This window comes from Sorex araneus, chromosome 1, assembly GCF_027595985.1.
Source record: "Sorex araneus isolate mSorAra2 chromosome 1, mSorAra2.pri, whole genome shotgun sequence".
Lineage (NCBI taxonomy): Eukaryota > Metazoa > Chordata > Mammalia > Eulipotyphla > Soricidae > Sorex > Sorex araneus.
Genome location: NC_073302.1, coordinates 450,853,867 through 451,129,468, shown reverse-complemented (window position 1 = coordinate 451,129,468; position 275,602 = coordinate 450,853,867). Strand labels below are relative to the sequence as shown.

General features: G+C 60.9%; 4 protein-coding genes across 22 annotated transcripts in view; 2 read left to right on the top strand and 2 right to left on the bottom strand.

Moving 5' to 3' along the window:
- XRCC2 (X-ray repair cross complementing 2) overlaps positions 1-8,050 on the top strand; it is a 13,658-nt gene extending 5,608 nt beyond the window's left edge. Inside the window, exons 2-3 of the mRNA XM_055139475.1 lie at positions 2,591-2,672; positions 5,954-8,050. Coding sequence (XP_054995450.1) covers positions 2,591-2,672; positions 5,954-6,714 — 843 coding nt within the window. The 3' untranslated portion in view covers positions 6,715-8,050. The remainder of the gene's footprint in view (positions 1-2,590; positions 2,673-5,953) is intronic.
- A 42,586-nt stretch (positions 8,051-50,636) lies between these two features.
- On the bottom strand, positions 50,637-52,250 carry CCT8L2 (chaperonin containing TCP1 subunit 8 like 2). The gene has a single exon (XM_055130209.1). The coding sequence runs from the start codon at positions 52,248-52,250 to the stop codon at positions 50,637-50,639; it is 1,614 nt and encodes a 537-aa protein (XP_054986184.1).
- Positions 52,251-61,750: 9,500 nt separating this feature from the next.
- On the top strand, positions 61,751-231,223 carry KMT2C (lysine methyltransferase 2C). 17 transcript variants are annotated; one of them, XM_055144984.1, is made up of 61 exons: positions 61,751-61,938; positions 104,808-104,896; positions 129,100-129,238; positions 133,864-134,040; positions 138,527-138,675; positions 139,588-139,697; positions 145,544-145,706; positions 150,797-150,968; positions 152,971-153,085; positions 160,526-160,695; positions 161,061-161,212; positions 162,383-162,511; positions 163,227-163,289; positions 165,564-166,243; positions 174,943-175,062; positions 176,768-176,884; positions 177,804-177,905; positions 177,989-178,093; positions 178,525-178,706; positions 178,933-179,097; positions 179,651-179,760; positions 180,094-180,159; positions 181,498-181,710; positions 182,659-182,787; positions 183,852-183,971; positions 187,083-187,213; positions 190,997-191,174; positions 191,367-191,471; positions 191,763-191,810; positions 192,712-192,849; positions 192,932-192,964; positions 193,040-193,147; positions 195,322-195,439; positions 195,645-195,859; positions 198,030-198,103; positions 199,734-199,913; positions 200,118-201,824; positions 202,795-203,081; positions 203,533-205,253; positions 206,051-206,162; positions 208,019-208,097; positions 209,867-209,930; positions 211,573-211,805; positions 212,447-213,772; positions 216,782-216,994; positions 217,404-217,568; positions 218,587-218,728; positions 218,830-218,977; positions 220,537-220,715; positions 220,794-220,924; positions 221,496-221,745; positions 222,995-223,134; positions 223,287-223,394; positions 224,151-225,267; positions 226,082-226,218; positions 227,279-227,421; positions 227,581-227,749; positions 228,457-228,573; positions 228,651-228,724; positions 228,841-228,949; positions 229,430-231,223. In XM_055144984.1, exons 1-61 carry the CDS (start codon positions 61,808-61,810, stop codon positions 229,520-229,522), a joined length of 14,160 nt encoding a protein of 4,719 aa, XP_055000959.1. In that variant the 5' UTR covers positions 61,751-61,807; the 3' UTR covers positions 229,523-231,223. The 17 variants fall into 17 exon arrangements, with proteins under 17 accessions (XP_055000959.1, XP_055000956.1, XP_055000976.1 ...); XM_055144981.1 differs by having other exon boundaries at positions 163,224-163,289; positions 182,662-182,787; XM_055145001.1 differs by having other exon boundaries at positions 163,224-163,289; positions 195,690-195,859.
- A 3,413-nt stretch (positions 231,224-234,636) lies between these two features.
- GALNT11 (polypeptide N-acetylgalactosaminyltransferase 11) lies at positions 234,637-265,241 on the bottom strand. Of its 3 annotated transcripts, none has more exons than XM_055144652.1 (12): positions 265,071-265,241; positions 247,545-247,867; positions 244,561-244,684; positions 242,754-242,920; positions 242,136-242,261; positions 240,835-241,168; positions 239,888-240,005; positions 238,829-238,981; positions 236,400-236,615; positions 235,789-235,893; positions 235,149-235,286; positions 234,637-235,059 (listed from the first exon to the last, which is right to left on the bottom strand). In XM_055144652.1, the coding sequence occupies exons 2-12, from the start codon at positions 247,828-247,830 to the stop codon at positions 234,937-234,939; spliced, it is 1,890 nt and encodes a 629-aa protein (XP_055000627.1). In that variant the 5' UTR covers positions 247,831-247,867; positions 265,071-265,241; the 3' UTR covers positions 234,637-234,936. The 3 variants fall into 3 exon arrangements, with proteins under 3 accessions (XP_055000627.1, XP_055000641.1, XP_055000633.1); XM_055144666.1 differs by having other exon boundaries at positions 240,835-241,084; XM_055144658.1 differs by lacking the exon at positions 265,071-265,241 and adding an exon at positions 254,113-254,278.
- Between the last annotated feature and the right edge of the window lie 10,361 nt (positions 265,242-275,602).

Genomic DNA, 275,602 nt, shown 5'->3' with positions numbered 1-275,602 from the left:
GGGCAGCCATCGTACTTACCTGACTTAACCCTCGCTGCCTTTACTCCTCACACCCCCAAAGCAGGGTCCCGACAAGGGACTGGATGGACCCAGGGCAAGCTGTGAGCTCCCCTGGCATCGAAAGGGGACAGGCTAAGCACCGTAAGTGTAAGTGAAGAGCACGGTCATGGACCAAACTGTCATGACCCAAAAAGAAGTAACTGGGTAAGGACCCGGCTGGGCTGGGAAAGACTCGCCTGGCCTGAGCACTGTGGTCTGGGACAGAGAGCGAGATGTGCCCAGGAAGAGCCACCCTTTGGGCTTAGCATGCCTCACTGTGTCCGTACAAAATGACTGGAAGTATTATAAGTGAATTTACTGTGGTCGGTTGAATGGGTGAGTAGCTGAGGGAAGGAGAGAGCCGTCCACCCCGGTGGACCCCCTTGAGCGGATCCCCTAGGAGTCTGGAGAGCTGACCCCCCGGTGAGCTCCTGCCCTTGAGTAACCCCCCAGGGCTGCCCCTGAGGGAGGCCTTGACCTCCGCCTGGTGTCGTGACCATGTTCAACCCCACCTGCGTGTCCCCCCCCACAGCTTCCGTGTGACTGCCGTAAGGGGCCAGAGGGGACCGGACGCCGATGGTGGCTGGGGGCAGGGGCCTTGCAGGTCTCCGGGAGGCCAGGGAGATGGGCTCTGCTGACTGGGACCAGGCCAGAACTGAGACTGCGACGGCGCCGTAAGGGAGGGACAGGACTGTGCTGGGGGGAGAGAAATAGACCCGCTGCCGGCCCGCCTGGGGCCCAGTCCCCGTCTCTCCGCTCCCCAGTCCTCCGTCCGCCCATCCCTGTGGGCCGGCCAGGGGAACGGCTCTCGGCCGCCAATCACTCTAGTCCCGCTCCCCCATGCTTTTCCCCCGAAACACACACGTGTTGGACCAGCCTTGCACCCCCGGGATGAATCCCACTTGGTTGTGGTGTCTGACCTTTCTGGCGAGTTGTTGGGGTCTGTTTGCTGGTATTGTTGAGGATCTTTGCGTCCGTGTTCATCAGGGATATTGGCCTGATGGTGTTTCGGTTGAGGATGTTTGTTTCTCCTTTCCTGGGAGGGCCTTGTGGCGTGGCAGCCGGTCCTCTTCCAGGCCTGGACGACTTCACGAGTGCATCCACGCGGGCCAGGGCTCTGCTTTTGAGGAGACTTTTGATCAGCGTTTCAGCTTCCCCGGGAGTGTCTGGTCTGCTCGGATCGTCCTGGTTCGGCCTTGGGCGGTTGTAGGAGCCGTGGTTACCCTGTCCCCTCGGTTCTCCCGTCTACGTGCAGTTTCTCGGTCCCCTCTGACGCCGCTCGGGGTCTCTGGTGTCTGCCCTGACGCGTCCTTCTTCCTGTTTGGTAGGTGGCAGGTCTCAGTCTCTCTTTCGTGAGTCGAGATAGTGGTCTGTCTTGGTCACATTTTCAGAGAACCAGCACTCGGTTTGGTTAATCTTTTGGATTTGTTTTTTATTCCAGTTCACTGATTTGTGCCCAGTTTTATTGTCTCCTCCCTCCTGCCTTCTGGGTCCCTTTGTTAGTCATTTCAGCGTCCCTAGTGCGGTCAGGCGACTGACCTGGGCCTGCCTCCTGCCTCAGGGCGTGTGCAGAGCTGGGACTTTCCTCCCGCACCTCTCTGCTGTGTCTGGGGGTGTCTGGGGGTGTCTGGAGGGTGTCCTCCTCCTTCGGTTTCCTCTCTGGCCTCTGGCTGTTCCCGTGGATACATTGTTACTGGCAGTAACGGGCCATTTAGTTTCCAGGTGTTCAAACTCTGTTTTTCCAAAACTCACTGGCAGTGTTGGATATAAAATCCTTTTGTTTGTTTTTGTTTTGGGCCACACCTAGAAGCACAGCCAGTGCTCAGGGCTTACTGCTGGCTCTGTGCTCAGGAGTCACCCCTAGCAGTGCTCAGGGATCAAACCCAGGTCGGCCGTGTGCACGGCAGGTGCTTTATCCGCTGTCCCATCGTTCCGGCCCTGAGTATAAGACCCGCGTAGCTCAGTGCGTGCCTTGTGCGGGGTCGGGGGGCTCTGGCGGTATCAGGAGCAACCGCTGCACAGAAATTTCTTTTTCCCCCTGAACTTGCCACACAGTCTGTCATATTTCTGTCTTATACTCAGCTGGCCGGCCTGGGCTATGGCCCGAACACCCAACACCCTCCCCACCCCCTAAAACACTAAACCGCACTGTGTCTTGGCCCCCCTGCTACGGTTTATTTAATTTCTTCAGTTTTCTGGTTTGGGGCCACATCCAGCGATGCTGAGGGGTCACTCCCGGGTTTGCACTCAGGAATTGGGCCTGGTGGTGCGCGGGGCCCTTGGAGGTCTGGGGACCAGCCTGGGTCAGCCCCGCGCGGAGGCGGCCTCCCCGCTGGCCGGTGGCTCCTGCGCGGCTGCTGCAGCTGAGGCGGATTTCGTGATGTGGACACGCCCGGGCGGTGCCGGCCTGTGCTCTGCCCCTGGAGGGTCCGGCGGGAAGGACCATGTCGTCCTGCTCCCTGGTGTCCCGCCAGCTCAGAGTCACGGGGTGTCTGCGACCGAGGCCCCTGGCCGGCCCCTCGGGTGACGAGTGTCTGTTTTCCCGCCCCAGCTCCTTGCCCGGCTTGAAGGCCGAAGCTCCCTGAAGGAGATCGACCCGACCCTGTTTGCTGCCGAAGACTCGCAGGACCACGGTAAGGCACGGCCCGGCCCTCAGCCGGAGGCCGCCCCGCGCGGCAGGGCAGCGGCTCTGTCCCGCCCCCTCGTCTGCGGTGTGTCCGCCAGGCTGTGTTTGTTTGTTCGGGTTTTAACTTGAGGCCACTTGGCGATGCTCAGGGCTGACTCCCGCCTCTGCACTCAGGAGTCCCTCCTGCTGGGGCCGGGCATCGAACCCGGGTCATGTGCGAGGCAGACGCCCTCCCGCTGTGCTGCCGCTCGTCCCAGTTACGGTCTTGCTTCCCTGAGGTGCGGCCTCAGGACAGCCAGCGACAGGGCTCTTCTCTCCTCAGGCCCTGGGGGACTGGGCCTCACCTGGTGCTGCTCGGGCCCGTTCCTGGCTCTGTGCTCAGGAGTCACCCCGACAGCGCTCGGGAGTGGCCCCGACAGCGCTCGGGAGTGGCCCCGACAGTGCTCGGGAGTGGCCCCGACAGCGCTCGGGAGTGGCCCCGACAGTGCTCGGGAGTCACCCTGACAGCGCTCGGGAGTGGCCCCGACAGCGCTCGGGAGTGGGCCCGACAGCGCTCGGGAGTGGCCCCGACAGCGCTCGGGAGTGGCCCCGACAGTGCTCGGGAGTGGCCCTGGGGCGCTCATGGAAGCCACGGGGAAAGGCCTGTCCGTGCTCCCCCGCGCAACTCTGGTCCTCATCTCCCTGGCGGCCTGCTCCGGGGACAGTGCTCGGCACCTCTTCCCTGGGAGCTGCAGAGTCGGCCTCTCACCCCGCCGGGCGACGCCTGCCGAGACGGCAGGTTCTGGGCGGCCGCGCTCCTGTGGGGAGACCCGGGCCAGAGTCCTGGCTGGGCTGTGAGGCTCGGTCAGCCACTGGCTCTGGCTCATGACAGGTTCCCGTCCTGTGGCGGGGGGGAAGGAGGAGGAGGAGGGTGGTGGGATGGGGGCGGGGAGGATGAGGGCGGGGAGGCTGGCGGCTGGGTCGGGGGCCTCACCTGGCAGTGCTCGGGGCCGTGTGGGGCTGGCCAGCAAGCTCGTGTCCCCGCCCCAGGTCAGTTTCCCGACCAGGGAGACTCCCGCGTGCCCTCGGGCGTGTCCGGAGCCGAGGTCCAGGCTGCGGGGCAGGTGGTGCCCCCAGGTCTGCAGACTCCCCGGTTCCTGCTGTTCTGAGACCCTCTGCTCTTGGTCTGTAGAGCGGGGGAGGGGGAGTTTGCTCTAACTACACCTGACGGTCTCGGGGCTCGGACCCGGGCCAGCCGCCTGCAGGGCAGGTGAGTGCCTGCTGCGCCCTCGGGGAAGCCGGGCGTCAGCTACCCGTGGTCTCCTCTTGGGGAAAGGAACCGCGAGGACGCTGGCGGTGGGCGTGTGCCCTGGCGACAGGACGGTGTCGGGACACTGTGACGGAAACCCGGTCACGAGCAACTCTGTCTCTCACAGTGACTTAAGTGTTCAGTCACTGTCACTGTCACCCCGTTGCTCATCGATTTGCCCGAGCGGGCACCAGTCGCGTCTCCATGGTGAGACTTGTTGTGACTGTGTCTGCCATATCTAATACGCCATGGGGAGCTCGCCAGGCTCTGCCATGTGGGTGGGATACTCTCGGTAGCTTGCCGGGCTCTCCGAGAGGGGCGGAGGAATCGAACCCGGGTCTGCTGCGTGCAAGGTGAACGCCCTACCCGCTGCGCTATCACTCCAGCCCAAGTGGTTCAATATTAATTAAAAAAAAATTTTTTTTTTAATTCTGGCTCACACCCAGCTCAGGGGTCAGCCCGGAGCACCCAGCTCTGCTGAGGGCCGTATGCGGTGCCCATGTCAAACTGGGTCAGCCAGGGGCTGGAGCGATCGCACAGTGGGGAGGGCGTTCGCCTTGCACAGGGCCGACCTGGGTTCGATTCCAGCATCCCATGTGGTCCCCTGAGCACCGCCAGGAGTAATTCCTGAGTGCAGAGCCAGGAGTGACCCCTGTGCATCGCCGGGTGTGACCCAAAAAGAAAAAAAAAAAAAAAGATCAGCCAGGTGCATGGCAAGTGCCTTGGCCCGTTAGCACTCCTGATCATCTTTGTTTGGGAGGAACCCAGAGTGCTCCTGGCTCTGTGCTCAGGGATCACTCCTAGTGGGGCTTTGGGGACCACATGGGGTGCTGGGGATCGAACCCAGGTTGGCCTTATGCAGGGCAGTGCCCTACCACTGTGCTTTCTCTGCCCCTCGCTAGCCGCCTTGGTCAGTCTCGTGCCCCGCGGCGTGTCCAGGAGCCTTTTCCAGCCGCAGGTGGTCCTGGGTCAGCTGTCGGGAAGCGCGTTGGGGCCTTGAGACCCCTGGGCGCCCTGTGGCTGCTGCCCCGAGCGCCAGCCCTCTCCGGGAAAGCACTGCAGCGAGTTCTTGTTTTCCCCGACACAGAGAATTCTAGAACTACCCAGAGATGCCCCAGGTCCCCGGAGTCTGGTGTCAGGTGTCCTGTGCGCCCTGGGCCCCGCCTCCCTCCCCAGGGCAAGATCCGATTCTCCGACTCAGGAAACCCACCCGGGTGTGGGGAAGCTCCTCCCGCCCCTCCCCTTGGGACGGCCACCTCACGGTCCCCCCTGCCCCCCCGAGAGCCTTGGCCCGTGCGCCCGTCCCCTTGCTCCCGCCCCGCCCCGTGCCGCCCTCCGGGTGGGCCTGTGTCGGCGCTGCCCCTGCTGACTTCTCTCGGGGCCGTCTGTGCCCTCCGACCCCTCCTCACGCCGGCTCCCGGCTTCTCTGCAGGTCACCCCCGATGCTCGTGGCGCCTCTTGGCCCTGGCGTCACCGCCACTCATCTCGACTGTGGCGTCTCTGTGCTGTGACCCGGCCCCTCCTGCCCGGACGGGCCCCGGGCAGTGCCAGGGATGGAGTCGGGTCGGCCAGGGCAGCTGTGGCCACGTGCCCACGGTCCTGTCTCTCCGGCCAGCTGAGACCTTTGAGGCCTCCGCCTGGGTCTCCCTCACCCTCATGGCCCGTGGGGGGAGCACGGCTGCCGAGTCCGTGTGCAGTGACAGCACACGTGCTGTCACGGCTGGGCCCTGCTGTGTCAGGAGAGCGGGTGCTGCTCCCCATGCTCCCCGGAAGCTGCTGCTGCTGAGAGTGCTCCAGGCCAGGAGTCTGCTGAGGGCCGGCAGGGGGGGGCCGCCTGCCCGTCCTGTGTCCCGCGCACGCGCTTGTGGCCAGCTGCGGCCTCCCTCTTCCTGCCGGGGCCGGGGGGGTAGGGCGGCGGGGGGCCCTGGCACCGCCCCCGCACCGTGCGGCCCCCCAGCCCCGGGCCGGCCCGCCGCGCGCTGACGCCGGCTCTCCCGCAGGCGCCGTGGTGGAGCTGCACGGCCCCGAGGGCGCGGGGAAGACGGAGCTGCTGTACCGCGTGACCGCGCGCTGCCTGCTGCCCCGTGAGGCGGGCGGCCTGGGCGCCGAGGCGCTGTTCCTGGACGCGGACGGCCACTTCGACCTGCTGCGGCTGGTGGCCGTGCTGGAGCGCGGGGGCGCCGAGGAGCTGGTGCGCGGCTGCCTGGGCCGCCTCTGGGTGCTGCGGTGCGCCAGCAGCGCCCAGCTCCTGCTCACGCTGCACGCGCTGCCCGCCCTGCTGTGCCGCCGGCCCGCGCTCGGCCTGCTGGCCCTGGACGGGCTCTCGGCCTTCTACTGGCTGGACCGTGCGGGCGGCGGCGAGAGCGCGCGCCTGCAGGAGGCGCCGCTGCGCCAGTGCGTGCAGCTGCTGCAGCGCCTGGCCGCCGCCCACCGCCTGCAGCTGTTCGTCACCACGCAGAGCCTCCTGCAGCCGCGGCCCCCGCCCGCCGCCGGGGACCCCGGCCACCGGCCCTACCTGTGCCAGGCCTGGCGGCGGGCCGTGACCCACCGGCTGCTCCTCTCCCGGCACGGCGACGGTGACGGTGACGCCGGCCCGCGGTTCTCGGTCCTCGTGCGGCACCTGCGGAGCGGCGCCTCCCGGAGACTGGCCTTCACCGTGGGGGACGGCGGGCTGCAGTTCTGCGGGCAGGATGTCCGGACTCCGCCGGCTGGCCAGTGCCGGGTGGACGCTGTGCAGCCTGAACCGAGTGGGCGTCCATAGCTCCTGCCGCCTCGTCCAGCCCGGGGACGCGCCCCTGCTCCTGGGCGTGGGCCCTGGGCGATGTTTCTGGCCAAGGCCACTCCTGGAAAGGAACGTCCACCTTCCACGCGGAACATTCCAGAAGGTCGTGCTCCTGGCCCTGCGTGCGCCGTGTCAGGCTGGAGCCCGGGGCCCCTGCGGCGACTGCCCCAGCCCAGCCCGTGCAGACACAGCCCGTCCTGGCGTTGCTTGGGGGGGCTTCAGGCCAGCCCGCGGTGCTGGGGCTCAGACCCCACCAGCTCCCCCCGGACTGCGCCCGGCCCCTCAGCGCCCTTGTAGAGCACAGAGATGAGATGCTCCGTGGGGCACCCTGAGCTGCCGTGGGGGCAGCAGCGTCTCTGCACGGGCGGGAGTTCCCGGGCGAGGGGCAGCGGCCTTGTCTAGTGGCTGCTTCTGCCATGGGGCAGGTCCGAAGCCCCGAGAGCTGCCCCTGGCCCCCCAGAAACGCCTTCAGGCCCAGCCCCTGGCCAGCAGCCAAGCACAGGAGGCCAGGCTCAGCCCCTGTGCCATAGAGTGCTCCAAACAGTGCCAGGAGACGCAGGAGCACTGAGCTGAGAGTACCGCTTTGTGCGCCCCTCCAAAGAGAGGCTCATGGCCCGCCCGGGGAGACCCAGGTTCCAGCCTCACCGCCCCGTGCGGTACTGAGCAGAGACCAGGAGCAGCGCTGAGTGCCGGGGTGGCCCCCCCGCCCCCGCCCAGTCTCAGGCAACGGCCCCACCACCAGCCGTCCCTCTGCCCCCCTGTGGGTCAGGGCGTGTCCCCGTGTCACCGTCGCCCTGTGGCCCCCACACCCCCGTCCGCCCGTGCCTTCCCCGCATCGCCCCCCCCACCATGTCCCCGCCCCCATGCCCCCGCCCCCTCCCCCGCAGTTCGCATCTTCCCGAACTGCGTCCCCTGCCTCCCCCTGACCCCGCGCGCCGCCCACCGCTCGGCAGGGCCGTCTGCGCTGACCCTCCCTGGTGCCCCTGGCCGTGCCCCGGGCCGCCGGCGCACACTCCGTGCCCCACGCCCATCCGCAGGCCTCGAGCTTCTCGCACACAGACGGGGCACAGCCAGCGCTTGGGCAGCGACAGCGCGGGGGAGACGTGAGACTGTTTCCCTGCGACAGCGCAGTGGGTCAGCATGTCGCGATTAACAAGGTTCGACAGGGGGCTGGAGCAATAGCACAGCGGGGAGGGCGTTTGCCTTCCACTCGGCCAACCCGGGTTCGATTCCCAGCATCCCATATGGTCCCCCGAGCACCGCCAGGGGTGATTCCTGAGTGCAGAGCCAGGAGTGACCCCTGAGCATCGCCGGGTGTGACCCAAAAAGCAAAAAAAATAAATAAATTTTAAAAATTAAAAGGTTTGACAATTCCCTTCTCTACTGGGCTTGGCGCAGTGTGGCGAAGTGTGTGTGTGCGCGCCTGTGTGTGTGTATGTACATGTGTGTGTGAGCGTGTGTGTGAAACGTAATGTGAGTAAGACAAACTTAGAAACTCTCAACAGAATTTTAACCGTGAAGGCAGTAGGATGTCCCAGTGTTTGTGTGTGAGTGGAGTGTTGATTTAATGGGCTGCTGCAGATTTATAACTCAGTCTTCACGAACATGATTAAAGAACAATGAATTTTTCTATTAACTTACACTATCAATTATATATTAACGCATCAGAGCAAAGACTTGGTTATCATAAAGAGATTTGGTATCTGACACGTTGGGAAGAGTCAAGAAGGTGATAAGAGATTCCTCAGGTACAAGTCAGAGCACAGGGCAGACCTGTGCCGACCTCGGAGGGGCCACGGCCCCGTGTGCCAGGGACGCCTGCTCGTGCCGCGGGAGTCAGCCGGGCCCGGGCCCAGCAGGCAGCCCCGAGCACTGCGGGTGGCCCAGGACACACACACACACGCACACACACACACACACACACACACACACACACACACACACACGAGTTCTGTGGGGCGGCCCAGGACACACACACACACGCACGCAGGTGTGGTTGGGAACCCCAGGGTAGAGTCACCGGGCCCTCGTGTCCTCCCGGTGGTTGGCTGCAGGTGGCGCTGCCGTTTCTGGAGGGCGGGGGAGAGGCGTGTCCCTGGGCGCGCAGGCAGGCCAGCACCTGTCCGCGTGAGGACAGGCGTGTCAGCGGGGGACAGGCGTGTCAGGGGGGACAGGCGTGTCGGCCCGAGAGAGACCGAGGGGGGGACAGGGAGCCGCGGGGCGGCGCAGGCTGATGGATGCCCGAGCTTGTGTTTCTGGGGGGGTTGGGGGGTTGGGGCGGCCCGAGGAACCAGAGAGCTCAGCGAGCCCGTTGAGGAATGAAGGAGGAAACTGACGGGGCGGGTGCGGTGGGGCAGACAGCCGCGGTCGTGGGGCACCCCGTGTCCGCAGTCGCGGGCCGGGTCTCCGGTTCTCAGAGCCTCACGCTGTGGTTCTGAGGAAAGCTCAGAGGAGAGAGGGAGAGACTGAGGCAGGAGATGGGGTGATCGGGGGCCCGCCCCTCCCTCAGTGCCGGGAAACCACCCGCCAGTAAGGCGGCCGCGTGGGGGCTGGGCGGTGCCACCTCACAGGACTGTCGCTTTTAAGCCAAGCCCTTGTCTCGGTGACACGGCTGTCAAGGCGCACAGCTGGGCAGGCGCGGCATGAAGGGGAGGGTTTGCTCGCGTGCGGCCTGTCGGCCCAAGCCCTGGCACCTCATGCGGCCCCTGAGCCCGCCAGGAGTGACCCCGGGTGCAGAGCCAGGAGGGAGCCCTGAGCACCGCCGGGTGTGGCCCCAGAACCAAACCATCAAAAATCCAAAGCCGAGTTGGAAAGTCCTTGAGGAAATATGACGCATTTGCAATCTTGGTAACTTTTCACAGGCCCGAGCAGTGAAGAAAGATCCATCTATTCATTTGCTTTTTGGGTCACACCCGGCGATGCCCAGGGCTTCCTCCTGGCTCTGCACCCAGGAGTCACTCCTGGCCGTGCTCGGGGGACCTAAGGGAATGCTGGGAGTCGAACCCGGTCGGCAAGGCAGACGCCCTTCCCGCTGTGCTATCGCTCTAGCCCCTAAGGAAAGATTCTTTAATAAACATGAAGGTCTATGAAACCTTCCCAGGCCCGAGGGCCGCAGGGCGGAAGAGGCCTCTCAGCCTGGGGGGCCGGAAGTCCTGTCCGTGCTCAGAGCTTGACCCCGGCTCTCCACTCTGGGGTTGAGCCACACTGTGAGCACTGCAGCTGTGAGCATCCCGGTTTGCTGAAAACAACGGAGGGAGTGTGGGAAAGATCCGTGGAAATCACGTTTTGCTCTGCTCTGTGTTTGGTGCCCACCCAGCAGTGCTCGGGCTTTGTCCTGGCGCTCACTCAGGGGTCGACCCCAGGCCAGCCACGCGCGAGGTAGGAGCCTTCCCTGTGCCTTCTCCTGTTCTGCCCCTTTGGCCCCTGCGAAGTGCTCGCCGGTGGAGGTCCTGTCAAGCTTGGGGACCGGCTGGGATCCTGCAGCTGCCGAGGGGCCGGCGTGTGGCGCTGCGCCCGCTGGATGAGGAAACCGGTGCCGCAGGGCCTTTGCTGAGCGAGGGTGGGCAGCGAGCCGCCCCACGCAGACCATGAGGCAGATTGGCAAAGCGAAGGTGGGAGGGCGGCGAGGCCAGCCCGAGTGACTGGGAGCAGCCTCCCGCCAGGTGACAAGGGCCCGGCCGGCGGTGCCAGGAGCGAGGGGGGTCGACCTCGTGGCTGGAGCCAGGCGGGCCCTGGGCACTAGAGCGGCCTGGAAGCACACGGGGTTAGCTGGAAGCGTGGCCGGGGGCATCCCGCTCCTCCCCGGGACGGGGGAGCACTGGGCAGGGAGCAGGACTCGGCGGGGAACATCAAGAGGCCGGGAGGGGGCAGGCTGCTGTCGTCCAGACGCCCCGGGCCACTGCCGGGCTGCCTGGGGGAGGTGGGGGGGAGTCAGTGCTGTCACAGGCCACAGTGCTCAGCGGGTCACGGGCCGAGTGGTGCTTGTGCATGACCAGCTCCTCAGCCCCCTCCGGAGAGCTGCCATGTGGCCCAGATGAACACCACAGCGCGGCCCGAGAAGGCGCCGTCGGCCCCGCGCTGACCCAGGAGTGTCCCCGCCTCCCCAGAGCGGGCGGGAGTGGCCCGAGCACAGCCCGTGGCCCAGAACAGCACGGGCAGGTGGAGACGTCAGAGGAGTGGACGTGTGTGTGTGTGCGTGTGTCTGTGTGCATGTGTGTGTGCGTGTGTCTGTGTGTCTGTGTGTGTGCGTGTGTCTGTGTGCGTGTGTCTGTGTGTCTGTGTGCGTGTGCATGTGTGTGTGTGTGTGAGTTTGTGAGGGTGTAAGTATCTCTCAGAGGTGGCGGTCGCCGTGGGGTCCCAGTGAGGAGGGAGTGCCCTGTGCAGGCTGCTCTAGGCCCCTCCCCTGGGCGGAGACCTGGAGGCCAAGCCAGGGGGCAGGTGGGTCCCTGGCACCTCCTGGTCCCCGCGCCCTCGGGCATGGCCCCCAGACCAGAGCAGAGTGGCCGGAGAGAGGGGACGCGCGCCTCTGCCTGCAGAAGGCTTGTCCGGGGCGGGGGCTGGCCCGCACCCCCGTGCTCCCCGCCCACCAGCACTGCCGGTGGGGGACAGAAACGGCCCCAACGATCCCAATGGCGGAGACACACCTGCTGCAGCTGAAGGTTTATGCCGAAAGCGTTGCACACGGGCTGGGGAGGTGGGCGCGTAGGTGCCGCCTGCACGCAGCGAGGGTACGTGCAGAAGGCCCCGGGCAGCGCCAGGAGTAGCCGGAGCGTTGCCGGGAGTGCCGAGACCCAGCCGCTCCCCCAGTGCGTGTATGTGAGGAAGGCTCCTTAAAGCGGGGCGGGCGCTTTGCACGGCCAACCACTCCCCCGTCTGGCCCGCACGGGCACGGTGGGCAAAGGGAGGCACGGGCAGGGCCAGGCCGGAGAGGGGCTGGAGCACGGGCTTTCTCCGCGGCCCGGGTTCGATCCCCAGGACCGCATCATCCCCTGAGCACTTCCTCTGGAGTGACCCACACCAAGAGTCACGTCCCCCTGCCAGAATAAAAGACGCAAGAGGCAAGACTGCAGCATCGAGCCCGTGTTTGACGTCCAGAGTCGTCCCCGGGCTCAGCCTCCCTCTGCCCCGTCTGTCCACGCGCAGCTCGGCCCAGACAGGTCAGGAGGGGGGGTGACCCAGCACACGGGCCGGGGTCCCAGCAGCAGCAGGGGGGAGGGCACTCGGCAGGGGGGCCGGCCCAGCCTCCTCTCTCTGGGGGATGTGGTCAGACTCTTGCCCTGTTTTTCCCTTTTCTTTTCCCTCTTTTGTGGGGGGTTTGGGCTGTTCTTGGCAGTGCTCAGGGCTCCTGGCTCTGTCCAGGGGTCGGGTCTGGGTCTGCCCTGGGCAAGGCCTGTGGTCACCCGCTGGACAATCGCTCTAGACCCCCTTTTTTTTTTTTTTAAAGTTTTTTGGGTCACACCCGGCGATGCTCAGGGGTTACTCCTGGCTCTGCACTCAGGAATCACCCCTGGCGGTGCTCAGGGGACCGTATGGGATGCTGAGAATCGAACCCGGGTCGGCCGCGTGCAAGGCAAACGCCCTCCCCGCTGTGCTACCGCTCCAGCCCGCTCTGGCCCCCTTGCTCTTGTTCTGGATTTGTTTTTCCATTTTTATTCCCTTGCTCACCGTTTTGTGCTCGCTTTGTGTACAAGGTGCTGTGGGCAGGCACTTTGCAGGGACGCCAGGACAGACCCTCCGTGCCAGGGCCCGCCCGGGGCGAAGATCGGTGCTTCCCTAAGGCCCACGACAGCGCCGGGAATCCCGTCCGTTCCTGTGGCCGGAGGTGTTGGGTGGAAGGACGGTTCTTGGCCGAGGTTTCTCTGCGCTCACAGGTCCAAGGGGAGTTGGAGAGAAGGGCGGAGACGGCCCGGAGAGAGCGCAGGGGAGACCCGGGCCGGGTTCCGTCCCGAGTCCTCCCAGGAGTCAGCCGTGAGCAGCGCGGTCTGCCCCATGAACAGCCAAGCCGAGACGGCCTGAAGCCGGCCTGTGAGAGCACCGGCCCCGCCAGCTCCTCCGTGCTCCCAACGCCACACTCCCGACGGGCTGGGCCGTGGCTCTGCGGGCGGCAGCGTTGGGGGCTTGACCCCAGACTCGCCTCTCCGTGTGCGAGACCAGCGCAGGACCCTCAGAGGCGGGACTCGAGACCAGCCGTTGTGGGAGTGTCTGAATTTAGACACGAGTTAATGCTTAGAGTGTCGGTGTCGGGACGGACCCACAGCACCTGGGGATGGCGCTAGCCTTGCACGCGGCCGCCCCAGGTTCAGTTCCGGCACCCCCTAGGTCCCCCGAGCCCTGCCAGGAGAGATCCCGGGTGCAGAGCCCGGAGTCGGCCTCGCGGGTGTGGCCCAGCTCCCCCAGAGCACGTCCCCAGCCTGCGCCGTGCTCCTGAAACCCCGAATTAAAGAGTTAACCTATATGGCGCTAAGTAGATGCAGAATTATACTTTGCAGGAGCCTCTAATAAATGGCCGTGTTATAATTCAGGAGTTTCAAGCGTTTCCATGGGGACCTGCCTGTGAGGTTCCCTTGCTTTCATTTAAGCTTCATTTTTAATATTACATTAACATTTTTGCATTTAATGGATAGATATTTGAATTAATATTGAAGTGTTCTTGCTAATATAAATAAAATATAAGAAATGAAAATGTGATTTTTCTCCCAACGACGAAATGAACAGATAATCCAAGCTCTTGTAGAGATAACAGCACTTGAGTTCTAAATGATTGGATTCCATTTACTTTTAAGTTTCTTCAAGGATCCCTGTTTCAAATATTAAAGATTATTTATGGGTGGGTGTGTGATTCGTGTCCTGAACACTGCGCTGTGGCTCAGGGCTTCCTGAGGGCAGTTCTCCTCTGCACTGTCCCTGCCTTAGGGACCGGTCACTCAGAGTGTGATAGGCCTTAATGTGTTTAGAATATTGACTATTTTTTTTTCTTTTTGGGTCACACCCAGCAGTGCTCAGGAATCACTCCTGGAGGTGCTTGGGGGACCCTATGTGATGCTGGGGATTGAATCCGGGTCGGCCGCATGCAAGGCAAACGCCCCACCCGCTGTGGTGTCGCTCCCACCTCTTAACTGTAATTTTTTTTTTCTTTTTGGGTCACTCGGGGCTGGAGCAATAGCACAGCGGTTGGGCGTTCGCCTTTCACTCGGGCAACCCGAGTTCGATTCCTCCGCCCCTCTCGGAGAGCCAGGCAAGCTACCGAGAATATCGAGCCCGAGCGGCAGAGCCTGGCAAGCTACCCATGTGTATTGGATATGCCAAAAACAGTAACAATAAGTCTCTCGATGAGAGACGTTACTGGTGCCCGCTCGAGCAAATCGATGAGCAGCGGGATGACAGTGTTGACAGTGTTTGGGTCACACCCGGCGATGCACAGGGGTCACTCCTGGCTCTGCACTCAGGAATTACTCCTGGCGGTGCTCAGGGAACCATATGGGATGCTGGGGATCGATCTCGGGTTGGCCGAGTGCAAGGCAGATGCCCTCCCCGCTGTGCTATTGCTCCGGCCCCTGGACTGTATTTTTTTTTTTTTAAGTGAATTTTTTTTTTTTAAAGCCAGGGAGGGATCCTTGAACTCTGCTACTGGGAATGTAAATTGGTGTAACTGTTATGGAAAGCAATTTGGAGATTCCTTACAGCATCAAAAACAGGTTTTTAATAAAGAAGACTGACTGTCTTACGAGTGCAGCCTGCGTCTGGCGTGTGAAAGGGCCTGAGCAGTCCAGCAGGGGGCGCTTGCTTCGAAATCCGGCCCCATCTGCCCTGTCCGGAGTCTCCCCTCGGCACAGGGCACAGGGCCCGGCCCACAGCCGGGTGTGGCCCCCGGCCCACAAGTAGACAATGGAGAGCCACCGCGGGCGAGTCAGTGCGGGGTCCAGGGACTCGCCCGCACGTGGCCGGCCCGGCTAGGCCCAGCACCGAAAATGGTCCCCTGAGCACTGCAAGGGGCGGGGGGTCAAGTACCACACGGTGTGGCCCAAACCACCCCCAGAGCCTCCCACCTCCCCTGCCCACCCCACAAGGCAGGCGGGGCTTCCTGAGGACCCCCACACCCGGCCCGGGCGCCCGCGGTGCCACAGAGCTGCCCTGAGTCCGTGTCATGAGGCGGTGGCCGTTTGTCCCGCAGGGCCAAGGCTGCCCACCCCGCAGTGCTCTCTGTCCCCCGGAGCCGTGGCCCTGCGAGGGCTGGGCTCGGGGGCTCGGGGGTCTGTTTGCCTCGACTCCGGAGGCTAAACCGTCTCCCGCTCCTGTGACCCCCGGGGAACACTGCAGCGTCCGCAGGCGGTTGTCGTGCTTGGACACTGGCCGCCAGGGCCAGGGCCAATCACGGGGGCCCGGGCGAGGCGGGCGGGAGCTGCACTCGGCTCCCGCGGGCAGAGGGAGTCAGCAGGGGATTGGCCATCACCGTGAGCTCTGAGGGGCTTCGTGTCCGTGGTCTCCTCGCACCCACAGCCAAGCACTGCTGGGTGCAGCCCCCAGGGTGGAAAGCCCACGCGGGCGTTTGACACCCTCCGTGCTCTGCCGTCCCAAGAAACCCCAGAGCCCACTTGGAAAGATACGATGCAAAATTCATCAGGATTTTATTGAGAATTGAGCCCACTCGGGAGGAGCCAGTATCTGGTGCTAGTAATGAGACCGTCCGGTGGCCGGCATGGAAGTAATGAGGCTCCGTCCGGTGGCCGGCATGGAAGCCCCTGTCCGGGCACCTTCCTCGCCCCCGGGCTTCACTGCAGAGGCTTCATCATCGGAAACACGCCTCCCCCTACGCTCAGGTACTGTTTGGGGCTTTCGTTGCTTTCTGTGCTTTGGTTTGGGGCCACACCAGAGGTGCCCGGGGCTGACTCACGGCTCTGCCTGAGGGTCACTCCGGCAGCTCAGGAGACCATATGGGGTGCCGGGCATCGAACCCAGGTCAGCCACGTGCAAGGCCTGCGTCTTACCCACTGTGCTGTTTCTCCAGCCCCAAGTTGCGTTTATTTCATGTGTGCTAGAATTCTTCAATTTGCTAATTTATTTCATGTATTTTTTTGTTTGACCCGTACCAGCTGTGGAACCCGGAGTCTCACTCATGCAAGGCAGGTTCTCTCTGTCTGTCTGTCTGTCTGTCTCTCTCCCTCACCACCCCCACCCCCATGCACCCCTCCTGCACACACACACACACACACACACACACACACACACACACACACCACCTAGATCCCGCTTTTTGGGGGGCTTTTTTGCTTTTTGGGTCCCACCCGGCGATGCTCAGGGTCACTCCTGGCTCTGCATTCCGCAGTCACTCCTGACGGTGCTCGGGGGACCATTGGGATGTTGGGAACCAAACCCAGGTCGGCTGCGTGCAGGACAAGCGCCCTCCCCGCTGTCCTATTGCTCCACCTCTCCCCGCCCCCACTTTTTAAATTTTCTTTTGGGTCACACCCTGCTTTTTTTACAACCTGAGCGTTGGTTTCCGGTTGCTTCTTGCTGATGTTGAGTCCTCATATCCGCCGTCCCCGGGGCGTCTCTCCCTCCCCTGCCCAGAGCTGGTGTGGCCGCGTGCCAGGCCCTGCAGGGTCGCCGGGCACAGCTGCCACGCGGGCGCCTGAGCCCCATGGTGCGGGGCCTTATCTGCCTGTTGCCGGGCACCTGCGTGTTCATCTCCTGTTAACACAGGGAATTGCACGGTAACAGTCTCACAGGTCTGTGAAGCTACAGAGAGCCCGACAGACAGTACAACAGACAGGACGTGTGTCTTGCACACAGCTGACCTGGGTTTGACGCCCGCACCTCATGGTCCCCAGTCCCCGCCAGAGTGATCCCTGAGCACAGCAGGATGTGGCCAAAAGGGGGGGAGAGAGAGAGAGAAAGGGAGGGAGGGAGGACACAATCTCCCTGCTACCCAATTTTTTGGGTTGCTACATTTGGTGTTAAGTTTTAGTTGGCTTTTTGGTTTGGTTTGGTCTTGGGTCACACCCAGCGATGTTCAGGGGTCACTTCTGGCCCTGCACTCAGGAATCACGCCCGGTGGTTCTCAGGGGACCGTGGGGGGTGCTGGGGCTGAAACCCGGCTCAGCCCCGTGCACGGCAAGTGCGTTCCCCTCTGTCCTACCTCTGCAGTCCTCTCTGGCTTTTTTATATCCACCTTTTTATCTTTTTTATTTTTGCCAGATTTGTTGTTATGTTACATGAGGCTTACAGAGTGAGCGGAAGTGACCTATTATCTGGCACCGTTAAATAGCAAGAAAATTATAATCGGTAACTTGAAATGTTTTAAAATTTGATTTAAATTTTTTGAATTTTGGGAGCCAGAGCAACAGTACAATGGGGGGGCCCTCGATTCGCACACGGCCGCCGGGGCTCGATTCCCCAAGTCCCTGCGTCCCCGCGTCCCCGGACGGGCAGCCGGGGCGGCTCAGCACCGACAGAGCAGCTGACCAGATGCGTCTGGCCCTTGGGCAGGACCGAGCCGGTCGGGGTCCAGAACACACACATGTGCACACACATGTGCATTCAATCCACATGCATGCATACAATCACATATACACTTTAACACATACACACTAACACTCAAACACATGCACACACATACACACATATGCACTAACATACACACAGACGCATATGTTCACAGTCGTATACACATACACACTAGAACCTCTAGCACACACAGCACTAACACACGTACTCGTTTACACACACTAACACATATACTCACATACACTAACACTCTAGCACACGTACTCATGTACACTAACACTAGCACACATGCTCGTGTACACACTGACACTCTAGCACATGTACTCATATGCTAACACTAGCACACGTACTTGTGTACACATTAACACTAGTATGTGCTCGTGTATACACATTAAGACTGGCACATGTACTCATACTAACACTAGCACACGTACTCGTGTACACACTAACACTAGCACGTGTACTTGTGTGTACACACTAACACTCTAGCACACACACTCTCGCCTCCCTTCCGGAGCTTCCGCCTTCACACCCGACTCCAGACAAGCGTCGTCTGTCCTGAGCCTTCCCGCCACACCGCGGCAGGTTTCCTTCACGCCCGACTCCAGACAAGCGTCGTCTGTCCTGCGCCTTCCCGCCACACCGCGGCAGGTTTCCTTCACGCCCGACTCCAGACACGTGTCGTCTGTCCTGAGCGCCTTCCTGCCACACCGCAGCAGGTTTCCTTCACGCCCAACTCCAGACAAGCGTCGTCTGTCCTGCGCCTTCCCGTCACACCGTGGCAGGTTTCCTTCACGCCCGACTCCAGACAAGTGTCGTCTGTCCTGCGCCTTCCCGCCACACCGCAGCAGGTTTCCTTCGTGGACTCCCCTGCCCTCCGAACCCGCGTCCACGCCCCTGGGTGCTGCTGTGCCCGAAGGGCGCCTGTCGCTGGCGCAGTTTGGCAGCTGCCTCTGTGCCCTGCCTGCGGGCGTCCAGGCTCGGGGAGGGCATGGACAGGGCCCGATGACCAGCATCCTGCTTGTTTTTAATTTTAATTGAGAGACTTCAGGCCGCTGAGACGGGGGCGTGGGGACGTGGCCCGGGTCAGTCAGCGGCCTTGGGCTCAGGCCGCCAGGACCTGAAGAAGAGAACGTGGGGGCGGCGTGAGGCGCTCGCCTGCACACGCCGGTCCGGGCTCCGTTCCCGCGGGACTGATCCTGAGACAGCTGGAAGTGACCCCTGAGCACCACCGGGGGTGCTCTCGCCCCCCAGGAAAAAGAAAGGTCAATGATGGAGTTCACTTTAAGATGAGGCTTCCCAGCTGGGCTGCACCCAGCCGGCCTGTCCAGGGTCCCCAGAGGACGCCGAGGCGCCAGGGACGGGTGAGCGGCCGTGGGGCAGCTCCCACTGGGCTCCAAGACCGATGGACACCGTGGCTCACTCTCGTCCTGCTCCAAGACCGACGGACACCGTGGCTCACTCTCGTCATGTGGGCTGGGGCTCTGCACCCAGGAATCCCTCCTGGCAGGGCTCGGGACCGTAGGGGACGCCGGGGACTGAGCCCAGGTTGGCTGTGCGCAGGGCAAACGCCCTCCCTGCTGTACCATCGCTCCGGCCCCCTTAAAGCTGTGATTTAAAGAAACCTGTGGCAGAACAGACGTGGCCCGTTCGGCACATGCTCCACAGGATTCCCTGGGCTCGACCCCAGCGCCCCACAGATGAGGCTTCTTGCATGAATTTTTGTCACTCCTGTGTCAAAACACAAATATTTAAAGATAAAGCTGCTAGTCGTGTACTAGCATAACATGAACACGTGTCAGAGATTTAATTTAGCTCTTTAGCTAAGGCAGAACCTGTAAGGTATCACAACTGATTCAAACAGTTGTTCAAAGTTTAAGTAATGATGTGAAATGATTTTAAAATGTATGCAAAATAGGCATGTCCACAGGGGGAAAATAAATCACGCTACACGGGAAACAGTTAGCTTGCGTGTCTGTGGAGAAGCAGCATTCGCATTCGCATCGCTCGTGGTTTTCTGCAATTCCGAGTTGCAGTGCAGATCAACCCCGAAGGACGCCTGAGAGACCCGAGGGTGGGGGCCGAGTCTGGGCGTGCGCACTTTCCCGGCACCCGCAGACGCTCCCGAGCAGAGCCAGCTAGGGAAATAACCGGAAGTTCTCCACACACCGCAGAGGACCTGAAGGAAGACACTTCCCAGCCCTGCCGTGGGACCAGCTCTTGTTCCCGGCTGAAGGCGGCCCAGAGGGAAAGCCCTTGTCCAGCATGTCCCCGTGACACAGCAGCCGACTCTTAACTGATTGGGGGCTGGAGCCACAGCACAGCGGGGAGGGTGTCTGCCTTGCACGCGGCAGACCCGGGTTCGATCCCCAGCATCCCATAGGGTCCTCCGAGCACCGCCAGGAGTAATTCCTGAGTGCAGAGCCAGGAGTAACCCCTGAGCATCACCGGGTGTGACCCATAAACCACCCCCCAAAAAAAAAGCCCAGCAGATTCTTTCTTTTTTTTTAAATTTTTTTATTTTTAATTTTTTTTTGCATATTTAGATTTTATTTTATTTTTTTTTTAATTTATTGATTTTTAATTGGAGAATCACCGTGAGGGTACAGTTACAGATTTATACACTTTTGTGCTTATACTTCCCTCATACAAAGTTCGGGAACCCATCCCTTCACCAGTGCCCATTCTCCACCACCCGTAAACCCAGTGTCCCTCCCACCCTCCCCAATCCCATCTCCCCCCCACCCCACCCTGCCACTGTGGCAAGGCATTCCCTTCTGTTTTCTCTCTCTAATTAGCTGTTGTGGTTTGCAATAAAGGTGTTGAGTGGCCGCTGTGCTCAGTCTCTAGCCCTCATTCAGCCCGCAACTCCCTTCCCCCACATGGCCTTCGACTACAATGTAGTTGGTGATCGCTTCTCTGAGTTGACCTTTCCCCGGAACGTGAGGCCAGCCTCGAAGCCATGGAGTCAACCTCCTGGTACTTATTTCTACAGTTCTTGGGTGTTAGTCTCCCACTCTGTTATTCTATATACCATAGATGAGTGCAATCTTTCTATGTCTGTCTCTCTCTTTCTGACTCATTTCACTCAGCATGAAACTTTTCATGCCCATCCACTTAACTACAAAATTCTTGACCTCCTTTTTTCTAACAGCTGCATAGTATTCCATTGTATAGATGTACCAAAGTTTCCTCAACCAGTCATCCGTTCTGGGGCATTCGGGTTTTTTCCAGATTCTGGCTATTGTAAACAGTGCTGCGATGAACATACATGTGCAGATGTTGTTTCGATTGTACTTTTTTGCCTCTTTGGGATATATTTCCAGCAGTGGTATTGCTGAAGCCCAGCAGATTCTTAACTGACCAACACCCCCTCGGGACAACTCGGGCGCGGCCAACCGCGTTTACCCCGTGCCCGCACGGTGGGGCCCACAGGCTCGTGCTTGGAGCACTGCTGGGGTTTCCAGAGTCTTCCTGGCCCTCCCCAGCCCTCCCCAACCTTCCCCCTCGCCTCTGTCCAGTGTGCTCCTCGCCTCCCCCATCTGTCTGCACACCCCCCTGCTCTCCATACCTCACCCTCACCTCCATCTCCATCCCCACCTCCATCTCCATCCCCACCTCCATTCTCACCTTCGTTGGCACCCCCCTCTTCTCCCTCCCCGCCCCCCTCTCATCCCTCCCTCCCCGCCCCCCTCTTCTCCCTCCCCGCCCCCCTGCATCCCTCCCCGCCCCCCTCTCTTACCCCCTTGCCTCTCTCCCCGCCCCCTTGCCCCCTCCCCACCCCCCTCTCTTCCCCCCTCTTCTCCCTCCCCGCCCCCCTCTCATCCCTCCCTCCCCGCCCCCCTCTCCCCCTCGCCTCCCCACCCCCCTCGCCTCTGCCCCCAAGCCCGCCAGCGCCCTCCTGTCACGCCGTCTCTTTGGCTGTGGGGCCGCGTCCAGGCCAGGCGCGTGGGCACGGCCCTGGCGAGCTCCTGCAGGGGTGCGGGGCCCCCACCGTGCCTCGCCCCAGCTCCTGCTCCGTCCTCTGGCTCGAGGAGGACAGTCTCGAGGCCACCTGGCCCTGGGGATGCGCCGTCTGCGCTCCCTGTTGGGCCTCACTCCCCCTGGACTGTCCCGGGCGTCGGAGAGGCGGGTCAGGCGGGACGCGAAGTCCGGGGGGGGGCGAGGTCGGCGTGGGGGGGTGGCCTGGGGAGTGACAGGCTCTGGGACCCCCCCAGGCCCTGTGCAGCGGCGTCCCCCGGGGGCCCCGGCCAGGGTTCTGCATGTCCAGCCCCACGGGCCCCAGCCCCCCAGGTCTCGCTGGGGGTCCGGCTCCCGTGCGGGGTGGGGCTGGGGGACGTGAGGGCTGTCCGTCTGTCCTGTCCATCTGTCTGTGCGTGAGGGCTCAGGGCACCTCCCCGCTGTCCTGGACGCCCCAGGCGGGCCCTGCGGGACCGAGGTGGGGAGAGCGAAGCAGCTGACCCCCCCTCACATGAGCCCCCCCACCTGCCCCAGGGGGTCTGTGCTCGCGGCTCTGCCTCCCTGGGCTGGGGCGGGGTCATTGTGGTCATCGTGGTCATTGTGGTCATCAGGCCCCTGCGGTCCCCGCCTGGACGTGGGTCTGGGGCGAGACCGGGTCTGCCCGCCCGAAGAGAAGGCTCCGGGGAGCCGCCAGTCAGGGGCATGGCCAGCCTGGGGCCCTCCCTGGGGCAGGCCTGCGACCAGCCCTGGGGGCGTTCTCGGGAGCACCCCCGGAATTCCTGTCCAGCTCTCAGACCCAGCAGCACGAAGCAACTGACCCACCCGCCCCTTCCAGGGCCTCGGGGCTGCGCTCAGCGAAGGGCAGTGCCTTGCATGTGGCCGGCCCTGGGTTCGATCCCCACACACCGCCAGGAGTGGTTCCTGAGTGCGGAGCCCTGAGCCTGCAGACAGCGAGGGCTTGGCGCCAGGCCCCGAGGTCCTTCCTGGTTGATGGCGGGTTCCGTCCCCTTGTGGCCCCTCGAGCCCCCCGGAACCACGCAGGCTCCCCTTGCTCACTCCGGCCCTTTTGCTCCTGGCCCTGTGCTCAGGCTCCCCCCGGTGGTCCCTGGGTCGGCCGCGGGCAAGCGAGCCCCCTCACTCCCCTGCTGTCCCCTCCCCAGTCGGGACTCCTTAGACTTGGGGGTGCGCAAGGGCCGGGGGGGCGTGCATGGAGAGCCCAGCTGCCCCGCAGGGCACGCACTCGGCCCCGTGAGGTCTCCCCGCCCCGGTGGGGAGAAGTCAGTCCCCAGGCGTCCGCACCGTAGCCGGGAACACGCGGGACCCGGGTGGAAGAGGCAGGAGATACTTAGGGGTGTTGGCCCGGGCGACTGGTTACGGGGGCTCAGGACGGTCACGTGGGCAAAGGGGCCCCAGGGGCAGGGCACTGCAGGGGCGAGGCTCTGGGGCACTGCAGGGGCGAGGCTCTGGGCCCCGAGGAGGAGGAAGAAGGGGTTCTCCGGAGGTCAAAGGGCACAGGGCACAGCTGGGGGGCCTCCTGAACCGCGCCCAAAGCCGGAACCGGTGGGTCACCAACAGGCGCCCGGCCCTGGGCTCCTGCACTGCCCCTGGGCGCCGCCTCTGCCCCTCCTGCACCCCCCCCCACACGGGCGGCAGAGCCTTGGCACACCCTTGGCTGGGAGAACACGAGCGGGTGAGGGGCTCCCTGGGGCCTGGGCGCGCTCCTCAGCGAGTCCGCCCAGTGTCTGGAGCCTGTGCCTGCCGAACCCGAGTCAGGAAGGTCACGTGGCGGCATCAGGAGCCAGAGGATTGCCCTGAAGTCCACACACATGCTTAGTCTCAACTACGAGGTACACCTGTGTGCGTGTGCGTGCGTGCGCGTGTGTGTGTTCATGTGTCTGCATATGTGCGTGCATGTGCTCATGTGTGTGCATGTGCTCTTGTGTGTGCACGTGTGCGTGTGTGTGTTCATGTGTCTGCATATGTGCATGCGTGCACTCGTGTGTGCATGTGAGCGTGTGTGTACATGTGTGTGCATGCGTGTGTATGTGCATGTGAGTGTGTGTGCATGTACATGTGTGCGCACGTGTGTGTGCATGTTTGGGGGCCACGGGCGCCTTCGACCAGCATCGCTCAGGGCTTGCTCCTGACTGTGCTGAGGTGTCACTCTTGCTGGGCTCAGGGGCTCCTGTGTGGTGCTCGCTGTGTGCCCGGCGGGCTCCCTCCCACAGTGCTCTCTCAGCGCAGACTCGGGTGACAGGGACCACGTGGATCAGGCTTCGCTGCGCCTCCTGGCCGGGGCAGTCCCTGCGGGTGTGAGGAGCGTGTCCCCCGCGGCTCTCCTCGGCCCAGGCTGTAGGCGCCTCGTCCAGTCCCCAGCGTGCGGGGGGTGACGGGACTCCCGCCCTCGGTCACAGCCACACTCGGGGACCGGTCAAGTGCTCCCGTGGCTGCCGTCACCTCGGGGTCCCCGGCTGGAGCCAGCCCCGTCTCGGGTGCTCAGGCCCACGGGAGAGAGTTCCCCCACCTGCACCCCCGGCCGCGGACAGGCCCGTCGGAACTCTGGGGGGTGTCGGGTGGGAGCCCAGGGGAAAGCTAGAGGCACACGAAGGGGGCGCAGCACGGCGGGAGAGCCCGGGTTCCAGCCCCGAGTGCCGTGGGGGCCCCGAGCCCCGCCAGGAGTGATTCCTGAGCGCAGGGCCGGGAGTGACCCTGAGCATCGCCGGGTGTGACCCAAGGAGCAAAAAAGAAAAGAAATGGCTCAGAAACGTGGGCGGGGGAGGGCAGGGAGAGGAGGAGGAGGCTTGTATTTTAGCTACTTTATTTGGGCTGCACCCAGCTTGCTCAGCGCGTGCTCCAGGTCTGTGCTCAGGGATCACTCCTGGGGGGGGTCGAGGACCGCCCGGGCTGTCAGGGGCCAAACGCCTCCCCCTGCCTGTCTCTCGGGCCCGGAATGGACGCCTTTCCCTTCCCTGCCTTTGGCTGCTGACAGTCAGAGCGGAGAGAGGGAGGGAGGGGGCGCCGGCTTCTGGGGCAGAGGCGCCCAGTGGGGATGTCCTGGGCCCTGGCTGCTGCCCGCCCTGTGCTCAGGGGTCACTGGGGCTCCGGGGGCCAGGCGGGGCGCAGGGGGCTGAGCCTGCCCGGGTCCTGTCGAGCCCCCCCCCCCCCCCAGACTTCGGGGTCCTGAGCTCTTCGCAGGAGAGGGAGTGAGAGCGTCTGGCAGAGGGTCCCGCCCGGGGGCGCCTTTCACCGCCACTGTCTCCCGCCCCCTCACCCCGCTCTTACCCGCCAGCTCCCCGCCACATCCCTTGGAACCTTCTAGAAGGGGAAGTGTGAGCACAGCCCAGGAGCAGAAGGGAAACCATTTTAATGTTTCAGCCCGTGCCATTATTAGCTCCCCGGTGCAGCAGCTCCTCCTAATTATGCCCGAGCACACGCCCGCCCGACAGCCTGGGCCGGCTCATGGCTGACTAATGAGATCATATTTTTCATCACGACTCCAAAATCCCATCAATCTTTTCTTAATTATTTTTTAAGTGGATTTGCCGCTTTTGCAAGGAAAAGGGCGTATGCGGCTCTCGGAGAAACTAGGGAAGTTTCGTGCGATTTCAGTTTCGGAACTTGGTTGGCAAGGAAGGCGTCCCGGAGCTCCCGCCAGTGCTGACACACCTGATCCCAGCGTCTAGGAGGGGGTTAATGCCACCCGCCCCCCAGCACCGGGACCCCCCGGCCGGCAGTGACTCAGACCCGCCCTGCCGCAGCCGGGCACTCCGGGTTCTCTGCCAGCGCGGACGCAGACGCGGCCGGGCCGGCGGGGGGGTTGCCCCCGCCTGCCCCCAGCTGCCCCGGAGTGCTCCCCCCGCAGCGTGTGCAGACGAGACCCTTGGTCCTGGGGCGGGCACAGGCTGCAGAGGAGGTTCCCAGGTGCGGAGGGGCCGGCAGCCCGGCCAGGCAGTCTCTGTTCCAGCCTTGCCCCTCCCAGAGCAGGGGGGGGCCCAGCCAGCGCCTGGACCTCCCACTCCGCGGGTGGGCTGGGCCCGCGCCCGCAGTGCCGGCTCGGCTGCCTGGTCCTGGGAACGTTTCCTGGTGAAGCCGGAACCCCCGGAGCGAGCTGCACCGCCGCTGGCCGTGGGAGGGCGCCAGGCACTGCCCCGCGGGCAGCTGATGTCCAGGGCACAGCGGCCTGGGACCCCGACGCCCGGGGCCCCTCAGCCTTGCCCGGGCCGTGTTGCTCCCCGACGGTCCCCCCCCCCGCGGGGACCTGACCCGGGGCGGTGCGAGGGCGCAGGTGTCTGGGCTGGGGACGCCCCGCAGTGGGGCTCCGGGAGGCGGCCCCACCCGCCCCGCCCCTGCCGCCCCAGGACCGCGGCCAGGGAGGTGGGACCGAGACCTGCCAGGCTGGCAGCCCCGCCGCTCCCCTCCCCCGGCACTGTGCTCGCCCGGTCAGCCGGAAAGGGAAGCGGGAGGCCCGGCCAGCATAAAGGGACATTGTGCTGCGCTCCCTGACCACCGGGGCTTGGCGCCCGGAGCAGCCCGGACGATCTGCTTCCCCGAGGGAGGCCTTGGGGGGCAGGGAGAGGCCGGCGGGGAGGAGCGGGAGCGGGCAGGGCCCGGGTGCACCCGCCTGGGCTGGGCGGCTTCACAGGGAGGCCAGGCAGGGCGGGAGCGGGAAGACGGGGAGGCAGCAGGCGGCGGCTCCCCCAGCCGAGCCCGAAGGCCAGAGGGGGGAAGGGGGCCGGGAAGGTGGTCCAGTGGGTAGCACAGCCTGCCCGCAGGGGCCTCGCTCCACCCAGCTCCACCAGGAGTGACGCCCGCGAACTCGCCACCAGCGCCCAGGAGCCCAAGGAGGGGCCGGAGTGACGGTGCAGAGGGCAGCGCTGGCCACGGCGGCTTCAGCCCACAGTGTCCCCCGAGCACTGCCAGAGGGAGGCCTGAGTGCAGAGCCAGGAGCAAGCCCCGGGCACAGCCAGCTCGGCCCAAAGCCAAAAAACGTCAACAACAAAAAAAGAAGAAACTGTGGCAGGAAAGGGGCCGAGACCACGGCGGGCGTGGTCGGGTGTGGCCGGGTGTGGCCGGTGACACCTGGCAGCAGCCCTGACTTCCCGCCACAGCCCAGGGGCAGGAAGGGGGCTGTGTGGGGGGGGCCCTGGGAGGGGCTCCAGCCCGGAGCTGCCCCCACCACGGCGGGCCCTGCAGCCTCTGCCAGCCCCCCGCCCCCAGGACCACCTGTTCCCGCACCCCCTCCGCCGACCAGCCGGAAGTGAGCAGACCAGCCGGAAGTGAGCAGCGGCTGCACCCGGCCCCCCCCCCCCAGGAACTGGGCAGAGCTGGCCCCAGAGACGCTTCCGGAGCACGTTAACCCCTTCCCTCACGGAGCGCGGCCTGCACCGCTGTGGCCAGGCACAGGGCCAGGCTGGGGGCAGCCACCCACAGATGCGCCCTCCCCTCGGGCCAGCCCCGAGGTCTGCGGACAGGGTGGGGCTGGGGGGCGGCCAGGGCACGGCTCGCGGCTCCTGCCCTGCAGAGAGGGACCCCCCCAGCGCCCCCGCGGTGAAGACCCCCACACATCCTGGCGGTGAGGGACCCCTGAGCATCCCCGCGGCAAGGGCCACGCCAGCCTGCCCCAGGACATTGCCCACAGAGCGCCTGCAGTCGGTGCCGGCCAGCTGGGCTCAGACAGGGCCGGCGCTGGAACCTGGAACCCGGACCGAGCTGCGGCTCAGGCTGCCGCGGTTCCGTCAGGCCTCCACCCGCTGTGCTTGGGTCTCGGGGCAGCCGCCAGGCGCGGCAGGGGCGGCTGTGGACAGGCCAGCTCTCACCGGGCACCGCCGTGCGTGGGCGGGCGCGGCCCATGATGGGAGGAAGAGCGCCCGGGTGCCCCCGCGGGCAGGAGTTGGGTAGTACAGGGCGCAGGACACTGTCCTCGCTCGGGCAGCTCTGGGCTCTTCCCAGGACCACGTGCAGCTCCTGAGCACTGCTGGGCGAGGCCCCCAAAGAAAAGAGAATTTTATTTAATTAATTAATTTATATATTTTTTGGGTTTTGGGTCACACCTGGCGACGCTCAAGGGTTACTCCTGGCTCTGCACTCAGGAATCACTCCTGGCGGTGCTCAGGGGACCCTATGGGATGCTGGGATTCGAACCCGGGTTGGCCGCGTGCAAGGCAGACGCCCTCCCCACTGTCCTATCACTCCAGCCCACAAAAGAGAATTTTAAAGAAGTTAAGAGAAGGACGGAGCGACAGCACAGCGGGAGGGTGTTTGCCTGCACGCGGCCAGCCCAGGTTCGATTCCCAGCATCCCACAGGGTCCCCCGAGCACTGCCAGGAGTAATTCCCGAGTGCAGAGCCAGGAGTGACCCCTGAGCATCGCCGGGTGTGGCCCCCAAAGTAAAAAAGTAAGATAAGAAAGGGGGAGTAGCGAGGGCTGTGGTGGAGCAGGTGCCTTGTGCGCGGGGCCCTGGATTCGGTCCCTGGCCCTGCACGGTCCACCGAGCACTGCCCCAAGAGCATCCCTCTGAGCACTGTCACGTATCACTCAAAAGCAGGAGCAAAGGTCCCGGGGAGTGGACACGGAGAGGAGAGGTGCCCGGCGAGGGCCAGACGGGCGGAGAGGAGACGCTGGCGTGGCAGGGGACGAGCCGGGGCCAAGCCAGGGGCCAGCGCCTCTCCTCGAGGGCTCGGGCGAGAGTACTCACCCCGTTTGGCCGGCACCGTTACTCGGCGCTGGTGTAATCGTCTGGGGGCCGCCGGCAGCTCAGCGGCCAGGTCTGCCCGACACCGGCACCCCCGGTGCAGCCTGGGGTCCCCCACCACGGGCGGCCCTGGGCAGCCCCGAGTCCGGGGGCTCCAGAGAGGCAGGTCACATGGGTGCGTGTCCTGGAGGCCTGTGTGCACGGAGGGCCGCTCAGTCATGGCCAGCCACTGTCACGCTGTGTGTGTGTGTGTGTGTGTGTGTGTGTGTGTGTGTGTGTGTGTGTGCACGGAGGCCGCTCAGTCACGGCCAGCCACTGTCACGCTGTGTGTGTGTGTGTGTGTGTGTGTGTCTCTCTGTGTGTGTGTGTGTGTGTGTGTGTGGAGGGCTGTGCGGCTCAACCACTGTCATACTCGTGTGTGTGTGTGTGTGTGTGTGTGTGTTAGGCCGCGCGGGCCAGCCCGCACCATGTCACGCGTGTGTGTGCAGGGCTGTGCGTGGGGCCAAGGGGGAGGGGTCCTGCTGTCCCGGCCTGCACTGAGGTGTGACACGTGCCGTCGATCCCCCCTGCCCTTCTGTGTCGGCCGTCTCGTGCCCAGCGGGCTCAGGGCCCGTGTGTGCTGCTGCCCGCGCCCCGGCCGCTGCTGTGACGCCGCCCCCAGCCCTGCCCTGCCTCCCCCTGCCGGACGCCGTTTGCAGGAGGTTCCCAGCTCGCGCGTGGCCCCTTCCTCCGGCCTGTGACTTCCCCAGCGGCGCAGCGAGGGGCCCGCCTGTGGCTTGTGGGCATTTGTTTCCAGTTTCTGTTATTACAAACATGCTCCGCACACGGTCTTGTACGTGTATATTTGCATCGTTCTGTTCCAAGTCATTTTTATTTCTGTCCCAGATACGACGAGGAAGGAGTTTCGAAAGCTGGGAATTATTTCCCGACTTGAATGCAGACGTCTAAACGCCGCCAGTTATTTTAACAGGTTGCCGGGTGGGGGGGATGTCAGAACACTCGTCGTGAGTCAAGTCGAGACGCTGATGGGAGAGGGCGAGAGAGACGGGCTTTGCGGAGTGGGCCGGGGCTCCGGGAGGCGCGTGCTGGAGTCCGGAGCAACAGTGCGGGCCTTGGCCTCGGAAGCGGGAGGCCGCGTGAGTTCGAGTGAGTCTCCCCCCCACAGCCTCTCCCCCGAGTCATCCCGCACCCTTGTTTTTAAGTAGCAGCGAGAACGTTACCCACATTGAAAATAAATGAATAGCATGTAATGAAGTGTTTATTCACATGCTCCTGTTTAAAAAAATGTTTTTCATCATTTTCCTGCCCTTTGCTCTCGGTGATCGCGTCGTCCCTGAGCGCTAGAGGGAGAGAGAGGACAGCAGGGAAGGGAGGGGACAGCAGGGAAGGGAGGGGACAGCAGGGAAGGGAGGGGACAGCAGGGAAGGGAGGGGACAGCAGGGAAGGGAGGGGACAGCAGGGAAGGGAGGGGACAGCAGGGAAGGGAGGGGACAGCAGGGAAGGGCGCTGGCCGGCCGGTCCCGTGGTCCTGAGCACGGCCGGGCGTGGCCCTGAGGCCCCCAGCACACGGAAGCCCGCCTTGGTGTTAGACTGGGGGGACCGGAGAGCCGAGCCCAGCAGCTCTGCCCGGGAGAGGCCTGGGTCTGACCTCTAAGCATTGAGCCGGGAGTAGCACTTCCGGGGGCAGCACACGTCGTCTGGGGCGCTTGGCGCTGAGACGGGCCCCCGGTCACTGGGCCCAGCCATGGGTGCGGGAGGGACCAGCGAGGCGGCTCCTCTCCGGTGTGGGAGAACCAGGTGCCCGGGAGGGTGGGGGACACTCCTGGCAGTGCTTGGGGGACCCTTCGTCGCGCCCGGGTCGTAGGCCCTGTGCCGTGTCTCCGGCCCCCAAAGAAGGTTTGGGTTTACGTTAGGGCTGGGGGGCCACAGCCTGTGATCGGGGCTGGACGCCCGACGCCCTGGGTGCCACGCCCGCCCACACCTGTTGGAGGAGCAAGTGGGGACCCAGGAGATCCGGGTCTGGGCGGCACAAGGCCCCCCGGTTGGCGGCACGTCCGGAGTGTCTGGCAGGGTGTGGGGAAGGGAGCTGAGAGACAGACTCGGGGCCGCGGGGACGGTCCCGGGTCCGAGCACGGCTCGGGCTGTGCGAGCCTGCGTCTGCCCCCCACGCTGCCTGGTCCCCGACAGGACCCCCACAGTCGCCAGGAGCCCCCCGCCCGGCCCCCGCGCGCCTGTGTCTCCCGCAGGAGGCCCCGGCCCCGTGCCCGCCGCCCAGCGGGTCGGTCAGCCCCGAGGGACCCCTCAGACGTGGCGGGCGCCCGGCTGAGACCCGCCCGCGCTGCCCCCCCGCCTGCCCTGCCCTCCCCTCGCCCGCCCGGGACAGCCCCCGAGCGTCTGCAGTCTGGGGCGGGGACGTCTGTGGCCGCGGGCCGCCCTGGTCTCGCTCCCGGGACTCACCGTGTCAGTGCTCGCCCCGCCTGGCTTCCACCCTCCCACCCGGTTCTTGCTCGTTTTACCCCTTCGCGCCGCAGAGGGGCTCTGGGACTGGAAACGGCCAGGGAGCCACGCCTCGTACCCACGTCTCGTTTTCTCCGAATCCTCTCTAGAATAGTACTTAGCTCCTCAGGGTGTTGCTCCCCGTGGGGGGGGGGGTCTGGGCCCGCCCAGCAGTGCTCGTGCAGGGCTGCAGGGGAGAAGCACGTGCCCCCGCCCTCGGAGCCGCCCCCGCCCCAAACACGCATGAAACATTTCTCCTCGTGCCTTTTCTTCACCTACTACATGGTAGATCACTGGTTAGAGCCTTTGGTGAACATTCCACACACACAAGTGCAAGGCAGGGGAGGCAGGGGGCTTGTCTTGCACACGGCCGAACCACAGCTGAGACCTGGCACCCCCCAAGGCCCCCTAAGTACCACCAGGAGTGATCCCTGAGCACAGAACCAGGAGTCAGCCTGAGCACTTGTACACTGCACACATCCATGGCCCGGCGGTGCTCAGGTATCACTCCTGGCTCTGCACTCAGGAATCACTCCTGGCAGTGCTCGGGGGACCATATGGGATGCCAGGGATCGAACCCGGGTCGGCCGCGTGCAAGGCCAACGCCCTCCCCTCCGCACTGTCACTCTGCTCCCCGCACGTGACACATTTCACTCAAGGCCACCACTGATCTCTGGTGCCTCCCCGGACCCGGCTTTGCAGAGTGCTCCCACTAGGTACCGGGTGGCACAGGCCAGCCCCTCTCCAGGGAGCCCTGTCCTCACTGGCACGTGGTGCCCATTCACCGCCACGGGGCCACATCCCCGGCCCCAACTGGGCGTCGTCGTTTGGTTTCGGTTGGGGCCACATGTGCTCTGGGGTCACTCCCCGCGGTGGTGACGGGGGTAGAGCCCGCCCCTTTGGGTGTGGGTGTCCAGGAGGGGCGAGTGGCCGTTTGTCCTTCCTGCTCTCCAGCACTGCCCCCCTAGTCGGGGACGGCAGCAAGGCGGACGCCGGGCACTATTTGAGGGCAGGGTCTTGGCACCCTCAGTTCGGCGCGGCCTGGGTCCCAGCTTCCGGGCACTGGGGGGTGTGGGGAGGGGCCAGGGGACGGGTTAGCTTATACATCTTTTTTTTTTTTTTCTTTTTGGGTCACACCCTGCGATGCTCAGGGGTCACTCCTGGCTCTGCACTCAGGAATTACTCCTGGCGGTGCTCGGGGGACCCTATGGGATGCTGGTATTCGAACCCAGGTCATACACGTGTAAGGCAAACACCCTACCCGTTGTTTCATTTGCCAAGGCATCAAAAATCAGATGGGCGGCCGTGTAATGCGATTCAGAGACAACCGCTAGACTAGAGCTGTTACCGACGGATTCCACGGGACGTCAGAAGACCGCGTGGCTGCCCCTAGCTTATACATCTTTTGGGGGTTGTTTGGGGGCCACACCCTGTGATGCTCGGGGCTGACTCCTGCGTGTGTGCTCCGGGGTCAGGCCTGGTGGTACTCGGGGCCCTGTCTGTGGTGCTGGGGACCGAGCAGGGTCTGCTGTCTGACGCCGGCCTGGCAGCAGGGGGAGGGCAAAGGTGGTAACACCTGTTCCTTGGCAGCAGCTGGAGCGCATGCAGCAGGCGCCACGCTCAGGCTGGCCCGCGCCGGGCAGGGCAGGGCAGGGCGTGTTCCCGGGAGAGGCAGCGCTGGGCTGTGCGGAGCCCAGTTTCTGGTATTTTGAGGAGTGTCCATGTTGTTTTCCCAGCCTCGAAGGGGAGTCCCCTTCTCCCCACGCCCGAGCTGTTCTCGCTCTTTCTGCTGCGCCCAGTCTCCGGTGGGGTGGTTCCTCGGCGTTGCTCTGCCTCTCCCTGGTGGTGAGTGACCGAGAGCAGCTTTTCACGTGCCTTTTGGCCATTTGTAGTTCTTCTTTGAGGACGTTTCTTTCATTTCTCGAGAGTTTCAGAGGGTAGTCGTGGGCACACGGGACTCGAGTGTTACGTGGCCGAGGACCGTTCCCCTGGCCGGCCCACGGCAATGGGCAGACGGAGGACCGGGGAGCGGAGAGATGGGGACTGGGCCCAGGCGGGCCGGCAGTGGGTCTATTTCTCTCCCCCCAGCGCAGTCCGTCCCTCCCCTACGGCGCCGTCGCAGTCTCAGTTCTGGGCTGGTCCCAGTCAGCAGAGCCCATCTCCCTGGCCTCCCGGAGACCTGCAAGGCCCCTGCCCCCAGCCATCGTCGGCGTCCGGCCCCCTCTGGCCCCTTACGGCAGTCACACGGAAGCCGTGGGGGCGGGGACACGCAGGTGGGGCTGAACATGGTCACGACACCAGGCGGAGGTCAAGGCCTCCCTCAGGGGCAGCCCTGGGGGGTTACTCAAGGGCAGGAGCTCACCGGAGGGTCAGCTCTCCAGACTCCTAGGGGATCCGCTCAAGGGGGTCCACCGGGGTGGACGGCTCTCTCCTTCCCTCAGCTACTCACCGTTCAACCGACCACAGTAAATTCACTTATAATACTTCTAGTCATTTTGTACGGACACAGTGAGGCATGCTAAGCCCAAAGGGTGGCTCTTCCTGGGCACATCTCGCTCTCTGTCCCAGACCACAGTGCTCAGGCCAGGCGAGTCTTTCCCAGCCCAGCCGGGTCCTTACCCAGTTACTTCTTTTTGGGTCATGACAGTTTGGTCCATGACCGTGCTCTTCACTTACACTTACGGTGCTTAGCCTGTCCCCTTTCGATGCCAGGAGAGCTCACAGCTTGCCCTGGGTCCATCCAGTCCCTTGTCGGGACCCTGCTTTGGGGGTGTGAGGAGTAAAGGCAGCGAGGGTTAAGTCAGGTAAGTACGATGGCTGCCCAGAGTAAACATTATTCTGGAGTCAGGTAGCTCCCGTGTTACAAAGCGATGCATCCGCTGTCTTCCTGTGTCTGTACGAAAAGGACATTGCTAGACCGTGCAGGTGACATGAAGGAAAGAGAAAAGCAATACAGGATTGTTAGTGCAACTGGGTGTGGCTCAGGGGCACTGTTGAGGGAGTGGCCCAATAAACCTGAGCTCCCCACGGGAGGGGCAAGGACACCCCAATGTTATCCAAAATTTCTTCTCCCCATTTTTTGATAGGATTGGATCTTTTCCTTGTAAAGTTTTACAAGTGCCTTATATATCTTTGATATTACCCCCTGGAATGGGAAGGAATGGGAGTGAAGGTAGACGGTCGGCAACTACACCACCTCCGCTTTGCTGATGACATTGTTCTCATAACGTCAGACATTAGCCAAGCAGCACAAATGCTGGCCGACTTCAACCACGAGTGTGGAAAGGTCGGACTGCAGCTGAATCTCAACAAGACGATGCTCATGAAAAACGAACTAGTCCCTGACACTCCATTTGCTCTCAACGGAATAAACATCTCCGATTGCAGCAGCTACGTGTACCTGGGTCGAGAACTCAACATGAGGAACGACTTGGTGCCAGAACTGTGCAGGAGGAAGAGAGCAGCGTGGAAAGCCTTCAAGACCGTCGAAGAAGTGGTTAAGAGGATGAAGGATCTACAGTTCCGGGCACATCTTTTAGATTCCACCATTCTTCCTGCACTAACATATGCCTCAGAGACCTGGGCCCTATACAAACAGGATGAGAATGCTATTTGGGTATCCCAAAGAGGAATCGAAAGAGCTATGCTGGGAGTATCACGTCTCACTCAAGTGAGAGAAGAAATCCGGAGTTCCGACCTCCGTCGATGGTCAAGAATCAGGGATACTGTCTCGTTTGCCAAGGCGTTGAAAATCAGATGGGCCGGACACGTAATGCAATTTAGAGATAACTGCTGGACTAGAGCTGTTACTGACTGGATTCCACGGGATGTCAAAAGACCGCGTGGCCGCCCACCAATGAGATCATCAGACTTCTTCGTCAAAATCCTGAACGAATGGTTTGAGGCTCTTCATGTTCCTGGAGCGAGCAGATAACACTAACATGCAACAGGGACGAATGGAGACATTACTGGTGCCCGTTCGAGCAGATCAAAGATCAACGGGGTGACAAGTGATACAAGTGGTTACCCCTTATCAGGTTGGTATTGGGTAAATAACTTTTCCCATTCATGGGCTGTCTTTATTTGTTTGTTTGTTTTTTGCTTTTGGGGTCACACCTGGCAATGCTCAGGGGTTTCTCCTGGCTCTGCACTCAGGAATTACTTCTGGCAGTAATTCAGGGACCATATGGGATGCTGGGGACCGAACCCGGGTTGGCCGCATGCAAGGCAAACGCCCTACCTGCTGTGCTATCGCTCCAACCCCTCATGGGCTGTCTTTATATCTTAGTCACCATTTCTTTTGAGGTGCAGAGACTTGCCACGTGTGTGTGTGTGTGTGTGTGTGTGTGTGTGTGTGTGTGTGTGTGTGAGGGGAGGGAGGGCAGTTAGGACAGAGAAGGGACCACTATGACAATGAGGTTGGAAATGGTCACTCTGGACCAGAACTGAGTGCAGAGGAGGTAGAGTGATGTGACCCGCCAGCCCTGAGTGCCAACCATACTGCCCGGAAGGAAAGAGGGGGAGAATAAAGGTGTTGCCACTGAGACCGGCTGGGGCCGGAGAATGGCTTAGGAGACGCCGGCGGGGGGAAGTGTACACTGAGAGGGGCGGGGTGGAACACTGCATGATCAAACCCACTCACAAGCAACAGTAATTCAGTTAAATTTTTTTTTCTAAAGGCTGTCCGATGCGCTCCACCACTCCAGTGTTGCGATTCTGCCCTGCGGGAGACCCAGGCTCAGGGCGCCAAATGCTGCCCAGGAATCCGGATTCTCAGCGAGGGCGGCCAGAGCAAGTAAGTGTCTCTCCTCTGTCACTGTCTCTGGCCCCTTCCTGCCGGCCGGAAGCACACTGGGACCCCTGTCTGAGCGTCTTTCCCAGCTGGGAAGCTCTCAGCCGAGCTTTCTGGGGAGGTTCCTCTGAATGAAGGCAGGAACTCTGCATATGCCGGGCGGAGGGGCAGCACAAATGCATATTTTCCTCTTTTTGTGCTTTTTTTTTTTTGCGATTTTTGGGTCCCACCCGGCGATGCACAGGGGTTACTCCTGGTTCTGCACTCAGGAATCACTCCTGGTGGTGCTCAGGGGATCCTATGGGATGCTGGGAATCGAACCCAGGTCGGCCGCATGCAAGACAAACGCCCTCCTGGCTGTGCTCAGGACTGACCCTCAGGGACCATGCAGGGTGCTGGGCCCTGACCCCGGGTCAGCCTGTGCAGGGCAGGCACCTCAAGGCTGCCCTGTCTCTCCGACCCCATCATTTCCATGTTTTATTAAAATGTTCACTTTGGGGGGCTGGAGCGATAGCACAGCGGGTAGGGCGTTTGCCTTGCACGGGGCTGACCTGGGTTCGATCCCAGCATCCCATAGGGTCCCCTGAGCACCGCCAAGAGTAATTCCTGAGTGCAGAGCCAGGAGTAACCTCTGTGCATCGCCAGGTGTGACCCAAAAAGCAAAAAAATGAAAAATTCACTTTGGGGTTAAAGCACTTGCCTTGCACGCGGTCAACTCCAGTTCAATTCCAGCGTCCCGCAGTCCCCTGAGCACCAGTGAGGAATCGCTCCTGACCACAGTGCCTGGAGTAGCCCCGGACACTGCCTGGTGTGACCCAAACCCCCCCACTCCCCCCCATGGTATAACCTGGCCTTCCCCTGCCAGGGGCCCGTGAGAGCTACAGCAGCCGACACCCAGCTGTCATCCCCAGCTTCCGGTTGGGAACAGGCCCTGCGGCCTTCTAACTCTTCTCTGTGCTAGTGGCCCGGTTAGCGGTGTGACTGGGGGGGGGGCAGTGCAGCTTCCACACGTCCGGGGGCTCCAGGCAGCCCTCAGCCGAGCAGCGTGGAGCCAGGCAGGCCGGGGCCAGGGCTCCAGGTTCCCAGGCCTACCGCAGCGGGTTTCTCTCTGAAGTCGCCCATTTTCTGGATTCTTGGAAGTTTGTCTAAAATTCCTAAACATTGCAAGAGGCAAGTCCAGCACAGCCGCAGCAACCCACAGGTTCTTCTTCCTTTTCTTTTGCCAGGGAACAAACCCAGGGCCTCACGCAGACGAGGTAATGCGCCCTCCTTGCTTTCATTCCCCCCTTTTCTCCGGCCTCCGGGATGAAACGCGTAGCCTGGCACCTTGCTACTCGGGCTCAGCCAAGGACAGACTCTGTCACCAGGCTGAGATTCAGCCTCTGCTGCTCGGCTGCGCTGCCCAGGGGGTGTCTTTGCCCTGAGGAAAACCCTCTGGGGCTCCTACCCCAAAGAGACGAGGTGCGGGCGGGAGAAGCCGCCGAGGGCTCTTGCCTTGCATGTGGCCGGCCCAGATTCACTCCCCAACACCGGACTGTCCCCAGGCCTGCCGGAGAGACCCTGAGCTCGGAGCTGGGAGTGAGCCTTGAGCAGTCAGCTGTGCCCACAATACTGCCCCCCCCCAAAAAAAAAAAGAAATAAAGAAAGTTGCTAGTTCTTTCTTTCTGATCAGTAAATGCACAGCCAGCAATGAACAAGAAATAAAAGGGTGCCGGGACACTTTGGGAGGGATTATAAAAGCCCTTCTTCCAGGGGCACGTCTCCGTGGAGTTGCCCTGCAGAACCCCCCTCCAGCTGTAAGTGTAATTAATTTCCCAAATCTTTTCCAGAGGAATTTGATACCAAAGGCTATAACAGAAGAAACAATTAGGATATATATTTTCTGATTTTTATACTTGAGAAGTGGAGTTAGTGTTCTTATTAAATTAGAAGTTAAAAAAGATGTGACACATCATATCAAAACATTCATTTTTTAAAATGCCATTTTCTATCCTTTGTTAAAGGAGTGAAAATATATCCCAAAGTAGTATTATCTTAATATTGTACTTTGTTCAAATGGAAAGAGCTCTGCTACTTACCAATGTACTGTATCTAGTGGCTAAATTTACTTACTGTATTTTATCTAGTAGCTAAATGCCTAAATGTACTGTATTTAGTGGATACATTTCTTTTATCAGGACACACGATTTGTTTTCATGTTTTGATGTTTTTAGCGATGGTTGTTTTTCAGGCCCCACCCAGAGGTGCTCAGGGCTTCCTCCTGGCTCTGCATTCAGGGACCGCTCTTTTTTTTTTTGCTTTTTCTTGGGTCACACCTGGCGATGCACAAGGGTTACTCCTGGCTCTGCACTCAGGAATTACTCCTGGCAGTGCTCAGGGGACCATATGGGATGCTGGGAATCAAACCCAGGTCGGCCGTGTGCAAGGCAAACGCCCTACCAGCCGTACTATTGTTCCAGCCCCCAGGGACCCCTCTCGCAGGCTCAGGGGCCCTATTGCCCCGGCCCATTCTTGAGATTTGATAATTGAAGCAAAAACACTTCTTTGGTTTGATTATCTGATTTGATTTTTACCTAAAACCTGTAGCACTCTCGTCCCATTGTTCATCATTTGCTCGAGCGGGCACCAGTAATGTCTCCATCGGGCGAGTTGTAGTTTCTGTTTTTGGCATATCAAATGCACCACAGGGAGCTTGCCAGGCTCTGCCATGCGGGCAGGATAGTCTCGGTAGCTTGCTGGGCTCTCTGAGAGGGACGGAGGAATCGAACCCGGGTCGGCCGCGTGCAAGGCAAATGCCCTAGCAGCTGTGCTATCACAAAATCAGTAAGGAAGTGAAATATGTCAGAGGGACTGAATCGATATATTGCAGGACAGGAGAAGTTTGACGGGCTGGAGCACGTGCTGTGCATGGGAAGGGCCTGAGTTAGCCTGAGCGTTGGACACGCCCATCCAGGAGTGTGGCGGGCGTCATTCCACCACCCCATATTGTATTGCGGGCGTGAAAGTTACTTGGATGATCATTTTATACTTACATGCTGGAAGGATTGTCCTATACCTGAAACTATGTGTTAATTATACTATAATAAAAAACTATCTGGACTGTGGAGATGTGTCGTTAAGCTGCCCACAAAACAACAAACTATCTTTCCTAAAGCCTGTATTAGCCTGAATCAAAGTGACTCCAATTTATAAAGTATTACTTATACCCTCTTATTTATAAGAGGCAACCAAAACATCATGTATCTTCGCACTGGAAAGTAGGTAACAAAACTTTTGAAATAAGAAGAGAAGCCGTTTATTTTACAAACCCGGCCAGGGCTAAGAGTTTCTAAATACTGTTGGGTTGCCAGTGGCCGAAACAGAATCAGGCCCTCTGGAAAATGGAGTAAGAAACTTGCTATCATGAAAAGAAAATGCCTGCATAGTAAAAGGGGTGGTGCGGGGGGTGGCTGGAGAGATAACAGGGCGGGTGGGGCGTCTATCTTACACACAGCCAACCTGGGTTCAATTCCTGGTGCCCCATGTTCCCCCGCCCCCCACCCCACCCCACCCCACGCCCCCAACCCTCCTGCCAGGAGTGATCTCTAGCACAGAGACAGGAATAAGCCCTGAGCAGAGCTGGGTGCGATCCAAAAACAAAAATAAAAGGTGTAGTGGTTCATGTCACTGTGTGTGTGTGTGATATCCACTGGTCACTGTGTGCGTGTTCACTGTGTGTGTGTGTGATATCTCCAAAGCAGTATAGTGTAGTGGTTCTGGTTACTGTTTGTGTGTGTGCGTGTGTGTGTGTGTGTGAGATCTCCACTGATCACTGCGTGTGTGTTCACTGTGTGTGTGTTCACTGTGTGCGTGTGTGATATATCCAAAGCGGTGTGGTGCAGTGGTTCTGATCAGTGTGTATGTGTGTGTGTGTGCGTGTGTGTGCGTGTGTGTGTGTGTGTGTGTGAGATCTCCACTGGTCACTGCGTGTGTTCACTGTGTGTGTGTGTGAGATATATCCAAAACAGTGTGGTGCAGTGGTTCTGATCAGTGTGTATGTGTGTGTGTGTGTGCGTGTGTGTGCGTGTGTGTGTGTGTGTGTGTGTGAGATCTCCACTGGTCACTGCGTGTGTTCACTGTGTGTGTGTGTGTGATATATCCAAAGCAGTGTGGTGCAGTGGTTCTGATCACTCTGTGTATGTGTGTGTTCTTCCAAGCGGGGGCTGGGGGTAGGGGTCCCCGGCTGCTGGGGGGTCTCAAAGGCGACCCCAGTGGCGTGGGGGGTGCGGAGGGGACACTGCCCTGAGCCCGGCGTCCTGGGGCCGGCTTGTCCACCCCCAGGTCGGGCTCTGCCCCAGGAGGCGCTGGGGCAGGACGGCTCGGGCTCGCACTGTCGGTTATACGCTACAGGAGGGCCGCGGCGGGGGAGGCCGGCCCGACCCCGCAGGTGCCCGGGCGTCCCGGGCGCCGCTCCTCCCTCCGGCGCCCCCTCCCCGGCCCCGCCGGCCCGCGGACAATGCGCCCGGCCGCGCGATCCCTCCGCGCCGCGTCCTTCCGCGCCAAGTAGTGCGCGGCCCGGCGCCCCGCGGGCAGGTGTCGGCGCGCGCCCGCGGGAGGAGGAAGGAGCCGGCCGGGGGGCGGGGCGGGGGGGGCGCCCGGCTCCCGGCGCGCGTGACCGACTGGTCCCGGCGACTCTGACAGATCGCCGGCCCCGCTCCCCGCCCCCACCGCCTTCCGGGGCCGCGGCCCGGGCGCCCCGCGGGACGGCCGCCCACGCGCCCCGCCTCGGCCGCCCATTGGCAGCCGGCCGCCCGGGGCCCCGCCCCTGGGGGACTCGCCTTCTCATTGGCCTCGCCCCGGCCCCGCCCGCCCGCCCCCACCCCCCGCGCCTTCAGCCGCCCATTGGTCTGACTCCAGCCCCCGCCCCGCAGCAGCGCCCCTCCTATTGGTCCCCGCGGCCCCTCTCGCCCCGCCCCTCCCCGGCGCGCCCTCCGATTGGCCCCTCGGGCCGGGCCCCGCCCCCGGCGGCCTCTCGGGGGGCCCGGGCTCCCGCGGGGCTGCGCTGTCACCGCGGTCCGTCCCCGCCCGGCCCCCGGCCCGGAGCCAGCCCCCGCCCCGCGGCGCAGGGGCGCAGGGTTCTGGCCGGGGTCCGCGGGCGCCGTGCCCCGCCAGGCCGGGTCTGCAGGAGCGCGGAGAGCGCGGCTCCCGGGGTCGCGTGCCCGCGGCGTCCCCGAGCGACGCTGGTGTCGTCGATTCCAAGGGGCCCTTGTCAGCGTTCGCGACTGCGGGGCGGACGGAGCGGCCCGCGAGGCCCAGGGCCGACCCGAACAGGCCCAGCAGAGCGGCTGCCTCCCGAAGGGGAAGCCGGTGGGCGGCACCCAAGGAGGCCCCCCGGGAAGGGGTCACCCCGCCCTCCCCGGGCACGGCCCTTCTTGCCCCAGGGCCTTTGCACTCGCTCCCTTGCCGCTTCGCTCGCGGTTGAACGGCTCTGTGGGGAGGCGCTCCCGACCCCGCGCCTGGAGCAGGACCCCTCCCCCCGACCCGGGGTCTTCGCCGGGTCCGGTCGAGCTGCCTTGCCCTGAGCGCCCGGGGCGGTCCGAGGGCGCTGGGTCCCCGCCCTTTGCCCGGCCCGGGAGTCCCGGTTCGCCTTTGGTCAGCTGCGCCTGTGGCCGGCCGTTTGCCCGGGGCCACTCTTCGCCCACCCCCCTTGCTGCCCGCAGGGTGTCATCTGTCTTGCCCGCACCCTGACCCCAGGTGGGCAGATCCTTGGCCCGCGGCCTCCCTCCTCCTCCTCCGGGCAGGCGGCGCGGCTGCACTTGGCAGCGGCCGGTGTGGGGGCAGGGCGGGGGCGCCCGCGCCCTGTCACCTCCTGGCCCCGCCCCTCCCTGTCCCGTGGGTGCCTGGCCCTCGGCCGGTGGTGTCCGGGGCGTGGGCGGGCTCGGCCGCCCCTCCCTGGCGGGGCCACGCCCGGCGGCCGCGCTGGTCCTGGGCCCCCTCGGGCCGCGGGTGTCCGGGGGGCGGGCGCACCCGGCACCTGGCGGCACCGTCGGGCAGGCGCGCGACAGGACGGCGGGGGCGCAGGGGTGAGGCCGGGCTGCGGCGGGCGGGGCGCGCCCAGCGCACCCCGTGAGTAAGCCCGGCCGGCCCCGCCCGAGCCCGCCGGCCACCTCCCTTCCTGGACGCCGGCGGCGTAGCGGGCGGGCCGGACTTGGAGGCCCGGGGAGTCCAGCCCTCCCCGGGACTCCGGTGGGACCCCGCCTCGTCCCGTCCACACTCGCAGTCCGGGCGCTGGTCCGAGGAGGGTCCCTCCAACAGCCGCGGGGAGGGAGCAACGAGCTCTTTCCCGGGGACGCATTTCGTTTATACTGAGTGTCTGGCTGGGCCACGCCTGGACGCACGGGGGCTTGGCCCCGGCCCTGTGCTTGGGGGGGACGCTGGCCCTGCCCGCACCGTGTGAGTGCCGGGATCCAGCCCGCCCCGCTGCGGGCAGGGCAGGGCAGGCGCCCCCTCCCCTCTGTCCCCTCCCTCCACCCACCCGCCCCTGTAAAGCAATCGCCGTCTTCAGTGCCGCCTTCCCTGGGTGTTGGGGGCCGGCCAGGGCTCCCACCTGCTGTGCTTCGGGAACCCCGTCCTTGGGGTGTGGGGTGTGGGGTGTGGGGGCCAAGCCCCGGGCTCTGACCCTGCCACCTGCTTTTCTCCTTCTTAGTGGAGTGGTGTCCCCTAAGAAGCTGAGGGAGGGAGAAGGGTCCGGAGAACAGAGTAGCTCCCTGGGCCGCGGGAGTGAGTCACACCCGGGAAACGGAGCCCTGAGCGAATGTGAGCGAGTCTATGGGAGTGTGTGTGTGTGTGTGTGTGTGTGTCTGTGTGTGTGTGAGTGCATGTGTGTGGGCTGTGTGAGCATGTGGGTGAGCGCATTGTGAGAGTGAGTGTGTAAACGTGTGTTTGAGTGTGTGTGAACATGTGTGTGCGTGAACATGTTCGGAGTGCGTGTGTGAGGTTGTAAGAGTTGTGTGTGTGATTGTGTGAGTATGTGAGCATGTGTGAATGCATGTGTGTGAGAATATGTGAGTGTGTGTGACTGCGAGTATGCTCATGTAAGCATGTGTGTGCGCGTGTGCGTGTGTGTGTGTGTGTGTGGTTGTGAGACTGGGGAGATGTGAGTGTGCCGGGTGTGTCCTTGTGAGGTGGGAGCTGCAGGCCAGGCGTGGCCCTCGGGGAGTGGCCATTAGGGAGTGGCAGGAGTCGCGGGAGTGGCTGGACCTGGGCCCAGCGGCTTATCTGTTGAAGTTATCTGTCCTTGAGTGACATTTTGGGATACTCACCTGCCCCACACACAGGTCCAAGATGAGGAAGAGCTGACCGGTTGCTCTGGCATCTCAGCTGTCTTAGTCCTCTGCAGAACAGATTCCAGAATCAAATAAATAAGGGGGAAATAAAACAAATGCCAAAACAGGATTGTTAGGCAAAAAACTGGACCCGAGATACAGGGGTTAAGGCTCAGCTCAGTTTAATCTCCAGTACCACAGACGGTCCCCCGAGCACCACCAGGAGTGACCGCTGAGCACAGAGCCAGGAGTCAGCCCCAAGCACAGCTAGATTTGGCCCAAGCCCTCCTTCAAAATAATACTTTGGAGCCAGAGGCTTTGTGCCGAGGTTAAGTGCTTGGGTGACTCAGATTCGATCCCTGAAACTGCAGAGGTTCCCTGAGCACCACCAGGAGTGTCCCCGAGCACTGCCAGGAGTGATCCCTGAGCACCACCAGGAGTGATCCCTGAGCAGAGCCAGGAGTGATCCCTGAGCACCACCAGGAGTGATCCCTGAGCACCACCAGGAGTGATCCCTGAGCAGAGCCAGGAGTGATCCCTGAGCACCACCAGGAGTGATCCCTGAGCAGAGCCAGGAGTGATCCCTGAGCACCACCAGGAGTGATCCCTGAGCAGAGCCAGGAGTGATCCCTGAGCACCACCAGGAGTGATTCCTGAGCAGAGCCAGGAGTAATCCCCGAGCACTGCCAGGAGTAATCCCCGAGCACCACCAGGACTGATCCCTGAGCAGAGCCAGGAGTGATCCCCGAGCACTGCCAGGAGTGATCCCCAAGCACTGCCAGGCGTAATCCCCGAGCACCACCAGGACTGATCCTGAGCAGAGCCAGGAGAAAGCCAGCTGGGTGTGGTCCAAGTCGCCCCTCCCCAATAGATATTTTTTTTACTGAAAGAAGGGAGAGAGGGAGTAACAAAGAGGTCCGGAGAGATAGGACTAAGGCCAGGCTTGGGTTGATCCCGGGCACAGCTTATCGGCCTCTGAGCACTGCAGGAAGTGACCCCTGAGCACAGAGCCAGCAGCAAGCCCTGAGGGCAGCCATGTGTGGCCAGAGGAGAAAGAAAGGGAGAGTGAGGAAGGGGGAGGCTGGAGTGACAGTCCAGCAGCCCCGGCCTGCACACGACTGCCCTGGGGTCCACCCCGGCACCCCATAGGGTCCCCAAGCACTGCCAGGAGTAATTCCTGAGTGCAAGGCTGGGAGTGACCCCTGAGCATCGCCGGGAGTGACCCAAAAAGCAAATAAAGCAAAAAAGTAAGTAAAGTAAGAAAGGAAAAAAAAAAAGAATAAATGCTAAAGCAATGGAGACGTTTATGACAGGAAATGCAAAGCGGAGGTAGAAAACTGGGCACCTGCTTCCCGAAACCGCCCGCGGAAGCCATTTGATCCGAAATGCCAACGAATAAGGCTGGTGACACAGCAAGGCCTGCTCTGGGTTCTGCTCCCAGCTCCACGAGGTCACAGGAACTTCACTGGGTGCACCGCCAGGGGCCCCGCCCCAGGGCGGCTGGGTGTGCCCGGAGACGCCCGCCACGCCCTCGGCCCTGGCGCTGAACTGCCAGCTTGGCAATGGAGAGAGACTGGCAGGGCGCCCTCCCCCACGGGCACACAGAGGAAGGTTAAACCAGCTTTTTAAGAGCTGCAGATGCGGGCGGAGAGCGGTGGGCAGGACACTTGCCTTGCACACAGCCTTCTGGGGCTCAATCCCTGGCACCCCACAGAGTCCCCTGAGTCCCCCAGGACAGATCCCTGAGTGCAGGGCCGGGAGTAAGCTCTGGAAACCTCCCAGTGTGGCCCCAGAACAAAAGAAAAGCCAAGGATGAAATTAAAGGTAAGATCACTTGTAATGAGAACCAATAGAAACAGGAAAAGGCTAAGGTCCTGGGCAGAGATAAAAGGAAACATCTAAAGGGGCGAGAAATAAGCAATTAGGAGTTTGTAATACGTAAAGCAATGGAAAAAACCAAAGACGGGAAATACGATGCGTAAAGGAAAAGCCCTTGTCCCAGTGACTGCAATAGGATAGAAAATGAAGTCAAATGTAACAAAAAGCAAACAGGAATACTTTCTCAGAGTACATGTCTCCTGCATTGATATTGGAACTTGAGTCCAGATCATGTCACTGAGACCCCATAAGAGTTGGAGCTTTGGGGGCAGGGAGGGGGGGAGAGAGAGAGAGAGAGAGAGAGAGAATCTTGGGGGACCCTACTGGGTGTCGGGAATTGGGCCCAGGTCAGCCACATCAAGGGAAGCACCGAGGTATTATCTCTCCTTCCGGACTGTTCAGTATCAATGAGGAAACTGTACAACCAACCAACCAACCATCTGGGTAAGAGTCGGACCGAGGCTCTTGTGAAGGGTTTCCACAAAAGAGCTAAACTGGCCGGTCCCCAGGCAGATGCGAATCCAGCCCCCGTGCGGTATCGGCTCTCGCTGGCTCCAGAAAGATACGCGCCCACAAGTGCTGGCCAGGAAGCCGGCGGCTGCTTGCACTTGCTGGTGGGAATGCAAATTGCCGCCACTGCGGAAAACAGGATGGGAGTTCCTCAAAAGATTACAGCGAACGGCCAGGAAGCTGGCGCACCCGCTGGCGCGCAGGGCCTGGGGCTGATGGTAGCACTGCACCCACCTCCCGGCTCCGCTGGGGCCAGCCCCCGCCCCAACAGGACAGAAAGTTAGAAATGGGGGCTGGAGAGAGTCGGGCGGGCAGGGCGCCTGCCTCGCACGTGGCCGGCCCAAGGTTCTCTCCCCGCAGCCTGTGCGGTCTCCCCCCATGGTCTCCTGAGCCCTCTGGGAACGACTCCTGAGCACTGAGCCAGGAGTAAGCCCTGAACAGCGCCAGGGGTGGCCCAAATGTCACATAACAAAAAAAAACCAGAGCTACATTCTGACTGAGTAATCTCACTTTTGGGTATTTATTCGAAGAAAATGAAAATTACTCTCTTGAGAAGACCCTGGCCCTCCCCAGCCCCCAGGGCCTGCCTTCTTATATACAGCAGGAAGATAAACAGCCGAGGGTCCCTGGGCGAATGAGAGGAGTCTGTGAAAGATTGCTCAGCCATGAAAAGGAACATCCAACATTTGCAACAACATTTGAGGGCCGGTGCAGGCAGAGCTAAGTCAAAGAGAAACTTACGCGGACTCGGTGACGTGGAGTCAGGGCGAAACCCCACGGACAACAAACTGGTGGTCGCCAGGTGGCTTGTGGGGGGGTGGCTGGTAGGGGGAGCCTGTGGGGCAGGTACCTGAAAGCGAACATTAGCAGCTGGGAGCCCCAGTGTCCCGGGGGAGGGACCCTCCATTGCAGAGAAGCGCTGTCCTCAGCCATCAGTAGGGTAAGAGGGGTTTGGTTTTTGTTTTTTGCTTTTTGGGTCACACCCGGCGGTGCTCAGGGGTCACTCCTGGCTCTGCACTCAGGAATTACTGCTGGCGGTGCTCAGGGGACCATATGGGATGCTGGGAATCGAACCCGGGTTGGCCGAGTGCAAGGCAAACGCCCTCCCCGCTGTGCTGTTGCTCCGGCCCAAGGGTGAGAGACTGTGAGGAGATTGTAATGATGTCTGTGGAAACTTAGTTTCCGCCCTGAGCCATGAGCCCCGTGTCCTTGGGCCTGCTCGGGAACCACTGTTTTTCCCTTTGGGGGGCCGTGCTGAGGGCTTGCCCTGTCTGTGTTCAGAGATCACTCGTGGCAGGGCTCAGGGAGCGTCTGGAGTGCCGGGGATTGAACCTGGGTCAGCCGCATGCCCGGCTCACCTTCCCCGCTCTCTCTGCACCGTCACCGTTCTTTCCTCGAGCCCTGCCTTGCTCCGGGCTGGCTCCTGGCTTTGTACTCAGGGAGCCCTCCGGTGGGCTCTGGGGATCATCTGGGGTACGAGGATCCAACCTGGTCAGAATGCAACCTGCGTGCCAGGCAAACGCCCTGCCCTTGGTGCTGTCGCTCCGGCCCTAACTATTCCTGTCTTGTGTCGAACTCGGGGCCTGGACAGAGAGCACAGCAGGGAAGTCATTTGCCTTGCACACGGCCGGCCTGGGTTTGATCCCTGCACCCCTAGGTGCTCGGAGCCCCTCTAGGAGTGAGCCTTAGCGCAGAGCCAGGAGTGAGCCATGCGTGTCGCCATTTCTGCCCCACCCTGAAGTACCGAAGGTGTGAGCACTTCCCCATCCGTGGGAGCCCCAGGGTATTGTCGGGGGCCCCGAAGCGGGGCCACAGGAAGGGAAGGGGCTCAGAAGGGACCCTGGGGAGGACGTTGAGAAGCAGGCGTGGCACAACTGTGGCAAAGACGGCCACTGGTTCACGCGCGGGCACCACTGTCCAGGGCGGAGGTGGGCAGAGTTGGGATCCCTCCTGGGTCGAGAGCACCTGCAAGGTCCTGGCAGGGCCTTTCCGGCTCCTTCCCTGCCCCCTCCCTGCCTGCCCCTGGGGGAAACATCAAGTTCATTCTGCAAATGTCTCTGGGGGGAGGGGGACGACTTGCCCCCCCCACCTTGGGGCTTTAACTAGAGCCCCCTCCTCTCCTGGGGACAGGCAGACACCCCAGAAGACTCCTCCGACCCTCCTTCCCCCACCACCCCCACTGGGCGGGTAATCCCTGGGGGCGGGAGCAGAGCCAGCTGTCCCCCGCACCCTTCCCCTCCCGCGCCTGGGCATCTCGCTTCCTTCCCTGCTTTCCCGGTCAACTGCGTCAAGTGCTCGCATCACATTCCTGTGGCTGCGCCCCGCGTCCTGGGAGGGACGCAGGGAGTTCCTGGGCCCGGGAGAACTCGAGACGTGATGCTGCGCTCAGCGGCAGGAAATAGACCCACTCTGTGCAGCCACGTCCTGGTCCCGGGAGGGGAGCAGCAGCTTGATGTCGGGGTCTAGATTTTCTTGTTTTGGTTTTGGGGCCATACCTGACTGTGCTCAGGACTAGCTCCTGGTTCTGTGCTCAGGGATCACTCCTGGTGGGGCCCAGGGGGCTCTTACGGGATGCCGGGGATCGAACCCCGGTCCGGTGCGTGCAAGGCCCTCCCCACTGTACTATCACTTAAATACTTAAAACTGGTGCTCAGGGTCTGAACAGCGGCACACGGCTCAGCACTTGCCGTGGAGTCACCCGTGATGCCCCATATGGTGCCTGAGCCCACCAGGAGTAATTCAGGAGCACTGTCAGGGGTAAGCCCGGAGCACTGCCGGCCGTGGCCCAGTCTCCCCCACCATTGCCATTAAAAAAAGGGGGGAACCCCCAGATTGGTTTGTTCGGTGAGGAGTTAGCTCAGTCGTGACCCTCTGCTCTGCTGTGTGGGGCCCTGGGTTTGATCCCCACACCCCACGCATGGTGTCACGGCCCAGGGGTGGGTGATGTCTGTGGCCGTCGAGGTCCTGAGTCACCTCCAAGCTCCCTGGCCGGCACTGCCCCACATGCCAACTTCTGTCCCTGAAAGGTGCCCGGTCTGGGGCACAGCCAGGAGAAAGCTACTTTATCCTGTGGGGTGTCGGCTGACTCCTGGCTCTGCGCTCAGAAAGTACTCCTGACAGTGCTCAGGGGAACATAAGGGATGCTGGGGGTCGAACCCGGGCTGGGTGCGTGCCAAGGTGAACGCCTCCCCTCTGGACTTTTGCTCCGGCCCCTTTCCTGGTCATTGTCGCTCCGTCCACATGGGCCTCCCCAGCCTCATGGAATCTGCAGCCTCGAGTGCCCTAGCGGGGCTGGCTGGACGGCCGGGCAGCTGAGACCAGCCCCCCACGCTCCGGAGGGCGCCCGTGGGCTGGCTAGCATGGGACAGGCCCAAGGGGTCTCGGCCTGCGGCCCCAGCACGGGCAGCCGACCTCGGGCTCTCGCTGGGTCCTTTTTCGCGCTGCCTGAGCCCGTGGTGCTGTGGGCTTCTCGCCGCCCTCTGGGCAGCTGGCCCTGCTCAGGTGACAGGAACGGGGAGGCCACGCCTAGGCCAGCGCAGCATTTGTAGGGAGGAGGCGGGGCCTCGGCCAGGGAGCCGCCAGCCAGGAGCAGGCAGGCTGGGCTGCAGAGGGTCTGGCCAGCCCCACGGGTCCCCCGAGACACCGAGCTCTCTGTGTGATAGCCCGTGTCTTACCGCCAAGCCTCGCTGCCTGAGACGGCCACACCGGCCCTGCCAGACCTTTCTTTGTCCCTTATATCCCATCCTTGAAAGCCACTTTAACTTGCTTTTACCTATAAACCTGTGTGCGGGTGTCTGTTGTGTCTGAGGGAAGGAAAAGGTTATGAAGTGTTACAATGTGGTTTGTAACAATCCAATGTTATAATCCAATATTGTTTAAGAAATCCTTTTGTATCAAACTTAGGATACTTAAAATATACTATGTTTCCGATCCCTGACTATGACTCTAAACAAGAACCCTCTTACTCATGTTTTTTTGCTTTTGGGTCACACCCGGCGATGCTCAGGGGTTACTCCTGGCTCTGTACTCAGGAATCACCCCTGGCGGTGCTCAGGGGACCATATGGGGTGCTGGGGATTGAACCCAGGTTGGCTGCGTGCAAGGCAAACGCCCTTCCTGCTGTGCTATCCATCCAGCACCCCCTCTTACTGTTGTATGAAATAAAGGTGGGGGATAGGAGGGCCCGCTCAAGGCACAGCACCTGCCCCTCCTGTGAGGCCCTGGGCTCAGTCCCAGGACTGGGAATAGTTGGTCTTTTTACCTAATTCATAAAAATTCAAAGGGTCAATTTGAGACACACTTTCTAACCGTAGGGGTTAAAAATCTGAATTATCACATTGAAGGAATTTACTATGAGGCAATTAAAAACAATTTTTTTTTAAGAGAATGAGTGTGTGTCTGGGGAGGAAAGGTCTTAAAGTGTTACAATGTGATTTTCCCCCAGTGTTAATGATACATAAGAGCAGAAACGCTTCTATTTAGCATGTAGCTTTGACCAATTATTTTTTTGTTGTTGTTTTTGGGCCACACTTAGTGGTACTCAGGGCTTACTCCTGGCTCTGTGCTCAAGGACCACTCCTGGTGGGCTCAGGTGACCATATGGGGTGCCAGGGATCAAACCCAGGTGGGCCACAAGCAAGGCAAGTGCCCTCCCTGCTGTTTTATCACTCCAGCTCAAATTTTTCTGAAGCGCAATTGTGTCTTCTAGATTGTTTCTTGTAAGGTTTTTTTTTTTTCTTTTTGGGTAACACCTGGCGATGCTCAGGGGTCACTCCTGGCTCTGCACTCAGGAATTACCCCTGGCGGTGCTCAGGGGACCCTATGGGATGCTGGGAATCGAACCCTGGGTCAGCCATGTGCAAGGCAAACGCCCTCCCCGCTGTGCTATCGCTCCAGACCCGTAAGTTTGTTTCAATAATTAAACCTTAGTTTTGGTTTTGGCCCACGCCCAGTGGTGTTGGTTCTCCTGACTTGCTCAGGAGTCACTCCCCGAGGGGCTCGGGACCATGTTGCGGCCCAGGGACTGACCTGTCAGCCACGTGCAAGGGCAGCACCTCACCGCTCAGCCCTGCCATAAAGTGTTTTTCAGCTGCTTCAAAGTTCAGTGCATTGGCTGGGGCCACAGTACAGAGGGAAGCCATTCGCCTTGTAGGGGGCCAACCCTGACTCTAGCTTCTGTGCTTTATAGGGTCCCCTGCGCACAGCCAGGAGTGAGCCCTGAGCACAGAGCCGGGAGTGAGCCCTGAGCAGAGCCGGGAGTGAGCCCTGAGCACAGAGTCAGGAGTCATCCCTGAGCACAGCCGAGTGTGGATCCTCCCATAAAACAAAACCACCCCAAAACCTGGGGCTGAGAAATAGTCCCAGGTTAAGGCACTGCTTTTGGCTTCATTCCTGGTACCACACATGGTGCCTGGACCGCTGAGCACAGAGCCGGGAGTGACCCCGGGCACAGAGCTGGGAGTGAGCCCTGAGCACAAAACTGAGAGTGACCCCGAGCACAGAGCCTGGAGTGAGCCCTGAGCATAGAACCGGGAGTGAGCCCTGAGCACAGAGCCGGGAGTGACCCTGAGCACAGAGCCGGGAGTGAGCCCTGAGCACAGAACTGGGAGTCAGCCCTGAGCACAGAGCCGGGAGTGACCCTGAGCACAGAACTGGGAGTCAGCCCTCAGCACCGCGGGGTGTGGCCCCCAAACCAATAAGGAGACGGCGAGGCCTCACGAGCAAAGCAGGCACCACACTGCCGGGCCCTTCCCACTTTACTGGGGTCTCAGCGGGCCGCCTTGCCGCGCCCCTTTTTGCCAGCAGCGGGCGGGTGCCGCTTGGCCTGCGGCGGGTTGGGACACGCGTCTTGCTCGGGTAGGGGATGCGCCCTGGCCAGCACGATCTCATCGACGTCCACCAGCTGCAGCGTGATGTCCGTGACGGCCCGCAGGCCCTGGGCCTTGGTGATCAGCACGTCCCACACCCCTTCCTCGTCCGCGTTGATGGCCCCGTCGCTGCCCACGCCCGCCAGGATGTTCCCGGCCCGCTGCGCCGTGTGCAGGTCGGCCAGCACCTGCGCCACCTCGGAGCCGCTGTTGCGGGCCAGGGTCTCGGGCAGCGAGCGCAGGGCCTTGGCGAAGGCCAGGAACGCGGGCCCCTCGGGGCCCTCCAGCCGGCGGCCCTTGTCCGTGAGCGCCGCGGCCAGGGCCATCTCGGTGGCGCCCGCCCCGGGCAGCAGCCTGGCGTCCTGGCCCAGCTGGACATAGGCCTGCACGGCCTGGTGCGCCGCCTGCTCGGCGTCGCGGAGCCCCTCCCAGCTACTGCCCCTGAGCACCAGGCTGAGCGTGGGCACCGCCGCGGGCTCGCCCTCCAGCACTGTCACGCTGCTCTGGCCCAGGACCTGCTGGTACACGCGCTGGCACAGCCCGGGCCTGGGCGGCGGGATCAGGCAGGGCAGCAGCGGCGTGCCCAGCGCCTGGCCCAGGTACACCAGCTCCCGCCGGAACGGGGTCTGGACCACCATGATGCGGTGCCTGTCGGCGTGCGCCAGCGTGCGCTCGTCCACGTCGCCCCACACCACCACCACGTTGACGCGCGCGGCGGCCAGCTGGCCCACGTGGCGCTCCAGCAGCTGCTCGCAGCCCTTCTCGAAGCCCGCGAGCTCCGGGGAGCTGGCGAGGCGCGGCGTGGCGGGCGCGTGCGCGGCGGCGGGCCCGAAGGGGCAGGCCAGCAGCGCCAGGCGGGCGCCGTCCAGCACCTCCTGCACCTGGCCGCGCGCGCCGCCCGCCAGCGCCAGGCCGCCCAGCAGGCACGAGTCGTCGGGGCGGCCCCCGGGCAGCGCGCACACGCGCACGCGCGCCGGCTCGAAGGTGCCGTCGGGGCCCTGCGCCGCCCAGCACGCCTGCGCCAGCAGGCCGCTCAGGTGGCGCGCGTGGGCGCGCGCGTGCGTGCCCAGCACCGAGTGCAGCACCCAGAAGGGGTCCTCGAACGGCCCGAGCGCGCGCACCGCCAGCCCGGGCAGCAGCGCCTGCGTCTCGGCCGCCGCCGCCGCGTAGGCCTCGCGCAGCCGGGAGCGCGGCAGGCCGGCCCGCAGCAGCCCCTCGGCCTGCTCCAGCAGCGCGGCCGCCAGCAGCACCACGAAGGCCACGCCGTCGCCGCTCTGCTCCGCGTGGCTCTGCGCCGTGTCGCGCACCAGCCGCGCCGCCGGGTGGTCCAGCTGCAGCGCGTCCAGGATGGCAGCCGTGCAGTCGGTGGGCACCGCGTCCCCGCGCGCCGTCACCAGCAGCTTCTGCAGCCCGTGCGGCCCATAGCACGGCCGCAGGATGCGGGCCAGGCTCTGCACCGCCGCCAGGCAGCCCACCAGGGGCTTCTGGGGCGCCGGCTCCGGCAGCTCCTCCATGGCCCGCCCCGAGCGCCTCGCCCGCTCCGGGAGGCCTCAGAGGGACCCAGGCTCCTGGGGGGCAGCCTCCGGGACAGGTGGTGGGGGTCGCGGGCAGACGCGCTCCACCCCTAGCCTGCTCTCCTGGCCAGTCTTTCCAGGGGTCTTTCCAGGAACTAGGCCTCGGGACTCGCCCCTGAGAGGACCTGATGAAGTCACAGAGTGGCACGTGGCATCAGGCAGGGGTGAGGTCACAGAAGCTGCGCGGGGAGCCACACATATGGGGGGAGCACCCGGGAGGAGGGAGGAGGCACACGGAGCACACTCGCCCTTTGGGGCGGATGGTGGGGGCCGTCTTTGGGAGGCCGCGGGTGATACCCTGTTTGGCTCTTTCGGGGACACACCCGCGCTATGTGGGAGTTAGGGGGTGGGCTCAGGGCCTGCAGAAAGTGGACACTATTCCTTGGGGACCAGCTGTATGTGTGTGTTTGTCCTCCCTTCCTTCGTCCCTTCCTCCCTCCTCTGTCCCCCATCCTTTCTCTGCTTCCTCCATTTGGGGGACAGGGTTGCCGCTGCCTCTATTCAGGGTCACTCCCAGCAGACTCCGTGGTGTCGGGAATTGAACCTGGCGGGGCTCCTGCAAGGGAAGACCCTCCCCCTCCCCTCGCTCTCACCCGCACCAGGTTCCTTCCTAGGGCCAGAGAGGCTCGGCCCTCCGGCCACCTTGTCTGTGCTGCTGATCCCGGTCCTGAGTGCGTCTGTGGGTCAGCCTGTCCTGTGGGTTGTGGTCTGTGCCAGCGTGATGCGCTGTCCCTGAGTGGGTGTCCCTGAGCCAACTCGGGAGCGTGGGGTCAGAGGAATGACAGCGTCCAGTGTGCCGGCGGCAGGTCACACGCCCCGGAGGATGGACTGTGAGTGTCCCGGCCTCAACCCTCAGCCGGGCTGGGGACCTGGGGATGGTCCAGCAGGTAGAGCACTGGCCCGGCACCTGGCCAGCCTGGGTTCCGTTCTCAGCACGCCTAGGTCAGGAGTGATTTTTTTTTTTTTTTTTTTGCTTTTTGGGTCACACCTGGCGATGCACAGGGGTTCCTCCTGGCTCTGCACTCAGGAATTACTCCTGGCGGTGCTCAGGGGACCATGTGGGATGCTGGGAATCGAACCCGGGTCGGCCGCATGCAAGGCAAACGCCCTACCCGCTGTGCTATCGCTCCAGCCCAGGAGTGATCCTTGAGCACGGACCCAGGGCTAAGTGCAAGCTCGGGTGTGAGGGTGCAGAGAGCTCAGGGTGCGAGAGAGCCCATGTTCAACCCCAGTTCAATTCCCAGCGCTGCCCGGAGTGGACCTCACGGGCCCTGGCCCTCCCCAGCAGCACCGTGCCCTCAGGAGGACATTGAAATGTCAGGGATGCGCAGCCAAGCTTAGCCCCATTGGTAACATTTCTGGGGTGCCCTCCCCCCAAATCAGGAAAAGAGCAATATAATTAATTTTTCACTGGAGATTTCTCCCCCCCCTGTTTTTTTTTTTTTTTTTTTGCTAGACCTTGTGGTTTTCAAGGTTTACCCTGGCTCTGTGCTCAGGAGTCACTCCTGGCAGGACCCGGGGCTATATGTTGTGGCAGGGTTTGAACTGGGAATGACTGGATGCAAGGCAGAGCGTTTAGCCCCATGCCAGCGCTCCGGCTAAGCCCCTCTTTGCTGGGTGGTGGGTGTCCCTCGGGGACAGCTGCAGCCCTGCACACCATGTGCCAGTCCACGGGCCTGAGGACAGGATGGTGGCCAGAAAGAAAAGAAGGGGGCTGGAGCCATAGTACAGCAGGTTTTTGCCCTGCACGCAATTGACCCGGGTTCGATTCCCAGCATCCCATAGGGTCCCCCCAAACACCACCAGGAGTAATTCCTGAGTTCGGAGCCAGGAGTAACCCCTGTGCATCGTCAGGTGTGACCCAAAAAACATGGGGAAAAAAAAAGGAAAAGTCACAATTAGACTTCGCAGTTGAGGCTGGAGAGAGCACGCTGGGGTCACGCCGTGTCCGCGGTGCCAGCCAGAGAGGAGCGTTGTGTGAGTTTGGCGAACGTTGCTGCTCTGCTCTCTGGTGACTATGCCGCATGCTCTGTGCTGTTCCGGACCATTCTGCACCGCAAGCCGGGAGACATGAGTAACGCAGTACTTTGGGGGTGGGGTGGGTTTTAGGGCCACACCCGGTGCTGCTCAGGGGTTACTCCTGGCTCTGCACTCAGGAATTACCCCTGGTGGTGCTCAGGGGACCCTATGGGATGCTGGGGATCAAAGCCGGGTTGGTCGCATGCAAGGCAAATGCGCTACCCACTGTCCAGCTAACTCCAGGGCGCTCTCGGCTGAAGGTGAATAGACAGCTGCCTCCCCACCCGGCAGGGAGCGCGGGTGCCCTAGGAGATCCCGGCGGGGAGAGCGCTGGTCAGGGATGGGTCAGGGATGGGAAAACGGTCTATGGAGAAGTTGCAGAGAGAAAGAAGCAGGAAGTGGTGCTTCCAGGAGGGTTCGGGCTTCCAGGCCCTCAGATGCTGCTGGAGGCTGGGTCCAGAGGGGGAGGGGAACAGCTGGGCGGGGCAGGGGGCTCTCCGGGACCCTAGTCTGAGCCCACAGCACAGTGGGCCTTGCACGAGCCGCCTGGGTTTGCTCCCCACCCCACTGAGCACATCTGCCTGCCAGGAGAGCTCCCGGAGCGCCCCTGGGTGTGGCCCAGAAGCGAAGCTGCAGGCCTGACCTTGAAGAGGGCTCCTGGGACAGCATCTCCAGGGCCACCGCCAAAGTGGCTGATGGTGCCAGTGTCTCCTTAGGGTGACCTGTGTGACCACATGGCACCAGGGAGGAGAGGATGGGCACAGGCTCTGGCCCCAGGACAGGCTTGCCAGCTGGCAGCCCACAGTCCATCCTGGGCCTTTGTGTTGTTGCTGGGAGCGAGTCCAGGGCCTCCCACATGTGGGGCAATGCCGTGCCCCCGCGGCGTGGCCTGAGCTCTGGAGGCCGTTGCTGGACGAGACCAGCCTCAGTTTCACTTTTCACTCTGATCAGCCATTACATTCATGTTAACTTTATTTTTCCTTCATTGATATCAAAATGAATTTGACAGGGGCTGGAGCGACCGCACAGCAGGGAGGGCGATTGCCTTGCACGCGGCCGACCCGTGTTCGATTCCCAGCATCCCATACGGTCCCTTGAGCACTGCCTGGGGGTAATTCCTGAGTGCAGAGCCAGGAGGAACCCCTGTGCATTGCCGGGTGTGACCCAAAAAGGAAAAAAAAAAAGCAAAATGAATTTGACAGAAAAAGACTAGATCGTGTATGTGCGTGCGTGTGTGTGTGTGTGTGTGTGTGTGTGTGTGTGTGCATGCTCACGTGTGTGCCAAAAAGATTTGCATGCAGATAAACCATTATATAAATTTGCTCTGGGGCTGGAGAGGTAGCACAGTGGGCAAGGCGCTGGCCAGCTGGGGTTTGTTTGTTCCCCAGCACCCCTTCTGGTCCCCAAAGCACCGCCAGGAGTTATCCCCGAGGGCAGAGCCAGGAGGCAGCCCTGAGCACTGCCAGGTGTGGCTCTAAAACCAAAAAAAAAAAAGTTATTGTACACAACGAATGTAAATGTTTAATCTTCCTATTTCTGTGCTTCCCTGTTTGTTTTTCAGTTGCGTTTGCCTTTGTGTGTACTTCTGAGCACTGCCGGCTTGCAGTGTAGACCCCGGGAGGCCAGCGCCTCCGCAGACCCTGCAGTGTAGACCCCGGGAGGCCAGCGCCTCTGCAGACCCTGCAGTGTAGACCCCGAGAGGCCAGCGCCTCTGCAGACCCTGCAGTGTAGACCCCGAGAGGCCAGCGCCTCTGCAGACCCTGCAGTGTAGACCCCGAGAGGCCAGCGCCTCCGCAGACCCTGCAGTGTAGACCGCGAGGGTTTGGAAAGGAATCACCTCTGATGTTCTGTTTCTTTGAAGTTTCAACCAGATTTGTGGCGCAGGGGCCCGAGAAAAGGCACAGTGGGGAGGGCGCTTGCCCTGCTCATGACTGACCTGGGTTCGATCCCCAACACCCATATAGTCCCCTGAGCACTGTCACTGTCATCCCGTTGCTTATCAATTTGCTCGAGCGGGCACCAGTAACGTCTCCATTGTGAGACTTGTTACTGTTTTTGGCATATCCAACATGCCACGGGGAGCTTGCCAGGCTCTGCCGTGCGGGCGGGATACTCTCTGTAGCTTGCTGGGCTCTCTGAGAGGGGCGGAGGAATCGAACCCGGGTTGGCTGTGTGCAAGGCAAACACCCTACCCATGGTGCTGTCGCTACAGTAGGACCCATAAAGTTTTAAAACTTTTTTGGATTTACTTCTGTTTTTAGGCCAAGGCAGCTGTGTGCAGACTGACTCCTGGCTCTGTACTCAGGGATCACTCCTGCTGGCACTCGGGGATTGAACCCGGGTTGGCTGTGTGCAAGCGTCCCTTGTATTGTCACTCAGGCCCTAAAGCACTGTGAAAAATGTAAAGCAAAAAATAATCCATTATGAGCTACACATAAGGGCTTTTTTAAGTTAATTTTTTTTTGGCTTGTTAGGTCACACCTGGTGATGCTCAGGGGATACTCCTGGCAGAGCTGGGGTGCTGGAGGAACCATATGGATGCCCGGGATTGAACCGGATCAGCTGAGGGTAAGGCAAATGCCTGATCTGCTCCAGTCCTAAATTTGAGTTTTAAGTAACTGAAATTTTGTTTTATTTTAAGGCCACGATCAGTGGTGCCCAGGGACTATTCCTGACTTGTGTCCAGGGGCTCTCCTGGTGGTGCTTGGAGCTCCTCAAGGTGCCGGGGATTGAACCTGGGTCTTCTGTCTGCAGACCATGTGCCGTTGACCTATCTTCCTGGTTCCCACGAGTGATATATTCTTTCAGGGCCAGGGACGCTGTCCAATGAGAGAGGCCCTGAAAACACACACACACACACACACACACACACACACACACACACACGCAGAGTTTTCCACACTTTTTTTGTGTTGGGAAATGACTGAAGGCTGAAGTGGCTGCTTTCTTTCTTTCTTTCTTTCTTTCTTTCTTTCTTTCTTTCTTTCTTTCTTTCTTTCTTTCTTTCTTTCTTTTATTTATTTTGGTTTTGGGCCACACCCAAGGATACCCAGGGGTTACTCCTGGCTCTGAGCTCAGGAATTACTCCTGGTGGGTCCAGAGGACCAAATGGGATGCCGGGGACGGAACCTGGGTCGGCCGCGTGCAGGGCTGGTGCTCACTATACTGTCTCTCTGGCCCCAGGTGGCTGAAACTATTTTGTGTGCAACTTTACTAGTAAAAACATGCACAGAAAAATGGTAGGATTTTGAGAGATCCTTTCTCTACTGCGAAGTAATCAAGACGCTGGCCTTGCATATAGTCGACCTGGGTCTGGTTCCCAGCACGGCATCTGGCCTCTTGAGCACTGCTAGGAGCTACCCCTTGAGCACAGAGCTGGGAGTAGTTCCTGAGCACCACCAGGCGTGGCAGCACCCCTGTCCCCAGTAACCCTGCAGATTGGCCTCTTCAAGCCTCAAGTTCTTCATAGCCTTACAAAGGTTCCGTGTTAAAAGTAAAAATGTATGTTTCTCTTTTCCAGAGAAGAAATAAAACCAGGAACCAAACCACAACAAGCCAGGCACTGACCCACCAGTTCTGCCCACTCCCCGCTGCCCCGCTGCCCCCGACTCCCCCCACACACCCATCCCCCATTTGCCAGACTCTCAAAGAATCTTCTTTGCTCACATTTTCATGGGCTAACGATTTTGCTCTGTGGCAGATAACCTCCCTCCCTCACTGGGTGCATTTTATGTGTACTTCTGTGCTCTTGAAACATACAAATGTTACAGAAAAAGGTGATATAGAGGGGCTGGAGCGATAGCACAGCGGGTAGGGCATTTGCCTTGCACGCGGCCAACCCAGGTTCGAATCCCAGCATCCCGTATGGTCCCCTGAGCACCGCCAGGAGTAATTCCTGAGTGCAAAGCCAGGAGTAACCCCTGTGCATCGCCGGGTGTGACCCAAAAAGAAAAAAAAAAAGGTGATATAGAAAGTGAAAGTTTCTTATAGCCCAGCCCTTCCTGTGGAACTGCCCTTAACCCGTTGTTAGCTGTCTGTCAGGGGTTGGAAATGCCTGTTTAATAGGTAGACTTAGAAAGTAGACAGCATTTTTTTTTTCAGTGAAACAAAATAGTTTTTATTGAAAAAATCCAGAGAAATGTGAGGGGAAAGAGAGATTAAATTTTATTTATTTTGGTTTTGGGCCACACCCGGAGATGCCCAGGGGTTACTCCTGGCTCTGAGCTCAGGAATTACTGCTGGTGGGTCCAGAGGACCTTGTGGATGCCGGGGATCAAGTGTGGGTCAGCCACCACGTGCACTCACTACACTCCCTGCCCCATGTGACAAACTATTTGTGTGCAACCTTAATAGTAAAAGTATGTGTTCAAGAGAGAACGTGTTCAAGGTAGGTGTTCGGAAGAGAACGTGGGCTTTTCCAGAGGGGACGCAGTTTTTTTTTTCCTCCTTTATTGTTTGTGTCTGATGTGTCATCCAGATACTGAAACATTTCTGATTTCAAAATTTTGAGGAACCTCAACTACCTGCCTCCTAATTTGGTTTCATAGCTGTGTAACTTAAATTATTTAATTTAATTTTCATGGATTGGGACCCACACTGCAGTGGCTGGGGGTTACTCCTGGCAGCGCCTGGGGGAGCCATGAGGGTGGTGCTTGGGCCTGGGCTCCACGTTCAAAGCAGCTGCTGTAGCCCGCTGACCGGTCCTGCTGGTCAAAGGTGAATAAGTTGGGGCTGGAGCAATAGCACAGTAGGTAGGGTGTTTGCCTTGCACGCGGCTGACCCGGGTTCGATTCTCAGCATCCCATAGGGTCCCCCAAGCACTGCCAGGGGTAATTCCTGAGGGCAGAGCCAGAAGGAACCCCTGAGCATCGCCAGGTGTGACCCAAAAAGAAAGAAAAGTAAATAAGTCATTATTCTTGATTTTGGGGCCATCCCTGGCTGTGCTTAGGGATCATTCCTAGTGGGGTTTGGGGGACCATGTGGGCTGCTGGGATTCAGTCTGGGTGGGAGTATGCAGGATAAGGACCTTACCTATTGTACTCTCTCTCCGGGCCCTATATGCATAGATATATATGCATGCATATATATCTATATATATATTTAGGCTTTTGCTCACGCTTGGTGGTGATGCTCAGAACTTGCTCTTGGCCCAGTGCTCAGGGTCACTTTTGGTGGGGCTCAGGGGTGGTAGGGATCGAACCTAGGTTGGCTGTGGGCAAGGCACGCGCCCTGCCTGCTGTACTGTCATTCTGCCCACGCCCCTCATTTTCAGCTGGAGCAGCACTACCCCGTGACATTCTCCATTTCAGGTGTTCGAGTCACTAAAAGTCGACATGTGGGTCCTTGAAGGAGAACATACGCCCCATGCCGGGGTCCTGGGTTTGATCTCCAGCACCGCAAACGAGTGTGGGGTGGGGATGCTGTTCCGTGGTGAATCACACACATCGCCTGTGAGTGCTGGGCGGCAGCCCTGGCCTCACCCTCTGCAAGACCAACCCGTGTCTGTCGTGCACGACTTCTGCCACTGCATGTCCAGTGAGCCTTTGAACTGTGTCACGGGAGTGAGGGAAACAGAAAAACCCCTGGGAATTTTCATGTCGAGTATTCCTTCCATTCTTCCTGTCATCCGGGCCATGGTAATCTGCCGTGCCCGGGAGAGCCATGCTGGCTAGTCTACCACAGTCCTTCCAAAACAGGTTCCACGTTCCAGCGCGTGGCCCCCTGCGCCCAGGACACGAGCGACCCTTGAGCACCCCCAGGCGTGGCCCCCAAACCAAACACAGACTCAAAAAACAAAAGTACGTTCCAACAACTTGCCTACTCCACAGCGGCCCAGCCGGGTGCAGAGATGCCAGGCGGGCTCGCTGTCGTCCTCCCCCCGGCCTTCCTCAGCTCTGCTCGGGCTCCTTCCTCCCCCCCACTGCGGCTCCCCGGGGCGTTCTCTGTGCCTCCGGGTTCCTCTGAAAACGTCCCTCCAGCGGGCGTGACTTGCGGGTTGCACCTCCCGATTGCCCAGGCGCGGGCTCCCGGCCCTCCGGAGTGGTGCTCGGGGAACTCGCAGCCGGGAACGGCCGGTCCAGTTTCAGCATCGGACACGGCCAAACATCTGGACCGCGCGCGGATCAAGGCTCGAAGGTGTGACGCGCAGAAAGAGGGAGACGTGTAGACCCGCGTATCAGTGCTCATGGAACCGGTCAACAAACCTCTTCAGCTTATTTTTGTAAATAACGAGCGTGCCCAGTGCGCGGCCGGGCCGCGGGGAGGACGCGGTGCTTCCCGCGGTGGCCCCGCCGCCCCCCGGCCGCAAACTCCCGGGAACCTGGGCGCAGGCAGCAAGGGGTTAAACCCTGCGGAATTAAAACGATTTAAGAACTCATTTACTTCCAAGTGTCTCAGCATTATTTGGGGCGCGGTGGGGCCGCTCCGGCGGTGCGGGGACCCCCGCGGGGCTGCCCGGCCGTGGCCAGCGCCCGCCCCGCCCCCGCCGGCCCTCCAGCCGTGGGCGGGGGGCGCGGGTGCGAGACGCGCTCGGCCGCCCGACACCCCCGCGGACGGCTTTATCTCGGCCGGCTCCAAGACTCGGGTTTGCAGACGGAACCGTCCCGATTGGGCCCCGCGAGGCGACACGGTTCCGAGCGGCTCCGCCGGGAGCGGGCGGGGAGACCAGTGTCCGCTCTGCCTTCGGCGGCGCCCGCGTCCCGGTCCCGACCCCGCTCCCGATCCCGGACCCGCGCTCCGCGGCTTGGCGCGCTCCGAGGCGGAGCCGGAGCCGGAGCCGGAGCCGGAGCCGAGTCGCGGCCGGGCGGGGGCGGGGGAGGGGCGGTGAGGTCAGCGGCGGCCGCGGCGGCGGCGCGGGGCGCGGGGCGCATGCGCGGGCCGGCCCGTGCGCGGCGGCGGCGCGCGCGGGGGGGGGCCCGTGGGAGCGCGCGTGCTCGCGAGTGTGCGCTCGCGCGTGCGCGTCAGTGCGCGCGCTCGTCTGCGCGCGCCTCGGGGTGCGCGCTCGTCTGCGCGCGCCTCGGGGTGCGCGCGCGCGCGCGAGGGGCCGTGGGTGCCCCGGGGGGCGTCCCGCAGGCGCCGCGGCGCGGGGGGCCCCGCCGCCGCCCGGCGCGCTCCGCCCGCGCAGCTGTCAAAACGGGGCGGCCGCCCGGCGCGGGGGCGGGGCGCGGGGCGGCCCCGCCCCGCCGCGCGCCCCGCCCCGCCGCCGCCGCCGCCGCCGCCGCCGCCGCCGCCGCCCGCGCCCGGCCCGCCGCGGCCCCCGCCCGCCCGCCGCCCCGCCCCGCCGTCCCCCGCCGGGCCCCGCGCCGCCCCGCGCGCGCCCGCCCCGCGCCCATGCGTGCGAGAGCGCGTCCGGCCCGCCGCCCGCCGCCCCCGGGCCCCGCCGCCGCGCCCGGCGCCGCGGGAGATGCGCGACGCTGAGGCCGCCGGCCGCCACCGCCGCTGCCCGCCCGGCGCCGCCCGCGCCCGGGCCGCGGAGCGCCATGTCGTCGGAGGAGCCCCGCGCCGAGCCGCCCGAGGAGCCGTGCCCGGCGCCCAGCCCCGCCGCAGACAAAAGACCGCGGGGCCGGCCGCGCAAAGATGGCGCCGCCCCGGGCCCGCGCGCCCGCAGGAAGTAAGTCGGCCCCGACCCGGCCCGCCGCGCCCCGACTTCCCGGCCGCCCCGGCCGCCCGGCCCGCCCGGCCCGGCCCGCCGCCCCCGGCCCGCCGCCGCCGCCGCCCCGCGCGGCGCCCCCGCCGCCGCCGCCGCCGCCGCCGCCGCCGCGCCCGCGCCCGGGGCCGCGTGGGGCGGGGGCCGTCCCGGGGGTCCCGCGGGTCCCGGGGGTCCCGCGGCGGCGGCGGCGGCGGGCCGGGCCGGGGCTCCCACCCGCCGGGCGCCCCGCCTGCCCGCACGGAGTTGGCGGCTCGGCTCGCAAGTTCTCTCGGCGACGGAGGAGAACTTTGTTGTCACACGGCTCACCCACACATGCTGATGTGTCAACCGCACACGCTTGCACACTGACACGCGCGCCCGTGCACACGCGCACACGCGCGCACTCTGCACACACACATGTACAGACACACGTGCTCCCGCACACACCCAAGCACACATACACGCTTAGACACCCGTACACACAGGTGTACACACCCATACACAAAGAGCGACATGCTCACAGCCACACACACGTATGTGCTCACTCACACGCGTGCACACACCCGTACACACACACTCACATATCCACCCATCTATACACACATGCTCACACTCACACACCACCTGTACACACAGATACAAACACACGCTCTCACATGCCCACATGCACACACCAGTATGTAGACATACACTCACACATATTCATACACAATCACACACTATGTATGCACACTCACACACACGCTTCCACACATACACAGCCACATGTGCTCACACACGCCCACGCTTACACATGCTAACACACGCTCACACACTTGCACACTTACTCATGTTCACACCTGCTCACACACAGTTCACACATTTGTACAGGCACTCTCTCTCTCTCTCTCTCTCACACACACACACACACACACACACACACACACACACACAGTTCCCCTGGGGTGGAACGAGAGGCTGATGGAGGCACCCCTTCCCTTCGGCGGTTTTCATCTATGGACGCTTGCTTGGTTAAATATTTGCTGTTTTGATTTGAAGTTTTCTCTTTTCAGACTGGTAGACAGGATTCCTCCCAGGGAGTTTAGCCTTTGGGGACTTGGATCCTTTCAGACCTTTTATGTTTTGGAAATTAGGTGCCTATTGGAAGGGAGAGACTCTGGTTGCTTTAGAAAACTGTCCAGGACTGATGGGAGCCAGGCCGTCCCCGCCAGGCCAGCGTGTGTGTGTGTGTGTGTGTGTGTGTGTGTGTAGAGAGGCCGGGGTGGCTGTCTGACCCGACAGGACCAACAGTTTACAAACGGCGACTTTTCCCTGGGCTTGCAAGTGGTCACCTCAGAAATTCAGATACTCTTCGCTACAAGCAGTAAAGATACTGCTTTAAAATGAGCGTATTTTGGGTCTGAGAGTGATAGTACAGCAGGTTGAGAGTTTGCCGTGTTGGCTGGTCCCCAGCACCCCAGATGGTCTCCCAGAACGTCCAGCAGTGACCCTGGAGCGCAGAGCCAGGGAAGCCCCAGCACAGCCAGGTGTGGCCCCCAGGCCGCACAAAAGGTAGATTTGCTTATTTGTTTTAGATTAAAAAATATAAGCGCGCTGCCTGTTATTCTGAGTTTGAATTAAACGCCTAGTTGTTTTATAATAATAGATAATTTTATCATTTGTCACATTTAGAAATGCAAAGACCCGATGGTTTCTGCTTTTATATTAACTATTACTGCTTTAATTTTTTGTTTACTACCAGGAATTAACAATGTCAAATTGAAGCCACTGATCTTAAAAGACAGACTTTAGAACGTAGGTGTGTGTGTGTGTGTGTGTGTGTGTGTGTGTGTGTGTGTAAAGTCGGCGTGTGAATAAACGGGCCTTTCTGTTGTACAGACGTCAGGGGGGAACAGCGGGATCTACCTTTGTCCAGTCCTGGGACGTGGCCAGCCTTCCGCCCGGCCTCCTGGCAGCCCACGGAGCTCGGGGTTTCTGTTGTGCTGGGACCCCTGGGGAGTGCCCGTTCCTCTGTCTGGGCAGGCTACTCGTGGGGGGCGAGGAGCGGCAGGCGGTGGGGATAGGGTTTCTGCGCATTAGCCTTGACCCTTTTTGAATAAAACTCTTTATACCCGGAACCACTTTCTTTTCAGGGGGCAATTACTGTCATTAGAAAACCACCTCGGCCAGGATTGCTGCAGAGAGACTAGGCCCGTCCTGGCGGGCCGGGTGGGCTGGCAGGGCCCCCAGCGCAGGAGTGACGGGTGAGGCCGAGCTTCCCTGTGGTTTGTGCTCCTGGAGGGGCAAGCGCAGAATTTGACGGGAGTAACGCTTTTTGTCCTTTATCCGTGTCCCACCGGACCCTGAACATTCTTATTTGTTTGGAGAGCTGCTCCCAGAGCTGGTTCCTCTCCTGGGCCTTTCCTTTCTTTTTGTTGTTGTTGTTTGTTTTGGGGCCACACCCGCTGGGCTTGCTCTGGCTCGGGGATCATCCTGGCGGGTTGGGCTGCAGGTCCTGCCGCTCCGCCCTGCAGGTTTTGAACTTGACCTTGTGGCTTCCTGTGGCCCTTTTCGCCTTCCTCATGAGAGACTGAGAATCTGATATTTCTAGTCCGGTTTGCAACCTTATATTTAGCTTATTGCTGCTTATTTATTTATTGTTTTTGAGTCACATCTGGTGATGCTCAGAGTTCTTCCTGCCTCAGAAATCACTCCTGGTGCTGTTGGGGAACCATATGGGATGCCGGGGATTGAACCTGGGTCAGTGACGTGCAAGACCAGTGCCCTCCCCACTGGTCTGTCGCTTTGGCCCCAGCTTAGCTGGTTTTTAGTGTGTAAACTCGATGGTCAGAATTTTCCTGTTTTGTTTGGGGCCATTTGCAGTGCCAACGGCATGCAAGGCAAAGCACCTCCACCCCTGTGCTCTCAGCTGCTTTTTCCCTCTAAACTACAAAATCATCGTCAGGGGCCTGAGGGAGAATCCGGCCTGTGAGGGGCTTGCCCTGCCTGAGGTGACCCTCGCCCATGTTGTTCCCTGAGCAAGCCCCCAGCTCAGCGGCCCGCCCAGAGACCTTAAACACTTCAGTTTATTTTAAAATAAATTTTGTTTTTGTTATTTTGTTCACACCCGACAATGCTCAGGAATTAGTGGGCTGTGGGGATGGTATGGGATGCTGGGGACCAGCCCCGGGTCCACTGGGAGCAAGGCACTCCCTACCTATTGTACTTTTTTTTTTTTTTTTTTGCTTTTTGGGTCACACCTGGCGATGCACAGGGGTTACTCCTGGCTCTGCACTCAGGAATTACCCCAGGCCATGCTCAGGGGACCATATGGGATGCTGGGATTTGAACCCGGGTCAGCCGCATGCAAGGCAAATGCCCTACCCGCTGTGCTATCTCTCCAGCCCCTGTACTGTTTTTTTTTTTTAAGTTTATTTTTCGCCATACCTGGAGTATTTAGGGGTTACTCCTGGCTGCGTGCTCAGGGATCACTCTAGCAGGCTCCGGGGACCAAGTGGGACCAGCACGGGGGAGCGAACCCGTGCTGGCCTCGTGCAGAGTCAAGCGCCCTGCCTACAGTATTGTCTTTCCTGCCAATGAGTTTATTTTTATTTATTTTTGCTTTTTGTGTCACATCCAGCCATGTCCAGGGGTTACTCCTGGCTCTGCACTCAGGAATTATTCCTGGCAGTCAGTGCTCAGGGGACCCTATGGGACACTGGGAATCGAACCCGGGTCAGCATAGGGCCAGGAGTAAGCCCTGGCTGTGTGCTCCCGGTGGATGCAGGGAACCGTTTGGGGTGCTGGGGGTAGAATTGGGTTGGCCACCTGCAAACTCACGTACCCGGCCCGCTCCAGCCCTAGAGTGGCTTTGCTTATTAGAAGACCCTCAGAGGCCTTTCTCCGTCTCCGTGCTGCCTGCCTCTGGTCTGTTCCGGGGACAGTGCTCGCTCCTGTGGCCCCTGCTCCCTGTCCCCTAATTGCACAAGTGCGTGTTAGTTTCCCGTTCACAGTCACATCTCCACTGGGCCTTGTGTGTCTGTCGCCCGCTCAGAGTTAGGGCTGGCGGGTCCCCAGGGACCCTGACTTTCCGGGATGGAAAGCCGGGTGCTGTCCTCAGCCCTCAGTGCTCTCTGCGGTCTGGTCTGTGGGAGCCTGCGGCAAAGTCGTGCTGGGATGATACATTGTTTTGTTTGTTAGTGTTTGGCTTTTTGGGTCACACCCATGCCCGGGGGTTACTCCGGGCTCTGCACTCAGAAATGAGGCCTGGTGGTGCTTGGGACCCTGTGGGATGCCCCACCCAGGGTACTATAGCCCCCTGTGGTTTGTTTTTACTTGGGGCCCCCCCTGGCCTTGCTGGCTTGGCTGTGAGCAGGCGGGGCCTTCCCCGTGCTGTGCCAGTCCTCGGCCCTTGAGGATCTTGAGGATTTTTTTTTTTTGCTTTTCTGGTCACACCGGGTGATGCACAGGGGTCACTCCTGGTGGTGCTGGGGGCGGTGACCACCGTGTGGGATGCTGGGAATCAGCCCTGCCCGCTCCAGCCCCTTGATAATTTTTTTTTTCTTTTTGGGTCACACCTGGCGATGCACAGGGGTTACTCCTGGCTCTGCACTCAGGAATTACCCCTGGCCATGCTCAGGGGACCATATGGGATGCTGGGATTTGAACCCGGGTCAGCCGCGTGCAAGGCAAACGCCCTACCCACTGTGCTATCTCTCCAGCCCCCCTTGATAATTCTTTAAGGCAATTTTTTATTGAGGGATTTACAATACTGTTAATTACCCTTTTTTTCCCTTGCTTTTTGGGTCATGCCCAGGGATGCTCAGGGGTTACTCCTGGCTCTGCACTCAGGAATTACTCCCGGGCGGTGCTCGGTGCTCGGTGCTCGGGGAACCATGTGCGATGCTGATGCCGGGGATCAAACCTGGGTCAGCTGCGTGCAAGGCAGGCGCCCTCCCGCTGTGCTGTCGCTCCAGCCCCAGTCACCCTCTTCCGCTTACCTCGTCCCAGCACACGGGGCAGGGGGCTTCCCTTCACGCCCTCCCCACCCGGTAGTGTTTCTGAGGCGTGTGGAGCATGATAGTTCTGGTCGAACCAGACCCACAGGACGTGAGGGGAGCGAGCCGAGATGGACGTTAGAGAGAACAAGGGCTTCTCCAGGGAAGCTGCCACCAGGGGAGGGTGTTCGTGGTTCGAGGCACCTTGGTCCCCTGCAGACCAGGAGCCGCCGGCTTTTCTTTCCAGTCACTGTGTTTCCGCTTCTCCCCTTTATTGTTTGGGGGGGGTTCCCCCTCCCACCCCCAGCAGTGCTCAGGGGCTTCTCATGGGTCTGTGCTCAGGGCCCGCTGGTGCTGGGTTCGAGCCGGGGTCAGCGGCTGCCAGGCCCCCTCCCCGCACTCTGATGACTCAGCTTTTAGCTTCAGCAGATTGATTCTTCCCTTTCTGTTGTGTTTCGGGGCCCTACCTGGCAGCCAGCGCTGGCTGCTTAGTTCCGGGGAGGGGGAACAGCCCCAGCGGTGTCTGGGGGGCCCTGCTCCGAGTCCGCACGCCTTCCGGTCCCTTCTCTGTTTTACTTCTGCTCCTGTCGGGTGGCGCCTCCCCAGAGCCAGGGCTCAGAAGTCCTGCACGGAAACGGGCTGTGTTCGCCCGAGCTTTCGGCGATGGCTTGCTCGGGAACGTCTGCGCGCGGCGGGTGTGAGCTGTCCCCAGAAAGACCACTCCTGAGTTTGCGGCCGCGAGGGCAGGTCCCTCCGCAGAGCCCGAGAGGCCGGCAGTGGCCCGGGTCAAGGAGAGCCGGAGTGACACAGCTCTTTGGCGCTTTCTCTAAAAAAAGCCTCGGCCGAGAGAGGCGCGTCGCTGGACTTTGCTTCCGCTCTCACTCTGGCCGGGCCCAGGCGTGAGAAATGCCCCGTGTTCTGAGAACAGAGGTGGGCGTCTCTGGAGGACAGGCGTACTGGGTGGGGCCCGGCGGGGCTGTGCACACCTCCGGCTGGACCCTGCCCCAGCCGGGCCGGCCCCCCGCCCTCCAGGAGGCTCGTCTCACTCGGTTGCTCCTGCGCTCGGCCTGGGAGAAGATGAAGGGGAGTGGACACAGAGGCCTGGCGGGGGAAGAGCGTCTCAGTGGGGACTGGGGGGGCGGGGAGGGGGGAGGCACAGATAGTGCTGGTGGCCTCGGGGCTGTCGATGACTCTGTAGATAGCCCAGGTTTTAACACAGGCTGGAACTCTGGGTTTGTGTGTGTGTGTGTGGGTGTGTGGGTGGGTACTCAGGGCCTCCTCCTGCCTCTGTGCTCAGGGGGCACTCCTAGTGATGTGTGGGGCCCTGTGGGGTGCTGGGGGTGAGTCCCGGGTCAGCCGTGTATGAGGCAAGTGCTTCCCCCCACTGTCCTTTCTTGCTTTTTTTGGTGGGGGAGGGCTCTGCCTGGTATCTTTAGGGACACTTCGCCTCAGTGGTTGAGGCAGCTCTCAGGGAACCAGGCTGTGTCCAGGAAATGGACGCAGGCGTCTCACGGGTCCGAGTGACCCTGCACCAGAATCTTAACTTTTTTTTTTTTTTTTTTTTTTTTTGCTTTTTGGGTCACACCTGGCGATGCACAAGGGTCACTCCTGGCTCTGCACTCAGGAATTACCCCTGGCGGTGCTCAGGGGACCATATGGGATGCTGGGAATCGAACCCGGGTCGGCCGCGTGCAAGGCAAACGCCCTACCCGCTGTGCTATCACTCCAGCCCCCCAAGAATCTTGACTTTTAAACATATTCAATTAGATATGTTTGATTTATTTTTGTTAGATTTGTGGCCGTGGGACATCTTATAGCCTACTTCTCCCTCTGGGAGAACCTGGCAAGCTACCGAGAGTTTCCTGCCCACGTGGGAGAGCCTGGCAAACTCCCCGTGGTGTATTCATATGCCAAAGCCAGTAACAATGTGGGTCTCATTCCCCTGACCCTGAAAGAGCCTCCAACGCGCGTCTTTGGGAAGGAAGGGTAGAGAGGGGCTTCTAAAACCTCAGGGCTAGGACAAATGGAGACGTTACTGAGACCGCTCGAGAAATTCAGCGATCAACGGGATGATGATGATGATGATGATGATGATGATGATGATGATGATTCAATTAAAATCTTAGACTTGGGACTGCGCCTTGTGGGCTAGGTGACTGTTCGGCTTGGTGCTTGGCACAGCCCGCGGTATTGGGGCCTACTCCGGCTCTGGGCTGAGGTGGAGAGCCGTGTTCGGGGGGTTGGACGGAGGCAGACGCCCTTCTGGCATCTGCTGGCTACAGCCGCTTGTGGCTGAATTGACTCCGGACCCCGCACCCTGCCGCCTTTCACTTCTGCTTGAGCCATAGGTGGATTACTTTTGACTTCATTCAGCTAGGGCAGCCCTTCTGTTGAGCCCCTCCTGGCCTGTGGTTGGCCGGGCCGCTCGCTTCCCGGGGCCTGGGGCCTGCGGTGCGGGCTCTGCGAACATCTGTGCGTCTCTCTTCCTTTCTCGCCGTGGCGGGGCTCATGCGGGTCACACGCTCGCAGCTGCGGTGCCCACACGAGGCTGTGTTCAGTGGTCACCCCCGCACTCACCGGACGTTTCCCGGGGCTCACCCAGCCGTGCTGTGGCAGGCCTAGCCACAGTGCTCACACATGGTGTTTCTTGATTTGTTTGGGGCCACACCTTGGGGCCCTAGGGGGTGACTCAGGCCCTGTTCTTGGGGGTCCCCCTGGCACTGACTGCAGGACCGTGGGGTGCTGGAGGTCCGCTGCGTCAGCCGGCGGGAGACTGGCGCCCCCACACCCCCGCAGCCCTGCTTGGGTTTCTGTTGACGTATTTGGTGCCCGCGACCGTCAAACCCTGAAAAGCGGCTGGACAGTCAAGTCAGTGATTTGTACCCGGGCAGCCTTCCGGGCCTGGAGGGTGGGAAGCCGTGTTCGGACACGTCCGTGCTGCCCCGAGCAGCACTGGCTCAGCCCGGGGGTCGCCCCGCCCCCGCTGTCCTGGCTTGTTGAGTGCCGGGCCTGAACTGGACTCAACAGCGGGCAGCCGGCTGCCTCGCCAGTAGCCAACTCCGGCTCCATCCCCGGCATCCCATACGGTCCCCCAGCACCGCCAGGAGGGATTCCTGAGTGCAGAGCCAGGAGTGACCCCTGAGCACCGCCGGGTGTGACCCCAAACAAAAACAAAAGCAGAAACAAAGCTGTGGCAGCAGAGGGGCGCTCGCCCGGCACCCCGTACGGTTCCCGAGCACTGCCAGGTGTGTCCCCCCAAAGCCCAAAAGCGTGCTGTGACGTGGAGCAGTGTTACTAGTTCTTGGGGGTGGGCTGGGGGCACGGGCAGGAGGCGGGCCTGGAGGCCTGGAGGCTTTGAATGAAGTGAATGAAGTGGGTGCTGGTGCAGATGGTCGGAACATTGTATACCTGAAACTCAGTCATGAGTAACTTTGTAACTTTGTGACTGTTGAAAAAGAAAAGAGTTTCTTTTGGACACGTGTCCTTAGTAAAGAGATAAAGAAGGGAAAGAGTATAAATTAGGTAGGTAGCACTAACAACCTTTTTCCTCACATTCTTTGCTGTTTAATTTTTTGTTTCAGTTTCGAGCCACCCGCAGCTGTGCTCAGGGCTCCCCCGGCTGGGCAGGGGTCACTCAGAGCGTGTTCTGGGGGCTGTGGAGCGGGCAGCGAAGCCTGCAGGCCACAAGCAAGGCAGATGTCTGACCCGCGCTCCTGCCTCTCCAGCCCCGTTTCCTGCCGGTCGCATTGGAAACAGCCGAGCGATAATCTTATTAGAAGAATCATTAAGTATCATTACCCAAACTTGTGACTGTTGTCTTAGTAACTTCTTAGTTATTGCTTTTGGGCCATATGCGGTGCTCAGGGGACCGCGTGTGGTGCTAGGTTGGCCCCCGCAAGGCCGCTGCCCTCTCCTTGGTGCTTTTGCTCCCGGCGTGCTCCCAGCGAGCTTGCTTATATAGAACGTAGAAGGGTGCCCTGTTTCGGACCTCGAAACTCTTTTTTTTTTAAAATTTAAAAATTTTTTTTTGCTTTTTTGGGTCACACCTGGCGATGCACTGGGGTTACTCCTGGCTCTGTACTCAGGATTTACTCCTGGCAGTGCTCAGGGGACCATATGGGATGCTGGGAATCGAACCCGGGTCGGCCGTGTGCCAGGCAAACACCCTACCTGCTGTGCTATCCCTCCAGCCCCCCTGACCTCGAAACTCTTATTTTGAATCGATTTTGTTATTGAGTCATTGTGAGAGAGACCCTTGCAAAGCTGTTTGTGTTTACGTTTCAGTCCTACAGTGTCCAACACCCGTCCCTCCACCAGGGCACATTCCCCAGCACCAGTGTCCCCGGGTTCCCTCCCATCACCCCCACCCCCAGGCTGCCTCTGTGGCGGGTGCTTCCTCCCAGCCCCCCACTGTGGGCATTATGGTTTGCAGTACAGGTAAGTATCATTAAGTATCATTACCCACATGGAAGGTCGTCTTATATACCCCTTTACCTACTTTGACACTTCCTGTCCAGCGCCAGCAGTCCCAGCTGTATTGGCAGATGCTTCCTGCTTTCTTAACTACCCTCCGCCCCAAACACCTGTAGCCTTTTGGGGAAACAATATGGATGTTCCTCAAAGTACTGGAAATTGAGCTCCCATTTGAGCCAGCAGTACCACTTCACCGTAGCCCGAGCCTGGAAACAACGTGCTGCCCACCTGCGTGCCCGAGAACAGACGATGGCTAAAGGAACCCTGGCACAGCTACACAGCGGAATACTATACAGCAGTTAGGGAGTGAAGCCACGACATTTGTCCTTAAATGGATAGACACGGAGAGCGTCGTGCTGAGTGGAAGGAGGCAGGAAGAGAGGGACAGACAGTGACCGCACTCATTTGTGGGATATATAAAAAAAATAGTAGGCGACTAAGGTCCAAGGCCAGGAGGGCTGGTCAGTCGTTGGTCTTGAAGCCTGTGGTTGAGTCTTCTCAAGTTGGGCGTAAGCACTGTCCGAGCCACAGGCTGCTCTGCAGGGGCTGGGCTCCCGGGTCTCCTGCTGGGCCTGACCCTCGGGGAGCCGCCTGTCTTGCCCTTTGCCCTGTCTTCCTGGCCCGGCCGCGCCTCATTGCATAGACAGCTGAGCCCCGGCAGCGGAGAGCTGGGGGGGAGGGAGGGGGGGCCGGGCCCGTGTCTGCTGCCCTGTGGTGGACCAGCCGCAGGGCTTTGGGGCCCAGCCCCTAGGCCTGTTCTGCACTCTGCGTCCTGAAGCCCCCGGGCCACGCAGGGGGCCACGCAGCTGCCCGTGGCCCAGCTGGCTCCCGCCCTCCCCAGCTGCTCACTGGGCCCAGAAGCACCGCCAGTGAGATTGCGGAGGACAACCCGGGCTGTGGCTGGTGACAGTCCCTGCTGTGCTTGTGCGGGGCTCTGGGCCAGCACCGACCCTGTGTGCGTGTGTGCGCACACACACACACACGTGTGCACAAACACACACGCACACACACATGCATGCGCACACACATGCGCACACACACACAGTGACCCCCCCCCCAGAGAAGTCCCCAGCAGCAGCCAGTGGGGGGTCGCTGCTGGCCTCAAGGCTTCCGCGCTCGAGCTTGGGCCTTCCCAGGACTCGCCAGGCTGGTGCCCGTGGCTGCTTGCAGCACGGGAGGGGGACGGGCGCCCGCCCGGCAGAGCCCTGTGGAGTCAGTGTCTGCTCGGCCCTCCGCAGAGACCCCCGGTGCCCGAGGGCGGGCGGCTCCTGCCGGTCCCGGCTCCGTCCTGGGCTGCTCCAGTGTCTGGAGTCTGTCGGTGCCCCAGGACTGGCTCCCCGCGGCTGCGCTCGGCAGGTTCTTTCTTGCGTCCTCTCGGTGTTGGGGGTGAGCCCGGGGCTCTGTCCCTGCCCCGGGGCCGGCCCTGCAGCGCCTGCATGCCCCCAGGGAGGCGCCACGCCCGGAGCAGCTGCTGGGCAGTGAGCTGGCCGTGGAGGCCACCCCAGAACAGGTCCTGCTGGTTCTGTGTCTAGGCTGTATTAGCTGGCGAAAGCCCTCTTGTGGGGGAGGGCACACCCAGTGGTGCTCAGGGCCCTGAACGGGGGGTTTGGGATCGAGCTTGGGTCGCCGATGCCGTCCTGTCGGGCTCGCTCTCTGCCTGTACAAGGTCTTGGGTCACAGCCTCCAGCGGCCAGGGGCTACTCCCGGCGCAGTGCTCTGAGCGCACTCTTGTGGTGTGTGGACGGCAGTTCTGGGGACTGAACCCAGGACTCCTGAGCCTAGTGGGCCGTGCCCCGGGGATAAGCAGGTGTTTGCTTCCTGCAGCAGCGCGCAGGGGTCGCTCCAGGCCTTACTCCTGACTCCGCTCAGGGATCGCTGCTGCTGGCTGGGGGACTATTGGGGATGTTGGGGGTCGCGCAAGGCAAGTGCCCTGCCTGTTTCGCTCCAGCTCTGCACAGACTCTTACTCAGTCACAGCACCTGGCTTCAAGGGAACAGAGGAAAGCCCTATTTTGGCGTGTTTCTGAAGGGAAACAAAGTATTTGATGATGGCATTAAATAAACGCATCAAAGGGTAATATTTAGGGGCCGGAGTGATGCATGTGGCTGGCCCGGGTTCGATCCCCGGCATCCCCTTTGATCCCCTCAGCACTGCCTGGTATGGCCCAAAAGAAAACCAACCAACCAACCAAATGGCAACCCCCCCAAGAAGTCCTGTTTAGTCCAATAATCCCAAAATACACTTGGTATGTTTTGTCGCCTGTGTGTGCCTCTGGCCCGTGGTGGCTGTGGGGGCGTGTCTAGCGTCACTGCTGACCCCCACAGCTTCTTCCGTGGGTGGCAGTAACCCGGGCCCACGGGGAGAGCTGGTTCTTGATTCTTCCCTGGCTCTCTATTGATTTGGCTTACGGGTGACGTCTGGGGGTGCTCGGGCCTCCTCCCGGCGGTGCCTGACGGGGCTGGGCCCGGCCTCCTGCGCCCCCCTTTGAGCTGTCCCAGTCCCGGGGAAGGAACGCCCTCCCTGCTGTACTGTTGCTCCGAAGCCCAGAATCCCTCATTCCCGTTTTCTGGACGGGGCGCAGAGCCTGAGGAGGGCCTCGGAGTCGGCGAGTGACCGAGGCCCTTTTGCGTCCAGCTGTCCGGGGTCTGGGACTTGTCTTGACGGCAGCAGCCCCGGGCCGGGCACGCGTGGGGAGCCGGGCTCTGCGCAGTTCAGGTGCTGGGGCAGTGGGAGGGCCGGGCAGCTCAGTAGGTGGTCCAGGCCCCTCCCCAGTCTGGGGCTGCTCGTCCAGTGGGCGGACCCTGGCCTGCTGCTCTGTGGCCGCCCCGCAGCGGCTCCCCGTCTCCTCTGCTTCCAGTGGCTGCTGGCCACCTGCCGTGGGCCTGGGCAGCCGTGCGGGGGCAGCGGGGCCTTGCGGCTGGCTTCCTCTTCCTTCCCAGCTGCCCCCTCTCCCGCCAGCCACCCCCAGGCCTCTCCTTACTCCTGCCGCACCCGGTTATACTCCGGGTCACTCTGGTGCTGCTCTGGGGACCGTCGGGATGCCGGGGACGCTCGCGTGTCGGCCCGGGCCTGGGCAGCGCCCGCCCTCCCGTGCTCTCTGCCTGCTCCCTGTTTTGGTTGGGGAGCTATCGGGGGGGGGGTGTAAGGTGACCAATTCGGGGAGCTAGTCCTGGCTCCCCGCCCTGCTGCCGCACAGTGGGGGGTCTGGTCAGTAAGCCCCAGAGACCCCGGTGTGCGTGCTGGCCCTGTGTCCGGCCACGGACAGGCGCCAGCCCCCGGTGTCACCGTGTGGAGCTGTGCCGTCGTTGGTGAGGAGACCCTGCACTGCGGTGTCCTTGCCCAAAGGACGGGAGGGCGGTGGGTGTGCTGCCCAGAGGGCGGGACTCCCTCAGCGTGTCTGTGGGCACTTCACAGTCTCACTTGCTAATTATACCTCAGGAAAACTGGAAGAAAGTGAGAAGGAAAGAAAACACAGAAGGGAAACTGGAGTACGTGAGCCCACGAGGAAGGAACGGAATCTGGGGTTTGGGTTTTTATTGCAGGTAGCAGGAGCTGCAGGGACGTGAGCAGGAGCCACATCCTGCCTGGGCCAGCAGAGTGACCTTGGGGGTGCCGGGACGAGCTGCCGAGGGCGTGGGGCTGGACACGGTGGACATTCCCAGCGCCACGAGTCACGGGCCCTTCAAAAGTAAAACGAGAGAAACGGGAGCGGAGAGCCTTGACAGCGGGAGGCTGGGCTGAAGGGAGACTGTCCCGCCTGTCGTAGGAGAAGGACCCGTGCAGGACGCAGGTCTGGCAAGCCTCTTGCTGTGGCTTGTCCGGCCGCTATCCGGCCCCCGCGGGCCCTCCCTGCCCTCTCCTGGCTGCTCCCAGCACTGCGGGGTCGGGCCTGGCTGCACTCGAGCCCCCGGAGGGAGCATTTCAGTGGTCAGCTACTTGGTGGGGGTTTCTCCCGGGGTCTTCCCCAGGCCTTCCTGACCTCCTCCCTCTGGGGGTTTTGGACCACACCGGATGGCGCTCAGGGCCTGTTCCTGGCTCTGCTCAGCGCTTGTTCCTGCTGTGCCGCCCACTCCCGTCCTCTGGCCGCCTGAGGCCGCCCGCGTGGGCGGGGCGCGTCAGGGCTTCCCCTGGGTGCCGTGGGTGGGGGCCTTTGCTGCCTGCCGGGGTCCTGTGGGCCTCGGCTGCAGAGTCCCAGTGGACCTGGGGTAGGACAGTGACCGGGAAGGCACCGGGGACGCGGGGCTTTGCTCACTGCATCTGCTCAGTGGGGGAGTCGCAGCCACGTCCTGGCCGTGCGAGGGGGAAAAGGAAGGTGTGTGGAGCACTCAGGAGGGTCTGTCAGGGCAGCCCCTCGCGGGTTGTGTTAGCGTGGAATGGGCAGGAAGTACGCAGCGGATTAAGAGGAAAACCACCTACCTGGCCCGAGCCGCGTTGGTTTAGGGTGGGGCGAGTGAGGGCTGGCGGGTTCTGTGGGGGGGTTCGCAGCCCTTCTGTTCCGTCTTCGCTTGGTGCAGGAGGGTGCGTGGCACTGCGGACCCGCACGCCTTATAGAGGCCCCTCTGGGCCCCGGCCTACCTGCAGGGGCTGTGGGGCGGTCGTCCTGCAGCGAGGACGTCTGGAGCCTGCCCCCTCCCCTGGAGGCGGGCGTGTCGGGAAGGAGATGCGGCCGTCTTTGGGGCGGTGGGGGCAGGGGTGCTCTCACTCCGGGGCCACTCCTGGGGGCCTGGGGGACCCTGTGCTTCGTCAAGATGGGAGCCGTGCTCAGGGGTCTCGGGGCTGGCGCGGCCGTGCCGCCTCTCCTCCCTGCTGCCCGGCGCCAGCCCCTGCTCACTCCTCCCTTCTCCTTCATCTGTTTAAAAACTTGGGCCATTGGGCCACACCCGGGAATGTGCAGGGGTCACTCCTGGCTCTGTGCTCAGGAATTAGGCCTTCTCGGGGGACCCTGCGAGCTGCCCGCTGGACTGAGGTGCTGCGAGGGTTCGAGCAGACTGGCCCCTGGCTCCAGTGGCGCCCCCACGTGCCACCGAGGGCACTGGGTGGCGGCATTTCTGTTTGTTTTAGTGGCGCTGCCCGGGGCCGCCTCCCGTGGCCTGTGCTCAGGGACCCTGGCCGTGCTGGGGACATGGTGGCAGGATCCCGTCCTGCGTGGCCCAGCGGGAGCCTGGCCCGTGGCCGCTGGGGCCGAGATTCTGGATAAAGGGGTGCACAGGTGCTTGTTGTCCGGGGACCGTCCGGCCAGTGCTCAGGAGAGCCAGGTTCTGAGCCGTCTGGGCCAGTGGTCCCGGCAGGGCCCGGGGCGGGGTGCTGCCCAGGGGTCTTCGTGGCTGCACCCAGCTGTGCTGGGTCGGGTCCTGGTCAGGTCCACGCAAGCCTTGTCCCCCGGGCCCCCGTTGGTGTGTTTTATAAGGTAGGCGCGGAAGAGCTCAGTGAGGAATTGCTGAATCTCAGATCTGGCCGGACCCTTTTGTAGTTTGTTTTTGTTTTTATTTTTTGGGGCCCCAGCTGGCGGTGCCCTGGATTTTGGGCGCAGCTGTGTGGCTCCTGGCTGGGTGCACAGCAGCGCTTGCTGGCCTGCCGTGGGCGACCACCTGGTTCCTGCCGCCGAGCCTGTGCGCCCCCCACCCCGGCTCCCCGCAGCTTCCAAAGGTTTTGTAAATTGTGTTTAAATTTCGTTCTGTAAATTGGTTCTAATTAGAGTTCAAACCTGAAGATTGAAACTTTGTTATACTTTCCTGAGTGCTTCAGACCTTGTTCAACTTCGGTGTAATAAAGTAACAGATTTCTGGCCCGGCTTGGAGAGGGCAGGCACGAGAGACTCCGGCCCCCTCCCGGCCTGTGCTGACCTTGGGCACGCCTGGTGGCCTGAGGGGCCACATGGGGTGCCAGGGACTGACCCTGGGCCCGTCACTGTCTAGTTTTCTTTTGTTTCCTTTTGACGGAAAAGTTTGGGCCCGTTCTCAGTTCTCTGGCCCCTGGGGAGGGGTCGCCAGTCTCCGTGTCCGTCACGGAGTTTTTCCGGATGTGAGTTGGAGTGCTGTGGCACATGTGCACGGGAGACGGTGGATCCAGACAGGTTCTGCACTGGTGATGTCGTGTGCCCTCCTGACCTAGCTCCTCTGGGGACGAAGCCGGGACAGGATTCCACCGAACGCCCCCTCAGAGCTGCAGGTAGTTCTTTTTTTTTTTTGCTTTTTGGGTCACACCCAGTGATGCTCAGGGGTCACTCCTGGCTCTGCACTCAGGAATTACTCCTGGCGGTGCTCGGGGGACCCTATGGGATGCTGGGGATCAAACCCGGGTCGGCCATGTGCAAGGCAAGCACCCTACCCACTGTGTTATCACTCCAGCCCCCATTTCTCCCCGCCCCCCCCGCAGGTGGTTCTTAAAAATGTTCTTGGGCACACACCCAGCATGCTCAGGGTTCCTCCTGGTCTCTTACTGGGGTCACTCCTAGCTCTGTGTGTGTGTGTGTGTGTGTGTGTGTGTGTGTGTGTGTGTGTGTGTGTGTGACCATGGGGGTGGTGCTGGGTCAGCATGCTCTTTCCTAGTTAGTTCTCTCTCTGACTCCTCAACAGTCTTCAACATATTTATTTAAATATCCTTTTATTTTGTAACCAGGAGCATTCTATTTATACTAGTTTATTATTTTATTTTTGCATGTTTTTTTGGCGCTCAGGTGACCTTGTGGGGTGCCTGGGGTTGGCCTCATTTTGGCTGCATGCATGGCAAGTGCCTTTCCTGCGGTGCTCTCCCACCCCTGGTTTTGTTTTGGGTCACACCTGGTGCTCTGTGTGCCAGATCAGACCCAGCCCCTGCAGCGCCAGGCCCGCCTGCCAGCGGCTCTCTCCCCAGCCCTAGCGGGTCTCAGTAGAATGGCAGAGGTAGGTGGCGGTTATGTAACGCAAGGGAGTCGCAGACACTTGTCAACTTCTTGGAGAATTAGGAAGTTTGAGGAGGGGATGTAGAATTGTAGTTTATTTTGAGCAGGAGGGTAATTGTTCTTAATTACAGAGGTTTGCTTTGAACTCTGGGAAAGGTAGTTAGAAAATATGTATATTAAAGAAAAACCAAGTAGGGGCTGGAGCCGTCAGACAGTGGGCTTGCTTGCACATGACCGTCCCGGCATCCCATACGGTCCCTGAGCACCACCAGTAATGATTCCTGGGTGCCGAGCCGGGAGTCGCCCCTGAGCATTGCAGGGTGTGACCCCAAAAGGAAAAAGAAAAACAGGTAAAATGGGCAAAAGTGTGTTACAGCGTTTGAAATCAAAACCAGTGAGTTTAGTTGGGAATTTCTGTTGTCACGTTGCGTGTGTGCAAGAGAGAGACTGGGCGGGAGCAGGGCCTGATATTTTTGGTAGCAATTTAAGAACATTTTAGTGGTTAAAATGACAGCTTTGACCTATTCGCTCTAGAAATCACAGACTGAGAGGCTAACGGGCTTCCAGGGGTGTGGTGCGGGGACTGGCAGCCTTGGTGGGGAGTTCTCACTCCTGGCAGGGTTTGATCCAGTGAAGACACAGGGAGGGGGCTCGCCGGGGCCGGACAGCAGTAGTGGGACCGCTCCTGATACAGACCACAAAGAGTTAACTGGGGGCTGGCTTCTCGCCCAGAGAGGTTCCCGGTCAGATCCGGAGAATCCATCCCACCTCTTCCAGGCGCCCGAAGCCTGTGGGATCCACTTTCTCCACTTTCTCCCTTTCGGGAGGGCTGGCGGGGCGGGCTTCTGCGCCTGTGGGAGTGTGTGTGTCTGTGGTGGCATCTGTGTGGTTGCTGTCGATGTTCGTGGTGTGTGTGTGTGTGTGTGTGTGTGTGTGTGTGTGAGAGAGAGAGAGAGAGAGAGAGAGAGAGAGAGAGAGAGAGAGAGAGAGAGAGAGAGAAATTGCACCGAGAACCTTGGAGTTTCCTGTTCTAACTCTGGTGCGTGTGTGTTTGTGTGTGTGTGTGTGATATGTGGTGGTGTGTGTGTGAGATGTCTGGTGGTGTGTGTGTGTGTGTGTGTGTGTGCGCGCGCGCCCTGCCTTGGAGCTTCCTGTCCTGCCCCTGGACTGCAGCGGGTGGCGGGGGCCCTGCTGGTCCCTCCTCACCTGCGGGAAGGGGGAAGGGGAGGGTTCACGCTTTTCCCAGTGGCCGTGGGTCTGGCTGGGCGATGCGGCTGGTCGGATGGTGGCGGCAGCTTTTATGAGATGATTCAGGCACAGAAATGGAAAATGACAATTAAAAGAGCCAGAACCGCAAGTGTCTGTTGGTGAAAAGTTTTTGTTTCTTTTCAGAGGATCGTGTTTTGGCATCTGGTTCCGGAGGTGACTTGTGTGCATTGTTACTGCTAAAATAAACAGACTCGGAGCTGGCAGAGCTGTGCTGTTGTGCGTGCAGCTGTGTTGGAGCTCTAGCCGGGGCGGCACTCGGCACGGCGGTGTGTGTGCTGACCGTGGAATCCAACACAGGCTTGTAGGTGGGGAAGGAGCGAGGGTGGCCGTGAAGATCCGTCCTCCGGCTCTGGGAGGTGACTGACAGAAACCGGAGTAAGAGGGTCTTTCACAACACCACCCTCAGCTTACAGCTGCTCGTCTTGAGTTTCTTTCTTCTTCTGACTATTTGGAGAATACCCCGTGAGCTTCTGACCTCAGCCTCGTGGGTCGGCTGATGTATTTAGTCCACGCTCGGCGTTGCAGCTTGGCTGGTGCTTTCTGTGCGGTGTCCCCTACCGGGAGACTTGCAGGTTGGCAGCCCAGCTCAGCGTTCCCGAAACCCAGATGGTACGCATGCATACATTCACATGGGGGGACCAGTAGGCCGATAACAGCAACAGGACTTCCAGGTTCCACTCAGTTTCTTGGTTTCGTTAATTATATTAGAATTATCTATGATTTGACTTAACGCATATTCACACATGTATATATACACACACGTATGTCTGTGTCCATAGAATAAACTTCTGTACAGTTGTTCTGGGGGCCACACCTGACAGCGCTTGGGGCCGACGCCTGGCTCTGCACTCAGGAGTCACTCCTGGTGGTGACTGGGGGCCATGTGGGGGCCGGGGACGCACCCGGGTCTGTTCTGTGCGAGGCCAGCGCCTGCGGGCGGTGCTAATGCTCGGGGCCTTCAGTAGACTATTTAAATGGTAACAGTGAGTGTAACACGTTTCAAATGGTGATACAAGAGTGAGAGAGAGTGTGTGTGTGTGTGTGTGTGTGTGTGTGTGTGTGTGTGTGTATGCGCGCCATTCCTGGTGGTTCTTAGGGGTTTCTCCTGGCTCTGCACTCAGGGATCACTCCTGTAGGCTCATGGGACCACACGGGGAGCTGGGGATTGAACCCGGGTCGGCGTGTGCAAGGCCAGGCCCTCCACACAGGCTGTACTATATCTCTCTGGCCCAGACACAGTTTTGGAAAACTCTGGGAAGAGACTGTGACTCAGCACTCCAGTGTCGGCTGGAAACTGCCAGCTTACTTCTTGTGTCTAGTGGACAGTTACAGCTAGAGAACAACGCTGAGAGGCAGGAGCAAGGGCCCAGTCTAGCCCCCTCTTCCCGCCAGCCCTCAGCACAGCCTGAGCGCAGGGCCTGCGGGGCCCTCAGCCCCCCGCCCCCGCCCCCAAAGGAACGGGCAGATCTCTGGTCCTTAAGTAGCTCCGATTCACTCTCCTGGCAGCTGCTGGAATCGAACTCGATCAGGACAGGCTTAAAGTCTAAGAGGTGTTGTTTTGGGGGTGGGGGGACAGCCAGAGGCGCTCGGGGCTCACTGGTGTCTCGGGGGACCCTGTGTGGAGCCGGGTGGAACTCAGGTCTGCTGCGCAAGGCCAGGGCCCCCCTGCTGTGCCCTCCCGGGCTCTCTCTGATCTGGGGGCCACACCTGGTGTCTGGGCCCCCCAGCCCTGCTCTGGAGTCCTTCCTGGCGGGCTTTGCAGTGGGGCCTGGAAACACGGGCCTTGCAGCCGGGCCCGCGGGTGCCAGGCCCCACCCCGGGAATCACTAGCACGAGAGGTGGGAAACTAGCCAGAGTTTGTTCACGGCTGGGCAGGTACAGCGCAGCAGCGGGTAAGGCCAGCCTTGATGCAGGTGCCGGTTCCACCCCCGGCTCCCCATCTGGCCCCCCTGAGCACTGCCAGAGTGACCCCTGAGCGCAGAGCCAGGAGTCAGCCCTGAGCACCGCGTGTGGTGGCCCGAAACAGGCCAAAAAATAGACAGGCGTCGCTCCAGGGGAGCAGCTACTGCAGAATCTTTCTTCGGGTTGTATAGTTTCATTTCACGTGTGTCTGTGTGACTTAAAATGTAGGAAAGGAACTGTTTGGGCCATTTCTAAACGTCGTCACCCCTTACTAAAGAACCCTGGACTGTTTTTTCTCTTTCCTAGTTTGCTTTGGAGCCAGGCTGTGCTCGGGGATCACTCCCGGGGCTGGGCCCGGCCCCATGGCCGCATCTCGGCCACTCCCCGCCTCTCCGCCCCTCTGTGCTGCCCTAGGGGACCATTCCGGAAGGGGCAGCGCTGCGGTCACTCACCCTTGGTCGGGGAGGAGATTGCTCCCGCCTGCCCCCGCGGTGTGGGCTGTCCGGCAGTGCCGGGGGACCGGGCCTCCCGGGGCTGGACCCTGGTCCCCGCCCCTCGGGTCCCTGTGCTTCCCGTGTGTCCCCTGGTGACAGGAGGGCCCTGAGCCCAGCGCACTCAGGCTCCCTGCCGGAGTGCTGGGTGCAGCGCGGGGTCCTGAGCTCGCGGTGGGGGTCGCACACTGCCCACTGCTGGTGCTGGTGCCGGTAGAGCGACACGCCCCAGCGACTCTTCCTCCGTCGCCGTGGTATTTTGGGGAAGGAAACCGGTTTGCTTTGGTTTGACTCGGATCGGTTTGTGTCCTCAGTTTTGTTTCCTAAATTCATGGGGAATGACTGACCCGTCCTGCTCCGTCCAGCTGCTCCGTCAGCCGCTCGTCAGCCGCCTTCTCCTCAGGAGCCGGCGTTTCTCGCACTCACGCCCACCGAGGCGCTTTCAGCCAGGGAAGCTGCGGATTACTAAGCGTTTGAGCGTTTCCTGTAGCTTGTTTCGGGGCGGCCTTCCCAGCGGTGCTCAGGGGTCACTCCTGGCAGAGCCAAGGGGGCCGCGTGGGTGCCGGGGTTGAGCCTGGCTCGGGCAGCCTGCGCCTCCCCCCCCCTCCGACTCCCGCCGCCTCTGTCCAGCCACACCTGCCGTGCTCAGGGCTTGCTCCTGGCAGGCCCGGAAGCATCGGGGTGCCGGGCACTGAGCCGGGTAGCAGGTGCAGGGCGGGCCCCTCCGCCGCCGGCAGTTCTGCACTTGATCATCACGGGTTTGTTGACTTTCTTTCTTTCCTTTTGGTTTCTTTTTGGGTCACACCCAGCGATGCTCAGGGGTCACTCCTGGCTCTGCACTCGGGAATTACCCCTGGTGGTGCTCGGGGGACCCTATGGGATGCCGGGGATCAAACCCGGGTTGGCCGCGTGCAAGGCAGACGCCCTCCCCGCTGTGCTGTCGCTCCAGCCCCAGGTTTGTTGATTTCCAGGTTGACCCTTTCTTTTTCGGACACAGCCCTGCTGAGCTCAGGGTTTGCTCCTGGCTCCTCCTGGGGGTCACTCCGGGCGGTGCATGGGGGTGCACACCTGGGCTGGCCGTGGAAGCCAGCAGGCGGGGGTCGCGGGGGGCTCGGGGCCTCGGGCATCGCTGTGACCCGACTGCCCAGCGGGCCGGACTCCCCTCTGCCCTCTGCCCTCTGCCCTTCCCTCCTGCCTCACCTGGGCTGAGCTGTCCATGTTTCCTTGCCCTTTGTGTGTGCGCTCAGTCCTTTCTGCGTTGGCATTGTCGCACTTGAGAGCTGTCGGTGCCCCTGGCGCTGGCCGAGCCGCTGCTCGGGGTGCGGTCACCTCGCCGCCTCCTTCCTGGGCCTCCGGGCCTGTCTTCTGCCCCTGCGTTTTAGTTATTTTGTGTTTATTTATTTTTGGCTTTTTGGGCCACACCCGACAGTGCTCAGGGATCACTCCTGGTAGTGCTCGGGGATTGACCGAGTTGACGTGTGTGCTGGGCTGTGGCTCCGGCCCTCCCCGTGTCGCTCCCGGGCGGGTGCTGCTGGCTTGGTGCTTCTTCCCACCGTCCCTCCTGGCTCTGGTGCTCCCCTCCGTCCCGGGGAAGAAGAATGTGGGAGGTAAACTGAGTCCCCCCCTGCCCAGGCCTCAGACTGAGGAGAACTCCGGCCCTGTCACTGTCGCTGTGGACTGCGGGATTCTTTGTGTTTCCTTGTCTGGAAGCACAACAGCCCTTTTCATTCTTTTAAAAGTTGTTTTTTGTTTGCTTTTGGGTCACTCCAGTGATGCTCAGGGGTGACTCCTGGCCTTGCACTCAGGAACCCTCTGGGGTGCCGGGACCGAGCCCAGGCCAGCTGCATGCAAGGCCAGCTCCTCGCCAGCCGCCCTGTCCCCCTGCCTGCCGCCCTGTCCCCCGCCTGCCGCCCTGTCCCCCCGCCTGCCGCCCTGTCCCCCCCTGCCGCCCTGTCCCCCCCTGCCGCCCTGTCCCCCTGCCTCCCGCCCTGTCCCCCTGCCTCCCGCCCTGTCCCCCCCTGCCACCCTGTCCCCCTGCCTCCCGCCCTGTCCCCCCCTGCCGCCCTGTCCCCCTGCCTCCCGCCCTGTCCCCCCCTGCCGCCCTGTCCCCCTGCCTCCCGCCCTGTCCCCCCCTGCCGCCCTGTCCCCCCGCCTGCCGCCCTGTCCCCCTGCCTCCTGCCCTGTCCCCCGCCTGCCGCCCTGTGGCTCTGGCCCCTTAAAGGTATTTCCGACTCTGCTTTTGGTCCATACCTGCTAGCTCAGGGGGGCATGTATGGAGCTGGGGGTCCAACCCGGGCCCACTGCCTGCCCGTGGTGCTGTCTCTGCCCCCCATCTTTTGGGGCCCCTGCAGTGCTCGGCGTGAGTCCTGCCCACTGACTCCTGCCTGGTTCTCCTGGGCGTCCCCCTTGCGCTTCTGGGACTTGTTCCCAGGTGCCCGGCCTGGCCCTCTCTCTGCGTGGCCACACCCTGCTCCAGAGGCTGCGTCTGCGGGCGGGTCACAGCTGCCGGGCTGGGGACTCGGCTCCTCAGCACTCCGTAAGCCCGTCCCGGCCTGCTCCTGGTGCCGGCCTCCCTCCCCGTCTCGGGCAGTGGGGGCCTGCTCCTGGTGCCGGCCCCCCTCCCCGTCTCGGGCAGTGGGCAATGGGCTCTGGCTCACGGCTGGCTTCTACTCCAGGGTCCTGGAGGCCCTGTCTGCCTCAGTTCCCATTCCCACCCCGGAGCCCTTATTTCCATTGAAAATGTTAATGAGTTTCCTTTGGACTTTTTTTTGGCTTTTTGGGTCACACCCAGCGATGCTCAGGGGCTACTCCTGGCTCTGCACTCAGGAGTCACCTCCTGGCAGTGCTTGGGGACCCTATGGGGATGCCAAGGATCGAACCCAGGTCTGCTGTGTGTTAGGCGAACAGACTATGGTCCCAGCCCCAAGCTTCCCTTAGTCTTCACTTGCCCTCATGCTTTGTTCTAAGAGAAGGCCCCCACGCGCTTTGGGCCTGCCACCCCCTTAAAAATCACCCTGGAAAGGACCAGTATTTGATCCCCGGCATCCCTAGGGTCCCCGAGCAGCGCCAGGAGTCATTCCTGAGTGCAGAGCCAGGAGGAACCCTGAGCATCGCCGGGTGTGACCCAAAATAGCCAAAAAAAAAAAAATCATGCAAGCTCCACCCCCCTAGTCTCCTCCTGTGGGTGAACTTCAGCAGCGGGCAGTGGGGGGGGGGGAGAGCTTGGGTTTGACCCCTCCCCCCACGGGATGGGGCCTTCAGCGCCACCAAGATCTACCAGAGTGTGTCAGCCCCTGAGCACCTCGGGGCGTGGCCCAAAACCAAAAGGAAAAAGGAAATCCCCCCCCCCCAACCCTCGCCCTCGGGTTCCCATCATGCCCTTTATCCTCTGCTGCCAGAGAGGTGGGCAGCAGAGGGGCCGTGCGGGCAGCCTGTGTTCGGGAGTGGGCGCCGGCCGGCCAGAGTTCGCTCCTGGCTCCGGAGTGTGTGAGGCCCCTGCCTGGGGCTGCCCACTCTTGGGTCTGTTGGGGGGGGCAGGTGTGTGCTCGGGCTCTGTGCCCTGGAGCCGGGGCCGGCTGGCTGGCACCTCACCCCCTCCCCCATACCTGTGTCAGCTGCGTTTGCCTCTGTTGTACCGTTTCCGGTCTCATAGTCTATTTTGTTTTTGTTTTGGGGCCACACCCGGCGGTGCTGGGGGTTGCTCCTGACTGTGCTTAAGAATCACTCCTGGCGGTCTCCGGGGGCTGAGGGGACGGTGGGGATTGGACTGGGGCCAGCCGCGTGCCAGGCCAGTGCCCTCCCCGCTGTGCGGCCGCCCCGGCCCTGATCGTCGTCGTCGTCAGTGTGTTTCCAGCTAGCCCTAGCGTCCGTCGCTGTAGTTTCGGGCAGCGCTGGTCTATGGCTGCGTGTCTCTGTCCAGTTTGCTCAGTCTCTTGTGGACTTCCCCTGACTTTGTCACTATTAGACTTTCTCTCTCCATGACCGTATTCTGGGCTCTGCTCCGTTCTGCCAGCGTGTGCCCGAGTTTGCCGTGGCATCCCGCCGTGTCCGTGCCTGCTGTGGGCTTCCCTTTTAGACCGGGAAAACCCTGCTAGCGGCTCAAAGGATGAATGTTTCAGTATTTTGTTCGTTTGGTTCTTGGGCCACACCCAGCATTGCTCTGGGGCTGCTCCCCGCTCTGTGTGGGGGTGCGGGAGGCTCTTGGCGTGCCGGGGTGGGCCCAGGGTCCGGCCCCTTGAGCTGTCCGCTGCCCTGGCGGTGAGTGTCTGGGCTGCCGTGACTGCAAGTCCAGGTGACGTCACCGAAGGTCTCGGTGCTTTTCCCTCTTCTGGACCTTGCTAGGTTGGCTCGTTGAGTCATGGCCTGGCCACCTGCGCTGTCCCACGCACCCCTCTCCAGGTGGGGGACCGGCCAGGCCCCCACGCAGGCAGACAACAGCAAGGTGAACTTGCAGACAGGGAAGACTGCCCTGCTGTGGACTGGCGTCCTTTAAAGAGTGGTTCGTGCATGTATCCTTTGCCTGCTCAGAAAGCAAGTTGGGGCCGGAGGGATAGTGCAGCGGGGAAGGTGCTTGCCGTGCCTGGGGCCCGTCTGGGTTCCTCCTGGCGCCCCAGATGGTCCCCTGAGTGTCGCCGGGTGTGGCTCAAAAACAAAAAAGGGAAAGAAAGAAGAAAGTAAGTCTGTATAATAGATCCTGAACATTGCCAGCGCCTATTCTGCCCCTTTAAGACTGTGAAATAGGTGAGTCCTGCCCGGTGCGGGTGGGCGGAGCCCGATGCATAATTGATGGATTTTCCTACCCAGGTGCTTGTGCTGTCTTAACCCTGCACCTTCCTGGGCTTTCTTTAGAAAACTGTCGTGGCCTTGTGTGGGGGGGCTAACCCCCCGCCCCCCGTCTGCCTGCAGCCCGGCGTGTTCTCGGCTTTCCCTTTCTTTAGTCTCTTCATTTCTCTTCTTTCTTTTCTTTTCTCTCTCTTTCTTTTTTTTTCCGTGGCAGACCAGTGGTGCTCAGGCCGACTCCTGGCTCTGCACTCCTGGCGGGCTGGGGCTGTGTGGGGCTGCCCCTGGCCGCTCTGCTGAGTCCCCCCGTCCTGAGTGTGTCTGTCTGGCCGGCCGCCGCCCGCCCTCCTCTCCAGGCAGCTGTCACAGGGTTGCTGGCCCTGTGCCTCCCGGGTGGGGGAGAGGGGCGTGAAGCCGAGCCCTTCCTCCCTCCTGTGGCCCCAGGCCCCCAGGGGCCCCCGGGGTTGCCTCGGGCTCGAGGATGCACCTTGGGCCTGGCGTGTGGCGCGGTTGCTGCCGTGCAGCTGCTCTGCCCGGGCCCCCCTCCGCCCACAGGAAACGTGGGGGAGCCGGTGACGCCCGCGGGGCATGGTGCCCGCTGCGTCCTGGCACGCTGCCCCTGGGACTGCCGGGGAAGCGGGCGTCGCTTAGAGATGGCCTCCCCGCCCCCCGCCAGTCGGACCCTTGGGTTGGTCAGCCCCCAGGCGGGGCGCCCCGGCCTCCCGACTCCGCTGCGTGCAGGGCCGGGTGTGGGCGCAGAGAGACCAGGCGCCGTGCTGGCAGCGGCAGGAAGTGAAATTCGGCCTCTCTGTGGCCGTGTTTCTCAGACTGCTCCCCCTGGTCTCCCGGGGGCGCTGGGTGGGTTCCAGGCCCTGCTCCGGAGAGCGGGAGTTTCCCTCCGTCCCTGTGTGTCCCGTCCACGGGGCGGCTCCGGGCGTGGGGCCCCAGTGCCCCGTCAGGAGGCCCGGGGTGTGCGCGGTGCCAGGGCCAAGCCTCTCGCTCGTCGTGCCACGTGGGGACCCCGCTTCCAGCCGCCCGTGCAGGGTGCCGGTCCCGGGGGCTCCGGGGCGGGGGCGTGAGGAGAGCGGGCTCAGCACAGACCAGGCACTCGCGCTCTGACGGGGCCGCGCGGGGGGCGTGAGTGGTCGGGGTCTCTCACTCCCGGGCGCCAAGCCGCTGGGCCGGGCCCCTGGGCTCCGTGAAGTGAAACGAAGACGGCTCTGTCGCCCTGACGCGCCCCCTGCCACCGCCCGCCCCGCCACTGGCTGCTGTGTGCGGGCTTTAGTGGTGGCGTGACAGGTGCCCGCGGGCATCACACCCTCTCCACGTGGTGCCGTGTGTGTTCTGGCAGCAGAGCTCGCTGTGGTCTCACAGGATGCCAGCTATAGGTACTCCTGCCTGCAGTGCTCACGCCTCCCCATGGGGTGCTCCCCTTAGCTGCACAGCTCTCCCACCTGCGGTGGTCCCGGACAGCTTGTGGCATCTGGACCCTGCTGGGAGCTGCACTGACCGGACGTGGAGCCCGTGGCCCTGTCTCTGCTCGCTGGGCTGGGCCCCCGTGACCCTGTGGTGGACGAGAGAGCCTAATTTAGTGGCAGGGTCCGAGCGCCTGCAGACCTTGGCCCAGGGCTGTCGCCTCTCCTGTGTCTTGTGGACGCAGGGAGGGGCCGTGTCACCGGCCTCTGCGTGCAGCGGGGGCTTCGAGGGGGTCTCAGGCTGCCCTTGGCCGGGGCTCTTGGGGCCGGTCGCCCGTGAGCTCGTGCCCTGCTCGCCTTGCTGTCGGGGCGGTGGGCCTGCGGGCCGGGCTCCTGGGCTGGCCGTGCCGTGCCCCGCTCAGGGCTGGGGACCAGCCTCGCTGCCCTGCGCTGCCTGCCTGGTGGCTGCCCAGAGTGACCGGCCGTCTGCAGTGCCGCTCACTCTGGTCGCGCCGAGAGCCTGATCCTCATGCTCCGTCGGGAGCTTCAGTTAGTGGCGCTGTCTTGGGCCTGAAGGACAGGCCGGCCGGAAGAAGAGATGGCTGAGGCCGGAATACCGGTGCCTGCGGATGTCAAAGGTGAGCCAGGGACGCGCCCTGAGCCAGCCCCTGGGAACGCACTGTGCTCAGGCTGGCCAGGACGGGCCGGGACTGACCGCGCCCGCCCCTCGCGGCCTCTCGCTGTCCTTGGTGCCCGCCGAGTCCCACCCTGGCGACGAGTTGTTGCTGAAGCATCCCTGACCCCGAGTGCCGCTGGGTGGGGAGGGGCCCAGTCCCGTGACAGGTGAGCCCAGCGTGTGTCCAGCAGCAGCCGTCGGGCTTGTGTCTGAGCCCCGGGCAGCCTGTGCGGCGTGGGCGAACCGTCAGTCCCAGCTGTGCAGTGGGCCCGTTGCATGCAGCGGGGGCAGGTGGTGTGGGCGGCCCCGCCTGTCCTGACCTAGTCTGACCCAGTCTGCCCGCTGGTGTTCACACACACACAGACACACACACACGCAGCATCTGTTGCATCTGGGGCTGTTTGCAGACTGGGGTGGTGCATGTGGCCATGTAGCAGAGTGTGAGGAGGAAAGGAGGATGGTGTCGGGACAGATGGGGGAGACAGGGGTGACCGCAGCTCCTACCTGGAGGGAACAAGTCCTGGATTCAGTCATTCATTCGTTTGTTTTTGCCACACCCAGCAGTGCTCAGGACTGACTCCTGGCGGGCCTGGGGACCTTTAGGGGGTGCCGAGGATTGTCTGCCATGTACAAGGCAGGCGCCCTGCCCGTGTCCTGCCCCTCTGCCCCCGGAGTGCGTGTTTTTCTGCAGGTTTCCTGCCAGACCCCTACAGGGCAGGGAGTGAGAACGCCGCTGAGCCCTGCTACACACGGCCAAAGTTAAAAACAGTAAACAGGGGGCTGAAGCGATAGGACAGTCGGGAGGGCGTTGGATCCCCGGCATCCCGTAGGGTCCCCCGAGCACCACCAGGAGTAACTCCTGAGTGCAGAGCCAGGAGCAACCCCTGAGCACTGCCGGGTGTGGCCCAAAAAGCAATAAATAAATAAATAAAAATGAGCATGGCCATAGTGATAGGACAGCAGGCAGGACGCTTGCCTTGCCCACAGGCGACCTGAGTTCGAATCCTCACACCCTGGTATGGTCCCCTGAGCCGTGTCAGGAGTGATCCCTGATCACAGAGCCAGAGGTTAGCCCTGAGCACTGCTGGGTGTGCACCCCCTCCCGCCCCGCCCCCAACATCCCAAAGATCCGGAAAACTAAAGTGCCTTATCTTGAGGTGAAAGGGAGGATTGGACGGTCCTGTGGGTTTGGACTGGGGAGCCCGTGAGGAGAGGGCGAGGGGGGACGCCCTGCCCCTCCGGTTTGGGTCACACTAGTTCTTTCCTATTTTTTTGGGGGATGTCACACCTGGCGATGTTCAGGGGTTGCTCCTGGCTCTGCACTCAGGAATTACTCCTGGCGGTGCTCAGGGGGCCATATGGGATGCTGGGAATCGAACCCGGGTCTGCCGCGTGCAAGGCAGACGCCCTCCGGGCCGTGCTGTCGCTCCAGCCCACATTAGTCATTCCCCGTGGGCTGTCGTTGGCGGGGCTCGTCAGGATGTGTTCCCTCCAGAGCCCGACTCTGGTTCCGAGCTTCCGTGGCAGGACAGCTCTGGGTTGATTCAGAGCGATCTTGTGAAGAATCCTAGACCTGGACTTGAGCCGAGGCTTACTCCGTTTGGGTTTAGGGTCAGGGCTCTGTGGGCTCTGGGCTCTGGCCCGTGTGTGGCGGTGGGTTCCGACGAGGCCGCCACGGGCGAGCAGGTGCCCTGTCTGCCGCCCCCTCCTCCAGCTTCAGTTTAGGAGACCACGACGGCGGTGGTGATGATGATGATGATGATGATGATGATGATGATGATGATGATGATGATGATGATGATGATGATGATGATGAGTGGTGGGGACCGGAAGGGGCCGCGGGAGGGCGGGGCTGGGCCGAGGGAGGGCGGGGCCGGGAGGGCTGAGGGAGGGCGGGGCCTGGGAGGGCCGAGGGAGGGGCCGCGGGAGGGCGGGTCAGGAAGGGCTGAGGGAGGGCGGGGCCCGGGAGGGGCCCCGGGAGGGCGGGGCCGGGCTGAGGGAGGGCGGGGCCGGGAGGGCCGAGGGCGGGGCCGCGGGAGGGCGGGGCCGGGCGGCTCTGACTGGCTGAGACTGGCCGTCCACTGAGCCCCCGGCCAGTGCCCACGGCCTGCGGCCCTTCTGCTCTGCGCGTCTCCACAGCGGTCTCACAGGAGCTCGTGCCCTGGGCCTATCTCGGCTGGTCTCTGTCTCTGCTGCCAGTAAGGCCCATCTCTCTGGGTTACGCCCCACACTGACCGAGAAGGCCCCGCCCTCCCTCAGCCCTCCCTCAGCCCTCCCTCAGCCCTCCCTCAGCCCTCCCGGCCCCGCCCTCCCTCAGCCCTCCCTCAGTCCTCCCTCAGCCCTCCCTCAGCCCTCCCTCAGCCCTCCCTCAGTCCTCCCTCAGCCCTCCCTCAGCCCTCCCGGCCCCGCCCTCAGCCCTCCCTCAGCCCTCCCTCAGCCCTCCCTCAGCCCTCCCGGCCCCGCCCTCAGCCCTCCCTCAGCCCTCCCTCAGCCCTCAGCCCTCCCTCAGCCCTCCCGGCCCCGCCCTCAGCCCTCCCGGCCCCGCCCTCCCTCAGCCCTCCCTCAGCCCTCCCTCAGCCCTCCCTCAGTCCTCCCTCAGCCCTCCCTCAGCCCTCCCTCAGCCCTCCCTCAGCCCTCCCGGCTCCGCCCTCCCTCAGCCCTCCCGGCCCCGCCCTCCCGCGGTCTCTCAGCCCGAGGCCGGTTTCTGAAGGGCCGGAGGGGTCACGGGGTCGCCGCAGCCGGGTGCCGGCCCGCAGGTGAGGCACGTCTCGGCCCAGAGCCTCCAGCAGTCCGGTGAGGACACTGGTTTCGCACGAGGCCCGGGCCGGGGGTGGGGGCCGGCGGGGGTGGGGGGCGCGGAGGGCGGGGGTGGGGCGCCGGGGGGCGGTTTCTACGGGGATCTGGAGGCGTGGGCGGGCGTGGCGCGGGGGCGGAGGCCCGGGGTCTCCTCACGCCCACCTGCTCTGAGCCCGGCCTGGCCGGGTGCGGCGGGGGGTCTGGGGCTGGGGGGGCGCCTGGGCGGGGGGGGGCGAGTCTGGGGCTGGCGGGGGCGGGAGCGTCTGGGGCTGGGGGGGCGCCTGGGCGGGGGGGGGCGAGTCTGGGGCTGGCGGGGGCGGGAGGGTCTGGGGCTGGGGGGGCGCCTGGGCGGGGGGGGGGCGAGTCTGGGGCTGGCGGGGGCGGGAGCGTCTGGGGCTGGGGGGACGCCTGGGCGGGGGGGGAGCGAGTCTGGGGCTGGCGGGGGCGGGAGCGTCTGGGGTTGGGGGGGCGCCTGGGCGGGGGGGGGCGAGTCTGGGGCTGGCGGGGGCGGGAGCGTCTGGGGCTGGGGGGGCGCCTGGGCGGGGGGGGCGAGTCTGGGGCTGGCGGGGGGCGGGAGCGTCTGGGGCTGGGGGGGCGCCTGGGCGGGGGGGGCGAGTCTGGGGCTGGGGGGGCGCCTGGGCGGCCCCACGTGGGCCCGGGGCAGCGGAGACAGGTCCTGGGGCGCCCGGGAGGAGGCGCGAGGCCGGCGCGGGGCGGGTCCTGCCGCTCGGAGGCGCCTCGTGTAACTGGGGAGCCCGCCCGCTCGGAACTCGGAGCCCGCGTTGGGCTCTCAGGCCCCCTCAGCCCGGGGCTGGTGCCGCCCCCGCGGGAGCGTTTGCGGGAAGGCGCGTGTCCTTTGCTGTGCTTTGGGCCCCGCCCGGCCCGCCTCAGGCTGCCCCTGGGGGGGGGACAGGGAGCCTGAGGGCCCGGGGTGCGGGTCAGGGAGACTGAGGGCCCCGGGGTGCGGGTCAGGGAGACTGAGGGGGGGGGGAGGTGGGGACAGGGAGCCTGAGGGCCCGGGGTGCGGGTCAGGGAGCCTGAGGGCCCGGGTGCGGGTCAGGGAGCCTGAGGGCCCGGGGTGCGGGTCAGGGAGCCTGAGGGCCCGGGGTGCGGGTCAGGGAGCCTGAGGGCCCGGGGTGCGGGTCAGGGAGCCTGAGGGCCCGGGGTGCGGGTCAGGGAGCCTGAGGGCCCGGGTGCGGGTCAGGGAGCCTGAGGGCCCGGGGTTCGGGTCAGGGAGCCTGAGGGCCCGGGGTGCGGGTCCGGACGGCGAGTCTCTGAGGCGGCTGCGCGCCCTCCCGGTTGCCGCGTCTGCTCTGACGGAAGCGCGTCTCTCCCGAGCGCGTCTCCCGAGCGCAGCCCGGCGGGCCCGGTCTCCCGGTCTGGGAAGGTCGTGCGGCCCGGAGCGACTCCTCGCGTGAAGGGAAAAGGATCCCCCTGCGGGGCCGAGGGAAGGCGGGGGGGGGGGGTCGTGGCCGGCCCGGGGAGCTGGAGAGCCCGGGCCGGAGGGAGGGAGGGTCTCCCCGAGAGGCCCCCGCAGAGCGGGCTGGGCAGCCGCGGCCACCGCTGTCGCCGCTGTCGGAGGCGCGGAGACGTCACTGAGCACTGGCAGCCTGAGTCTTTCGAGCAAGAGGGGAAGAGATTTAATCAGAACGCTCGTGGGGGAATGTCGCTTTCCAAGGTCTCGGGTTGGGGGGGTCCCGGCAAGGCACTGGCCGCCGCCTGGGTTCGAGTCCCCGAGCCCGCCAGGAGTGACCCCGTGTCCAGAGCTGAGAGTGAGCCCCGAGTAGTCTGGCGCCCCCCCCCCAAGAAGTCACCGAACCTTCAGGCTCGTGGTGTGGCCGGTGTCGCCTGTCGGGTCAGCCAGGCGGGCGGCGGTTTCCGAGGGCACTTGGGCCTCGGCCCCTGATCAGGCCAGAGCCAGAGAGTGGCACTGATGGCAGCTGGATGCTGCGGGGCGGGGGCAGTGTCCAGGGCTGGGCCGCGGGGCGGGGGCAGTGTCCAGGGCTGGGCCGCGGGGCGGGGGCAGTGTCCAGGGCTGGGCCGCGGGGCGGGGGCAGTGTCCGGGGCTGGGCTGTGGGGCGGGGGCAGTGTCCGGGGCTGGGCCGCGGGGCGGGGGCAGTGTCCGGGGCTGGGCTGTGGGGCGGGGGCAGTGTCCAGGGGGCTGGGCTGCGGGGCGGGGACAGTGTCCAGGCCTGGGCTGCGGGGCGGGGACAGTGTCCAGGGCTGGGCTGCGGGGCGGGGGCAGTGTCCAGGGCTGGGCTGCGGGGCGGGGACAGTGTCCAGGGCTGGGCCGCGGGGCGGGGACAGTGTCCGGGGCTGGGCCGCGGGGCGGGGGCAGTGTCCGGGGCTGGGCTCTGCAGCGCGGGAAGGAGGCTGGGCCCCGAGACGAGCTTCAGACGGGCCGTGGGGCGGGGCGGGGCGGGGGTCGCGCGGCCCGTCCTCGCCTTGCCCTCCCTCTCCCCGGGCGCCGGGACCCTCGCCTGCCCGCGCCTTCTGCTGACCGGCGGGCGGCACCGGCCACTCCCCTTCCCTGGGCGTGGGCCCTGCGGCCTTCTCGGCTGTCACCCCGCCCCGTTTCCCTCGGAAGCCCCGTGGCGCGCTCCCCCGGCGCTCCTCAGCGCTGTGGGTGGTCTCCCGAGACCGGGACGCTCCCTCCGCGCGCACCTGCGGGCCTGCCGTGCACCGTGCACGGCGGGGAGTGGGCCAGGGTGTCGTGTTCCGGGTTGCTTGGTTTGGGGGACCAGCGACGCTCGGGGGACGCCTGGGCTTGTTCGCTGGCGGGGAGGGGCGGCCATCCGGGTGCCAGGGAGTCCTGTGGGGGCGCCGCGTGCCAGGCCAGAGCCTGCCCGCTGCACGTCGCCGGCCTCACGCAGGCTCCTTCCCTCGCCCTGCTCTGGGCTCACCCCGGGGTTTCCGGGCACTGCACCACCTGCTGTACCTGCGCTTGACCCAGCAGAGCTTTTTTATTTTTTAATAAGGTCTTTCATTAAAAACCCCTCATCTTCCCGCGTTGCTGGAGGGACTGGGGGTCCCACACGGCGGTGGTGTGGTGTGAGGCCCGCCGGGAGGCCCGTGCCCCCGGCCCGCCTGCGGCAGCCCCCCCAGGGACGCCTGCTCTCCCGGCGGGGCCGCGCCCAGCCGCGCCCAGGGCTTGCCCGGCTCCAGTGGGCTGTGCCGTGACCAGGCGTGTTTCTGGTGCTTTCTTCTCTCCTCCCGGTTATTCACACTCTGATTCTTCTAAGTGACTGGTAAGTGCTGAGGCGTGTACTTTATAGACTCCTAAGAATCAGAAGGCAGAGATCAGAATTTGTTTGAAAAAAATTAAAAAGCAGGAAACCTTGAAGTTCCCTTGGTGTGAAAGCTCGGGTGGGTACTGACCGGAAGAGGCGGGACTAGAGTGAAGGAGGGGCGGGGCCTGAGGCGGAGGGCGGGGCCTGAGGCGGAGGGGCGGGGCCGGGAGAGTAGCAGACAGAGCAGGGAGCTGAGTCCACGGGAGGCTGCGTTTCTTTTCTTTTTGGCTTTTTTTTGGGGGGGGTCACACCCGGCGACGCACAGGGGTTACTCTTGGCTCTGCACTCAGGAATTGCCCCTGGCGGTGCTCAGGGGACCATCTGGGATGCTGGGAATCGAACCCGGGTCGGCCGCATGGAAGGCAAACGCCCTCCCTGCTGTGCTATCTATCGCTCCAGCGCCAGGCTGCGTTTCTCTTCGTATGAGCTTTTGTTTGTTTTTATCTGGTGGAGCTTAGCGCTTACTCCTGGCTTAGTGCTCCTGGGTCACTGCTGGCAGTGTTCAGGGAACCGTATGGGGTGCCGGGATTATCCTCCGGCCCCTCCTTCCTTGCATCTCTAGGAGATAAGAGTTTGTATCTTTATTTCACAAAAGTTGAAAATAGATGAGGAAAAATCAAGAGGCAGTTCCTTTAGAACTCAGGATTTGCACCTTTCTTTGGGAGCCAGAGGGAGTGTTCATCGGGCTGGACTTTCTGCTTTGCTTACCCAGGGCCTCCAGGTGCACCCCTGGGCCATCAAGAGCCGCCTCCAGCACCACCAGCTGTGACCAAAGCACCCTAAAGAAAGAAAGAAAAAAACTAAGCAAATATCAGACCTTGGGTTTGTTAACTATGCTGCATGGCTCATGATCACGGTTTCGTGTGAGCCCAGGAAGGAATATGAGGATGGGAAAGTAAATACTCAGGTCTGTGCCGGCGTGAATCTAGAACGGGGTGCAGAAAGCCCTCAGCAGTTGAACTTTGCACAAAGAAAGCGCCTGGTGTCCGTGGCATTGTGTGTGTGGAGCCAAGCCCGTCATGTGCGTCTGCTCCACGCTTCCAGTCTGGGCAGTAAAACCTAGAGAGAAGGAAACAGCTGCTGCTCTGTCGTTAATCAGCAAACCGCAGCGTCGGGTCCTGGAGGGCTCTGAGATGGTGAGGCAGGAAGTGTTTCTTGGTGCTCACTGGAGCTGGCCTTGGGGACAAGGAGGGCCCTGCGGTCACCATCTCGGAGGCCTGGGGGTATGTGGAGTGAAGGATGCTTCTTCCTGCTGAAGCTGGTGAGTTCCCGGCTTCTTTCTTCTTCCTGCAGTGTGTGCGTGCATTATCGATACGTACGAACGGCCCCCAGCGCGCCTGGTGACCCCGGTATAGACCCCAGTAAACTCCTGACTGCTTGTGTTGTTGTTTCCTGCAGCTATTCCCCTTCTGCGCCTCCCCATGCTCATCTCACTGTCACACTGCCCCGTTGGTAGTTCTGTTCCCTACATACTGCTTCACAGTTATCCTAAAAAAAAATTATTTTTTGGGGGGGCACACCAGGTTATGCCCAGGGTTACTCCTGGCTCCGTGTCAGGAGTGTCCTGGTGTGTGGGGACCCGTGTGGGGTGCTGGGGTCAGACCTGCAAGGGCCACATGCAGGGTAGCCGCTGTGCTTTGCCCCGTCCTGTCTCTCTGTCCCTGCCCGGAGAGCTCAGCAGGGTTGTCTCAGCTGTAACACCAAGCACTGGGTCGCCTCCTTCGTCAACAGTAACACAGCGCTTCCTGCTTGCTGCCTCCCGGCCTGCCGCTGGTGCCGTCCGTTACCTTAGCGCTCTACGACAGGCGCGGGATTGCCGTGCAGTGGGTGGGTGAGAGGTGGCTTCGCTCTTCGCTTTCCTCAGTGCTGTCCCATCTCAGAATGTCCTTGTGGGAAACCCACCCCCCAAACTGTAGAGGTTAATCGGTCTCTGGTGGTGCAAATATGTTTGGTTTTTCTAAGTATTTGACTCTTCTCAGCCTGTGGTCACTGCACGAGCCTGTGCAAAGCAAAGGGCTCTGACCAGCATAGCCCCCTCCGCGTAGGCGCTTACTGCACCGGGCTACGATTTAAAAATTTATTTCTTCATTTGTGCTTCCAAACCATCACACACACACACACACACACACACACACACACACACACACACGTCATCTTTCCCAGGTCACAGTGATGGTGCCAATTCACGCTTGAATCAACTAGAGTCTAGAAGTCTTTGTTGCTTTGCCTCTGGGGCGATGGTGCACTCCGCAGTGCCGCCCCCCGGGTGCAGCCTGTGTCTGTGGGCGCCGCCTCACCTTCCAGATCTCTTTGTCTCTCTTTGTTTTCAGCCCTCCTCAGTCCTGGGGAGCAGGTCTCTTTTCAGAGCTTCAAACTGTTGTTGTAAATCGAGTTTAGTAATTCCTGCTGGAGACATTCATTCATTGACATGGTTTATAGTTCCTGGCATATGTTGGGGAAAGATGTAACAGAAAGTAAGAATGAAGCACAATACTTATTCTTGTGGCATGTTTAGTCTTTTATATGTTTTTTTTACTTTTGTATGTTTTTCTACTTCGCAATAGTTTTCTTCAGAAATTTGGTGCAGTTTTGACTCTTGGTCCTTTCTAAGTAGATTTCCTTTTGCCGTGGTTTCAGTACTTTATACTGTCCTATATTTCATCAGAAACGTTTGTTTTAAAATTGCCAGGACAAAAGATTATTTACAGTGTTACGAGATGTTGTTTTGGGGCTGTCCTCCGCGGTGCTCAAGGGCTCCTCCTGGCTCAGTGCTGACGGATCACTCCTGGTGGGCTCAGGGGTGCCAGGGACCGGACCCGGGTCGACTGGGTGCCCTTCTCCTGTACTACCTCTCTGGCCCCTGAACTTTGTGTTTCAAACATTTATCTAGCATGGTAAGACTCCCACCATCGGTGAAACAGGAAGACGAAGGCGTGCCATCGTCTGCTTCTGTGGCTTGCGAGGGAGTTGAGGACAGGTGCGCGCAGAGGAAGGGGCTTCCTCGCCACGCTTCCCCCGAGAGGGGAAACCCACCCTCCCTCGGCAGGGCCCTGAAATGCAGTCTTGCAGACTCTGAACATCTTGCTTAGCCTGCTTTACCACCGGGCAAAGTTTTTATGTTTTAAAACAGGCCAGGGCTGGGGGAGGGGAGGGGAGGATGCTTTCTAATGTCAGATAACTTTTAGAAACTTTTAAAAAAATGAAGTTTTAGGTTAGTCTTTAAAATTTATTAATTTTTAAAATGTATTTTAAAAGTAAATTTGTTTTAAGTCAGTTACCTTATTATTTTTTAATTATTATTATTGTTATTATTTTTGTGTGTGGAGGGGCCTCCATCTCTGTACTCTGTGCCTGGTGTTTTGCTTCTGCTTTAGGTTCGCAGAATGGCACGGGAAGTACAGGTCGCAGGCGCGGCTCCCCGAGTTGGTCTGTGTAGAAGGGAGTGCCAGTCGCGCTGAAGCTGCCGTTGCCAGTGAAGTGGCTTCCGACAATTGGTTCTTGTCTTCCTCGGGTTTTTCTTTTCTAGTGTTGGACAGATCTTCACCTTTCACAGCTTTCTGTCATGGAAAACTTTGGATTATTGTAAACCCTGTTCTTGGAATGCTGAAATAAGACAATAACAATAAAATAGCAACTTGCATGTCTTAAGTAGTGCTTTTATGGTAAAAAGTATGGTAAATAATATCTGTGCTATTTTTATTTTTAAAGCTTTATTTATTTGTGGTTGTTGGGTCACACCCGGTGATGTTCAGGGGTCACTCCTGGCTCTGCACTCAGGAATCACTCCTGGCGGCGCTCCGGGGACCATATGGGATGCTGGGGATTGAACCCAGGTGGGTGGCATGCAAGGCCAGCCCCTCCCCGGTACGGTAACCCGGCCCTGTGCTGTTTTATTCGGATGACGCCTCCCCTTCTGCTGTACCTGGTTCTAGACCGAGCCTGGACTCCCGGCAGGAGCACTGCTGACTGGGAAGCTCTTGAGCCTGGCGTGGAGAGGGATGACGGTGTCTGGGTGGGTTGGACCCATTTTGAGCGGCTGTGATGACGGCTTATTTACTGAGAATATAGTTACCCCTGATTTTTCCTTGCTTTACCTGTAACGTGCTTATCACCAGGTGAATTTTCCTTCACACTTGCGTGTTGTTTTAATCCTTGTAATTGCCAGGTGAAATCTTTTGTTTTTTGGTCATAGTTGATGGTGCTTGGGGTTGACTCCTGACGACGGTGCGGGGGTGGAGTGGGGTGTGTGGGGTGTCCGTGACGCTGGGGCTGGAACCCGGGCTGGCCTCGGGCATGCCTGGCACCTGCCCCGCCCGTCGCACGGAGCCCTGGAGGGTGCTCCTGGAGCCCCGTGATGGACAGTGCTGCCTCGGAGCCGTGTTCTGCGCGCCGTGTCCGGTTGCTGGGCCATTGTCCATGCTACACCCCGCTGTGTGTTGCCCTGTGGCCCGCCCGCCGAGCGTGTCAGATCCTGCTGATCTGAGGCGTGACCCAGGGCCCTGGTTTGAGGCTCCTCTCGGAAACCGAGAGCGTCTTGCTTACAGGCATCTTCTTCCTTCTCTTCTGGTCACGCCTGTTCTTCTCATTATTTTTTTTTTCTTTGCTTTTTGGTTTATACCCGGCAATGCACAGGGGTTACTTGGCTCTGCACTCAGGAATTACCCCTGGCGGTGCTCAGGGGACCATATGGGATGCTGGGAATCGAACCCAGGTTGGCCGTGTGCAAGGCAAACGCCCTCCCTGCTGTGCTATTGCTCCAGCCCCGAGAGAATGTTTGTTTTTAATTACATATTATGAAGAAGTTATGTTTGACAACCTATCATTTAATGAAAGCATGGATTTTCAGTTTCCACGAATTTTTGTTTTCGGATCTTTGCACTCTGGATTCAGTCAAGGTTCCTGCAGCTTCACTGGGAACGAGCCTCAGCCCTGAAGGCTGTTGGCCCCACACTCCCCGTCACGCCTCTGCTGGGCGCCTGGCTGGGCCTCCCAGGGGTGGCAGGGCCTCTTGTGTTTGCTAGATCATGGGTGAAGAAATCCCACCTTCCTTCTTCCTTCTCCACCTCTCCTCTCCCCTCCTCTCCCTTCTCCCCTCCCCTCCCCTCCCCCTCCCCCTCTTATCACCTCCCCTCCCCCTCCCTTCCCTTCCCGTCCCCTCCTGTCCCCTGTGCCCAGGGGTCACTGTGCTGGGTTCAGGGACCCAGGTGTGGTGCTGAGGGTTGAACTCGGGGTGGCTCTGTTGGGGCCAGCACCTTCCCCGTGTTCTGTCTGTCCAGCCCTCATTGTTTCTCTCCATTGGTTCTCACCGGACAGTGCTCAGGGACGACTCCAGGTGGTGCTCAAGGGCCTGTGTGTAGTTTTGGGTGTTGAACTTCGGACAGCTGCATGCAAGCGGGGCCTTTACCCCATGCACTGTCCCTCTGGCCCCAGTTCTCTATAGTTTAAGAAAATCCATGTGTTTTTAGCCACCCCTGGCAGTGCTCCGAGGTTGCTCTGTTCAGGCCTGGGGAATCCTGCGGGTTGGGGTGGGCGCGGCCTGCTCCAGAGCAGCTGTCAGTCACTGCCCAGCCTTACTGCATTGCCTCAGGAACGCAGATGGGGGGGAGGGAGAGCGAGCGGGCGGGGGAGAGAGAGCGGGCGAGCGCGGAGTGTGCATGCCTGAGGCGTGGCTGGTCCCGGCTGAGCTCCCCGGGCCCCGTGACGCCCCCACCAGACGGAGGCTCTGATGAAGCAAAATGCAGGTGGAGGGTCCTGCGCAGCCTCGGCCCCCATCAGCTCTGCAGGAAACGGCCCGGCCGGGGCCGGGGTCAGCCTGGAGACTGCGGCGTCTCTGCCTGTGTCTGCACGTGCACATCAGCCGCGCCGCAGCCCACGTGTGTGCAGTCACACATCGTGCACACTTCAACGTGCCCACGGGATCATCCGTGTCCGTTTGGGGCCTCTCAGAGGCGCTGGGCTCCGGCACTCCAGGCTGCTCGGCCTCTGGCTGGTGACTGCGGGCCTGAGCACGGGGCGCCTGCCGGGCACACGGCCGGCTCGGGTTTGATCTCCGGCATCCCAGAGGGTCCCCCGAGCACTGTCAGGACTGATTCCTGAGTGCAGAGCTGGAAGCGACTCCAAAAGCCAAACAAACAAGTAAAAACAAATAAGGGATTAAAAAAGGAAGCTTTTCCGTATCGTCCGAGAGCTCTGCCCTACTGGTTTCAGTCCTTAGAGACAGTCCCTGAGTCAGTGAAGTGTACGTTTTGTGAATCTTTCCTCGGGTCAGCTGCAGTGAGGTCCTTCAGTGACTCTCTTGGTGCCCTGCGGTCGGTAGCGTCCTAGTCTGAAGCTGAGTCCGCGGTGCGGCTAGTTCGTGGTTTGGGAGCCGGTGCTCAGCTGCCTCCCGCCTGCTGTGCTGCGGGCGGGGACAGCGCAGGGGTCAGCCGCCTCCTTGCCTCCCCTCGTGCCCAGCTGGGGCTCGGCGCACTGCGGGTGTGGCCCCGGAGGGCAGAGGGGGCACTGCTCTTTGGCGTCTCTGCCAGCTGTCGGGCGCGTCTTGATCGCCAGCGAGTGGCATTGCGTCTTCGAGTTTTGTCCTTTGCTGCCGGGGTCCCTGGCTCGGGGGCTTCGCATCCCTGACCTTTTGCCTTCACCTCGTGTCTTTGGTCTCGCGTCTGTGAAGGCTCTCGAGTTTCTCGAGATTCCCCCATCACCAGACAGCTGCCACCTTTCTCTCCGCGTGTTTGGCGCAATTATTGTCTTGTTTTTGCTGTTTGTGGGACGATCATCTCACACGAACTCCAAGGCCTTTGGCTGGCTCATTCGTCTGTTCCACGTAGGTCTGGCGACGTCAGCTGCGGACGGTGACGGTCGGTCTTGCCTGTCCGCTTGAGCTGACGCCTCTTACTGGTTTATCTGCACACTCAGGGCTACGTGACGCCGGGTCTCAACATGCAGCGTCCCGGCACCGTCTCTGCCCGAGCACGTGCCCCACCTCCGGTGTCCGCCACCCCCCCAGCCTCTGTGGCAGGCCCCTCTCTCTCTCTGCTCTCTCTCTCTTCTCTCTCTCTTCTCTCTGTTCTCTCTCTCTCCTCTCTCTCTCCTCTCTCTTTCTCTCTCTCTCTCTCAGTTCCAACTTCTGTTTCATTTTGTCATTGGTCTTTATATTTGAATATGATTTTTTTTTGGTAGCATTTTATGGTTTTCTGGACCTTTTTATTTTGTTCATTTCTAATTTAGTTCCTTGGCTATTGGGCCACACCTGGAGGTGCTCAGACCTACTCCCAGCTCTGCATCCTGGGTCATGGTGGCTCGGGGTGGGGGGGAACTGCATGGGGATGGGCGGAGCTCTGCCCTGAACTGCGCCTTCCCGGGCCTCCCAGGGCGCAGCTGAGGGGTGGGGTTAAGGCGCCCGCTGAGGACCACTGACTCGTATCTGCCAACCCTTTGTGCTATTGTCTGGTGTTGCCAGGGCCGGAGGCTGCCCTGGCTGTGTGCTCCGGGGACAGTGCTCCAGCTGTTTGCTCTGGGGGCTGTGCTCTGCCTGTGTGCTCCGGGGGCCGCGGTGACTGTCTATTCCCAGATCGCCTGGCCTGGCTGAGGCCTGACCGTCCCTGCGGTTCCGCTTGGTTGCTCCCGTGCGCTGCCACCAAGGGTCTGCATGGAGTGGCCCGTGGTCAGTGGGCCCGCGTCCTTCCGTCCCCTCAGGAGCCCGGCCCGGGGCAGGCCTGATGAGCGCTGCTGGGCTTGCGGCGTCTCAGTGGGCTCAGGCCCGCCCCTGGCAGGGTGCTGGGCACAGCGTGGGGGGCCCTGCTCTCGCCCGTCTGTCCGCGGGCTGTGTCCAGGCCCTGCCCTGCCCGCCAGGACCCGACTCTTCCCAGTACTTGGTGCTGGGTTTTCCTGTTTGCCCAATTTACCTTCTAAACTTCCAAACCTCAGTGTCGGGGTTGCAGCAGACGCCTGTCCCTGGCCTGGCCGGCCCTGCACTCGGGCCGTATTGGGGGGGACGGAGCCGGGCTGGCCGTCCTGTTGCTCTGGCCTCAGGCGCCTTTCCGAGGGGCAGGGCAGCAGCCGGAGTCTCCTTCCCGAGGTTGGTGGCGCGGTCAGTGTCTGCGGGGAGGGGTGGCGGCTCTGCCTTGGCCTCTCTGGAGTAGTTGATGACGGGTCAGAGCCCCCCCAGTCAGGCACTGCGCCCCCCTGGGAAAGTATTTGAACCCCCGTCCCCAGTTGCGCTGTAGCCTGCTGTGTGGCTCCGACCGCCCCGGGCAGGTTCTTTCTCTTCCTTTCCTGAGCGTAGGGTCAGGCCCGGCCCGGAGCACCCCAGAGAGAGAAGACCCCACTCGCACCCCCCATCCCCCCAGCCCAGCACCCACTGGGCCCTGAGGTCGCTGGGGGTCAGCCCCTCTGGTGGTGGCCCCAGGCCCTCCCAGCAGTAACAAAATTTATTTAAAACCACCTTAGATTGGGGCTGTGCCGGGGTCTCACCCTGACACGCTGCCCCTCTCCTGGCCCCGGTCACTCGCCCCGTTCCCTCCTTTGTGCCCAGGAGGTGGTTCTTCGGGTTCACAGTCCGCTCGTGTTCTCTCCTGTCTTCCCCTGGCCTGTGCTTCCGGCCCCTCCGCTCTGCTGTGTCTTGACCTTCTGGTTGTCTGTCTGTCTGTGCCGAGGGCGCCTCCCCTGGCAGTGCCAGGGGCCGGTGGAGTTGGCCCTGGGCTCTGGCACCGGGGCTGGCGCCTTCCCGGGCTCCCTGGCCTTCCCGCCCACCTCCGTCCACCCGCCAGGCCGTGCCGGCATCTTTCTGTCCGTGTTCCCTGAGCACAGACATTGGGCCATGGCAGGTCTCCCTCCCGCCCTCCCCTCTCCCCTGTGCCCCTCCCCTCTCTGTGTGCGGCTTTGGTGGGCGCGGGGTCTTCCCTCTTGGTGTGGGCCTGGCAGGGGGCGCGACATGGAGCGGGGCCTCGCCCGGACCTCAGCCTGTCCTGCGCGGGCACTGGCCGAGAGGGTCACGAGCAGGCCGCCCACGGCTCCCGCCCTCGCCCCGCCCCGCCACAGCCTTTGCCCTGGAGCACTGTTTCCCGAGTCCCGCAGGTTTCACCATGCGGCTTTGCTCTCTAATACTTGGGTCTTTGCTTTGTATTTTATTTTATTTTGGGGTCACACCCAGCGATGCTCAGGGGTCATTCCTGGCTCTGCCTCAGGACTTACTCCTGGGTGCTCGGGGGACCCTATGGGATGCCGGGGACCGAACCCTGTTTGGCCGAGTTCGAGGCTAGCGCCCTTCCTGCTCTCTCTCTCCCGCCCGTCACTGTCCTCTTGACTAATGTCTGAGTCTCCTTGGCCGATTTTTTTTTTTTTTAAACCAGTTACCTGGCATTTTGTGATACCTAAATATAATTGTGGGATTTAAGCTGTTTCCAGTTATGTTTCTTGAAGCTCCGCTGTTTGGAACATTTGTATTTTTGATTGTTTCATCTTGAACTCGTGTTATTGTGAAACTTTCTCCTTTCCCGACCTCTCGGTTGTTTGGTGACAGCCCGGGAGCTGCCGTGTTCTCCACCCTTAGACGCCTTGTGTTAAAGGGGGTCGCTCATAGGCCGTCGCGCTTGGGTTTTGCCCTTGAAAGTTTACTCTGATAATCTGTACTTTTTGCAGAAAAAAAAATCTGTCAGTTTTAGTGGCACTGTTTGGTGTTTTAGTTAAATTAGTGTTTAACGGCAGGGCTGGTTGACATTCTTTAAAGATTTTTGTTTTATCTCCATTTCATTAATAGGCGTGTGTGTGTATGAGGAAATTGCCCTAACGTTACTTATTTTAATTTTAGAAAAATATTGCCTGATTTATTTTATATACCTTCAGCTCGTGTTAGGTTGAGTAGAATTCTGAGCCCCAACTTTGACATTTAATTATGTCTATTTCTTTGTAGGCCTCGAAGTAGAGGAAAAACTGCGGTGGAAGATGAAGATAGTACGGATGGGCTGGAGCCAGCAGAGACAGAGAACGTTGTGGAAACAGGTACCAGATCTGAGAGGAATGGGCGTTAATCTGCATAATTAGCATTTGTCTATACACTGAGTTAAAACATTTTCCTCTGCTGAAGTATTTTGCTATTAATGACAGTAAAATGAGTTCTTTTCCCAAAATCTGGGTTTAGTAGGAATTATTCAATGTCTGTCATGAAATATTTTATTAAAACAGAATTAAAACTGGAGTAAACTGGAGCCGAGAGACAGGACAGCGGGAAGGGCACTGGCCTGGCACGCGGCTGACCCGGGCTCGGTCCCCAGCATCCCACAGGGCCCCGGGCCCTGTCAGGAGTGGCCCCTGAGCACCCCAGCTGTGGCCCCAGGTGGCCGAGCAGCCAAAGCCGCTGGACCGAGCTCATGGCGCCTCCTGGCACGGTGGCTCGCAGGATAGCTTTGGCTGGTGAGTCATCGAGTGATTATTGTATGGGAGCCAAAACGTGTCTGAGGGGCCAGAGAGGCAGTGCCGGGCCCCCGAGCACCGCTGGGTGTGGCCCCCAAAGCAGAGGACAAAAGACGTAGGAGCAAAACACGTGTGAGAATGGAAAACTAGGTTCCGTTCGTGAGGGTATTGGCAACAGTCTTGGTTGATGCTGATTAAATGGTCGGGAGAGAGTCCAGCAGGCTTCTGTCTCCTGGGCTTGCCTTGCCTGGGTTCGAGCCCCGGCACCCCCTGTGGTCCCCCAGCCTGCCAGGAGGGTCCCTGAGTGCAGAGCCCAGAGGGCCCCCGGAGCACTGCTGGGGGAGCTGCCTGGTTGAGCGGGCTGTGGGCCTCGCCAGCTCCCTGTCTGCACCTCTGCGAAACTGGGGGAGGGGCTCGGGCTCCCCAGTTGCCCCGACACTGCCCTGGCGAGAGGAACCGGCACGGCCGCGGGCACAGCGGCCTCTCTGTCCCGGGGAGAGGCGGACACCGCGGCTGCTTTCCTCTCTTCCTCCCGGGCCGCCCCGCCCCAGTGCTGGGGACTCCCGCCTGGCTGTGTGGACGCCAGGAGGAGCCTGGGTTGGCGCCCGCCGCGGCCCCGCCCTGCTCCCCGGCTCTGGCGCTCGCCCTGGCGCCCGCGTGTCCTGCCCAGAGAAGCCGGGCTCTGTCCGGGACGCTGCGTCCTCTCTCGCTCTCCACTCACACCTTTGTTGTTTTTTTTCCCCTTTTTTGGGTCACACCCAGCGATGCTCAGGGGTTACTCCTGGCTCTGCACTCAGGAGTTAATCCTGGCGGTGCTCGGGGACCCTTCAGGATGTTGGGTACGAACCCAGGTCGGCCGCATGCAAGGCAAACGCCCTCCCCCTTGTGCTCCATTCCGGCCCCTCATTCACATCTTTCTAAGTGGGTTTCATTCTGCTGAAACTTTTACTTAACGTAAAAAAGAAAATTACAGTTTCAGGCTGGGCGTGTGGCTCAGTGACCCGAGCTCTTGTCTTGCATGTGTGACGTCTGGGGTTCGACTCTGCATGCGCATGCACACACACACAGACACACACACACAGACACAGATACACAGACACCCACAGACACACACAGATGCACAGAAACACACAAACACTCAGACACAGACGCACAGATGCAGATGCACAGACACACACAGACAGACACACACAGATGCATAGACACACACAGACGCACAGACACACACACATTCTTCTTGGTGGCAGACCCGCTGCTGCTGCGGTCAGTCTCTCTGGTCCTCTCCTTGTCTTTCCCAGGGGTCTGTCTCCCCCGAGGGAAGGAGGCCGAGACTTCAGGAGTTCCTGGGTCACTGGTTCTTCCTGCCCCTGTGCATTTCACTGTCAAAGTACATATTTCAGGGGCTGGAGTGATAGCACAGCAGGGAGGGCATTTGCCTTGCACGTGGCCGACCCGGGTTCGATCCCCGGCATCCCATATGGTCCCCTGAGCACCGCCAGGGGTAATTCCTGAGTGCAAGGCCAGGAGTAAACCCTGAGCATCGCTGGGTGTGACCCAAAAAGCAAAATAAATAATAATTTTTAAAAGTACATATTTCACCGTATTGCTTTAAACATGAAATTGCCTGTTACTGTACTGCAGGTTTTATACAGTATTTTTAACTGGGGTGCAACCAATGTATGAATTTTTTTTCTTAATTTGGGTAGGGGCCAGAGAGTTTCGGGGGGCAGGACCCTTGCCTTGCAGTATCCCAGGGGCAGTCGGTAGTGCCATTAGTGCCCCGAGCTCTAGGAAGAGATAAGAGCCAGGGCTAATCCCTGAGCACCACCAGGGGTGGCCCCAAACCACAAAGAAAAAGAACCTGAGATGGCATTACTTAGGAATCCTTTGTACTGAGTCGTCTTTGGTGCAGTGTTGGGGTGGACTGAAGGCTCGGGATTAGGTGTGACAAAACATGTGATGGGGGCCGGGCAGTAGCTCAGCGAGGGGGCACCGGCCTGCATGTGGCCAGCGTGGGTCTCCCCCCGCCATCCATAGCCCCCCCAGCACCCCTGGGAGAGATTCCTGGGTGCAGAGCCAGGAGGAACCCCTGAGCATCGAGGGCGTGACCCCAAACGCAAATCAAGCAAAATCCCCCCAAACCAAGATGGTCCTTCAGTGATGGAGCCTGAGCCGCCCCTCCATGCACCCCTGCCCTCCCCCCTGCCCTTACCCTGCCCCGTGGCCACAGCCTTGGTGGGGGGCCGCCTTCCCCCAAGGGCCCCTCAGACCAGGCCCTTAGATTCTCCTCTGCTTTTTCTGCAATTTGTTTTGTTTTCTTCTGGGTCACACCCAGAGGTGCTGGGGGCTGCTCCTCGGTGCCGGAGACTCACCCCTGCCTCGTGCACGGCCTGCCGATTGCTCGTGTCCTGCCAGCGCTTCCCCCAGTCAGAGCTGGCGCTTCACTGTGGGTATTTTGTCCCAGTGCCCCGAGCACTGCTGGGGGTCACTCCCAAACAGTGACCCCTTGGGAGAGGCCCCAAGCTGATGGTCCTGCTGGGGGCGCTCAGGGCTGGCCCCACCCCCGCAGTGGATAACGGGAGAAACTCCTGCCGCTTCCTTGGCCGCGTCTTCCTATGTTCCCCTGCTCCACCGTGAAGTGGAGGCAGAGTCTGCGACCCTGAGGTCCTTTCCTTCTGCGTCTGGAGTCCGTGACTAGTTTCCCGAGTCATGGATTTCCCCCCTCGCGAGTCACTAGCAGATGGCGTGGGCTTCGGACCCGTGCCCTGCTGGCCACTCTTGAAGCTTGCTGTCAGGGCTCTCTCCTCCCTTCCTCTCCCCCCTTCCCCTTCCTCCCTCTCTCGATCCCCCTCCTCCCTCCCTCTCTTCCTCCCCCTCTTCCCTCCTGGCTGGGTTGGGGACCATGTGGGGTGCAGGGCTCAGGCCCGCTGGACTGTCTCTGGACCTTAAGGGGGACACTGACGCGATAACAGTGCTGGCTGGGGCCAGAGCCATGGCACAGTGGGGAGGCCACTTGCCTTGCATGCGGCCACCTGGGCTCACCCCTGACCTCTCCCATGGGCCCCGAGTCCTGCCAGGAGTGATCCCGGGCGTCTGTGCTCTCCCCCCCACCAAAACGAAACCCACTGAAGTTCTGGGCACAGGTGAACCGTGGTGTAACCAGGAACTGAAACTAAGCTCTAGCAGGTACACACTTTTCTTTTCGGGTCACACGCGTCGATGCTCAGGGGTCACTCCTGGCTCTGCACTCAGGAATCACCCCTGGCGGTGCTTGGGGAACCGTATGGGATTCTGGGAATCGAACCCGGGTCGGTCGCGTGCAAGGCAAACGCCCTCCCCGCTGTGCTATGGCTCCGGCCCCGAGACCCACCCTTTTGGTTTAACAGCCATGAATCATATTTGTTGAAGTCAGTTCCACGCACGCACCGTCTCTGCGCACCCGGACGCGGCACCCCGCCCTCCCGCCTGCGCCCGGTCAGCTCTGTGGGCCCGCGTCCAGTTCCTCCGCCTTGGCCCGGGCTCCCTCTTGCTGTGTGTCTGCAGTCTCTCGCACGAGAGCCCCTGGTGCCAAGCCCCTCTGGCTCCGTTCGCCCGCTGCAGGCTGTATGATCTCTCTCCTCCTACAGCTCGGCGTGCTCCCTCCTGTGTGTATGCGAGTTTCTGGTTCTGTTCATCCACGGTGGGCGTATGGGTTGTTTCCGTGTCTCGATATGTGCTGCATATCTCGATGGGTGCTGCAGTGAATACAGGTCCTTCGGAGTTAGTGTCTGGAGCCATAGCACAGCGGGCAGGGCGTTTGCCTTGTATGCCGCCAACCCGGGTTCGATTCCCCTGCCCCTCTCGGAGAGTCCCGCAAGCTACCGAGAGTATCCCGCCCGCACAGCAGAGCCTGGCAAGCTCCCCGTGGCGTATTCGACATGCCAAACACAGTCACAACAAGTCTCACAATGGAGACGTTACTGGTGCCCGCTCGAGCAAATTGATGAGCAATGGGACGAGTGACAGTGACAGACAGTGATACTGGGGCAGGTGCGGAGAACTGCAATCTCCGGGGCTTAGGGGGTTCTCTTCTCTTCCTATTGTTTCTGGAGAAATCTCCGTGTTGCCTTCCCCATAGGCCGAGCCCAACCACAGTGCCCCAGCAGTGGCCGAGGGCCAGCCCGCCCTTCTGGGCTTTCGACATGTGCCGTTGTCACTGCAACGAGGTGACAGCCTTGCCTTGGTCTGTGTGTCCTTACTCAGATGCGGCCGTGAGCACTTGTTTTACTCCATCGGCCAGAAGACGTTGTCTCTGTGGAAGTGTCTGTTCATCTGTCTCCCAGGTTTTGCTTGGGGTCTTGGATTTGCTCTTGCTGAGCTCCGCTGCTGCTTTATGGATCTTAAGTGTCCGTCTGTCTGTATTATCAGTGTCAGCTGATGAGTCTTATCTGAGAATTTGTGTGCAAATATTTTCTCTTATTTCTCTTATTTCCGTCGGGTGCCTTTATTTCAGTTTGTGTTTCTTTTGCTGTGCAGAAATTTAAATTTAATGTTGTTCCATTTGCTTGTTTTTGTTTTTGCTTCTGTGGTCATCTCATGGAAGACCCCTCTGGGGTCTGTTTCCTGGAGAGTCTGTTTTCTTCAGTGTTTTAATGGATTCTGGCTTAATCCCGAGTGTGATCTACTTTGATTTTACCTTTGTGAATGGTGTGTGTTCTGGTTCCAGTTTTATTTTCTTCATCTGGGGCTACCCATTTTCCCAGTACCATTTCTTTGCTTTTTGGGTCACATCTGACAATGCACAGGGGTTACTCCTGGCTCTGCACTCGGAATCATCCCTAGCGGTGCTCAGAGGACCATATGGGATGCTGGGAATCAAACCCAGGTCGGCCGTGTGCAAGGCAAACGCCTTCCCCGCTGTGCTATTGCTCCAGCCCCCTCCAGTACCATTTCTTGAAGAGACTTTCCTTGCTTCACTTCATGTTCTTCTCTCCTGGTTAACTGAGAGTTTAATTCAGGACTCTGAATTCTTCCCACTGGTCTGTGAGTCCGTCGTTATTCCAGTCCTGTGCAGTTTTAATTAGTACAGCTTTGGAGCAGGATTCGAAGTCGGGAAACACAGTGCCCCCGTCTCCCCCCTGCCCCCTCAGCCTTGTGCTGGCTCTTCCGGGAGTCGTGTGGCCCTGGACAAACTGTAGTAAAGTTCCAGACTTTTAAAGGATGCCCTTGGAATTCTATTTATTCAGTTTCATTATTTGGCGGGGGAGGGCGGGTTGGGGCCGCCCCTGGCAGTGCTCAGGAAGTACTCCTGGCTCTGCATCAGGGGTCATTCCGGGCAGGCTTGGGGACCACACGGGATGCCGGGGATCAGACTCGGGCCAGCCGTGTGCCGGGAAGCGCCCTCCCTGGGGGACCACTCCAGCCCCGGCCTGGAGTCTCAGCGGGGGTGTCTCCACAGGACTGGCCCTTCAGTTCCCGCACTGGGGGTGTCTGTCTCGGACTGGCGCCTCGTTTCCCTTTCAGGGGTTCACAGTTCTCACCGCTTGGCCTTTCGCCTCCTTGCGGGCCAGAGTCACAGGTACTTGATACTCTAGACGTGGCTTTGAAGAGCTGCCTTGCAGTCTCTCTGCGTCTCGGTTCTGGTCTCTCTCTCTCTTTCTGTCTCTTTCTCTCTCTCTGTCTCTCAGCGGGGAGCACCCCCAGCTGTGCTCAGGGCTCACTCCTGGCCGGGTCCCGGGGTCCATGTGGAGTGTCCGGGACTGGGCCCGGGTCAGCTGCTGTGAGGCAGTGCCTTCCCTCTTGTGCCATTTCGCTGTCCTGATTCTTTCTCTTGTATCCTAAAATCCCAGGGATTTTTGGAACACAGATTTTTGTGTCTTAGTTTTGTGCCCTGTACCTTACTATATTGCTTGTTTCTAAGAGGGTTTTTTTTGTTTTTTGTGGAGTCTGATGGTTTTCAATACACAGTATTATGCCATCCATGAACAGTGATAATATAATTTGTTTTCCAGTTTGGGCCTTTGAGACCCTTTTCTTGCCTGGTTGCGGTGCCCTGCCCTCTGTGAGCTGTGTGGTGTGAGGGTGATGACCGCGGGGGCCGGCCGCTTGGGCTTCTCCACTGAGTGTGGCCCTGGCTGTGGGGTGTTGTACACGGCCGGTACTATGTCCCTGTGTCCCTATTTTTTGAAAGTATTTACATTTTTTTAAATTAAAAACACCATAATTTACAGAGATGTTCATTATACACTTGTTCCAGTGTTCCAGAGCCCGTGGGGCTCCTGCCGTCAGGCCCTCAGTTTCCCTCCCGGTCTGTAGGCACGGAACACGCTTCCTTTACACTGCTCATCCCTGGGAAACTTTAAGAAGCAGCAAATAGGGCTGGAGCGATAGCACAGTGGGGAGGGCATTTGCCTTGCATGAGACCGACCCGGGTTCGATTCCCAGCACCCGATATGGTCCCCTGAGCACCGCCAGGAGTAATTCCTGAGTGCAGAGCCAGGAGTGACCCCTGAGCATCGCCGGGTGTGACCCAAAGAGAATAAAAAAAAAAAGAATCAGCAAATACATGATCAGAAAATAAACCACTAAGAGCCAGTTTGTGATTACCGTATGATTTTGACCTATGTAAACAAGAAAATTAAAATCATTTAGTACAGTAAAGGAAAATGCCTGTTCTCATATACAAGTTTTCAACTCTGGAATCTAAAGTATATTATGTTAAACTTTATTTTATACTTGATCTCATTATGGTAATAATCATGTCTCACCTATAATTAATAAAGATTTTATTTTGTTTTGTTTGTTTACTTTATTTTTTATTTTTTTTACTTTTTGGGTCACACCCAGCAATGCACAGGGCTGACTCCTGGCTCTGCACTCAGGAATTACTCCTGGCGGTGCTCGGGGACCATATGGGGTGCTGGGAATCGAACCCGGGTCGACCTCGTGCAAGGCAAACGCCCTACCCGCTGTGCTATCGCTCCAGCCCTAATAAAGCTTTTAAAGCAATTCTGTGTTAGTGTTTTGTGGCGCTTACACGAAATAGGTTAGGCGTGCATTTGTAAATTTCCCTCCTAAACTTCACGTACAAACACGTGGTTTGCAGCGCTGTGCGTGACGTTTCGAGGCAGGCTCCCGCCCGCCACCGTCACTCCCGCCCTCCACAGTCTCCAGTCTTCCCGCCCACCCCTGACGCCCTTGCTGGGTCTCGTCAGAGCCATCTCTGTGTCAGTTGGCACTGCCGTGAGCCTTCATCCCCCTGGGGGTGCGGCATGTGGCGTCGACCGGCCTGCAGCCGTCGAACCTTCCCACTTCCCTGGCCTGACCCTCCCCTGGTCACAGTGTCTGTGGCTGCGGCCTTGGCAAGGTCTTTGCACCCAAGCTCCCCGGCGTCCCTCACTGGCCGTCTCTCTGCTGGTCTAGCTCCCTCTGACCAGCGTCCCTTGGCACGGGCTCTCCGGGATCTCGCGGGGCCGCGGGCTGCACGGCTTTGTCTTCCCATGCGGGTCAGTACCGTGGTTTCTTCATCACCTGGTCCTGGACATGGGGGACCCCAACTTCTCTTATTTCCCTACGTCTGTTGGTTTTTGGCCATAGGGCGCCATTGGCGCCATAGGAGCCATTGGGAAGAATTCTCTTTCTTCAGTGTTTTGGAAGAGCTCGCGGAGTGGGTAGTGTGTCTTGGAGTGTCGGGAGGATTCACTGGGGAGCCTCTGGGTGGGGCTTGTGTCCTGGGCCATCCGAGGTCACTCGTTCCCTCTCCTGGGCCTGGTCTCATCAGCCTCTCCGTGTCCTCTTGGCTCAGTCTTGGGGTCAGCGTGATTCTGGAAACTCCTTCTCCCAGAGGGTCTCCAGCTTGTGGCGCGGCGTGGTTCCCCCGGGCTCTGTCCTGCCTGCTGCTGGCTCGGCGTACATTTGCTCCTCCTCTAGCTTCTCTGGCGGAGTGTGCGCTGTTGGTTTGTGAGCGTTGGGTCTGCTTTTGCCGCGTCCCGTGGATCCTGCTAGTTTGTGTCCGCGTTTGCTTTGGTTTGAAGAATCATCCATTTCTGCTCTGTGGCCCTTTTTGGTCCAGCTGTTACAGCTCAACAGCACAGTATTCCACTCCCAGTATTTATCCCCCCACTTCTTTCTGAGGATTGAGCTCTGATTTTGCAGCTCCGTGACCTGGAAGATGACAGTTTGCCTGCGAGTTTGGATTCTGCGGCTGCTGTTGGAGCCGCGTCTGTGTGGGGAGCGGAGTGCAGTGTGCTGAGGGCGTCTCTCCGCCCACTCACCTGGCTCCCCCCCCCACATCTGGCTTATGTGTCCTGAGGGGGTTGGCTTCCCGAGCCCCCGCCTTCACTCTGCCTGCTCCATAGTTCCTCTGGGCTCTCAGCGGCTGCTGCGTGAACTTGGCTGCCCAGCCTTTCCGAGCGTGTGTGTGGAGCATTGACCTCTCGCTCTCTCTTGCTGTGCTCCCTAACCGTGGGTAACCCCCCATCTCATGTTGTCTTTGTGTGATGTGGGCTGGTCCCTGTACAGCCACCGCCTGTTTTCTGTCTGCCTTGCGGCCGGCCGTGCTTGTCGAGGGTGTCCGCCTGTTCTCGGACCACCAGAAGGTCGGGTTTTGTTTCCTTGTCTCTGCTGCTACTTTGTTTCGCCTTAGGGGACAATCGGAAGTTAGGAAATTGTTGCTACAAGGGAAGGGGTTTGCTGCCGTATCTATTTGTGGAACTTTGTTGCTTGTGATATTTGGTGTTTTCTTTGTGTATGTGACTTTCAGCATCAAGTACAGATACATCCTCAGTTGCTGTTTCTTTGAGGACGTTTTACTTCTGCCCTGAGTGACAGTTTTTCAGGGTAAAGAATTCATGCTTTGACTTGTTTCAGTCTTTGATGCATGTTACTCCTTTCCTTTCTTGCTTACAGAGTTTCACTAGAATATGCTGTGGCTGAGTGCTTCTGACCTGGTGTGTGAGGTTTGCTTTCGTCTGTTACTATCACGAGTCTTTCCCTTCGGTGCACGCTGCCTCTGGTCGGTAGATGATTCCTGCTTCTTTCTGGCTGAGGTGACCGTCTGTATCTGAGTGCACTAATCCCGTCTGCAGCTTCCGCCACACCGCGTGGAAGGCTTACGGCTGCATTCTTGGGTTCCTTCCTCGCCCCTGTACTCTCTCTCCTCCTCACCCTTGTACCATCTCTTCTCATGCCTGTAGTCTCCTCCTCCTGAGCTCTGTATCTCTCTCCTCCTCACCCCTGTACCTTCTCCGCTCTTCACCCCTGTACCATCCTTTCTCCCCTTTAGGAAGTCGTGGGTATCAAGTACTCATCTAAGTTGTTTTTACGAGGAATGGTGGTGGCTCTCCCTGCCGCTGCACTTTGGAGGGGGTTTCGGCTGTTCCTGTGGTGCTTTCTGGGGACACAGCGGGGCCGGCGCTGCCCGGCAGATGCCCCGCTGCAGGGACTCAGGCCGTCTGTGAGTAGCGTGAGCTCAGTGGATGGCTGATCACTGGAACGGGAGTCTCGTCTTTATTTGAGAATCATTATGTAATCAGGACTCTGCAAACTTGTTTTCGTTCATTCTAGCTGGTTAATTATGACTTAGATAATTATGACGAGCATTTTCTGTTTATTGTTCAAGCCGCTTAGCCTGGCAGATGGAGGGTTTCTCCCTGGGCCCTTTCACGCCGCCTCAGAGCCCCTTGCCGCGGGCCGGCAGCGTCCTCCTGGCTGGCGTCTGACTCCTGTTGCTTTGGGATGTGGGACCAGCTACTTTCCGAGGGTTCCGGTACTTCTTAGGGAAATTAGGGATGGAGACTCAGGCGACAAGGGCCTGCTGTTTCCGGGGAGTGTTTGTCTGGTCGGCTGTGACCATGCGCCTGCAGTTCCATGCGCGTTTGTTGGACTTTGCTTGTGTTTGTAGATGCGCTTTGCATTGGCATTCTTATTTCTTTTAAAAATTATTTATTTATTTATTTTGCTCTTTGGGTCACACCTGGCGATGCACAGGGGTTCCTCCTGGCTCTGCACTCAGGAGTCACTCCTGGGGGTGCTTGGGGGACCCTACGGGATGCTGGGAATTGAACCCGGATTGGCCGCATGCAAGGCAAACGCCCTCCCCGCTGTGCTATCCCTCCTGGAATTTTTACTTCATCTCTCCTTTTTTCCTCGTAAGGTTGAGCTGCGGGTGGAGTGTCCCCAGCCCTCTGCGCCCCTGGGTGGGTGGGCCCGGCCCCTTCAGTCAGGCCTCTGCCCTGTCGCTCTGCACAGATGCCCCCTGACATTGGCCCAAGCCAGAGGCTCAGGCAGGGCAACTTTACTGTCCCCAAGGTGCAGGGGTCGTGCTCGAGGCCCCTGGAGCCCGCCCCGCCCTGGGCCGCCTCCTCAGGGACTCCGCCTGGAGTCTTCTCCTGCTGGTTTCTTTGGGGTTCCCCGTGGGCGTCGGGGTTTCACCCTGAAGTGCCTGGTAGGGTCGCACCCGCCACGTGCTCTGGGCCTCTGACCCGTCTCCCTGGCCCCTGGCATTTTGTCTTATTTTGCTCTGGGGGCCACACCTGGTGGTGCTCGGGGCTCTGTGCTCATGGTCACTGTGGGACCAGCCTGGGCGGCCGTGGCCTGGCGAGCGCCTGCCCTGCATTTCCCTGTGTGTCGCTCGGGTGCAGTGTCTGTTGGTCCTCACCGCGGGGATTCTCGCTGTGTGCAGTGTACCCGCCGCCGTGCGGCCACCCCCCAGGACACGTTGGTCCTTTCCACGTTCAGAATCTGGCAATTGTGAATGAAGTTGGTGCAGGGCCGGCGGGTCTGGCCCCGTGCGCAGACCCTCCCGTGGGCCCCCTCCCAGCTTCCTTGCCTTCTGTCTCTGTGCTGGTCGGGTGAGTCGCACAGTGGTGTGGTGCCCCCCCCACAGTGCTCCCGAGGCCTGCACTCCTGCCCCTGAGCCCATTTGCATCCTTGCCCCCTCTCTGCTCTTGGCCAAGGGGCCGAGCCTGGGGCTGTGGTGCTCCACCCACAGTGCTCCCCCACGTGCCACGGCCCTGCTTACTGTCTGTCTCGTGCACGTCTTGAGCTGAGCTGCCTGCTAGGAAGAGACGCTCACACCCCTTGGACCCACCCGGAGCCCCTCACGGAGCTGCCCTGCCCTGTGTACACTCTAAGGCAGTGCTCTGGGTCCCGCCCCTCCCCCGGTGGCCACTCCAGGGGTGCCGGGATGGAGCCCAGGCTGGCCTCGTCTGTGGCCCTGCTGCCGGCCGCCCGGTGTCCCGTCAGCGTCCCTGTGGCGTGGCTCTGCTTCACCCACGTTTCATTCCCTCTGGGTGCTGGGCCCGCCCGGCCCCTGGCTCTGTCGGCTGCTGCCCCCTCGGGGGTCTCTGCACTGTGGGTGTTTCTTACTGTCTGGCCGTGTTGCGAGTCGCAGTGCATCGAGGTCATTGGCGGGCTGGGTTAAGGGTCACTTGCTGCCTCGCTTTCTTTGCTTTGGTTTCGGGCCACACCTGACTCCAGCTTGTGCTCACGGCTCATTCGTGGCACGTCAGGGTGCTGGGGATCGAACCCGGGTCAGTCGTGTGCAAGGCAAGCACCCTCCAGTAGTGTCGCTCTGGCCCTCTGCCACAGCCCGTCTGTTTCTGTCTTCCCCCTCTGTCCCTCTCTCTCTCTCTCTGTCCCTCTCTTTGTCCCTCTCTGTCCCTCTCTGTCTCTCTCTGTCCCTCTCTGCCTCTCTCTCTCTGTCCCTCTGTCTCTGTGTCCCTCTCTGCCTCTCTCTCTCTCTGCCTCTCTCTTCTGTTTCTTTTTCTCTTTTTCTGTTCCATTTTTGTATCCTATACATTTATGATTCCATATTCCTTCTTAGATATCACTCAGAGCTTCTTTTTTTTTAACCATGTTTTTATTCTTTAGTTTTCTTTGTCAGAAATGTTTCTCCGTTGTCCCTTTATGAAGACAGCATGACCTACAGAGCCGCTCAGGAGACGGCGCCCAGCCCTCACCCAGCACTGTGCCCCCTCCACCAGCGTTCCCGGTTTCCTTCCTCCCCAAGCCTCCCCCTTCTCAGGCACGTCATAGATTTACGTCTCTGTGTCAGGAAATGGCTTGGGGGCAGAGCACGGCACAGTGGCCAGGCGCTTGCCCTGAGGGCCGAGGTGGGCTCCGTCCCTGGGCCGCGAGCCTGCTGGGGACACCCCCTCCCCATTTTTTTTTAAGACTGTCCTTCGGGTTTGCAGTAATTGTGCCCTGACCCGAGTTCGCTCTGAGGCAGTGCGGGATTCTCGGAGCGAGTCTCGGCCCGGCTTCCGCTCGCTGGGCCCGGTGCCGCCGCTGTTCCGGGGCCTGTTCTCCGCGGGAACGCAGCCGGGCGAGGCACAGCCCTTGTCTGCGTGTCGTCCTTCCTTCCCGAGAGAGCTGAGTGACTCTGCCTCTCTGCTCTCCGTCTGAGTCGCTCTGAAGCATCCTTGGTTTTGCTTTCCTTGAAAAGTGGGTCTGGGGAGGGCGCTGGCCTTGCACGCGGCCCACCTGGGTCTGATCCCCGGCATCCCCTAGGGTCCCCCGAGCACCGCCAGGAGTAATTCCTGAGTGCAGAGCCAGGTGTGATGTGACCCAGAAAGAAAAAACAAAAAGAGAAAAATAGTTCTGTTGGTGACAGATTCCCTAGGTCTTAATTTATCTCTCAAAGGATTGTGTTTTAAAGTTAATTTAGGGGCTGGAGCGACAGGAATGGGCAGGGAGCTCGGCTCACATGTGGCTGTCCCGGGCTCAGTCCCCGGCACCCGCTGTGACTCTGAGCACCCACCCCAGAGAGGCCCCCGAAACAGTCTCCCCAGATCAGGGATTGACCCTATGGCCCCGCCCACCTTTCTCCTCGCTCTCTCTGTGCCGGGGCTTCCTGGGCCGTGCGGCATGGACACTGGCCCGTGGCATGGACACTGGCCCGAATCCTGGCCGGGCCTGGGCTGTGGGGCTCTTCGGGGCCGGCGCTGGCGCCTCCGTGGCTGCTTCGGGGCTTGTGCCCCGAGCCCAGGACCGTCTCCCCAGCGCTTCATCTCAGAAAATACTCAAAACCGCGCGCGTGTGCATGTGCGTGTGTCTGTGCTGCGTGTGTGTGTGTGTGTGTGTCTCATTTCCCGCCTTTTGTGTTGTCATCGCTGTGACTGGGCTGCTGCGCCAGGTTCCAGTGCTCCCCGGTTCTGTGTGTGCACACCTTGTCAGCGCGCTCTCCTGCTCCCACGCTTGGTGCTTGCTAGGGTCGCTGCTTTGTGTGTGTGCTGCCGGGGACTGAGCCTCGGGGGCCCGGATTGCGGGGGCGGCCCCGGGGCCCAGGTCTCACCCCTTGGCTGTGCCCGGGGTGCTGCGTGATCCTTGTTGCGGGGCTGGCGGGGCCGTGCTGGGCTGCTCTGCTCCCGCGCCCTGGACGCTCAGCCTGACGGTTCCCCTCATCTCTGCCCGCCTGGCCCCAGCTGCCCCCCGTGCCTCTGCGGGGAGCGACGTTCCCCTCTGCTGCGGTCCGAGGTGTGGAGTGTCTGGTGGTCTATGACGTGCTTTATCGTAGGGGTTTCTGCTTGTTTCTTGAGGGGGATGAGACTGTTCCCCGACCACTGAGCTCCCTGGAGTTGTTGGATGCTGACATTAGTTTGGGGACACTGGGCCAGGACAGACAGTGCAGTGGGTCACGCGTGCCTTGCCCGCGCCCAGCCTGGCCTCCTTTCCCCGCACCCCGCAAGGTCCCCCAGGCACGGCCTGGATCAGCCCTGGGCGCTGCTGGGTGTGGCCCCAAACAAAACAGAAACAACCTCAGCCACTGGGGGGCGCTGTTGGGGGGGGGTGCTGTGCCGGAGAACCCACCTTCCCCGGGCTTAAGGCTCAGCTGTCCCGTCACTGCAAACACACAGCAGAAGACTGTGGAGGGAATCTGGTGTCCTCATCGCCACCCCCGCCCCAGCATGGAGGAGTCCCCTGAGCAGGTGACAGCAGCTGAGACTCAGGCACAGGCTTCTCCTGCCCGCCAGGCCGCCCCTCCAGAGCTCCGGGTGCTGGGCGCTTCCTCCGACAGCACTGGAAGGCCAGAGCCCTACCCACTGCACCGCCTCTGTGGCCCCAGTGTCTCACTCCTCCGCTGCCTGTCACTGCGTGCCGGGCAGCGGTTTGCCCGTGGCTTTGTTCCCTAGGGGGTAAGAGGAGTTAACTTGTTACATTCAGCTTTACTCTGTCTTAGTGAATCAAGGTCAGCGGGGTTGTTGTTGCTTGTTGGGCCACACCCGGCTGTGCTCAGGGGCCACTCCGGGCGCTGGGCTCAGGAATCACTCCTGGCGGTGCTCAGGGGACCATGTGGGATGCTGGGGATCGAATCGGAGTCAGCTGAGTGCAGGGCAAGCGCCCACCCCGCTGGAGTGTCGCTCCGGCCCCAGTGCAAGGTGGTTTTTACTGAGGAAGGACTTGAGGGGCGGGGCAGGGCGGGAGCAGGCGCTCAGGAGGGAGCCCGGGCCTCCCTGGCAGGGACAGCGGCAGGACAGGCAGGACAGACTCAGGGCGGGACCCGGAGGGGGAGCACGGGCTTGCAGAGCCGCCGGCTGAAGGTTTGTAGGTTTTTTTTTTTTTTTTTTGGGTGGGGGGTGGGGTGGCACAGCCAGGATGCTCAAGGTTTACTCCTGGCTCTGCGCTCAGTAATTACTCCTGGTGGACTTGGGGACCCTATGGGGTGCCAGGGGTTGAACCCGGGTCGGCGATGTGCAAGGCAAGTGCCCTCCCCACTGTGCTGTTGCTCCGGCCCGAACCTGCTCTGAGTGTAAACTCTGTGTTAGCTTTACTTGAAGTTACTCCGTGCGTGTCTTTTTTTTTTCTTTTTGGGTCACACCTGGCGATGCTCAGGGGTTACTCCTGGCTCTGCAGTCAGGAATTACTCCTGGCGGTGCTCGGGGGACCCTATGGGATGCAGGGTCGGCCACGTGCAAGGTAGACGCTCTCCCCGCTGTGCTGTCGCTCCAGCCCCTCGGTGCATGTCCCTACGGTAGTTTCTGGGATGGCGAGGTGGTTCCTTGCCCCATAAGCCTGCGTGGCAGCTGGCCTACAGCCACCCTACTCCTGTCACTCCTGGTTATCACAAGTCAAGCCAGCAAAAGCACAAAGCAGAAAAGACATCTGCGTGCCGGTGTATTGTAGCGCTCGATACAGCAGCCAAAATACAGACACACCCAGACGCCCACACGCAGAAGACGGGGCAGAGAAACCATGGTACAGGGTACCCAGGGCACTGTGCAGCCTCAAGGAACGATGAAGTCACGCAGTCTGCCACAGGGGTGGGTCTGGAGAGGGTCAGGCCGAGCAGAACCAGCCAGCGGGAGGTCATCAGAGTGATCCCCTGGCCTGTGGGACATAAAGGAACCTCGTAGGGGAGCGGCATGTGCCCAGGGGCACCGAGAGGAAGGGCGGAGAACTGGGCTCAGAGGGAGCTGGCACTGGGGCGGGGGGGGGGGGGAGTCAGAAGTCGGGGAAGGGGACACCAGCACGTGGGGGAGGGGAAAGTGCTGGCACCAAGGCAGGCTGGGGCGGGAGGGAAACGGGCACAGGTGGAGGGGGTGGGCACTGGGGAACACAGATACCCTTGTCCCTCTGTAATTTGTGGTGATTTAATTTTTAAAAGGCTAAAAAACGTCTATAGTGGGGGCTGGAGCGACAGCACAGCGGGGAGGGTGTTTGCCTTGCATGCTGCCGACCCGGGTTCGATTCCCAGCATCCCGTAGGGTCCCCCGAGCTCCACCAGGAGTAATTCCTGAGTGCAGAGCCAGGAGTAACCCCTCTGCATCGCCGGTGTGACCCAAAAAGCAAAAAACAAAACAAAACACCACGTCTGTTGTGGCGTCCAGATGTGTCCCTGGCACTGTCAGTGGGTCTCACGTGGTCACTGCTTTTGACGAGCCTTGCAGTGGCCCTCGCTCGTGCCGTCGGCTCAGACAGGCTCGGGTGCCTGTCAGGGTTGCCTCCCGTCGCAGCGCCCCCTTCCCCGCGAGGGCCGGTGGCTCCTCTGGCAGCTGGCGCTGAGACGCCCGCCTTCCTGGCCGAGTCCCGAGGCCGGAGTGTGGTGACCCGGCTCCTGTGCTGTCCTGTGTGGTTTCACGGATGCCGATCTGTGCGCGCCCTGCATCTGCTTTTCTCTGGAGTCGGGGTTTTCAGTGGCGCCCCGGCTCTAGGAAGTGACACTCGCCTTGGAGAAATAGTCCGGCGGGGAGGCGCTTCCTCGCACACGGCTGCCCGGGTCTGCATCCTGGCACCGGCTTGGTCCCCCGCTCCGCAGTGGCCACTGCCAGACTGTTGAGTTGGCGCTGCTGGCGGGCGGCTGCTGGGCCCAGGGTTCCGGGCTCCGCGCCCCAGCCGGCAGTTTGACCTTGGGGCCCAACCTGCCGGGGACGCTCGTCTTTCTTCTGCGACTGTCCTTTTTCAGGTCTTATATATTTAAAGTTACAGATCCTGTGGCTGGAGCGACAGCACAGTGGGAAGGGCATTTGCCTTGCACAGGGCCGACCCAGGTTCGATTCCCGGCATCCCATAGGGACCCCCCGAGCAACGCCAGGAGTAATTTTCCTGAGTGCAGAGCCAGGAGTGAGCCCTGAGCATCCCCGGGTGTGACCCAAAAAGAAAACAAAGAACAAAAACTATAGATCCTGTGGTAAACAGCGATCTCCTGCAGGCAGTTCCTGGGTGCACCTTTCTGGAACGTGGCGGAGTGAGCTCCTGGCCCAGGAGGTGTCCGGTGGCCTCTGGGGGCAGGGTGTCCCACCTGGCTGTGTGGTCTGAGCCGCGGGTGCACCCCAAGGGGCAGCGGCAGGCGACACCCACCCTCTCCAGCCCCCTCGCTCCTTGCCCTGGAGACTTGCCACGTGTCACGCCACACTTTGGTGAGTGCATTGTCCTGGTGGGCTTCTCCAGGCCGGGAAGGGCCCCCACCCCGGCCAGAGTCTGCGGTGCCGGGAGCGTCTCTGGGAGCTGCTCGCAGGGGCTGATGCTCGGCCCCTTCTGGCTCCCTCCCCCGATTGTTAGTGTTGGGGGCATCCCCGGGGCGTCACTCCTGCCCTGCGCCTTCCCGCCGTCCCCGCCCTTTTTCTTTTTTTGCTTTTTGGGTCACACCCGGCAATGCACAGGGGTCATTCCTGGCTCATGCACTCAGGAATCACCCCTGGCGATGCTCAGGGGACCATATGGGATGCTGGGATTCGAACCCGGGTCGGCCGCGTGCAAGGCAAACACCCTACCCGCTGTGCTATCGCTCCAGCCCCCCCACCCTTTCTGAGACTGGGCCTTGGCTAGCGTCTCTGGAGCCGGGGCTGGAGTCACCCCGCAGGCCTGCCCCTCCCGGCTCCCACCCGAGAGAACACGACGTTATTCAGCGTCTGTCTCTGGGCCAGCCCAGCAGGCCTGCGAGCGGCACTTCTGGGAGCCGGACAGCCACTGCTGGTTGGGTCTGTCCCCTCTCTCCCTGGGGGCGCCTCTGCCGCACCTCTGCCCTCCCTGACCCCCTCCGCCCCTTTCTCTCGGCTCAGTGCTCGAGAGTCACTCTCGTTACCTGAGTCGGTGCGGACGGGCCCTTCCTTGCCGGGACTTGGCGTGGTAGACGGGGCACAGTTTGCCCCTCATGGCTGAGAGTCGGGTCCCTTGCGGGGTCCCTCGTCCCGAGAGCGTCAGTGCAGGCTCTCGCACGGAGATAGCGTCCAGTGGGCTGGGGCTCCCGGCGTGACTCCTCGGAGCCCTTAGCCACTTGCCGGCCGTGCGGATCTGCCTGTGTGTCTGTGAGTGACCCTCTGGGATTACTGGGAAATCGTGTCACTAACTTGGGGACCTCGGACATGTCCCTGTGTCGCGCCCTTCACTCCGCGGTCCCCTGTGGCCCGGGATTTCTCTCTCTCGGGCACCGCGGCGGCCTACAGCATTGCTGGACCGTTTCACGCGTGACCCGTTCCCGCACCGTCCCCCACCCCGGCGTCCACTTCACCACTGTCCTGGGCCCCCCGCGCCCGCCAGCTCCCCGCCCTGTCCCTCGTGTGTGGGCCCTGCCCGAGTCTCTGCCCTGCAGGCCGAGGTAGCTCTCACTGCACGCGACTGTCCACGTGGCGGACGCGCGTCCTCGGCTCCGTCTGCTCCTGGGCACCTCGACACCGGCTGCCTCCACATCCGGCTGCAGGCGCGGGCGAGTGCCGTGTCTTCTTTCTTCTTTGGGGCCAGGGGAAACCCACGGTGCTCGGGGCTGACTCCCGGCTCTGTGCTCAGGGCTCCCTCCTGGCTCAGTGCTCAGGGATCACTCCTCACCCTGTGCTCAGGGCTGACTCCCGACTCTGTGTTTAGGGCTGACTCCTGGCTCTGTGCTCAGGATTCCCCCCCGGCTCAGTGCTCAGGGTTCCCTCCTGGCTCTGCACCAGGGCTTACTCCTGGTGGTCTTGGGTGACCACGTGTGGTGCCGGGGATCGAACCCAGGTTGGCAAATGTGCAAGGCAAATGTCTCACCCACTTTTCCGGCCTGCAAATATCTTTTCTGAGTTGACTTGGCTTTCGGAGTAGGTCCCGGGTTGTGTGGCTCAGCGCCTGGTTGTTTTTAGAAATGTCCCTACAGCTTGAGCGACTGGCAGTGCCCGGCCGGCAGTGAAGGGTCCTTTCTCCCCGCGCCCAACTCTGGCCGTTTCTGTCTTCTGATACACACTGTGCGTTTGTATCTTAGTGTATGTTTCGAGTTGTACTCGCCGCCCTTGCGACCCCACCAGCTTGCACCCGTAGGGATTGGATGTTTGGTTGCCTGTGGCCACGCATAGCTCAGGGCGTCCTAGGGCTCCCCTGGATGCTCAGCGACGCCCTGTGAGACCCGCCTCAGAGCTGCCCGTCGCCCCTCCGAGGTCGGGGGTGTTGGGGGCAAAACGTTTGTCAGTTACGAAACCGAGTCACAGTGTGCGGGGCTGGGGCGGGAGCAGTCATGCAGCGGGGAGGGCTCTCTCGCGTGTAGCCCATGTGGCCCCCAGACCGGACCAAACCTCCAAACCCGAGACGGTGGGAGTGTTTGAGGCTGGCGTGCCTTCGGTCTTACGTGTGTCCAGGTGTCTCGGGAGTCTGATGGCAGTTCCCGTGTCTGTTTTGGGAATGGCGTTTGGTGGTAGCTGCGTCTCCTTGAGTCGCGAGCTGTTGCGGGTGTTTAGTGTCTCCGGGTGGGGAGACTCTCCCCTGTTCCCTTGCTGATTCCGGCATGGAATCTGGAGCGGGAGCCGCCTTCTGTGGTGCCCTTTGCCGCTGTGTGATTGTTTTTGTTGTTGTTTATTTGGGGGCCACACCTGACTGGCCCTGGCCCTGGGGTTGAAGCGGCCCCTGCGTGGCGCTCTCACTCGGGTGGGCTTTGGGAAGAAGCCGGTTTCTGTAGAGATATCTCAAAGGTTATAGCCCTGAGCACTGTCGTCCCATTGCTCATCGATTTGCCGGAGCGGGCACCAGTAATTTCTCCACTGTGAGACTTGTTGTTACTGGTTTTGGCATATCGAATACACCCCGGGTAGTTGCCAGGCTCTGCTGTACGGGCGGGATACCCTCGGTAGCTTGCTGGGCTCTCCGAGAGGGACGCAGGAATTGAACCCGGGTCGGCTGCATGCAAGACAAACGCCCTACCCGCTGTGCTGTCACTCCAGTCCCGTCTCAAAGGTTAAGAAATAACCTCTGATTTCCCTGCCATGGTTGTGGAATGCCCGATTAAGTACATTGAAAAAGCTTTTTGGACTGAGAGCACACGGACCCAGTGCTGCCACCTTGCGTGCCTGCCCGCGCGGCCCTGGGGCAGGGAGCCGGAGCCGTCGGTCCTCGCACTCGGGGCTGTGCGTGTCCCGGGCTCCGGAGGACTCTTGGACTATTGAGGGAGGTAGCTTTGTGACTGTGCTACTTTATTCCTGTGACACTTAGCTGTGGTGCAAGTGCCCTCGCTGTGTTACAGCCTTACGGTGGTGCCCGGGGCGGGGGACACGCACGGGGACAGTCTCTGTTCCCGTCCTGCGCGTCCTGCGTGCTTGGGTGCTTGTTGTGTTTCACTTTCCTGCAGGAGTTTGTCTCCCGAGTGGGCTTCTGCCCCTGCGTCCTCTGGGCGCCCCGTGCTCTGAGCCGAGGAAAGGCTGCCGCTGCCCCCCCCCTCGTCCCCTTCCCCGGGTGGCCAAATAAAGTGCCCCTCCAGCTTCTGGCCGGCCGCAGCCACTCTCAGTGGGGGAGGAGTGGGAGCCGCCGAGTCAGAGCTCCCCCGGCTCTTCTCCCTCCAGTAACGCGCGCCTCCAGATGGGGGGTCCCGCATCCCCATGCTCCCAGGACCCCCGCGGGGGGCTGAGGTTCGAGGGCATCTGCTTTTTGAGCCTCGAGTGATTTTGCACGCGATGGTCCGATCTGTCTTTAATAATTAGCCAATGAACCGAAATGAAATGAAATGAGTCGTAGTGGGAGCCGGCCGGTTCCTGCGGGCAGCCGGGCCGAGCTGCCGGCTCCCGACCCCAGACCCCCTTCCGGCTGACGCGCCTTTCTCGGCCGGCTGCCCTGACCAAGCTCGCCGTCTGTTGCCCAGAGCCAGATGCTCAGGAGCAAGCGGACGTGGAGTGACGTGGCCAGGGGCCAGGCCCGGCCCCGCACCCCACAACCCGCACGCACTGACCTTCGCTGTCTGCCGGGCACCCTGGCTGGGGTGCCCTGCTCGGGCCCTGCTAACGGCCCCGCGGCTCTCCCTGGTCACGCCACACAGCTGCCACCTAGCGGTGCCGGCGGGCGCTGCCTGAGGGGACACTTCCCGCTTAGTGTTTTACTCTAGGTTGGGTTCGAAAGCCAGAGGCGTTTGTAAGACAGAAAAACGTCGCATTGTAACCACAGAGCTGCGTCCGTGGTCCGTCTGCGTGGTGTGCGTGGCGGGGCCCTGAGAGGACACTGCCGGGACCCGGCCTGGGGGCGGGCGCGGGCGGAGAGGCCGCCACCAACACCCGGGCGGCAGCGCCACTCACTGACCGGCGCTGCTGGTCTGGGTGCTTCCCTCCCTCCGTACTTGGACCTTGAAGCTCTGCCGGTGCTCCAGGGTCACACGGGCGGGGCTGGGGGTCCGTGTGGGTGGTTGGCCGCAGGCAAGGCAGGAGCCCCGCCCCAGGGGGGACCTTCAAAGCGCTTGAAGGCTGTGGTGTGGCTCGGTGCGGGCCTCTCCGCCTGCCCCCACCCTGGTTCCTCCTGGGTCCCGAGGAACAGCGGGCGGGGCCAGCAGTCAGGTGCGACCCGGCCTCTTGGCCCTGTTGGTGGTTGGTTGGGTCCAGGGACAGCGCAGGGCTGGGCGCTTTGGGCTCCCCTGTCACCGCCAGGTTCTGGTGACGTTGCTCCAAAAAGTCTCTCTTGAAGCGTGTTTCTGTTCCTCTTCTTAAACACAGGGTGGGGTGCGGGGCGGGGTTTCCTGCCGCAGGTCTGCACCCAGCCGAGCACTGAGGTGGGCTCCGCTTCCTGTGCTTGGGTCCCAGCACCCCGCCTGCCAGGTCCAGCTGGTTGGGTCTGCAGCTGTGGCAGGGAGGGAGCGGCGCCTGCATGGACACTGCGTCCTCTCCTCTGGAGGGCTTCTGCGTCCAGAGAGCACTGCCTCAGCCCAGCACCCCGCACGGCCCTGGCTCAGAGCCAGCTGAGGAAGCGAGGGAGGAAGGAGAGGTGTGTGGAGTTTGCTCCCTGCTCCTCTTCCTGCAGACTTACACGCCTCGTCCATTTGCAGAGGTTTGGAAAAAAAAGCAAAACCATTCTGGGACTGGGGAGAACATTTGCCCTGCATGTGACCGACCTGGGTGCGATCCTGACACCTGGTCCCCGAGCACCACCAGGAGTGAGCCCTGAGCACCGCTGGCTGTGACCCCGAAACAAAGCATTCTGGGTTTCAGTTTCTCTTGGATACAGAAATCATGTATGTTTGCATCTGTGATATATTACTTTGGTTTTGTTTGTGAGGTAGTTTGTTATAGAAATTAAAAATTTTGATGTCAAATTTATAAATCCTTCTTTGATGCAGATATGCTGTACACTTGCGGATTTGAGTCTAGATACTCTGATCAATTTTGTGCGTGGGGCAAACAGGACAGGCACCACGATTGATCGGCAATTTATGTTCAGCTGCTTGGTTTTAATTTAAAAAAAAAAAATCTTGTTATTTTAAATAGGAAAACCCAGACCATCTGTTTGCCTCATTCCTTCATAAATTTTATGATTTGACAGGATTTGCAATTATTTGGCCTTTTTCTAATTAAACAGTGAATTCTAAAAATAATTCATTTGTCAAAATACATCCCTAAATTTTTGTTTTTAATTTGTAGCTCCCGAGAGCTGTCGGGATGGGGGAGTCTCAGAGTGGCGACGTGACGAGCCGCGTGTGGGCCTGGTGGCATCGGGGGCCCGGCCGGGGGGGCCAGGGCGGCAGCCGAGAGGGCCTGGGCGGGGGACAGGACACAGTTCCCTCCGCGTGCTTGTCTGAGCACTGACCCGCGGCTGTGCGGGGCGACGTGGTCGCAGAGGGGATGCTCGTGTGAGCTGTGCCGGGCCGCAGGAGGGCGCCGGGCGCTGGGGTCTGCGCGCACGGCCGACTGAAGGCGCTCGGTTGCTCCCTCTACAGTGCTTCATTTCCGGGACATAGGTCAGAGGGTTTTTTCTTTTTTTTGCTTTTTGGGTCACACCCGGCGATGCTCAGGGCTCACTCCTGGCTCTGGACTCAGGAATTACTCCTGGCAGTGCCTGGGGGACCCCATGGGATGCTGGGAATCGAACCCGGGTCGTCCATGTGCAGGGCAAATGCCCTCCCCGATGTGCTATCGCTCCGGCCCCCCAATTTTATAAACAGGCATTGGTGTTATTTATTTGAAACGAGGCAGCGTGCATTTCTAGGCTGTCAGTAGCGGCCTGTGTGTCCCAACCTCCCGCCACGGAGTCCTGGGGCATCTGTTCCTAAACCTTTCAGGCCGCACAGCTCGAGGGCAGCTCGGTGTGTCCACTGCTGGGGGTAGGGCTCAGCTCCAGGCGCCACGTGGGGCAGCCCCCAAGCCCCCCACCGGGACAGTGAGACCCCAAGCACTGCCAGGAGAGCACTCCCCGCCCCCTGCCTGTGACAGGAACCTTCTGGAAGAGGAGAAGTGTGCGTTCCAGAGACAGCCAGCGCGGGCCAGGGAGAGGGGCGTGCGGGTGGCCGGGTGGCCGGGTGGCTGATCCTGCTGGCCTCGTCGGTGGCAGAGACAGAGCCGGGAGGGAGAATGTGGGAGAAAGGGGGGCGCGGCGGGGCGGACCCCAGGCCAGTGCGGGAAGGGCTGAGCCAAGTGTGGCGGGTTCTGCTCGTGTCCCGTCCTGGGGAGAGAGAAGGGTGTTGGGGTGCCGGGTTTGGAGTCCGCTCAGCACCCTCTGAGGTGTTGGGCTGAAGCCTGGGGCAGCTGGGAAGGCGCTGGGCTTCGGGTGCTTTCCTCAGTTCGCTTTAGAACACGGAGGATGGCGCAGATGTTTGTATTTTGTATGTTTGGTGTTTGGGCTCCATCTGACAGTGCGCAGGGCTTTCTCCTGGCTCTCTGTTCAAGATTCACTCCTGGACGTGGGGGACCCAGGGGTGTAGGGGCCGAATCTGAGCCGGTCGCTGCACTGCTGCTCTGGCCCCTGAGGGCCCTTCCTGAGCCCGCCAGTGCGTAGCAGCACGCGGTGCCTTGCGGTGCTTTCATTGCCGTCCCGCACTCGGAGCAGACACAGCGACGCCTGTCGGCCGGCTGGGCTGCTGCCTCCCCCTCCTTTGACTCGCGTCTGCCTGAACTCTCCGCGGGCGCGGGAAGGCGGGCACTGACGGCTGTTCTCTGTTCCCACCCGAGCAGAAATCAAAGAGCAGTCTGCCGAGGAGGACGCCGACGCCGAGGTGGACGGCTGCAGGCGGCCCGCCCTGGGCCTGCCACGCGCGGGGGCCGAGGAGCCCGCCAGCTCCCTGGTGTCTGTCGGAGTGGAAGCCAAAATCAGGTCAGAGAGGGGGGCCCGCACTGGTCGCCGGGAGGGGCAGGGAGGGGAGGGCAGCCGAGGATGGGGGGGCAGGCCTCGGGGCAGGAGCATCGCCCTGACCATCCCGGGGCTCGTGCCCGCTGCTCCCGGAGGGAGGAGTGACCGCGGTCTTGGCAGCAGCTTTGACGCTTTTCCACTTCCTGTTTTTATTTGAAAGGACAGTAGGTTGGTTCCGGAGAGATAGGACAGCAGTGGCCGACCCACCCCTGGCGCGGGTCTGCGACCCTGAGCACAGCTGGGTGTGGCCCCCAAGCACAGACAGAGAGCAACAATAAAGTGTGTGTGTCTGAGTGTGTGTGTGAGTGTGAGTGTGTGTCTGTGTCTGAGTGTGTGTGGGTTTGTGTGTGTGTCTGTCTGAGTGTGTGTGGGTTTGTGTGTGTGTCTGTGTCTGAATGTGTGTGGGTTTGTGCATGTGTCTGTGTCTGAGTGTGTGTGGGTTTGTGCATGTGTCTGTGTGTGGGTTTGTGCATGTGTCTGTCTGAATGTGTGTGGGTTTGTGCATATGTCTGTGTCTGAGTGTGTGGGGTTTGTGCATGTGTCTGTGTCTGCGTGTATGTGGGTTTGTGCATGTGTCTGTGTGTGTGTGCATGTGTGTCTGTGTGTTAGTATGTGTCTGAGTGTGTGTGGGTTTGTGCATGTGTCTGTGTCTGAGTGTGTGTGCATGTGTGTCTGTGTGTTAGTATGTGTGTCTGAGTGTGTGTGCGTGTGTGTCTGTTAGTATGTGTATCTGAGTGTGTGTGCGTGTGTGGGTTTGTGCATATGTGTGTCTGAGTGTGTGTGTGTTGGGTTTGTGCATGTGTGTGTGTTGGGTTTGTGCATGTGTTTGTGTGTGTGTGTGGGTTTGTGCGTGTCTATGTCTGAGTGTGTGTGGGTTTGTGCATGTGTCTGTGTGTGTGCATGTGTGTCTGTGTTAGTATGTGTCTGAGTGTGTGTGGGTTTGTGCATGTGTCTGTGTTTGAGTGTGCGTGCATGTGTGTCTGTATGTTAGTATGTGTGTCTGAGTGTGTGTGTGTGAGTGTGTGTCTGTTAGTATGTGTATCTGAGTGTGTGTGCGTGTGTGGGTTTGTGCATGTGTCTGTGTCTGAGTGTGTGTGTGCATGTGTGTCTGAGTGTGTGTGTGTTGGGTTTGTGCATGTCTCTGTGTCTGAGTGTGTGGGGGTTTGTGCATGTGTCTGTGTCTGAGTGTGTGTGTGTGTGTCTGAGTGTGTGTGGGTTTGTGCATGTGTGGGTTTGTGCACGTGTGTGTCTGAGTGTGTGTGGGTTTGTGCCTGTGTCTGTGTGAGTGTGTGTGTGTGAGTGTGAGGGGTTTGTGCATGTGTCTGTGAGTGTGTGTGTGTGTGAGTGTGTGGGGTTTGTGCATGTGTCTGTGTCTGAGTGTGTGTGGGTTTGTGCCTGTGTCTGTGTGAGTGTGTGTGTGTGTGTGTGTGTGAGTGTGTGGGGTTTGTGCATGTGTCTGTGTGAGTGTGTGTGTGTGTGAGTGTGTGGGGTTTGTGCATGTGTCTGTGTCTGAGTGTGTGTGGGTTTGTGCGTTTGTCTGTCTGAGTGTGTGTGCGCGTGCGCCCCTCCTGCCCTTGGCCAGTGTGAGTCCTTGGTCCCTGGGGCAGCCACATGCAGCTGTCCATGGTCCTGACCTTGCCAATGCTCACGTCTCTGCTGCCTGGAGCAGGGGTGGGAGCACTTAACCAGAGCAGGGGGAGCACAGGAAGGGGCGTGAGGCCCGGTGAGCACAGTTACAGGAGTGCAGAGCACCAGCCCTTCCCTCGACCTGCTGCCCTGTCTTGGGTGAATTTGGGAGTTTGATGTTTCTCTCCAGCAGCTCGTGCTGTGTCCTTCGAGGCGTGCGTCAGGTCTGCCTTCTTGCCCCACGTGTGCAAAATCACCGACTTTATACTTTTACTGGAGTTCTCCTGTTTCCATTGATCTGCTTTGTTGACGCTGTCATTTCCCTTACAATTTTTGTCTTCTCTTGCTCAGTGTCATCAAATGCTCTTGAATTAAAAGCTTATAGCATATTTGCATTTAACACTTTTTATTTGCTGATAACTTATTAGCTGTCAGAAACACATCCAGCCTGCCTGCCTGCCTCTCTCCCTCCCTCCCTCCCTTCCTTACTTTCCATTAGTTTTTGGGCCACACCCAGCTATGCTCAGGGATCACCCATGGTGGTGCTTGGGTGATCATACGTGGAGCCAGGGATCAGACACGGGTTGACTGCATGCAAGGCAGGTTCCCTACTCACGCACTGCACTGTCTCGCTGGCCTCTACATTCAGTTTGCATATTGTCAGACACTTCCAGAAATGAATTTCCTTTTGAGTGCACCTTTATTCAACAATATATTTTTAGGTTGTGAATATTTAGAGTGCCTTATGCATTTTGTTCTTTCTATGATACATTTCTGGTTTTTCCACATTGTTGTCAGGGAGTATTACTGGCATGCTGCTGGTCTTCTGGAATGTATCTGACTCTTTCTTTGGGATTTCTTACGCATCCTGCTTCGGGACTACTTCGTTGTGGTGGAAGAGTGCAGGCACAGGCATGGCTGTTGAAGGAAGTATCTCAGGCTTTTTGTTATGATGAATAGCAAGTGAAGAACGACTCAGTGGTGGCTTTAGGCTTGGGGCGGTGTCTTCCGGGGCTCCTGTCGGAACCTGCTGTCCCTGACTTAGACGCTTCTCTTCCTGGGCCCATGTGGGCGAGATGGTGGAGTTTTGTCCGGTATGCCCGGAGAGTTGGCTGGTGTGTCCCATCTTGCTAGCCCACCTGGTTAGTGCTCCCACCGTTGCCCTTGGGAGTCTGCTCCCTTTCTTGTTTGTATTTCAGTCCCTTGTTCTCTGTCCTTGTTTCTTCGTAGATCCAGCATGTCTTGTGTCTCATGCTTGAACCCACTGCTGGATGTTTCCTTTGCTAATTTTTGCCCATTTATATTTATCGTAACGCTTAATGTAGTAAGACGTTCATTCTGAGATGTCTTCTGCTAGTGTATCCGTTTTTTGTTCTTCTCTCTGCTTTCTCTGGGATTGGCAGTTGGAAGCAGTTCCTGGGCCTGGAGAGTGCAGTGGGCAGGGCGCTCGCCTTGCCGCTGCCCGGGCTCCAGGCGGGAGTTCGTGCGGCTCCTTCCTGGAGACCCCCAGGACCATGCCCGCCTGTGCTGGGGGCCCAGATGTGCTGATTTGTGGGCTTGGGGACCAGGTTGAGCCCGGGTGGGTTCATGCAAGAGCCCAGCCCACTGTGCTGGGGGTCCCAGACCCCCAGGACTGCTCTGCATGCAGGGGCCGGCGCCATCCCTGACGCCCGTCGAACTTTCCCCTGGCCTGAGTTGGTGCCCTGCCCCGTGGGGCTTTGTGCTGTCTGCTCCTGCGTAGGTCGGCGGGTTTGTGAGTAAAACTCTGAAGGTGATGGTGTGCCACTGTCCGGGCACGCCGGTGCGGGTGTCCTCTAGAGAAGGGCCTCCGCTTCCTCTCCTGTGTGTCTGTGTGTCTGCACGGTCCTGACGGGTCAGTCTCCTGTGCGTGGCCGGGATGGCACAGTTCATGGGAAATGGAAATAGGTAAAACGTTTCAGGGAAACGCGTAAGTGGGTATCTTCCATGGTGGCTGACGAGGCCCTACAGGAGTGTAAGTCCAGGGGACACGCCCCCTGGAAAGAGCTGTCACCTGTCAGTGCAGGTCAGCTGGCAGGGCCCGGGCAGCCTCTCCTCGGCTCTCGCTGTGCTCCTCTCCCGGGCGGGGACGCTGTATGGCCCGTCCTTAGACGCATCACTCGGGCTTGGGTCTGCAGGATGACTGCGGGTTTCCCGGGGCCGGAGCAGGGCCCACGGGAGGGCGCTTGCCTGCGGGCGGCCAACCCGAGTTTGAACCTTGCACCCCTCGGGTTCCCGCCAGCAGCGACTCCTGAGTGCAGAGCCAGGTCAGCCCGAGTTCCTCCAGGGCGGCCCAAACAGAGCGATTGTGGCTCCAGGAATCTGGGGTGAGGTAGCGGGTCCCTGGACGCCCCAGCACCCCCCGCCTTCCCTTCCACCCTGTGTCACGGAGACCGGGGCCCAGGCTCCTCGCCCAGATGCTTGTGAGTGTCGGTCGGCACCCGCAGGGCCCCGGCTGCCAAGGCCAGTGCAGCCAGCGGGCCCCGCACTGCCCGGTCACTGACGGTCGCTCAGTGGCCGCACGGGGTGCCTGATCCCCCTCCCCCCGCCTCTGGCTTCCGTGAGCCACGTGAAGAATCTCATGGGCTCTCTGGGGTCTGGGCCACCACGTGCTGTGCTCAGGGTTCGAGCCTCCTGCCCTTTGCAGGGTGACCCGGCTCCCGCCGCAGCCCGCAGGAGAGAGGAACCGGGAGGCTTCCCCCGTCAGGGGCTTCGTTCCCAGAGCCCGCCGTGGTGTTGGGTGTGGGCTGGGCCTTGCTGTCCCCCCAGCCGCGCCTCGGGTGACCGCGTGCCCAGGCCTTCCCACAGGCGGTGCTGCCTCAGCGGGTTCTGAGGCTGGGGCGTGTGTCTCGCCGGGTGTGCCTGAGCCGCGCGAGGGGTTTCGCGGTGCAGACGCGTCTCCCCGGCGGGCCGGACTGCGTCACACTCTGCCTCCCTCCCCGCAGCGAGCAGCTCTGCGCCTTCTGCTACTGCGGCGAGAAGAGCTCCCTGGGACAAGGAGACCTGAAGCAGTTCCCGGTGACCCCCGGCTTCCAGCCGTCCCTCCGCAAGGACCTGGAGGACAGCAGCGCCGGCGAGAAGATGCCCAGCCCCCCGGCCCGGCGGCCCCGAGGCCCCAGGAAGTAAGCACTGTGGGGACCCCCGCCCCAGCTCTGTTCACTCCAGACAGTTGTCACAAAGCAACGGTGATCGTAATGTCACAGAAGTGAGCTCTTAGGGGAAACTTACCTTTGGGGGGTGGTGGTTGGTCTTTTGGGCCACTTGTCTGTCTGCAGAGTGGACTCCTGGCTCTGTGCCCAGGGAGCACTCCTTCAGGGGTCAGTGGCATATCGGGAATTGAACGTGGGTCAGCCACGTGCCTGCTGTGCTGTTGCCCTGACCCGTGCAGGAGCCCAGGGTCAACCGAGACGGCCGTGGGGGTCCGTGCAGCTTGTCCAGGTGGCCGGGGGTGGGAACAGCTCTGTGACGCCGCCTCCTCGGACACTGGAAGGAGTCCAGAGCGCGGCGGGCCGGCAGGACCCCGTCTTTCTGTGTCTGTTCCTTCCTCCCGGTCAGGCTCGGAGCGTGTTGAGCTGTGCTGTCTCTGTACAGGGCCAGCGTTGGCAGCTTTATCTCTCAGGCTCTGCCCGGCGAGCGTGTCCTTCCCGGGGCTGGAGGACCAGCCTCCCCGGAGCTTGATGGCTGCGTCTGTTCCTCCCAACCCCGGGCCCAGCGCAGCGTCCAGTCCATCGTTTTCACGCTGGGCACCGTTGTTTAAAAGCCAGCTGAGTTACCCACTTGCCCCTGGTCGTTGAGGGAGCCGATGTGAGGATTAATTGAACCGGGAAGGCGGCCCCTCGTCCTGGCAGCTGGTGGGCCCGCCCCCTGACGCCCCGCCCCCTCTGGCCTCAGGAAGGCAGGTGCTGTGCTCTGACTCCTCTGGCTGCTGGCCGTGGGCCTCCGTCAGCCTGAAATGAGTCTTTTAAGAGAACTTCAGGTGCGAGAGCTTAAGGAGGCTGAAGTGCTTATCGAGAGAGTCTTGACGTTTCCAAGGCCGTCGCTACATTACGTCGAGTAGCTTTCCCTTTTGTGATCAGTTGAGTCTATAAAAATACATAAAACAACATGCTGCAAAATTCTAGCAAGCTTATAATGTCCGTCGGTAATTAGCGCTTTTAATAAATTGACAGGCTTGTTTGAGATCATTGTGTTCCCTGGTGAATGATAGGGAGCATGTACACGCACCTGCTTGGGCAACACGCTTGGGCTCCACTTACTCATTGTATACGATAAATCTTAGTGAAAACTTCACAGCCCAAGATAATTAAATGAAAATACCCTGAAATAATGTCTACCAAGTTATTAAGTAGTGGTAACAAGCCAGTTAGTTAATGGGCCTTTAGAAATGAAGCTCATGGAAAAAATTTGTAAATCACTCAGTGGTAGATAGTTTATCTAATTGGATAATCACTAAGCACTTACAGAATAAATTCCTAATGACCTCTGAGCCAGGTTAACAATAGTTGCCTGGATTTTCAGTTGAAGTGAGGTTTGTAAGGCAGCTTTCCTCGGCTGCCCTGAGTGTGAGTGTGTGTACTCGGGCCGGGCGGGCGCGCCAGGCCGGGCACTTGCGGTCCCCCGAGCGCCCCAGGAGGCTCCCTGAGCAAGACCCAGTGTGGCACAGCCTCCCCCAAAAAGAGTAACAGGATTCTTTACCTTTATAGTTTATTTTACTTAAAAAGAATTTTTAAAAAGTCACCTGGGGGCTCACTCGAGGCTCTGCCAGGCGTCCGTCTTGGGGGCAGCCCCTCACCCTCCCGGCCCCTCCCTGGGGGCCCAGGGGGCTCCCCTGTTTATTCCCCACTTCAGACCTGAGTCTGGGCGTCTGTGTTCGGGATGTTCTTGGATGTTCTGCTCCGAGCCCAGGCCTGACGCCCTCCCCGCCCTGTGTCCCTCCACACTGACCCCGAGACCCGAGGAACGACCCCGTTTCGGCTGCCCGGGAGGCAGGAGTCTCGCATAAGCCGTGTCAGCCACGTCATGGGTTTTTGTTGATGCTTTGTGGGGGTCGGGCCTGGCCTGGGGGGGAAGGTCGGGTGTCACCCCGGCCTCAGCCACCCACAGGGCCGCGCTCCCGGCACGGAGCTTTTGAGGCCAGGGGCTACAGGGGCCGTTTAGGCCCCGGTGCTGACGGACAGTTCCCTGACCCGTGTCCGCCAGCCCTACCAGCCCCACCCTCTCCCATGTGGCGGTTGCTGTGTGCTGAGCTGGGTGAGTCCGGGTGTGCCTGTAGCACTCTGGATGGATGCACCTGTGTTTGGGGGCAGGTTCCTGGACGTGGGGTTGCCAGGTCAAGCGCGGCTCTATTTTCACGTTTTGGAGCAATGCCCCAAGTCCATTGGCGTTCCCTTTGGAGCCGTGTCTCCTCTGCCCTCCTCAGGGACGTGTGCACCCGATTGGGGCAGCACGACTGGGGCTGAGGGCAGTAGATTCAGGGGTCACTGGCCACGTCCCCTGCCCCGCCCCGAGTGACCCCCGAGACAGCATTGAGCACCCACAGGAGTCAGCATTGAGCACCCCCAAGTGTGTTAGACTTTATAAAGTTCTGTTGTTCCTGAAGGAAGGAGTATGTTCCTATTTTACTGTGAGCATTTTTTTTTTTTGAAGTAAATAGATTTTATTCAGAGGTTTCTGAAGGAGGAAGGGATAAGTGGGAGAAAGAATAGTAAGAATAGCGCTCTCAAGAGAGAACTCGGGCTTCTGCAAGGGTGGAGGAAGCCCCTACACATAACCGAGCTTCAGACACAAAAGTAAACTGAGCATTTTTACAGAAGAATTTAAAGAATTAATATAGCAAGTTAGGTAAGACAAAAGTGTGTTTGCATTAGCATGATTTTTTTTTTTTTGCTTTTTGGGTCACACCTGGCAATGCACAGGCCTTATTCCTGGCTCTGCACTCAGGAATTACCCCTGGCAGTGCTCGGGACCATATGGGATGCTGGGAATCAAACCTGGGCTGGCTGCTTGCAAGGCAAATGCCCTCCCCGCTGTAAAAATGCTAATTTTTTAAAGGCCTTGTTAAAATACTTTTTTTTTTTTTTTTTTGGTTTTTGGGTCACATCCGACGATGCACAGGGTTTACTCCTGGCTCATACACTCAGGAATTACTCCTGGCGGTGCTCGGGGGACCATATGGGATGCTGGGATTCGAACCCGGGTTGGCCGTGTGCAAGGCAAGCGCCCTACCCGCTGTGCTATTGCTCCAGCCCCGCCTTGTTAAAATACTTAATACTTTTTTCCTTTCAGTGATCCAGGTATAAAAAGTTCAGAGCCCTGGCGGCTGTGCCGGTTTCTCCTTCCAGGGGCCGTGAGAAAAGCCGGCAGACAGAAGCGCAGTGAGGGCGCCAGTGTCCGGGGAGGCGCTGGACCGGGTCGACCTCCCGTACTACGTCTGGTCCCCCAAGCCCTGGGCATGGCTGGGGGGGGGGGGCGCAAAACAAAACAGCAGCGAAGCCAGTGAGTTGTGCTGGCTGCTGAGCGGTGACGGAGTCAGAGTCAGGATGACTGACCACTGCCTAGTACTGGCCAGAGGAGGGGGAAGTGCTCGTGCACGCTTCATGCTGGACATGGGACCGTCATGGTTTGCAGAATCGCCTCGGGACACGGGAAGCTTTAGGGCTGTGAAAGTCTGAGGCCTGCAAGTTTCAGGCCTGGCCCACTGTTCAGCTTGTCTGCTGTTGATGCCTTGTTTTGTGTTTATTTCTGGGCCACGCCTGGTGATGCTCAGGCTGGACTCCTGTCTATGTGCTCAGGAACCACTCCTGGTGGGCTCAGAGGGCCACATGGGGTGCTGGGGGTCACGCCCAGGTCGGCCGTGTGCGAGGCCAGCGCCCTCCCGGCTGTGTGCCCATGCTGTTGTATTTTTTGTATTTTGGGGGTCACACGCAGTGATGCCCAGGGGTTACTCCTGGCTCTGCACTCAAGAGTGACTCCTGGGGACCGTGCGGGGTGCCGGGGATTGGCCACATCCAAGGCAGACGCCCTCCCGCTGTACTGTCACTCTGGTCCCCGGCTGTTGTATTCCTTATCCTCTCGTTTCTCTGGGGCCACAGCTGGCCGTGCTCGGGGGACATGGCGGGCTCCCGGCCCCGAGCTCTCTCCCTGATGCAGCTCTTGGCGCTTTGCTTGTTGCGAGCACTTGCGTCGTCCTGCCCCAATCACTGTGGACCTTGTCCAGGGCCCTGAGATGTGGCCACAGACCCCTGCCCACCCGCACCCCTTTTGCAACTGAGAGTGAGGTTAGGTCCCGGGAGAGAACATTTCTCTTCAGTCTCCTGCTCTCGTGTGGCCGTCTTCACATGTCGAAGCCTTTAAGGCCCAGCGGACGTCCGTCTTACATGACAAAACGGTTGCTCAGGAGAAGATCTTAGAGTGTCAGATTAGAAACAAGTATGAAATGTCAAAAATAAATCTGCACTTCAGAATTTAAGCACTTGCTTATGGGTGTGGGGACTTGGAAGGAGTCGGCTGCATTTCTGACACGGCGCCCTAGCTCTGAAGGGCACTGAGCCCTGCCGTCGGTGTAGGGGGTCCCGCCCGGTCTGCAGCCGTGTCTCTCGCTCCCCGCAGAGAACCGTCCCCTGCGCAGCGCCCGGCGCCGTGCGTGAGTGTCAGCACCCAGACGCCCCCCGAGGACCAGGCCGGGAAGCTGTGGGACGAGCTCAGCCTGGTGGGCCTGCCCGACGCCATCGACGTCCGCGCCTTGTTTGACCCCACAGGTAGGCGCTCTCGGGGCTCTCTCTCTGGGGCCTGCAGGGTGGTGGCCCCGTCTGGGCAGAGGGGGGTGATGTTGGGGGCCTCAAGGGGACGTGAACAGCCACGGCGTCAGCCGCACCCACTGGATGCTTGGGAGCAGCGTGTTTGCTCGAGCTCGGGCGGACAGCAGCGGGACGCCTGGCCCCGGGGGGGGGGGGGAAGTCTCGGGTGCGGGTGACGTGAACTTTTGGGGCCGGGCACCACGGAGCCACTGGCTGTCAGGCGGCAGGCCGCTGCGAGAGCAGGGCGGGCGGGCGGGGTGGCCTGTGGGGTTGGAGCAGGCGCCGCGCGGTGGGTTCTGACGCTCGCCTGACCGCTGAGCTGTGAGAGACTGAGCTGGTCCCTGTCGGGTCTGAGGGTCTGAGCATTCTGTTGTTGCACCGAGTAGAGGCTCCGTGATGGTGGCAAGTGGAACTGTCAGTTGTTCTTCAGCGACGTGATTAGCGACTGTTCTCGCTGCTGGAGACATAAGCCGTAGTCTAGGGAATCACAGTTTTCATCCTTGCGGGTCTTCGGTTTGTTTGGGGGACACACGCTGCAGTGCTCAGGGATGGTTCTCTGTGGACTCACGGGACCCGGTCAGCCGGCTGCGAGGCCTGCGCCCTCCCTGTGCGCTCTTGCTGGCCGCGTGAGCTGTGACCTCCTCGCATCAGGGCTGCCGGTGGCGCGTGGGGCGGCGTGTTCCAGCCGTAATTTCTGGGCGGCACCACTGAGGTTTTGCCTTGGTGACTCGGTTCTCGTGTTCCTGTGTGTGCTGTGCTCGGGGGCTGGCCTCGCCCGGTGGTCGGGGTGCAGACGGCTTGGTGGGGGTTTCTGTGTCCCCAGTGCTGCTGTGTCTGATGTCTGTCTGTCTGTCTGCCCCTCTCCCCCCTCAGGCACCTGCTGGGCTCACCACCGCTGTGTGGAGTGGTCACTGGGCGTGTGCCAGGTGGAGGAGCCTCTCCTGGTGAACGTGGACAAAGCTGTCGTCTCAGGGAGCACAGAGGTGAGTCCCAGAAGCGTTTCCTGCCTGCAGAGCTGCCTGTGGGGGCCTCGAGATGGCCATGGGCACTGGCCACTGGCCACCCAGTTGGATCTCTGGTGCCTCGTGGCGCCCAAGTACCCCAGGTGACTGTGTGTGGCCGGGAGGGGCCCTCACATTGATGCTCCTTGGAAACTCCTCCCCTCGGCCCCCCCCCCCCCAAAAAAAATAAAAGAGTGAAGCGATTGTTCAGTAACCGTCCTCCAGCAGACCACTCTGGGCTGTGTTTCAGAGCAGCTTGTATGGACCATTAGATCACACTGCGTCAGGTTTGGCCGTAAATATAGATCGTACATATTTTCAGTGTAAGTTGGAAAATCCTACTTTTAGAAACAAGAACCACCAACTGTCCGCTGTATCTTGGGGCCGCATCTACGGCAAGACGGTTGGGTGGAGATTTAGAATAAGGGAGACAAGGTTTGACAGGCTCTGGCCCGCAGTGGGAACGGACTCTGTTTGATATTTTTAAAATCAATTAAAATACTTTTTTCCAGTCAAGTTGGCAGTTCGCTTTGTCTTTTTGGCATCACCCCAGAACAGTAGCATTACACAGTCTGGCATCTCCCAAATCTTTCTCTGTGGTTTTTTGCAATTTTGAAACGAGCCCAGAAAGAAACGCAGCGTTTACCTTCCCTCCGTAAGGACGGGGCCCTGGGGTTTGCTCTGCCGCCTCCCAGGCCCCTGGGCTCTCAGCACGTCCGTGTGAAGGGCCGTTTCTGACTGTGGGAGTCGTGCGGGCTGAGGTGCCGGTGAGACTTGGCGCGTGGCGACAGGAGCGTGGCCCGAGCAGCTGCGTAGTGAGCGTCTCGAGGACGGCGAGCAGGCAGCTGTGCGGGTGCATGATCTGCCTCCGTCAGGTCCAAGCCTTCTGGAACCGAGATCCTTGGCTGAGCCATTGGCCCACGTCCAGAGACATGGAGACTCCTGCCCCCGCGCCGCGTCCCCTCCCCTGTCTGCCTCGTCCCTTGTGGACAGAAGGGGCCACTCTTGCCCTTCCCGTGCTGGTGGCCTTCAAGGCTGTGTCCCCCGTAAGGAGACGGGCTTTTTCCCTCGGGCTCCTCGGGGCGCACTGTTGGGCGGGACTGCCCGGCCGTGTCCTGGCCGGGTGGCCCCGGGACGCAGAGACCTCAGAGCAGTCCACCCTGAGGAAGGGGAGTTTCTCTCGTTGACCAAAACCAGTCAGCTGTAGGTTGCTTTGTTCAGGCCGGGCGGGTCCAGTCACTTCTGAGCTTTGGGTTTGGTTTTGGTGTTTTTGGGTGCGGGGAGTCACACCCGACAGTGCTTGGGCTATAGAGCTGGCTCTGTGCTCAGGGGTCACTCCTGGTGACCCCCAGGGACCATCTGGGATGCCGGGGATTGGACCTGGGCTGGCCGCTGTCGCTCTGGCCCCACCCCCGTTCTCTGGGGGTGGACATGCACGAGCTGCAGGTGCTCTGCAGCCAGCCAGATGTGCACACGGCTTCTCGCTCCCCGGTGTTGGAGATAAGGTCCCAGCCCTACCGTTCTCAGCAGCAGCTGTCACTGGATTTCGTTTGCAGAGCACCGCGGCAGCCCCAAAGGCAGCCCACGGTAGAGTGGCTGGATAAGCGCCCAGTGGCTACGCCACTGTCGTTCATACATGGGAGCAGCGCACAGCTGTAACGTATGGGAACCTCCGTGAGCCGATAGGAAACAGTTTCCGTTCTGCTGTAACGTCCACCTTGTTGTGTAACGGAGAAGGCCAGGAAGACGCTTCCTTGCCCCTGCTCACTTGTGGCATTCCTTATGGAAGGGAGGGACGAAGCAGAAACTGTGGAAAAGGGTCGATACGGAGGTGCTGGCTGGAGAGTGGGTGCCACAACAAGGGAGGTGCCCGCTGTTCCTCTGATCTGCACCCTGACACCCGTAGCCGAGGTCTGCGGGAGACGCCAAAGGGAGGGCGACATTCGCATGGAGGAGAGAGTGGCCTAGGAGACTGGCAAAGGGCCAGAGGCAGGGGACAGCCTGGCACCCTCACACCTCGGCCCCGACCCAGGAATGAATGCTGAACACTGAGGGGTGAACCCATGACATGAAAATAAACGAAAAAGATTTTTTTTTTTCTTTTTGGGTTACACCCTGATTATGCACAGGGGTCACTCCTGGCTCTGCTCTGCACTCAGGAATTACCCCTGTGGCGGTGCTCAGGAGACCATATGGGACGCTGGGAATCGAACCCAGGTCGGCCGCGTGCAAGGCAAACGTCCTACCCACTGTGCTATCGCTCCAGCCCCACGAAAAAGATTTTTTTAAAGTATCCACCAGAATGCTAGTTTAACTTAGAATGCATTTTTTTAAGCAGAAAATAAACGTTCTAAATTTGTTAGCTCTTATTATTACATAGTTGAAAGAATTGTGAAACCTACCTCTATTCTCAAAGAAAACAAGCATTTAGTCTCTCTTCCAGATAAGTGACACTCCACAATGAGGATGCACTGGTCCTCCAAAGAGGATTAAGCATTAAAAAAAAAATCACTGTAGTCATTAATATTGATAAGTTACTGCCAGGAACTGTGAGGAGTTGTTTCACTCAAGAATCGTGACTACAGAGGCTTCTAAAATGTTTGAAATAAATCCAGCAACTTTCGGTCTGTTTTAAACCTACTTACTCTTGGGGCTGGAGTGATAGCACAGCGGGTAGGGCGTTTGCCTTGCACGCGGCCGACCCGGGTTCGATTCCCAGCATCCCATATGGTCCCCTGAGCACTGCCAGGAGTAATTCCTGTAGTGCAGAGCCAGGAGTGACCCCTGAGCATCGCTGGGTGTGACCCAAAAAGCAAATAAATAAATAAATAAATAAAAATAAACTTACTTACTCAAAAAAATTTAAAAATCCATATTTTTTCTTTATAGAAGGTCAATTCCTAGTTAGCACTGTTGTCAGTTGTTCATCGATTTGCTTGAGCAGGCACCAATAATGTCTCCATTGTGAGACTTGTGACTGTTTTTGGCATATCGAATACGCCTGCGGATTGAGGCCTGCGCCTGTGGATTGAGGCCTGCAGTCCCCAGGGCGAATGGGCGGGTGCTGGGCTCTGTGGCCAGGCGGGTCCCCCGAAGCGCGTGGGGGATGCAGGGGGCAGAGGCTGGTAGGTCCCCAGTGAGAAACGCGCGCGCACTCCTCCTCTGGTGAAACCCAAGTTTGCAGGTTCACAGTGTTCATGTGAAGTTCATAGGAATCTAGTTTCCCCGCCCTGTAGCTGCCCGAGGGCAGGGACTCTGGGCTGTAGGTGCCCGAGGGCGGGGCCCAGGGTGTAGCTGCCCGAGCAGGGTCGGGGCAGTTGGCCGGGTTTGCCTGTGCTCTGGAGCCGGGCTGTCGAGGACCGGGCAAGCTGCTGCTGGCATCTAGTGGCAACTTCTGAGTGTCTGCCAGGCTCAGGGCAGCCCACGACAGGCGCCCCCAAGTGCCCGGAGCCCCCACAGTACCTGTGTCTTGCCTGGCGTGTCCTGTCACATTAAAGAGGAGCCCAGTGGCTGCGGCTCCCATCAGTGCCAGTTGGACGCGCATCTTTGGTTTACCTGACGGGCCCTTGGCCGGGCGGCTGGGCACAGCATGTGACCCAGTAGCCGCTCAGCACGCAGCCGCCTGTTCCGGCCTCAGGGGTGACAGGCAGCAGGAGTGATCCATGAGTTTGGCTCCGGGCGCAGTGGACGTTCCTTATGAGGGGCCAGCAGGGCTGCCTGTGGGGAAGGCTCTTGCCTTGCTCGTGGCTGAGCCACGTTCGGTCCCCGGCATCCCACACGGTCCGTGAGTGTGGAGCTGGGAGTGGGCCTTGAGACCAGAAGCAAGCGAGGCAAGAAGTTCCATGGAGAAAGTGAGAAATTTAAACACGACTCCAGATCATGTGGCCTGTGGGGTGCCCGAGCAGGAAAGGCCACTCTCAGCGCTTGGTCACTGAAGCACGGTTGCCAGCAGCAGGTGGCTGCGTGCACGGCAGAGACCATCCCTGTGACAGGTGCCAGCCATGCAGGGCAGTGCCCAACGCTCACGCCAGTCACGCCGCCAGGCGGAATCTTAAAAAGGCAAATTCGGGGCCAGAGCGACAGCACAGCAGGGAGGGCACTTGCCTTGCACTCGGCTGACCCAGGTTTGATCCCCGGCATCCCATAGGGTCCCCCAGGCACTGCCAGGAGCGATTCCTGAATGCAGAGCCAGGAGGAACCCCTGTGCATGACCGGGTGTGACCCAAAAAGCAAAATAAAACATAAAAAGTCAGATGCTTCCCGGTGGCGTCTTTAGGCCTGAAACATCTGTAGCTGTTAACACTCTTGCTTGGTTGGCATATATTTTGGGAATTATTTATTTTTCAAATTATTTCATTTATTTTGGGAATTATTTATTTGGGGAATTATTTGTTGAACTTGAAGTTTTACTGAGAGTTGGTCTTCTGAGTAGTCTTCATGAAGCAGCTGTGGGGAAAATATTTTCTAATTAGAGAAAACAATAATTCAGAACAATCTGAAGTGAAATCTGTTCTGATTGCGTTAAAATTACGTGTTAAAAGTAAGTATGAAACAGGAAAACACCTTTGCTTGGCAAGTTGAAAATAGTGTGTAAGATTCCGTGCTCACGCATTGTGTTCATTCCTCAGCATTAGACGCTTCATAGAGAATATTGACTTTGTAGTGGCTTAGTAAGCTGACCGGTCACTGGCGTGTTCCGTTCCTGTGTCCGTCGTGTGCTCCCGTTGCCGACTGTTTCGTTAGAGCTAGACGCCGAGCACCGGAGCCTGGCCTGTCGCTCGGTGACGCTGCACCAGGGCAATTTGGTTGTGGTTATTTGAGATTTAAACATTTGAGAGCAAGCTCTAAACCAGATAGTGATTTTCAGGCTTTTGGGTATAAATTGTTTCACTTGGGCGCCGCGGCGGGCAGTGCCGCTCCCGGTCAGGCTTCGTGCGTTTAGCGGGGCCTCCCTGCGCTGCCCGTCTCTTCCTCAGGGCAGTTCTTGGCTCCTGTTCTCTGCTACTTGCGTTCCCCTGCGCGTGTCTCTCTGGCCCGCCCTGAGCGAGCACCTTCTCCTGTCCCTCTCCTGACAGGCTCTTGTCCGAGTGCTGTCGCTGTGGTGGCTGTGAGCTGTGGGCTGTCCGTAGTGGACGCTGCTGTCCTTCAGGTGGTCTGTGGCCTCAGTGGTCTCACTGTGGGGCGTGTCGGTGCCAGCGCCAGGCAGAGTCTCCTGAGAGCCAGCAGCGTGGCACCGTGACCGCTGGTGTGTCGGCGCTGGCCCTTGCCGGCTGCCCTGGCCGTGGCAGGTAGAATAGGGCCCGCTGGTGACTGGCTGGGCGGGCTGAGGCGCTGCCACAGCTCCTCCCATTTGCAGCTCTGGCTCAGAAGCCTGAGGGAGTGACAGCGGGGAGTGTCCCCCGGCAGCAGGGTGTGGTCTGACGCCCAGTGGCACGCTCTCCTCTTCAGGCAGAGTGAAAACAGTAACAGGCTTTATAAATAATGCACATTCATGTTTTTATTTGGTGGGACTTAATCACCATTAGAGTGACCTTTAACTTGAAGCGTGGCTTTTAGGCCACGTTACAAATTTTTAAAAATTATGCACGTGTGTTTGAGAGAATAAATAGGAAAAGAATTTAAATTTGTCTTTTTAGTTTTGAGTGTATGGATGTGCCTGTATCATTCTAAGCACTTAACTGTTAGTATGATTTCTAAGGTGACTTGCCTAGTACTTGCAGGTCGAGGTGGTTTTACTAGCACAGCAGATCTCTGAGTGCCGCCTTAGTCCTCGGGGAAGGTCGCTGTCGCGGTGTCACTAAGAGATCTCTCTCCCTTTCTCTCTCAAGCGATGTGCGTTTTGCAAGCACCTTGGAGCCACCATCCGCTGCTGTGAGGAGCGCTGCACCCAGATGTACCATTTCCCGTGCGCCGCCAGCGCCGGCACCTTCCAGGACTGCAGGCACTTCTTCCTCCTCTGCCCCGACCACATCGACCAGGCTCCGGAGAGATGTAAGTGTCCGGCCGCCTCGGCGCAGGCCTGCTGTGTGGGGGCCCCGCACACTTCGGGGGATGGTGGGGGCATCCTGTCAGCGGTTTCTTGGAAGCTGAATCCAAACGCTACTTCCTTACGAAGGCAAACGTGGTTTGCATTGTGAAATGTTTTCAGGGGCCGGAGAGACGGTCTAGCGGGTAAGGTGGCCTTGCGAAGCTGACTTGGGTCTGACCCCAGCACCCAGACGGCCTCCCGCACCCTGCTGTGGCCCCACAGCAAGACAGTTTGTTTCTCAGGGTCTGGAGGGTCCTGGGATTGTGGTGCTGGCGGGAACCCCAGAGCCCACCAGCGTCACCCCCCAGCACAGAGCCGGGAGCAGCCCCTGAGCCCACCAGGCGTGCCTCGGAAACCCCGTAAAATCAGTTTACCTTGCAGTCGGGCTGGCTGTATGGGAGGGGAGGCACTCGCCCTGCACACGCCCCCGCCCCCCCCCCACGTTCGGAACTTGTCAGTGGACATGTCCCCCTAGCCCTGCCAGGACTGACCCCCAGCACGGGGCCGAGAAGTTAGCCCTGAGGACTGCTGGCATGGCCCCCAAACCAAAAGTAAAGAAGCGAGTAAAAACAGTTTTAGTTACATAAGAAGCACCTGTAGGAAGCTGGCGCCTGCACCCACCCTGGACAGGTCTGGGTGCTGGCTGCACTCTCTCGGGCAGGCCTCCCTGGGGGGCCCAGCGTCCCCGCGCCTGGCTCGCGGTGTCCGGCGCTCACACGTCCACAGAGGCCGCTCTGGCGTGCGTGGGTCTTCTCCGGTCACCTGCAGACACAGCCCCGCGCGCAGTTATCAGCATGCTGAAAGGAAGGCGTTAGAGCACCACATGGCTGTCGCTATCTTTTTACTAGACCCGACAGTTGGGGATGTTTGGGGGAGCCGGGGGTACGAGGCCTCTGGGCATGCAGTCATCCCCAGCCCTCCCGTTACAGCTGGTTTTATCTTTCCCATTTGGGAGCCAAGCTGGCAGAACCTGTGACCCGTGCCGAGAGCTGGCCCGGGTCCCTGTGTATTTCTTCTTAGTACGTAGATACTCAATGGGAATATATGGTTTTACCCCCATGACATTGTATTTCGAGTCTCACTGTGAAATCTCTGTGACGCTTTGTTTGGTCTGTGCCGGGCCCACGGTCACCCAGGCTCCCCCCTGTCTCTGCAGGTAGTAAAGGCATTTTACTTGTTTGATACTACAATTTTATGTGAATTAAGACTTTTTGTCTTTAACTTTATTGCCCGTAATCACTCTATAGGCATAACTTATAGGTAAGGCACAAGTGATACTTTATATTGTAGCACTGTAGCACTGCAGTCCCATTGTTCATTTGCTGGAGCGGGTACCAGTAACATCTCCATTGTGAGACTTGTTACTGTTTTTGGCGTATCAAATACACCACGGGGAGTTTGCTGGGCTCTCCAAGAGGGACGGAGGAATTGAACCAAGGTCGGCCACATGCAAGGCAAACGACCTACCTGCTGTGCTATCGCTCCAGTCCATTTTATATTGTATTGAAGTTAATAAAGGACTTAAACTCTTAGAATGTTTTGGATCATTGTTACATTTGGGGCAGAAAGAATGTTCGTATACAACTGGGTGTTATTTATATGAGGCTCGTGTCTGGATCTGTCACAGTGAACAACACTGGGATGTCAGCATCAGAGTTGAGTTTCTGCATGGTGCAGTATGTGATTTTGCCAGGTGAATAAAACAGGTAAAAGAATCTGATTGTGTCCACTCGCATATGCAGCCCTGCAGTCCATCGAGCACCCAGGATGCAGACTTTTCCGGAACTGTGTTCTCTGGGCTAGAATGTTGTTACTTGATGACCAGTGCGGCCTTGTGGTGACCCTATACTGGGTGTGTCTCACGTACAGCGAAGATCAAAAATGGTTTTGTAGAAGTGTGAGAAGTGTAGGGGCTGGAGCAATAGCACAGCGGGTAGGGCATTTGCCTTGCACACGGCCGACCTGGGTTCGATTCCCAGCAACCCATAGGGTCCCCTGAGCACTGCCAGGAGTGATTCCTGAGTGCAGAGCCAGGAGGAACCCCTGAGCATCGCCAGGTGTGACCCAAAAGCCAAAAAAAAAAAGAAAGTGAAGTGCAGGAGGGATTGGCTTTGGCACAGATGCACGTGCCAGCGCTGGTGTCCAGGCAAGGCCCCGAGTCAGGGTCATCCCGAGGGGTCGGTACTTTGCCTCAGTGGGGGGGGGGGGGTCATTCACAGGGCCTCATAAAGCTACATGGGCAGCAGGAGGAAAGGAAGCCAGAACCAGTGGGATGTGGCTGTCGGAGAACAGAGAGGGTGAGCGCGCGGTAGGCGGGCCCAGGGTCAGCGCCTTTTCTGCCTCTCGGCCGCCCTGGGCCGCAGGACTTCTCGGCAGGTAGCCTGGCTCATAAGGGCGTGACAAGAATTCACTAGATACTAAGAATATATACGGAATATAAACTTAGTAAAAATTTGTAATAACTGCCGCAAAAAACTGCCTTGATTCTCCCCCACCCCCTTTTAAAAAGGACTTGAAGTTTAATTGAAGCAGAGTAAAGAGAATTGGATTTAGAAATGGAAACTTTGGGATGTACAGATTCTTGGTGCGGCCGAGCCATGGGAGGCTCAGACACCGCTGTCAGCAGGGACGCACGGGCCGGGGATACTCCCGGGAGGGCAGGAACGTGGCCGGGAGCCATCTGCCACCACACTGTCCCCTGGGCTCTGCCAGGAGCTGTCCCGAGGCCCCTGAGTGGCCTGGTGGGGGGCGGGGGAGTGTTTCCCCTGGTGGAGAGTCTTCTCCGGAGGGAGGCGTTCAGGGGCCCGTCAGCAGCTCCCAGAGGTGCTCTGTGTTCTGCCTCCACCGAGCCTGAGGGAAAGAGAAGCTTCAGCTTAGAAGGCAGCTACTGGGGCTGGAGCGATAGCACAGCGGGGAGGGCCTTTGCCTTGCACGCGGCCAACCTAGGTTCGGTTCCCAGCATCCCATATGGTCCTCTGAGCACCGCCAGGGGTAATTCCTGAGTGCAGAGCCAGGAGTGACCCCTATGCATCACCGGGTGTGACCCAAAAAGCAAAAAAAAAAAAAAAGAAGGCCGTTACTGTCCAAGGGCGACTGTGTCTGGAACATTCTGTGGAAGTTATGACAGGAAGCTGACTAGGAAGCACCTGGGCTGCTGGTGGAGATGCTGGAGTCGGGTGTCTTATGGGGGGGATCCCGTGAGCATGAAGTCAGGCCGGGGGCAGGTCCCGTGCGACTTCAGTCCCGGGGGATGGTGGGTCCGAAAGGCCGCGCAAAAGGCAGAGATGGAGGTGCCCGAGGAGACAGCGGGAGGTGACGGTGGGGCCTGCAGGGGCGTGCACGGTGCAGAAAGCCCACAGGAGGCCTTGCCGGGATGCCTTGGGGTCTCCGTGTGCCCCCCAGGCTTGCCAGGGCCTCCAATCCGGCTGATTCTTGCTGCAACTCTAAGGGACGTGAAGAACAAACATCTGGTCCCAAGGAGAGCTCGCCAAGGGCCGTGCCCCCCACAGTGGCCCGGGCTCCACCCCTGCACCCCATGGTCCCCTGCGCACTGCCGGAGTGACCCCCACAACACCCAGCTGGAGGAGCCGCCAGCCACCCCTCAGAGCCTCGCCCCACTCCCCCAAACTGGGCTGGGCGCCAGCGCCAAAACCAGCTTGCCAGTTTACTCTAAGAAGTACGGGCCAGGTTCTTCCTCTGTCCCGAGGGGCTTGGCTGTGCTCTCTGCCTTCGCTGAGTAGAAAGAAGAAACGATTTCCAGGCGGAGGGAAGTCGCCCGGCACCCCAGCTCAGACCGCTCCAGGCTCCCTGGTCTTCTCAGTCACAGTGCTCGTTTCAGTCTGGGACACGCTGCTTGGTGACGTTCAGTGCCAGCTGTGGATATACTTCAGTGCATCGTCTCAGGGGCGCTCGAGAATGCACCCTGTCCTCTCACACATGAGGGTGACGCAAGCCTGTTGGGTTCTGTGGTTATTCAGATGTTCAAAGATGTTTAAAATTTTTTTTGGATGATTTTTAAACGTCCCTTTTTCTTAAGAGAATACAGCATTTAATTTTTTTTGTTTTGATTCAAAATAATGATGATAATTTTAAAGTTGCAGATGTGCTGTACCACCCGTCCCTGGGTCTCTGCGGCCCCCACTCAGCCCTCCCCACACCCACTGCCCCTGTCCCAGTCCTGTTAATCATGTGTCAGGAATTGTTTGGGGAACAGGGAAGCTGTTTCTTTTCCTTCACGTATAAAGATGATGTCTGTAATCACGGAGGGTTTTACTGCTTCAGTGGCTGGCAGTATTATGAATGTAGAGATGTAGAGTGTATGAATATCTAATTCCTATGTTTAATTTTCTCTCTTAAATATACCACAGTACTCAGATTTTTTTTTTTTTTTGCATTTTGGGTCACACCCAGCAATGCACAGGGGTCACTCCTGGCTCATGCACTCAGGAATCACCCCTGGCGGTGCTCAGGGGACCATATGGGATGCTGGGATTTGAACCCGGGTCGGCCGTGTGCAAGGCAAACGCCCTACCCGCTGTGCTATCACTCCAGCCCCCAGTACTCAGATTTTTTATTTTAATAAAAATTATTTTGTTTATACTTAAAATGCATCTTAATTTGTGATATGATTTTTCTTAATTTTGTATTCCAACTGACTTTGTTTACTACCGGGTAGATCTAGCCCGTCAGTAGCCAGTTTCTCTTGGTCCTGCCACGATGCTCTCCCTTCGGCTCTCTCCAGCCTGACGGGTGCCACCCTCCCTGGTGAGAGGGTTGTGGATCAGTGCAGAGCTCCTGAGATCTCAGTGACACAAGGCCACAGACAGTCGAAACTTTGTGATTTCAGTCACTGTGGAGTTGAGGGTGACCGCATTGCGGTGTTTGCTTTCCAGGCGTTTTCTGGCTGACCGTCATCTCAATGTGGGTGACTGGGCTTGTCTGAGCCACTCACCAGGCAGATTCCCTTACGGTGACTTTTTTTTTTTTTAACTGTGAAGTCAGGAAAAAGCCAAATTCTTATCCAACCATTTCATTGTTTCACTGTTAATTGTAGCCAAGGAAGACGCCAACTGTGCCGTGTGTGACAGCCCCGGGGACCTCCTAGACCAGTTCTTCTGCACCACTTGTGGTCAGCACTACCACGGGATGTGCCTGGACATAACCGTCACTCCGCTGAAGCGCGCAGGCTGGCAGTGCCCCGAGTGCAAAGTGTGCCAGAACTGCAAGTAAGTCTCGTTTCACTGCACGGGCGTGTCTGAAGGGAGCCCGGTGAGGTGCCGGGGGGAGGCGGTCTGTGTGCGGCTGCTGCGGTCACACCGCCTCATCACGCTTAGCACGTGGCTGCGGATCCGTTGACATTTACTCCAGAAACAAGTCTAACCAGAACCTGAGCCTATATCGAAGTTCCTCTGGTGGCCAGGAAAATTCACGCAAACATGGCAGTGATCCTTAATGGATGAGAACGACGGTTTAAAATAATGGCGTCAGGGGCTGGAGCCTTAGCACAGCGGGGAGGGCGTTTGCCTTGCACGCGGCCAACCCGGGTTCGATTCCCAGCATCCCATAGGGTGCCCTGAGCACTGCCAGGAGTAATTCCTGAGTGCAGAGACAGGAGTAACCCCTGTGCATCACCGGGTGTGACCCAAAAAAACAAAATAATAATAATAATAATAATAATAATAATAATAATAATAATAATAATGTGAAAGCAGCATTTCTAAAAGGAGAGAACACACACCCATAAAATTACTGTTGGAAAAGGAAACCTCTGGTTTGAAAAACAGTTATTTTCTGTTCCTGTGCGTCACCGTGGTTCTGAAGCAGAGTGTACGTCACCCCTCTGTCGTGGGGCTGACCTTCTCTGGTTTGTTGTTCTCCATCATTCGGCCGTTTTCTCAATTCCTTTGCCCGTGGGGGTGCAGCCGGGGTCCCGGCACGCGGCGCAGGGCACACGTGGAGCCATCTCCGCCCTACGTCCAACTCTCGGCTTTTCATTTTCTCTCTTGTAACGGATATTGTGGCACTTGGGGCTGTTACCAGCGTCTCCGGAGCCTTCAGATCACTTAGAAGCTGAGGATTTTCTGTAGCCAGGAGAAATTTTACCCACAGTTGCCACGATCCGTCTGGTTTTCGATTTAATTATGTAACAATTAGCAGCAAGACCCTAGATTCCTGCCGAATGAATAGGACCGTGTGCATTTGTTTCTATTTTGGTAGAAGTCTGAAGGCAGCAGGGCTGGAGAGAGCTCAGCGGGCGTCTGCCTGGGCTCGGCCCCCAGGAGCTCATGGTGGGCCTGCAGCCAGGCCGAGCCCCTGGGCTCTACTGAGGGTGCGCCCCTCCCCCAATCAGCAAAACGAAAACGAAAAGTTAGAGTCGTAGATGTCTGATACCTGTGCCTGTCATAGTGTCCTGGGATGGAGTGAGCGTCTGGAAGGAAAAGGCCACCTTCACCTTTCCAGCACGTTGGATGCGTAGCATCCACCCCGCTGGCGTGGCATGGCCGACGCCCGACCTCCCATTCTCCACTCCTGTCCCCGCCCGGTTCTCCCCACCCCACCCGCCCCAGCTCAGCTCCTGTGTGTGGGTGTCCGTGGCCAGCAGCAGGCGCAGAGCAAAGCAGGCCGGCCCGGCCTTCCCAGGAGACTCTTTGGGCCAGCGTCAGGCCACAGCTCTGGGTTCCAGCAAGGCGGGTTCTTTCCCGTCCCCCGTGGCCTCGGCGGCGCCTCCTGCCTGCTAGGGGCTTCCTGCGAGTTAGCGCCCAGGTGATTCCCCTCACGCTGTTTAGTCAGCACTTGCTGCCTGCTGGGTGCTCAGTGCTCTCCACCTGGGCCTGCCCTCGCACTGTTCCCATTTTATGCTTGACACGAAGGCCACTCGAGTCTTCAGTGTCGGGCATCACCCCCACCCGTGATTGGCCTCTAGTCATGGGGCCGTGTGTGGGAGCTTCTCTCAGGAAGGTTTCCATAGCCAGATCGCGGTTACTCCGCCAGCCGCACCCCTGTTCTGCAGGACCCCTCAGGTGACTGAAGCATGTTCACCACAGGGCAGGGCCAGTCAGGATAATGCCCTGGGGGCTTCGGGAGAGTCTGTGTCGTCCACTCCCGGTACCTGTTGTCGTGGGGAACACGGAGGGATGCGCCCTTGGGCAGCCCCCAGGAGCCGTTCTGGGGAGGCTTCCTGACGTCGGTCAGAAGGTAAGGCATCGTTAATGCCGTCTCATTTTTCAGACAATCGGGAGAAGACAGCAAGATGCTGGTATGTGACACGTGTGACAAAGGTTACCACACCTTCTGCCTTCAGCCAGTCATGAAGTCCGTGCCCACCAACGGCTGGAAATGCAAAGTAAGTTGTTTGTTCTTTCTGAGGAAAAATATCACCATCTCTAAGTGTTTTCAGATAGTGAGCACGCAAGTTGGATGCCTGTTCCAACCTCTACCTCGCCGCCAGCTTCCAGGTGCGATTTAATCGGCAGACACTTGTCTGATCTGACGAGTGTCCGCTCAGCCCCCGCCCGAGGCGATGAATATGTCCACACCATTCACTGCCCCCCTCCCCCCCCGGAAAAGTGCTGCCCAGTGCCCCTGCCTGCCCGTCTTCCTGGCTTCTCCCGGGGCTGCCTTTTTGAGGATTCTGCACTTTGTAAAAAAATCATCTGTGCCCTTGATTAGTTTTGCTGCTTTGGGAGCTGCCACCCTGGACAGAGCTCTGGGCGACTCCTGGCTGTCTGGGGGCTACTGCTGGCAGTGCTGGGGGCGGAGCCTGTGGTCAGCCCTTGAGCCACTCTCGGACCCTGTTCTGGCCTTTTCAGCTCAGTGTGATTCTTCAGAGATTGGCCGCTTTGCCAGCCTCCCAGTAGTGCTTCATGCCTGTTTGTGGAGATGCCACAGCTGGTTGAGTGAAGTTGCTGATTGGACACTTGGGTGGCTCCGGTTAGAAGCACTAGAAGTGTAGAACATTTTATTTTTTTATTTTTATTTTTATTTATTTATTTATTTATTTTTTTGGCTTTTTGGGTCAGACCCGGCAATGCACAGGGGTGACTCCTGGTTCTGCACTCAGGAATTACCCTGGTGGTGCTCAGGGGACCCTATGGGATGCTGGGAATCGAACCTGGGTCGGTCGCATGCAAGGCAAACGCCCTACCCACTATGCTATCACTTCCAGCTCCAGAGTAGAACATTTTAAAATGCTGCCGTGAGTCCGTTAGCTCACATGTGTATGTTTTTTCACATAGACTCTTGTTTTTGAATGATCTCACCCTAACTTGTTCCAGAAACTTGCTGAAATAGTACACCATATCAAAACATCTATATTTAAATTGATTTATTTAAGTGCCAGAGATAGTGTTACATTTGATCAGTTGGCTTTTAGATAAAAATGACTTTTTGGGGCTGGAGTGATAGCACAGCGGGTAGGGCGAAAGGTAGCAAATCGACCCTGGTTCAATTGCCAGCATCCTATATGGTCCTCTGAGCACCACCAGGAGTAATTCCTGAGTGCAGAGCCAGGAGTAACCCCTGTGCATCACTGGGTGGTACCCAAAGTGCAAAAATAAATAAATGCCAGAGATAGTGTTACATTTGATGAGTTGGCTTTTAGGTAATTCAAAGGTGACTTTTAAGATATATATAGATATATATAAAACGTGTTTATGTGAATGTTTATGTACATATGTTAAAAAATTTGGGGTCATTGAATATGGTTTTACCGTGATTTTATCCATAACATATGAACATGTGGACATGTGCTCCATGGTTCTGTAAAACATCTGGGATTATATGTCCAGCTGTGTATGGTACATGGTGATTTTAGTGATTGTTGATTTAAATACTTTTTATTTGACCCTTAAGGTCCCTCTTCTCCTTCAGTGTCGGGCCCAGACACTTAGGATTTGTCCCATCTCTGCTTTGTGGGCTGCTTCGTTCTGTGTTGGCTGATCTTCCCTGTCGCCCTCGATTCTCCTTTCCTTGGCATGTCTGTGTGGTGACCTGCCGTGTCCTCTCTTGGTGTCAGTAAACTCGAGCAGGAATTTTCTGCAGTCTCTGCCTTCTGTCTGCCGACATGGAGGTGACAGAGCAGTGCCCACCATGGCTACGGGGAAGGCAGCCGGATTCCAGGGTGCTCTGTTTATGGAAGCACCAGACGCTTTAAATTCTTGCTTTGGGGCCACACCCAGTGAGGCTCAGTGGGGCCATCGGGGTGCTGGGGATCAAACTGAGGTCAGCTGCATGCACGGCAGACGTCCTCCCTGCTGACCTGGCACTCCGGCCCCAGGGTGTTTAAATTCTTACAGTCCAGCTGGGAATAACTGGTTTGGAAGGGAGGTAGCTCAAGGCTGCAGTGACAGTTTGCATCCCGAAGCTGGGTTCCTTCCCCAGACGTGTGGCTTGTGAGCGCTGCTGGGACCAGGCCAAGCACCAGGCCGCAGGTGCTGAGAGCACCACGGAATGTGGCCCAAACAGAGCGACTGACACGCATCGTTAATTCTCAACGGACAGAGGAGTAAACTTATTCACAGATATCCACTCTGCACTTTGCTAGGATAAAATTGACCGGAAGTGTCCCCGGGCTTCCTTGAAAGTCTGCAGACGTAGCTAACTGCGTCTCAGGGGCTGACCCTGCGCTTGCCTGCGGGTGCCCTCGGCCCTTGGGTCCCAGAGTCCGCCTTGATCTGATTCTCACTTTCTGGTGGGCCGTGAGCCCAGGGGCCGAGGGACTGCAGCGTCCATGTGGAGTCTGATTCGGTTCGTTGTTCCAAGGGCCGCACTTGGCGGTGCTCGGGGCCACTCTTGGGAGTGCCAGAGGCGCTGGGTGCTGGGGATCCACCAAGGCTGCTGGGTCCTCTCTGGCCCCGAGCCGTGACCAGTTTTATAGAACGGCCACGAAGGCGGGCAAAGATTTTATGTGCAGTAGTTACTGGCTTGAAAGATAAGACAATAACGTTTATAAGTGAGATTTTTAAAAGTTTGCTTTTGGGCCACGTCTGTGATGCTCAGGAGGGGTGTAGGGGTGGGGGGCTCGGGAAACCATACGGGGCCCCAGGGCGGGTCCGGGTTGGCTGTGCGCAGCTGTGCCCTCATGGCTGTCCTCTCTCTCCGGCTCCGCAACTTCCATCTTCACTAATGATGTTTCTCGTAACCAGCAGAAAGTCGGTTTTCTCCTCGGGGCTGGTTCAGAGTAGGCCCTCAGTGCTGGAGACGCCCCGGCTCTGCTTGCTGCTGTCCGGCTGCAGACTTGCGGCCACGGGCTGTGGCCTGTTGTGGCAAGGTGGAGACTTCTAATAGGGTGTCGATCCAGTGATTCCCAAAACGTGGGGCAGCCCCCTCCTTAGCGGTTACTGCTGGGCTGCTGGGAGCGGCTGAGGACTCCAGCTGGGCCTCCTGCGGGCCCTCATCACTCCCCAGAGGCACATTGACTCAGTCTCCTTGGTCTCTGAGCCTGTGGGCCGCGACCGCGCTCTGTGCAGGATTCTGCGGGGGCTTTGCTGTTGGGGCCCTGCACCCTGAGGGGTGCTGGGGCCCTTGGGGAGCATGGACGGCGGGTGCGGGCCTCGTGCAGAGATGCCCCCTCGCCCAGGTGTGCGGGCACCTGCGTGGTGGGCGGGGCCCGGCCAGGCAAGGGGGCGGGGCCTGTGAGTTTAAGCCGCAGGTGCCGCCCGGCTCCCTCAGAGCACATTGGGCCCCGTGCATTGGCTTCAGGCGGCCACTGAAGCCGCGGATTTTATGACGATTTTAATCGAGTTCTTGTCGCTGGGAAGGGGAGAGCGGGTGCCTGTGTGTCCTGCCCTGCGCCCTGCCCAGTGTCCTGCCCTGCGCCCCGACGGACAGCGCCGCCCGCTGTGTGGCTGGATCGAGGTGTTGGCGGCCGGAGAGTGAGTCGCCGCGAGTGCCCACCTGGGAGGAGCCGCAGGCAGGTCGGGGCTTAGCTGGTGAGCCGAGTGGCCCTCCTGTCTCGTGAGGGACGGGCCTCCCGCGGCGTGGAGCTCTCCCTTGTCCCGGGGCCTCCCGTGTCTGAAACTCGATACCGGCTTCTCCTGACTCGAGGGCTGGCCACGTCGGGTTCTCTTGGCCAGCCGTGCGTGACCCTTCCACATGAGAACATTGGGGCAGCAGTCTCTAGGCGTCATTTTCAGTGAAAATTGGGTCGACAGATTTCAGTGGTCAGCTATTTTGAATGAGTTGTAATTGAAGTGCTTGGCTATTTTATTTGTTATTTATTTGCTTTTGTTATTTATTTGCTTTTATTCATTTTATTATTTATTTATTTGCTTTTTGGGTCACACCTGGCGATGCTCAGGGGTTACTCTTGGCTCTGCACTCAGGAACCACCCCTGGCGGTGCTCAGGGGACCCTATGGGATGCTGGGAATCGAACCCAGGTCGGTCTTGTGCAAGGCAAATGCCCTCCCCCCTGTGCTATCGCTCCTGCCCCTGCTTGGCTATTTTAAAGCTAACTTGTTTTATTTCTTTTTTCTTTTTAATTTCCTCTGTCTTCCTTATACTTCCTGCAGTGACTTGAATTTCAGAATTTTATTCAAGTTGGAAATTATTGAAAATAGAAATTTGTCAAAGTGAGAAATACTTGTCCTGTTTTGTTGTTGTTTCATTTGTTATTTGTTTTCTGGCTCTGCACTCAGGGATCGCTCCGGGGGTTGGGGTGTGGGGTCAAACCTGTGTGGGCCACAGGCCGGCAGCCCGTTACCCACAAGCCGTGGGTGGCCCGCATGTCCTAAAGTCCACCCCCCGGCTTCTCTGTGTCCCCCTCGAGTGCGCCTCCCGCTGGTCGAGTGCTGCCTCTCTCCCGCTCTCCTCTCCCCATCCTGTTCCACACTCACCCCCACATCTTTCCAAGTTTCGTTCCATAAAAACTCTCTTGCTTCACTTTTCAAACAAAACCCACACATCCTCTCAATTCCGATCTCACTGTTTGAAGTCTTGCCTGTTTTTCTGTAAGAAGGAATCGCTGGACCCTGAAGCCAGACCTCTCCCTGCGGCTCTGTCTGAGGGCTGGCGGGCTCAGCACCGTGTGGCCCCTGGGCTCCCTGGGGCGGCCCTGCGACCACCTGGAGTGGCCTGAAGAACAAAAGCAAGACAACTGTGGGTCTGCTCAGTTCTCCCGAGAAACCTGCGCCCTGTGTTCCGGTTCCCCTCCAGCCGCTTCCTCTGGGCGCTGCTCTAGGGAGGCGTGTGCGGTGACGGGGCTCGGCCGCGCCCCTGCAAGTCCTCCGACCTTCCGAGCCGTTTCCCCGCCGCCGGTGCCCTAGCTCCCCGGGACCCGTCTGTTCTGCCGGCCCCTGCTCTCCTGCCCCGGTGGCCCCACCCCTTCTATGGGAGTCACCTGTGGCGTATTCCGAGGCCTGTCGGAGCCCCAGTGCTGGCTGAGAGCCAGTCGGGTGTAGCTCGCGGAGAGCACAGGGCTTTCGAGTTTGCTCTCTGGGGGGCGGGTCACCCGGGAGGCCTGGGGCCTCGCCGCTGCTCTCTGAGGGGAAGTAGTTCCAGGGGGCACCATTGTCGGGAGACCCCCAAAGCTCAGGACGGTCAGACTTGGAGGAATTGGGCAAGATTGGTTCCTTGTTAGGCCAGGCTCTCTTCCCCGTTTTTGTGTTTTGTTTCGTTTTTCTGCTTTGGCGATGCACAGGGTTACTCCTGGCTCTGCACTCAGGAATCACCCCCAGCAGTGCTCAGGGACTATATGGAATGCTGGGAATCGAACCTGGGTCGCCGCGTGCAAGGCAAATGCCCTCCCCGCTGTGCTATGGCTCCAGCCCTTCTCTTCCCTGTTTTCCCCGCTAGAATGCCTGTCAGTGTTTTGTGTGGTAAGACAGGACAAAACTCGTGATTCCGTCCAAGAGAGAGCAGCAGGGAGGGCGCTGGTTTGCACATGCGGCTGACCCAGGAGTGATCCCAGAGCACTGCTGAGCCCTGGGAGTGATCCCGAAGCCCCCGGCCCCCGCAGAGTCTTTAACGGAGAATACCTAGCTTTCAGAGTTGGAAAAAAACACAAATAAAACTCATTTGCCTTTGCCCCAAATCTGCCTTCTCGGTTACAGCGTCATAAACCGACAAAACTAGCGTTGTCCCGCCAGTCGAGGCTCGGTCCCTCGGCCCCTGGCTGCCTGCTGGGACGTCCCCCTGTAACGCTGGGCAGCACTGGGCAGCACGCTTCCCTCCCCGAGTTGTAGAGTTGTAGGTTTGACTTTTTATCTTTCGGGCCACACTGGCTGTGCTTAGCCATCACCCTGGTGGGCGCGGGGCTGCTACAGAAAAAGCCGTCCCCGTTGACCGAGGCTCCCATCCCCCGGACCTTAGTGGACGTGCCGCTCTGTTCCCCAGGCAGGAAGTGCTGACCTAGGCGAAGCGTGTATGGGGCTCGCCACGGAAATCCCATCGTTACCTTTTTTTATTTGGAGGATTTTTAAGGTGTGGAGCGGGAGAGAGGGAGAGGGAGAGAGTAATGTGCTTAAGAGAGAGCCCCTACACACAGCCCAGCATCAGTCACAGAAGCATGGGAGTCCACATCTCAAGAGGGGAGATGCGGGCGACACATGTGCTCGGCCACGCGGGCTCGAGCAGCACATGTGCCTATTGTGACTTTTTTTTCCTCAAGGTTTTTTTTTTTTCTTTTTGGGTCACACCTGTTGATGCACAGGGGTTACTCCTGTCTCTGCACTCCGGAATTACTCCTGGCGGTGCTCAGGGGACCATATGGGATGCTGGGGATCGAACCCGGGTCAGTCGCATGCATGGCAAACGCCCTCCCCGCTGTGCTGTCGCTCCAGCCCCTCCCAAGATTATTTTAGGAATGGATTTTTATCTTTCTAAAAGCCTTTTTAGCATCTGTTAAAAAAATTTTCCCCCCAGATATCATAACGTTAGATTTCTTTCATGTGTTTTTCGCTCTTTAACTATTTCTAAAGCTCTTGTATAAAGTCTGCTAAGAAGTGGTCTATTTTCCTAATTTGCTCCTGGCGTCTGTTTGTTGAATGAAGTCTGCTATTTGTTACTAGGGTCTTATTTCATTGAGTTCTTTTTCCCGTTGTGTTTACCTGTGAGTTTGTTTGCAGTCCGCTGGGCACCATTACGAGACTGCGGGTTTGTGTGAGGTATGCGCACCCCTTTCTTATCGGCCTAGTGTCTCCCCAAAATTGTTTCTTTTCACTGATTTTAAGATGTGGGTGGACTGAAGTTCAGCCTTGCCGTAGCTCAGACCCAGGACCTTTCACGTGAAGCCCAGTGCCCTGCCCGGCCGCGGTTCCTTCCCTTCCGAGTCCCCTGGAGCTGGGCAGCGGGCGGGCAGGCAGCGCCGGGCGTCTGACAGGTCAGCTTGCGGGCGGGTTTGGGCTGGTCTCTCTCGGGCCTTGTACTGGGAGAAGGATAATGACATTTTCTTCTACAAATCTGGGGAGTCCAGTCAGATGTGGTACCGAGTGGCGTTTTTCCGGCCTGGCATTGGTTGGGCCACCTTGTGTTGGACAAGGAAGTAGCCAGCTGAGTTGGCTTCCCCCGGGTCAGGGCTGACTCGGGACGGTTTCTCTCGGATATTTGTGCTGTGTTGTTGCTGCTTTTCTTACTAGGCTTCCCACGTGTCTGTCTTGAGTTTTTAGTACGAGATGAGGGGGGTCGTGTCAGGTGCTGAAGGTGCTGTTTCAGAAGCATACCCGTTTGTGGCCTCATAGTGACGAAAGTGGAGGTTTTCATCCACAAATGTCTGATTTCTGAAGCCCGGGGACCGGCACGGCGATCAGATGTGTAATGCACCTTGTCTCTCTCTCCCCGGTGTGTAGAATTGCAGAGTCTGTGTCGTCTGTGGCACACGGTCCAGTCCCCAGTGGCACCACAATTGCCTGGTATGTGACAGCTGTTACCAACAGCAGGATAACCTGTGTCCTTTCTGTGGGAAGTGCTACCATCCAGAGTCCCAGAAGGACATGCTGCACTGTAACATGTGCAGGAGGTAAGAGTCCCGTCCCCCCGACAAGCGTCTGTCACCTCTTCTCTCGTGTGTCTATCTTGCGGTCCAGCTTCTGTCGCTGTGGCCGTCCCTCAGGTACTGAGTGCTGGACGGCGTCCCTGAGCCCGCATGGGGCGAGGAGGTGGGCGTGCCAGGGCCCGAGCCAGCCCTAGGTGGGAGAAGAGAAAATAGCTTTTCCCGAGTCCGTCACAAATGACGTTGGAAAAATGTCAGCCTCTCCCCCTCTGGGCCTCCCCCGTCACCATGAATGTCCTCTCTCCAGTTCTTCAGCAGTCGCCTCTCTTCTCCCTAGTGCTCAACTTGACTTTAAAATAGAAAATTTTATTTAAATATATTTATCGCCACAGATGGGTTCATTTAGAATGTGACAAACCAACAGATCATGAACTGGATTCTCAGGTCAAAGAAGAATACATCTGCCTGTATTGTAGACACCTAGCGGCTGAGATGGACCCTTTCCAGCCGGGTGTCGGCCTGGACATGACGGGAATCCCCTCAGGTAACTCGGAGTCCTGCTGGGGGCCCTGTGTATGATTGTGCCGTGCGCCGCGGTGCCCCCTGTATGCTCAGCGCCAGGTCCCTGGGCCAGGCCGCGTGGCCTGGCTGGCACCGGGGAATCTGGCCCTTGGACGCCCGGCGGGTCTGATTGCACGCTGTTCTCGGTGTGCGGGTGGGGCGAGGGTCATGTCCCGTCTTGGCCAAGTGGTCAGTTCCCTGGATGGACCGGGCGCTGCCCAGGCTGTCCAGGTCGCACCCGGGTCACAGTGTGCTGGTCACGCTGCTCATTGCTGTGCTGTCTCCTGGCCTTAGTTTTCACACCCTGAGCTCAAGACTGGGTTGGGCATGGGACAGTTTTGGTAGGAGACGGTCAGAAACAAAGCTTCCCCGAGGCTGAGGAAGCAGACCTGGGCCCAGAGAGCCCGGCGGGCGAAGGCGCGTGTTCCGTGTGCCCTGGCCCCGGGGCACCCCGCGGAGACCCCCGGGAAATGCCCCTGCACCTGCTCACCACTCTGTTCCCCGTTCTGGTCCTGTGGGTGGTGGCTGGCAGGAGCCCAGCACCATCACCTGCTTCATCCTCTGAGACAAATCGGGAAGGGCCGGAGTGGTGGCACGGCGGGGAGGGCTCGCGCTCTGCACGCGGCCGGCCTGGGTGCTGGCCCGGGCACCACCAGGAGAAATCCCTGAGCACAGAGCCACGAGTAACCCCTGAGCCTCTCTGTGACCCAAAAAGACAAAAACACTTTGAAGAGTAGGCCTCGAGGCTCTGCACCCCCTCCCATGCTCCCTGTGGTGGTCAGCCCGCTCTGGGCTGGGCCTCAGGTCTGGTGGCCGAGGGAACATCTCCCTGGCCACGGGGATGCCAGAGCAGTCAAACCCGTTTCCCTCCCGTTCTTTGCAGCTTCCGCGTTTCTGGCGTTGGGTCAGTGCTCAGGGTTGCTCCCAGTGGGTCTGGGTCAGGAGGAGCTGACGGGCCTCCTGGGCACACTAGCCTGTCGGGCAGCCAGCCCGAGTGTGAAGAGATTCGAGACCCACATATGGTTCCATATGGAAAAATCAGAAAGCAATAGCATTTAAAAAACAATAGTTTGCCCTCCCTAGAACAGGTGATTGGCTCTGTTGCTGGAACCAGAGCTGGTTCTGAAGTAAGGCGCCGACTGTCTCTGTTCAGATTATAGCAATGACATGGAAGTAGACGGCCCCGAGGACCAGGCGGTGCTCCTGAGGCGCGCGCTCGGCGAGGACGCCGTCGCTGGTCACGTGGCCGGGCAGGAGGCCGCGCCTGGAATTGTTCCAGATGGTAAGGGGGGCTCTGCTCGCGGTGCGGGCTGCTTACTGGCTGCGTCTGTGCACGGGCTCCGGCGCCTCCGAAGGCTGGAGGGACGGTGGGATCGTGGGACCCCAGGCCGGCCGGCTGCTGCTGGCATCCCGGGACCCAGGGCGTGTGTCTCACTCCCTGTGCAGAAGGGAGTGAGCGGGTTGGGTCAGGCGGGTGAATTCAGGCGGCGGTGCCGGTCAGGTGCCCTCAGCTGCCACACCTGGCCCTGTCTGGGGAGAAGTTTGTCCTTGGCAGTGACAAACTCAGCTGCCTCCGTGCCATCTCCTTTTCTTATACCTTGTTGCACGTGAGATTGCAGTTTCTAAGACTCTAGCAACAGTTTCAGTGAAGTCTTTTGATGTGGTTTTGCAATTTTTTAAGTGTCTTTCACAAAACAAAAACCTTTACCATTAAGTCCCTTGAAACCTTTCCAAGGTGCTACTTCGTAAAGACCCAGAGAAACATCACCCAGCCTGACAGTGCCGTCACTCTGGTAGTTACTTTGTTATCCCCCAGCCCGGTGGAGTAGTCACTTTGTTAGTCACTTGGTATCAGGTCCTGCTCCCTAATGAAAGGGTTTGTTTTTCTTGCAAATTGGCTTTTCCCAGTAGGCTAAAGTAACTTGGATTACGATGCAGGGAATTCGGACCACGTGCTAGCATTTCATAAACGTGTCATAAATGTGTGTTCCCAGCAGTGCAGGTCCCCGTGGGAGAGCAGCTCGGGAGAGAAGGACCGCTGACCCTCGGCCCTGCTGCTGGTAAGCGCCCTCTGGTCAGCTTTCCCACGGGTCCTGGAGACTCGCTCTCTGCCACACACGTCGCAGTATTGCGCCTTTGCTTTAGTGCGCCTTGGCCTGAAAGACACGGGCGCCCTGAGCGTTGTCCGGCTGACCTTTAGCTGGCCCTGTGCCCGTCTGGGGGCTGTGGTCACTCCTGACTGGCGGGACAGGCTTGTTGAAGCATTATCTAAACCCAAGAACAGGGCAGAGCTGAACTGCTCGCATGAAGGTTGGTTTGCATTTTGGCATTAAGCTCCTGCTTAGCATGAAGCAGTGAATTTACTGAGGAGCTGTTTGTGTTTCGTGTGTGCTGCTTTCTGCAGTGAGTTTTTCTATGAGCACAACATTTTGGGTTCCTATATATATGTATATGTATATATAGATATATGTTATTATTTTTTAAATGAATCACCGTGAGATACAGTTATAGACTTATAAATGTTCGTGATTACGTTTCATACACTGATTGAGCACCCGTCCCTCCACCAGTGCCCATTCTCTACCGCCAACCAGTGTTCCCAGTGTCCTTCCTGCCACCCACCCCCACCCCACCTCTGTGGCAGCACATTCCCTCTTGCTCTCTACTCTCTCCTTTTGGGCGTTATGGTTTGCAAACACGTATTAAGTGGCCGTCATGTTTGGCCCCTAGTCTACTTCCAGCACACCTCTCCCCCCCAAGCGAGCCCTCCAGCATCGCTTACTTAGTGGTATATAAGAACTACTTCTCCTACATCTTAGATAGGTCTGGTTTGAGTCACTTAGATAGTGGTGTTTTTGGATTGAAAGCCGTTAATGTTCATTCTCTAATGTATTTTTTGTTTAGAATTTTTTCTTTTTGCTTAAAATGTTAAGTATAGTCAGATCTCATAGTGGGAGTGAGAGGGAGAGGCCACCACGGGCTGAGTGCCGGCCCAGCCGTGCTGGCCCCGGGCCATCGGGACAGACTCCAGAGCCAGGAGCACTGCCAGCGGAGGCCCCCAAACAAACCAAAACCCAAAAAAATGGGAATAGGAAGTGATGCTTCCTTTGAGACAGCTACATTTCATTACCTTAGTAGCTGAGGCCTTCGTCCTCGTAACTGAAGAATCATCTTGATGGAATTTGAAGTTGGTGTCCTTTCTCTCCGGTGTGTCTTCATTGGAGAGCTGCTTAGATTCATCTCAGTTGAATTTCCAGTAGAGACGTTGGCCTCAAGGTTTAATTTTAAAGGCTCTGATTTGAAATTCACTAGTTCATGCATCATGTGTGTATTTCTTACCATGTTTGTTGACTCTTCAGTCTTTCCAATTATCAGTGATGAGAGAGAATTAAGGTCATTGCCCAGATCGGGCCAGCCACGGTACAGAAGGGACGGCATTTGCCTCGCATGCCACCGGCCTAGGTTCAACCCCCAGTATCCCAGGGGGTCCTCTGAGCACTACCAAGAGTGATCCCAGAGCACAGGGCCAGGAGTCATCCCTGAGCACTACCAGGTGTGGCACAAAAACAAAAAGATTATTAGCTTCCCAAAATATATCAAGCATGTTGGAAGTCTTTTAGCTGAGTCAAATGTTTCTTACCTGTGATCACTCATTTGGTGGATGAAAGCCTTGTTAAGTTACATTTGAGGTGCCTCCTGTTGCAAGATATCTTTACATTCTAGAACAATCTCTTGAATAATCTTTTGGTTTCTGGGCCACACCCATTGGTGCTCAGGGCTTACTCTTCTCTCTGTGCTCAGGGTTCACTCCTGACTGGCTTAGGGAAAACCATATGGGGTGTTGGGACTTGAACCCAGGTTGGCTGCATGCAAGGCAAACGACCATCATCCCTTTTCTATTTCTGGCTCCTAATCTTCGTTTTTTTAACCTGGACACTTTACCTAGTGCCATTGAATCTCCTTTTCCTAATGGGTGTAACTCAACCTACAAAGTTTAGTTGCTTTAAATGTTCAAATTGTTGAAGCTGCCTATGTAGAATGGTTACAGTAAAAACTAATTTTATTCACTGGGGCTGTGAGTTTTGAGGGGCCACACCTGGTGGTGCTCAGGGCTTACTCCTGGGGTTAAATCCGGGCTGCCTCTGTTTGGGCAAAATGCCCCGTCTGCTGTGTGACTGCCTTTCCTGGTGACTGGCTTTGATTTACGTCATTCAGCTGAAAATGTTTAGAAACCATGCCACCCCCTCCCCCCCGGCCTTTTAAGGTAGAAATTGACGGATGTGTGAGACGCAGGTGTACCTACTCCAACGTAACAACTCTTGCAAATTTTGTAGAATCATCTCAAGACGAAATGAATCCTGAGTTGGAAAACCAGACTTCTCACGAAGTGGCTGGTGAGCGAGTGGGCGTGTCCCCTCACGCTGAGCCCGTGTGTCCCGGCGACCAGAGTGAGAACAAGATGGAAGTGACAGAAAACTTGGAAATCTTCGGGCACCAGATTGTACCGCAACACGGGGAGCTGAGCTCGTCCGAGGCCCCGCGGACGGTGGCCCCCGCCGAAGCACCAAGGCCTCCCGAAGCTGCCGCGGCGGACCCGCCGGAAGCCCCCGGGGCCCCGTGCGGCGACAGGGCTGCCGTGTGCTCCCAGGACCCACCGGCACCTGGCGAAGCAGCACCACGAGAAAGCACAGACGCCTCCGCCGGGACGAGTCCCCCCGCGGAGAGTGCAGTGAGGGACGGGCCGTGCCTCGAGGCCGTACCGGCCCCGCTGCCCTCGGGGGCCGAGCCGGCACTGCCAGCTGCGGCGGACTTGGGCAAGGCCAGCGCGTCTTCCTCCCCGCCACCCCCGGCCGACTTGCCCGGGCCCGACGTGCCGCAGAGTGACCCTCCCGCCCTCAGCGCGCCCGCCGGGAGCGTGCCGGCAGCCTACATCGCGGTCACTCCCAAGATCGGCATGGGCAAGCCTGCCATCACCAAGCGGAAGTTCTCCCCGGGAAGACCCCGGTCCAAGCAGGTAGGTGGGCTTCCTGGCCGCAGTGCGCCGTGTCTCAGCAGTGGCCTCCTGGCTTTAAGGCCAGCCTGTCTCCAGGGCGACCAGATATGCAGGGTCCACTGGCGTGTTTTGGCCGTTCTCAAGAAGAGCTGATGAGGACGGCCATGATTAAGGTGGAAGTGACGTCCCTTCGGGTCTTCGTTTAGAGCTCTGTTTAATGATCGTTTCCGATAGAAAGGCCTTAATATTTTCTATTCCCGTGGAATTTCGCTTGTTTTTGTTTTACTGGGTCAAACCTGGCTCTGTGCTCAGGGATCACTCCTGGTGGTGCTTGGGGACCATGTGGGATGCTGGGGATTAGACCCGGGTTAGCCTTACTCACTCTCCTCTCCTACCTCTCCGGCCCTGGTGTCTGTTTTAACAGCGTGTGCATGAAGGTTTAAACTGGGATGTTTGGGATGCGGTGTGTGTGTGTGTGGGGGGGGCTCGGAAGAGGGCTGTGGATTTCTCATTTTAGTTTTTCTGTCCTTAATCTTTTGGTGCCATTTTTTCCTCCAAGTTGCAGCTTAACTAATTTCTTGGGGTGCCCTTAGAGTTGGCAGATCTCCTGGTGCCCTTGCTGTGCCCGTTCGGACCTGCTGGGTCCTGCCACGTAGGGGACAGAGCGTCCTTTTGAATAGGAATGAGGGCATGGCAGGCTGAGGCAGCGGGTCGCTGAGAGCCGCGCCTCACAGGACACCTGCTTCCTGGGCTTCCCACGGCGGGAGGCAAAGGAACAGGAGGAACGGGTCCGGGGCAGGCGGAGGAAGAGTGCCCGTTAGGGCGCTTGCCTTGCTCGCACCCACCCAGTTGGTCCCCAGGGCACCGGGCAGGAGCGATCCTGAGCCTGGGTGTGGCCCCAAAGCCCACATGGCAAGAGGCCGCACAAGCTTACTGCTGGTCACACTCTAACTCGGAGTTTTCATTCTCTTGGTTTTGAAGTTTTTTTGTTTTATGTTTTGTTGGTTTGGGGGCCACACCCAGGGATGCTTGGTCTCTCCAGGATCCATGCTCGGGATCACTCCTGCTGGGGCTCGGGAGACTGGGGGAGCAGCGTTGGGTGGGCCATGTGCAAGGCGAGACCCTCCTTGGCTTCCTCTGCCCAGGCCCAGGAGGACGACTTCTCAATCCAGTAGGAATTGGTTTGGAACTAGAAGCTCAGTAGAATAATAAGATTGAATTTCTCTAAGTAAATTCCAGATAGTTTATTTGCCAAGATGGAAAGTTGTCCAGGGGCTGTGCGGGCGCCCTGCGGGTTTGCTGCTTCTCTGAGGCGGAGGCAGGGCTGGGCCTCTCCTAGTCCGGATGTCTGTTTTGTTTCACTGAGATGATTCTTCTGAAGCCTGTTGGTTTTGCCTTTAAGTATCTATTTTTCTTTTTTGCTTTTTGGGTCACACCCAGCGATGCTCAGGGGTTACTCCTGGCTTTGCACTCAGGAATTACTCCTGGCGGTGTTTGGGGGACCATATGGGATGCCGGGGATCGAACCCGGGTCGGCCGCGTGCAAGGCAAACGCCCTACCCGCTGTGCTATCGCTCCGGCCCCAGTATCTATTTTTCTATATACATATATTTTATATAATTTATAATGATGTATACTCCTTTAATAATGTAGTTTTATTCCCTGGAAATACTTTAGCAGTGCATATTTATTAATTTTTTTAATTATTCATTCGGGGGCCACGCTCAGCATTGCTCGGGGCTCACTCCTGGCAGGCGGGGGGTGTGGAGACCATCAGGGACACCAGGGATTGAATCTGGGTCAGCCACACGGGGCAAATGCCCACTTGCCAGCAGTGCACATCTCCATGTCTTCACTCTGTTATTTGCATTCTTGAGAAGCGTCCTCCGGGTTCTGCTCTGTTCTCCTCTGGTCCCAGTTCTGGTGGTGACCCGCTTGCCCTTCGCCCGGCCGTGTCCTGCCGCCCTGGAATGCGCTGTTGCCAGTCACGGTAGTCTCGTGCCCGCTGCTCTGTGCCTCAGGCATTGTGAGGCTTGTTCGTGGGACAGAGGAGCCCCTGCTGTCCCTATCCTTGTTGAGAGCTGGGGAGACTCCAGAGGTGTTTATGCAGGCAGCACGTGCCCGTCAGTGTTGGAAATCACCGGGGTTCCGGTAGACTTGGGGGTCTGCTTTTCAGCTCCCCGAGGTCTGCTGTCAGGGCACCACACCTGGTGGTTCTTAGTGTGGCTGCCAGCGTGGTGCTGGTGCCCAGTGGTGCCGAACACCTTTGGGCGATGAGGATTGAACTTGGGGTTCTGCGCACAGTGCACACCCCACCCCTGGCAGTGGCATTTGGGTCTTGCTGGGGTGTCCTCACTTCTGCGCGCTGACCCCCCCCCCCTCCAATTGGAGATCATCATGCCAAGGAAAGAACTGAGTGTTTGCTTGGTTGAGTTTGCTTCATAGCAGTCAGATCTTTATCACTATCATAATCACTGTCATCCTGTTGATCCCGATTTGCTCGATGGGCCCAGTAACGTCTCTGTTCGTCCCAGCCCTGAGATTTTAGCAGCCTCTCTTTACTCATCCTTCCCAACCGTGCTGCATTGGAGTCTCTCTCAGGGTCAGGAGAATGAGACCCAGCATTGTTACTGTATTTGGCATATGAATATGCCATGGGGAGCTTGCCAGGCTCTCCTGTGCAGGCAGGAAGCTCCCGGTAGCTTGCCAGTTTCTCTGACAGGGAGAACTAGGCTGTAAGATATCGCTTCCGGGAGCTTGGTTTTATAGTCTCTGGATGTCGGCTGTTGATGGGATTACACGGCGCCAGGGGCAGTTTCTGGGTGTGACTGCCTAGCTACTGGAAAATGGGGGATCTGGGCAGAAGAGGCCCAGTCCACATCCGAGCAGGCTTGGAGATCTAAGTCCCTGGGTCCCACACACCTGGGTTCCTCTGCCGGTTCCTTCATGCGTGAGGCTTGTCCGAATGTGTGGAGAGGGGCCTTGAACCTGGCTGTGGCTGGGTTCCAGAGGTCTTCCACTGCCGGGGCTCTGCTCAGGGCGGGGAGGGAGACTCAACCTGCCTCCTCTGAGGGGACCCAGTGAAGACAGCCAGGAGCGGGGGCAAGAGATACAGATCTTTATATGTATCTTAATCCTGCTATAACATTGCATGAGCTTTCTTTCTTTCTTTCTTTCTTTCTTTCTTTCTTTCTTTCTTTCTTTCTTTCTTTCTTTCTTTCTTTCTTTCTTTCTTCCTTCCTTCCTTCCTTCCTTCCTTCCTTCCTTCCTTTCTTTCTTTCTTTCTTTCTTTCTTTCTTTCTTTCTTTCTTTCTTTCTTTCTCTCTTTCTCTTTCTCTCTTTCTCTCTTTCTCTCTTTCTTTCTTGTCACCTTAGATACAGTTTCAAAGCTTTCATGTTCGAGATTCAGCCATACAATAATTGAACACCCATCCCTCCACCAGTGTCCCCAGTATCTCCCCCCCCCCCCCCATTCCCAGTCCTCCCCCTGCCTCCATGGCAGACAGTTTCCCAATACTCTCTCAACTTTTGGGCATTATGTTTTGCTCGAATTTTCCCACCACCATTCATCTGCCAGGGGCAGGTGCTAGATCATTTATTGTCCCTTGCTCGTTGCTTATTTTGAATATCATGGTGCTGTGGCTGTGCACTTCTGGAATCCTAGGTTGTAAATGATTGGGTTCCAGAGACGTTTCTGTAGGGCACTGATCCATTTTGGGATTCAGCTGGGCGTCTCAGGACCAGGGCTGTTGGTGTGCTAAGAATGCTCCCGGAGGCACATTGTGGGGGTGACAGCCAGGCTGACGAGGGGGCGGGGAGCCGGGGAGGGACAGCCTGGCACTTCTGCTGCCATGCCTGGAGATTTAATCCTGGAACCTGCACACCTGGGCCTTGCTTGTGGAAGCTCTTGGTCGCTGGGATCCCATCTAGAATAGGTGGGGAGACCACACCTGCTCCATCTGGGGTGCCCCGGTGAAATTAGCTCGGTATGGGGCCCGGAGAGGTGCTGTGGTGTCTTCTGGGACTCGCTGCTCTGTCTCTGGCTTTTGATCTCTTTGGAGATTTATTTGTGGGTCTCTGAAGCAATAGAGCTTACAGGGTGGCGTTGGAGTTGGTTTGTGGGGGTGACTGCCAGTGCTTCCATGTGTATTGGGAAGTGCGGGGAGATAGCCCACCCTAACTCTGAGAAAGCCTGGAGATTTCAGTCACAAAACCAGAGTACCAGAATTTTTAGCAGATTACATCGTGGTGAGGTTGTCCTGAGATGGTGGAGTCAGACCCCTGGGGGTATGGCGGAGATTTTGGATTGTGGAAGTAAGCGGCTGCTGGGGGCTTTGCTTGGGCAGGCCACCAGGCCAACCCGCCCCGCTCCGATTTACCCCAGTCTGTTCAGCCATGTGCAGGTCTGAGATTTAACTGTGGCTTTTAGTCTCTTTCGAGATTTATTTGTGGATCTCTGAAATAGGCCAATAAATGAGCTTGTATAGTTGAGCTGGAGGTGGTTTGTGGGTGTGGCTCCCACATGACATAACTTTTGGCTGTTTAATTTCTTAGTAAACTTGGTCCCAAGTTGTTGAGGTCTGGCCATAGCACAGTGGCAATTTTGGGGTGTCAGGAAGCCTGAAGGCACCATCAGGCTGCTGATGTACTCGCCCCCCTGGATACAGGTCGACCTGCTGGCGGCACCATTCCCCCTGGCACGAGCTTTTTCTAAGAATTCACTTCAAAATGAAATGAATGCTTTCGTTAGAAGCAAAGACATCTCAAGTCTTTTAAGGGCTGCTGACGGCGTTACTGAATGTGGCCCGGAGCTTGTGCTGGGCTGGCCGTGGTACGAGAGGCCAGAGAGGCCAACATTTTCCTGTCTAAATGTAACAGAAGCCCCAGACACAGTATTCTAATTTACTACAGTGCCACAAAATTAAAAGCAGTTCATGGGATAAATTTACTGCTTCTTTTTAATTTGTGATTTCTTTAACCTGTAGCCCTGCACTGTCATCCCGTTGTTCATCAAGTTGCTCGAGCAGGCACCATTATCTCCGTTGTGAGACTGGTTACTGTTTTTGGCATATCGAATAACCACGAGTAGCTTGCCAGGCTCTGCTGTGCAGGTGGGATACCCTTGGTAACTTGCCGGGCTTTCTGAGAGGGACAGAGGAATCAAACCCGGGTTGGCCGCGTGCAAGGCAAACACCCTACCCCGCTGTGCTATCGCTCCAGTCCGTCTGGAGAGAGCCAGTACCGTGAGTGGCAGATAGCCAGGGCTCATGCTCCCCGCAGAAGGGGTCAGCCACTGGCCTGGATTGTTCTGTGGACTATCACCTCTGGTGTGATTCAGTGACACGTGAGCATCCCTCTTCTGAGGAGGCTCCAGCCGTCCTGTCTGAGGCGCGCGCCAAACCCTTGGGTGGGGGACGCCCTGGGCCCACCCGCCTCAGCGACTCCCGGGGCTCAGGCAGGCTGTGGGGAGACGCCGTGCCCGGTCGCTCGCGGGCTCCTTTGGAACTCGGCGGACCGTGACGGGGGCGTCACGAGGAGCCTGGGAGCCTGGCGGTGCTCGTGTCGCCCGGATTGTCCTGTGGTTTGTTGCTGTTTCATGCTTCAGTGTTTGAACCCTCAGGCCTGTCTGCCACGGCCCTTGGGCTCAGGGACGCGGCCGTCGGCGTGTCTCTCACCCGGGAGAGAGGACGGGCGGGAAGGTGCTCGCTGGACCCAGTTCTCAGCAACGCCACCCGCCCTGCGGGTGTGGCCCTTGTGACCCCTGAGCCACCACGGAGGCCGACAAGGGCCTCCGGGTCCCTGAGCATGGCTTGGGAGGGGCCTCGAGCCCCCAGCCCCTCTCCCCGAAAGAGAAACTTGGGGTGCCAGGGTCCCACCTGCGTATCGCACCGTTGATGGTTTCCTTCCCCTTCACTGCCGCTGCCATTTTAACGGCATTTTTCTGTTTAAATGTGAGATGATGGGTTTGGGGCCATGGCTTCGTGGGGGAGCCCGGGTGTGGGAGGCCCTGGGCCCGTGTCCTGAGTGGGGGCCTTCCGGGAACTTTCTGATTGAGCCATTTGCCAGATGGTGTTTAGGGATTGTTGCTGCATTGCTTGTGTGCTAGTATTCAACGTTTTTTCCCCTTTCTGTATGTTTTACTCTGCGAGGGCCAAACTCGGCCTGGCCCATCTAAGGCTGTTTTCTACCCCTGAGCTATGTCCCCAGCCCTGACATAGTTTTTCTTAGATAATCTTAAATATTTTAAGAAAACTCCATTTCGAAATTATTCTGGGCAGAATATTCTGATAATCTTTGTGGCCTGCGTACAACAGGGGTGAGTGGCCTTTGTCGTGATTTCTCACCCAGCTGAGGCTGGAAGGATGTGTTATAATTGAAGCTGATAATGACAGCTGTATTTCAGTTTTAAGACCTAACTAATATGTTTGGTAAATTTTTCTTTGTCAAAATATCAAAGTATAACCATAATTTTCAGTCCCTTCAAGCTGTACATAATCTATCTTCCAGTGTCTTTTTTTTTTTTTTTTGGGGTCACACCTGGCGATGCACAGGGGTTACTCCTGGCTCTGCACTCAGGAATCACTCCTGGCAGTGCTCAGGGGACCCTATGGGATGCTGGGAATCGAACCCGGGTCGGCCGCGTGCAAGGCAAATGCCCTACCTACTGTGATATCACTCCAGCCCTTCTTCCAGTGTCTTATGACAAAATGCCTATTAAAATTCCTAATGTAATCACCCGAGCCTTTATTCTATATGTTCTTGGCCGCGGGTGAATGGCATTCTAACTACCCCTGAAACAGCGTCCAAACATCTCCAGTCTGTGGAGCTCTTGGTCACGTCCCTGTCGCGTCCCCATCCCAGTGTGAGATGATGCCCGATTGCCTTCTGAAGTGAGATTCACTCTTGGCACCCAAGCCAGTTTTCAGGTGACGGTTATGAACATGTTACCGTAGCATGTGCCTCCTCGTGACATGTTCTAGAAACCGCCTCCTGAGTGCGGCCTTCGACCAGATCTCGCACCCGAGCCTTCTCCAAGTGATCAAGAGCCAGGAAAGTGGTGGCCCCAGATTCCGGTCAGCTGAAGGGCCTGGTGGGCCACCCTCTCCCTGGGGAGGGCTGGGGGCAGGGGAGGGCTGGGGGCAGGGGAGGGCTGGGGGCAGGGGAGGGCCAGGGGCTGGGGAGGGCCGGGGCAGGAGCCCCTCCGGCCCAGGGTTGGACTGGAGGTCTTCGTTGTTCTCGGGGGTCCCGGCCTCCCCGTGCAGAGCCTGGCCCCCCCGGCCCCAAGGTGGTCAGCGGGGAAAGTGGACATGCCCGGCAGGGAAACCGCCTTGACTCGAGTTCTCGGCTAGGAGTGCAGGGGGCCAAGGCCTGGCCGTGCTTGCAGCTGCCCGCTCAATTCCATCCGCGGCACTGCAGAGGGTCTCCCGAGCCCCTCGGGGCGTGGCCCAAGCATGGCGGAGCGGGGCCCAGTGGGCTCCCAGGCTGTCCCTTGTGTGGCTCCTCTCGGAATCTCGTGTCCCCTGCGCTGTTCCCTTCCTCCAGGGCAGTTTGTTTCATTTCCAGCCGGTCATTCCGCTGTGGCCAAGCGCTGGCCTTGCAGGGGGCTAGGGCTGGTCCTAGCGGCCCCAGCTGTGAGGGGCTGAGCAGGGGACGCTGCTCTCGGCCCGTAGTGTGCTAAGTGCCTGGTAAATATTTTGTTTCTTAAACTTCAGATACTCGGTTGGGAACATGATCCTGGGCCTTGTTGTATTTCCCAAATCAAAACGTGTTCTGTGTGACTCAGCCTGTCTGTCTTAAAGCGTCTTGTGTGGGGCTGGGGAGACAGCCCTCCCCCCACCCCGCGGTCCCGGGCGCAGGGCCCCTCAGCACCACCAGGCGTGCCCCTGAGTAGCGGGGCAGGGGCCTTAGTGACTAGGTCTTCCAGGAGGACAGTTTTCTTCATACCGCCTGGCGTCTCCGTCTGGCTAGCTCAGGGGCAGCAGATGAGTTAGTTGGAAGTGAGGTACCTCAGTTTTATTTTAAATATTGTTTCCTGTATAAATAATGAGATCATTTATTTTACCCTTTTACCTTGCAAATTTAGAACAATTTGCTCTCCTAGTTCTTTTCAAATCGGTTCTTTGTATGTAATCAGTGCGTAATGTTTTCAAGACAAAAATTAAACCATTTCGAGGTCACAGTAGAAGAGGGAATTAAAAGCTGAGATGGTCCTGTTATTTGCATCTTAAGGTTACAGACTAACTTTCTACGATTTAATGTGAATATATGTTATTGCTCATGTTTCTGATTGCATTTTTTTTGGCCTGTTTGTGGTTTATTATACTAGGTTTTTTAGCTTATCTAATTTTCATTTGTAGCAAAATAATAGTTGTTCCAAGAAAAATAATCCCCAGTTTCTTGTACTATTGTTATCATTTGATTAACTTTCATTTATATTTTGGAACTAGAATTGCCATACTTTCATTAATGTTGATGCCATGAAAACTTAATTTTTAATGTCTCATTACAGTGATGTTTTAGCCAGAATAACTAATGTAAATTGTAGCTACAGATACTTAAGTTTACAGTCATATAAGTTTCTTTTCCCTTCCTTGAAGCAATTTGTCCTAAATTTCCATACATATGCATTTGTTTTTGCTGTTCTAATTCCTTAGTTGCCGGCTTTGACCTTTTCTGTTGCTGAGTTTTGTGCATCTGTTTTCTCACCCGCCACACCCTAGGGGGCATGGAGCGCCCACCGCGCCCTGAGCCCGCCTCCCTGGGCCCCCGACATTTCAGAAGGCCGGGACATTTTTAAACCCAGGCAGCTTCCTGGCGGTGCCATTTGGAGCATCAAAGTGGTAAATAAAATTGCATTTACATTCATATATCATTTCTTACTGGTCTTGTCCAAAGTTAGAGTTGGATCTTTATTCTCTAGATAATGAGTTGGGCTTCCAGATCCACCTTCCTGTGGGGGAGGGGGTGATTAAAAAACTTGATTATGAAGAAGTAACATCTTAGAAGGAAATTAAATTGCAATTTTACATGACTGATTATCTAAAAGTACGAAATTTTGGTACTTTTTTGTGGTTGTTTTCTCGCACAATTGTCAGTATTTTTGTGCGGGGAGATCCCCATCACATGGCCGTGAGGTGAGGCTCCATTGGCTCACGCTGAAGTGTTGCTTACTGGGGAGCAGAAAGGGAAAGGGGCACTAGCGGACGCTGCCTTCCTGGGGAAACAGACCGCGCGGATGCCGTTAGCCGCGTGGGCGCCTTTCCCGCGTTCGTGGGTGATGCTGCTAGTTCCTTGAAGTAAGCCATCTAATCCATTTTTGTAAAAAATTAATTTGAAAGCATTGAAGTTTTTCTGACGAGTGAAGGGGAAACTTCTTTACTATAAATCTGGAGTGAGACTGTTTAATTTGGACTAGTCAGTATTAAGAAAGTTCTAAATTTTATTTTTTACTAACAGCGCCGGAAAAACAATTTTTCAACTCATTCTGATAGCATGTAAGATATTAAAACTATAAATAATTTGCTCCAAGAGTATAAGGAGTGATTCATTTCACAGTTTGGAATAAGTACCACTGATTTTCTTTTCCCCCCTATCCAACCGTCTCATCGGCTGTCGGGGAGTGACTGCAAGTCCTGACGAGTCACTGACTCTCTGGGGCACTCTTGTCCCCGTGAGAGACGGGCTTTCCGGCTGCCGTGTCCCTTTTCAGAGGCTGGCGAGATCTAAGGAGAGCACTTTTAGCAGCGCTGGGAGGCGCAGTCTGACGGCTTGGCTGAGACTGAAGACGCCCCCAGTCCTCCCCTGCCGGCCAGGCGTTTGCTGAGCGGGTGGCCTCCGACCCGTCCCGCCAGGGCCAGCCTGCACCAAGGGTTGCCCCTTCTTAGGAGAACAGGGACAGATTATCCTGAGCCTTGGGGTTCCTCTCAGCGCACCTGCCCTGTGCAGATGCCAGCTTTTTTGCCGGGAGTGACCCACAGCTCTGGCCGAGCGAGCAGCCAGGGAAACCAGACACGTTTCCCCAGAGTCTGCTCATGTGTTGGATAAAAACACGCCAGATTAATTATTTCCTTTTCAGGCATTTTCTTATTTAAAAGCAAGTCTTTCACCTTTTTATCCACTTTCCCGCCAGCTTCCGTGCTGGGAGGATGAGCTCTGTCTCTTTCCGTTCCATCCAGTTACAGAATGAAGAAAGGGGCGTGTTTTCTGTTCCAGAGGAGCAGTAACTGTTCACTAGCAAAAAATTCCGGCTCCTTGCAGTTCTTGCCGCATAGGGTAGTGGGCTGGGGCGCGGCCCGGCCTCACAGGCCCCCTCTGCCGCGGCGCCTGTTGCTGAGCTGCCGGTTCAGCGCGGTCACTGCCGGGCGCGTCTGCTGGCCCGTTCATCCGACGGCCTCCCCGAGCCTTCCCGTCAGGACAGCCTGGCCTCTAGTCCCCCTGGACGGAGGCTCCGGGGACGGGGCGGGCGGGTCACTCCAGCTTCAGGGTCGGAGGAGCGAGGGGAGAGAGAGGCGCGGCGCCAGCCTGACTGTCCCCTCTGTCGCCTAGGGCCGCGGGGCCGGATTCCCAGGGCGCCGGAGACCGCGAGGCGCCGGACTTGCGGGACGTGGCGGCAGAGGCCGGTCCAAGTTGAAAAGTGGCCTCGGGGCCGTGGTGCTGCCTGGGGTAAGAGTCGCCTTGTCCTCCTGGGTCTGGGGTCTCGAGTAGGCGGGGCTTCCATGCTGCATCACCCTCCACTTTCTCTCAAGCAGCTATGCACCCTCGGCCCCCGCTTCTGTTTGGCGGGGCCCCTGGCAGCGCTCGGGCCTTGCTCCTGGCTCTGAGCTCAAGGGTCGCTCCTGGCAGAGCTTGGGGGACCCTATGGGATGCCGGGGATTGAACGGGGGGCCCCCCGAATGCAGGGCAAACGCCCTCCCCGCTGTGCTATCCTCCGGCCCTGGGCCATTTTGTTTCATTTATTGGTGGGGGCGCGCCCCCCCCCCCCCCCACCACTCCATTGCCGGGAGCTGAGGTTGGGTCACCTGCAGGGCAGGCAGGTACCTTAGGCCCCGTGTTCCCAACCCCTGGTGAGTTATTTTCATGCAGCGCAAGCCCAGAGAAATCTATGAATCACACACGTAATTAAAAACTGTATTTAGGAAGAAGAAATACGGGGCTGGAATGTACTTTTATGGTATCTCAATTATACTAACCTCTTTGCAGGTCTTTTTTTTTTTAAAGTGAACAAAATTATTTAAAGAAACTTAATTTAGAGAGATGAGATGTAAGAGAAAGAGATACGAGTTCAAGAGAGAAAATGGGCTTTTCCGGAGGGGGGAACCTTCATATCGAAGGTTATTAAGCGTCATTAAAATAGGTCTATACAAAGGAAAAATAGATTCCCATGCATGCATGTGCGCGCGCACACACACACACACACACACACGGTACTGACTTCCTGTTTCTTGATGAGAAACTTTTTGTAGATTTCCCTTGGCATTCATTTTCTCACCCTCCCGCCCTCTAGGACCTGTACCTCTAAAGGCCCAGGCCCGGGTGTGAGGGGCAAGAGGTGCACACCCCCTTCTGTGCTCTGCCCCCGCAGGTGTCGGCCGCAGACCTGGCGTCCAGCAAGGAGGAGGAGGAGAACTCCATGCACAACACCGTCGTGCTCTTCTCCAGCAGCGACAAGTTCACGCTGCACCAGGTGGGTGCCCCCCGCCCCCGGGCCCGCCCCAGGGACGGGGCCACCTCTGTGCGTGGAGTGACGCGTGCCGTTTCTTCCTCCAGGACATGTGTGTGGTGTGCGGCAGCTTCGGCCAGGGCGCCGAGGGGCGGCTGCTGGCCTGCTCGCAGTGTGGCCAGTGCTACCACCCCTACTGCGTCAGCATCAAGGTGAGTGTCCGCCCGCCCGGCCCAGGCACACTCGCGGAGCCGCCTGCTGCCGCCTTAAATTCTTAAAGTCCATCCCCCGGGCTTGAGGGGGCTGTACTGTGTACGCGACAGCGTTCCCCACCCTCGGTGTCGTAGTTAACGGGTGGTCTGTCTAGAACCGACTTTGCGTGAGTCTCGTGCTGGGGTGCTCGCGTATATTTCACCGGGTCTCTCCTCTGGAAGTTACGTTTCACTCTCTGCTGAGGCCCGGGTGCAGCTGATTCTGCTGGAGGGCTGAGTGCGACTTGCCCAGTGGCACAGCATTCGGCTCGCCCGGTCTCCCTTGCCCCACCTCCCAGTCTTCACCCGGGAAAGACCCATCGGTGGCGCTCGGTTGCCGTGGCCATTGGCGGGGCTGACCTTGCGTGTCCGACATGCGTGTGTCTCTGCAGATCACCAAGGTGGTGCTGAGCAAGGGCTGGCGGTGCCTGGAGTGCACCGTGTGCGAGGCCTGCGGGAAGGCCACGGACCCCGGGCGGCTGCTGCTGTGTGACGACTGTGACATCAGCTACCACACCTACTGCCTGGACCCGCCCCTGCAGACCGTCCCCAAGGGAGGCTGGAAGTGCAAATGGTGCGCTGGGCCCGGCGGGGTCAGCCCCTCGGTCAGCCGCCCACACGCGCAGACCCACAGCAGGGGCGGCCACGGGGAGGTGTTGGGATGGAGCGCATGCAAGGCCGTCACTCAGGGCGCTGTTCTCCCCAGCCGGGAGGCGACAGTCACCGGTTCCCTCCACACGTCCCTCCCCGCGGGGACGTGCCGCGCCCCACTGAGACGCGCGGGGGTTCTTGGGTTCCAGGTGTGTGTGGTGCCGGCACTGTGGAGCCACGTCTGCCGGCCTCAGGTGCGAGTGGCAGAACAACTACACGCAGTGCGCGCCCTGCGCCAGCCTGGCCTGCTGCCCTGCGTGCGGCCGCGACTACCGCGAGGAGGACCTCATCCTGCAGTGCCGGCAGTGCGACAGGTGCGGGGGCTCCCGAGTCGCTCACCCCCTGTGTGCGCACGTTTTCCCCGGGCCCGTTCACGGTTCTGTTTGCCCTTTCTGAGCCAGACGCTTTTTCAAAATGAGCTCCAGAGAGTAGGTCCCCCAGTGTGGCACGCGTGTCCCCGAAAGCCAGAGTGCTGGCTTGGTCTCGGCACCCACGTGCTGTTTGCTAGTGTCACGTAGACCAGTGTTACAACGCTCGGCCTTTCCCGCTGACCACAGTGCCTCACTGCCACGCACTAGCGCTTCTGGGAGCCCAGGGTGGTCCCGGGAGAGCCTGTCACCAGTCCTCCAAGTCCGTCCCACGGCCTGACTAGCTTCTAGCTATTCTAAAGCCGTGCGGGATGGTGAAACTGCCTCTCTGCCCCACAGGGCGGCGTGGCTGCCCGGCTCTCCGGTCGGGCCTGGCGCAGTGCTTAGGGGTCTGGGCACTGGGCCTGGGGCAAGGGCTGCCGGGAGCTCCCCCACACCGTCGTCAGGAACCTTCCTCTGTGGTTTTCATATTTTATAACATGCAAACGTGTCTGTCTAGATGGATGCATGCGGTCTGTCAGAACTTAAACTCTGAAGAGGAAGTGGAGAATGCGGCCGACATGGGCTTCGACTGCAGCATGTGCCGACCCTACATGCCCGCGCCCAATGGTAAGGCCCGAGACGGCCAGTGCCGGCCTCCCATCGCGTCCAGCAGTCAGGCCCTCGAGGCTCCACCCCTGACTTGGCGTGCGGTGGCGAGTCTCGTTATCTGCTGTATAAGTGGCTCAGTGTACAGATACCTTTTGTGTTTGTAAATGTGTTTTCCTCCCTGGTGCGTGTTTTCTCCACTAGTTCTCCTTGTTGATTTATAAGACATTTACTCTATGTAGAGTTCAAGCGTTTATTCCTATAAAGTGGGTTCAGGGATAATCATATAAATATTTAAATACAGTTTGCCTTTACAGAAAAACTCACGTGCTTTTACTTATTTCTCCATTCTAGTGCCTTCCTCGGACTGCTGTGAATCTTCACTTGTGGCACAGATCGTCACGAAAGTGAAAGAGCTGGGTAAAATATGGATACTTTATTTCACCGTCACAGAATGCATGTGAACACACAGGATACTTTTTTTAAATTTCATTTTATTTTTATTAAGTTGTTCATAATAGTTCGTTACAGTTAATACTCAAACACTGATCCCAGCCCCACCACACCTTCCTAGCCCCGCAAGAGGGAAGAGTGTGAAGGTTGTTGTACTTGATCCTGGAGCCATTTCAGCCCTTACACACTTGATACTTTCTGTAGCTGACAATCACATGTTGTGGAACCTTCTAGAATCCTAGTGCCCAGGTGTGAGCCGCAGGGTCAGTTGTCACTTCTATCCCAGCTGGATCGAATGCACATCAGACAGTTTTCCAGGGAGGGGTTCCCGCAAACCTCGCATATTGGCAGTGGAAATAATGTCTCTTAGAAACGACCAGCGACTCTCCACCTAGTGTCCCCTTGCTCTGTTGCTTAGTTAATTGCTTTGTAACTATGTAACATAGTATGTAGCACTGTAGCACTGTCCTCCCCCTGTTCATCATTGCTTGAGGTCTCCACTGTGAGCCTTGTTGTCACTGTGTTTGGCATATCGAATACGCCACAGGGAGCTTGCCAGGCTCTGCCGTCAGGGTGGGATACTCTTGGTAGCTTGCCGGGCTCTCGAGAGGGATGGAAGTATTGAACCTGGGTCGGCCGCATGCAAAGCAAAAGCCCTACACGCTGTGCTATCGCTCCAGTCCGCATCATAGTATATAATATAGTATATTACATAGTATGGTTACTGTGTCACTATAACGTGGTTAGTTGCTCTGTAACAGACAGGAGACCTAGTTAACTGTGGCCCGTACGAGTTCATGCCACCAGGGGGCTGGAGCGAGAGCACAGCAGGGAGGGCGTTTGCCTTGCACGTGGCCGACCCAGGTTCAATTCCCAGCATCCCATAGGGTTCCCATAGCACCACCAGGAGTAATTCCTGAGTGCAGAGCCAGGAGTGACCCTAAAAGGAAAGGAAAAAAAAAAAGAATTGATGTAGCGGAGAGATAGTGCCGCGTGGGCTTTGGCCTTGCGTGCTGCCCCCACCGGTCGGGTCCCTGGCGCTGTAAGTGACCCCCAAGCCACAGTGACCCCCGAGCCACAGTGACCCCCGAGCACTGTGGGGTGGGACCCTAAAACACACAAACACAGGAGTGCCAGTAGGTACCGTGGGAAACCCGCCCTGACCTCGTCCTCGAGGGCAGTAGGGGGCATCCGATTGCCCCGGGCCAGCCCCGCGCCTGTAGCTGACCACTCGGGCAGCACTCCCTGCTTCTTGGCCGGAGGGGAGGCGAGTGGGCTGACCGGCCCCCGGGGCTGTCGTTCCAGACCCCCCCAAGACCTACACGCAGGACGGCGTGTGCCTGACAGAGTCGGGGATGACGCAGCTGCAGAGCCTGGCAGTGGCCGTGCCCCGCCGGAAGCGCTCCAAGCCCAAGCTCAAGCTCAAGATCATCAACCAGAACAGCGTGGCCGTGCTCCAGACCCCACCCGATGCCCAGTCCGAGCACTCGCGCGACGGCGAGATGGACGACAGCCGAGGTAGTGCCCGCCCTCGCCTCCCTGGCTGGCCCGCGGTGGGCGTCCTCTCGGGACAGAGCTGGCCACGGCCGGGGGCGGGGGGTTCCCGCTGCCCGGCCGAGTGTAGTGGACAGACGGTGCAGAGCACTGCACTCGGGCTTTGCACTGGGGCCCCGGGGCCTTCGCCTGAGACCACCAGGTTCGACTCCAGGACTCCAGGACAGAATGACCTAGTTAGAGTAGAATTGATCTGCGCGTTCTAGAAATGGACGCTGGCCCTGTGTCCCCGGGTGCATCTGCCCACAGAGCCTTCTAAACCACCTGTTCCCGGTTTGTTCGGAAATAAACAGCAGGGCCTCTAGTTGAGGTCTTTATTTTATTTTTTTATTATCATTTTTTCAGCAGGGCCTGGCAAGCTCCCCGAGGTATATTCGCTATGCCAAAAACAGTAACAATAAGTCTCACAATGGAGATGTTACTGGTGCCCACTCGAGCAAATCATGAACAACAGGATAATAGTGACAGTGCTACAGTGCTTATTTTTCTTTTGAGTCACACCCAGCGATGCACAGGGGTTACTCCTGGCTCTGCACTCAGGAGTCACTCCTGGTGGTACTCCGGGGACCATATGGGATGCTGGGGATTGAACCCGGGTCCATCGTGTGCAAGGCAAACACCCTACCCGCTGTGCTATCACTTCTTCCCCCAAAAAATATATCTTAAACCACAGTTTTGCACCTGACTTTAGCTTTAGTTGAGGCAGTGGGGACCTGGCGAGGGCCCCATGGGCAGTCGAACAAACGTTCGGGTGCGGGCACTCTGTTGGCCCTGCCCCGGGGCTCCGGAGCTTCTGACCCCTCAGGGCCTCTCCCTTTTCCCCCTCCCCGCCCCCTCAGCTGGGACCAGTGCTCTCGCGCTAGCCCTGACCCCGGTGAGCCCTTGCTGAGCTGTGCGTTCCCGTCTTCCCAGAAGCAGAACTCATGGACTGTGATGGGAAATCCGAGTCGAGCCCCGAGCGGGAAGCTGCCGATGATGAAACGAAAGGAGCGGAAGGAGCTGAGGGTGTTAAGAAGCGGAAAAGGAAACCTTACAGGCCAGGTACGTCCGCGCTGGCACGGGAGGAGCCAGGGGCCCCGACCGAGTCTGTTAGCGCCACCCTGCAAACATGCTTTTGTTTTTGGCTTTGGGCTGCGCCTGTACCGGGGGGTTCCTGGCTTGTGCCCATGGGATCAAGACCCCTGACTGGCACTTACTCCTGAGTCACGCTGCTTTTCTGTGACCGTTTGTGGCCTTTGAACGGCCTCCTTACCCCTTTATTATTTTTGTTTTCATTTTCTTTTTTCCTTTGAGTCACACCTGACGATGCCCAGTGGTTCCTCCTGGCTCTGCACTCAGGAGTCATTCCTGGTGGCACTCAAGGGACCATAAAAGATGCCGGGGATTGAACCGGGGTCAGCCGCATGCAAGGCCAACGCCCTCTCCTGTGCTATGGCTGTGCTATGGCTCCAGCCCCTGAGTTTTGTTTCATAAGCTTGGTTTTGTGCAGGAGTGCCAGTCAGGCACAGTCTGGAGGGGTGTGGTAAAGGCCTCCTGCCATGCCCCCTTTGGGTCACCAGTTGGCCTGGCGACCATGTGAGTCCCTGAGCTCTACCCAGGTCAGTCCATCAGCGTGGCCCATCTCATCCTTCTTGGCTGCGAGTGTTAAGAAAAACAGTCTCACCCGCTAAATTCCATTTGCCTCGTTCAAGCCCAGAGCTCAGAGACGAGTTCGCTGTGTGCGTTTTTCTGCCAGGGAGGGAGCGTCCCACAGGCTCAGAGCGGGCTGATGCAGCCGCAGCCCGGGAGACCTTCCAGCACCGTCTCCCGTGTCAGGAGCGACCACATCTGCCCTCGGAACCGCTAGCTCGCCCTGTGTGTGTTTGTGGTTTAGTCTGGGGGGGAGCGGGAAGGGAGCCGCATCTCAGTCTCAGCTGGGGTCTCGGGGCTCCCCAGCTGTGTGTGGGCCTCTGCGGGCCGCTCCTGTCCGTCTTCACTGGGTCTCTCCCCCTGCCCTCCGGGGCCTCGTCACTAGCTGAGCCCGTGAGGTCACTCGGAACGGGGCCTGCCCGGCAGACTCTTGGGCACTGAGCCCGTCTCGAACTGCCGGTTCCCCTCTTGGACAGGTATCGGCGGATTCATGGTGCGCCAGAGAAGCCGGACCGGCCAGGGCAAGGCCAAGAGAGGCGTCGCCCGCAAGGACTCCTCTGGCTCCATCCCCGAGCAGCGGCCCTGCCGGGAGGACGGTACGGTGGTGTCAGGGTTCCCGAGGGTCACGGAGAGCTTAGGGGTGGCGAGCACCGGCCTCAGTCCTGCTGGTTCTCTGTTCTGACCTTTGAACAAGCCCCTCTCTCTCCGTAGGAAGTGGATACGGCCAGGTTAGGAAACGAACACGGGATACTTTCTGGCCGTCTCGCAAAAGGCCTTTCCTTCCCATCATAGCTTCTGGGGATGAACGCTGGCCACTTTCCAGAAAATTGCCTGTCAGTTCAGAAACCTGTCTGCCACCAGGGCCTCGCCCCTGAGGGAGGCCCAGCCAGCCCAGCCACAGTTCCCGAGGCCCCCGGGGGGCTCTCCCGTAGTTCTGTGAGGGGCTCGGGCCAGTGGCTTAGTAAAATCAGAATGACCACACTCTTACAAAAAGGAGGCCCCAGGATGGACTTAGAGAAATCCCGCTCTGGCTTCGTGTGGCAGCGTAAACCCTGTGTCCACACGGGCAGTACGCAGGGCCCCAGGAGGCACAGCCACGGGGAAACTTGCCTCCTTGGCCTGTCCAGCCCGGACTCGATTCCTGGTACCACATACGGTCCCTGGACCCTCCAGGAGTGATCCCTGAGCACTGCTGGGTGTGGCCCCAAACCCAACAGGCCCCCACCCACCAAAATAAGTTGCAAAATGTTTGTGGCATGACATTCTTGAGCACATTTCCTCCTGTTTTGTGTTGGAAACATGGTGTCGGTGCCATCTGCCCTCTCCCACCATTACCCCGCACCCTGCCCCTCTCCCAGTCTCATCTGGTTGGCGCTGTGCCCCTGGCATCACTCGTGGGGCCGGCGGGGGTAGGGCGAAAGGCGGGCACCCCGTGGGGTCCTCATTGTTGGAGTTTGGTGCTCCCTCTCCTCTCCTATCCCAGGCCTTCGTTCTGTTCTTCCAGTTTCTTCTCTCTCAGCAGCCACCAGGTCTGACCAGTTGGTGGCTTTGCAGGTGGGAGGGGTGTCTGCCGGGGTCCTGCCCCAAGCCCCTGCTCTCCCTGTAGCAGACTGCCTCGGCCAGCTGCCCTTTGAGTTTTGTTTCCTACACTTGGCAGTGTACTGCAGTGTGTCTGCACACACAGACACATGCACCTGTGTATGTGCGTGTATGGATTTGGGGTGGTGCTAGGGCTTGAACACATGTTCGGCATGTGCTCTGACATGGAGCTCTGTTCCTCACACCAGGCATGTGTTCAACACACATACTCATGCTCACGCTCACACACACACACACATTCTCATGTACACGCACGCAAACACGCATATACACATACTCACATAGAAACAGACACACGCATTCAAGCACACACACTCACACACTCATACACACTGACACAAATACACATATACACATACTCACACGTAAATAGATACACATACATTCAAACACACATGCTCACACACCCAGACACACAAACTCATACACAGACACACACACTCACACATACAGATATTTACACACACACGCGCGCTTGCTTTTTTAAAACGCGAGGCCCTGTTCTTCCATCTGAACTCCCGTCTGGTGTTTGGGCCTGCCTGCTGGCCCGCGGCCGGATCCCCGGAGAGCAGCACCCAGGGTTTCTCCCCCGAGAGCGTTTGCTCTTTGCTACGGGAACAGGAGGCGCTGTTGCCTCCCGTGCCGTGAATCGTTCTTCCGCGGTCCGTGCGGTGCCGGCTCTCAGGGCCTCACGCCCGTGCTTGGTCTCCGTGCCCGCATGTGCATGGCTCCGCGTGACCCACTCCGGCCATCCGAGCTGAGACGGCCTGGGAGCACCCCCCCACCCCCCGTGTCCGGCCGAGTCGTGTCCCAGCGTGGGGGGAGGGTCTCTGTCCCTCCCCTCTGGCCGGGGAAGCCGCCCGTTCAGGTCTTGGCTCCGTAAAGAGCATTGCAGCGAGCAGAGGTGCCTCAGGAGCACTTTAATTCAGCTCACGTCTGGTGAACTTACCTGCGGACACCTGGCGCACACGTTCGTCCCTTTCATGGTTGGGACACACTGAGTTTAGGGCTTCTCCTTTTTTGCCTTTGAACGAAGCACCGTGTTGCAGGACCTGGTGGAATTTGCAGTTTGCAGCACTGGAGCCAAGGGGGTGGGCGGTGGGTGGGTGGGTGTGACAGGGCTGCTGGTTCCCGAGCCAGCCCGACTCCCCCATCCCAGGGGAGGCTTCTTAGCTTCGTCTCTGTGCAGCTCAGGACCCTGGTTTTAGCAGCGTTTTAGGGGCCTTTTCATTTTTTGCTTATTTCCTTGGTTCCTGCCTGACCTTAATTTTGGTCTCCAGGAATTCTTTATTTTCCTGGCCGAGTTGCAGGTGCATTTGAAAGGATTATTTGAAAACGTTTATGTGGGGGCCCAGGACAGTGCAGCCAAAGGCCTGAGCCGGCCCTGTGTGCGGGAGCCACACGCCCCCCGACAGCAGAGCACTCGTGTGCCCGTCCGGCCGGCTCTGCTCGGGGCCAAGCGTCTGTGAGGAGGCAGCCCGGCCCCCACACTGATTCAGGAGGACCCTGGAGTGCCTTCAGTCACTTCACTCATGCCCTAAGCCGTTTCTGATTTCGTCAGTTTTTCCGTTCACTTTATTTCCAATTCTGTGCCTTTTAAGACTGAGCATCGATAGCACATTTGTATTTTCATAGCCACAAGTTTTCACAATATCCATGTATTATGTTACTCAACTTTCAAGAAATCCCTGGATTTAGAATTGCTGGCCTGAGTGCGTATTTCACAACAGACGTTCATTGGGTTTTCCCAACAGACTAATTTGTATATTCCCCTCCCTTGTGAGCTCCTGGTGTTCTTTCAGAACAAAATGTTGAAGTCATGAAGATAGGCTTCGATTTGTGACTTCTAATAATGACACGGGGAGGGCGGCAGTCCTGGGAGACGGACAGGGACAGACACTGTGGTCCTGGGACTCAGTGTGTGTGTGAAAAAGCTTGTGTTGTCAGGTCACACGCTACATCTGACTTCCACAGTGTGTACAGGTTCATTCGCGGTGAATCCGGAGGGACAGTTAGCGCTTGTTTTCGTGTCGTGAGCCGTAGTGACCGGGCCGGGTTCCTCTGCAGTCGCAAGTGCCACGTACTCACGGATGTGACTGTGATTTCAGGCTGGAGTGAGCAGTTGCCAGATGCTGTCGTCGACGAATCTGTTTCTCTTACTGAGAACACTGAGAAAATAAAGAAGAGATACCGGAAAAGGAAAAATAAGCTGGAAGAAACTTTCCCTGCCTACTTACAAGTAATACTTCATGTTACCTTATTCTTGTCGTTTATTGATGAGAACTATGCAATGATGTAGTATGTTTAGAAAACGGAGCTTGCCATTTCTGTATTTTGAATCTGGCATTACGCATCTGTGGCTCTCACCTTCCAGGGAGTTGAGAAGAGGCATCTTGCCTTTTTGTGCTTTGATGCTTTCCACGAACTTTCCTAACCCCGTTTTCTGCTTCTCAGATCCCCCCAGGCGTGGGTGCTCTGGGCTTGGGGCAGCTGCTGCTCCCGCTGTGGCCCCTGCCCGGGCCACCCGCTCTGGGCTGCCGGTGGCGCAGGCGGGCGAGCGTTGACTGCTCCCTGAGGCCCTGTGCACTGCACAGACACGCAGTATCTTTTTTTGTTTGTTTTGTTTTGAAAACAGGCCTCAGAGGGGCCAGAGAGATCGTACATGAGGGAGGGCACATGCCCCGTGTGCTGACACTGCCGGGGTAATCCCTGATGCAGAGCCGAGAGTAGCCCCTGAGCATTGCCTGGGAGGCCCCTGAAGCAGTAAAGGAATAAAATAGGCTCGGGAAATCCTCCTCCTGTGTGCAGAACAATTGCGGGTGCAAGGAACCTAAAACAGTGATTCTGGGGCTGGAGCGACAGCACAGCGGAGAGGGCGTTTGCCTTGCATGCAGCCGGCCTGGGTTCAATTCCCGGGTTTCTGATTAGTGGGTGGAATGATGCACGTGGCTGTCCTGGGTTCAATCCCCAGCATCCCATGTGGTCCCCCGAGCACTGCCAGGGCTAATCCCTGAGCACAGAGCCAGGAGTAAGCTCTGAGCACCACCAGGCATCAGCCCCAACACCCACAGGCGAGTCAGTAAACTCTGACGAGCTCTTCGAGGTTTGATTAGTTAATACTCTTTGGGGGGCCAGAGGGGTAGTGGAGGAGTTTCGGGGCTAGGCTGGCCCGGCGCCCTCTGCTCCGTGTACAGTGCTGTAGGACTGCCAGGGGTCATGCCAGAGCACAGGACCAGGAGTAGCCCCGGCTGCTGAGCACGGCCTGGCGTGGCCCTTGCCCGGCGCACACGCTTCTTCCCAGCCAACTGTGCCTTTGGGAGCCTGTTCGTAGACGTGTGAGTGTTGGGTTCCCGAGGGTCTGTCTTGACTTAAGCCCGCCCCAGGCCTCGGGTGTTCCTGAGCTTCCTGGCCCAGCACTCGGGCTTCCTGTGCCCCCGCCCCCGGGCATTGCTGGGTTTGGGGTCCCATGTGCACGTGCGGCCTTGGTCCGGCCACTCTGGTTTCGTTCCTTCTCATCCCCTTGGCTCCCCGGGACTCACCCTGACTGCTGTGAGGAGCAGGAGCATCTGCACCCCTTGTGGAGGGTGAGGACCAGCTGCCAGGAGCTGCCTGGCGCACGGCCAGCCTCCGGAACGCGGCACCCCCGGTAGGCACTTCTCTGGGGCCTTCAGAGCCGCCGGGGCCGAGCCCCAGCTCTTCCGCCCAGCCACGCCCCTGACTCTACACTTACCTTTTTTTTTTTTCCACTCTTTTTGCTTTTTGGGTGACACCCAGCGATGCTCAGGGGTTCCTCCTGGCTCTGCACTCAGGAATTACTCCTGGCGGTGCTCGGGGACCCTATGGGATGCTGGGAATCGAACCTGGGTCAGACGCATGCAAGCAAACGCCCTCCCCGCTGTGCTGTCGCTTAGCCCTTACCTTTCTTTCTCAGAGAAGGTCCTGGGGCCTTTCGGGATGGTGCTGTGGCCAAGCGTAGCGCTCCTGGGAGAGGTGGGGCTGTTGCAGTTAAAGGTTGTATTCACATCCAGGCTTAGGGATCGCCTCGGAGTTAGCGGCTCGTTTGAGAGCAGGGGTCAGGTTCGGGTGACCTCGAGGGTCAGTGTTAGTTAGTGCTGGAGACTTGACTATTTGGAAGAAGGGTCTTTTGGTGTTTTTTTTTTTTGGCAAGTTTTTTGGTGGGTTTTTTTGCTGTTTTTTTGTTTGTTTGTTTTTTATTTTTTGAGTCCCTACCTAGTGCTGCAACTCCCAGCTCTGTGCTCAGGGATCACTCCTTGGTAGGGCTCTGGGGACCATACATGATGCCGGGGATCAAGCCTGGACCAGACACATGTGAGGAAGGGCCTTAAACTCTACCCCTGACCCGATTGACGGGAAAACCTGGGTGACTAGTCGATGAGACTGAAGGCATTAAGGAGCTGATCTCTAAAGTTCGAAGTTGATTGTTTTTTTCCTACTCTGTTTCTGGGCCACAGCCGGCAGTGCTCAGGGCTTACTCCTGGCGGTGCTCCGAGGTCATCTGGGATGCGGGGATCAAGGCAGGCGGCCCCCCACTGTAATATTCCCAGCCCCTCAGCCCTCTTGAATAGTACTGACATTTTAGCGGTGTGGAGATAGCCCTTCGCACCCGGCAGTCTGGCACGGGGGAGCTCTAGGTTTCTTTCCGAGTGGAAGGACACGCTCACTAGGCATTTGGAGGGACCCTAAGAGGGGACTCGGTGGGCCGGGGCCGCCCGGGCACTGCCAGCTGTGGCCCTGGAGGAGCGCAGGAAGATCCCGGGTCCCGCCCGCCCTTGCGTCTCCAGCCTCGCGTGCCCCCGCCTTGTTTCTTTCTAGAAGTCGGCATTGGTGCCAGTCCTGGTCCAGGCAGGGAGGCGGCTGGTCACTCGCTCTGCCACCATCCCTGAGCGCACACCCACGAGTGGCCCTTGAGTCCTACGGAGGCTGGCCCCTCGCCCCGCCGGAGACAATAGCAAAACCGCTGTGGAAACACCTCCCAGACCGGGGCGCTGGCTCTGCCCGCGGACGGCCCCTCCGCGGCATGTGTGTCCTGTCTCGATGGACTCTGCCGCTCGCCGCTGCGCCTCCCTTCTCTCTGGGTACATGGGTGTGGGCGGGGCTGTGTCGGGCTCAAGCCCAGGGCCGCACAGGGCGGGGCAGCTGTTCTCCAGCCTGCCTTCCGCCACCCTAGCTTTCGACAAGCAGCCTAGAATTTCAGCAGCCTTTGGACAGATAATTCCGCAGTTTTCACTCGGCATTACCAGAGGCCTGTTGGCGGCCTTCCTAGGGTCTCTGGTAGGAAAGTGCTCCGTGGTGCTGGTCAGCTGCCAGCGGTCCTGGTCAGAGGGTCCCTTCCCATGTAGACTGCAGAGGCCCAGGGTTGAGAAGGCACAGGCTCCTTCTCTGTCCTCTCCAGTGACCCCTAGGCCGTCTCCCCAGACCCCTGACGCTGCTGGAAGCACGGCCTGTCGTGACGGGAGGGACTCAAGCCGCAGACACCTGCTGTAGCGCAGTCTGGTCTGAGTGACGCCAGAAGCTTCCCTGCTCCCACGTGTTGTTTCCCTACCGTGGCGTGAGCCTGAGCGCCGCTATTCGGCCCGGCCAGCCCCGCCTCCGCCCCACCCGCCCCGCAAGCTTGAGTTGTGCTGCAGCGTGGCGGGGTGTCAGTTAGCCACTCTGAGGTTGCCGGGCCTGATTCCCCGGGATTCATGGCTATATTGCAGTTGCCCTAAGCGTATTGGACAGAATGGTGTGGTTCTCTTTGTGACTTTTTCAGTCTATAGTAAAACCAAAGTAATTTTAAAATGACGCTATAAAAGAAACGACATTTTACTATTTTGTATTTGTTTCCTTTTAAAAAAGCTTTTTAATTTTGTTGCTTTTTTTTTTTGTATTGCCGCTATCACATTTCTAAATTGTGAATGCCGTGCTTTTGTGTTGATTTTACTGTATCAACGATGAGAACCTGTTTTGTCATGTTGGAGCTTACGACTGCATCGGTCATTTCGCGTGTGCTTCTCTTTAGGAGGCTTTCTTTGGGAAAGACCTTCTCGACACAAGCAGACAGAAACTGCCGCTGGATACCCTCTCAGAAGACGCCGCTCAGCTTCCGTATAAAACAAACCTGGGCGTGGGCTTTTTGGACCCACCCTTAGATCCACTCCTCAGTTCATCTTCGACTCCAGCCAAACCCGGAACTCAGGGTGAGCGGGAACTTGACGGGGTCCGTCTGGGCCACGTGTGCACCCCTGCACCCCCAGATTTCCCCTCCCCGTAGCTGCCTTCGCACGTGTCCGTCAGAGGTTCTGTGTTCGTGAAAGGTGCCGCCGGCCTTTCCCGCGGGTGCTGAGAGCTGTCCAGGGGAGGGAGAGCTGACCTGTGCCGCTTCTGCCCAGGCTCTGCTGACGACCCGCTGGTGGATATTTCCGAAGTATTAAACACGGACGAGGACATCCTTGGCATCATCTCCGATGACCTTGCGAAGTCAGTGGACCCTTCAGGTAGACACGGGCACGGTTTCCTTTGGGCTTTGCTCGACAGGTGTGTGGGGGGCACAGGCTTCATTTTGTCTTTTCCTGGAAACGGAGAAAAAAGGGTCGGACATGGTCAAGGACTCCTCATTGCATCTGCTCCACTGGCTTCTCCTTCCCCGGAAAGGGGATCGCGGGGCTGCCCCCTCCTTGTCTTTCTGCTGCCTCGTGGTCCAGGCCTGGGGCTGCCCCGTTTGCTTTGAGCCCCACTTGCCCGCCCCGGTGGTAATCATCCATTTTTATCTGGTTTGGGTCTTGTAGGTCTTGGTTTGTGCACTTTCCAGGGTGAGAGCACACCTTTCCCATTTGGTAAGAGACAGCTGGGTGACAGGTCACTAGACGTAGTCTCTGTGTAGCAGTTTCTGTGAGCGCCCGTAGGTGCATGCTGTGTGTCCCCGTGCTGACATGTCACTAACCCGTGCTTGGCTCTTGCTGTGTGTGTGGCTGACGCCCAGGCGGCCCCCTGTGCTGCCAGGACTCGCCCATAGATGCCCCCCGCCCCCGCCCGAGTGGTAATGTTATTGTTAGTATGCAATCTGTGATATTCCCGTCTGCTGTGGCCTTGATTTCAGATAGAAGATCAAATAGAAACTGAGTTTTCTCATTTCCTGGTAGGAGTGTTGAGAAATCCTCGGGGAAAGAGTCGTTCAGCGAGGTCGTGGGACGCTGAACATTAGATGGGCTTGTCTGTTTCGTGATTGCAGAATCTTTCAAAACCACATTCTCTGGTGCAGTTACTCATGAAAGGACAATGTTGGAGCGTTTGGGAGCTTCAGAGCTTTTCCTTTTGTGAAACTGCCTCCAGTGTCACACGCTGCAGTTCATAGTTGAACTGTGTATCTAGTACTGCGCTTTTCCAAGTATTTCTTAGTTTCTTTACTCAGTACTGTATGCTAAATCTTCTCAGATTCTTACCGTAAAAAGACAGGGCTTTTATTTCCCTCCTCAGGAGCGAAAGAACGCATTTGGTTCTAAGCTGCAAGTCAAAAAGAAAATTATAGTTTCCATTAAAATATAAGCGTTTAGTGCCGGCACTTGTAGGGACGTTGTGCCCGATTTGTCCTACTTCGCCGCCCGGGTTAATACAGGCAGTTGGTTGCGAGTCACGTGCTTCTTCCTGATGCAGCCACACTGTCCATGCGGTGAAGTAGCCTTGGGAGCTGTGTGCCCGCGCCCGGCCCCCTTCTTACTTCTGTCCTTGCTCCCCCAGCCGGGCTGGACGTCGGTCCTGGCGCTGACGCCCCTTCCTCTCTGCCTCAGCCGAGTGTCACCCCGAGCTCTCGACCTCTGAGCGCAGAGCAGCTGGACGGGCTCCTGAGTCCTGAGCTGGACAGGATGGTCGCCGACGGTAAGCCGCCCCCTGGCCGCGCACCCGGACCCCCACGTGGCCTCGGGCAGCGGTGGTCACGGGCCTGTCTGTCTCCCCGCAGGGGCGATCCTCGGGAAGCTGTACAAGATCCCAGGTACGTGTCTGAGCTCGGAGCCCTGGGCCGGCCCAGCCCGCCGGCCCCCCGGTCTTACCGGCTTCTCTCCGCTAGAGCTCGGCGGCAAGGACGTGGAGGACTTGTTCACGGCCGTGTTCAGCCCCGTGACGGCGCAGCCGCCCCCGCCCGCGGCCCCGCAGCTGCTGCCCCCGCACAGCCAGGGTGCGTGCCCGCGTGGCGGTCCCGGGGGAGGCGGCGACGGGGGTGACCCTGGGGTGGTCTCGGGGGCTGCCTCTCCCCTGCCCTGGCCAGGGGCTCCAGCGCCTTCACCCGCCGGCCTGTGTGCGTGATAGCGCTGTGGGGGGCTTCTCTCGCTGTCCAGGAAGCCGTGGCCTACCGCGGCTCGCCCTGTGACTCCGGGTGGGGTGCACCCGCAGAGCCACTTCCTCTGCACACACCGTGCAGGCGGGGTCAGGCCCAGGCGGCCCACACCCGGCTGTGCTCGGGGCAGCTCCTGGAGGGGTCCTGGGGACTGAACCTGGGCCGGCCACGCCGTGAAGTGGATTTGCAGGATTTCCTGCCGGGCAGGGAGACTGATGCTGAGTTTGTGGCCACCGGGGGGTCGCATGTGGGTTCCCCGTCCGTGTCCTCACCCGTGTGTCCGAGGCGCGGTGTGGAGGAAGAGACGGCGTTGAGGGAGCAGCAGTGCTAGTGCGCCGGTGTCTCCTGGAGAGCCAGGGAAGGTCCCTGGAACAGACTCTCTGAGCCGGGCTTGCTTGGGGGAGGGCCGGGGACAGCGTCCTCCAGCGAGGACGAGGAAAGGGAGTGTCAGACTGCCTGGGGGGCGGTGCCGGCTGGCCCGGGTTTGATCCCCGTGCTCGTGCCCCCAGGCCCGGTAGGGGGTGACCCCTAAGGTAGAGCTGAGGGAGCCTCGACAAGGAGTGGAACCCAGCCCGCACCAGAGGGCAGCCTCTCTTCCTTCCCGTCTGAATATCCGCGCTGAGCCAGGCCTGCCGGGCGGGTCGCGTGGTTACCAGTAGAGAAAGTCTCGCTCGCCCAGAATTTTCACTGAGGCTTGGAGCGGATAGTTCTCCCCTCAGAACAGGAGCCCTGCTTCTCCCAGAGAGCCGGGGTGCTGAGGCCCTGTCCGGGGCGCTTTGCCATCCAGCTGACCAGCCCTGCTGGGAGCCAGGTGGCGCCACCAAGAGCCCTGCTGTCCTGGTCCGTCCCGGGGCTGTGAGCGTGTCCCACGGGAACTGCTCCGGGCCACGTTCAGCTGGGCTTCTCTCCGGAGCCGCAGTTTCCCTTGGGCCTCCGGGAGCTGAGTCCACATCCGTGATCTCTCCAGGAGAGCGAGACTCTCCCTTGGCGAGAGGTTAGTTCTGTTTTGCCAGAAACTGCCCAGGGAAGCGCCATTGGCGCCTGTCCAGGTCGTTGAGCCGAGTCGATGATGTCGAGGGCTTCCTCGAGCAGGGGAGAAGCAGTGCTTCCTGTGGGAAGATCTGTTTCGAAGGCTGTGAATAAGCTCTGAAGCTGAGGATGCAGCTGGGGCCCACACTGCCAGGGGCGGGGCGGGGCGGGGGAGGGTAGCTGTGCGTGGGAGGGTAGCTGTGCGTGGGTGACCGCTCCAGAGACCGAGATGCGTCGAGCTGGGCAGGTCGGGTCCGTGGGAAGGAAGAGCCGGCCTGGGGTTTTAGTTGGAACACGAGTAAAATCATGAAGGAATGTCTCAAGACTATAATGACAGCGCAGAAAAGTGTCTGGTCAGGCATCGCCGTGGTAGGGCTGGTGCGGGCGGCAGCAGTGACGACTGTCCACCAGGCCAACGCGAGGCCTGTGCGGCCAGGGCTCTCCCCAGAGAATGGGGTTGCCCGAGCCCGCCCTCCCAGGACTGTGCGGCCTCCCTTCCGCCACCCCCGTGGAGGCCGAGTGGGCTGGAGGCTGCCAGGGACCACATCCAGGCTGGCTGCTTTTGTAACGGGGGGTCACGCCCAGCGATCGCTCCTGGTGCCTCGCTGGGAGTCACGGTGGTGTTGGGACCCTGTGGGACGCCAGAGCTCCAGCCCCGGGGGCCGGGTGCGAGCCGAGCTCCCTTTCTGCTGGCCTGTGGCTCCAGCCCCGGGCGGCGCATGCTCAGCGCGTCCCTGGACTCTGCCGACAGCCCCACGTCTGAGCTCCGGCCGGCCCTGGCGCGTTCCGGGCCCAGTTCCCAGTAATGCCCAGCAGAAACAGGACGCAAGCTGGCCAGGTCCCAGCGACGGAGTGGACACTGCCGGCTCCCTGTACCGGACGCAGGGGGCGCCTCAGTGTGACCCAGTCACGTGGTCACCTGGGAGTTCTCGGCCGCCGTGTTCTCGGGGGAGTCTGCACACTGACACCCCCCTCCTTCTCTTCAGATGTCTTCTCCCGGATGCCGCTCATGAACGGCCTCATCGGGCCCGCGCCTCACCTCCCGCACAATTCCCTGCCTCCGGGAAACGGCCTGGGAACCTTCTCTCCGTACGCGGACACCCGGTACTCAGACCTTCACTTCCCACTAAGCCCTGCGTAGCGTTAGTCTCTCGCTTCCAGCCTCTAGATTCCTGGGTGTCCTCAGGCTCCGTCCTCGGTGTCAGGATCGAGCGTTCTCGTCGTTACGGGGTTCAGTCAAGTGGCTCTTGGCCGTGGTGTCTAGAAAGGCGCGTGTGCGGGAAGTAATGCTTTGTATATTGTTTGCCAGGGACAAAAATCCAGCATTTAATTCCATGGCAAATGATCCTCACAGCTCGTGGGCAGCGTCCACCCCCGCCGTGGACGGCGACAGTGACACCATGTCCAATGCGCAGAGAAGTAGCCTGAAGTGGGAGAAGGAGGAGGCCCTGGGCGAGATGGCCACGGTCGCCCCAGTGCTCTACACGAACATCAACTTCCCCAGCCTCAAGGAGGAGTTTCCTGGTAAGGTGGGGCAGGGCCTGGGGTGCTGGGGTGCTGGGTGCGCTGTGGAGAGGCCCGAGGGACCTGGCCCCCTTTCTGTTCCCTGTTTCTGTGCTTCTTGCATAATTAGGAAACTTCGTTTCACTTACGGCAGGGAGAGCGGTGTTCAGGGTAGGTGGCTTCACTGTTACTCCGTATGTGTGAGTCTGTGAAGTCCCAGGGCGGAAGCTTGCCGCCAACAAGTGTTGAGTGTTACGGTTGTGGTTCTGGGTTCTGTTCCCCGGGGCCCTCGGCACGCCCTCCCCATCTGCCCAGCCTGTTGGGGAAGGTGCGCGGGTGCTCCTGGTGTGCTGATGAGCTGAGGGTGGACGCTCAGAGGAGAGGGACGTCACGGACACAGCCCCACTGGGAGGGCCCTTTGCCTGGCCGTTGCGGCTTCCGGCAGAGTTCCGTGTCTGTGTTCTGTGCTTTCATTTGCTGTTTACAGATGAGCACAGCTGCTTACTTCAGTTTATTTGCTCCGCCGTGAGATACAGTTGTGAGTTGTTGCTGATTGAGTTTGTCAGATTCCCAGTGCACACTTTCCTACACTGATGCCCCAGTCTCTCGCAGCCCACCCCCCTTCTCCCTTCATGCCCTCCCCCCTCTTCCTTTTTCCCTTTTGGCGCTGGGGTTTGCAGTACTGTTACTGAAAGATTGTCACGAGCATCCCTTGACCTTCTCTTGCACCCAGTTCTTGTCCGGAGTGATCATTGGCACCTGTCAGTGTTCACAGTGGCCCCTCCTTTGTCCCAACTGCCCTCACCCCTCCTGGTGAGACACTTCCAGCCATGGGCCAGCCCCCCTGACCTTTGGTATTAGTGTTATCTCTACTGTCCTTTGGTGTTACTCTCATGTGTTTTTGTAGCCCAGAAGTGAGATCAGTCACTCTACGCCTGTCCCTCTGCCTCTGGCCCACTTCACCCAGCACGGGACGCTCCGTGTCCGTCCCTGTATCAGCAAACTTCATGGCTTCATTTTCCTTGGTGGCTGCGTAGTATTCCATGGCGTAGATGTGCCGTAGTTTCTTATCCCGTCGTCTGTTCTCGGGCATCAGGTGTTTCCAGATTCTGGCTACGGTGAACACACGGGAGCAGGCGGTGTCCTGCTGTGCTGCTGGGCCCCTGGGGGTGTTCCCAGAAGAGGTGCCGCTGGGCCAGATGGAAGCGGAATTCCCACAGCAGTGAGGGAGAGTCCCTTCCTCCCCGCACCTTCGCCAGCACCAGCTGTCCTTGCTGCTTTGGCCGTGTGGCACAGATAACCGACTTGGCGTAGGTCCTGAGAACAGTGCTAAAGTTTTCAGAGTAATTTTCTTTGATAATTTTACTCTGTAGTGCCAGAACCTCATGAAAAACTATTACGGATTTTTTGTAATGCCTTTTTTTTCTAGGTTCTACTGTAAACTAAATGTTTCCTTTTTGTTGTGGACCACACGTAGAGTGGTGCTTGGAGTTACCCGTGGGCCGTGTCCTGGGCGCTGGGCTCGGCCCCTGGCCGCCAGCATGCAGAGCGCGTGCCCAGCCCTGGCGCCGTCTCTCCAGCACCCGGACCATGTTGTTCTTATCACTAGCCTTGAGCTCATCCAGAGTCCGCTCTGATAAGCGTCAGGAACTCTGAATTTTAGGACGTGACTTGAAGTCAGTGTCCACTGCCAGCAGCTGTCAGAGAGACGCTCATCATAATCGCGCATCTGCCCTTGGGGCAAGTCCGGAATCTTTCTCTGTGGTTTGTGTTTGGCGTTTTAGGGCCACACACAGCCGTGCTCAGGGCTTACTCGGGACCCATTCCTGGTGGGCTCGGGCACCATATGGGGTGCTGGGGATCGAACTGGGGTCTCAGCATGCTCTCGAGCCCCTCCCCGCCGCGCTGCCTCTCTGGGCCAGATCCAGAATGGGGGTGGCACGGCTCTGTCACGCGGCCTCCCGCTCCGCACCCGGAACGGCGTCCTCATTTCGGGAGACACTCACGACTCTCCGGTTCTGTCCCGTCGCCCCTGAGCCCCTGTGGCTTTTAAACGTCCCCGTCAGGCCCTGACGTTCGCTTCCTGTCTGCGGAACTCGAGCGGGGGTGAGGCCCTCGGCAGGTACCTGCCCTCGGCGCAAATGTCTGGCTGCAGCTCCGGGAACGTGCGGACTTGTTCTGTTTCTTACAGACTGGACCACCAGAGTGAAGCAGATCGCGAAGCTGTGGAGGAAGGCCAGCTCGCAGGAGAGAGCGCCATACGTGGTACTGGCCCTTCCCGTTCCTCCCCTGCCTCGCACCTTTCAGGGTGTGCCCTAGAACCCACACACTTCTCTGTGGCACGTAGACCCTGACAAAGGGCCACCAGGACCCCGCTCGGGGTGTGGGGTGGTATTGCACGGTCACTCGGTGCCAGCTCCCTTGCCCCGGGGGTGGATGCAAGTCCAAACCTTCGTCTTTAGGTTTAGTGTGATAAAAAGATGCTTCATTGTAGGAAGTGTCGGTATTTTTATAAATAATGATTTTTTAAATGAGGATTTTTTTTTTTTAAACGAGAATTTCTTAACTCGTGTCTTTGTGCAGAGTAAGACGTGTTAGAGTCAACTGTGTGCACGGACACTTGGTTTCACTTTGAGGGGGGGTCTGGCTCAGGGAGTGTTCTCAGACCTTGGTGTCCTCTGGAAGCTCCTTGGCATTGGCGTTAGAATGTACCGTGCATCTTAGAAGGGCAGAGAAGTGCCCGGCCGATGGTCGGCAGAGGAGCACGGGCCTCGGCTCCCGGGCCCTGGTGGAGCCTGCCGGTGGTGCGCGTCCCCGCTGAACTCTCCTGTCAGGGGAGAGCCTCGAACCCGGGAGCCTCGCGGTGGCCGGGAGGGATCTGGAACTTCTGCATTTCAGCAGGTGAAGTGTGTTCTCCCAGAAGTCAGATTAAGATAGGCAGATCCAAATTCTTGCTCTTGTTTTACTTTAATTTTAATTTTTGGTTCTTGGGCCACGCCTGGTGGTGCTCAGGGCTGACTTCTGGCTCTGCACTCGGGGCTCACTCCTGATGGGGCTCGGGGGACCCTCCGGGGCTCCGGGGATCAGATCCGGGCAAGCTGCATGCCCGGCAAACACCTTTCCTGCTGTCCTGGCTCTCAGCTCAGCTCCACCGCCCCCCCTTCTTTTGCTTTTATTTTAAAACAAAAAAAAAATAATTGTTTTGAAAAAACCATGCAGCTGTTTTCCAGCTTGATCTCCGTTGCATATTTTGTCAGTGATGAGGGTTGACTGCCAAAGCAAACAAATTATTGTGATGTGTTGTTGTTTGTCTTTAGTCTGAATGTTTCTTGGTAATTTTAAGACCTGGAGGATCGATAATGGTATTTGCTTTTCTCCAAATTAAGAGAGACGTTAACATTCCCTGTTTTGTGGGGCCTGTTCGGGAAGGCAGGGCTGAGGCTGGAGTGGCAGGACAGCTGTAGGGGGTTTGCCTGGCACTCGGCCTGCCGGCTTGGATGCCCGGCACCCCACATGGTCCCCCAAGCACAGAGCCAGGAGTCAGCCCCTAGCACTCACTCCCTCTAGAGGACTCAGAACAAGAGGCCACAGAGGTGGGGGCATAGTTAAAGAGCAGGGCACCATAGGGGGCAGGGGTGGGCGAGGCGGGGGCCCTTCTCGCAGGGAGACCCGCTGCTTTCAGCTGTCTGGCTTCGCTTGTCCTTCTCCTTCCCGTGCCGTTTCCCCACAGAGTTCTCCTCTCTGTAAAGCAGCCTCGCCCAGACGGTGCGGGAGGAGCGATTCCTGTACGGGGCGGGGGGGGGGGGGGAGCGGCTCCGGGATGGCGCCGAGGGGGCTTTCAGTCCTTGCAGCGTGTTGATGTGTCCCGGTCCACAATCTTCTCTCTTTTTCAAAGCAAAAAGCGCGCGATAACCGGGCCGCTTTACGCATCAATAAAGTGCAGATGTCCAACGAGTCGGCGAAGCGGCAGCAGCAGGATGGCCTGGAGCCCGGCGCCCGCTCCGATGCCGACATCTTCAAGGACCCACTCAAGCAGCGCGAGTCGGAGCACGAGCAGGAGTGGAAGTTCCGCCAGGTCAGTGCCCCGGGCTGCTGCCATCCGCGGCTCACCCAGGTCAGGCTCCCGGCCGCGCCTGTGCCCCTTGTCACCTGCTGTCCACGGTCCAGCCGGGTCAGGCCTGGCCCTTGTCCGGCCCCTGCCCCTGGGGGCCGTTTCTGCCCCCGCCGCGCGCCCGGCCGCTCCGCCTGAAGCCCACCATGCGTCTTGCTCCCCCCACAGCAAATGCGGCAGAAGAGCAAGCAGCAGGCCAAGATTGAGGCCACGCAGAAGCTGGAGCAGGTGAAGAACGAGCAGCAGCAGCAGCAGCAGCAGCAGCTGCTCCACCCGGGGCCCCTCCCGGCGCCCCCCGGGCCGGACACGCCCGGTAGCGGCCTCCGCAGCCCCCTGACCCCACAGCCCCCAGGCACCCCCACCTCCGCCCCCGACGACGTCTTCCTCAAGCCCCAGGCTCCCCGGCCGCCCCCGGCCCCGTCCCGGGGTCCCGCCCTTGAGAGCCTGGCACCCCCGCAGGCCGCCCCGGCCGCGGCCCCGCACGTGTTTCCCGCGGGCCGACCCCCCCGGCCCCTCTCTCCCGGGGACCCGTACGTGAAGATGGTTGGCACCCCCAGGCCGCCCCCCTCGGGCCCCGGCTTCCCCAGGAGGTCACCCGCAGCGCTCGGGGAGGGCTGCGGCCCCCTGCCCCCTGGCCCCAGGCCCTGCGCCTCCTCCCCGGCCAGCGCCGACCCCTACTCGAAGCCCCCGGACACGCCGAGACCCCAGATGCCCGACCCCTTCCCCAAGCCCCCGGGCCTCCCCCGGCCCCCGGCCCTGCCGGAGCAGCCATCCAGAGGGGCCCCGGCCGCCGGTGCCAGCGACCCGTTCACAAAGCCACCCCTGAGGGCCGACGTGTTCCAGCGACCGAGGGTCCCAGACCCGTACGCTCGGCCCCTGCTGACCCCGGGCCCCCTCGACGGCGGGCCCTTCAAGACCCCCATGCAGCCCCCACCCTCCCCCCAGGACCCATACGGGCCCATGTCCCAGGCACCCAGGCGCTTGCCTCTGGACCCTTACGACAGGCCCCCCCTGACGCCCCGGCCTGTGGATAACTTCGCTCACGCCCAGCCCGGTGACCCGTATGGCCAGCCAGGCCTGCCGGACCCCCTAACTCACCCCCCGAGGCCCTTTGGCCAGCTCGGAGCCGTGGCACGGCCAGCATCTCAGGACCCCTATGCCCAGCCGCCAGGGACGCCCAGACCGGTGGTCGAGTCGTACTCACAGCCCTCAGGAACCCCTCGCCCCAACCCGGACCCTTACTCGCAGCCTCCCGGGACCCCCAGGCCCCCCGCCATCGACCCCTATAGCCAGCAGCCACCCACGCCACGGCCGCCGGCACAGGCAGATCTGTTTGCCGCGTCTGCCGCCAGCGCGAGGCCTCCGGACCCGTATGCTCAGCCCCCAGGGACACCGCGGCCTGGCCTTCCCGTCCCCTACCCGCAGCCACCAGCAGCGCCGAGGCCCCCCCGGGCCCCCGAGGGCTTTGCTCGGTCCGTGATGGCGCGGCCAGGCCTCGTGCCCAGCCAGGACCCCTTCCTGCAGCCCGGCCCGTTGGCGCGGCCCCCCGAGGCCTTCCCTCAGCCCCCGCGGGCTCCCGGCCCCGGCCTCGCCGATGCCTTCCCCCACGGCTCCCCCTCGGCGGCCCGAGACCCCTACGAGCAGCCGCCCAGGACGCCGCGACCTCAGCCCGACGCCTTCGGGCCAGCCCAGGTGCCTCACGACGCTGCCGACCAGCCGAGACCCGGGTCCGAGGGAAGCTTCGGGGCGCCTTCTGGCTCGCCCATGAACCCTCAAGGCCAGCCGTTCCCCAGCGGCCCCCAGCTTCCCGGCCCTGCGCCCCCGCCCGCAGCCCCGGACACCCAGAGCACCGTGGACACGGAGAAGATGAGACAGGTGACAGGCGGCGTTATGTGGCCCTAGCTCTGTCCTGGGAACAGTTTACACTGCGAACTCTGAGTCGGTTGGGAGGGGCAGGGCGGCACCCGGCAGAGCTCAGGGCTCTCTCCGTGCCCGGGAATCTCTCCCAGCAGCGCGGGGACCCGGCGGGGGTCGGGGTCGAGCCTGGGTGGCTGCATGCGAGGAGCACGCCCTCCGCCGGCCTCGCTCTGGCTCCGTGTTGCCGGTTTGTTGAATTTATTTGCACCTGCTTTGGTCTTCGCGGTGGTGTGTCGAGGTCCCGGGGTCCGAGAGCTTTCAGCACCCTGAGCTGCCAGGCCTGGAAGGTGACCCAAGTTAAGGTTGGGGTGTGTCGAGGTCCCGGGGTCCGAGAGCTTTCAGCACCCTGAGCTGCCAGGCCTGGAAGGTGACCCAAGTTAAGTTTGGGGTGTGTCGAGGTCTCGGGGTCCGAGAGTTTTCAGCATTGTGAGCTGCCAGGCCTGGAAGGTGACCCAAGCTAAGGTTGGGGTGTTTTTGGGTTTTAACCCTCTGTTTTGTCATTTTTGAGTTGGCTAAAAGTACCTAGTGTTTGAGATTTTGAGTCAGAGTGTTGTTTTCATGGGGAGGGCCGGGGCTCAGGGCTCAGGGCTTCCCCCTGGCTCGGTGCTCAGCGCTCACTCCTGGCGCAGTGCTCAGGGATCACTCTTGGTGGAGCTCCAGAGGCTCAGTGGTACTGGGTGAGCCGCAGGCTCGGTCAGGGCCCGAGCCCCCCAGAAGGTAGTACCATAGTCCCCTCAGAAGTGTGAGGGCAGGAAAGGCCATTCGGGGGCTTCAGAGTCCGGCAGTTAGGGCCCTGGTCCCCACGGCCCCGCCTGCTGCCGTGAGCCGCCACCCTTCGTTCCTGGGCTGCTGCGTGGAGCTCTGAGCACTGTTGGCTGAGCCCCCCACCGGGGCGTCTGCCCCCCAGTGACCCTCGCTCTTCCCCCAGCGGCAGAAGCTGCGGGAGATCATTCTCCAGCAGCAGCAGCAGAAGAAGCTGGCCAGCCGGCAGGAGAAGGCGCAGAAGCCGCCCGCGCCAGCCCCGGCCCCTCTGCAACACTGGCAGCCTGACGGCGTCAGCCAAAACTTCAGCCGCCCGCCGCCCCCCTACCCCGGGAGCCTGCGGCCGCCCGCCGGCCCCTCGCTCGGGCCCAGATACGCCGTCTTCCCCAAAGACGCGCGTGGCCCCTACCCACCCGACGTGGCTGGAATGGGTGCGAGGCCACATGGATTCAGGTAAGGCCCCGGCTGCCTGCCCCCCTGCCGGGCGCGGCGTCCCCCGTAGAGCCCAAGGCTGGGACCCGCCCCTGGTGTCCCGGGGGCCTGCGGGGCAGTTAGAGACAGGTAGACAAGTCACTCGCAGTGACACAGATGTCGCAGCCGTCATCAAGTGTCACTTACTAGGAGTCCTGCCCCGGTTTGGGCTTTTGTTTGGCTTTGGGGGGCACAACCAGCTGTGCCCGGGGGCCCTCTGGCACCGCGTTGGCTGCATGCAAGGCAAATGCCCTCCCCGCTGTGGTACTGCTTCCGCCCTGGCAGTAGCTTGATCTGTTCCACTGTATTCTGGGCCTCCCCCGCAGGGCTCGGCTCGCGCGTGGGGCCCGGCCCCGGCGTGTCTGCCTCTCGTCCAGAGCTCTCGCCCCCACGCTGAAGCCCACGTCACGCTTCCTGTTGTCTTTCCTTCCAGATTTGGGTTTCCCGGAGGTGGCCACGGCGCCCTGCCGGGCCAGGAAGGCCTCCTGGTGCCTCCTCAGCCCGTGCCGGCCTCGGGCGTCCCCCCGCTGCTGCGGAGGTCCATGTCGGTGGACATGCCCCGGCCCTTGAGCAGCGCCCAGCTGGGCCCCCACTACCCCCAGCACCACGTCCTGGGCCAGGCCTTCATTGAGCTGCGGCACCGCGCCCCGGAGGGCCGGCCCCGGCTGCCCGCGGCCACCGCACCCTCCGCGGCCCTGGAGGCGCCTCCGCACCCAAGACACGGAAGTTTCATGCCCCGGACAGACTTCGCGGCCCCCAGACAGGCCGACCCTGTGCGACACGCCTCCCAAGGGCTGCCCGGGCAGCCCCCTGCCCACCCCGGGCTCGAGCCGCTGCCCCCACCCCAGCAGCCGCCCGGCCCCCTCGCCCCCGCCAGCTCCATGGCCCCTCGGCCGCTGAGCCACCCTCTGGGGGCCGACTTCGCCGAGGCCGCGCTGCCCACCCCGCCGCCGGCCGAGCAGCCGGCCGGGAACCTGGAGATGGGCCCCCCGCCGGCGGACAGCCTGGAGGAGAAACTGGACGCCGACGACCCGTCCGTGAAGGACCTGGACGTGAAGGACCTTGAGGGGGTGGAGGTCAAAGACCTGGACGACGACGACCTCGAGAACCTGAACCTCGACCCGGAGGACGGCAAGGGGGACGAGCTGGACACGCTGGGGACCCTGGAGGCCAACGACCCGCACCTGGACGACCTGCTGCGCTCCGGCGAGTTTGACATCATCGCCTACACGGACCCAGAGCTGGACCTGGGCGACAAGAAGGGCATGTTCAGCGCGGAGCTGGACCTGCACGTGCCGCTCGACGACAAGCTGGAGAACCCGTGTGCGTCCGCCGAGCCCCCCAAAAAGGAGCCGGAGGACAAGGCCGCGCTCCCCACTGGGCCGTGCTCCCCCTGGAGGAAGCCTGCGGCCCCCGGCGAGATCAAAGCGGAAGCGCCCTCCCCGGCGCCCAAGGCGGAGGGCCGGGGCGACCCCGAGCAGATCGAGGAGGGCAAGGGCGGTGCCGGCACGCCCTGCTCCCAGGCCTCGGCGCACACGGACGCCCCCGAGGGCGAGAAGGAGGCCTCCCCGCCCCGGGACCCGGAGCGGCCGGAGAGCAGGACTGACGGGGAGGCTCCGGGTGCCAGTGGCAGCGCGGGGCCCGGGGGCAGCCCACCGGCCCCCGACGGCACACTCGGCCCCCGAGGCCTCCCAGGCGCCACCCCGGTGCTGTCCAGCCTGCTCGCCGCGGGGGAGAAGTCGGACCCGGCCGACAGCAGGCCCTCCCCGCCGGCCCCCATGCCGGCCTCCCCCGCCGACCCCGCCCCACCGCCCGTGCCGCCGCCGGGCCTGGCTCTGGACGGCGCCGGCAGCTGCGCTGTGAGCGGGGCCTCGCGGCTCAAGCACGCCTTCCCACCCGCCGTGCCCGCCTCCCCCGGCTTCCTGCCCGGGCCCGCGCCCGCTGCCCACGGATTCGGGCCGGGAAAGCCCCCCGGCCAGGTGGTGCCCCCGCCGCTGATGGCCCCGCAGAGCCGGGAGCGGCCCCTGCTGCTGGAGGAGCAGCCGCTGCTCCTGCAGGACCTGCTGGACCAGGAGCGGCAGGAGCAGCAGCAGCAGCGGCAGATGCAGGCCATGATCCGCCAGCAGCGCGCCGAGCCCTTCTTCCCTGGCGTAGGTAGGCGCGCCCCCCGAGTCCCTCTGTACACTCGTGAAGGGCTCGGCGGCAGGGTGCTCGCCTTGCCGCACTGGGCAGAGGGGCGGGTCTCTTTGTGGGGTGCAGGGCTGGGGAGGGACGGGGTCAGGGGCGAGGCCTGTCTGCTGTTCCGGGGGCCTCCGTCACAGAGTGCTGGCTCTGTGCTCTGGGTCCCTCCCTGCCGAGGCCCCTTGCTGAGCGGGAATCACGGGTGCCACCCGGCACTGCCACCAATAAAGGGGCAATAGCTGATTTGGTGGAGTCCCGAGCACTGTGAATACTGCAGCGCCTCAGTCACGATGATGTCATTAAACCAAAGGCTTTGAACAGCTTTTCGGGAGTTTAGGTGAAAAGGAATCGCAATATTTTCAGTTATTGCTATCACTTCCCCCGAGTTTGACGGGTCTTACTTTAATTCTTTCTGGACCAAGGCACTAAGCTTCTGCTATGCCTAGTGAGATGGGATTAAGTCCAGAGTACGGGCTGGAGAGCAGGTGCGGGAGGCGCCTGCCTTGCCCGCGACCAGTTACCTGGAGTCCCCATCACGGACAGCCCCCGCTGGGACTGGCCCCAGGGACAGAGCCGGGAGTAAGCCTCGGCCTCGCCCAGCAGGGCCCCGAGCAGAACCAGTTCAGGCTCAGGCTTCCGGCCACCCCCAGTCGGTCAGTCCAGCATGGACACTTGCTCCAACAGTGGGCCGTGGGCTCGGCCGCTGTGGGGCCCTTGGTGGCTCTGTGGTTCCCTCGGTCACACTAGTGACCTGCGTGTTTCTCTTTCAGATTTCGATGCGATCACAGACCCGATCATGAAGGCCAAGATGGTGGCTCTGAAGGGCATCAACAAGGTCATGGCCCAGAGCAACATGGGCATGTCAGCCATAGCGATGACCAGGTGCGCAGCAGGCGGCTCCGTCCGCGTGGCTTCGGGCGGGGGAGGCGGGAACAGGGTGTTGCGGGTGTGTGGCAAGGCCAACGTGGCCGGCTGATGAGATGCCAAGCGTTTCCATGGCCCCCTGGAGCCCCCAGGACTGTGAGGGCTGACCCGCAGCTCCTCGGTGCAGACACCGCCTGAGGCAGCGAGGACAGAGACCGGGTCGGGAAGGCGGCCCCAGCTGTCTGCCGGGTGAAGATGGCAGTCTCAGGAACTCCGTCAGAGGTGCTCAACTTCAGCTTCAAAACAAAACATGCCCCAGCTGAATTTTAGGGGGACATTGAGCTTTGAGAAGAGAACGTTAGAAAACTTGGATGCGGAGAGCATGGGCGCCTTCCCGCTCTCTGCAGAGTGGGAGATGTGTCGTACCCACTGGGGGCCGCCGGAGCTCCCGGAGTCGGTGCGGCTGCCCCGGGAGCGGAGTTCGGGGGATGGTGTGGAGCTCTGCCCGCGCGCTGCTGGCGTGCTGCTGACTTATCTACTCAGCCACGAGTTTCAGGATCGCGTGTGCGAGTCGCCTGGCTCTCGGGAGCTCTATCGGCAGGGTGGCAGCCCCAGTGTAGCCCTGTTGCCTCCTCAGAAGCCTTTTTTTTTTTTTTTCTTTGCTTTTTGGGTCACACCCGGCGATGCACAGGGGTTACTCCTGGCTCTGCACTCAGGAGTTACTCCTGGCGGTGCTCAGGGGACCTTATGGGATGCTTGGAATTGAACCTGGGTCGGCCACGTGCAAGGCAAATGCCCTGCCCGTTGTGCTATCGCTCCAGCCCCCTCAGAAGCCTTTTTAAGGAAACACATGAACGAGGCCTGCTCGATCACCGGCTCCCCCGTGGGGTCCCCCAAGCCTGTACCGCTGGGTGTGACCCCAAAACAAAAAAAGAAACGGGATTGATTCTGGAACTGGGTATCAAGCCCGAGTGAATCTGAGGTTCATGTGCCCTTAGCTAGACGGGGGCTCTTTCCGTGCCCGTTCCCTTGACTGTTGGGGTGCAGTGAGAACGGCTCAGAGCACTGCTGAGGTCACAGTGGGACGTCGTGGTCTCTGGGACTTGCATTGCTGAGCACTTGGCATGGGGGAGCCTGGCGGTGCACGCCACCAGCTGTCCCGTGCGCAGGCCTCGCACACTGCCCTTTGCCACCTGTCTGCAGACACCAAGCACCGAAGCTGCTGGGAGTTGGGGGGGGCACACCCAGGGGTCCTCGGCTCTTCCCGGGAGCAGGGTACGGTGCTGAGGGTCGAACCTGCCTGTGTGCCAGCCACATACCCGAGCGCGTTGGCCACCCGGGGGTGCAGGCAGTGCTGGGGCCCTTCGGGCTACGCCGGGCAGGGCCAGGCCCGACACTGCAGGGCCAGCCCGGTCCCCACCCTGTGTGTGACGTGCAGGCGGTGTCGCCCTCCCCTCACTCTGGGGGCAGCAGGCACGGCACCAAGAGCAATCAAGGAAAGAAAAAGAATCGGGGGACCAGAGCGGTGGGACAACAGGAGGTGCCGACCCATATTTGATCCCCGGCATCCCGTATGGCCCCTCGGGCTCCACCAGGAGAGATCCTGAGTGCAGAGTCCGGGTAGCCCCTGAGCATCACCAAACGTGGCGCCCCCCTAAAAAAACAAATTTGAAACAAATTTTTCTCCCACAAAAGCATCACCACGTACTTTTCCAGAAGATTCTCGAGCATGTCCATGCCGGCATCTGATTGGCGCTTGGCCGTGCGGACGAGGAACTGCCCGGCTCTGCCGAGGGGCTGGGTATCGCCATCCCCGCGCTGGGGCCGGCCACCGGGCATGCCGGTGCTAGGACTGACCGATGCTTCCTCCGCAGGTTCCCCTTCATGGGCCAGACAGTCCCGGGGGCCCCGAGCGGCGACGGCCAGACCCTCCTGCCACAGGCCATCACTCAGGTATTGCTGCTGTCACCGGCCCTCATCACAGCTGTTCTTGAGTAAAGCCACTTCTAGAAAGCTCTAGAAGTTTTAGAACCCTGCCAAAAGTTAATTGTGTGGGTTCTACAGAAAGGCATTTTAAAGAAAGAACAAATTAAGGCTAAAAAATGGTTAGAAATCTGAAAGGGCCGTGTGTGTGCGTGTGTGTGTATATGTATGTATGTAGATACATAAAGGATGGAATATATAGATATATGTATGTAAGGTTAATTCATAGGGTTTTCTAGCTTTACTCTTATTTACCTTTAACTCCAGAAAGATATCTTGATGTTCTCCATTTTAGAGTTAGGTCATTATTTTCACAATGTAAAAATTACTCTGCGTAGTGAGAAATGGTTGTAACCATTATATTTAGATACTCTCATGCTTTGCTCATGCTCTCTGGGGTGTTTGGTTTTGAGCGAATAGAACTACTTTAAGGGCATATAATTACATAGTATCAAATAGTGTCCAGAAAAGCACAGCTACTGGTCTCAAAGAGTGTTTTTTTCAGTGATCTCTTTCTAAGTGTCTGCCTAGGGACAGAAGGCAGACTAGGGCCGAGCACTTCTGGGTGTGGCTCAAAACAAATGAGAAAGGAAAACAACCTACTGTGTGACTTCTGAGAATGTGTGCGTGTGTGTGTGTGTGTGTGTATGTGTGTGTGTGTGTGTTTGGGCCACACCCATCAGTGCTTGGTGGGCTCTCAGGGGTGCTGGGGCTCAGACCCCGGCGGGCTGCGAGCCCAAGAACCTGACCACTGTCCACTCTCTCCCACCCGGGGGGTTTCTTTTTCGGCCTGGGCATGTACGGCTCCAGTTAAGCTCCCAGGGAGCATCTGCGGGGTGGGTGCCACTTCCGTGCTCACGGCCCCTCGTCCAACCCCCACATGGCCACATCTGTACTGCTGGTCTGCGTGGCATGGTGGCGCCCGAGGCCACAATAAGCCAGAAAGCACCAACTCCGCGCCACTCTGCCGTGGTGGCGTCTCCTGAGCAATCGAGGGAGGTGCCGCTGGGCGGGGAGAGATCAGGTGTCCGGAGGAGCCGTGACGGGGATTCTCGGCTCCTTTCGGAATTCACTGGGCATCACGGGCAAACTCTGGAACTTGTTTTCTGGTCGGTCACGGTCAGCTGGAGCATAGCTGACCACTGGTGTCCACGCGGCTTCCTGTCCATGGCGCGTGTCCCCGAAGGGCAGAGCAGACTCGTAGTGAAGTGAATCTCGCTTGTCACACTGTCAGTCACCCTGGAAGCAGGAACATTCGACTAGAAGACAAGCTTAGTATTTTTATGCTACACGTTTTTGCTTTAGTATTTGTGCATGTTAGATTCTCGCGTAAGGCGACTGTTTCGTGGGATGGAGTCAGTGAACCTGAAATCAGTGTACACAGGCTTAAGAAGAAACCAGTTAGAGTTCATCACAAAGAGGAGTTTTATGTAGATCTCCAGCTAAGTACTGACAATATTTTATTTTTCCCTACTATTATATTTCTGATGAATAGTCCCTTCAAGCATTTTTGTTTTTAATGAAGTCTAGTAAATATAACCGTTCGAAGTTTAAAAAAAAAATTATAGACATTAGTTTGAAACCACTAACTTCTACTTTAAAAAAAATAATAAAGCTTTAAGGTTGTCTTAGAAAATTAAAGGATTTCCTTCCTCCATTTCTTTTCTTTCTTTAAAAAAAAAATTTCCCCTTTAAATGAAATGTGGAATAAACCTATTTGTAAATTTTACTTATTTTAGGATGGCAGTATAACACATCAGATTTCTAGGCCTAATCCTCCAAATTTTGGTCCAGGCTTTGTCAGTAAGTATAAATCTAATAAGTTACATGTTCTCTGGGAATTGCTTGTTTGCACTATATTTGTGTTCTTCTAAAAACTCGGAGTTAGTGTAGCTGTGTGTGACCCCAAGTGCCCTCACCTTTGACCAAGCGTCACTGCCTTGTTAGCCGTCTTTTCTCCAGGCCTGTACCTTCATTGCCTTCTCCCCCCTCTCTGCATGAAGAATTCCAGTTAGAAATGAATCTCTGCCTAGAGCGCAATGGTGGTCCCCGTTCTCGTCACTGCTGCTGTGTAAATACTGACAGGCGCCTCCCGTGCGTGGGGCGGGGCCCTCCTCGCTGCTCCTCCGTGGACACGGGCTGCAGCGGGCAGGCGAGGGAGTGGACTTGGAGGCAGCAGGGCCACAGCCTGGCGTGAGGCCTTGTCCGTGTCCAGGGCCAGTCGATCTTCCCAGCTCCTCTCAGGGGTCCCAAGGCGGTTCAGAGTAGTGTTTAACGTTCTCCCCAGACTGAACCTTTCTGAAATCTCCGGACTGTTGAGCTAACTTTTTTTCACCATTATTTTTCGTTCTGCTCACCTCTGCTCTCCTGGTTCCAGAAACCAGAAAGGCTTTCCTTGCGGTAGGTCTCACTCGACCAGAAGCAGATCTTCTGAAACTGTGAAAAAGCCTGTTCTTAGCAAACGCCCTTCAAATTGACTAGCCTAGACGCGCTCACGCTTGTGCCAGAACGTCTGGGTTCAGGAACAAACCCAGAGTCCGCCCTTTTGAAATTCCCCGTATCAATCACGATTCTAATTTGAACACACATTTGCATCAAAAACGAACTACCTGACCAACTGGCTTTTTCTGGCTTTATTGTGCCCATTGGCTTTGGTTGGATTCTTATTGTATGACGATATTCTGTTTTCGTTGATGTAATTTTTCAGCTAATGACATTCTTGGAATTGTATTTATTGTCTAGGGTGAATCGAGAGGTATATTCAGGTTTTCACTGCCTTAGAAACCCTTTGGGGGCATGACTGGGCGGAGAGGTGGCATCAGTGAGACAGTCCCCTTTAGGACTGAGACTTGGTATGAGATGAAGAGATGCAGTTATTTGGGGAGCTATTACAGTCGTAAAAGCAGAAAAGATATTACTTCATTAATTCCTACCTTTACATGAGTCCCAATGATGAATTTCATTACAAATTATGTTCTTATCGCACAAATTTCTTTCATGACACATAAGCTTCAACATTGGGTCCTTCCAGAGCATTCTGGCTTCCCTCTTAGTTTACGATCCGATCTTTCACCTTTCAAAATAGGGAAACTAAGCTCGGGTGTGGGCGTGGGAGATGGTAGAAACCCAGGCGTCAGAGTTCAGGTCCTTCATTCTGCCCTCGGGGGTCTGCCTCGGGGGGCGAATGACTGAGACACGCCCGCAACCTTCTGCCCCCCTGGCTCTGCCTGCGGCCGGGGAGCCGGGTGGGTAGTGGGAAAAGCCTCCCGTTGGCGCCAGGGATGCCGGCCTGACCCGAGAACGCTGCCGCTCTGGCTCCCAGCAGCACCGTTCTCGGCCGAGCGCCCGTGCCTGGTCTCGTCACGGTCCGAGGGTTGGGTGCGAGCCGTGGTGAGCTGCGTCTCCGTCTAGCCCGGCCCGACGGACGCGCGGCTCTCTCTCCCAGATGACGCCCAGCGCCAGCAGTACGAGGAGTGGCTCCAGGAGACGCAGCAGCTGCTGCAGATGCAGCAGAAGTACCTGGAGGAGCAGATCGGCGCCCACCGCAAGTCCAAGAAGGCGCTGTCCGCCAAGCAGCGCACCGCCAAGAAGGCGGGCCGCGAGTTCCCCGAGGAGGACGCCGAGCAGCTGAAGCACGTCACAGAGCAGCAGAGCATGGTCCAGAAGCAGCTGGAGCAGGTGGGCGCCAGGCCGGCAGGCGCCGCCCCCTCCCCACCCCCTCTCTCCGCTCCTTGGAGAGCGCTTGGTGCCCGGCGAGCGTCTCTGGGGGGTCAGACTGGACCTTGTTGCATCAGAGCAAGTGCTTAGTCCATTGGCCGTCAGCCAGCCCCGAGGGTCTCCTGGCCAGTGGTCGCTGCTGCTTCTCAGTGCTCTTACCTTAAAACACGCTGCTGCGGCCCAGAGGTGGCACGGGGGTGCGGTGCTGCCTGGCTCACAGTCTGCCCCATCTGGGGATGCCTGGAGCAAGCCCGGAGCCCCCCTGGCTGTGCCCCAGGCTGGGGAGAAAGGACTTTTTCTTTATTTTTCTTTTTGGGTCACACCGGGGGATGCTCAGGGGTCACTCCTGGCTCTGCACTCGGGAATCACTCCTGGCGGTGCTCGGGGGACCCTATGGGAGGCCGGGGATTGAACCCGGGTTGGCTGCGTGCCAGGCAAGCGCCCTCCCTGCTGTGTGAGGGCGCCGGCCCCCGGAGCAAGGACTCTGCCTTGCCTTCTGTGCCGGCCCCTTCCTGCGGGAGTGAATCCCGCTGAGGTCTCCGCTGCTCCGCGTCGGCCGCCCGTGGCCGGGGTGCGAGGTGAGCCGAGTGCTGTCCCTGCAGATCCGCAAGCAGCAGAAGGAGCACGCGGAGCTGATGGAGGACTACCGCCTGAAGCAGCAGCAGCACTGCGGCCCGGCCCGCGCCCAGCCCGGCTTCCCCATGGGGCCACACCCCCCGCCCGGCCACGGCGGCCCCGCCAGGATGCCCGGCCTGCCCGGCTGGCAGCCGGCCCCCACCCCGGCGCACCTGCCCCTCGCGCCCCCTCGCCTGCCAGCCCCCGGGGCACCCCCGAGCGGGCCACCGCCCCGAGTGGAGTTTGACGACAACAACCCGTTCAGCGAGAGCTTCCAGGAGCGCGAGCGCCAGGAGCGGCTGCGGGAGCAGCAGGAACGGCAGCGCGCACGGCTGGTGCAGGAGGCGGAGCGGCAGCAGGCGCGGCAGCAGCGGCTGGAGCTGGCCGCCCGCCCGCCCGCACCCCCCGGCCCCTTCTGCAACTTCCTGCAGCCCCCGCGGGCCCTGCCGCCATCCCCTCAGCACCCGCCGCCACCGCCAAGCCTGCAGGGGCCCCTGGGCTCGCCCCCAGCCCCCGCCTTCCTGCCGGCCGCCGAGCGCCGGCCCGTGGGCCCCCCGGCCTTCGTCCCCGACGCGCCAGCCGTGCCCGGCGGGAGCCCCTCCTTCCACCCCGGGCGGCCGGCCCACGGCTACCCGCAGTGCCCGCCGCTGCCCGCCGCCCTGCCTGCCACCCCGCCCGTCACCGGCGCCCCCTGCGGCCAGGACCCCGCGGCCGGCCACGCCCATGGCTACCCGGGCTCTGCGCAGGCGCTCCTCCAGCTGTACGCGGACATCATCCCTGAGGAGAAGGGCAGGAAGAAGCGGACGCGCAAGAAGAGGAAGGACGAGGACGCGGAGCCCGCCAGGGGCCCCCCTACGCCGCACTCGGACACCACGGCCCCGCCCACCCCGGGCCCCTCGGAGGCCGCCTCCACACCCACCCTGAGCACGCCCGGCGAGCCGCCCCCCCTGCCCGGGGACCCCGAGGCCGGGGACGCGGACACGGACAGTAAACCGGCCAGCGCCGACCTCCTGCCCGGCCCCCCCGACCAGCTGCCGCTCCCCGGCCCTGAGGCGGGAGCCCCGGCCCGGGAGGTCCCCGCCGCCCCCGAGGACGAGGTGAAGGCGGAGAGCACCGAGCAGGAGCAGAGCCCTGGCCCCAGTGGGCCCAAAGCCGAAGAACTGGGGGACGCGGCCTCGGGCGAGCCCACCCCCTCGGGCCCCAGCCCGGCCCCCGCCGCCAGCAACGAGCTGCTGAAACACCTGCTGAAGAACAAGAAGGCGGCACTGAGCGGCAGGAGGCCCGCTGACCCGCAGGCCCCGGCCGAAGGCCCGGTAAGCGCGGGGGTCCTTGCTCTCTGCTGTCTGTGCGTCTCGGGCGCGGGGCGCGGGTGCCAGCAGGTGCCGTGTCCACGCGGTGCTGGCGGTGCTGGGTGGGCAGGGCCCGTGCGCGTGGCCGGCACTGCACACCTGCCATCCCCAGAACCCTTCGTTACTGTTCTGCTTTCGGGCCGGCTCTGGTGGTCCTCGGGCTACTCCTGGCTCTGCACTCGGGGTCCCGCCCGGCGTGCTTGGTGTGCCAGGGCTCCAAGCCTGACCCTTTATTGAAAAACAGTAATAATCACTCCTGGTGGGCCCGGAGGGGCTGCCCCATGCAGGGCCACAGCCCCCCGCTGCCCGTCTCTGTCACCCCCTCGCCTCTCCCTCTGCACTTGGCTTCTCTCCGTGGGCACCGGAGTGTGGCTTCCTGACTCGGTTAAGGAGCGGTCTCGTTTTGCAGAACTCAGACGTGCTTTTCCTCATCCTGCCTCCCCGTGGGGAGCCAGCGGCCGCACCCAGCTCGGGTCTTGCCTCCCTGTGTGATTAGGCGCAGTAAATCCTTAGCGGCCTCTCGCGCGTGTCGGGCCGGGCTCAGCTCCAGCCTGCGAGGGCATCTCTGAAGGAGCCGTAATGCAGCGCGCACGGCGCGGTCCCGGGCGCGTGTCCGCGTGTCTCTGTCAGCCCGAGAGTTTCCTCTGGGACGAAGGCGCTCGCCTGCGCGGCCTCGGTTTCCGTGCCTGCCGCGTCCCTTCCAGAGCCTCTGCCCCGTCGAGCCTCCAGCGCCGGGTCTGCCGTCTGCCTGTCTGCAGGCGTTGCCGTGTCTGTCCTGGGGGGGCGGGTGGTCCTGCCGGCTCCCTTCGGCTAGAAGTTCCGGCACCTTCGTGGAGTCTCAGACCTTTTCTTCCCAGCCTCGGGCTGGACGTGCGAGTTCAGGGTTCTGCCTGAGCAGGTGATGGGCCGTTGCGGGGGCCAAGGGGGCAGTTCCGGGTGTGACGTGCCCGTTGGTGTGGCGAGTGTTGGCCGAGTCTGTTTTCTCTGACCGTTGGGAGGGCGGTGCGTGCCGGCCCTCACGCTCAGCTCGTGCGTCCGGCGTTTCAGACACGTTTCTTGCTGGTGGGCCAGGGGTCAGCCCCCTTCTCCCCTCCTCCTGACCCTAGTGACATTTGACACTTAAAATGCCTCGAGTGCCAGGTGTGGGGTGCCAAGGGCAGAGCCCCAGGGCAGTGCCCCCTCTGGCCCTTCCTGTTTGCCCCTTTCCACCCACGGCTGCCTGCCTGCTTCTCTGACCGGATCTCTGTTCGTTTGGGGGCCACCCCCAGTGGTGCCCGGGGGCCACGCGGTGGCACTCAGCCATTGAGTTCTCTGACCTGAACCAGGATTTTCTTTATCCTCTTAAAAGTGTGGGGTGGGGGGCACAGGGAAGGGCGCTGGCCTTGCACGTGACCGACCTGCGTCCGATCCCCGGCATCCCATATGGGCCCTGAGCACCAGTGGACGCTGGGTGCAGACAGGAGGAGCCCCCGAGCACCGCCGGGTGTGCCTCATAAAGCAAATGAATGAAAAACAAAAAACAGAAACAGGGGGCTGGAGAGGTAACACAGGGGTGAGTCTCTCGCATGGCACACGGCCTCGCCAAGGTGATCCCTGAGCACCGCCGTGTGTGACTCAGAAGAATAGTAGCCCCAGAGTGCTGCGCAGCTGCTCCTCGCAGCTCAGCGCGTGTAGTGTGGTGACCCTGCCCCGCCCCGAGGCCACTCGGACAGGACCCCCAGGCAGGAGCGAGCAGAAGGCGAGCAGAAGGCGAGCTGCAGTGTCTGTGCAGGGTGGGGGCTCAAGGCCTGGGGCCGTGGGCGGGTCCAGACCCTGACTGACCCTCTGGAAGGCTGCTGGCCTTCCGCCCGACTCAGAAAAGGGACATTCCTGGCTAGTGCCAGGGGGCTGCACCTGGCCTCTGTCCCCCAGGGTGTAACAGCACTCAGGCCCCCACCCCCTCCCCGGCCCATGTTGACGACTTGCAGCCCCTCCGGGCCCTCGGGAGACATGGTTTAACCCCTTTGGCCTGGCCGGAAGCTGATGCCTTGGGGACTCAGTGCACTGCCACGTTAGCATGAGCGAAACGTTTGCCCCTGTCCAAGCGTCACTACTTTGGTCTCCGAAAAAGTCCCAGATCCTGGTGACCGTGCCCTCAAGCCCTCCTCAGGGCCCGGTCTGCCCCCACCCACCTTTCCTGTCCCCTCCCAGGGTGCACCCTGAGGCCTGTGCTGCGGGCTCTGCTCACTCTGGGCCCGGAGGGGACAGCGTCACTTAGCGGCAGTGTGCTGGGGGCTGTACCCGCTCCGGGGTGCCAGGGACCCCGAGGAACTCCCCAGCCCAGCTCACTCACACCAGGGACCGTCACCGGTTCGCACCTAGCTGGAAGGGTGGTTTGTGTTCCTGAGGTGTCGCATTTCCGGCGGCCTGACCCGGTCATTTCCTCCTGAGTCAGCCCGAGGCTGCGCTGTGAGCACTGGAGCCCGCACGTTCTTCCTCTGTCTTGGTTTTGGGCCTCACCTGACTGCGCTGAGCAGTCACTCCGGGATAGACCCCGCTCGGCCATGCACCGTCCCGCTGTGCTGTCTCCAGCCCCACCCCGCAGTCATTTCTTCAGCATAGTCTTTCCTACCCCTTCCTCCCTGCCCCCTTTTTTCAGTTTGGTTTTGGGGCAGTGCCCGGCGGTGCCCTTCCCCGGCCACGTGCACGGCAAGTGCCGACTCTGCTCTCTGGCCCTTCTGGTTCTCGGCCGTACTGGGGTCAGAGCCAGGGCCCTCCACACGCCGGGCACGGGCCCTGGCCCTGCGCCCCCGCCCCCGCCCCGTCCAGGCCCGCTGCAGCACGGCCGGCCAGCTCTGTGCCTGCCACCAGCCGTGTCGCTGCCCCCGTCCCCTGCCCCTCCCCCGCCCTGCCCTGTTGGCCTGCGCTGTAGGCGGGGGTGGGGCGGCGTCCAGGGCGACAGCCGCCTCACTCTCCCCTTTCCCGTTGCCTCAGCCGACTCTGGGGGCGCCGCTGCACGCCGGTCTGGGATGTGGCGGCAGCCAGGTGCCACAGACAGACGGTGGATGCGAGAGCAGGAAACAGCGGAGCAAGCGCGCCCAGAGGACCGGGGAGAAGGCGGCGCCCCGCTCCAAGAGACGGAAAAAGGAGGAGGAGGAGAAGCAGGCCGTGTACCCCGGCCCCGGCAGCTTCGCCCACTTGAAACAGGTGAGCAGGTGGCCCCTCGCAGCCCTGCCCCGTGGAGAGGCCCCAGGGGCGTCGGCGCCAGGCCTGCCGCCAGCCTTTCGGGAGTGGCAGGGACCATCCCCGGAGCCCCCTTGTGAGCGGGAAGTGTGCCCTGCCCCCGCTGGCCCCAGGGCGCAGGCCTCAGGGTGCTCCCCGTCCAGACACTGCTCCCGAGGCGACCTCGAGTCGCGGGCCCGACCCCACGGAGCCAGGAGGAGCTGGGTTCTTGCCAGACGCCTGCGGCGTCGCTCGGCCTTGAGTGTAGAGGGCCCGCCCCCGCCCTCTGGAAGGCTCTGGAGCCTTTCAGTCGCGTTTCTCTCGGGCCTGGCTTAGAGAAGGTGCCGGGTGCTGCCGTGTCGTGTTCCTCACTCCCCGATGTGTCTTTTGATAGCAGCTCTCTCTGCTCCCCCTGACGGAGCCCGTGATCGGAGTGAACTTTGCGCACTTTCTCCCCTATGGCAGTGGCCAGTTCCCCCGCGGCTCCCGGCTCCTCGGGGCTTTCGGCAGCGGCACCCTTGATGGGGTCTCCGATTACTATGCCCACTTGGTCCACAAGGTACGTGTCGCAGGCTCGCCGGGGGCCGTCTCTGCCACCTTCTCAGTACTGGTAGAACCGGGTCTCGTTCCCCGTCTCTTCTTCCGAGTGTCACGAGAGCTTTAGTTCAGCCGAGAGGTTAGACTTTGATTGAAGCGTTTCAGACTTGAGTCTCTTGGTCTGGGCAAGAATGCGGGTTGTGAGACGCATCCGCTCAGCATGTGCACGGTTGGGGACAGTGTTCTGAAAGCAGACAGCTGTGGCCAGCTCTTCAAGGGACTCTCAGGGACAGTCAGTGGTGAGAATGAAAACGGGCCCAGGCGGTGAGCCTGGCAAACGGAACCAGACGGCTAAGAAAGTGTGCCCCGCCTCCCACGGTCACATCCACGATGGTCACGTTAATTCTTTAAACCGGCTTAGAACGGTCTCATTAGACACACTCCGTCTTCCATGGAATCAGCTTTCGGGCAAAGACGATGAATGTCACGTTTCCCTGAGAGCTGGTCTTAGTGCCTCTGCCGGCCTCGCCCGTGAGGGCTCTGCAGCCCGGCCGTGTGCCGCCCCTGCCGTCTCTCCCGCACTGTGGGAGATTGACCCGTGGGGCTCGGGGACACTGCGGCCGGGTTGCCTTGCGAGACCCTTCTCAGGGCAGCCGCGAGGCCAGGGGCTGAGTGCCTGCGGCTCCGCTCCCCCTCGCGCTCAGAAAGGCCATGTCCAGACCGGCACATGCGTGTTTGAGCCCGTGGCAGGGAAGGCGCGTGCCTCGGACGTGGCCGCCCTTGGTTCGGTCCCCCACACCCCACCAGGAGTGATCGCTGAGTCCCCGAGTGCAGAGCCAGGAGCAGGGCCTGAGCACCGCCGGGTGTAGCCCTAAACCCCCAATTCCTTTAAAGCCCCCCCTTTTGTGCGTTTTGGGTGCTGCCGGGCCTGGCCGGACAGCCGCGCTCCCGCTGCCGGGTACGCACAGAGCTAAGTTGTAGCGAGGTCATTGCGTATTTGCTCAGTAGCATGTAATTAAACGTTTTTTGATCTCCTGCAGCAGAATAATTTAAGTAATCCTCCAACACCCCCTGCCTCTCTTCCTCCTACACCACCTCCTCTGGCCTGTCAGAAGATGGCAAACGGCTTTGCGACGACTGAAGAGCTTGCTGGGAAAGCCAGTGTGCTCGCCAGCCACGAAGGTAGGCGCCCGCCGGGCCTGCCCGGGCCCCTGCCCTGCCGCGTCTCGCCGCTCCCGGACCTCACTGAGCGTGTCTTGGGCTTTGTGTCTTTGCTTCCCTAGTGACCAAAAGCCTCGGCCCTAAGCCCTTCCTGCAGCCGTTCAGGCCCCACGAGGACCTGCTGGCTAGAGCCATGGCCCAGGGCCCGAAGACGGTCGATGTCCCGGCCTCGCTCCCGACCCCGCCGCACAACAACCAGGAGGAGTTGAGGTGAGGCCCCGCGTGCGCGCGCACCTCGGCGGTGGGTCGAGGAACCGACTTAGCGCGTCCTGGTGGCTGTGCTCCCTGGGGGGCGTGTTGTGCCCTGCCGTGCCCTCGGGAGCTGCGTTGCTGCCTCTCACACTCAGGGTCACGTCCTGCCCACCCTGTGGCTGTGCTGGCCGAGCCCTCGTGCGTCCTTCACGCTCTAAAGTGTGGGGCCATTGCCCCACTCATGGCCGGCCTGGGTCCCCGAGCCCGCCAGGAGTGATCGCTGAGGGACAGAGAGACAGCACAGCGGGGAGGGCGCTTGCCTTGCACTCGGCCAACCCGAGTTTAATCCCCGGCATTCCATATGGTCCCCTGAGCACCACCGCCAGGAGTAATTCCTGAGTGCAGAGCTGGGAGTAACTCCTGAGCATCCCTGGGTGTGACCCAAAAAAGAAAAAGAAAAAAGAATGATCGCTGAGAGCAGTCGGGAGGAAACCCTGCAGGAAAGTTCGTCTCTTGCTGTTCTGTTTTGTGCCCCACTGGTGGTGCTCAGGGCTTCCTCCTGGCCCTGCATTCTGGGTTAGCTCTGGCTGGGTCCCAGGGGACCATGATGGCTTGCTGTGCCCAGAACCCAAGCCGGCCACATGCAAGGCCAAGTGCCCGACCCCGGCCAGGCCCCAAGGTGTGCGTCTGCTTATGTTCCTGTGTAGCTGGATGTCGGCCAGAACCGCATGTCAGATACGAAAGGCGGGGCAGACCGAGCGAGGGGCAGATTTGCCCTGCATGCAGCCGACCCGGGTTTGATCCCCAGCACCATACGTGCACCACCTATGGTCACCAGGCCCATCAGAAGTGACCCCTGAACACTGTCAGGTGTAGCCCCCAGGTGTACATTGAAGGAATAAAATGCCTTGAACCATATTCCTTAGAATCTGATACTCATGTGACGCTCGCTCAGTGTCTCTGAGCTGGGTTTGTGCTTTCCCGTGGCCTGAAGGTTCACGGGGCAGCAGCAGGTATGAAAGCAGGGAGACTCCTCCGTACAGGTATTTCAGACTTCAAGGAGGATTCGGGGCTTAAGACTCTGGCCTCAGGGGCTGGAGCGGTAGCACAGCGGGGAGGGCATTTGCCTTGCACACAGCCAACCCGGGTTCGATCCCCGGCATCCCAGAGGGTCCCCCGAGCACCGCCAGGAGTAATTACTGAGTGCAGAGCCAGGAGTGACCCCTGAGCATCACCGGGTGTGACAAAAAAAAAAAAAAAAAAAAGATTCTGGCCTTGTCCGCAGCCGAGCCCGGGGGTCCCTGAGCACGGCGGGGCGGCCGGGCGGGAGCTGGAGGCAGTGTTGAGCCCAGATACCCCCTGGAGCGAGCGAACAAGGGAGGAGCAACTCGTCCAGACCTGAGGCCCGGGCCCCTGTGCCCCGGCCGCCCGGCCCGCCCCACCTCCTGCTGCCCCCGCCTGGCCGCGCAGGCCTTTCGCTCCTGAGGCGGGAGGGCCTTGTCGGTGCCGCCTGACCGACCCGGCGCGTCCCCTCTACCTCCCGGGGCCTTGGGCCTGACACGCTGCGCTCCCCCCAGGCTGCACGACCACGGCGGCGAGCGGGACAGCCCCGACAGCTTCGTCCCCTCCTCGTCCCCCGAGAGCGTCGTGGGCGCGGAGCTGAGCCGGTTCCCCGACCTGTCCCTGGTGAAGCAGGAGCCGGGGGAGCCCGTGCCCTCGCCCATCATCCCCCTGCTCCCCAGCAGCGCTGCCAGAGGTAGGTGGGCCGGCCCCGGGGGGCCCCGCCCTCGCGCGACCCCGCTCACCCCCTCCCCGCCCGCTCTCTCCGCTGCAGACGCCAGGAGGGACGCCATCAAGGCCGAGCCGGGCACGTTCTTTTTCACGCCGCCATTCGGTGCTCCCACAAACGGCCCCAGGTCGGGGCTGATTTCTGTAGCAATCACCCTGCATCCTACAGCTGCTGAGGTGAGGGGCGCCGTCGGTGGGCGGGCAGGCGGGCGGGGCTCCAGTCACTCCTGCTGGGCGCTCCCGGCCCCGGAGCAGGCTGCCGGCTCGTCTGCCAAGACGGGAACCAGCGCTGGCACCGCAGGAAAGCCACGCTTCACAGGAAAGCGTTTCGGTCACGGTTCACACGGGGAATCCGTGACAGAGAACTTTTTAGCACCGAGAGTCGTACAGGGGTGGGGCTGGAGCCACAGCACAGCAGGAAGGGCATGTGCCTTGCATGCAGCCAACCCGGGTTCAATTCCCAACATCCCACAGGGTCCCCGAGCACCACCAGGAGAAATTCCTGAGTAAAGAGCCAGGAGTAACCCCTGTGCATCGCCGGGTGTGACCCAAAAAGGGGGGGAAAAAGAAAGTTCGACAGGGGCTGGAGGAATGGCTCGAGGGTGCGTGCACAGGCTCAGCGCGGCCTCTCCCCAGACAGACGGACGGAGCCAGAGCACCGCTTGCGAGCAAGTGCTCAGCAGCTTGGCTCCGTGGTGCTGGGCTGGGCGCCGGCCGGGCGCTGACGCCATGCCTGCCTTTCTTCCAGAACATTAGCAGTGTTGTGGCTGCATTTTCCGATCTCCTCCACGTCCGCATCCCCCACAGCTACGAGGTTAGTAGTGCTCCAGATGTTCCATCCGTGGGTTTGGTCAGTAGCCACAGAGTAAACCCAGGTATGGAGTATCGACAGCATTTATTTCTTCGTGGGCCTCCACCAGGACCTGCACACCCTCCCCGGCTAGCGAGCTCTTTCCGGCTGAAGCCGCCTAGTGGCTCGCTGCCTCCAGCCAGCAACGGTGAGCTAGTTTCCGTCCCCCCGGCACCTCGCCCCCGTCACGCTTACTCGCTCGGCGTCCTCAGTGGCGCTCCCGCAGCTGGCCGTGTCCCAGACACGACCCGCAGCGGGCTCTGTCCTGCGGGGTGAAGACCGGGCGTGAGGCCGCTCCTCCGCCCCCCCAGGCCCCTCCTCTCCTCACTGCACTGTCCCGGCGTCTGCCGCAGATGGACCCTCACGCCCGCTCCCCACGTCCCTGCTCGTCTGCTCTCTGCTCTGGTCCCCCTCGGACAGGGCCTTGCGTCTTGGAGTCCTCCCGGGAGTCTCTCTGAGCCCCGAGTCCCTCGTGCCCTCGTGGCCTGTCATGGCTGGTGCTGTCCAGCCACGCTGCCCGAATTCTCATCGCTGCCTCCTTGAGCCTCCCCCCGTCTCTCTGACTTTCCACATCCCAAGACTCTCGCACCCCTGTCTCCGCTCCTCCATGAAGCTCTCTGCGTTCCCTAACCCCGAGGGAAGCAGCCTCTCCCGACCGACAGTGCACAGAGGGCCCGTCAGAACGTGGCCATCAGACACTGACCGACAGTGGTGACCTCATGGCCATCAGACGACACTGACCAGCGGTGCCCACGTGGCTGCCAGACCGTACTCACCAGCAGTGGTGACCACATAGCTGTCAGACCACAAGGCCGAGCTGTCTGAGACCGACGGCAGTGACTACGAGGCCATCGGACAGTACTGACGGTGGTGGCTCTGTGGCCAGCAGACGACACTGACCGACAGTGACGAATGCGTGGCCGTCAGACAGTACTAACTGGCGGTGGTGACCATGTGGCTGTCAGACACTGACCAACAGTGGTGGCTCTGTGGCCGTCAGACGATACTGACCGACAGTGATGAATGCGTGGCCGTCAGACAGTACTAACTGGCGGTGGTGACCGTGTGGCTGTCAGACACTGACCAACAGTGGTGGCTCTGTGGCCGTCAGACAGTACTAACTGATGGTGATGACCGTGTGGCTGTCAGACACTGACCGACAGTGGTGGCTCTGTGGCTGTCAGACGACACTGACAGCGTGGTTGGGTCCCTTGGGCCGTGCCAGCTGCCAGCCCGTTTCCCGGCGTGTCTATTTGCGGGCACCCCGGTGCCAGGCACGCGCGTGACAGGTGGCCTGGGGCCCTCGCTGTGAAGGGCTCTAGAGAGACGGTCAGACGGGCCACACCGCGTGGGCCTGGCAGGGCCGAGGCCTTGCTGACGCCAGCCTTTGCCTCTAGGGCTTCCCGCCTGCAAGGACTCGATGGCCAGCGCCCCGGACAGCGCGGGCCCCCGGCCCCAGTGGTGCTGCCACTGCAGAGTGGTCATCCTCGGGAGCGGGGTGCGCAAGTCCCCCCGGGACCTGACCTTCCTGAGCAAGGTGCCGTGTGGCTCCCCGGCCCCGGGCTGTGGGCGGGCCCTGGGCTCCCGGCAGCGAGCAGGTCCCCAAGACGGGCACTGGGCCCCCCGGGGGTCCGAGGGGATGCAAGGCCAGGCCCTGCGGGTCTCCAACACGCCTCCCTGTGCCTGCAGGAGTCTCGGGAAGGCGCCGGCCGGGTGGAGAAGGACGCTGTCTTCTGCAGTAACAACTGTTTCCTTCTCTATTCCTCAACCGCACACGCGCAGGGCTCAGAGAGCAAGGTAGGTGCCACGGCCACCGTCCCCTGCAGACACCCCGGGGTCACAGGGGTCCCTCGGCCCAGGTTGCTGCCTCTCAGTCGGTCTGTGTCCTGGGAATGGGAGCGTCGAGGCAGGAGCACCTGCCCGCTCTGCGGCCCTCTCGAGCCCCTGACGCTCCCGGCACCGTGGGGGGTCTGGCCCCATCCCCGCCCCGCACAGCCCTGCACGTGGCCCCCAGAGAGCGAGATCAGGCCTGGCCTCTGACTCCCGGGCTGGAGCACGCGCCCCTCTGTCCCCGGGCAGGGACAAGCCCTGGCTCTCACCCCGCCAGGCCGAGTGTGGTCAGAAGTGGCCGCTGGGGAAGGCCCGGCCACCACCGCCAGAGATGAGAAATCAGCTCACGGGCAAGGCAGCCCCGTGGCCAGCTGCAGGCCGTGTCTGGCTGCGCCGGCGGCCTCTGTGCGGGTAGCTGAGGGGAGCCCGGGGGCCCGTCTGGGGCCCGTTTGTTCCCTGCTGGGTCCTGAAAGGGGACGGGTCGAGCCCTTCTCTCGCCTGAGCGTCTGAGGAGACTGGCGCGTCCTCCGGGAAAGCGGGGACAGAGCCGAGGGCCGCGGTAGGTTCCCACTGGGTCTGTGCGCCTGAGGCCTCCGCCGCGCCTCCGGGGGGCTCCGCCGGGCTGCGGGCTCCGCCGTGCCCGGCCTGCACTCCCGGGGTCAGCCGCCGAGCACTGCCGGAGCGAGCTGCTCTCGGGGCTCACGAGTGGGCACTCTCGTGCAGGCCGGCAGCCCTCTGCTCCCGCCGTCACCGCTGCGGGAAGCCCCGGCCCGGTCGTGCCACCACTACAGCACCAACGTCTCGGCCCTGGACGTGCGCTGCCTCCCCCGGCTGCAGGACAGCGCCTCGCCGCCCGCCTCGCCGCCCCTCGCCTTCCCCCCCGCGCTGCAGGCGGCCCGCGTGGAGGCCAAGCCCGACGAGCTGAAGGTCACCGTGAAGCTGAAGCCCCGGCTGCGCGCCGTGCCCGGCCCCGAGGATTGCCGGCCGCTGAGCAAGAAGTGGCGCGGCATGAAGTGGAAGAAGTGGAGCCTGCACATCGTCATCCCCAAGGGCTCCTTCACGCCGCCCGGCGAGGAGGAGATCGACGAGTTCCTGCAGCGGCTGGGCGCCTCGCTCAAGCCTGACCCCGCGCCCCGGGACCACCGCAAGTGCTGCTTCTGCCACGAGGAGGGCGACGGGCTGACGGACGGGCCCGCACGGCTGCTCAACCTGGACCTGGACCTGTGGGTGCACCTCAACTGCGCGCTCTGGTCCACTGAGGTGTACGAGACGCAGGCGGGCGCCCTCATCAACGTGGAGCTGGCTCTGCGGCGCGGGCTGCAGATGAAGTGCGTGTGCTGCCACCGCACGGGCGCCACCAGCGGCTGCCACCGCTTCCGCTGCGCCAACGTCTACCACTTCACCTGCGCGCTCCGGGCCCAGTGCATGTTCTTCAAGGACAAGACGATGCTGTGCCCGGCGCACCGGCCCAAGGGCGTGCACGAGCAGGAGCTGAGCTACTTCGCCGTCTTCCGGCGCGTGTACGTGCAGCGCGACGAGGTGCGGCAGATCGCCAGCGTGGTGCAGCGCGGCGAGCGCGAGCACACCTTCCGCGTGGGCAGCCTCATCTTCCACGCCATCGGGCAGCTGCTGCCGCAGCACATGGCGGCCTTCCACTCGCCCAAGGCGCTCTTCCCCGTGGGCTACGAGGCCAGCCGCCTCTACTGGAGCACGCGCCATGCACACCGCCGCTGCCGCTACCTCTGCTCCATCGAGGAGAAGGACGGCCGGCCCGTGTTCGTCATCCGCGTGCTGGAGCAGGGCCACGAGGACCTGGTGCTCAGCGACAGCTCGCCCAAAGGTACCCGGGGCGGCTGGGGGCGCGGCTGGGGGAGGGCCCCGGGGCGGCTGCCTCCCTGCGGCCTCCACGCTGGCTGAGTCGCGAGAACCGAGCACACAGGGCGGAGCGGCTGTGCAGTGGGGTTGCCTCGCCGCTGCCCAGCCGGGTCAGTCCCCAGCGACCCCGGGGACCGCCAGGTGTAGTCCCCAAGCAGACGGAAACCGAAAGGAGTCTGAGGGGACGTCTTGCCATGTGGGGGGCCAGGATTCCAGCTGTGTCCACGGCCCTGTCAAATGTCCTTTTCCAGAAGAAATAGCGGCAGCGGCTACCCCAGCTGTGCCCAGGGGTGCAAGGGCCGGGCCTGGCGGTGCCGTGGGACCGTGCAGCACTGGGGCCACCAGGCCCGCCCGCAGGTCCCCGCCCGCCTGTTGGCACCTCCTCGGATGGAGCATGTCCTTCCCGCCCTGGCGCCCAGCGCCGCGGCCTTCCCTCGGCCGCCCCCCATCTCTGCAGGCTGCGCTTAGACCTGGGGTCTTCGTTCTGTGTTTGGGGGCTTAGAGAGGGTGGGGGCCCGTCGCCTGCTCCTGGCTCTGCGCCCTGAGGGCTGTTTGGGGACGGCCAGGGCCGTGCCGGGGTGTTGCTCAAGGGCCGCCAGTGCATGCACTGTCCACGCCTACCCGGGGGCTGCCCCTTCCCAGCCCGGCCCTCGTTGGCCCCTCGAGCTTAGCCAAGTCGGCGGCAGACACCGGCAGTCAGGAGGGGCAGGCGCGAGGCCCGGGCTGGGCGTGGAGCTGGACGCCGCACTCCGTGGACGCCCTGACCCGTGTGCTCGCAGGTGTCTGGGACAAGATTCTGGAGCCCGTGGCGTCCGTGCGGAAGCACTCGGAGATGCTGCAGCTGTTTCCCGCCTACCTCAAAGGGGAAGACCTCTTCGGCCTGACTGTGTCCGCGGTGGCCCGGATCGCTGAGTCGGTGAGTCCCGGCCAGCCGTGCTCGGGGGCCACTGTTCCCTGGGCGTGTGTCCAGCCCTGCCTTGGCCGCAGGGCGGAGGGTCCCAGCGTCCTGTAGGGCTGCAGGAAGCACTGGACAGGACTAGGAAACCGCCTCTGACCCCTGGGCCCCCATAGCCTGTCCCTGAGGCCCCTTCCTGCCTCCCTCGGCGCCCCCCACCCTTGGGCCCTGGTGAGTGCTCGCTGCTGGGGGCCGAGACGAGGCCAGGACGACCGGGCAGTCCCCTCGGGAGGACTCTGGGCTCTGCTGGGCTCTTGGGCCCCTCCGCTCACTGCCCAGCGCACCCCTGGCCACACAGCCTCCCGAGGGCTGGCACAGCTGCCGGGCCCTCCCGGAACCATCCGGAGATGAGTTTCTCACCCGCCATCAGCGGGTGCTCGGCTCGGTCTGCAGACCCCTTTCATATGCCCAGGGCTGCGGAGAAACTTCTCAAGGGAAGGGCGGGGCGTGGACGGCACCTGGCATGTCCTCGGTCTCCACGGTGCCCCTGGCCATGCACAGGACGCCCCCGGGCCCTGCCGGGGTCTATTGCTCAGAGAAGAGCCAGAGACTGTCCACCCACCCAGTGCGTGCAGGCATCTCGGGGACCATCTGGCCGCCCCAGTTGCCGCGTGTGGGCACCCCCGGGGCTGCCCTGCCATCTCGGGGCTCTGTGTGCCAGGGGTGAGTGGGGCGGGGTCCACACAGGACACGCCTGGCCCCCTCCCTGCCCCCGAGTGTGACGAGGGGGAGGTGCGGGTGGGGGCTTCCTGTGTCGTGCTGGGACGGGACCCAGGCCTCACACAAGCAGGGCAAGAGCTGTACCCGAGCTGTGTGGACCCTGCACACACACACACACGCACTCACAGTCACGCACACATGCACCTGCACACACACGCGTGTGCATACACTTCACACCCGCACACACACATAGACCCGGCAAAGTACGTTTTGTCACAGGGAAGATGCCCCCAGACCTTTCCGTAAAGGTTCCCCTGGCAGTGGGCCGGGGGCTGACTCCCGTCCGTCCGTCTGTCTGCAGCTGCCGGGGGTGGAGGCCTGTGAGAACTACACCTTCCGCTACGGCCGGAACCCGCTCATGGAGCTGCCGCTGGCCGTGAACCCCACGGGCTGCGCCCGCTCGGAGCCCAAGATGAGCGCCCACGTCAAGAGGTTCGTGTTAAGGTATTCTGCCTCACTTCACGTAGCCGGCGGCTCCGGCCCCCGCGCCCGCGCCCTGGCCCCGCTTCGGCCGTGCCCCCCACCCGCGCCCCGCCCCGCCCGCGGCGCCCAGAGGGGCTTCAGTTGTCGTCCTGTCTCTCCGCTGCATGCCGCTGCCCGCAGGCCGCACACGCTCAACAGCACCAGTGCCTCCAAGTCCTTCCAGAGCACCGTGACCGGGGAGCTGAGCGCGCCCTACAGCAAGCAGTTCGTGCACTCCAAGTCCTCGCAGTACCGGAAGATGAAGACCGAGTGGAAGTCGAACGTGTACCTCGCCCGCTCTCGCATCCAGGTGAGGCCCGGGCGCGGCCAGAGGTGCAGGGAGCCACCGCGGGCGTTTCCCGGAGCAGCGGGCCGGGCCCCTGGCCGGCTGGAGCCAGTCTCGGCTTCCCGTGCCCTCAGAGCCGCGTCGTCACCGTCCGCGAAGACGGTTCGGTGGCTGGGGAACCCGCCAAGGCTGCTGTGTGCCGGGCCACCGTGTCCGCCCTCCCCGGCCAGCAAAGGGCTGGGCGTTGCCCGCGGGCGTGGTGCGCAATCTGCTGGCCCTGGTGGGGACTATTCCCTGGGCCGGCCCGGAGGGGCGGAGAAGCACAGATTGCGTGTGCCCTGGGGCGCAGCTGAGGGACACAGCCCGGATGCCCACCCTCTCCTCAGAGGAGCCGCGCCCTGCCCGCCCAGTGTGGTGCAGCCGCGCCCTCAGGGCTGCTCCCGGGCGCCCGAGTAGCTGTGGACCGTGGCCACGTGCCCATAGTGCAGCTTCCTCGGAATCTCTCATTGGAACATTGTCCCCCTCGGCCCCAGGGGGCTGGGAGGATAGCCCAGTGGGCGGGGCGCTTCCTTGGCACCCGCCAGCGTGGCTAGAGCCTCGGCCCCCCACCGGGACCCCTGAGTCCCAGATCTAAGTTACTCTGAGTAACGGCCCCCTCGGGAGCTACGTAGGTGCGCGGGGGGCAGGCGGGCAGCGGCGGGCTGTGTGCACCCACACTCTCCCGCCCGCAGGGCCTGGGCCTCTATGCGGCCCGGGACATCGAGAAGCACACGATGGTCATCGAGTACATCGGGACCATCATCCGCAACGAGGTGGCCAACCGGAAGGAGAAGCTGTACGAGTCCCAGGCAAGTGCCTCGAGGCCGGGGGCCGGCACGGGGGCCTCTCCCCTCCCCGGCACCTGTGACCCCGTCTTCCCTTGCAGAACCGGGGCGTGTACATGTTCCGCATGGACAACGACCACGTGATCGACGCCACCCTCACCGGGGGGCCTGCCAGGTGAGGGGCCCTGGGTGCTCGCAGCGGGCAGAGCTCCCGTGCCTGGCGCACGTTCCTCGCCGTGCCAGGGCCGGGACCGGGCCGGGTCTCCAGCAGCGTCTGCCGTGGTGTTTCAGGTACATCAACCACTCGTGCGCGCCCAACTGCGTGGCGGAGGTGGTGACCTTCGAGAGAGGCCACAAGATCATCATCAGCTCCAACCGCAGGATCCAGAAAGGAGAGGAGGTGAGCGGGCGGGCGGGGCGGGCCGTGTCCCCGCGGCTGGGCTCCCGGGCGTCATTTTTTTAATTACTTTTGGGCTTTTGGAGGGGGCCACGCCCGGCGGTGCTCAGGGGTCGCTCCTGGCTTTGCACTCAGGGGTCACTCCTGGCAGTGCTCGGGGACCCTATGGGGTGCCGGGGATCGAACCCGGGTTGGAGCGTGCAAGGCCAACGCCCTCCCCGCTGTGCTATGGCTTCGGCCCCCGGTCATCATTTCGGAATGGCCACAGGTTGCTCGGGTCTTACCCAGGGTGGCCCAGACGCCCTGCCACAGTGCTCTGGCCTCAGCACTGCCCAGCACTGCCCATTGGCCTTTTGCGTTTCCTGCAGGCCTCGGGGTGTAACTCTTGTCCCCGAGCGTCCCCAGGCACTGAGACCGCTGGTGGGGGGCCGCCCCCGGGGCGCGAGGGGGTGGGGCGGCCCGGCTGACCCCGTCTCCCCACAGCTCTGCTACGACTACAAGTTCGACTTCGAGGACGACCAGCACAAGATCCCGTGCCACTGCGGCGCCGTGAACTGCCGCAAGTGGATGAACTGAGCCCGGCCCCGCAGTCTCGGCCCGGAGGGCTGGTTTTCTGCTGCAGAACTTTTTGGAAACGAGCTTCCGGAGCTCTGGTTCCCTCGGCCCGCGCCTTCCCGCCGACGGCCGTGGCCCCGCGTCCTGTGGCCGGGCGCGCCCAGGACGGTCCAGCACTTTTTGTTTCTTTTTCTTTCTTTGGTCTTTTGTGGGTGGGTTTCGTTTGTCTGTCTTGGGTCTCACTGAGGAGAAACTGATACTGGGGCACAGAGCCGACGGCTGCCCTGCCCGGCGGGGCCTTCCTATGAATGTAAGACTGAGATCACCAGCGGAGGGGACGTCCCAGAGCTGGCCACGGCCTCGAGACGGTTGGACTCGCGTAGACGCCACTGAAGCAGGAATGTACGGACGCCCCTCGGGGCGGGGGCTGAGGGATGGTAACTTGCACTAAACACACTTAAATACTTGATTCCATGAGTCAGTTTATTGTAGTTTTTGATTTCTGTAAAATAAGAGAAACTTTTTGTATTTATTATTGAATAAGTGAATGAAGCTATTTTTAAATAAAAGTTAGAAGAAAGCCAAGCTGCTGCTGTTACCTGCAGAACTAACAAACCCTGTTACTTTGTACAAATGTAAATATTTTGAGAAAAAGAATTACAGTATAAAGATAGTTATTGACCAAATGCTACCAGGCCCTGCAGCAGCTCGGGTGCTTATAAAATGTTCATAGGGATGTTACAATATAATTTTGTGTTCCTAAATATGCCATTATAATTATGTAATAACCAAATTTTCGACCTAGGGTGTTTGGGACTTTTTGGGACGGAAGGTTTCTTAGTACTTGGCTGTTTTATACACCTTCCTTCCGCCGGGACGAAGCGTGTGCTCTGACTACCACTTTTATAGCTGTTTTGGTAATTTAAACTAATTTTTTCATATTATATTGTTGCATCCCTACTTCTTCAGTCAGGTTTTTTGTGCTTACAATTTGTGATAACTGTGAATAACTGCTTACAAATACACCCAAATGGAGGCTGAATTTTTCTTCAGCGAGAGTAGTTTTGATTAGGACTTCGTTTCGCCACCGAGAATCATGTAAACACACAGGACGGCGCGGGGCTCAGGCCTCCCCCCCGCGCGGGCCTCGGCGGGCTGGGGCGGCCGCGCGCGGCCCAGGGTCTGGGGACGATGTGATTTTAAACGTGTTTGTATGAACTGTTTGTTTACATTTCTTTAATAAAAGAACACACTGTTTTGTGTTTGCTCGTAGAAATTTAATCCACATTTGGAACCAGTTTAGCTTTTGATTTCGTACTTACAATTCCGGTACTGACTTTCCGGGCCCAGCAGGGGGGGGTTTCAGCACGCGGTCCCAGGGGGCCGAGAGCTGAGGCGGCCCAGTCGCGGGTTCTGAACCTGTAATGTACATGGCATGATGTATTTTTATCGGACAGAATAAATCAATTGTATATATTTTTCTCTTGATAAATAGCTGTATGAGATTTGTTTCTTGAATATTTTTCTTCTCTTGTACAATATTCTACATCCTGCCAGTATTCGTCCCCCTGGGTCTCTGGTTCGTTCTGTTTTCTGTTCTGTACCATAGTATCTAATGTTGGCAAAATTGAATTTTTTGAAGTATACAGAGTGTTATGGGTTTTGGAATTTGTGGACACAGATTTAGAAGATCACCATTTACAAATAAAATATTTTACATCTATGAAAGTGCCCGAGTCTGTGCTGGCCCTGGTCAGGCCCCGGGGCCCTGCCCCCCAAGGGACCACCGTGAGGGGCTGGGCTGGGGCTGGGCCCTGGAGCACACGAGGCTCATCCTTGTCCACTCCAGACAGTGTCCGACGCTCCGTTTCCAGTGCTCCCTCTTCTGGAGTTGGTGCAGCTGTGAGCAGAGGCCAAAGCTGTTCCCGACTCACTGTCAGTGGGCTGTGGGAGGCTCGGACCCCCTTCATCTGCCAGCCCAGCCAGGCTTGGGGGCGCCTGTCTCAGGAGAGGAGACTCTGGCCCTGGGTCCAGGGGACCCTCCGGGGCTGAGGGACTGTGGGGGTGAGGCTGTGCGAGGGTCTCGCCTGTGCCTTCCCGGGCAGCTGAGGGGTCCGTCTGGCCCCGCACGTTTCCCGGGTGCTCGGTGCGGGCAGTGGCACCTGCCTCCCGTTGCCCTTGGGCCGCGCTCACGGGGTGAGGTCCCCAGGATCCCGGGGGCAGCGTGTCCACGGAGCAGAGCCCGCCCCTGCCCCACGCCCTTGGGGAGGACGCTTTCCTGGAACACAGCTGACCCGAGTTCAATCCGCACCTCCCCGAGGCCCCCGAGCACAGCTGTGTGAGTCCAAGAGCAGAAACGGAAGCCGGCTTTCCTCCGGACACTGCGGTGGCTCCGGCAGCGGCCGCCCGTGACCGGCTTGGGAACTTCCCTTCCGTGTCCGCTTGGCTGAGGTTTTGTCGTGAACGGCCTGGACGACCGGGGCATCCCTGCCGGTAAGAGCCGGTGAGGAACAGGCCTCTCTGTCCGCAGGACTTCAGGGCCTGCCGAGTCCGACACGGGGCAGCGGCTCCCAGAGGGGGCGGTGGGCAGGGTGCGACCCCTGGGTCCCCGATGCGTCCTGAAGCATCTGCGCTGACGGTTGCCGGACAAGGTGTTGTCTTTCGGTGGGTTTTTTTGTTTTTTTTTTTTTAATTTCTTGGGCCACCCCTGGAGACTTCCTGGTTTAATGCTCAGGAGTTGCCAGAGGCAGGTGCTCGGGGCTGGGGAGGGGGGGACTGGTTCTAGGATTTGAATCCACTGCCACTGAGCCATCCCCCCCCCACGGGGATACAGCTGAAAACTTCAAGTTGCAGCTTTAAAACTACAAACCCACGGAGGGCTGGAGCGATAGCACAGTGGGTAGGGCGTTTGCCTTGCATCCAGCCGACCCGGGTTCGATTCCCAGCATCCCATAGGGTCCCCTGAGCACCGCCAGGAGTAATTCCCGAGTGCAGAGCCAGGAGTAACCCCTGTGTGACCCCAAAAGAAAAATAAAAACCTACAAATCAAGTTGCTGGGTGGTGAGCCGTGCGCTGCCGAAGGCTGGTTCCAAGGCGGGGCCATCGCTGGGATCTCGGGGTCCTGTTTCAGGCTGCTGCGCTCGGGGCATGAAGATGCTGCTTCAAGCCTTTCTCGGAGCAGCTGTAAATCTCCCACTCTGAGCTTGGGGTCGCCCACAGGCCCCTCCAAGCGCAAGGCCCTGGGCAGTGACCCCCACAGCTCAGGCTGCTGTCCGGGGCTGCTCCGTGTGTGGTCAGTGTGGCCGTCCTGCTCCCCGCCCCCCGGGGCGCTGGCCTTTCCCAGAATGCAGTGGGAGCCAGCTGGCTGCTTCCTCCGCCGCATGCAGTTCTCCCCGTCTGTGACTTTTCTTGTTTCTGCCGTGCTCAGCCGCAGAGCTGGGGCCTGTGTGTGCGTGTGCAAGGCCTGCGGCCAGCGCCGAGCCTTGTCCCTGGGCCGCGCCCGCTGCCCCTCCCTCCCTCCCCGCTGGTGCACACCCTTGGCGTGCCCGGACCGAGCCTGCGAGGGGCTCAGTTCTCGCCAGGGGTGTTGGGTGCCCGCAGGGTGCCAGGCCAGCCGCCCCAATGCTAAGCGTTTGCGAGGCAGGTGCTTTGGGCGCAGAGCCCTCTCCTCGGCGTTTCCTGGCTCAGGTGTTGGCGCCAGCACCGGAGATCGGCTCACGCCTGAATGTGGCGGAACACGAGTGGCGGCGCCTGCTCGCGGCTCGCTGGGCTGCCCGCCGCCTCGTCCCCTCCGGAGGGCGGCAGGGCCGGCCCCAGGGCTGGGAAAAGCCTCTGTAAAGCCAGGGCTGGGCTGTGCGTGCGGAGGGTGCGACTCGCTCCTTGGCCTGATGGACGGCGGGTCGCTGGGCAGCTGCCCCCGGGGCCACAGGCTGAGCCGTTCACCCGCCCTTGGCTTTGGGCGCATTAAGTTCCTACTTTCACGTTTCATCTCGGTGCCTGCATCGCGAGTTTGTTCCGTCACGGTGGAGGAAGGCGTCTGCTCTGGGCCTGACTGCTCCCTCGGGCGCTGCGGCAGCCCGTGTTCCAGGGCCCCGGGTTCGAGCCCGCTGCACTCACCAAGCTTTGAAATGTTCGTCTTCAGTCCGTTTCTGGGTTTCTTCTCTGAATCCCAGGGCCCGGACACCTGGAGGCGTAGCAGGCTCCCACTGTGTGATCACTGGGGGGCGGGTGCGTGCATTGGGGCCCCGCAGGAGCCGTGCCCCCCACTGTCACTCCCCGACCCCGGGGCCTTAGGCCTTTTTGTTCTTTCCTCCCACACCTGGAACGTCTTGAGTTTCTAGGCCCTTGAGACACTTCGTCGCCCGGAACGTGATTTATCTGGTGAGTTTCCGTGTTCCCAGGCCTGGCCTGTGTTGCTGCAGCCCCGCGCCCTCGGCGTGCGGGACTGTGGGGCTGTCCCCACGGCCGAGCGACAGGCGGCGGCCCCGGCAGTGGCGTGGCTGGACGTTGTTTCTGGGAATGTGATGTGTGGGCTCTGACTCGTGACCGGGCCGCCCCAGTGTGAGCCCCACGCGTGTTCCTCGTGATCCCGCAGGCCCCGCAGGGGCCCCACACGTGCATTTCCTGTCCCTCCCCTTCCCGTGTCCCAGGAGCCCCCTAAGCAAACTGATTTGCTTTTGTTGACTTTACCATCCGGCCCTGGGGCTAGTCAGGACGGAACATTCTCTAACACGCATCCGGCACGGGGGTGCTTAGCCGGCTTTGGGGTGGCATGAACTGAAATTCGGGCATGACCTCTGGCTTACGGTCCACTGAGGTCTAATGCTGGGGGTGGGAAACGGCCCTTTCTGTTCGGGCTTCAGTCCAGCCGCTCCCACCAGCACAGGTGGGTGCCAGCACCTCGGGGCAGGGTGAGTTCAGCTGCTCTGTCTGAGGCGACTGGGTAAGGTGCCCGTGCCCGCCGTCGGCTGCAGTCCTACCCCTGCCCCACGGGGCGTGCAAAGGGTGAGGCCAAAGCAGCCGAGCAGGTGAGCGGGTGGGGGCCGCCAGCCGGGCCCCTCCCCCAGCCGGCAGCTGCCCGCACGCGCACTCCCAGGCTGGGGGGCCGGGCCGAGACAAAGGAGAAACCAAGGGCCTCGGTAAGTAATCAAAAGGATCTTTTATTTGTAATGTAGATAGTACCGTAGTTCATCAAAATAATTTATAATAGTTAACTGACTCTTAAATATCATATAAATGATGCTGCTTCTGAGGTTAAAAGTACTAGGGATTCCATTTAATTTAAAACGGTCTGTTCGGCACCGCGGGGCAGAGCTGGCGCCTTCCTGGGACGGCTGAGACCGAACAGGCTCCAGGAGTGAGGTGGTTCCCAGGCCGCCGGCGTCTGGCGGGTGGACAAGCCCACGGCGTCCCCCGCCAGGGCGGCCGCCGCACACTCAGCCTTCCAGGTGCCACTGCTGCGGGGGGCTGCCGTCGCAGATGGCCATGGCGACAGAGACCCTGTGGCCCAGCCCCTTCAGGCACTGCCCGAAGGACACCTGGTACAGCCGCCGGTTCTTCTGCAGAGAGAGGGAGGCGGGGGGAAGGGCGGTCACTCACTCCCGAGGTCTGCGGGGGTCCAGTTCCCCCACCCCGGCCCACGCCTCACCCCGAAAGTCCACTGCTGAGAGCCGCCCGCCCCGTGGCACTTCATGAGCCGCGGCGGGTCGGACGAGCGGGTCTCGGGCACGTCCAGGCAGAGAAGGTCGTTCAGCAGCAGCTCGTGCTCCTCGTTGTACGCCCAGACCTGGAGGCGAGGCGCGGGGACGGCCGGTGACGCCGAGGGCCGCGCGGGCCCCGTCCCGCCCACGCGGGAAGAACTGGCCCCGGACACGCACGTGGCCCGAGCTGCGGCCTCCCGGTGTCTGGGGCACTGGGGGCCGCACGGGGACTTCCTGGGGCAGCGGCCACGGTGTCACCGCGGGGCCCCCAGGACGGTGCCCCAGGCGCCTGCTCCCGCCCCTGCCCACAGGCCCGGCCACGTCCCCTACGGCAGTTTCTGGAACCAGCGGCTGAGACCTCGGCCCAGAGGCCGGCGACAGCCCTGACGCCTCCCAGGGACGCCCCCCGTGTCTCCCTGGCTGGGGCTGCGGGGGTCCTGGCTCCCCGAGACCCCACAGACGCCGTGGCGCCCACGGTTCCATCGGACAGAAACAATCTCGAAGGGGACTTTCTGCTCGTCCTCACGGCCCTGCAGGCGGGCGGCCACGGGCAGGCCCACGGTGCCTGAACGGGAGGCGGGCGCCCACCTGGCTGGGGTCGGCGTAGTCGCAGGCCTTGAGCACCACGAGGCCCCCCTTCTGGCTTGGGTGGCCCTGAGCCACCAGACACAGGCTGGTCTGCAGGTGACGCAGCTGCAGAAGGAGAGGCAGAGGCGCCGCCCAGAGCCGACTCAAAGGGGCCGGCAGGGCGCCTGGCGGTCTCCCACCCCAGCGCCCCTCCCGGGGGTCTCCCACCCCAGCGCCCCTCCCAGGGGTCTCCCACCCCAGCGCCCCTCCCGGGGGTCTCCCACCCCAGCGCCCCTCCCAGGGGTCTCCCACCCCAGCGCCCCTCCCGGGGGTCTCCCCACCCCGGGTCCCCTCCCCAGGGGCCTCCCCACCCCAGGGCCCTTCCCGGGGGTCTCCTGCTGGAAGCGGCATGCCAACACCCCTTCTTACAAAGGCCGTGGCTCCCTAGGCCCCCAGTACGGACGTTCCCCCCCAGTGCGGCTATGCAGACCCCAGGGCCAGCGCGGGCACAGGACGGGCGCTGCTGTGGGAGCTGCTCCTGCCCAGGCCAGGAAGGCGGCCCACGCCTACAGGGTGCCCCCTCCCCCACCCTCAGGCCTCGCGGAGCTGGTGAAGGCCTCGGCCCGGCTTACCCGTCCCCGCTGCAGCACCCTGGGGCGCTTGGCCCCCCTGTTGAGGAGGAGGGGCTGCGGCTTGGCGCGGGGCCCTGCCACCTGCATCTCGGGGTAGATGTTGTCCAGGTACCACTTGAACGACTTGCAGCCTAACTTCTTCCGCAACTCCACGCGCTCGCTGATGTTCCCGTAGCTCTTGGTTCGCAGGTAAGGCCGTAAGGAGAAATACTGCTCCTGAGTTTACAGGGACAAAGGACATTCCTCGGCTAAAGAATACGACGTGATCACACCTGAGTTTTAAAGGGCCACTGAAAGGTGTGGTGAGCAAAAACTATTTTCCAGGACTTTATTGGTGCTGCCAGGAAACGCCCAGGTCTCCGGCCAGGCCACGGGGTCAGCACGGCCTCGAGCAGACGCCACTCCGGACAGCGAGCACTCAAACTCGAGTCTCAGGACGGGTGAGACCCGGGCTCGGTGGGGCGCCCAAGGCGAGGGGCCAGTCCCGCAGGGCAGGGCGGGGGAGCGGGGTGGGCGGAGCTGAACCCGGGTGAGCTGTGTGCGAGGCAAACGCCAGCCTGCTGTGCCATCCTCCGGCCCACACCAGAGACTTTAAAGATCCACTTCACAAATCTGCGTGTCGCGCTTGTGGGCCTGGCGGTCATCTCCAGCTGTGCTGTCGGGACACGCACAGGCCACGGGCACCTCTGGGCCGCCGGGGCACAGACCGGCCGTCGGGACACACACGGGCCGGGGCTTAGGAAACGCTTATGGTGCAGATATCAACGCAGATCGTGTGTGAACACGCTGAGATGAAAGATCAGAACAACAATGGCCTGAAACTATTTCCAGCCCCTGCTGAAGGAGACCAGCGACGGCCCGATCTCTGCCGCCTGAGCAGACAGCCAGGGGCTCCCTCCACCCCAGGGCCAGGGCAGGAACGGTGCTGCTGGGATGCTGCTGGAAAGCCCAACTCCACAGAGTAACTAGGAATGGAAGCACAGGGCGTGGAGCACTTCCTGGCGAGCAGCGGGGCCCCAGGACCCGGCCGTCGGAGCAGGCTAAATGCGGCTGGTGAAAACCCGCGGTGACGTGACTCTTCACTGACCCACGGAACCCGCGGGCCACTCTGTGGCCAGAATGTTCCTGCAGTGACTGGGCCGCCTGGAGCCGCGGTTCTCCCGGCTGCTGACGGGCCTCCCTCAGGACAGCTGACCCGCCCTCGGTCTCCCCGACAGCTCCGGGCCGCGGGAGGCTCAAGCCTCCCAGAAACCTGATGCCCACCCGGAAGCCTGGATGTGATGGTCTGTGACCAACGCTACTGCCTGTCTATTTCTCTCGTCTGGGGGCCACACCTGGAGCTGCTCAGGGAGCCACCCGGGCTACCGGGGGCCGAATCCAAATCCAGGCCGGCCACATGGAGGCCAGCGCGCTCCTTGCCCCGGTGGCTCCGGTCCCCGTGACTTGTTTTTGTCCGGGGAGAGGTTGCTGGCGCCCGCTGAGGCGTGTCTGCCAGATCCCGCGGTTACATAAGGAGCCTGCGGCAGGGCCGGGCGGCCGCGGCCCCGGGGCGAGACCTGCTGGGGCGTCAATCGCGGTGAGGGGCTGGTCCTGGTGGGGAGCAGGGGGCGGGAGGCGGGCGGGCAGTGCCCGGCGGGCCGGGCCAGGCAGCCGGAGCAGCGCCATGGCTGAGAAGCTGCTGCCCCGGTCCCTCCGCCGCTTGAGGACGCGGGGGGCTGGCCACGTGCCCACGCGGGAGGGGAGCGTGGAGCAGCTCTCGAGGGGAGCCGCGGGCAGCGGGCTGGCGGCAGCGGCTGACGTGTGGGGGGTGGGGGTGCCGCCCAAGCCCGGCACTGATGCTGGAGCCTGCACACGGCACCCCCAGCCCGGGTGGGGACGGTGCTGCCCAGACCGGCCGGAGGGGCCACAGTGACACCCGGGTGTCCCCGAACCGCTCGCGGCAGCCACGGCCCCTTTGACAGAGGGTCAGCGGGAGGGACAGGGGGCGGGACAGAGGGCGGGACGGGGGGTGGGACAGCAGGTGCGACAGGGGGCAGGACAGGGGGCGGGACAGCGGGCGGGTCAGTGGGAGGGACAGGGCGGGACAGGGGGCGGGACAGCAGGCGGGGAGAGGGGGGGGACAGGGCGGGACAGGGGGCGGGACAGCAGGCGGGTCAGTGGGAGGGACAGGGCGGGACAGGGGGCGGGACAGGGGGCGGGACAGCAGGCGGGGAGAGGGGGGGGAGTACAGCGGGCCAGGAGGACAAGGAGCAGACAAACTCCTCCAAGGACAAGCCGGGAACTGCGTGTCCGGGACACCGGGGGCGGGGGCGGCGGCCGAGCGGGCAGGAAGGAGTGTCCAGAGCGGGGAAGGGGGCAGGAGCCCCCCGCAGGACTCCCAGGCGTGGAAGGCCGGGGCGGCAGGGGGCTGGGTTCGAGCCGCGCCTCACCTTATACTCGTCCAGCCAGACGTGGGCCAGCCGCAGCGAGTTGTGGGCCATGGTGTCCTGGCCCTCGGGGGAGCCGTAGGGCCGCCGCTTCCGGAAGATGTGGCCCACGCGGGAGCAGGGCAGGATGAAGAGCCGCCCGCCGCACATCCAGATCTGGGGGCGAGGGGGCACTCAGCGCGGAGCCGCGGGCTCCCCTGGAGGTGCTTGGGCCAGGCCAGAGCCTCTCCAGGCCTCCAGTCCCGCTAGGACGAGGAACGGACTCGGGACAAAGTCAGGCTGCGGCTGCTGCGCGCCACGGGGCCGCGGGGCCAGTGCTGACAGACGCCGGGACTCCACCAGCCCCAGGCAGGAGCCGCGTGAGACGCAGAACAGGCGCCCCTGGCCCCGCTCAGCCGCAGGGCACGGGCCGTGCACGCGGGCGGTCCTGCTGTGACTGCCAGACGGCGCGTCACAGCGCCAGAGCTACACGTGCAAACAGGCCTCTGGAGACACGACGCCTCCCGAGACCCCCAAGTTCTCCAGTTTTGCCCATGACCAAGTTACTCCACAGGTACCGTTAACTGCTGTGGGCCTGAGAAATAAGGACGAACAGTCACCAGAGCATTCTCAGCCGTCAGCGAGCAGCAGCCCTGCAGAAGCACCGGGCTGGCTGGGGGACGGAGGTGGGGGGAGACCTGCGCTGCACGCGGATGAGCACTGCACTGGGAGTCAGGCCTGAGTGCACGGCCGGGGAGCAGCGCCTTGCCTATGCGGGTCTGGGTTCGATCCCCAGCACCACACACGGGCCACATACAGAAACTGTGCCTGAGCTGTGGAGACAGAAGGGTGACCCCGTCCTCAGCACCCCGAGCACTGTAGTGGGAGTCTCTAGACCCAAACAAGCAGAAGCCCCAGAGGGGCCTCGGCTCCGCCATCCCTCCACCCCGAGCCGCCTGTGTCCTGCACAGTGGCTCCCTGAACCACCGCCCGCGAGGCCCGCGGACCCCCGCCCGGCCTCCCAGCCCCCCTCGGCACGGCAGAGGCGCCAAGGCTCCCTGCGGGGCCGGGGCAGAGCGTTACCCGGAAGGAGATCTCCAGGTTCTCTCCGCCCCAGATGTCCATGCCGCCGTCGTACTGCCCCAGCTCGTTGAAGTAGCGCCGGTTCATGGCGAACAGCCCCCCCGCCATGGTGGGCGACCTGCAGAGAGACGCGTTCCGCCCAGCTCTGGGCTCGGCCTCACCCCTCCTTCCCGCACGCAGGGACGCGCCTGACGAGAGCAAGACTCCGCGGCGGAGTCTGACACAGACACACGGGGTCGCCCGTGACAACACAGGCAGCGGGTGGGTGAAGGTCACTCGGTTTGGGGCCACGCCTGGCGCCCGCCGGGTCTGACCCTGGGCCCAGCCGGGCGCCCGTGCGGGTGGCCTTTGGCGGGAAATCCTTTCTATGATAAAGAAGATTTTTTTAAAGATTCGGGGAATGAGGCCGGAGCGATAGCACAGCGGGTAGGGCGTTTGCCTTGCACGCGCTGACCCGGGTTCGAAACCCAGCATCCCATATGGTCCCCTGAGTACCGCCAGGGGTAATTCCTGAGTGCAGAGCCAGGAGTGACCCCTGTGCATCGCCGGGTGTGACCCAAAAAGGAAAAAAAAAAGACTCAAGGACTGGCTTGCCCGGCATGAGGCTGACCCCATTCAATTCCTGACGCCGATATGGTGCCCTAAGCCCTGCCAGGAGCAATCCCCGAGAGCAGAGCCGGGAGAAGCCCTGAGCACTGCAGGCGTGACCCCGAAACAGGTCCCCACGGAGGCAGAGACACGCCTCTGGGAACTCTGGGGAACTCGAGAGGAAACGCAAGTGCTGTGTGACGGGGACGGACGCGGCTGAAAGTGACTCGAGGACTGTGGCTACTGGCTGCACGGCAGTGGGGAGGGCACCCCGGGCCGCTCCGGGTCCCGAGCACCGGGCTCACCCCGAGGCGGCTGCTGCCCGCAGGCCGGTGCCTGTCCCCCCCGCCCCGCCTTACCTGATGGGGGCGGTGCTGCCCCCCGGGCCGCCCAGCTCCGAGGGGGGCACCAGGTCCCACTTGAAGTGCAGCCCCCAGTTGAAGCCGCCGCGCACCACGGGGGACGCGCTGTAGGTCAGGGTGTCAGCGCTGATGATGTCGATGACGGGGCACACCACGGCGTGCGCGTCCTCGCGGATGGCGGCCAGCAGCGGCTGCAGCCACGCGGCGTTCACCTCGCAGTGGCTGTCCAGGAACACCAGCACCTCCCCTGCGGGACGGCGGTCAGCGGGAGGAGTGACCAGGCCCGCCCCGCCTGCAGGCACCGGGAGGGCGGCGGGAGGCGGAGGAAGTCCTAAAGACACCCGGGGCTAAGGAGACGCCCCAGCTCCGTCTCTGCTCCCACAGGCCTGCCCCAGCCCCCAGGTCAGAACCCGGCCTGGCCAAGCCGCCCCAGGGCCCCTGGTCTCGCGAGCACTGTAAGACCCTCCCCACTGACACCTCCCCAGATGGGCTCGGGCAGGGTCCCGAGACACCGCAACCAACTGCGCACAGACTGCATGCCCAAAAATCATCTGTTCGAAAAGCAGGGTGCAGCGTTTCGTGAGGCCGCTTTGTTTTGTTTCGGGGACCCACGTGGGGGTGCTCAGGCGCCCGCCCACGGGAAGCTGCTCTTCAAAGGCCTTCACCGGTTTCTGGGCACGAGATTCTGCGGGGAATGCGGGTGCCCCGGCAGGGCCCGTCACCTCTGCCCCCACGCCCGCAGGGCCCCGCGGGCAGCCCTGCTGCTGGGACCCCTAGGTCACACGGTGAGCACCCCCAAACGACCAACTAGTGAGCGGAGGGAAATAAGGCAGATTCGAGGGCCAGCGCGGCGGGCCGAGGGGAGGGAGACCGCCCCGTACGAGGCCGACCCGGGTCTGACCCCCAGCGCCCCAGGAGTGATCCCTGAACACAGAGTCAGGAGCAAACTCTGAGCACTGCTGGGTGTGGCCCCAGAACCAATTAAAAAAATATGTTGTTTAAAGGCCTATCGGTACCAGCAGAGACAGCCTCCTTGATGACATCAGGGTTGGCGGGAACTTAGACATCGTCAGGGGCCGGGACAGGCCTCAGAGGGGAAAGCGTCCTGGGTTCGAGCCAGATGGCATGGAGGGAGGAAGGGACTAAGGGTGGGGGACGGAAGAGGGCGATGACCACATGCTTGTGTGCGTGCACACACACACACACACACACACAAACACACACATACATATGCACACACAAACACACACATGCACACACAAACACACACACATGCACACGCGTGTGCGCACCCTCACCTGTGGCGTGGGCTGCTCCGATCATGCGCCCTCGGATCAGCCCCTCGCGCTGCGCGTTGCGGATGACCCGGACCTTCCCCGGGAGGTACTTCCGGACGTACTCGGCGAGCTCACCCTTCAGGTCGTCTGGAAGGAAGGGCCGGGTCACCGCGGCCAGGCACCCCCCCCTGCTCTGAGGAGAGGAGCACTCGGTCTCCTGCGGGGCGGCCACGAGCAGCGGGAGCTGAGCCCCGCCGGGAGCCACCTCAGCTCGCGTCGCCCCGCCGGGGCTCGGGTGCTCGCCAGGGCCCGAGAGTCAGGGCGGCGGGAGAGCAGCTGCACGGGGCCCGCCAGGCCGTGTCTGCCCCTCCTGGGCCCAGCCGCCCGCCCGCTGACTCGAGGGGCCTTTCCAGGAGAGAGTGAGGGTGGCCACGCCAGGCGTGAGCCCTGGGACGGGCTCTGAGCTCAGGAGACGCGAGTGCCCCGAAGGCGGGACCCACCGTCGCCCGCCCGGCACAGTGCTCTCCGCGCCTGACGGGCGCCAGGGGCCTGCTGCTTAGCCGGGCAGCTGACACCCGGCGTCTGTCCGAGTCTGAGCCGAGGAGGGGCCGCCGGCCAGAGAACACGGTCGCTCCTCACCGAGGTCACTGTCATCATCCACCAGGATGACCTCGTGCAGCAGCTGCGGCGGCGTGCGGTCCAGGACACTGTGCACCGTCCGGAGCAGCGCGGACAGTGCTTCGTTGTAGAAACAAATGACCACGCTGGCCACGGGCAGGTCCGCGGGGTAGGACTTGTCCCTGCACCTGTCGGCAGGACACCAGCGTGAGACGCCCGAGCCGCGGGGCTGCCTGGCAGACGCCGGGTCTGACGGGGCTGCCTGACTGACAGACGCCGGGTCTGACGGGGCTGCTTGACTGGGACGCCGGGTCTGACGGGGCTGCCTGACTGACAGACGCTGGGTCTGACGGGGCTGCCTGACTGGGACGCCGGGTCTGACGGGGCTGCCTGACTGACAGACGCTGGGTCTGACGGGGCTGCCTGACTGACAGACGCCAGGTCTGACGGGGCTGCCTGACTGACAGACGCTGGGTCTGACGGGGCTGCCTGACTGACAGACGCCGGGTCTGACGGGGCTGCCTGACTGGGACGCCGGGTCTGACGGGGCTGCCTGACTGACAGACGCTGGGTCTGACGGGGCTGCCTGACTGACAGACGCCAGGTCTGACGGGGCTGCCTGACTGACAGACGCCGGGTCTGACGGGGCTGCCTGACTGGGACGCCGGGTCTGACGGGGCTGCCTGACTGACAGACGCTGGGTCTGACGGGGCTGCCTGACTGACAGACGCCGGGTCTGACGGGGCTGCCTGACTGGGACGCCGGGTCTGACGGGGCTGCCTGACTGACAGACGCTGGGTCTGACGGGGCTGCCTGACTGACAGACGCCAGGTCTGACGGGGCTGCCTGACTGACAGACGCCGGGTCTGACGGGGCTGCCTGACTGGGACGCCGGGTCTGACGGGGCTGCCTGACTGGGACGCCGGGTCTGACGGGGCTGCCTGACTGACAGACGCTGGGTCTGACGGGGCTGCCTGACTGGGACGCCGGGTCTGACGGGGCTCCCCGACTGAGGCTATTCCCCAACAAACAGCAGCTGTGGACACGACAGTCCAAGGCAACCCAGTGGCAACCCAAGCAGTGCTCGGAGACCTTGTGGCACCGGAATCAAACAGTGCTCAGGTCGGCCACGTGCCGGGCACCCCAAGCGCTCAGGGCAACAGGCTCCCTTCTGCGGAAGCCCCGCCTGACTCCCCTCCTGACGCCCGCCCGCAGCCCTGCGGGGAGTAGCCCACAGAGCGAACGTCTCCCTGTCCCACCCCCCCGGCCCGTGACCCTCTCCCCGTCCCCCTGTCCCACCCCCCCGGCCCGTGACCCTCTCCCCGTCCCCCTGTCCCACCCCCCCGGCCCGTGACCCTCTCCCCGTCCCCCTGTCCCACCCCCCCGGCCCGTGACCCTCTCCCCGTCCCCCTGTCCCACCCCCCCGGCCCGTGACCCTCTCCCCGTCCCCCTGTCCCACCCCCCCGGCCCGTGACCCTCTCCCCGTCCCCCTGTCCCACCCCCCCGGCCCGTGACCCTCTCCCCGTCTCCCTGTCCCACCCCCCTGGCTCGTGACCCTCTCCCCGTCTCCCTGTCCCACCCCCAGAGCCTCAAACAGCGCCAAGCAAATAAACGCTCGGGCAGGCCTGTCTGTGGCCGACTGACCAAAGGAGTCTTAAGGCGAAAGATACAAACCAGTCAGCAAAGAGGGACGAAGAAGATGCTGTCTGGGGAGTCAGCTGCACTGAGAACCACCCCGCTCAAGGAGGCCACGGCCCGAGCGGCCGGCGCCTCCCTGCCGCCCCCCCCCGAGTGATCCCCTCCACCGTGGGCCCCGCGGGAGGCGTACGCGGCGTCCCTGGTGTCCGGCACGGGCCTGTGGTAGCCCAGGCGGTTGCTGATGAGCAGGTTGAAGGCGTGTTTCTGGTAGCCCAGGTCTCTCAGCTCCTGGTCGCGCTCCGTGAAGATCATGCCTGCAGGGAGAGGTCACGGCCACCCCTGGGCCCGGCACCGCCCCAGCGCCCGCAAACACTCCCCGCTCCCGACGGGCAGCTCCGGTCCTCAGCTCCGGGCTCTTCCCTCTAATCCCTTGGAGCCAGGTGGGCCTCAGGGGCCACAGCCTCGGGCACCGGCAGCAAGCCCGGTCAGACGCACCCAGGAAGCACCCTGTAACCCAGCACCCAAGTGAAATCTGGCTCACTCAGACTCAAAATGCAGTGCTCCTTCCCCACAGATGACTCCTGCCAGGTCACTAGCCAGCGTCTTCCTCCTCCCCAGAAGCAAACTCTAGCCCAGTCACCAAGGAAGATGAGTTTCCAGAAAAGCACCACAGAACCCACGTGGTCTCACGGCTCCAACTCCCAGCAAACAAGCCTCCCCCCAAAGATTCCCCAAAGCAACCCAGCCCGGGGCCAGAGCACTCGCATATCTGAGGATTTGGGCTCAGTCTCTGGCACCTCAGAAAAATAGAAACATCAGAAGTAAGATAAAGATTCCCGGAGCCTAGAACAGTGCCCTGAACAAACTTGTCTCTCAACAAACGTGCCTGAGTCAGCAAATCATCAGAGAGGCCCTGTCACCCGAGTGATGTCCGTGAACGTCCCCTGCCGAGGGGCTGGACACAGCCCTCAGCTCCCAGCAGGGCAGGGTCCCGCAAACACCCGAGGGGAGCAGCCTCGGGCACCGTCCCCAAACATGGAGGCGCGTGTCCACAGGCACGCGGGGTGGGGCACTGGGCGTAAAGGGCCAGCAGCTGGGCCGGGGGGGCCGGGGGGGCCGGGGGGGCCAGGAGGGCCCTGTGTAAGTGAACTAAGACTTTGCGAGATCCCGGTGTACGAGTGGAACCCAGACACCAGAACAAAAGGCTCGGCCAGGCCAGGGGAGGCCCCGGCCTCGTGCCTGCTGGCAGCACCCAGCACCCGGCAGGGCGGACACCCACACTCCCTCACGGGGACCCGCCCAGCGAGACCTCCTCGGTCCCGATGCGTTCAACAGTAACAAATCCTGTTAACACAAAACCTCAACTGGCTAAATATTTTTTTCGTGTGGTGGGAAGTTTTTATACCTACTCCCCCTCAACGTTAATCATTCTGTAAAATGGGGGAGCAAAGAACATTTCAACTTATTTTTCCCACCCTGCTCGAGCAGAGTCACAGCCAAAGTCCAGCTCCCCAGCGCGCCGGGGGGGAGCGGCCTCCTGGGCTGGTCACTAAGGGCCCACCAAGCGGGGGCTGGAGCCTGGCCTGTTACTGATGACGGGCAACACGTGCCTTTCCGCGGGCAGCTGGCGGCGTGGGGGGCTCCGGCCGCCCCCACCCAGACCGTCTGGGCTAGCCTGAGACTCAGTGAGCTTAGAGCCAGCTTCTCCTTCCCAGCCAGGGGGAAGATGTCCAGACAGGGAGGGCGCCCGCGCGCCCGGGCCCGAGCGTCTGTCCAGCTGCTCAGGCCACCATCTCCCTCGCTGGTGCGGGTAATTCTCGGCGCGCAAGCGCACGTCCGCTGACTAACTGTTAGGCTCTCTGTTCCTTCTGCTCCTTCCGATGCAGCTGTACGTGCCGCTCCCCGTGGCTCTGAAGCAGCCTGTCCTCTAACGCCACTGCAGGACGCTCGCCTGTCTCTGGCTCTCCGCTGCCTGTGCCTGCAGCTCAGACCAGCAATCGCCTCGGTCTTCTGACGCACACACAGTGTCTCGAGACACCCAGCCGAGCCCGTCGGCCCGCCCGGCGGGAGAGGCCGTGCTGCTGCTCCGGCTGCTCGTGTCCCGGCCGGCGCCCAGCACTGCCCTCGGGCCCAGGTGGGACAGTGTGGTCGCGGTGTGGCTGTGCGTCGCACAACTGTGGTGCGAGGGTCACACTCGGGAGCTCAGGGAGTCCCGAGTCACTCTCGGGAGCCCCACCCCGAACCCACTCCCCGGCCCACAATGCTACTGCACGGAAGTTCTGCCGAACTATGCGTGACTCCAAAGGCCGTCACGCGTGGTCTCGGGTGTCCGACGGCCAGAAGGCCCGTGTCACGGAAGCCGAGGCCGAGACCAGACTGTTCCTGTCAGGCCACACCCAGCTGTGCTCAGGGCTCCGGCCTGGCTCTGCACTCGGGAGCACTGCTGAGGGGCCCCCGGCAGTGCCAGGGGCAAACCTGGGCCTCCTGCTCTGGGGGGGGGGGCTTCCTGCACCCCCTCCCCCCGATACTGAGTTCCGAAACAGTTTCTATCCTGTGAACTCTTGACTGTAACAGCCCTAGAGTTAAATACAGTCCAGCATCTTAACGACTCTTACAAGGATCACAACCGAGAAGCCTTATTGGACACAAGCAATCCGGGCTTATCTGCAGACCCGCGGGTCTCCGCCCTGTCCTGGTAAACTGCCTTTCAAACACGCTGGACAAGCCACGTCACCTTCCCAACCAACTTCTCTCCCCTGTTAGGCAACAGTAGCGATTAAAGCCCCCCCAGAGGGGCACGAGCCGGCACAGCAGGCACCCGGCTTGCCCTGCATGTGGCAGGCCGGGGCTGACCGCTGGTCCCCACGTGGCCCCCTCCCACCCGGAGAGACCCCTGAGCGCCACTCCAGTGTGGCCCAAAGACAAAACATACAAAATAAACTCCTAAGGCCTCTTCCCCGTGGCCCAGCCTCTCTCTGGCCTCAGACGTGCTCCCTTTCCTCCTGCTCGGGGTCTCCCGAGCAGCTCCCGAGTCCTCATGAAACGGGAAAGTCGGACCCGGACCACTGACCTGACGGGAGTCGCCAAACTCCGAGGGTCCGGCTCAGGGTCTGACAAGCCCATCAGCGGAGAGGAAAGACGCAGCCCTCGGGGGGAGGGCGGGGAGACACTCACCCAGCTCGGACGAGAGCTTCAGGCTGTCCTTCTCCGGGTCGTCCACACCGTTACTGTCGAGCTCGTGCGCTCGGAACTCTGACTCCAGCACTTGACTCGGACCCCGGGTGAATCGCGGGTAGAACTTCTTGGGGAAGGGTCCGTGGGGCCCGGCCCCCTTGATGGGCACATTCTTCCGAGGCTGAGTCACGTCACTAAAGTTGAAATAGACGAACAGCACGACCGTCCAGGTGGCCGAGGTGAAGAGGCACCCGTAACAGAAGTACCGCGCCGTGGCACTCCCCATCACAGCCCTGGCTCAGCCGGGGGGCATCTTCAGTGTCCTGGAGGGGGAAAGGAGGCTCAGCCCTGGGGACCGCGCCCAGAAAGGCTCGAGGGGAACCAGCAGCCGGCCGAGGAGTCCGCCAGCGCGGGGCACAGGCCCGGGCCCGGAGTCCACCCCAGCGCGGCCCGAACCCCCCAGGAGGGTCTGACTTCGTGGGGGAAATACCAGCTCGCTCGTCGTGGCCGTGCAAAGTCCCCTTCTGCTGTGAAACTTAACCCAAGGGTCCTAACAGGCGGTCGCCAATCAGCAGCTGGGGCAGAGCCCCGCCCCGGGGCCACTCGAGACGCCGGAGCCGCGCTCAAGCACGGAGAGGAATCCAGGGACTCCGCTCCTCCTCCTCCTCCCTCCGACGGTCTCTCCCCCCTTTCTTTCCCGGCTCCTGCTGGGTCCGCCCGAGCCCGTGCGCAGACGTGCTCGGAACTGCGCTCTGCAGCCGCGCGCGGCGCAGGTGCGGGGAGAGACCCAGGGGCGCCACTCGCACACAGTGTGCTGGTTTCTAAGTATCAAACACCTCCTTACTGGTGCTGCTTCGGGGTCGCACGCAGCGGTGATCAGGGGACTGTGTGGGGTCAGCACGGGCAGGACAAGCGCCCCCTGCTATGTTACCGCTCCAGTCCCTAAGTCAGCACCTCGCAAGCTCCACTGCCAGAGAGACCCGTGCGGAGGCCAGGAAGGCAACACGGAGACGGAGGGGTTTCCCTGCTTGCTGCCGCGGACCCCAGGCCAACCCCCGGCACCGCAGAGACCCCGGCAAGCCAGGAAACACACCGCGCACTACAAGGACGAACCAACACCCCTCGCCCCGCCCCAGCCCATGGCCAGTTCAGGCTGGTTTTCTCGGTGGCTCCACAGCTGGCTCTGTGCCACGGAGTCCGGGCGAGGCTCGGGGGCCGGACATGGTGGCGGGAACTGGCCCCGGCTTGGCTGGCGTGAGCAAGCCCCCCCGGACTATCTCTCCGGCCCTTCAGTCAGTACGTTATGCCGTAAGCTGACCACCAGGACCCCCCAGCCGCCAGAGCTCTGGGTACGAAGGCCAGAGGCTGCTCGAGCGCCAAGCAGAAAGCGCCCGCCAGGCCGGCGGGCAGGCTGGCCCTCGGGAAGGCCCCGGGAAGGCCGGGCCAGGCCTGTGCAGTGACCTGCAGCGCGGCGTGAGCACGGGGCTGGCGGATGCGCCTCGGACCTGCTGTGCCGTGTGCCGGGGCTGTCGCTTGGTCAGCGGCCCGGGCTGGGAAGGGGGTCAGCGGCCCGGGCTGGGAAGGGGGTCAGCGGCCCGGGCTGGGTAGGGGGTCAGCGGCCCGGGCTGGGTAGGGGGGCTGGGAAGGGGGTCAGCGGCCCGGGCTGGGTAGGGGGTCGGCGGCCCGGGCTGGGTAGGGGGTCAGCGGCCCAGGCTGGGTAGGGGGGCTGGGAAGGGGGTCGGCGGCCCGGGCTGGGTAGGGGGTCAGCGGCCCGGGCTGGGTAGGGGGTCACGGGGGCTTCCCGGAACAACGGGCAGGAAGCGCGCTGACGGGGCCCAGGAACTCGAGCGGGGACACAGTCCTCAGCACCGCCCGAGCCCACAGCCCCCCCCTCTGGGCACAGACAGAACAGGGAGTTACGGGCGGGGGGACCCCCAGGCCGCCCGAGACGCCGTGAGCTCCCGGAGACGAGTTCCCCGACGGGCGCGGGAGTTACTGGCTCCCGCTGACAGAGCAGCTGCTCGTCTCGGAAACTGGACACGGAGAACCGCAGGGCCGGCCCGGGCCCAGAATCGGGCCGTCTCTGTCTTACAGACGGAGGCTTCAAACCCCACGGGAAGGCTGCTGAAGAGGGAGACAGCTGGTTTTTTTTTTTTTAAGTTTTGTTTGTTTGCTTCTTGGGTCCCACCAGCGACGCACAGGGCTTGCTCCTGGCTCTGCACTCAGGAATCACTCCCAGAGGTGCTGGGGGACCGTACGGGATGCCGGAGGTCGATCCTAGGTCGGCCGCATGCAAGGCAAACGCCCTCCCCACTGAACTATCGCTCCGGCCCTGGTTCAGAACTATTGTTAAATTGAAAAATCCTTATGGGTTTTTTATTTTTTTGGGGGAGCACTTCCCAAGGAGTGCTCAGGGGACCTCAGCCACCAGGGCCCACCAGCTGAGGGGCGCACACGAGCAGCTCGGCCTCCTGCTCTGAGACACAGCCCGGCGAGGGCTCTGCGGTGGCACCGCGTGCAGGCGTGTGGCCCCAGGCCCAGTTCCCGGCCCGGCCGAGTGCCCAGACAAGTGATGGCTCTTAGTCCTCAGGAGCTGAGAGGCTTCTCTGCTGGTTCTTTGTTTTGGTCCTTGGGTCTCACGGCTGATGGGGCTGGGGGACCACACCGGGCGCAGGGCTGGGGCCCCGGCCTGTCCCCTTCCCGGGCTCCCAGTGTCCACCTGCTTCCCCACTTCCATCCGTCCTGGACGGAACCGCTAGAGTACCTGACCGAAGGCTAACGATCTGACATCATTTTTGTAAGTGAAAGTGGGTCTAAAATTAGTGGTTTAGCGTGAGGCCAGGCCAGGGCTAAGGGACTGGCCCCGCGTACAGCGGCCCAGGCGGGGTCCGGGCTCCGCCTCGGAGGGTCCCTGAGCAGCATCAGGAGTGGCCCCAAAATGAGCAAAAAGCACAGGAAGGAGTTTTTCAGGAAAGACAATCTCTGCCGAGTGGCTCCAGCTCAGACCGGACCCCAGTGGCGCAGACGCCCCCACGCCACTCAACTGTCCTCCAGACCCTGGGAAGATCAAGTCTTCCTGCTCAGCGACGGGAAAGGCCTCGAATCTAGATCATTTCACGAAAATACTCATCACCAGATTTACTTTTCAAACCAGGGGCTTAAACCTAGGAAGAGGGGCTGGAGCAATAGCACAGCGGGGAGGGCGTTTGCCTTGCACGCGGCCAACCCGGGTTCGATTCCCAGCATCCCATATGGTCCCCTGAGCACCGCCAGGAGTAATCCCTGAGTGCAGAGCCAGGAGTAACCCCTGTGCATCACCGGGTGTGACCCAAAAAGCAAAAAAAAAAAAAACACCTAGAAAGAGAGACGTGTTTGGGGAAGGAAAGTAACGGCGAGCTCCCTGCTGGGGGGAGGGGCTCTGCCCCACTGAAGCTGGTTCTTCATAAAGGGAACGAGAAGCCAGAGAGCAGAATCCGAACATCTAAGAAACGTGGGACCTTCTGCTCGAGGTGCCACCGTCCCAGGGGAGGCTGCTGGGCTGGCGTCCCTGGGCCTCGGGGGAGGGGAGGCTGGCCCGTGCACGTCTTCCACATCCTTCCGGCCACTCTGAGAGGTGCCGGCGAGCAGAGCAAGAGCCCCAGGAACCAACGGGGAACACGGAGAAGCTCGGTGAGTGGCGACAGGGCCACTGAAGACATGAACAACACCAGCAAGTGCTCAGTGTCTGTCGTGACACCGTGACGGGCAGGTTCAATGGGGCAACGACAGCACAGGCCAGAGAGGGGAACAGCAGAGGCCACCGCACTCAGAGATGACGGAGAACACGGTAGCCCACAGGCACCGGCGGCCGAGGGCCGGGACCCCAGTGAAACAGACGGAATCAGGAAAACTCCAAGACATATTATATTCAAAACGACAAAATCCCAATATAAAGACAATACTGAGCGCAGCAAGGCCAAAACAGGCACGCACACACGAAGGAAAGCCTGCTAGGCAACAGCGGGTCCTTCGAGCGGGACTCGGGCCAGGGGAACAGCGAGGGGATATGCAAAACCCACTGAAACGAACAGCTGGCCAGAGGACCTACCCGGCTAGGTCTGATTCAAGCCTGGAGGAACTGCGCACTGCTTCACCGACAGGCAGCGGCGGAGCCTTGAAACCAGTTTTGCAAGAAGCGTTCGAGAGCTCTTCAAAGGACAGGAGAAACCCACGTCACGCGGCAGTCACTGCCGCGAGGCTGAGAGGTTAAACACAGCAATTCATCTCCAAAAATCAACTTTCCCTAATCTCCTGACAATTCTATTTGCCATTCCTTCCAGTTTTATCAGACCAAATAATGAGACAAATCTGTCATATGCCTGCCGAGTGAGGGCGGGGGGAGGCACCTGGGGACACTGCTGGGGGACTCGTGAGCACTGCACGCCTGCAACAACCTACAATGAACGATTCTGTAAATCCTAGTGTCTCAATAAACACTGCTGCAAAAGAGAAAAGCGCAGGCTTGTGAGAAACAGACTTTAGAGAAAGAAACTTGTGCGGTCAAGTTCAACAGAACTTAATGAACTGTCACTAGGGTTCCACAATTAAGCTGTGCTATCTGGAGTGTATTTGAATAAGAGTAGATTTTAACTTCTGTCAAAAGGATACAGGTACTCCTAAAACTGGTCAATATTTTACAGTAAATTGTAAATTGTTTATTCTGCCCAGTAAATGAAGTTACATTATTAAAGTAAGTATATATTTCACAGCAGTTTTATCGTCAGGTCTTTAAGTAAACCTGTTCTTGGTTTTAGGCGATCTCAGCTTTATTTTCAGTTCTGAAATCCTTGCTAACGAGCATGAAACATGCTTATCTGTGTCTGAAACCTTTTACTACCTATGACCAAACTTGTCCAAAATCAGAATCTAAGATTTAACTGATAAAAAGAAATCTGAGAGACGGAGACCTCCTAACCCTCTCATTAATAATTTTCTCCCTTTATACGGGAGAAATCTGCGGAGATTAAGTTGGTCTGTTAAAGGTCCGTGAGAAGACTGTTACGTAAGGGGGAATGTTCACGTGGACAGTTGTACGGGCTTTCTGAAATCACACAAAACTGCTGTGTTCTGGTCAATTCTGGGCATCTGAGAAAACTGTATGTTACAAAACTGAGCAAACTTCCTGGCCCCGTGTGTTATGAGAGCGGGAACCGTGACACACTACAGCCTTGAGCCATTTCTGGAACACTGTGTGGTCAGAGGATTCTGTGGGAAAAAGAGTTTTGACAAATATTCCAGAGTACAGATCTGGTGTGGCCCTGAAGATAAGACTGCAAAGTGTCTGAGAAAACTGGATGCTTCAAAAACTGCAGGAGAAGAAGATTTTTTTCACTCTTACTTCGGATAATTGTAAGAATGAAAAGAATGAAGTTTAAGCAAGTTTACAGTTGCAAATGCAACAACTTTTTCTTCTCTTTTTGCTGCTGAGACCCTGGTGGATTGCTTCTCAAGCAGAACTGAAACAGCCGCTTTCTCTCTGCTTGAAGATCCTAGCGTGTTATTACACTTCACCGCTGTACGTGGTAAAAGTAAACCCGACTTTTTCTCCTGTAGTAGCTCGGCCCGATACAGCGGGAAAGCTCACAGGTGGCTCTGGGACCCCCAGCCCTCTGTGGGGGTACTGTAAGGTGCAGAGGAATCCGCTGAAGGGACAAGCACAGGCGGCCCCCACCCACCCCAAGTCTGTCGCGGGAAACAGCCTGGGGGGTGCGAGAGCCAGTCACTGCAGCCCCGGGGGTGCAGGCGGGAGACCCCCCAGCCCTCCATACGGACCTGTCCCATCAGTCCGGGGCGGCCCTGACACAGTGCTCAGGAGTGACACGGCTGCCTGCTGTCTGTCCAGGTGAGCGGGGCCCAGGGGGGCCCTCCCAGATCGAGCGTCCGTCTGAAGGTGACCAGCCAAGCGCCTCGGCGGTGACCCACCAGCCACCGCAGAGACGGCAGGAGGGGTGAAGGCGGGGAGGAAAACGTGTCAGAAACGTGCCTGGTAGAGGTCAGACCTAACCCTCCTTCCTTACTGGGGGGTGTTCTGAACCCACTCGGGAGTGCTCCCTCCGGGCTGTGCTCAGTGACCCCGGCCGGCCCAGAGCGGGTCCAGTGGGGTAGGGGCTTGCCCTGCGCGTGGCCGACCTGGGCTGAATCCCCGGCACCCCGGCAGGCCCCACAGCTGTCAGCAGTGACCCCCGACACAGCCAGGACTGGGCCCGGGCCCCGCTGGGGTGAGCCGTCTCCTTCCAGCCGCCTTCCCGTCTGGGGAACCTCAAGTGCCTCTTCGCCCCGAGAGCAGGCGCCGCTGCCTTCTGCCTCACGGACCCGAGGCCACTTCTCTGCTTTCCCTCCGTGCTACAATCACAAGGCGGCAGCAGCAACATTCTCTCCGAGGCCAGGGCAGAGCAGGCCGAGAGGCCACACCTGGCAGTGCTCAGTGGGACATCGGGGACTCCTGGACGCAAGGCAGGTGCTGCCCAGCTCCCGGGCCAAACCAGCGTCCCCGCGTCTTACTGTCCATCCTGTCCGCGGAATCACCTACCGCTTCACTGCCCGCGGCTGGCAGCCATCAGGAGGAGGGTCCACACGAGCGTCTGGGGTCGATTAAGCGACAACAGCCAGGGCAGACCCTCCCATCACAAGCCTGGGGTCAGCAGGGCCCCCCAGCGCTGCCGGCCACCGGGGCCTGTTTCCAGATGCTGGACGAGCGAGAGGCCGGCCGCTGTGTCCGGAGTTTCACCCGGCCGAGACAGGGCAGGGCTTGTGCTTTTCCCCAGCCGCTGCCTGGCAGTCGCCCAGGGGTTTCCGAGGCGAGAGCAAATGTCCTGCCAGGAGGTCGGGGGCGGGCGCGGGGCGCGGGCGGGGCCCTGGCAGCCGGCAGCGAGACCCTGAGCTCAGAGAGGAGGGGGCGGGGCAGGAAGAAACAGGCTGGGCCGTGCCCCACCTCGCCCTCAACTCAACGAGACCCCCCACCGCTGCCCCCTCGTGGGCCCACGTCACGGGGCGCAGGGAGGAGGCGGCCAAGGCTGCGTCCACGTGTGCACACGCGTGGCCCGGGCCCCCCACCACAGGCCAGAACACACGGGGAATCCCCTCCGCCCCGGCACGGCTTTAACAACGTGTGTGTGTGTGTGTGTGTGTGTGTGTGTGTGTGTGTGTGTGTATGTGTGTGTGTGAACACAAAACGCACGTGGTGGGCCTCGCCTCTCAGCGGGCACACGAGGGGGCCATGGGCGGGAGGGGACGCCGGGACCAGCACCTAAGGGTCCTAAGGGCGATGCCAAGGGCGGGCGGCACCGCAGGTACCCCCAGGAAGCCGAGAAAATGGTCCTAAACCTGAGGGGGGTGGGGAGGAGGCCGCAGCAACCAACAGGCAAGTGAGAAGGGCCGGAGGCGCTATGTCCCAACTCTGATTTACCCCGTTGCTCATCATCTGCTCGAGCGGGCACCAGTAACGTCTCCACCATGAGGCTTGCCGTGACTGTTTCTGGCTTATGGAGTACGCCAGGCTCCGCCGTGCGGGCGGGATCCCCTCGGTAGCTTGCCGGGCAAGGCTTGGAAACACAGTCTGAGTAAGGCTGCAGAGAAACTCTCACGAACAGAACGAGCGGCACGCAGCAGTCAGGGGCGTGTTCGCCCGTCAGCCACGGCAGCCCCAGCCCTTAGCCCGAGCAGGGCCGCTGGGAAGGGGCTGCAGCAGCCGCAGGACGGGGCCCGTCAGGAACGGGCAACACTGGAAACCGAAACCCCGTGTACTCCGCTCACTCCCTCTCCAAGGGACCGTCGGATGAGGAAGATGCAGAGAGCCAAGGGAATCACAGGGAAGTAAATCTGCCCCGCCCGGGAACGGCTCCGGGGAAGCAGAGGGAAGGGAGCACCGTTCCCTTCCCGCTCTCCCAACGCTAGAGACGGTGCTGCCGGGGGTCACACCTTACACGCAGCCAACCCGGGGGTTGTGTTTTGTTTGTTTGTTTGTTTGTTTGCCGGGGATGGAACCCGGGCCGGCTGCACGCAGGGCTGCAGCGCTGTCGCTCCGGCCCCCAGCCAACCCTGGCCTGACCAGCGGGGCACACTAGCCCGAGCACAGAACCCGAAGCAGCCACGGGGCATGGCTCAGACACTGAGAGGAGAAGGGGAAGAACCAACAGTAACCGAAGGGTGCGGGCGCCAAGAGCTGGCTCAGAGGCCGGGGGGACTCGGCACACGCAGGAGCCCACTTTAGTCCCGGGGCCGCGTGTCCCCAGGGCAGGGCTGGAAGCGCACACCCCGCCCCCACCCCTGCCCACGAGCAGGCCCCCCCCCAAAGGAGCAGGCGAGGCGGGGAGGCAGGACTGGGATTCGGGCCTCCCCTTCGGGCAAAGGGCAGCCCAGCGCTGTCGCAAACCCAGGGGAAAATACACACGTGCAGGCGGCCACACACAAGCACAAACACCGCAAGCACACAGATGTTCTGGATCACTCAAAACACCAAACTTCCCACGGCCACGACTAGCGCCTGCTGGTACCTCGCAGAGTGCCCGTCCGGGGCCGGCCCAGTGCCGTCTCCAGCACCACACACGGTCCCAGAGCCCCTCCGAGACCGACCCCCCGGCAGAGCCAGGAGCAGCCCCGAGCCCAGCCCAGTGTGACTCAAAAACAACACAGAAACAACAAACGCTGTTGGACACATCTGGGTCACGAGACTGTAAATCTCGTGAGCTCTCTTCAATTGACTGACTGAGGCGATGGATGGGAAAGAGCTTTGCTGGTAAAGGCTTTACCGGGTCTAAACTCCAGTGAGGCTGTCAGACTAGAGACAGGAGCACTTAACACCAGCACCCAGTCAGAGACCCGCTGTGAGGTGCTTCTCGAGTCGCCCCTTCCGTCTGTCTGTCCTAGCACTCCCGCTGTGCGGAAGGCTTGTTTCTGCACTCAGGGGTGACTCGGGGGCGGGTGGGGGGGGACCACTGAGATGCCAGGGGGGTCCGCGTGCAAGGCGACCCCAGGTCCCCTTTCAGTAACAAAGACCACAACACAGGCCAGGCCCCAGAACACGCTTCGTGAATCACGTGCCGTTCACGGGGCAGCGCCGACCCCGCACTGTCACTCAACAGGTGCATCAGGCTTATTCGATCGTTTCATCCATCTTTCAGTCCCAGTCTATTAAAGGTACTGAGCAGCCCAGCAACCTTCTTCTAAAATAATCCTAAATGAAAGGCTGGTACTTGAAACACTCAGGATCACTATGTACGCCTAAGTATCGCATGCAGCTATTGGGGGGGGTAAAAAGTCAAACCCTGGGGCCGTGAGATAGGACAGCGGGCAGGGTGCTTGCCTCGACTGACCCGGTTTGATCCCAGGCACCCCACGTGATCCCCCGGCCCCAGGAGCTGGCCCTGACGCGCACAGCCAGGAGTCAGCCGTGAGCGCGGCCAGGTGTAGCCCAAACACCAAGGGGAATGTCGAAAGGTCAAAAAGCGAAAGGCAAGTGAAAGCTCACCACTGCCATGTAGTTCCCTGTTTACCGCTAAACTCTCAACCTTTATCAAACATTATATTGCCACTGTCAATCCCGCACACACAAATACAACAATCTGATTAGTGGCATTAATGACAATTTTCTTTTTATTTTTTAAAATTTTATTTATCTTTGAAAAAAATTCCTAACGTAAAAGCTGAAGATAATGAGCTATTCTGAGGCTCCGCACAAGGGACTTTCCCTCTAACCTCTGAAGCCAGGGGATTAAAACCCACGGGAGGGGTATCCCAGCCCCCGGGGTCTTAACCTGAATACACTCACTGAGAGGCTCCTTTGTGAATCAGTAACCAGGTGACACTCGGACTCCTGTCTCACGCCCCCGTCAGTCCGGGAGCAGCGGGCACCCTCGGGCTAACCTGCACTGCCCCCACGGCGCGTGCCCTCGGGCTAACCTGCACTGCCCCCACGGCGCGCGCCCTCGGGCTAACCTGCACTGCCCCCACGGCGCGCGCCAGGCTCCACTTGGTCACTCCCCGCTGCTGCCTGGCCCAGCGTGCAGAGCCCGGCTTGGCTCTCCCGATGATCCCGCCACACCCGGGACGCTTCCGACACGTCCCTCTGGAGCCGGCGGTGGCACAGGGTCAGGCCTCGGGGCCCAGCCCACCGCTGAGCACCGCTTGGAAAGGTGCCCCCGGGTGAGTAACGTTAAATAAACTCAAAACACATCCGTAAACACAAGCACTAGGTGGATCCTCATCCCTCAGCAGTGCTCCCTCTCTTCCTCACCGGGAGCCCACCCTCCTCCCTCCTGCCCTGTCCGCCCTCGGGCCTGGGGTGCTGGGCAGGCCTCGCACCCCGCCAGTCCTGTGCCGCCTGCAGTGTCTGGGTCGGGTCAGGGGCCGGAGGGGACGTGGCGCGGGGGGCCTGCCCAGGACCCTCCACCAGCAGCAATGCCAGGAGCAGTGCCCGGGGCTCCCGCCACGTCTCCGTCTCCCCTGCCGGTCCACGCGCTCCTAAACAGACAGTGCAGCCCGGCCCACCCCCACGGCGAGACCCCTGCCGTCTGCGGCCCGCCCAGCCGTGTTCTCCGCACCCCTGCAGCAGAGGGGACACCGCCGGCTGGCGAGGGCTGTCCCCGCCTGCACGAGCCCCAGGGCGCGGGGACGACTCACCCGGGACACCGGGCCGTGAAGCCCCGGCCTCAGAGCCAGACTCGACAGCGGCGGGTCACGGGGTCGGGGCTGACAGGTGGGCGCAGGGCGGAGGCGCGGCTGGACTCCGCCCCCTGGCCGTGCCCCCAGCCCACCCCGCCCCTGCCGGTCCTGGACTCCTTTCTGAGGAAGAGCCCCTCCCCGCGGAGACCTGCTCCCCGTTTCCTTCTCAGCGGGAGCAGCCGGGAGCGAGTGGTGGGACAGAAACGGTTCCGGGCCAGGACGGGCCTCGCGCTGGACGCCGTGGCCGACCCCGCGTGCTCCCCGCAAGGAACCGCTGCTTTGGACACAGCTCTGAACACTCCCTCGCCCAAGCTCCGGGTCTCTGTTGTTCCCGCCCCCCCCCCGCCCCCAGGGACCCCGCAGAGCTGGGGCTCAACCTGGGCTGAGCACGTGCAGGCCCGGCCCTGCCCTTCCTCCTCCCCTGGAGCTCGGGGGAAATGCTCAAAGGGAAAATGCTCGGAAGGTCGAGGCTGCAGCCTGGGAGGGCGGCTCCCCTGGGGGTGCTGAGTCTGGCCGGGCCTGGGAGCCCCGACTCCCACGCCAGGCCCAGCCCGGGGAGCGTGGAGGCCTCCTCGCCACGCGCCCCTCCCTGCACACCAGGACCCCAGCCCTGCCGCTGCCGTCTCTGCCCACCTCATTCGGTGCCATCTCAGTCCCGCCACCAACGGGCCCGTCCCCGCTCCTGCCAGTCTCCGGAACACGGGGCACGAGCGCCCCCTGGGCAGGGCGGGGGCGAGGAGCTGCCGGGGGCTGCAGCACACACACCGTGAGGTCCCAGCAGCCACCAGACATGCGACCTCCCGCCCCGGGGGCAGGTGCGACCCGGCACCTGGGCGCCAGCAAGCCCGGGGCCAGCGGCCAGGCACACCCGAGCCCCGGCCCCACCGAAGCCACGGAGTGGAGGGAAAGCCAGTCCGCGCCCGCAGTGAGGAGCGCGGTTCCCACCAAGACCCCGGTACTGGCGGTCTCCCCCCAGCCCCACCCCTGCTCACCCTCCCCCCTCACCCACACAGGCCAGAGCACACGGGAAGACACGGCTCAGGGGCAGAGCGCCGGCCTGCCGGGAGGGGGCCCCGGGTCCCGCCCCCGCGCCACAGACACAGACAGCTCAAAGTTTACTCCTGGAGAGACCCAAACTTGGTAGAAACTAAGCGACTTAATAAATCCTTACGTATCAGTGCTTTATTCCTAAGCAGGAAGCTTCGCTGTTGAAGAGAAATATAGACCCCAAGGGGAGTTTTTATTTATTTTCAGGTTTTTTTTTTTTTTTTGCTTTTTGGGTCACACCCGGCGATGCTCAGGGGTTACTCCTGGCTTTGCACTCAGGAGTTACTCCTGCTGGTGCTCGGGGGACCACATGGGATGCTGGGAATTGAACCCCAGTTGGCCGTGTGCAAGGCAAACGCCCTCCCCGCTGTACTATCGCTCCGGCCCCCAAATGGAGTTTTTAATGCCAACCCCCACCCAGGCTCTGATTCCTAAACTAACGGTAGTTCCCGTCTCTCCCTGAAAGAGAATCTTCATCTGCCTGTTGTCTGGGGCTGGGGCCATGCCTGCGGGGCTGTGCTGGGCCCGGGGCGCGGGGGCTGGAAGGCCCGTGGGGTGCCGGGACCGAGCCTGGTCGGCCACGGTAAGGGTGTAGCCCCCACCAGCTCTTTGGCTCTCAAGGAGAGTTTTAAGCTGATGGACGAGGGGCTTCCCGGGCAGCACGGACGGGGCAGTCCGAGCGGGACCCCCGACCTCCCCCAAGAGCACTGGCCGGCTGAGACTCCTGTAAGCACCTGCCCGCGCTCTCCGGCCCTGCCGAGAAGACGCCAGACCCCTCGGGCCTGAGCACTCGCTCAGGAGTGCTCCACTGACCAGCCGACTTCTGCCTCTTAACCGGCAACTCTTCTCACTCCCAGCAAACTGCGAAACAGGCAGCAAAGCATGCGGGGAGCAGACACGGTGGGCGGGTGGGAGCACGGGCCGCGGCGGGCTCTGGGCTCCGAGACCCCACGGGACCCCAGCACTGCGTGTGCCGGCCCCAGGGAACAGCGGGGTCTTGCTGAAGAGCCGCAACAATTCCTTATACTCCAAGTAAAGGGCATTCCAAGGGGGGGAGTTGAGTCAGCGAGTGAGGGCAGGAGGAGGCCCAGCCAACCCCCAGCGGAAGGACCCCCAAGGGCCACCAGCCTGTCTCCAAACCAAAACTCGAAGCAATACATTTCCTTAAAACTGAAAGTTATTAGGCAGTTTCACCCTGAAGTAACCATTAAGCAGGCGCAGGGTATAAGCATCAGATTCGGCCTATGTGATAATCAGACCCACCCCAGGCCCGAACCAACAAGATGCAAAAGATTTGAGATCCGAATTCAGGAACCTGCGCTTCCACCTCAGGAATCCGGAGTTAGAGCAATACAGACCCTCCTGGGAAAAGAGCGGAGCAGAAGTTAATGAAATGACACACAGGAAAATAAGAGAAAAATGAAGTAAACCAAACGTCAGCTCTTTCAGACAAGGGACAAAACTGACAAACTCACCGACAGGCCCGTCACCGTCCTCCCAGGGAGGACAAAGCCAGGAATGAGGAAGGGCGGCAGCACCCGCCCCTAGGGCATGAGGGAGGGGCTGGGGGCGGTATGTAGGGAAGGGCGACTGCCTCTACAGGGCCGGGACTGGGTGCTGAGTTCAGGACGGGGTACTGAGTTCGGGACTGGGTACTGAGTTCGGGACTGGGTACTGAGTTTGGGACAGGGCACTGAGTTCGGGACTGGGCACTGAGTTCAGGACTGGGCACTGAGTTCGGGACGGGGTACTGAGTTCGGGACTGGGTACTGAATTCGGGACTGGGCACTGAGTTCGGGACTGGGCACTGAGTTCGGGACGGGGTACTGAGTTCGGACTGGGTACTGAATTCGGGACGGGGTACGGGGTTTGGTCCCAGGCATCCCCTGTGGTCCCCCGGCGCGGCCAGGAATGCCTTCTGAGGGCAGATCAGTGAGGACTAACCCCCGGGCTATGCTGCAGGGTGTGGCCCAAAGGCCAGGTAAATCAGTGGGGGGGTGCAGCTGCTCCCACAAGCGCCCGCCGGAGGCGAGCAGGACAGGACTCTCTGCAGGAGGAGGGGGCGGCTCAGAGGCCGGGAGGGGGGACGCGGCCGGTGAGGTGCCGGGACCTTCGGGGGCGACCAGTCCCGCACTGTGCGTGGGTGAAGACCAGCACCCGCGCCGCTCACCCAGGAGACTAAACTCTGCAAACAAACACACATCCCTCAGGAGCTCAGGGCCGCAGGACAGGAGGAACGTGGCTTCAACGACAGCAGCTCAGGCAGGCGGGGCAAGGGCGCTGCCGTGCGCTGGCTCCCGGCACAGGAGCGGCTGCACGCGGGGTGCACGGGGCCCACACAGCCGCCCGCACAACGCCCCGGGAGCAACGCTGGGGGAAGGCTCGGGACACTGCGAGACGGGGCTCGGCCTGACGTCACAGCTGGCGGCTACACAGACGGCTGCACGCACACGCGCGCGCGCACACACACGTGCACATACACACGCACACACACGCGCGCACACACACATACACACACGCACACGCGCATACACACAAACACGCACACACACATGCACGCGCACACACATACGCACACACATGCACGCACACACACGCACACGCGCACACACATGCACACACACGTGCACACACACGCGCACACACACATGCACACACGCACACGGGGCTAGTCAGCACAGATTCTAAGACACACACGCATGTACAATGGTTAATGTGTACATTAATGTGTACATGCATGTGCACGTACAAGGGTTAGTACAGACACATGGCTGCTACCCAGAAGAACGACACCCCAGGAATGACAGCATCCCCGCACCCGAGCCTGGGTACCCCCGGCACCTTGAATGAAAGGAATCGAGTCCTTCAGAAAGAGGAATCCGGCCCTGGGGGCAGGAGAGGCCGAAACAAGCCTGAAAGAGGAACAAGACCCGCAGAGTCGGCCTGCTAGGGCGCCCCGGGGGGTGTGCCTCTCTGGGCGCTGGCTCTGCTGTAAATGGGGGGGCGGGGGGGGGGTCACAGCGGGAGGACCAACGCTCTCCCTGCAGTGCTCGAGAAGCCGGAGCAAACCCAACCCGGCGGGCGGGAGAAGGCGGGAGACGACACTTGACCCAAGCGCTGAGGGGCGGGGGGGGGACCCAGGCTGGGAGGGGTGGGCGCGGGCACCCGTCCGGCAGAGACCAGCCCTCCGAGGGAGCCCCGGGCCGGGAGAGGGGCCGGCCCAAGATGAGCAGCCATGTCTCCACTGAACTTGGACAACAGGAACTTACTTTCTGTTCCCTTTTGTAGGTTCTACGGGGCCCGCCCGGCGGTGCTCGGGGCCCGCCCGGCGGTGCTCAGACCGCACCCGGCTCTGCACGCAGGCGTCCCTCCTGGAGGCCCCACCACGTTCCAGGGATCGAACCTGGGCCAGCTGCCTGCAGGGCAGAGTCCTGCACCCCACCCCCTCTTCAGTTTGACTTTTAAAGTTACGATGCCTCGGGGGTTGGGATGATAGACACCGGCAGGGCACTCGCCTCGCACGCCCACCAGGCTGCGCCCCCCGGGCCTCTGAGCCTCAGGAGTGCTCCCTGAGCACGGTGCCAGGGCAGGCCCTGGGCGTGTGCATGCGGCCCCCCAGGAGATCTGAAAAGGCCTCACGACCACGTAAGCGCCGTGGCAACAAGTCCACTCTGACGGCAACGTGACAGGCACCCCTGCCCCCACACCCACCTTCCCGCTCCAACACGAGGAACACGGGGAGGCCCCTGGCATGGGGCACCCAGCACAGGCGCGGGAACACCCGGAGCCCGCACACAAACAGCCCAGCCCTGCACGGGGAGGCTGGTGCCACCCCCAGGGCCCGGGGGGCCTGGAGCACCGCCAAGAGGGTGACCCCGGGCAGCGAGCCAGAGCAGCCAGTGGGCACCACTGAGCTCACAAACCGACAACCAAGACACAGGAGCGAAACGCGACTCCCTGGGGCCTGCCCCACCCGACGCCACGGGCCCTGGGGGGGGGCAGAGCAGACGGCACAAGGCTCAGCCCGGAGTGACGCGTGTTTCCCGGTGAGTGCGGGGCCGAGCCGGGACGCCAGGGGCCCGTGGCGCGGGTCAGCAGGAAGGCCACGGCAAGGGCGGACACTGGCCCCTGGGCCCACTCTGGCCGGCAGGCGTGTTTCTCCGCGTCTGCTGGAGAGCCGCCCCCCAGAGCTGCACCCAGGACCCCCGACTCAGCCTCTCAGGGGCGCCTCCGCCAGTGCTCAGGGCCTGGGGAGTCACAGGAGTAGGCTGTGTGCTCGCGTGACCGGCCTGCGGGCAGAGGCGGGCACCTCGGGTCCCCGAGCCCCCCGAGTCGGGAGTGAGCCCCGAGCACCAAGCGTGGCCCCGGGAGTGAGCCCTGAGCACCAAGTGTGGCCCCGAACCAAACCGGCCCTTCAAGCTCTCATCAGCGATTTCGCTTCCTCTAGCAAAGGGACCCGGGAAGAAACAACAGCTCGGCCGGGAAGGCCAGCGCACCCTCAGCCAGCCGCACGGGGGGCCGCTAGGGCACAGCGAGAAGGAGGGCGCCTGCCTGGCACCTGGCACCTGGCACCCAGCCCACGGGGCTCAGTCCCCGGCATCCCGTGCGGGCCCCTGAGGCCGGGGGAAGGGATTCCCAGTGCCGGCCTCTGAAGCACCCTGGGTGGGCCCAAGCGAGTTCACACCCCGGACACAAATGCCGGGCTGCCCCACAGAAGGGCGGCCACCACGTGTCTGCCGGGCCGAGACTATGCAAAGGGCAGGGGGCACGGTCTGCGGCCAGGGAACCGGGTCGTCCCTGGCACAGTCCCTGCTGAGTGACCCCAGAACAAAATCACAGGGGCTGGCGAGGTCACAGAATAGGTGGGTGCTCCCAGAGCCAGCCAGGCTCACCCCGGCACCCCCAGAGGGTCCCTGGAGCAGGCGTGATCCCAGAGCAGGGACGGGAGGAGCCCTGAGCACCGTTGGGGGTTCCCCCTCCAAAAGAAATCCCTAAGGAAAGAAAAAGCAGTTGTTCATCCACACAGGTGATGGATTCTGAGGGGGCGAGAGGGGTGCCAACCCCCCAGCACAGGTCTCCCGGGACGCGGCAGGAGGACCCACGTGCAGAAGCGCCCAGAGGGCCGGGAAGACGAGGAGCACTCTTGCACGAGTCTAGCTCCACGCCTTCAAGTGAGAGCTACCGGGGCCAAACTGGGGTTTTTGTGCTTTTTTTAGGGGGGCCACATGGGGTCAAACCCGGGTCTCCCGCCTGCAAGGCTCCTTCACCCCTGCACCACCCCAGGGCCCACTCCCCTTCTCCCCAGGGGTGCCTGGCCCTGTGGGGTCAGACCCCGCGCCCGCAGGCCGCACCCCGAGGGCAAGCTTCCACCGGGTCCGGGTCCCAGCGCCCCCACGTCAGCGACAGGCGTGGGGGATCCAGGGTGCCCCCTCGGCCTGGGGTCTAAACCCGCGGGGATGCCCCCCTCGGCCCAGGGTCTACACTCGCGGGGATTCCCCCCTCGACCCAGGGTCTACAATAACGGCCGCCCCCCTCGGTCCAGCGTCTGCACTCACGGGGTGCCCCGGCCCGGGGTCTACACTCGCGGGACGCCCCAGCCCAGGATCTACACTCGCAGACCCACCCGGCCCGGGGTCTACACCCGCGGGACGCCCCAGCCCAGGATCTACACTCGCAGACCCCCCCCAGTCCGGGATGTACACTCGCGGGACGCCCCCCCCCCACAGCTCCGGTCTACACTCGCGGCCCCCGGGCGGGGTCTACACTAGCGGCCCCACTCACCCCGCCGCGGGCCGCGCACGGCCGCCCTCCGGGCCTCGGGCCGTGGCATCCCGTGCACGCGCCCAGCCCGGGTCCGAGCCGCCTCCCTGCAGCGCGCCGGCCGGGAAGAAACGCCGCAGCGCGCGCCGGCGCCCGCGGGCTCGGCCCCTCCGCGCGTGCGCGCGCCCGCCGGCCCCGCCCCGTCACGTGGCGCGTCGACACCCCCGCCCCGTCACGTGGCGAGCCGGCCCCGCCCCAGTCAGTCACGTGGCGCGCCTGCCCCCGCCCCGCCCCGTCACGTGGCGCGCCCGGCGCAGTGACGTCGCCTTGAGGGGCGGCGGCGTGGGGGCTCGCGCGCGGGGCGGGGGCGGGGGTCCTTGGCCGCGCGGCCTCCCGGAAGCCCCGCCCCCTGCGCGTCCTCCGCTGTCCGGCGCCTCGGGGCGCGGGGGGTGCCCGGGGAGACGCGACCGCCGCCCGACAGCGCGGGGACCGAGCCCCTGCCCCGCCCCCCGGGTGCGCCCGGTCCGGTCTGCGCCTGCGCGGCGGGGGCGCGGCCGCCGGCGGGGCGGGGCCGGGCGGGGCGGGGCCGGACGGGGCGGGGCCGGACGGGGCGGGGCCGGGCGGGGCCGGGCGGGGGCGGGGCGGGCGCCGCACTTGGGGACCCCCGGCCTCCCCATCGCGCCCCCGAAACGGTTCCAAGTGGGTCTGACAAGCAGTGCCGCGCCCCCTGCGGCGTCTGGGGGTCTCTCGGTTGTCGGCGCTCGGTCCCCGGGCTTTCCCCTCCCCCGGGCGTGGGGGCCCGGCGGGGGAGGCGCCCCCGGCCCCGGCCTGTGTCGGTCCCGCGACCCCGCGCGGCGGCGGCTGGTCCGGTGGGTTCTGATTCCTAAGGCAGCTGCGTACTCTGATTTGGGGGTCCGGCCGCACTGGGGCTACCGAGGGGTCAGTGGGGGGCCCTACGGTGGGTCCCGGGGCCGGGTCCCTGCCGCTGGCGCGGGGTCCGACCCCGACCCAGCACGACGGCCCTCCGCGCTCCCGTGTGCCGGAGACGACGGCGCGGGGGTCGCCGTCCACGCGCTGGAGCCCCCGAGGGGGTCGGCCCGGGGGCGTGGCGGTGTGGGGGGGCAGGGGGCCCTTCCCGGGGACGCGGGGCTCCAGCCGCGGAGAAACAGCCTCGGGTTCCCGAGGGTGAAGTGTGCGGCTTCCCTCGCCCCGACGGGCGGTCTCGGGGGGGCGTGGGGGGGCGTGGGGCGGGGTTAGAGGGTTCAGCCGGCTCAGCAAGGCGAGTCCTGGGCCCCGCCACCCCTCCTGGCTGCCCGCCCCACAGCAGCCCTCTGAGGCCTGAGCTTTGCCCCCCCCACCGGTGTCCCTGCAGGGGGGAGTGGGGAGGGGCGTGGCCACTGCACGTCCCCACCCAGACGTGAGCGCAGATTTGCACAAACAGCCGCGGCTGGCAGCGGTTGCTTCCCTCAATCCTCCCTGCAGACCTGCCGTGTCAGCGTCTCCCTGCTGATCCCGGGCCGGCTTGGGGAGCTGGGCCGAGACTCGCCCACCGCAGGGCTGCGGCCGGCAGAGAGCAGACTCCACGGCAGGGGAGAGGGCGCCGGGGCCTCCAGACCGGCCCCTGCAGGGCTCCACGGCAGGGGAGTGGGCGCCGGGGCCTCCACACCGCGCCCCTGCAGGGCTCCAAGGCAGGGGAGTGGGCGCCGGGGCCTCCACACCGCGCCCCTGCAGGGCTCCAAGGCAGGGGAGTGGGCGCCGGGGCCTCCACACCGCGCCCCTGCAGGGCTCCAAGGCAGGGGAGTGGGCGCCGGGGCCTCCACACCGCGCCCCTGCAGGGCTCCAAGGCAGGGGAGTGGGCGCCGGGGCCTCCACACCGCGCCCCTGCAGGGCTCCAAGGCAGGGGAGTGGGCGCCGGGGCCTCCAGACCGGCCCCTGCAGGGCTCCAAGGCAGGGGAGTGGGCGCCGGGGCCTCCAGACCGGCCCCTGCAGGGCTCCAAGGCAGGGGAGTGGGCGCCAGGGCCTCCACACCGCGCCCCTGCAGGGCTCCAAGGCAGGGGAGTGGGCGCCGGGGCCTCCACACCGCGCCGCTCCACAGCCAGCGTGAATCCGGGCGCCCCTAGGATAGTTCCAGGGCGGAGAGCAACAATCCTGGGCCAGAGGAAACGCTGGCACGCACTTGCTCTTGTCCTACTTAAAAACACTTGGTAACACTTGTTTTTATTATACACAGTTAAGATGATTGCTTCTTGACCTAGCCCGGGAATTCCCGGGAGTGTACGGACACTAAGACACACAGCCGGGAGATAAATCCCGCGGGGCCTCTGCAAAGGGCCGGGGGCATGTTTAGTAGACTCTGAGGCAGGAACTCGCCCCCGGCCCGCCTCCATGTCTGCGCCCCAACTGACCGCGCTGCAGCACGGCTCACCGGCCACCACAGAGGGACAGTGGCAGGCAGAGTCGGCTGCAGCAGCAATAGTAATGAACTAGCGGTTTGGCGGCCAGGGCAGAGCAGAGGGACAGTCCCGCCGGGAGTACGAGACATGCGCAGAGGCAAAGATCCCGCCAGGATGGTCCAGCCTGCCCCTGAGCTGTGCGGGCAGGCCAGGTTACTGAAGTTACTCGCCCTTCGTGCCTCAGTTTCCCCAGCTGTAACAGGGGAATCATGGTCGTACTCACACACACCCCTCCCAGAGATGGAGGCGAGCAGCCGGCCCGTGTGACGCGGGGACGGGGAGGTGTACCACGGGGACGGGGTGGTGTGCCGCGGGGACAGGGGGACAGGGAGGCGTACCGCGGGGACGGGGAGGTGTACCGCGGGGACAGGGAGGTGTACCGCGGGGACAGGGAGGTGTACCGCGGGGACAGGGGGGTGTGCCTCAGGGACAGGGAGGCGTACCGTGGGGACGGGGAGGTGTGCCGCGGGGACAGGGGGACAGGGAGGCGTACCGCGGGGACAGGGTGGTGTACCGTGGGGACAGGGAGGCGTACCGTGGCTCTCCTCCCCGCACAGCTGGCTCCCTCCTGCCCGCTTCTCATCCGCGTCTGCTCTGGGCCCGCAAAGGCCCCGCGAAGGGTGGTGAGAGGTGTGTCCGGATCCAACATCCAGAATCAGTAACTCGCCCCCGAGGCCCTGGGTTCAATCCCTGGGTTCAATCCCTGGGTTCAATCCCCGGCTCCGAAAGAGGGAAAAAGGAGCCAACCCACACGTTGTCGCCGCCGGTGTCTGGGCACCGCGCCAGGCTCCTGCGCCCAGGACACGGGTCCCCAGCTCCAAGCCTGAGGGAAACCAACCCCCACGGCTGGCGTGGGGCGCACCGAGACCCCCGCCCTCTGCCAGGGGCCCAGGCCCGGCGAGACTGGGTGGCACCCCCCAGCTGAGGAGCCCCGCTGTCCCCGAGCCAGAGGAAAACTGAGCCCACGTGTGTGTTCAAAACATAAATCACGAGTGGCCACCGCGGCTCTCTCGCCCCTGCCTCAGTGGTCGCGCCGCTGCCCCACCCCGGCCAGGCTGGTCAGTCCCAGCTGCGGTTCACCCCCGTCTCCTCTCCGTTCCCTCCTGGCTCTCCCCCTGCTCTTCCCCTCCCTGACCCCCTCATCCTCCTCCCGGGTCCCGCTCCTTCATCCTCCCCCCGTCCCCCCCCCCGCTTCTACAGCCTCGGTATGTCCCAGAGCACAGGGTTGGGGCAGTAATTACACGTAGGTGTGGTCAGTCCTACAACCAACGGAGGCATGTCCTTCCCTCAGGGGAAGCTTCTTGTAAGACTGCCCACCCAAGAGTGAAATTCCACCTGTGGGTGTGTTTCTCCCCTCCGCACTGTATCACCGTCATCCTGTTGTCCATCGATGTACTCGAGCAGGCGCCAGTAACGTCTCCATCGCCCCAGCCCTGAGATTTTAGCAGCCTCTCCCTACTCATTTTTCCCAACGATTGGAGGCTCTTTTCAGGGTCAGGGGTGTGAGACCTGTTATTATTGCTGTATTTGGCATCGAGAATGCACCACGGGGAGCTTGCCAGGCTCTCAGAAAATATATATAAATATAAATATAGATGTCCATATATTTCCCTTTATGGTGGTTCACAGTCCTGCGGTCCAGGAACATGTTCACTCATGCATGAGTCTCGGCCCGAGCGTGTGGAAAGCGGCCTGGAGCCTGGTGGTGGGGTTGTGGAGGTCGGCTGCCGGGGCTGGGTCCCTGGGGGCAGGGAGGGCGCTCGCCCGCCCCCCTCTGGGGCACCCCTGGTGTGGAGTCCGGTGGCGTGGTTATAGGGGCCTCATTGTATGCTCCCTCCCGGGAGGAGCAGCCGAACTTTGTGATCCTGGACTCTGGACTCAGCAGGACCCGGAGCAGAGACCCTCTGTGTGCTTCCCCCAATCCCCGGCGACCCATAGCCACCTCCTGCTGGCACCAATCTCCTCATCGGCCACCCTCCAGACACTCCTCTCCTAGTCCAGCAAACATATAAGCATGATAATATTAGTCATTTTGTGTGGACACAGCAGGAGATACATTAAGCTTACAGGGTGGCTCTCCTGGGGCCGTCTCGCTATAGCTCTCAGACTACAGTGCTCAGGCCAGATTAGTCTGTGCTAACCTAGCAGGGTCCTAATCTCATCGTTACTTTTTGGATCATGACAGCATTTGTCCATGACCATGCTCTTCACTTATAGTTAAGTAACGTAGCGCTTTGGCCTGGCCCATTTTGATGCCAGGATATAGCTCACAGCTTGTCCTGGGTCCATCCGGTCCCTCGTCGGGACCCTGCCTTTGAGGTGCTAGGAACTAGCACCTTAGGCTTAAGTCAAGAAAACAGATGCCCAGGAGTGAATATTATTTAGAGTCAATTAACTTCTAAGTCATAAAGCATAAATTAACTGTCTTCCTGTGTCTATCCAGAAAGGACATTGCTTTAAGGGAAACCATGCAAAAGACAGCAGGAGAGGAGGAAGGCAATGTTTCACTCACGGGTACAGGCCAAGTGTCCTTGGGAGGATCTGCCCTTATGGGGCCGGAGCGATAGCACAGCGGGGAGGGCGTTTGCCTTGCACACGGCCGACCTGGGTTCGATCCCCGGCATCCCATATGGTCCCCCAAGCACCGCCAGGAGTAATTCCCGAGTGCAAAGCCAGGAGTAACCCCTGAGCATCGCTGGGTGTGACCCAAAAAGCAAAAAAAAAAAAAAAAGAAGAAGGATCTGGCCTTACAAGTAAACAGAGTCCGGGTAGGGGGAAAAGGTGATAGGCCAGTTGGGGAAGAGAACACAGGGAAGAGGTTACAGATAAACAGAGGAATGGGAGTGACTCGGGAGCACTGTGATGGGTGTAGCCCGAGAAAGCTATGCTCCCTGTGGCAGGGAGAAGGGACACACCAATGTTATCCTGCACCCGGGCGTCAAACTTGCGAGCCAGGGACCCCCCGGCCCAGAGCGAAGCCAGGGAGCAGGGATCGGGCCGGCTGCGGCTGCGCGCAGGACAAGGCGCTAACCCCTGAGCCACCTCTCTCCTCCTGAAACCACTTCACACGGAGCACTGCGGCCTCTGGGCCCCACCTGGCAGGGAGCGGCACTGCAGTGAAGGGGCCAGGAGACGCCCCGCGGGGTCGCCCTTCCCAGGCCGGCAACCCAGGGCAGAGTGCTCGCCGGAGAGGCCCCAGGGCAGAGTGCTCACCGGAGAGGCCCCAGGGCAGAGCGCTCACCGGAGAGGCCCCAGCCGGGCACGGCGGCACGGCGGGCTGTCGCCATGCAGGTGTCCGGGACAGGCCGGGGAGCCGACGCAGGTGCAGGCTGTGCTCCTGACACGACCTGGCGCGAGCCTGGCCTGGCAGAAGAGGCACGTCCTGCCGGCCCTCCCGCCAGGGCTGCCCCTCGGCACCCGGCTCCAGGCAGGTCCAGCTCGAGTGGGCGGCACCTGGCCCCGGGAGGGTGAAGGCGCCTGCCGGCTACCTGCCCGCGGTCCCGGGTGCGGAAACGCTGTGTGAGTGTCGCAGCCGAGCCCCGGGGTGGGAGAAGGCGGCCAGGAGAGGCATCTGGAGAAACGCCCGGGCCCAGAGCTGGGCCCAGGGGGCACCTGAGTCTGCAGACGCCGACGGGCTGGCCGGGAGGTCATCACGTCCAGGAGGGAGCCTGGGCCCCAGCAGGACGCACTGCAGTGACCCGTCCAGCCAAGGACGGAGGGGAACGGACGCTGCTCTCGGTGACATCACTGCCGTCGTGACGCCAAAGGATTCAGGGGCCGCCTGCAGGGGCGAGGGTTGACGTCAGACCCGGAAGTGCTGCCCTTCCTGGCCGGCTCACGGCGGGTCTTAGCGGGACCACCGGCCCGCGAAGCCACCAGGACGGGAAGAGATGACGCAGCACTGCCTTTGCAGGTGGCGGCTCGGTTTTATTTACTTATTCACTGGTTGACTGATTGGGGGGCCACACCCCCCGGTGCTCAGGGCTTGCACCTGGCTCTCCTGACCGTGCTAGGGGGGTGCTGGGAATCGAACCTCCCAGCAGGCAAGCGCCCTAACCACTGTACCATCTCTCCACACACCCCCCGGCTCTGAACCGAGAACCAAACCCCGGGACGGAGGCGCCCACAAGGCCTCGCAGTGGTGTGGGTCATGCTCGACACGGCTCCAGCTGGGGCTGCTCCCAGGCCAAGGAGAGACGCTTCTGCGAGGAGACCCAGAGGGGTGTGGGCCTGCAGGGGGAACCCCTGGGAACCGGGGCCGCAGACTCCCCCTGCGCCCTCTCTCTGGCCCAGAGAGGAAAGGTCAGCAGCGTGACCCCAGAGCCCCGGATGGCAGGGTCAGTGCTCGCGATGGGGGGCGGCTAGGGCGGGGCGGCGGCTCGGGGGTGGTGCAGGGCAGCCTCTCGCACACGGGCTGTGAGTGCCCCCAGGCCCGCCCCCCCCCACGTGCCACGGGAAAGGGGGTCGGCATCAGCCCGTCTTAGACTTCAGCACCCCAGAAGAGACCGGGGCGCCGGGGAACTTTTTCTTACCCAGGACCAGAGATTCATGGATGTGACCCTGGGCTCTCGGCGAGGCTCGGGTGCTAGCGCTGGGTGAATCCACCATGTCAGACGGCGGGGTCAAGACAGGCAGCGGTCTTCCTGCTGAGTTGCTCCCTGGAGGCAGTGGGCAGGCAGCCCGGCGGGCTTCCTGGAGGTGCTGTCTCCGGCGCAGTGCAGGGCGACCTGTCCGGGGTGAGGCGGGGCTCTGGGAGGCCCAGCCGACGTGGGATTCTCTGCGTAGAACTGGCGAATCAGCATTCCTGGGGTTTGCTTGCTTGGGGCCGCGCCGGCAGTGCTCAGGAGTTCCCCTGTCTACACTCAGGAATCACTCCTGGCGGTGCTCGGGACCCTACAGGATGCGGGACTGAGCTGTGTCAGCCGCGTGCAAGGACCCCCCCACATCTCTCCGGTCCACGGGTAGTGGGATGCTATATATCCGATCAGGTTTTATTTTACAGCCACAGATTCTGTAAAATTCTATTTATATTTTAAACTGAATCACAGAGAGAAACACAGTTGCAGAGTCAGAGCATGTTCCAACGCCTGCTCCTTCACCAGGGCAAGCCCCCGCCACCACCGTCCCCAGCCTCCTCTGCCCGCCCCTGGCTCCATCTTACGGCAGATACCTCCCTCCCTCTCTCTCCCTCTCTCCTTCTCTCTCTCCGTCTCTCTCCTTCCTGCCTCCCTCTCTCCCTCTCTCTTTCCCACACTCTCCCTCCCTCCCTCCCTCTCTTTCCCTCCCTCCCTCTCTCTCCCTCCTCCCTCTTTTTCTCCCTCCCTCCCTCTCTCTCTCCCTCCCTCCCTCTCTCTCCCTCCTTCCCTCCCTCCCTCTTTTTCTCCCTCCCTCCCTCTCTCTCTCCCTCCCTCCCTCTCTCTCCCTCCTTCCCCCCTCCCTCTGTTTCTCCCTCCCTCCCTCCCTCTGTCCCTCCGTCCCTCTCTCTCTCCCTTTGCTTTTCCACAGAGATTTTTATTAGAATCCCTTTGCTAAGGACCAATGCAAGTACTTAAGCAGACTCCATTATATAATATCTGCCAACATAAATCCAATATTCTCTTTTTTTTTCTTTTTGGGTCACACCCAGCGATGCTCAGGGGTTACTCCTGGCTCTGCACTCAGGAATTACCTCTGGCATTGCTCGGGGGACATATGGGAGGCTGGGAATCGAACCCGGGTTGTCTGCGTGCAAGGCAGACGCCCTATCTGCTGTGCTATTGCTCCAGTCCCAATCCAATATTCTCTTTTTCTTAACTCTCTTCATTTTTACTAATTTTATCTTTGTAGAATTTATTTTATATAAAATGCAAAATATATTAGCACAAAATTATTCATGATATAAATCTTTAAATTTATATACCAAAAAGAGATTAAGTTTTGGGGGAAATTAAAAAAATTTTTTTTTCTTTTCACTTTTTTTGTCACTTGTCACGTGTCACTTTACTGTTTTACTTCACAATCAGCTGTCAGCTGGTTGTTGATTTTGTGGGTTCAGGAGTTTAGCTGCTAACATATGTGTCACACCTCACAGTTTGAGAAAGGAGAGGAGCGATCTCTCACAGGCAAGCGAGGGAGGAACCGAGTCGGGGAGTGACAAACGGGCAGAGCCGTGAGGACTCAAGGTTTCACCTCCGGACGGAGCTGGTGGGAAGGTGGGCGGGAGGGTCCCGGGAGGCTGGGTGGGCGTGGGGCTGGCATGACGCGTCTGGAAACAGCTGGAAATCCAGCCCCTGGATAAAAATGGTTTAAGTAAATAACACAGTTTAAGAGAATTTTTTGGTTGACCGTGTCGGGTGTGAGGGAAGATCCAGAGAGATCACGGCTCTGAGGGCCAGGGAGAGTTCAACAGGCTGGGGCGGGGGGCAGTGTGCAAAACTAGGAGCTGTGGTGGGGTGGGGTGCAGAGCGGGGGGCGGGGGGGGGGGTAGTGGTGCTGTGTGCAGAGCTGAGGGATGTGGTGGTGCCGTGTGCAGAGCTGGGAAGGGTGTCGCGGTGGTGCCGTGTGCAGAGCTGGGAAGGGTGTCGCGGTGGTGCCGTGTGCAGAGCTGGGTGCAGTGCCTCCTTCCAGCCCTCGGCCCAGCTGTGAAGTCCCCGCCGACCACTGTCCCGCAGCCGGGCAGGGAGGCCGGGGCTCCTCATGGGCCCACCTGTCCCCGAGGGGGCCTTGCTGCGGGCTGGGGTCTGTCCCCGCACCTCAGGCTGCGCCAGGCCCAGTCCAGTGCGGGGCCGGTGCGGGGGTCGGCGCTGGTGGCCGTGGGGCCCGCCCGTGCGTGGGGACGGCCCGGACAGTCCGGCGGCCACTGTGCCCGTGCGTGGGGTCGGCACTGGGGGGCTCCGCCGGCGGGGGGGCGGGGGCTCCGCCTGTGTCTGCTGCTCTCTGCCGCCCCGCGGCTCTGGCTCTCGCCGTCGTTATTGTTGTTATTATTATTTGCTATTTTTGCGATCCTTATTATTTGCTCTGGGCGTCCACACCCAGCGGCTGGCCCCTGCTCTCTCCGGCCTTCGCTGACGAAGGGCCTGTCGGTCTGAGCCAGGCTGGCCCCGGGCCATGGGTGTCTGTCCACCCTGCGGACCCTTGGCCACGAGGACCCCACCGGGGGAAGCTTCCAGACTTCCCGGGGCCCTCACACGGGCAGAAGGTGTGGTCAGAGAAAGGCGCGACGGTCTGAGAGCAGCGGGCGGCTGGCGCGGTGCCCCCACGCGGCAGGAAGCCCAGGGTGGGCGGCCCCTCGCCTTCCTGCAGACCCCAGTCTGCGTCATCCCTGCGGGCCGGCACAGGCCGAGTCCCTCCCAGGCCCTCTGGCCATGGGCGTCCGGGCCGGAGAGGGACAGACAGGCCCGAGGAGGGAGAGGGCAGAGGGCGTGGACCCTACACGGCGTGCGGTGTCGGGTGCGAGGGGCAGAGCCCGGCCGAGCTCGGGCGCCTGCGGGTCTCCCCGGGGGCGTGGGGGCTGCATCAGGGCCCCCGTGTCACAGTGCTCGGGGCCGGGCTGACCCAGCCACCGCCCGCTGGACAGCGGCTCTCACGCGCCAGGTCAGGTCCAGGGGGCACCGGCTGGCAGACCCCTGGGCACCCGGCGTGGCAGCTCGAGGCTCGGCCTCGCCCTGGCCCGGAGGACCAGAGCAGAGACCGCGTGCACGTGCTCGAGCCCGGGGGCAGGGGGCGACCGTGCTGGGAGCTCGTGCCACCTGAGGGTCACAGGCGAGTCCTCGAGCCGTGGGGACGCGAGATGGCTGTGCTGGCGGGGGGGAGGGACGTGCAGTCCAGCCCGAGCAGGGGGGGGGTCGCCGCCGGGAGCCAGCCCTGGGCAGGAGCCGCGCGGAACCTCCCAGAAGCCCGGGGCGGGGTGTGGGGGGGGGGCGCCCGGCCGCGCAGGAGGGCGAGAGGAAGGGCAGAGGCCCGGCCCTCGGTGCAGACCCAGCCAGGAGGGCCAGGCCCAGGGGCGAGTGGAAAGTCTAGAACATTCCCCGCGGCTGGGAGGAAACGGGGAGGCCAAACAGGACGTGTTTTCAGTGGATTCTAATCCAGCAGTTCCGAGGACAAACAGAGCTGCAGCGCTTC

What these genes read in the sequence shown, in the direction of transcription:
- GALNT11 (XM_055144652.1), bottom strand. Translation starts at nt 247,830, where the DNA reads ATGGGGAGTGCCACGGCGCGGTACTTCTGTTACGGGTGCCTCTTCACC. An exon ending in TCTGGCTGGACGAGTATAAG is followed by an intron (nt 236,616 to 238,828) that starts GTGAGGCGCGGC and finishes CTGTAAACTCAG; the next exon opens with GAGCAGTATTTCTCCTTACG. An exon ending in CTCAGCAGTGGACTTTCGGG is followed by an intron (nt 235,060 to 235,148) that starts GTGAGGCGTGGG and finishes CTCTCTCTGCAG; the next exon opens with AAGAACCGGCGGCTGTACCA.
- CCT8L2 (XM_055130209.1), bottom strand. Translation starts at nt 52,250, where the DNA reads ATGGAGGAGCTGCCGGAGCCGGCGCCCCAGAAGCCCCTGGTGGGCTGC.
- KMT2C (XM_055144980.1), top strand. Translation starts at nt 61,808, where the DNA reads ATGTCGTCGGAGGAGCCCCGCGCCGAGCCGCCCGAGGAGCCGTGCCCG. An exon ending in GAAGACCCCGGTCCAAGCAG is followed by an intron (nt 166,244 to 174,942) that starts GTAGGTGGGCTT and finishes GCCACACCCTAG; the next exon opens with GGGGCATGGAGCGCCCACCG. An exon ending in AGCCAAACCCGGAACTCAGG is followed by an intron (nt 191,175 to 191,366) that starts GTGAGCGGGAAC and finishes GCTTCTGCCCAG; the next exon opens with GCTCTGCTGACGACCCGCTG.